Here is a 219,464-nt window from a genome sequence, read left to right as displayed (position 1 = left end):
ACTTAAAAGAAGCCATTTCACCTCACCCAGGTGAGACAGAAATGGGAAAGAAGAAGGATAATGCTCACCTAGGGAGGAGTAGAGGAGAAAAGAAAGAAAGAAAGAAAGATTTGTTTTTAAATTTTGGATTGAACTTTTTTAATTCATTCTCAACTAATCATTTACAGTAAAATATTGAAAGTAAAGCAAACAAAGAAAACCCCAACTCACTAAAAAAAGAAAACAATACTTAATTCATATCTCTCTATTATAAAAGGAAATCCTGGAATGCAAAATCAAGGCGACAATACATGATTTTCTCAGAAGACATTTAAAAGACCCGCGAGACAAAAGAGACTTGCCATGGAGACTTGGTGCCAAGAGACAGTGCCAGAGTCGTCTCATGGGCAAGTGGAACATGAGATTCTTGCAAGACACGCCCTACTCATAAATGATATCATACAAGAGCCCATGTATCAAAAAACAGTCAGTCGTGTAAAAACACGTAGTGCACACATATAACTGTGCTCTCAACACATATAAAGCGTATCAGGACAATACGGAGAATAGACACCCAAAGGCGTTGGAGAGAAAAACAGGCAGATAAGAGATTATGAAACCAGTAAAATTCGAAAGTATTGCAGTGTCCCAGTCAGGTTGCGGACTTTTTGGTTTTAAGTGACTGTTCGGTCCGATTTACGGAGTGCGGAGTACAGCACGGAAGACTGATAGCGGGGTATTGATTGATGCGGTGGTGGGGGCGTGACGCAGGGGATAAGGGGTTGGAGAGAGTGCCAGAAAGTTGTGTTTGGGGTTACGAAGTCAGCGATTGTTCAATTAAAACTTTTGTAACACTTTATCATGTCAGTCGCTACAGTATCAAAGAAAAGATAGAAAAGATCGAAGCGAGGCGAGCAAAGAAAAATCAACTCATTATCTTCAGGTTTACAAATTGCCTCATGAACACACCACATTTCTCCAAAAGAATTCACATTTCCAATCATTCTGTAGAATTTAGGTTCCACATACACCCTGGCTTTTACAAGTGATATATTCTTATCGCGTCACGTCGTTTATTTGTCTTCAATTGGTCTGGTCTGAATTTATAAATGGCCAGCTTGGCCTGTCCAAAGAGGAAATAACCAATCTGACATTCATCTCAGTTATTCATATTTCCATTAACACCATAAATAAATACACAATAATTAAAAGACAAATTAAGACCACTAAAAACAGTGTTAAGAACATTTAAAAGAGGCAGAAACCTAGAAAACAGTGGAAAACAGTTTCTGTCTCTACACAGCAAGGACATTAATACGTGACTGAAGGATCAAGTAGTGAGACATAGGAATTAACAGCAATGACGTGATGTACAGTAGCACACGCCATTGCAAATCGGCAGTTCTTTTGTTCAATGGTGGCGTACAGTATATGTTTTTTCAAGATGGCTCCAGTATCTCTGCTCTTACACACCAAGTTTGCTCTGCCAGGGTGTCTCTGGTGTTGTGCTCAGTGGTTCCCGATGACATGCCAGCACATATAGACTGTAGAGCTCTTTCCCCACAGCACTGTCTAAAGAAGCTGGTCAATTCTATAGATAGTGTGCATACATGACTTCAGTATCCTCAGGTTCCAAACCAACTGTTAGCACAGTCACAACAGGAAAGCCTTCACAGGTCTCAGGTGAACCACTGCTAACAAAGAAATTCCCAATAAGAAATTTAGCTTCAGCTGGAAGGGTGGCATGGATCTTTGCAGAAGCTAGTTAGCCTGTCTCAGTGAGTGCAGTCTCAACACCTCCACCGCCTTCTCAGTACTTCCCCAGCAGTGCCTTTCTATATCTGTTAGATGGTGGACCTGGATTATTTTAGAGTTCATTAGTAATGATTGGACTCTTACAGGCTGTGTGAGTTTGAGATCCTGAACTAGGTATTCTAGAGTTCAAAAGACAATGGCAGAGCTCCAGTCAACACGATGCTCAAGGAGATTCCATGCTCTGGGTAGACTGCTATAGAAAGGCAGAAGGTCTAATGTCTATTATCCATTAAAAAAGGGCCTTATCAATATTTAGCTTTCCTACTTTCGTACAAGTAATTGGCCTCTAACAACAGCAACAATATTTATTTATATAGCACATTTTCATACAAATGATGTAGCTGAAAGTGGTTTGCAGGATGGATAAAGAGAAAAAAGACAAAATATAAAAAATAAAATTGGGCAATACTAATTAACATAGAATAAAAGTAAGGTCCGATGGCTGGGATAACAGAAAATACAAAAAAAAAACTCCAGACGGCTAGAGAAAAAAAAAAATCTACAGGGATTCCAAGGCCAAGAGACCACCCAGCCCTCTCTAGGCATTCTACCTAACATAAATGACCTCAGTCAGTCCGCGTGGTTTTCAGGCTTCAAATGGAATGACTTGATGATGATGGTCATGTGGACCTCCGGCCTTAATCCATCAATGTAGAGACTGCACAGTGCTTTGATTAGGTGGTGGTGGCGCAGACCGCCACCACAGAAAAACAGAAAAAGAACAGAAGAGAAAGTAGGGGTTAGTCCAGATTTCGGAGCCACCATGAATGATAATGATAATTAAATGCATATACAGAATATCAGGATTAAACTAAAAAGCTATGAGAAAGCCATGTTAAAATAGTGAGTTTTTAGCAGTACTTTAAAATGCCCCACCATATTAGCCTGGCAAATTCCTATTGGCAAGCTATTCCAGATTTTAGGTGCATAACAGCAGAAGGCTGCCTCAGCACTTCTTTTAAGTTTGGCTCTTGAAATTCTAAGCAGACACTCATTTGAAGATCTAAGGTTATGATTTGGAGTGTAAGGTGAAAGACATTCTGAAATATAAGATGGAGCGAGATTATTTAAGGCTTTGTAAACCATAAGCAGTATTTTAAAGTCAATTCTAAATGACACAGGTAACTAATGTAGTGGCATCAGAACTTGAGAGATGTGCTCGGATTTTCTTTTCCTAGTTAAGATTCTAGCAGCTGCATTCTGCACTCGTTGCAATCGATTGATGTCTTTTTTGGGTAGTCATTACAGTAATCTAGTCAACTGAAAACAAAAGCGTGAACTAATTTCTCAGCATCTTGCAATGTTATAAGAGGTCTAACTTTTGCTATATTTCTTAAGTGAAAAAATGCTGTCCTAGTAATCTGATTAATATGTGATTTAAAATTCATACCAGAGTCAATGGTTACCCCTAAATTCTTTACCTCCGTCTTGACTTTTAATCCTAAAGGATCAAGTTTATTTCTAATACCCTCATTATATCCATTTCTGCCAATCGCTAAAATTTCTGTTTTCTCCTTGTTTAGTTTGAGAAAATTGCTACTTGTCCATTCAGAAACACAGATAAGACATTGTGTCAGTGAATCAGGAGTCGAGGTCATCAGGCGCTATTGATAAATACAGCTGGGTGTCATCAGCATAGCTATGGTACCTCATGTTATGCCCTGAGATAATCTGACCTAATGGAAGCATGTCAATTGAAATGAGCAGCGATCCCAGGACAGAGCCTTGTGGAACACCATATAGAATATCATGTGTCTTTCAGGTATAATTACCACAACTAAAAAAGAATTTTCTACCTACCAGGTAGAACTCAAACCAATTTAAGACACAGCCAGAGAGGCCCACCCACTGACTAAGGCAATTTCAAAGAATATTGTGGTCAATGGTATCAAATGCGGCACTCAGATCTAAGAGGATGAGAACAGATAAAAAGTCTCTGTCTGCATTTACCCACAAGTCATTTACTACTTTAACGAGTGCAGTTTCTGTACTGTGATTTGTTCTGAAACCCGACTGAAACTTATCAAGAATAGCATGTTTATTGAGGTGGTCAATTAGCTGCATAATGACTGCCTTTTCAAGGACTTTACTTAAGAAAGGCAGGTTAGAAATAGGTGTAAATTTTTTTTAAAAACAGATGAGTCAAGATTATTTTTCTTGAGCAGGGGTTTAACTATAGCAGTCTTAAGACAGTCTGGGAAGACCTCTGTATCTAATGACGAATGCATTTTCCAGGACAGGTTTGTCAGATGATACAGCAATTTTTGCAAAGCTTTCAACCAATTTTCTGTGTATTTGTGACTGGGGTTTAGGGCTCTGCAATGCCCCCTGCAGGTCATACAATATAAATCACCTACTTTTCTGTTCTAACATGAACCAGTTTTAGGCTAAGCTTCATTGATTGCTCGTGTTCTCACTTTTGTGCTGCATGTTGCAGTTATTTCCTGATGGTTAGGTTCCCACTGCATCAACAAATTAATTAAAAAGGCAGACTCAGTTATTGGATACACTCATAACCTGTTGGAGGTGGTAGCAGAGGAGAAAATCTACCTATCTATCTAAGAATGGGTGCACAATCTACTACGGCTTTGGTTTGGATGTCTGAATAGGACCTGCTGGGTAAGATATATTGGTGCTTACTTTGCACTTAAAGTAAAGAATAAAGATTATCTTGTCCTGGTAATTTGTTTGATTTCAGTCTACTACTTAGATTAAATAGGCAGAAATCTAACAGTTCACCAAGGCTAGATAATATTTATTCTTGAGTGGTTAAGGAGGCTAGCTGGTACATATATGAACCTTTGATGCATATTTTAGGATGTCACTGCACACTAGGGAAATTACAAAAAACTGGCAACTGATGAATATTATCCCATTATATAAAAGGGTGACTGGGCAGATCCAATAAACTATAAGTTAGTAAGATTAGCGTGCATTATAGGTAAATTAATAGAAGTAATTATTAAGGATAAGACTGAGTAACACATGGCAAGATCAGGAGTTTTACTGAACAATTAGCATGGTTTAATGAGTGCATATGATATTATTTATATTGACTTTCAGAAAGCATTTGGTAAGGTGACACATGAGAGGTTGGGCATGAAAGTAAAAGAAGTGGGAATTCTGGATGATGTTTGTAGATGGGTACAGAATTGGCTCGGACACAGGAAGCAGAGGGTTATGGTGTAAGGAACCTCATAAGAATTGAGTGAAATTACAAGTTGTGCCCCTCAGGGGTGAGTCCTAGGGCCACTGCTAATTTTAATATACTGTATATAAGTGATTTGGATAGCAATATAAGTAAAAAGCTGGTTAGGTTTGCAGATAATACCAAGCTAGTTAGGTTGGAAAACAATCTTGAATCCATTGAATCATCACAGAGGGACTTGGACATCATACACGCTTGGGCAAATTTGTGGCAGATGAAATTTATTGTCAGCAAATGTAAAGTTTTACACATAGGAAGTAAAAATGTTAGGTTTGAATACACAATGGGAGGTCTGAAAAGTCCACCTTATGAGAAGGATTTAGGAGTTGTAGTGGACTCGACACTATCAACTGCCAGACAGTGTTTAGAAGTAATTAAGAAGGCTCACAGAATGTCAGGTTATATAGCGCCCTGATGTGTGGAGTACAAGTCCAAGGAGGTTATGCTCAAGCTTTATAACACACTGGTGAGGCCTCATCTGGAGTACTGGGTGCAGTTTTGGTATCCAGGCTACCAAAAGGACATAGCAGTGCTACAAAATGTCCAGAGAAGAGCAACCAGGCTGATACCAGGGGTACAGGGGATTCATTATGAGGAAAGACTAAAAGAGTTGAGCCTTTACAATTTAAGCAAAAGAAGATTATGAGGTGACCTGATTGAAGTGTTTAAAATTATGAAGGGAATTAGTTCAGCGGATCGAGACTGTGGCTTTAAAATGAGTTAATCAAGAACACAGGGGCACAATTGGAAATGTGTTAAGGGTAAATTTTGACCAAACCTTAGGATGTAGGCACATGGAATAAGCTATCAGGTAGTGTGGGTGACAGTAGGACTTTAGGGAACTTTTAAAACTTGACTCGATGTTATTTTGGAGGAATTATTTGGATAGGACTGGTGAGGTTTTTGACCTAACTAGCCTGTCCTTGTCCAGATTGTTCTATTGTTCTAACTTCAAGCTTACTGACAAAGACTTGTAGTACTTCATTCTTCTCAGTGAAAAATAATGACACTTTGTGAATGAGGAAATTATACTATTGGGCAAGGCTGGGAAATATGATCTTGCTGTTTCCACAAATTATGGTCGCATCTTTTGTATTTATTTTTTTTTTCAACCAGCCTCAAAATAAAACAAAACAGGTTACAGGGAAAAAACAAACTCATCTGACTGTAATTAGAGCCCTACTGCTAGGCAGTTTTCTTTCACTTTGTCTCATAATATGGGTACAACACATATATCAACTGGAGTACCAGAGTACTTGTTTAATAGTTCATAGTATATTGGCCATAATATGTTGCAGCCACATCTACAAATTAAGAAACCATTGGACCAAAGCCTTTTCATTTCTTTATATTAACAAATGATGCTGCGATACCAAGTTATAATTTTCCATTATTCTCACTCCTTTTCAAACCAGCTACTGCTTCACATGTCTGTACAGTTTATCTAAGCAAAAAGATCAACACTCTGTCACCTACAGATATCACGTCTGGATATAATAAGGTCGTTACTTAATAACGTTTTTGTTTGCTTTACTCTTTAGAGACTCAAAGGTTGCAGTTTTTTGCTTGTTTTCTGCTGGATGTGGCACTTTATTTTTACGAAGGACCTCTTGTGAGATAACAGCCATGCCTAGATTTTTCTTAGCCTACATACAAGTAATGGAGCTCAGATTCTGCATCTGAATCATCTGAAATGCTCATTTCCTGTCATATAAACAGGACCACTCTACAAATGTTTAAAGTTTAGTTAAACTATATTGAAATTATTAAAATAAATGGAATAGTATTACATTTTTGAGATGTGTGGTGAGGTACTTAAGGAGTTGGACTTCAGACCCTGTGGTTGTGGGTTCAAATCCTATTACTGACACTGTGACCATGAAGCAAGTCACTTTGCCTACTTGTGCTCCAATTGGAAAAACAACAACAGAAACGTAACCAATTCTACCTGAAATGTTGTAAGTCACCTTGCATAAAGGTGTCAGTCAAATAAATAAATGTATTTCTGTCGCTAGAAGAGCAAGTGAAGAAATTTACCATTTTAAAAAGGAGCTTGTACATGAGAAAAAATATATTATGAGCTGGGGAAGTCTAGATGAAAAACAATAGGGATTTTAAAATAACAAAAAAGACCTTCAGACTTTGAATAAATCTCTAATTACACTGAATTCTGTAAAATTTGCTAAATACAAATGAACAGAAGGTAATAAAACTAAAGAACAGCATTATTCAAACTAGTTTGTTTCAAGGTCAGGGTTTTTGCTTTTGAGTTTTTATAAATTCTCATTGACCTGTGAAAAGTATGGTAATATTTAAGAAAATTAATGCTACAGTGAAATCTCTTTGGAAAATAGGAGTCTTTTATATTCCTCTCTGGTGACTACAGTCATAATGGGTGCAGCACCTCATAGCAATGATTCTACTCTGGGCTGTGTCCTCCTGGCTCTAAAATTGAAAATAACTAACCAATAAATGTCATGAGAGGGGTCTTGTTTCTGATTTTTATAACCCCCTGAAAATTATTTAGACCTTATTTTAGGAATTTTAGAGGTTAAGAAATCTCATGGTCAGCACATCTGTTTTGGTACACAATGTTGAAAATAAAGAGTGTTCTTCCACCACACCATTTTCTTTTTCTTATGGGCACCACCATTTTGAGTGGTATTTGTAGTCAATCACTAGACAAGATGAACAGGATGTTATGTTTCAGCCAGGATGAGATTCAAATGTTTCTTTTATGCGTATGTTTATTTTTTTAATGTTACTATTGTTGTTCTTTTAGTTTCTAGTTTCATGCATCTTCTTTTACATACCATATGTTTTGTGGGTGGTCCTCTAAGAGGCAGGGCCACTTGCCCATCAGTGCAAGGTACTGACTTCAGCCCTGTAATGGTTGAGAAAAAACCCACAGTCCCTTGTGGTTCATTGAATTGTGATGATTCTGGTGAGTTTTTGTATTTGTGATGATTTTCTTTTGCATTTTTCTGATTTTTAGATTATTTGTCCATTGTTTGAATTTGATTTATGTATTGGGACTTGTTTGATATTAGATTGTCCTTTGCAGGTAACTCCTTGTGCTTTTTATGCTGTTTGGAACTGTGATTACATAGAGCATTTTTGTAAAATAAGCCTTTCATTTATAAAGATTCTTCATTCTTCTCTTTGTGACTAACCAGGGTTTGACAGTTTCCCCCCCTCTAGTGGGTATTTTGAGTATTTATTTTGGAATTCTTATGCCTAGGAACTCTTTAGGTCCTAACAAAATAAACCACCTTAAAAAAATAAGTCACACCTCTGTCAGGCAGCAAATTATTGGCTGTCACAAAAAGGGATGAGCATGACTGTATTGGAAGGTTGGAATACTGTTGTTAATTTGACATTTATTTTCTTCTTATTATTATTTTTTCCCACTTCTTTGTGGGGTCGAAGTGCTTGATCAGCCTTCTCCGAACAGCTTGGTCCTGCACCTCCTCACCAGTTAAGCCCTTTTCCTTCATATCTTCTTTATCCATCCACCAACGCTTTGGACTCCCTCACTTTCTCTTCCCCCGTACTTCCATTCCCATTACTTTTTTGCTCATGTACTCATTGTTCTCTCCTCATCACGTCTATACACTTTAACCTACTTACCTGTTATTTCTTACGTATCTCTCCCACTTTTGTTGTACCTCTGCTCATCTCATTTCTTATTCTGCCCAATTTGTAAGACATCCATTGCAAACATTCTCCTTTCTGACACATCCAACTTCTTTTAATGTGCTCCCTTTCCTGCCCAGGTCTCAGTTCCATCCATCATTGCTGATCTTACCACTGCCTTAAAAACCTGACCTTTAACCTTTACCTTAATTCTTCAATCACACAATACTTTTGATACCTTCTTCCAATGGTTCCATCCACACTATACTGTGTGGGTTATCTGTGCATGTAGTTTTCCATCTTGCGCTACCACTGATCCTAGCTGTTTAAATTTATACACTCTTTTCAATAGCTCTCCCTGCAGGCTAACCTCTGAATCCTTTTCATCATTAAACCTCAAATATTCTGTCTTCTTCCTATTTATCTACAACCCTCTATCTTCCAAAGTCCTTCTCAATTTTTCAAACTTCCTCTCCAGTTTCTCTTTTCAGCAGCTACAGAACACAATATCACCAGGAAAAAGCTGGATTGGTCTTTTTTCCCCTGACTCAACACACCCATTAGCAGATCTGGGATTTTGCCTGTTGCCCCAGCACTGCTTTTAACCCTTAGACCTCACTCTCTTATATCCTGGACAACCCTCACATACTGCTCTGGAGCACCTTTATCTCTCATACACCTCCAGAACTCTTGACGTGGCACTGTATCATAAGCCTTCTCCAAATCAATAAACACCATATGCAAACCTTTCTGTTTTTCTCTATGCTTCTCTATTGGCTTTCTCATTGCATCGGTTGCTCTTCTCCCCGGCATGCAATCAGACTGATCCCTCCCTTATGGTGTTCTCTTCCCTTTGTGCTACAAGTCTTTCCCAAATTGTCATTGCATGTGACAATTTTTAATTTATCCCTTTATTATTTATGCTGAATATTCTCCTGATCCTTATAAATGGATACGATCACACTGTTGTTCTACTCCTCTGATATTCTCTCCTGTTCATAGACCATCTGCACAGCTACTCCCTCTTCTCCTAAACTCCTCCACACTTCTGCTGGTATTTCATTTAATCCTGTTGTCTTTCCATTTTTCATTCTTTTCAATGCATCCTTTACTTCCTCCTTCCTTATTCTTGGTACCAGCCGTTCGTTGGAGACTCCATCCTCAAATACTACCCTTGGATTTTCTGTATTCAACAGTTTTTCAATGTGCCCTTCCATATGTTCTTGATCCTGTCATGCTCATTTAAAACCACACCTTGCTCATGTTTCATCAGTTTTACCTAAAATGCTTTCCAAACTTGCTTCTAGTCTTTGCTATTCTAAAACTCCTTCTCTCTCCCTCTTATGTCTCTAATTTTTCATACACCTTCTCCAAAGTCGTCTCTGACTTGATTCTTGCCACTGCCCTCTTTGCCCCCTTGTTTGTCTGCCTGTACATTTCTCTATCTTCCTTCTTCCCTGATTAGTACCATTTCATCTTTGCATTCTTCTTAGCTATTATATTATATTATATTATATTATATTATATTATATTATATATTATATTATATTATATTATATTAGCTGTCACCTGTGGCTCCATTCACGTAGTAGTGAAACAGGCCAAACTTTAAAAACAAGTTAAAAAAAAAATGTAATTCTGGCCAAGTAGATGGTAGGTACACTCCAATGTCAAACGTTGTCACTGATCGTGTTCAGCTCTGATGGGAGAGAGTCCCCCACGTGGGGAGAAAAGCATGTGGCCATGATATCTCTGGCAATCAGCAGCTTCCCTCTAAAACACACATAGCTCTAATCTCTCTCTCATAAACGTCAAACATTACTCCTTCACAATCTGTAGATGATAACGTCTGTTGAACAAACAGGTATTGCTAGCTAAGTGGACACAAGGTATGCTCTAACATGTGACGAGAGATAGAGCGACTTGAACGGAGGCTGACCTGTAAGTGAGGAAGGCCCTGCCACCCTCTCCTCGGTCCACAGCCTCTGTCTTGGATTTGCGCAAATAAATCGGTATTACAAGCGAACTTTGATACTTAACGAGACAAGAGAGGTCACAAAATCAACCGTAATGTTCAAGCAAATTATAGGAACAAACCCGATCTAAATCCGCTAAGTAGTTCTCTCGTGAAAAGTGGACAGACATACAGATAGACAGACAGACAGACATTGGGTTTTATACATATATATTATACTAGCCATCCCCGCGGCTTTGCCTGCATTTTAGTAAAACAGGACAGTGAGGAGGGCCCGACTCAGCTCTCTACTCTTGACGTCACTCTTCCCCCTCTCCTCGGCCCGCAGCAGAAAAGCAGACAGACATACAAATAGGTCTAAAAACTAGAAGAAATTTCGCGCTTGGACCACAGAATTTTTAAAAGCACCTATGGGCCAAGGGTAACCTACATTCCAAATTTCAAGTCCCTAGTCCTCATGGTTCGGGTGATTTTGTGATGAGTGAGTAAGTGGTATTTGGCTTTTATATATATTATATTATATTATATTATATTATATTATATTATCCCACTATTTTCAGTTTTTTAAATTGACATGGTCTGGTTATGAGAACAGCAAGTGTAGTCGGAAAAAATGACATACCTCTCAACTAAAAGTCATGTAAAATGTCATCTGCTTTAGTTGTTGTTACCAAATTTATGTTGTATGTCGTTGCCTCCCCCACCTGTCACATCTCTTCTTCACACACAGACATGTGTGGTACTGTTCGATGTACATGAACTTCCCACAATGAGTAAAAGCGCTATATAAATGCAAAGAATTATTATTATTATTATTTTCATTAGCTGGATACTTACGGAAGTTAAGAAAGTTATATTTCTTTTAGCAAAGTCCCTAGCATCGCATGTAGTAAAAAATGTTTAGACAAAAGTTTAAGTTTGAAGCACTGCTGTTCATACAAAGCAAATATATTTTCAATATTTAAATCCCTAAAGATCCCAGTACTATTAGTATTCCATATGTTACTTGAGGGATGGTGGAAATATATGTTGGACTAGTTTGGCATCGACTAACTGCATCTCTTTATTCTTCAAGTGTTCCCATACTCTGAGTGAGTGTTGAACCACAGGATTTCTGCTTATTCAGCTGAAAATAACAGAAACTGGTGCACAGAGCAAAGCAAACAGGAAATGTTCAGTGCAGGATTTCCTTTCCATGGCTAACCGAGCTGATCAAGCCTCATTTATTTCTGATTTCTTCCATAGTTTAATAATATGTTCATTGCTAGCCCTCTGCTTCAGATCTCCGAAGAATTAATTTCTTCTGTACATCAACTGTCTCTTTGTAGTTTAAATGAACAAAGCTACAATTCCATCCTATTGACGGATTAAGAAGGATTTATTGGTATATATCAGAATGCACTGGAACAGATAATGTCATCATTTTCAGTTTTGCCATTATTCATTTTTTTCCCTGTTAGATAATGAAATAACTAGCTTCTCTACCCATCTAAGATGGGTTGAAATCTAAGCAATCAACACAGACCTTAACATTCATGTTTGCAGCACACCATGCAAAGCACATGTCTCTGTTATATACCATTTAGCATGGGATTTGTAAAAGCAGTGTTAATGTTTGTGATGTACCATTTGTTGAAATGAAAAATGCAATGCATTGTCTACCCATCTAAGATGGGTTGAAATCTAAGCAATTGATGTAGACTTCAGCTTTAACATTTGTAGCACACCATGCAATGCATCTGTCTTTGTTATATGCCATTTGGAATGGAATTTGTAAAAGCAGTGTTAATGTTTGTGAGATGCCATCTGCTGGAATGAAAAATGCAATGCATTTGATTACTAAAAATATTTGAGATGTACCATCTTTTTGGAATGAGAGAAACATAGCAACCAGACAGAAACACAGACACTTATCCTTTTATTAAGATTTATGTTCATTGATTATTTTTAACAACATTTTAGTCATGTCATTGTGTTACCATTTTATTGTTGACTAAGATGGGTTGAAATCTGCGTAATCAACATAGACCTCATATTTTTTTTATTTGATACATGGGTTGTCCATTTGGTCTGGTATAATAATACACAACCAATCCTTTTCTCAAGTGGCTGCCTTTTCTTTCTTGGACAGAGCTGCCTGTTTTTGCCACTTCCTCTTGCTGTTGCTCATTATAGTCGAATTGTTTTGCTGGAAAAATGCAGAAGTGGTCACTATTGCATTGATCTGGTGTAGTGACTCTAGCCTAGTCATGTCAGGGTTTTGGTTTCCAGATGTTCAAGGTGATTTATCATAGTGCCAAGTGTAAGAAATGTACTGTATAAATCTGCCACTAGGGCGAGGGCAAAGGGGGGGGGCAGCACAGAGTTCACAGTCCACACAGCTAAAGGAAAGAGGCTGTTGTAGTACCTGGCAGAACTGGTTTGGATGCTACAGTACCTTCTGCCAAATGAAACAAAGAGACCATGGGAGAGGTAGAAGTGGTCTTTCACAATGCTGTAAGATTTTCAAATAAACCGCTTTGCAAAGGTGTCTTCAATGGAGGGCAGACAGGACCCAGCGATCTGCATTGTGCATTATCCATTGTGGGGACCTACGGCCAGAGACACGGCAGATCCCAAACCAGACAGCGATGCAGCTATGGTGCCCCTGTAGAATTTGGCAGGAATGAGGGGAGGTAGCCTTGTCTTCGTCAGCCACCAAAGGAAGTGGAGATGCTGCTGCTGCACCTTCTTGGCTATGGAGGTGGTGTTCATTGACTAAGTAAGGTCAGCTGCCAGGTGCACACCAGGGAATTTGGTGCTCTTGACCAAATCTTTGGATTTGTTTTTTGTGATTTGGTTCTGTCTTAAGATTTATATCAATTGAATTACAGATTATCTGTGTTTGTCTTGGGTTTCCTTTTAAGCAAACCCTTTTTGAGTTATTTTTGCCTTTTTCTTGTTTCTCTTCCTTTTTATTTGATTACATAATATACAGTCATATGAAAAAGTATGGGAACCCCTCTTAATTCTTTGGATTTTTGTTCATCATTGGCTGAGCTTTCAGAGTAGCAACTTCCTTTTAATATATGACATGCCTTATGGAAACAGTAGTATTTCAGCAGTGACATTAAGTTTATTGGATTAACAGAAAATATGCATCATAACAAAATTAGACAGGTGCATAAATTTGGGCACCCCAACAGAGATATGACATCAATACTTAGTTGAGCCTCCTTTACAAATATAACAGCCTCTAGACACCTCCTATAGCCTTTGATTAGTATCTGGATTCTGGATGGAGGTATTTTTGACCATTCTTCCATACAAAATCTCTCCAGTTCAGTTAAATTTGATGGCTGCTGAGCATGGACAGCCTGCTTCAAATCAACCAATAGATTTTCAATGATATTCAAGTCAGGGGACTGTGACGGCCATTCCAGAACATTGTACTTCTCCCTCTGCATGAATGCCTTTGTAGATTTTGAACTGTGTTTTGGGTCATTGTCTTGTTGGAATATCCAACCCCTGCTAACTTCAACTTTGTGACTGATGCTTGAACATTATCCTGAAGAATTTGTTGATATTGGGTTGAATTCATCTGACCCTCGACTTTAACAAGGGCCCCAGTCCCTGAACTAGCCACACAGCCCCACAGCATGATGGAACCTCCACCAAATTTGACAGTAGGTAGCAGGTGTTTTTCTTGGAATGCGGTGTTCTTCTTCTGCCATGCAAAGCGCTTTTTGTTATGACCAAATAACTCAATTTTTGTCTCATCAGTCCAAAGCACTTTGTTCCAAAATGAATCTGGCTTGTCTAAATGAGCATTTGCATACAACAAGCGACTCTGTTTGTGGCGTGAGTGCAGAAAGGGCTTCTTTCTCATCACCCTGCCATACAGATGTTCTTTGTGCAAATTGCGCTGAATTGTAGAACGATGTACAGATACACCATCTGCAGCAAGATGTTCTTGCAGGTCTTTGGAGGTGATCTGTGGGTTGTCTGTAACCATTCTCACAATCCTGTGCATATGCCGCCCCTGTATTTTTCTTGGCCTGCCAGACCTGCTGGGTTTAACAGCAACTGTGCCTGTGGCCTTCCATTTCCTGATTACATTCCTTACAGTTGAAACTGACAGTTTAAACCTCTGAGATAGCTTTTGTAGCCTTCCCTAAACCATGAGACTGAACAATCTTTGTTTTCAGATCTTTTGAGAGTTGCTTTGAGGATCCCATGCTGTCTGTCACTCTTCAGAGGAGAGTCAAAGGGAAGCACAACTTGCAATTGACCACCTTAAATACCTTTTCTCATGATTGGACACACCTGTCTATGAAGTTCAAGGCTTAACGAGCTAATCCAACCAATTTGGTGTTGCAAGTAATCAGCATTGAGCAGTGACAGGCATTCAAATCAGCAAAATTACAAGGGGACCCACATTTTTGCACAGTCAGTTGTTCACATTTGATTTAATTTCATACAACTAAATACTGCTTCACTAAAAATCTTTGTTCAGAAAACACCCCAGTACTCAGATGTTCCTAGGAAATGAAAGACATACCACTGTTATCTTTTTTGTTGAAAGTAGAGTCAATTATTATGCAGGCTTAGAGGGGTTCCCAAACTTTTTCATATGACATATGAACCTGAAGAACAGTCTTTTTGCCTTTTTCTTTTAAGCCAGAGGTTTTCTGGTATCCTCTCTTCTGTGTGGTACTTTGTGCCATGGATAAAGTGAAAGGCACTCAACTGAACAAGATAAATGAGCTGACTAGTGCCTAACTCTATGTGCTGGTTGCACTGACAGCAGGGTGCTTTTTTCATATACAGAGAAACAGCAATAATTTTTCACACATAATCTATATATATAAAAGCCAAATACCATTGACTCACTCATCACGAAATTTCCTGAACCATGAGTACTTGGGACTTGAAACTTGAAATGTAGGGTAACCCTTGGGCTATAGGTGATCGCTAAGAAATGGTTTTAAAAATTTCATTGTCCAAGCACGAAATTTCATATAGTTTTTTAGAACCGTTTGTATGTCTGTCCACTTTTCATGAGAGAACTACTTGACGGATTTAGATCTGTTTTTTTTCTATAATTTGCTTGAACATTCCGTTGATTTTGCGATTGCTATTTCCAGCAGGATAACACACCATGCAACAAAGTTCAGATATTCTTAAACTTGCTTCATGAACATAACAATGAGTTCACTGTAGTCAAATGGCCTTCACAGTCACCAGATCTCAATCCAATAAAGCACTTTGGCTTGTGGTGGAACAAGAGATTCGCATCATGGAAGTGCAACCAACAAATCTACAGCATTTGCATGATGTCAATATGGACCAAAATCCCTGCAGAATGTTTCCAGCAACTTGTTGAATCTATGCCACCAAGAATTATGGCTGTTTTGAAGGCAAAAGGGGGTCCAACCTGGCACTAGCAAGGTGTACGTAATAAAGTGGCCAGTGAGTGTATATTTGCACAATGACAACAAATGTAATAAATACACACTTTGCACTTTAAAACTGTTGTTGTCTCCTTACTTGTTATGGTGCATCCTCGGTGTATGAACTACTAGGTGCCCCAATACGTGAAAATGCCATGGGCTGCTGGCATGGGACATCACATTTTGATGGGCATCTTTGACTATTTGGTTGGATTTAAAAACATTTATGAACTTTTGAAGCTTGTACCCCATCACAGACAGCCTGACCCCAAACTTGAGTAGGGGTCAGACTGTCTGTGATGAGGCCATTTTCTTAGATGTATCCAGCAGGGGGCTCTAGCTCCCTTGTTGAAATGAGTTCTTTTTTAATTGCGACATATTACATAACCCAAAACTATATTGATATAACAAAAAAAGATGATACCCCTCCCTTAGCGATACGGCGGCAAGAAATCACATAGGAGAAATAGCTTTCTTTAATGACGGTTTACGCTGCATTACAGACAAAGGAAACCATGACAAGAACCCAGTTCGGGAGTGGGGGCCCGATGTGTAGAGTCAGCCATTTTTATTGTTGCATTGGATAGATTTTCCGGATTGGATGACGTTATTTCCTTTCCGTCCATTGGCTTCAAAGGTGTGCCAGGCAATGTTCCACTGCTTTATACTCTTTCTCCACGTGCAGGCCCCCACTTAGGTGAATCATGCCATTTCAAACAAGGCAAAGAGGATACCGTTTCAGGCTGCATAGTATACAATGCCCATTTCGCAGTTGTCCCTGTCTTATCTTCTAATGCTTGCCTAGCAGTTCTTATACGGTGAACTCCTGTGTGCTAAATCTGGCTTTGTGTTAGCTGTACATGTGAGTAGAAAGAAAAGTAGATTCATAAAATATTTTTGTACAGAGCACAGTGACATATTAAATATATAGACTTATTACATAAGGTGAATTTGCTGGTGAGGTTTTTTCTATATTTAGATGCTTGCTCTCTACTTTGTGTGCTGCAGATCACAGCAACTATTTGCTCAGGTCCTTCTAGTGTAATTTTTCAGATCTTTGGTTGTTTACACACATAGACACCAATTGTTAATGAATTAAAAAAAAAAGGAAACAAACTGTGAATTTCAGTTTAACTAATGCACGTGACTTGTTTTCAGGCTCATGTTCTGAATGTGCACATCTGAATCTTCTTTTTGGAAGATGCATTAAGTCAGTTCAGCCATAAGCCTCAGCTTCCGCAATGCTGAAGACAAGTTGATGACAGTCAAAGTGAGCAAGTAGAGGGACAGCTACATTAATATTTGTAGATTAACCTGAGCATCTCTAGGTTATCGTCAAGGATTTCCTAAATAAACTCAGTATTGTCCTCTTCAAGTCTCCTTTGTTAAATACTCTCTCTGGACCTTCACTTTTTATGCAGTATAAAGTGTCAAACAACATTGTAGCACTGTAGCAAACAACAAAGGCTTCCTGCTAACAGTTAAGATTCGGTGAGATATAAAGCGCGCTACTTCTGCTCACCCATTTCATTTAACAGACCACAGCGAGGCTTACCACATTATTTAAGATCTGTCATTTCACAAGACCAGTGTTTTCTCAGAGATCAGTAAGCAGATTATCTTTGCTTTGAGCAAACACACTTCACTTCTTCTTTTTAGCTTGCATTTACACCAAAAATAATTAAACCACAAGATCATTTAATTCATGTAGTGCCTCTGTCAAGATGTTTTTCTGACAAAATTTTTCCATGGTGTGCTCCACAGACATTGTGTTTGTAATGTATTTAAGCCTAGTTTCGAAATACAGTATAATGACTTCTGTGGGGAAAAAGGTGTTGGTTCATGTAAACGTATACATGTAATGCATATGAAAATGATAAGAAGTATTGTTTTATAATAAGGCCCAAAAGGGTGACTTACCCTTTTAAATACACCCTGCTATGAGGATCTGGCTATAAACTGTGTAATTCAAAATGTCTACATTTATGATGATATTCACATAAAATTACATTTCACTTACTTATTTGGCTGATACCTTTATCCAAGGTGACTTAAAACATTTATGATACAATTGGTTACATTTCCTTTGCTTTTTCAGTTGAAGCACAGGCTGGTCAAGAGATTTGCTCATGGTCAAATGGTGTCAGTAGTGGGATTTGCACCCACAACCTCTGGGTTTGAAGTCCAAAGCCTTAGCCACTAAAGCACACTCCCTGCTAGAGTAGTGAGTTCAGCAGTAGAGTACTGAATTTCAATCTTCTGATTGTGACCTGTTGTAGGACAAAGTGGCCATTCCTCCATTTTAATAGGCATTCAGTGGCACACAGGGCATGTTAGAGCAGAATTAAAAGGATATAAAAAAAACCCAGCTGCTCTCACCACCTGCATTCCAGAGTGAACGCTAAAATGAATGGTTAACTGCAGCTCTACCAACATTTGGTCAGCTTACTTACCAAGTTTCATCTAGTAATGAAAGATGAGTTGACACATCTGCAAAGAATCCTTCAGACAAGAATGCCCTAAAAGGAGAATTCACTTTATGCTTGTAACAAGCTAAACCCTTGTCATTGTGACAGACAAAATAACACACCATTGGACCTGTAGATGGTACTGGACCTTAATCCAGTCATTAGAGCCTACAATCTATATACACTCACCTAAAGGATTATTAGGAACACCATACTAATGCGGTGTTTGACCCCCTTTCCCCTTCAGAACTGCATTAATTCTACGTGGCATTGATTCAACAAGGTGCTGAAAGCATTCTTTAGAAATGTTGGCCCATATTGATAGGATAGCATCTTGCAGTTGATGGAGATTTGTGGGATGTACATCCAGGGCACGAAGCTCCCGTTCCACCACATCCCAAAGATGCTCTATTGGGTTGAGATCTGGTGACTGTGGGGGCCATTTTAGTACAGTGAACTCATTGTCATGTTCAAGAAACCAATTTGAAATGATTCGAGCTTTGTGACATGGTGCATTATCCTGCTGGAAGTAGCCATCAGAGGATGGGTACATGGTGGTCATGAAGGGATGGACATGGTCAGAAACAATGCTCAGGTAGCCCGTGGCATTTAAACGATGCCCAATTGGCACTAAGGGGCCTAAAGTGTGCCAAGAAAACATCCCCCACACCATTACACCAACAGGCATGGCATGATGGATCCATGTTCTCATTCTGTTTACGCCAAATTCTGACTCTACCATTTGAATGTCTCAACAGAAACCGAGACTCATCAGACCAGGCAACATTTTTCCAGTCTTCAACTGTCCAATTTTGGTGAGCTTGTGCAAATTGTAGCCTCTTTTTCCTATTTGTAGTGGAGATGAGTGGTACCCGGTGGGGTCTTCTGCTGTTGTAGCCCATCCGCCTCAAGGTTGTGCGTGTTGTGGCTTCACAAATGCTTTGCTGCATACCTCGGTTGTAACGAGTGGTTATTTCAGTCAAAGTTGCTCTTCTATCAGCTTGAACCATTCGGCCCATTGTCCTCTGACCTCTAGCATCAACAAGGCATTTTCGCCCACAGGACTGCCGCATACTGGATGTTTTTCCCTTTTCACACCATTCTTTGTAAACCCTAGAAATGGTTGTGCGTGAAAATCCCAGTAACTGAGCAGATTGTGAAATACTCAGACCGGCCCGTCTGGCACCAACAACCATGCCACGCTCAAATTGCTTAAATCACCTTTCTTTCCCATTCTGACATTCAGTTTGGAGTTCAGGAGATTGTCTTGACCAGGACCACACCCCTAAATGCATTGAAGCAACTGCCATGTGATTGGTTGATTAGATAATTGCATTAATGAGAAATTGAACAGGTGTTCCTAATAATCCTTTAGGTGAGTGTATATTATAAAAAAAAAATCTTGGACTTGAAGTGAGACTTGATCATCTCAGAGAGACAATTTGAAGTCCCGCTGAACTACTTGCACGTCACGCCCTACTTACAAACAATTTCTTGGAGACGCTTTAATGTCCCGCGAGACAAGGAAGTGAGATAAAAAGACAGCTGTTGTAGAGGTTTTTAAATGATCAACGTGCAGCACGATATGCAGATCACGCAGCACGGCAGCAGCAGCTTCTGTGCAGGCTTTTAAATGATCTACGCGCAGCGTGACATGCACATCACGCAGCAAGGCACAAGCAGCAGCTAACTTAAAGAACATCTGCTGTACAGGCTTTTAAATGATCGACGTGCAGCATAACATACAGAACACACAGCTAGGTAGCAGCAGCTGCAAGCCAGCAGCCGATCCGTCCACATTTCCTTCGCGTGTGTTAAGCCCCCATATATATATATATATATATATATATATATATATATATATATATATATATATACATATACATATACATATAATCCAACGTCAGCCTGTATGTCTCGCTGCTTTTCACGAGAGAACTACTTAACAGATTTAGATCGGGTTTTTGTCTATAATTTGCTTGAACATTCCAGCAGATTTTGCTACTTCTCACTTCGCACTAAGTATCATAGTTCACTTGCGGTACCAATTTATTTGCACAAATCCGAGAGAGACGGAGTGGGTCGAGAGAAGAATAGTGGGGCCCTCCTCACTCATGTGCCACCCTCTATTTGAGTCGCTCTACTAATCACCACGTATTGGAGTGCACCTTGCCTCCATTTCGCTAGTGATAGCAGTTTGTTCAGCAGACATTATCATCTACAGATTATTAAGGAGTAACAGTTGACGTTTTTTAGAGAGAGATCAGAGCTATGTGTGTTTTAGAGGGTAGATGATAATTGCCAGAGATATCACGGCTATGTGCTTTTCTCCCCATGCGGGGGGATGCTCTCCCGTCAGAGCTGAACACGATCAGATATATTGCCAATGTTTGACGTACCTACCTGCCTTCCACCTCGCCAGAATTACATTTTTAAATTTTTTTTTTTATTCATTTTTAAAGTCTGTCCTGTTTCACTACTACGTAGGCAGGGCCGCAGGGGCCATCTACTTTCCAATAAAATTGGATGTGTGTATTTCTTCTGTCCCTTCAGAGTAGGAAACTGACCTGCTCATTTTCTTTTGACCTGGAAGAAGCTCTCTGGAGAGATTGACTGATTTGGTTTAACAGATGGATGAACAAATTTTTCATTCATAGTGTGGCTTTTGTTCTTGTTTATTCCTCAACTTTCTTATGCATTCTGCATTATCCAAGCCCTTCAGAGGGAGTTATATATACCCAGGTGCTCATATCTAACCATATAAATGATTCTATCTGTAGAGTCTTGTTGCTCAGGCTTGCTTTAAGGCTCAAATGCTGCCCTCTCTGAGGCTCCTTTCCACTGTTTCAATTCTATGTTACCCAACACCACATTATTAGCTCAATAGAGTGTTGATAAGGTGGAGTGGTGGCTCTGAGGCTAAAGATCTGCACTGCCAACTGAAAGGTTGCGGGTTGAAATCCTGTTAATGCCAGAAGGCATCTTGCCCCACTGGGCCATTGCCCTTAAACTGAAAATTGCTAAAGAAGCACTGTACAGTGGCTGACCCAGTGCTCTGAACTCCATAAAAAAGGTCACAAGAAAAGACAATTCCCTTAAGGGGATTAACAATTCATATTAAAATACTTTGGGCCATTTTGCTCAACACAGCTTGAGAATCTCTGTTCATCTAAAATGTCATTGACATTTGAAATTGTCCTTCTACACTGGTTGGTAACTTCCATTAAGTACATTAATCTGATGTTCCTTGTTTCTTATGTTAGCATTAAGTTTACCTTTAATCATTAACAACTGAGCAATAACCACACAACAGTGTTGTGAGATTGTGTTTCCAGGGATTACTGGGAGAAGACAAAAGACTGAGAGATGTAAAAATGAATCCGTAATTGTAGTCAGTTCCAGGCTAAAGTTAGAAAACCTGGAAATAAAAGACATAGCACTGACCTCCAAACCAAAGGGAAAAACAAGGAAACTAAGTCAAAGGAAAAAGAGGGATTCAATAACTGAGAGTAACACTTGGCTGACTCAGAAAAACTAACTACTGCTGACAAAGTTGAAAGCTTTTGTTACTCTTTATATAACCAAGTAATGTTTATAATTGGAATCCTGACTATATTTATAACGGAAGTCCGGTGAGGTTAGAAGTGGGACAATCTCAGTCACGTGACATGTGGCTCTCGATCCCTAGACAAACCGCGCAAATAAATAGAACAAAAACTTCCAAAACATCAAAAATAAAATTCCAAAATGGTTCAAAACCTTAAAAAACAAATGCAGAATACATCATGTCACAACATGTGTATAGTTATACAAAGTTAATACAAGACGTTAACCTTCCAAGATTTCTAAAACAGGTGAATTTAAAAATTCTACCAAATATGACAATATGCTTTCTCTAAACAGACCCTGTGAAGGCAAAAGAAATTAATGAATTATTGACTTTTAGCTCATTCAAATTATTTCCAGTTTTTATAAAGCTGCAAAAAACAAATTGTGTGTTTTGTAGAAAAGGTTTCACAGGTTAAGTGTAAATAAATACAGTAAGGTCTCTGTATCTGGGGGAAGCTATACAGTAGTATGTGTCAGTACCACCTGTGATAACTGAAATCCATGAACATTAAGGTTCTCAGTTATACAATTTTAAACGTTTTTCATATAAGCAAGTCTAAGTACTGTATTTACATCAGATAAATAAAATATTTAAAGTTATGCAAAAGAGATTCACATCTGTAATTAAGGGTTTATAAGTTTACATACATATACATTTTACAAAACAAAAAAGAACAAAAATAATGTACCACACAAGCTAAATTACTTGCTGCAGAGTTTCTGATCTTTTTTTGCAAACAAACCTTTATTGAAGAGAATAAGTAAAGCACAGAAAGAAACTGGATAAACGCAATTACAAGATAATGAGATAACCCCGACCCCCCGCCATCTGTGCCCACTCACACCAGGAGTTTCTGTTCCTGTAGATCAAGAAGGATCAGTCGAGGGTATATTTCCACATTGCAAAAACACTGCGATAAGAAGTTGAGTTGAACAGAGGATTTATTTAAAGAAAATTTAAATTAAGTATTTAAAGGAAAGAAAAACATCTGCCCAATAGTTAAAAAATTTGGAGGGCTCAATATGGGTAGTTTGAAGCAATGCATTTTTAATGTAATAACAGTCACAACTAACCTCCTAATGCCACCAACCATAGTGACTCTGCACACTAAGAAATTGTGCTTACTGTAAATTATTAAACTCTGACATGCACAGAAGCTGCTTCCATGACATCTGGATTTGATCAGAAGACAATGTAAGCAAAAATCAAGAAGTGTATGGCAGGGAGGACATTCTGCACAAAAGCAGGACTAGTCAGTCACTTGTTCTCAAAGTTCAGTAACAAAGGTGGTATTATTTCTGTAGAAAAAAAAAAACAGCCAAAAGATGGTGAAATTAAATGGACCAGGGAATGAAGAGTGTCTGAAAGTGAGAATCAAAGAACAGCCGTTGAACAGGAGGAGGAGAAGGAGGAGGAGGTTGGGAGCATGCATTGATACAGCAAACCACCAAATGACACAGTCAAATGTTTAAGTAAAAAAAAAAAAAAGCATCAAAACATCATCCAAAATTTCAAAGCCAAAAATACTCCGTCCATTGTCTAATGTTCTTTCCCTGATTTCTAAATACAAAAAAGGTAATACTTGAGAAAAAAAAAAAAAAGTTGTTTCTTCAATCCAATACTTGGATGTCAGGCGTAGCACGCTGCCATCTTACATAGGGAAAGGATTTGCAATACGACACAAGACTCTCAGGTCACGTGATTGGCAATGGCCACAGCAATCATAAGTAACATGATTGGTGTCAAAAAACAACAGTTAAAATGGTGACACCCTATTGATAAAAAAAATCCACAAAAGATTCACAACAATGAATGAAAACAGTCCAAAAATGAAAATGGATTGCATCCCAGGATCCATTACAGTTAGTACTGTTTAGATTTCAGTGCTAAGAAGGACCATAACAATTAATACATCATCTTTTACTGTGAACTGGGGATGTAACAAGAACTGACACTTCAGTACCAAGTCAATACCAGAATGCTGAATACATAAGAAAAACTTGCTTTTTTACAGTTTTGGTAGAATTAGCTACCCCAAAAGTGAGTTATTACAAGTGGATACGTTGCTTTGGAAGGCAAAATAATATGTGAATAAAATTTGTGAGTAAAAATTATATATGAAAATGGCTCACAGTGCTACTGTACCACATTAACACATCTTGAAAAGAAAACAAGTAGAAGTCCTATCTGGTACAGCTTTGTGTTTGAATCAGGAAAATTTCAGTGCATGATTGCCAGAATAATGCTTATCATTTAAAAAAAAGGCAAAACACACACATGTAAGCTATAATTATTACCTCTTTTATCCCATTATGGAGACGTGAATTGTGATTGTTTAAACTAGTAGATGGTGAGATTAATCGGTTTGTAATGCCCTGTGCTATACAGCCCTGATAAAGGAACATCTTTGTATTCATTCTCAGACTGGACATCTATAGATGTCTACAGAAGCATCCATCCATTTCCTAACCATCACACGCACCCAGAATCAAGCATATAGGACTGTGGAACATGGGAGGAAACTGCGTCACTAAATATGTCATTCTTTACAAAGAAATCCCCTCAAGACTGTAACATCCCAAATTGTTGTCACACTGTAGGAATCCCTAGGGGCAACTGCTTAATTGATTTACCACTATTTTAAATTTGTTGTTACTAATAGTATTTATATATTTTATATTCTGTATTGTCCACCTGAACAATGGAGATACTTTTAATTAAAAAATCAGTAAAAGGGATTTCTGTTTTTGCCGTGGTACTGAATAGCGCTCGGTTATCCTGAAATTTCACTAATATTGGTACTGAACACAAAAATTGTTGCATTGTGACATCCCCTACTGTGAACTCTGGAAAGGACAATAAATTTACATCACACTTTAAAGCAAGTTATGACCCAAGAGCAAGACATACAAGTCCAACAAGAATGAGACAGATGATTCCTTTTCAATACATACTTCACTGTTTGCACATTCAACTTGCTTTATTAATTATCAGGTTCTATTAATTTTATTATGCCATCATTCATTGAAGACACCTTTTTATTTTTCATGGTTTGTGGCATAAATTCCTTGATATATAAATGAAGTCTCTCCCTTGCAAAACAAAGGTTATAGTTTTATGTATTTCATGATGCCTCATTAGACAATACATTCTCAAGCCACTTTCTTAATACTTGAAGATTTCGTTCCAGCCACTTAATGTTCTTCTGAATCATTTCTACAGCAACATCTGCAACAGTTAATTCTTGTCCTTGTTCTTTTAAGAATTTGAAAAACATTTTGACCTGTGAAGAAACAATAAAATACTTACATTAGCTGCAAAGTACTGGCACCCTGTCAGGGACCAATTCCTGCATTGCTCCGAGTGCTTCCAGGATAGTCTCCAGCCCCAAATACCCTGACACTGGAACCCTGAATTTGTGTATATCATTATAGCATATGTAAATCACCAGATTAATCATAATGACTGAGTTCATATAAGTCTTACCTAGAGGCAAGAAAAGTTTGTATTCAACTGTTGGATAAGATCTTACATGCTCCATAAGTAAAGCTCACAAAATAAGTTAAAAACAAAATGCTGAAATGACACCAGTTTTCTGTATCTTCCATAGTTAGGGAGTCGTCAGCATAGAGGAAGAAGAATTACGTCAATGGGAATCTGCCTATATTTCTGTCTTTGTCTACACCCACCTGTCTAGGCCTATAAAAGGTCATTCACATCACTTGCCTGGTATCTAGTGTCTGGATGGCAGTATTTATCTGAGACGTTATTACAAAGTACAACAGTTATCACTATTATGGTAGCACCAGTATGCAAACAAGTTTAAAGGAATGACGAGAAGAGGAATTGCTAAACGAGCAAGAAATCAAGATCAGGAACCTAAAGTGAGCCTCAAAACCCATTCTGTACTCAAAATCGTAATTGAGAACAAAACCAACGAGTCAGAAGTCATGAAGGCAAAAAGGAAATAATTGAAAACAAGCAAGCAAGGTTTAGATTGGAATTTGTCAAACGTGAATAACATAGTTTCATCACATTTACATTTATACTATTGCATACAGTGCATCCAGAAAGTATTCACAGTGCATCACTTTTTCCACATTTTGTTATGTTACAGCCTCATTCCAAAATGGATTAAATTCATTTTTTTCCTCAGAATTCTACACACAACACCCCATAATGACAACATGAAAAACGTTTACTTGAGGTTTTGGCAAATTTATTAAAAATAAAAAAACTGAGAAATCTCAAATACATAAGTATTCACAGCCTTTGCTCAATACTTTGTCGATGCACCTTTGGCAGCAATTACAGCCTCAAGTCTTTTTGAATATGATGTCACAAGCTTGGCACACCTATCCTTGGCCAGTTTCCCCATTCCTCTTTGCAGCACCTCTCAAGCTCCATCAGGTTGGATGGGAAGCGTCGGTGCACAGCCACTTCAAGATCTCTCCAGAGATGTTCAATTGGACTCAAGTCTGGGCTCTGGCTGGGCCACTCAAGGACATTCACAGAGTTGTCCTGAAGCCACTGCTTTGATATCTTGGCTGTGTGCTTAGGGTCGTACTGCTGAAAGATGAACCGTCGCCCCAGTCTGAGGTCAAGAGCACTCTGGAGCAGGTTTTCATCCAGGATGTGTCTGTACATTGCTGCAGTCATCTTTCCCTTTATTCTGACTAGTCTCCCAGTTCCTGCCGCTGAAAAACATCCCCACAGCATGATGCTGCCACCACCATGCTTCACTGTAGGGATGGTGCCTGGTGATGAGCGGTGCCTGGTTTCCTCCAAACGTGACACCTGGCATTCACACCAAAGAGTTCAATCTTTGTCTCATCAGACCAGAGAATTTTGTTTCTCATGGTCTGAGAGTCCTTCAGGTGCCTTTTGGCAAACTCCAGGTGGGCTGCCATGTGCCTTTTACTAAGGAGTGGCTTCTGTCTGGCCACTCTATCATACAGGCCTGATTGGTGGATTGCTGCAGAGATGGTTGTCCTTCTGGAAGGTTCTCCTCTTCCACATAGGACATCTGGAGCTCTGACAGAGTGACCATTGGGTTCTTGGTCACCTCCCTGACTAAGGCCCTTCTCCCCCGATCGCTCAGTTTAGATGGCCAGCCAGCTCTAGGAAGAGTCCTGGTGGTTTCAAACTTCTTCCACTTACGGATGATGGAGGCCACTGTGCTCATTGGGACCTTCAAAGCAGCAGAATTTTTTCTGTAACCTTCCCCAGATTTGTCTAGGTCTACAGACAATTCCTTTGACTTCATGCTTGGTTTGTGCTCTGACATGAACTGTCAACTGTGGGACCTTCTATAGACAGGTGTGTGCCTTTCCAAATCATGTCCAATCAACTGAATTTACCACAGGTGGACTCCAATTAAGCTGCAGAAACATCTCAAGGATGATCAGGGGAAACAGGATGCACCTGAGCTCAATTTTGAGCTTCATGGCAAAGGCTGTGAATACTTATGTACATGTGATTTCTCAGTTTTTTTATTTTTAATAAATTTGCAAAACCTCAAGTAAACTTTTTCATGTTGTCATTATGGGGTGTTGTGTGTAGAATTCTGAGGAAAAAAATGAATTTAATCCATTTTGGAATAAGGCTGTAACATAACAAAATGTGGAAAAAGTGATGCACTGTGAATACTTTCCGGATGCACTGTAATAGATGAAAGGTAAGCAATTTCTGGAGCACATGCTGACGTGAAATGGCTACTGCAAAACCATCCATCCATCCATCATCCAACCTGCTATATCCTAACTATAGGGTCACGGGGGTCTGCTGGAGCCAATCTCAGCCAACACAGGACACAAGGCAGGAAACAACCCCTGGGCAGGGCGGCAGCCCACTGCAGGGTATACACACACACACTAAGGACAATTTAGAATCGCCAATGCACCTAACCCGCATGTTTTTGGATTGTGGGAGGAAACCGGAGTACCCGGAGGAAAGCCATGCAGACACGAGGAGAACATGTAAACTCCATGCAGGGATGACTCGGGGAGCGAACCCGGTTCTCCTAACTGAGAGGCAGCAGTGCTACCCACTGCACCACTGCCCACATAACTGAATGATTTAAACAAAATAAATGTATTGAAACAATAAATAAATCATACAAGGACAATCAAAACATGACAATCATCGGCAATGTGCTTGTGAAAAACATGAAATCTCTGGGATAAATGGTGATTTTCCCACATGAGATGCCAACCCTCTGAAACTCCAGTAATGTTTCTTTTACACAGCTTAGTGGTCAGAGCACACAAACCTTTTTTGTAACATCACGTTAAGACTGGTGGTATGTTCCACATGACCACATACAATGTTTGCATTCATTCAACTGTTACTACACTGGGTAGAAACAGTATTAAATGAAAAGGAAATCAGGAGAAGTTGCAAAGTCAAAAGAACAAGCCAAAGGTTGAAACCGTAAATATGTGAAATAAATCAATAATCTAAGGAGATGAATCAAAGATCAAAGTCAGAATACAGAAAGGGATTTTGTAGTCAAACAGGGAGACATAATTAGATCAAAACTGAGTAGATGTTACAGTAAATGAAGCCAAAGGACAGAAAAATTCATAACTGCAATATATTATAAAAAGTAAAGAAGAACCTGGCGTCATGAATAGGTCAATACAAGACTGTGTTTGATGATAAGATCCATTTCTACCTAGGCTAGGTAATATGTTTCTGAATACTATCCAGTGAAACAAAAGCAATCATGAGATATTGCCTGTGCAATAACATGAACAAGCTGTTAGGCACTGCATAAAAGTTTTATGCTGCCAACCCTGGGACACTCCAGAAAGTTCATTGTTATGTTGAAAATGTCACAGAAATAGTGGCCACCTAGTTTTTAGAAAATATTAAACGGTCCATCACTGGTTTCTGCATTGTGCCCAGTGCTGCCAAGATGGAAGTTGCAAAGTTGACACCCCTTCATCTCAGATATTAATTCAGACTGGATGAAGAGGGCTTGAGAATGTATGAACTGTATTTACCTTTGAACAGTGCAGTTGTACTAACAGAAGAGACTTTTACACACCAGTGTTTCAGTTGAACAGGCCTGGAAGGACTGCTACACTACACCACTTTGACCAAATATAGTAGTACTAAAACAAATTGTAAACCCTTCAGAGTTTTCTGTTTCTTTGACCTAAAATGTGATCATATTTTTATGTAAGTCCTAAAACTCAATAAAGAGAACCCAATTAAACAAATAATACAAAAACATTATACTTGTTCATTTATTTATTGACGAAAATGATCCAATGTTTCATATTTGTGTGTGAAAAAGTATGTGAATCTATGCTTTCAGTAATAGGTGTGACCCCCTTGTAGTAACGTCACCTAAATGTTTCTGGTAACTGTTGATCAGCCCTGCACTTCAAATTGGAAGAATTTAAGCCCATTCCTCCTTGATGAACTGTTTTAACACTAGAATTACCAGAGCCTACGAAAAAACTCGTAAATCCGCCCCACCTTAAATCGCTTCTTAAAATCGTTCACAGCTCTCCACCAGCGTCTTTTGTCATCTAAATGTGCTGATAAAATCAGGCTGCAAGATGTCGGCTATTCCATCCCCCCACCGACTTAGAACGTGCACAAACTTCTCCCAGCTCATGCCTTGATTGATTTTCTGGGAGTGAAGTGGAGTTTTAGAGTGGAAATAATAGATTGTTATTTGGAACACACACATTTCATGTCTGTTTCGTTTCTACAGTAATCTGTGTAAACACATTGTTAAAACAGAAACATTTTTTTATATTCTAGTAGTAGATGACAAAATGTAGGCATAAACTATATAATGCATGAAGCCTGAAGTATCAAATAAATACTTTCACAAAGATACAAATCTAACAGAACAATTGTGCTTTTATTCAAAAATACGTATAACTGCAGAAACAAAAAGCCGCCTTAACATGCGACATTGACACCCGTATATTATGACTGCCTCTGTGGCCAATAGAATCAGCTGTTGCCTGGGAATCAAAAGGTCGTGAGTTTGATCCTGCACCACTCCGTTTTGAGAAGTAAACTGCTCTCAGTCTTACTATTTTAGAATAAAAACATACATTTGATTTCAGTCTGTAACAGCCGGTGTAATTTATGATACTTGTAAAGGTTAGCTTTGGTTTTTTTTTAGTCAGTTTTATTATCTCAGCCGCGTTCACAAGCCCAAACACACCCCACCCCCACATCTGACACTGCTGTTTTCACATAGACGCGCTATAACAGAGGTAAACTCAGCTCCCTTCTACATCGGAGCAAGAATGCACATACCATTGCTTGCATACTAAAGTGTCAGCAGGCACTTTTCGTGGCATTACACACATTTTTGAGCATGCCCTCTGCACACTACTTGTGACTTTAGGCTTTAGGAAGTAAGTTTTGTGATTTGTCAAGACAGTGACATGGTCCTTCCAAAATTTCTTCAGCATTCACCATTCTTTGGTAGAATGACTTGTGTATTTAGAGTCATTGTCTTGCTGCACAACCCACTTTATCTTGAGCTTCAGTTCACAAACAGAGGCCCTGACAAATTCCTGTATAATATGCTGGTACAATTCAAAATTCATAGTTCCGTCAATGATGGCAAGCCGTCCAGGTTCAGAAGCAGCAAAGCAGGCACAAAATATGATACTGCCACCAGCACGTTTCTTAGAGGATGAGGTTCTTATGCTGTAAAGAGGTGTTTATTTTTCACGAAACACCCTGGTTCTCAAGAAAATCAACGAGTTCTATTTGGACTAATCTGCTCACAGAACAGTCTTCCAATAGTCTTCTGGGTAATCCACATGGTATTAGCAAACTGTAGACAGGCAGCAATGTCGTTCTTGGAGAATTGTGGCTTTTATTTTGCAACCCTAGTGATAGACTCATGAACAATGACATTAGCCAATGGAAGAATGGCCTTTCAGTGGGTGTTTGTGACCTTCTGGAAAATTACATGCCTTGCCCTTGGAGTGATCCTTGTTGGTTTACCTATCCTGGGGAGGGTAATAATATTGTTGAATTTCCTATATTTGTAGAAGAACTGCCTGGCAATGGAGAGGGGGAGTCCAAACTCTTTAGAAATTTAGAAATAGTATTGCAACCTTTTCCAGCCTGGTGAGCATCAACATTTTTTTCAGGGGTCCTTAGAAATCTCTTTTCATTGAGGCATGACACACTTCCACACACCTGGGTGGTGACGTGGTTCTCATCTCAATGATTGAAACACCTGATTCGAAATTCCCCTTCAAATTAACTTCAAATCCTAGAGGTTCATACACAAATATGTGACATTGGATGGTTCTCTTTATTTAGTTTAAAGACTTACTGTATGTAAAAATTTGGTCACATTTTTTATGCAGAATTACAGGAAATTCACAAACCTTCTAGCACCAGTGTAATGTGTCAAATATTATTCCAATAAGGTAAACATTTTAAATGACATTTGAAATAAAATATATTAGCATAATATTTTAATGACAATTATTGCATTATAATTATGCATATTATTTCAAATAAAATAATTTTTAGCATGATATTTTCATGTAAATTATAGGATTATAATTATACACATTATTACCATTATATTTCTACTTCATTTTATCACTAAGTCAAAATATTATAATTTAAAGTTGTAGTCTGCTTTTCGTTTTCATTACTGTGATTAAGATACCATTTTATAGATGTGGTTAAAGAAAATTTAATGTCTTTTATTACATAAGATACACTATCAGCTCAGCTAAGCTTCTTAATAGCTATTCACCAAATGTTTACAGAATATCATTAAAATAGGGTTTTAAGATCTGTAAAGCTGCTTTTGACCACAATACTTGATAACTTATTTCATGCATCTACATTTTGTTCCTTATATAGATTTCATTTGTGCCCCTGTGTTTGTGTTGGAGGACCAATTGTAACATTACAGGTGGCATTTATCATACCCTGCTTACCCCATCATAATTTTAAATGCTTTTGTCATTTTTTATACTGCGTACCAAATACCAAAAACATTTTTACAGTTTTTTCACCTAAAAAGATTGAACTCCTTCATTTTTTATCAAAAGTTCATTCAACAGATTTCAGGAAAAAAGTACAGAAGATCAAGTCACAAAAGAAAGAAAATACAATATATAAGATGTGGTTTTAGTCTTGCATTTAGAAAAACAGCAAGAGGACATCAGATCATGTATAAACAAACCCATAGACTCCAGTGTAATGTGGAAAGTTCTAAAAAGCATTGTTCTGAATATTAACACATTTTATGCTTACTTAACCCAATTCATAGTTATGGGAGGCTGGAGCCTATCCTGGTACCACATGAAGACAAAAGGTGGAAACCAGTGATGGGCAGTGTGCCAGGAGGTTCTTAATATTTTTTGTTAAAAATAAAAATGTAAACAGTTTTTGAAATAATATAATAAGATGCCAATTCAAAAAATACAACTTGAAATACTTTAATGAGCACAATATATATATATATATATATATATATATAAAGACTTACATCTTCCAAATCTTTATTTGAAGAAAAATGGGCTGTAGTTCCATACAAAATACCTCTTATTGAAAATGACCCCACATCAAACCTGGAGCAAAACAAAATGGGACATTTGAGTTAATTTTTGAATACTGTATTACTGATGTCAGAACTTAAAAGATTAAGGACAGGCAATTTAGTTCAAATACCAGGCAATTTAGTTTGAGCCATCTGAAACATTAATTAGAAATAAAGGATGTGTTTTTAAGTTTCAATTTATTTTCATGTGTATACTGTACAGAAAAAGATTCTTACGTGTTATAATGCATGCATATGAGGTTTGCCTTCCGGGCTTATCTTGGGTGAGCAGTACCACTCTGGGACATGAGGGGTCAATGTCGCAAACAGTAAAATCTCCTTTTTCTCCCACAGCCCTGAGAAACTGTCTACGGAGGGAAACCGATTCCGCCCCTTCCAGTCTCTTCGCTATAAAACCAAGACATTCCCAGCATGGCTTGTCACATTCTGGAAAGAGCATACCGAGCTTGAGTGGAGCTCATGTCTGAATACCGATGCCCCCAAGAGAAGATTCAATCCTCCTGACTACTTCTTTGGTTCCATTGCTTTTGTTTTTCCTTGTTGGATGTGCCATTGAGTGTCTGTTTCAGTTCCAGGGCTTTGTAAACATTAAAAGGGGCGACCAGGATTGTGGCCCATATGGTATGAGAGGTCTGCGGGATGTTGGCATCTTTTAAATAAATAACTGACACACTTGTGCTGGGGAGTAGAGCAGATGTAGGCGATCTGCAGAAAAGACGTCTCATCTCTGGGGTGGTGTGAGGAAGTCAGTAGACCATGAGTTGCCTTGTTCACATGTACAGCTGGTCTGATTTTCTCATTATCATCCCAGGGTGGTGTTGTGGTGTGAAATTTTGCATACAAGTTGATAAATATTATGTATGTCTTTATTTGTAAGGTAGGTGTGAAGGTATTCTGTCCCCCATTGGTCTGAAATATGGCTTTTTGGAATTGGCTTGTATCAGAAGCCTTTAAGTACCTTGACACCATATTGGCTGTAGGGGTTGGACAGAAAATCTATAAATGTACTTGTTTTACCCCTCTCTCTCTCTCTATTCTCTCTCTTACAAACATCTCGTGAAAGACCATTTCACACACCATGAACTGAAAAGGACAACACAATGAACAGCACAGCTCAGCAGCCATATTGAGACAGGCATGCGGCCTGTTCTGAAGAAAGCTGACAAAAAATGAGGACTTAACTAGATACATTTTAAGTAACAAGTCTGTGTGCTCCCTGAAACTACACATAACCATTTATCAGATTGTATAGTTGCCAATATTCAAATGTACTTTGCATATTGTTATTATTTATGAATATTATCAATAATACATTATTTAAAGTGTAACTTAACTCCTGCTTGTCTTTTACTACACCTAATTACCTGATGTTATAAATGTAGAAAGGAAGGTGAGGAGAAGTTATATGATACAATACCTTATAAGCAGTGGTAAGTCTGTGAGATTTGAGACATTCTGATAATGGCTACATATTAATACTTTGTAATAGAAATGACGAAAGCAGAGTAATATATTACTCTACCAAGACAAAACAAGTGGCAATCAGGCAATTGCACCTGCAACCCTCCTTAGTGTATAAAAGGGGAGCACAAGTGTGTAGCATGAGAAACAAATGGCTTACATGTCCTTAGTTGGCTTTTTCACTAAAAAAACACCAAATACCTGTGTCATCTACAACAGTGAAAAGGTTTGATTTAGTCTTAAATCGTAGGAGTGGAGCCTTTCCATGTCAGAATTGATAGCCAATGAGCACTCACCCAGAAGTAAAATGAATGCAATGCACCCACAAGAAAAAAGGGACAGTTTATTTTGAATCTTGAAAACAAGAGAATGGCATGTCTGTCTGATGTATTGTGTTTTACTTACCAAGAAAGAATGGAAAAAAGAAAAATAAAGGGCTCATGTTGCAGTTGAACTCCCCTACCTAAAAAGCATTCAGACAGCACTGGTTATTAGAAAAATGGGAGAGCTTGCAACATTTTGAAAATGTGAACCTATGTTGGAAAGTCATCATGGATTTGTTGTCACGGCCATCACCTCCAATTCCTAGTTGTGTAACCTGACATCCTTAAGAGTCAAGGTCAGCAAATGAAGTTGATAAGTTTGATGTCACCTCCGATTAGAAGTTGTGTACTACAGTAACAGCTTAAGACGGTAAATTATATCTTTTAGCAGCAAAGTATTTACCTAATGTCAACTTCTAATGTAATTTTAAATGTTAGATTCATGATCACTTTGAATGGTATTTACAATCTTACATTATAGGACTTACTTTTCATTAATGTTTTTTTTAATTGGTCTTGTTTAATTTTTTCAGAAAGACTGGCCTTGACCCAACAAGTGACTTGTGTGTACTCCACAAAATAGCTTAAAATAACACTAAGGAATTTTAAACTTTCAAGCATTATTTATTTGGTTATCCTAAAACTTCTCACCTTTTATATTTGCTATATTTTAAGAAATAATTCTCAAGACCAAACAATGAAAAGGCTAAATTATATCTCTAAGTGGATAAAGGAAATAAATATCATTTTTACTTTTCTAGCAGCTTGTTCCAATTATTCTTCACAAACTCCCAAGCCAGATATTGTCCATCAGGATTTATGCTTATGGTGGCAACAACAGATGCAAGATCTTGTGTTTTAATCACATCTCCTTTCATGCACAATTCTAAGAGCCTAAGGGAAAAAATTAATAAACAGTACAATTAAGGCAAAGTATTACTAAAAATTTTAACTGCAAAAAAATAATTTAGATGTAATTGTACATTTATTTTCTATTAAAATTTCTTTAAGGACAAGTTATTGTTACAGGTTGACAAATGTGCAAGGCAAAACCACAGAAACTTATAAATGCATGGATGAAACTTTAGTGTGCCCAACAATTCTGAGACAAAATGCTGAGCAGCATGGCATTTCACATATAGTATATCACTCATCCAACTATTTTTGGAACTGCTTTTTCCAGAATGAAGTTGCATTGAGTCAGAATGCAAAAAATATCAAGTACTTGTCTATCTGCAGTGGGACACTGGCTAAAGTTACAGTAAGTGATATCCAGGATTTTTGGCAATACAAAAAAATATCAGTACATACAATGGCATTAACTATATTATTTATTATAGATGGCAGGGTGGCACAGTGGTGTCTGCTGTGGCTTTATGGAGACTGTATCTTGGGTTTGAATCAGGGCTGGTGCTGTGGATCTCCACCTATCCCAAACAAGCATGTCTATGGATAAAAAAGTTTGTAGTGAATAGTGGCTGAAAAGGCTATGCCCACTGGGGTTTCTTCATTAAAATCTGCCCCCAATTTGATCCTGCCTGTGCACTTTAAACACTTTAAACATTCAGAGTTGCAGTGTTCTATTTCAACTCATATATTAGATAAATATGTTAAATAAATAGGGAGAGAGCAAAAGACTTGACACTGGCAGAAAATAAAAAAAACTACAATGGCTATTTTCCATTCAAGAGCTCAGTAAAACAAGGTAAATAAAGCTTCATTAATTTATATATCTTGCTGTCATTTTATCTATTGCATCACTACATGGCATAACAGCAGCAAACAACATTTAGAAAAGTATTGTGGTCTAAAATATAAGATACTATACCTGTTAAAATGGTGCAACTATATTCTGGTATGGAATGTTTCTTATTTTCTATTAGACAGTAAATCTAACTTTCTTTAGTTATTCATTTAGATGGGCAGCCTCATCTGTGGGTCTTCTTGAGTTGTGCGAGTGTCATAGGGTGCATTTACGAATTCAGGTATATTGAGTACCAAAATCTGCGTCTCTTTGTTATCATTGCGCTTAACAGAAGTTCAGGTAACCGTTTACTTTGAATGCATATTTTACAGTTCATCATTTTTTGTGAATGTAAGCTGAAAATTCTTTGAACATCACATTGACTCTGACTGTATAGTTACATTACTGAGCGACAGGGTCCACATATAGCCGGCGGCATTGCATTGATCACCTTTCCACTAGACCAGTTATGTCTTTGTATACGAAAGTATAATCTTGTTTAAAAGGAAGGTTTCTCTCTTGTAATAGGTTATGTTTATTTTCCAGGCACATGCCACACACTTACAGGTTTAACAGGGTTTTTTAGGAGACTTTTTTAGTCATGAAAGGTGTATTCTACGTAACCACAGGTCTGCTGACAGTCAGACAATGTTAAAAGATAGATTGCAATAATACTGTCTTTTTGCTGTAATTGTTGACAAGCTAATCAATAAAGTATTCTATCACTCACCTGACAACCACAGAGCGAAGCTTGTTTTTCCAGAATATCTAGGTGAAATATGGAACATACAAAAGGCTGATGTGACTGATAAATATATATATATAGTAAATGCCGCCCTAAAGGATGGGCAATGTAGAGCTATTCCTGGCCCAGATGGGAGGCCATAATGGATGGAAATTACATATGGAAACATTACCCGGTCTGGATGGCGCTGGCTTATTATCCTAGTCGAGGTGGAAGATCGGTGGGTGGACTGGGGAAGATTGTCTGTCAAGAGGAGTTACTTCCCCTGTAAAACAGATAGCAGTGCTCTTCTGCCATGACCTCCTGAGGGCTAACCCTTTTGGGGTCTTTGGGTGCTGCCACTCCTTGTTTGTGAGTCTTCCACAAGACCCAGAAGTGCTTCTGTCATTAGTGCTATGGCACTGGAAGTGCTCCCAGGTCCAACATAAAATAAGCCACTTGACCTTATCCAGGTAAGTTGGAGTTGGGTGGAAGTGGGACGAGGCTCGCCTGGAGGAGTTAGAGGATAGGGTAAAGAAGAAAGAAAAGGGATATTTGTGTTCATGGCACTTTTAAAGCCTTTCTGTAATGGTATGTGTGCAAATATACCATTTTATTTAAACTATGACTTGTGTGTACAGTATATAAAACCAACAGTATCAAATAAATGGTTCAAATGAATGAGGGCAAAATGGAAACAAAGGAAGCCAAGAAAATCAAATCATTATTATTTAAATATCTCATTTCATATCACACAATTAATAAACTAATACATTCCAAAAATGAAATGTGCTAACAATACCTGTGGTGACAGCAGTAAACTATATTATTTGTAGGTTGTTATCCTTTAAGCATTTACTGTATTAAATAACTGAACAGAGCTACATTTTACAATATTTATAGTTCATCTACAGAGAACATTATGACAACCAACATACCAAATGGATACAAACATTGATTAAACATGATATGGCATAAATTTAAAACAAGCATTTGGCAAGACCCAAGTTTTAAAAAATCATACAGGATATCCTCTCAGCAGTACCTAAATTTCCTTTTTTTTTAAATTCCAGCTTACGGTTTATTGGATCATTATCGAGTACAGTGAATTTCTTCTTTGCATGTGCTAATAAACATGCAATACATCACAATGATTAGTAAGTGTAACAAATTTACCTCAACAGGTCTGTCTTTCTTGTGATGCAGTAAGCCTCACCACGAAGTTAACGAGGAGTAATGAATATCTGGAGAGAGCAGCACTGCCATCAATCAGCATACAACACCAAGCGTCACATCGCTACTAGCACGAGTATAACCATTATAGAGGGAAAAAGCAGCGAATAGTACTCACATCCAAACCCCCCTCGAGGGTCTCTTCTCTTGCCCTGTTGGTTGTCTTTCACACGTGTGGAAGGTATGCTGATGTTTTAAAAGCAGTGCCAGGACTAAACACAGGGCCAGACTGAGTAGAGACTGAGCCATAAGTGGTGGTGATGTGTCTATCTTCAGGGTGGTTATTGTAGGTTTAGTTTAATGTCTTCATAGATTTCTGTTATATTTGTTGTGAAGTCAGATGGAGTGACCCTTTGATTATTTCATTTGTGTTTGCAGATCTGCGAGTATAGTGGTTTTATGATGAGTCATCCCAGTTCCCCTTGGTCTAAAGTTATGGTTGCAACTGATTAGAGGTGATTTTGGTATAGTGTCTTCCTGTATTTATTTTATCATGTCTTTCTGTATTGGTAAGGCACCGTCTACCATGGCCAGTGTTCTACTCAACCCGCGTCTTCTATGGCACAGGCTATAAATAATTAGTAGTATGATTGACAGAGTATTACTTCACTGTGATCAAGGGTTAACAATATCATGCACTTCAGCAAACACAAATGATCCTAATTCAGCTCAACTATGACTGTGAAAGTGAACAGGCCTATAAACCTATAAGGTTTTTTTTTTTTGTTTTTTTTTTTTTACAAATGTTTCTTTCTTCCTTTCCATATTGCTGGTGCTTCCCTTTTTGCTATATGGTTGTGAGACATGGGTGCAACAATCCAGTGACCTGAGAAGAAGATTGGATTCATCCAGTACTGTGTCCTTGGGCACCGCTGGTTTGACTTTGTGCATTGTGAGGGAGCGTCAGTTATGGCACTATGGCCCCCAAGGGTGACCTGGTTGGTTGGACTAGGCGGACGGGATGCCCACATAACACCTGGCTGTGGCAGACAGATGGTCATTTCCGGAGGGTGGGACTGGACCAACTATCTGCCTGGGGGGTTGCCAACCAGGATCCCGACCTGACTTGACCTTTTCATATTGTGCAGCCACATTCAAAATAGAGCAAAACATTGCAATGGCTGCACAGGGCAACAGCAGTTTTAAGTAGGATGGAATGTAGTGTGATAGTAAAATGTGATACAAATAAACAATGGCCAGGATGTGAGACAAAATCATAAGTCGAGAGTGGTAGTGACAGAGTGATATACCAGAATATTACACATACCCTAAGCCAAAATGCAAAATGTAAATCAAAGTTGAAGAACGGAAAACAACTTGTAGTTAGACAGACCTTTAAAATAATGACACTACAGTTTCAAGTTTTGAATAAATCACAAACTGGGACTGTAAAGGAGCGTATGATGTTGACTTGGACGCCTTGCCTAGTAACAGCTTGGCAAACCTGCATTAAAAACAGCAAGCAATTCTGATGCAACAAAATTGCACCTCGGAAAGATTTATTTATTTTTTTTTGCAAAAATGTTCTAAATCAAAAAAAAAAAAAAACACACATTACATTCCTTAACCTCTAAAACCCCCAAAATTATACCTCCATTATTTTTACAAACCAAGGAAAAGATTGTAAAAAATAATAAGCAACTAAAAATCAAAGCAAATTCTAAATCTTGACAAACATGATGTAAAATATTACTTTATAGATTTGCCTTTCTTCACACACTGCATAAGTATGCTTTATTTCTTTTTCATAAACCTTCAGCATTATTCATCTTTAAATTTTGGTATATAAAGGAAAACAAATGAAAAAACTTTTATTCTGCACTAAATATAACATTCTAATAGTGAATGTCAGTGAAAAACCAGATGTTTATTGCATTCTAATATGGCACAATATAAAATAAAACACTGTGTACAAGTGAATGCTATTCAAGTTTTATAGTGATTATTAGGATAACTTACTCTGTCAGCTTATCTGTATCTCTAGTGCGGGTCAATCCAGATAAGATCTTATTTTTTTCAGAGGATGACAATGAAAGTCTATATTTTTCTAGGAGGTAGTTCCAGCCATCAGGACTTTGTGCTCCAATAATGTATACTGTCCTTAGTACATCAGTAGGAATGCTGAGGGACCAAGAAAACATCATATTTGTAATTAAAACAATGCATATTTTATTAAAAGTGTCAGCAAGGTTACTTTCTTAAGGGATTTATGAGACTTATAAGAAGTAAAATTGTGGAGCATCTGAAGAACCAATGAAAATAAACTACTAAAAAGTAATCTGGCTAAGGTATTACATAGTACACCAAAATAATAGTCAAGTTCAAGTTTTAATGTATTCTTATGTGTACAAAGTAAAATGAAATTCTTACATTCTAATAACATTAGTCCAATACTATCAACATACAATGAAAACATATCATGGATTAAACACACTCATGCAGCAGTTGTCAATGTAAGTGGATGTTCAGCAGCTTTATGTTCTATCACTAAACACTGCCTGTGAATCTCATGGTGTGAGGGCCAATGTTCCTATAATATCTGTCAGAATGACAAACGGAAAAACATGACTGTGAACGATGGCTGAGGTCCTTAATGGTACTCTTTGCTTTATATGGATGGATGGATGGGCTATATATGTTCAAGACAGAAGGAAGCGGTTTTTAATGCTTGCTTGCTATGCTAGTGACATTCTGAGCTAACTGTGTCACCATTTGTAGTGCATTATAGTGGAACCTTGGTCTGCGAGCATAATTCGTTCCGGAAATGTGCTCGCAGTCCAAAGCACTCGTATATCAAAGTGAATTTCCCCATAAGAAATAATGGAAACTCAGATGATTTGTTCCACAACCCAAAACTATTCATATAAAAATGATTAATACAAAATATAAAGTAAAAATACATAAAACAAATTAACCTGCACTTTACCTTTAAAAAGAATCATGGCTGGTGTGAGTGAGTTTCTAAACTCTTGTGGGATTCCACCCAACGGGACGACATGCGGAAGAGTGTCCCAAAGCAATCGCAGTCTCCCAGTGCTGTAGCAGTTCACCGTATAAGTGTATCCAAAAAGATTGCGGACATGCTATAAGCCTGCCGTTGATGGGTGATACAAGGAACATTATAAAGATCCCGCTACAATAAATAACCGCGCTGTTGCTGTTTTAAGCTGAATAAAGCTGGTGTTGTTAAAGTACTGAGACTCAGCTTCGTGTTTTGGGGCGCAAGATGGGGACTCGCACTTCACAGCGCACACACACACACACACACACACACAGTCACAATGCTGTAGTAAACAGTATACGCTTGTACGGATGTTGACTATATGAGTGAGGCACGCAGACTCAGACGGAGAAAAGGAGACGATTGCCCACAAGAGAAGAGAGAGAGAGACGCGAGAGAGAGAGAGGCGAGCGTGCGAGCGAGCGAGATAAGGAGAGAGAGACGCACGTGAGAGAGAGAAGAACCATCAGCTCAGTTGTGATCACATTACGCTCAGCAGACAAAGTGTATCCATACTACTCGTATTGCAAGACATCGCTCGTTTATCAAGTCAAAATTCCAGCACAGTTGCAAAATTCCAAAGTACTTTTAGCTTGCTGCAGTCTGACAGCCAATTAACTTGTAGCATCACATCGCTGATGGCTATACAAATGTGAGTTCATCTGCAGTCTTGGACCATCATTTTCCCTCTGTACATCCTGTTGTGGTAAGACAAACACACATCATCATGCAGATGAGTCACTTTCTTCTGGTTGCATGCGTTCTACTGCTGTCTGAGTGGTTATTGGTTGTCAGCTCTCAAGATTAGTGTAAAGAAGGTGCCACAGCTAATGTGCACGTATTGGAGTACAAAATCCAAGTCACAGAGGGTGATATTAAGTCGTAAGTCTAAGAGCCTTGTGATCAGATACAATGGCTCAGATGTTAAATGCTTAACTGTAGTCTATAAAAAATACTCTTGGACAGTACTCCTTATTATCCAGGTGAGCCAGGATGGCATTAAGTGCAAAGGATATCTATCTTTTGTGGCCAGTTGTAACAATATGTATTAAAGGAGGTGGTCTAAACTACAAAGAATATTACATTTAATGTGTCCCTGCATCAGTGTCATAGCACATTTTAGGACATTTGAAATTAGTGCTACTGCTTCATAGTCATTCAGACGGTCCACTTTAGTTTTCTTTGGCACTAGAATAAATACTGTCTTTTCAAAGTGTGTGGGAATTATAGATTCTTTTGACAAGTTTTGAAAAATGGGGGAGAGAAAATGTGGATACAACTAGATAAGCCAAACTAGTCAAACATTCACGCATTTTTTTTTCAGAAATCACTTAATCCAAGAGTACTGTGGTGTATGAGTCCACAAGGGCTAAAGGTAGGAATAAACACTGGACAAGTGTTAACTTTAACTGCATAGTTAATTATGTTGAACTAATTAAGGCTGATAACTTTACATACTTGAAAACTGCGTTTTTGGTTGCTTCATGTGTCAAAAATTGAAGGATACAAATGAGTTTTGGTGTACTTTTTCAGACTTTCCTGTATTTTCCAATACTAGCCATAAAACGTGTTGACCATATTGACTACTAGCAAAATACCTGCGCTTCGCAGCGAAGTAGTGTGTTAAAGAAGTTATGAAAAAGAAAAGGAAACATTTTAAAAATAATGTAACATGACTGTCAATGTAATTGTTTTGTCACTGTTATGAGTGTTGCTGTCATATATATATATATATATATATATATATATATATATATATATATATATATATATATATATATATATATATATATATACACACACACACATACCTACATATATATATACATATCTACATATATATATACACATACATACATACCTACATATATATATATATATATACATATCTACATATATATTTACTGTATACTGTATAGCAAAATCCCCGCGCTTCGCAGTGACGAAGTACTGCTTTTAAATTTTTATTAAGAAGAAAAGAAAACCTTGTTAAACTGAGGGAAAATATACCAATAACTATTTGTTAAGGATCTCTTTGTATACCACGTTGTCAGTTCAGAACTCCGGTTGTAATATGACCAAGCTGTTCAAGATGCAACGTATAGTTGTCCAGGAGAAAAGCAATCTTGCCTCAAATCAATGGCAGCCTTTTGTAGGGTCTGTCCCTGAGACTTATTAATTGTCATCGCGAAGCAGAACCTTACTGGAAATTGGAGGCATTTGAATTGAAATGGGAGATCAGAGGGTATAACGGTGATGCGAGGAATACATTCAGAGTGTGGTGCTCTGCTGTTTTTTTGTGAAGCTGCCTTTACACAGCTTCTCCGCTGTTTTATAAATGAACGCCATATAAGGCCGCCCTTTCTCCTTGCTTTGCAGTTCTCTACAGTTTTATTGTTCATTTATTACGATTGTTATAGTTATTGTGTAGCTATTTGAGACTTACTTTACTGTTCAGGTACCCATTTCCTTTATTTAATCCACGGCTTCTCCACTATTTTTTGTTCGTTTATTATGATTATAGTTATTTATTGATTCCCTTCTTTAGCTGACTGCCTGCTCATATAAGGCGCTCCGCTGTTTTTTTGTGAAGCAGCCTTTACACAGCTTCTCCGCTGTTTGATTCATGGTAGTGATCACTCGTACTGCGTTCAGTCAGTTCACGTGAGCTGCTCTCTTGTGTGATGTCCATCCATCCATCCATCCTCTTCCGCTTATCCGAGGTCGGGTCGCGGGGGCAGCAGCTTAAGCAGAGGCCCAGACTTCCCTCTCCCGGCCACTTCTTCTAGCTCTTCCGGGAGAATCCCAAGGCGTTCCCAGGCCAGCCGGAGACATAGTCCCTCCAGCGTGTCCTGGGTCTTCCCCGGGGCCTCCTCCCGGTTGGACGTGCCCGGAACACCTCACCAGGGAGGCGTCCAGGAGGCATCCTGATCAGATGCCCGAGCCACCTCATCTGACTCCTCTCGATGCGGAGGAGCAGTGGCTCTACTCTGAGCCCCTCCCGGATGACTGAGCTTCTCACCCTATCTTTAAGGGAAAGCCCAGACACCCTGCGGAGGAAACTCATTTCAGCCGCTTGTATTTGCGATCTCATTCTTTCGGTCACTACCCATAGCTCATGACCATAGGTGAGGGTAGGAGCGTAGATCGACTGGTAAATTGAGAGCTTTGCCTTACGGCTCAGCTCCTTTTTCACCACGACAGACCGATGCAGAGCCCGCATCACTGCGGACGCTGCACCGATCCGCCTGTCGATCTCACGCTCCATTCTTCCCTCACTCGTGAACAAGACCCGAGATACTTGAACTCCTCCACTTGGGGCAGGATCTCTCCCCAACCCTGAGAGGGCACTCCACCCTTTTCCGGCTGAGGACCATGCTCTCGGATTTGGAGGTGCTGATTCTCATCCCAGCCGCTTCACACTCAGCTGCGAACCGATCCAGAGAGAGCTGAAGATCACGGCCTGATGAAGCAAACAGGACAACATCATCTGCAAAAAGCAGTGACCCAATCCTGAGTCCACCAAACCGGACCCCTTCAACACCCTGGCTGCGCCTAGAAATTCTGTCCATAAAAGTTATAAACAGAATCGGTGACAAAGGGCAGCCCTGGCGGAGTCCAACTCTCACTGGAAACGGGCTCGACTTACTGCCGGCAATGCGGACCAAGCTCTGACACCGGTTGTACAGAGACCGAACAGCTCTTATCAGGGGGTCCGGTACCCCATACTCCCGGAGCACCCCCCCACAGGATTCCCCGAGGGACACGGCACTTAAAAGTTTCTCGCTACAGCAATTTTAACTCCGTTACAAAGTGATCCAAAGTCTCGTTTATACCTTGTGTCTTCTCATTAAACTTGTATCTCGCGAATATGGTATTCGTCGTAGGCATGACAAACGGCTGCGGGAGCGTTTCTATAAACTTAATTTAAACTTACGGTTTACACCGTGCTTTGTTTCCGCAGTGGCTGCACTTATGAATATGCTTGTATGCATTTTTTCTTCAGCGCTCTTTGGAGCTCTTCCTTGTTTTCTTTGTACTACGTTCACAGTCAGTTCACGTGATTACATGGGAGGCGTGATGATGCGACACGCAACTCCGCCTCCCACGGCCATTGAGCTGCAGTCTATTACAGTATATGGATAAAAATAGGTTCCAGTTATGACCATTACGCGTAGAATTTCGAAATGAAACCTGCCCAACTTTTGTAAGTAAGCTGTAAGGAATGAGCCTGCCAAATTTCAGCCTTCTACCTACACGGGAAGTTGGAGAATTAGTGATGAGTCAGTGAGTGAGGGCTTTGCCTTTTATTAGTATAGATTGACAATATGCTGTTGAATTATTTTTTAACAGTAATGTACAAGTTTCCTTAATTTTAAGTTGGAAAATTGTAATCACTTGCAAATAGATTGACAGGTAGAAGCTAGTTTTATGATATATCTGTCTCTAATGTAACAAAAAAACATTCTCTTTAAGTATTTCAATTGATGGTTTAAATAAAATCTAGCTACTAACCTCGAAGAGCTGTTTGATGCCATCCAGTTATCAAAGAGTTGTTTGGCTTTTTCTATACACTGCTTATTGTGAAGCTGACATGCAAGTCGCAGGAGTTCAGTCCGAAGTTTTTTCTCTGATATTGAACCTTCATCACTCCATGTCTGCCTCTCAATGAAATCACCAAAATGCTGTAAAATAAATTTCTGAAAAAAGAATCAAAATGATTTATAAAGCTAAAATACTACATTGAAGGAAAAAATACTTATAATCTAATATTCTTAGAAGGTGTTTGTCATTTAAAAAATAGTAAACGTGTGTTTCTGAATTTTATAAAATGAATGTCCTGAAAGTTGCAACGGTGCATAAAGTACAAAGAAACGGGAGTAAACTTGTATATATAATTTCCCATAGGTGACGCAGTGGTGCAAAAGTTAGTGTTTCCAACTCACATACTTCAACTTTGCTGTCAATATATTTTGTTTATAATTTTTAACTTGTTTTTTGAAAACATTTTTATGTTGATTACACAGATATTAATGGTTTGTTTGGATCCTGAACCCATTCCTGACATTAGATTTTTGATTTGTCTTCATTTTAATATAGTTCATAATCTTTTGCATCTCAGCATTGTCTTGTTTATTTTGATTGGAGTTTTTTTGTGACAATTGTTGTCTAAATGTTGCTACGGAAACAACACCAAAAGTATGCACTCACGACATCACAGGGTTGATTGTAAAAAGGTAGTTCTTGGCACTTCTTTATTACTTGAGTTTGATGGATTGTCTCTGTAAGATTTTGTGTTTGCTTTAGTTATTGTTTTCCCGGCAATATAACTTTTTTCTAAATTTCCTTGACTAAAAATTATGACTTTATTTTTGCTTAACAAAAGAACAATCTGATTTTCTGATGAAAAGCCTTGTCCTCATTTCAAATCTTTCCTGCTGTTCTTTTTCAGAACAATCTTGGGTTTGAATCAGTGACTCCTGAAGTCAAAACATTTGTGTGTGGTTTTCCTATGTTCCAAAGATTGATGGCACCCCATCCAGATTTGGCTCCTGTCTGGTACCCAATTCTGTAACCCATTGATGGATTTTTTTTGTAATGAAATTTAAACAGTGATGAACGTGCATATCTTGCTATTTCGGATAGATGTCATCTTGAATGTTGATTTTATATGCACAGTAGCATATGATTTTTCCATTCTTTTCTTCAACTTTGTCCAACGAAGAAAAACTGTAAATTTATGAGTGTTTATAATTGTTGAGTATTTGATAATGAGATATCTTTAAATACTGTTATTTTGTGGCTGTATTGTATGACTTAATAATATGATGAGAGATCTTCGTTTTGTGTGATTTTTTTTTATAACGCTATTTGTCTGGCATGTAATCATCACTGATGCCATATCCTAATACATTGTGAAGCGCTGTCTCTCTCTCACTTCCTCATACAAGGTCTACTGATGGCTGTGTCCTTCATTGGCTGCCTTCCAACACCACCCTGATCTTACATGACTCTTTCCGTGCTGCACTACTGATCTTCTCTCTGCCACGTCCACTACTATCACGTTCTCGCTGTTGGCTCCACTGCACATTGCGAACTTGGATTAGAAGGCAACACCATCTTTCACATGTTTTCCTCTTCTCTGGGAGCTGAGCCAAGGTAGGACTCGCTGATGGGTCTTGTACCCATTCCAATGGATTTAGGCTAATAAGCTGGTTTCATAAGTGCTGCCCTTTAGTGGTTGATCCCTAGTTCTCTTTTTCTTGTCTCGCTCACATTCACTCAACCACACCTACCCTATGCACAGTTTCTCAGTATGACTCTGAACCCTTCTGATAGTGAATCTCTCTGTGTCTAAGATCCGTGTCACCCGATACCAAAATTTTCATTCTAAAAGGGCCACTGCTTAATTCTAATAAAGCATGACACCTAAACATAACCGCACACATGCACAATTTAATGCAAGGCATAAAGTAGAAGTAGAGTTTGTTCTTAATTCAAACTCTTTTACATTACAATTTGATTACAAACCTTTAGATTATTTGCAACATCTGAAATGCCCCTTCTCTCCATCATCTGGTATAAAACCTCTAGATAACCTATTCCCTGTAGAAGTGGGAGATTATCAGTCTCATTTTTCAAATATAGCAGCAAATCAAGACCATGGTGAAGAGAAACTTTACCAACACTGAAAAGAAATAAGAAATTAGTTTGATTAAATGGTTAGGGAAAAAATATGTACATTAAATTTTTTTGTAATTTTGTAAAATTCTAAACTTTCTGTGTGTCTTAATGATGTTTCTTTACTGTTTGTCCATGAAGATTATACTTTTAATTAGCCATTGTTCATTTTGTTTAGCTTTTATACCATTCAAACAAAATAAAAGGGTAACATTTCTAGGTGCAGTAGACAAGCAAATTTGATACATAAAATCATTACCTTTGAGGAACTAATACACCGACACCTAATCACATTTTCAATATCATTCCACACTCTAATTTTGTATTTTATGTTTAAATATGTTTTACATACCGGTATAGAAGTTTAATCAAATACCAGTGCCACCTCAGTTTACGAGTAACTTGGTTTACGAGTGTTTTGCAAGACGAGCAAAATTTTGTAATAAATTTTGACTTGATAAACGAGCGATGTCTTGCAATACGAGCAGTATGGATACACTTTGTCTGCTGAGCGTCATGTGATCTCAACTGAGCTGATGGTTCTTCTCTCTCACGTGCACGCGTCTCTCTCTCTCTCTCCTTATCTCTCTTGCTCGCTTTATATTTTGTATTAATCATTTTATATGAATAGTTTTGGGTTGTGGAAGCTGAGCCTCCCTCTCTCTCTCTCCTTATCTCTCTTGCTCGCACAGAGCCTCTCTCTCTCTCTCTCTCTCCTTATCTCTCTTGCTCGCGCGTCTCTCTCTTCTCTTGAGGGCAATTGTCTCCTATTCTCCGTCTGAGTCTGTGTGCCTCACTCATATAGTCAACATCCGTACGAGCGTATACTGTTTACTACAGCATTGTGCATTGCTAGTTTCTTCTTATATTCAAAACTAAATGAGATTAGGTTGAATAATGACTCTGTATTGGTTTTATATTTGTGGGAGCCCACCTTAGTAAAACGGCAAGTGTGTGTGTGTGTCTGTCGGTCTGGTTGCTATGCCTGTTATATTTGCCATTAGGAATTTGATTTGCAAAAGCTGCACTAATGTTAGTGACACATCATTTGTTGGAAATGAAAAAAACGCAATACATTTTATTATTACAATTTACATGCATGATAAAATACAACCTAATAGATGGTGGACTGCAAACTTAGATTTTATCTTAGAGGGGTAGCACAGCTAGTTGGTAAATAAAAGAAAATCCTTTTCACAAGTTTTAATGAAATTATCAGATGTGTCACAAGGCTTTCAGTGACCATTTTTTTATTTAACAAGTCAACATTCCAGGCTATAAAAATGAGGCTTGTGATGCAGTGGTTTAATTTCACAAATTAAATCCACAGCCGTTTCTCAGCCATTTCATTTAAGAAACTTACTTGAATTTTAAACCTCATGATTCAAGTTCATATCACCCTCAGCATAGGTTAGAAAATTTTATTTATTAATTTTATTTCTGCCAGGAGTTTTATTTATCTTCTGTATCATTATGGTTGCTCATTTCCCCCTTTCTCTCTCCAATAACTTCCCCATTTAAGTATAATTGGAAAGAATTCAAAAAATTCAGTGGTAGCACTATTAAAATATCCCTCGGTGCCTTACACATATTTAAATTTTCATTGTCTTTCTGTCCCCATTACAAATTAATAAACATCTGCTCAGATTTTAAACAAGAATAATAATCTTATCTGCCCCTAACAGATGATTTTTTAAACATAAGTATCAGCTTAGTTTGATCTGGAGAGTTTTCACCTTAGAAGTTATATTTCTATTAGCTGATTTGGGTTTTCTTAATGTTCACAATTTCATCCTTCACTATTTCAAACACTGAGTGTATTTTTATTAAATAAATAAACTTTATTATTATTATCATATACATGTATGTTATATACCGCACACACTGTACATACTGTATATAGGTGTTGTTGCATCTTAAGCAAATTTAAATTTTGCTGATTTCAACTTTGCAGAGGTCACTCCAATTTTTTTTGAAACAAAACTAAAATTTGTACAATACATTTCTGTACATAAGCAAATTTTCGGAAAGCACCATACAACAACTGAACTAGCTAGTGATCTGTTGTGACTTCACCTTCTCAAGTACTTGAGGCCTATGCTGACCAACTTTGTGGTATTCTCAGCTACCTTTTCAATCTGCCACTAAGGCTCCAGACTAATGATTACAGGCCAGTGGCCCTTACATCCCACATAATGAAGACCTGGGAGAAGCTTTCCTGGACTAGATGAGTCTTCTTGTAAAAGACCACTTGGACCTACTACAGTTTGCCAAATGGGCAAAGACTGGATTGGAAGACACATTTATATGACTTACTTCCATCTAGACAAAGCTGGTAGTACATGAGGATTATATTTTTTAATTTTTCAATTGCCTTCAATGCCATTTAGCCATGCCTGTTAAAGGTAATCTTAGAAATATGCAGGTGGATTTTCGTATGATGTCCTGAGTGAATGGACTATCTACCTGACAGACTGCAGTTTGTGAGGCTCAAACACTGTGTACCTGATGGGTGTGAACAACACTGGAGCACCACAAAGAATAGCTGTGTCTCCTTTTCTTTTCACTTTGTACACCTCGGACTATAAATATAACACCTGGCTGTGTCAATTGCTGAAAAAATCAGATAATTCTGCACTAATGGGATTTTTATTCATAAGTGTCCTGAGACAGTGCAAGAGTCAGGTAGAGAACTTTGGAGTCGACCCCAAACCTAATTAAGGATCCAGGATGTAAAAAATCTGAAAGTATTTTTTTTTTTTTTTAATACAACTGATAGTGGGTGGCATGGTGGCGCAGTGGTAGCGCTGCTGCCTCGCAGTAAGGAGACCTGGATTTGCTTCCCGGGACCTCCCTGTGTGGAGTTTGCATGTTCTCCCCATGTCTGCGTGGGATTCCTCCAGTTTCCTCCCACATTCCAAAGATATGCAGGTTAGGTGCACTAGTGATACTAAATTGTCCCTAGTGTGTGCTTGGTGTGTGGGTGTGTGCGCCCCACAGTGGGCTGGCGCCCTGCCCAGGGATTTGCTCCTGCCTTGCGCCCTGGATTGGCTCCAGCAGACCCCCGTGACCCTGTGTTAGGATATAGCGGGTTGAACAATGACTGACTGACTGACAATAGATAGTTCAACAAAAAGGATAAAATATTAAAGCTCTAATATCACACAGAGCCTACACATGAAATAATCTCTTTCTACCACATGGAGTTATGACTGGTCCACTTACCCACAGTACTCCTATAATGCTAATTGCTCAGGTTCCAAGAATTAATCTCCTTTTCTGTACTCTGTTTTTTCTTACTCCTGACAGCTAAGCCCTTGTTAAAGCTCAACTTCTGACTCTAAGCACAATGGTCTGTTGACTGGACAAGGATTTTAAGACTCTGCCCATTTTTACTTTTGGGTACACATTGAGAAATACTTCCAGGTCACAGACAATACATGGCAGCCTTTATTAAGGAACTCCCACCTAGCAAGCCCTGTGCTCTTTCACTTCCAGTTTACGGATATCAAGGAGAGAGAGCCAGGCAGGCTGTTCTGGAAAAGCACAACTATACTGTGACTGTTGTTAATGGGGTTATTCTGTAAATTTTTATGCACTTCCCTGAAGTATTTATGACCATCTATGTGTGAATTCAAGGGTTTTCCAGCTTAGTGAATTCATTTTTATGTTTATATATATAATATATATATATATATATATATATATATATATATATATATATATAAAGTTTACAATTTTTTTAACATTATGCATGTTTTTACATACTTTGTTATGTTTATGTTTTGCTTAGTATATACTGTATGTGAAATGCAATGTTCTTTTATGTCCCTTGTGTATTGAGGGTGGTTCTCCAAGAGGTGGCACCACACTGACATCGCTGCTACAGACACCTCCTCCTTGGCTATATATTCAGTCCGGGAAGAGGCCTCAGTGGTGGTTCATTGGAGTTTGTAGGCGTTTATTGTGAGCATTACTTTTCATTTGGATTTGCAGGACTACTGACTTTTTTTGTTTAGATTATTAGATTTGTCTTACAGATTGTGATTTAGGACTTTCTCACTTTGGGTTGCCTTTTAGGCAACTCTTTTTGATTTTTGGGCCTTTTTTGTTGTATGTTCCATTTTCACATATATATTTTTATTTGTATATTGATTCTTGATTTGGATTGTTCTAAAGCCAAAAACAATTTAAGGTTAATCTTTCCATTGAAGGGCATTTTGATATATTTTGGGACATTTGAACTTTAAAAGCTTGTTTCCCCAGTCTTCCAGGCTAAAAGCCTGCCTGCAGAGTTTGGAGGTCAAGTCACTTAAGCCACTCTATTCTAGGTATGCTAGGGAAGGCACTGGCCTGGATTTGTGGGTCTTTAGAGGCATTCAATCTTTATTTTATTTTGTGTGCTGTTCCCAGATAATAATAATATTGGTGGTTGCCATAGCAATGTTTCCCAGAATTGTCTGGGATGGCACAATGTATGATATCATTAAAACAACCAAATAAAGGTCAGCAGAAAAACATCCATAGTATCCATGATAGGGCAAAAACTGTACATTGTAATGATTTTTTACTGTATTTCTGGTTATAAAACTTTTCTGACTATTTAATTTAGATTTTTTAAAATAGTACTTCGGATTGACAAAAGATAGGTTTTGAATCCCTGTTAACCAACTTTTGCTGTGCTTTGATTACTTCTCCTCTCTTCATCCTTTTCACAAAAAAATCCTTACTGCCTCTTCAAGAATACAGTAACAAGGCTCCACACTGCCATCTACCAACTTGGGGAACTCCTAAGTTTTAAAATGAATTCCAGAATATCCTGTTATTATTTAACCTACGGCTGTTTGAAGTGCCAAATTCATCTGGTGATGCCCCCTGTTGGCCATAAAGAGGGTCACTAATTGTATTCCATCTCTTATATATATTTCTCTTCTGGTTCGTCCTGCTTCCACTAACTGGTCCTGCCCATACGCAGCCGACACGGTATTTCTCAATTCCTATTCATCTTCTTCCACAGATAATTCAACCTCCTGGCCACGGACCATGCAGTTTTAAAATACACGGGCAAATTTATCACCAAATCTTTCCACTATATGCTAACACTTTTACCTCTCCAGGATATGAACAGTTGTATGTTTTTGACACAGCGCAAGCTGAAGTACGCTTACAAAATAATGCAAACTCTGCAGGCAGCGAACATTTACTTCTCCAGCTAGATTCCATGCTCAGAAACATCAACCCCTTCGCTAAATCATACAAACACATGCATTAAATCGCTCAGTCCAATCCGACAGCATCTGCACGAATGGTTTTCAAGGGAAACCCTGAGCAGGATTTACGACGATAAAATGCCCCGACATGTCACACCGATGTTCCAGCGATTTTCGTTGGAGAAGATGGCGAACCCCCTGCCGAAATGGACATTTGCATCTATCCCAGAGGCAACTCCTGTAAACAGATTTCCACGATCAAAATGAATTGTGATCCTATGGTTTACCCACTTTTATTCCCTTACAGAGATATTAGCTGGCACAAAGATTTACAGCATGTTCCCGATAAAAGAACTGCCAATCGCATCAGGCTTACTCAATGACATTTACGCGTACAGATTATCAATGAGGAATACATTTAGTATTTTGCACTCCAGTGGCAAACTTTTCCAACAGTAAGTTGTAGATGCGTATGTTAAAACAGAGAGCACGTGTCTCAATTATCTCAGATTACATCAAACAGAACTGCGCGTGGAACAATACAAAGGACTATCAGATTCACTGCAAGCAAAGGCTGAAAATAACAATGTACGTGTAGGCAAAATGATTATATTATCTTACGCATTTCCAGGAAGTCCAAGATACATGCAACAAAACTATTGTTGTACGTGGCTTTTTCTACGGTTAGATCTTTCAACTCATTATCTGTCGTCACCAGCAAAACACCTATTCACAACTGCATCTTTCAAGAAGTATTTCTTTCTTCTTGATTTCTTAATTCCTTTCTTACCCTTTTTCATTCCTATTCTTACAATGCCGTATGCTACGGCGGGCGTCAGCTAGTTTACAATATTTGTGTTTGAATACAAGTTTGCTTCTTGCATAATTCATATAACTTCCATTATAATTTTCTTTCATTTTATAAAACCACATAAACTTCATTTTGGAAATTACAGTATCTTGTTTAAAAACTCATTGTCATTAGGTGCTTCCACTCTAACTTGCATCTGAAGAATTCACTGTAAAAGTTTTTGATTCTGAAATATGTGGAATGGAAGTTAAAATCTTTTGCTAGCTTCTGTATGAAAATCTACATGCTCTCTGTGTGGCTAGGTATTATTATTAACAGAAGCGTGCTTGCATGGAGTAGGGCTGCAGGTGTGGAGTGCAGTTCTTGGCTCTTCCCGGCTGCTTTAGCAGTGCCTAGATTACCGTCCAATTAAGATGCCAAACGTATGACAAGTTTTCTGATAAGCTTCATTAAAAATATAAGACAAGAATTTCTGCTTTCTGTTGTAATCAACAAATTGTGTAAAGACTGTGACCTTGGATGAAACTGAGCTTATTTTATCTAACTGCTTTCTATTAAGATTTCTGTTATAAAATACTTGATTGGGCTTTGCACATGGAGCTCTGTAAGGCAAAGCCGCTCTACTCACCAAGAAGTCAGAAATAAAAGAATTGTTTGTTTGAATTGGTGTCTGCCTGCTATTGTTTTGAACCTTCGTCCACAAATACTATAAATTAACAATATAATTTTAGTTCTCGGGATTATCAATATTTCATTTTTGCGGTATCTACGAGGAGGTATCTCTCTATTGGGCTAAACGGTGAGAGAGAGAGTTACGCCCTGCTTCACATTTGGTCTACCTACTCAGTAAGACTGGTTTCATCAAAGTTTCCAACTTAACATACACACTCACTTGGCCTTTTTTTTTTGATATACTATCCAAACTATTTACTTTCATGTTTGTATACAGCATTACACTGTATTTGCAGATTTCTCTTAGTAAAAGACAGCATTCTAACAGTATCAGTCACATTAAGACTGAACATTTCCCATAAAGTGTAGTTGGTAACAGAAAATTAAATATAATTACAGTACCTGACCAGCTGAAATATATTATGAATGAGGTTGGTTCGATCCTTGTTGCTGAGGACAGTGTGGTTCTGGTTTAGTAATTGAACCAATGTTTCCCATCCATTGCCTTCATAATGCACAAGATAGTATCCATTCATATTAGGATTAAACTTTATCCATTTCACTTCCTTTTCCAATTGAATAATATCTGCACATCAAAAAGGACATGCATTAAGTAGCAATGCTTAAATACTGTAATGTATATAAATTCTTTTGATATAAGGTATTTATAAATATAACTAACCTGACTTTGTTTTCAATAAATGCCTTCCAATATTGTCAGAGTCACTGGTGATGTATGCTAACGGAACATGCCACAGATATCTATTAGACAATAAAACAGTTTTATGTTAAACTGCTTAAATTATGCTGTAGTACTAGGGTGTTGTACCGTGTTAGCCATTATGAATGTAGAGAAGAGCCAAGCAAAATGACACCTTTTATTGGGTAACTAAAAAAATTACAATATGCAAGCTTTTGAGGCAACTCAGGCCCCTTCTTCAGGCAAGATGTCATTGCCTGAAGAAGGGACCTGAGTTGCCTCGAAAGCTTGCATATTGTAATCTTTTTAGTTGGCCAATAAAAGGTGTAATTTTGCTTGGCTCTTCTTTAAATTATGCTTAAATTATATACAGTACATATTAAATAAATAAAATGTAGGGTGGCATTGTGGTACTGTGCCAAGAATTCCAGCAGAATTCTATCAGTTTAAGGGTAAATCACGTACATGAGAACACCAGTGGAAATTAAGGCGAAGTGCATTTAAGACTTAAGCTGGGAAGCACTCCTTTATACAAATAGTTGTGGGACTCTGGAACAAACTACCGAGATATGGAGTTAAAGCAGAACCACAGACATCCTTAAAGAAAAATCTGGATAAGATTTTGTTAAGAGAAAAGTTTGGTTAATAAATTAAATATCCCTGTTTACCCTGATTGTATTTCTTCCCATTCAGGATCGTCCTGGAATATTCCCTTTAAAAAACGCTCTTGATGGACTATGATTTGATTACCATTGTTCTCCACAACAATAAGTGGAACGCCCATTTGTAAAATCCAGGAGTCCATAGTTTCCTTTAAATGTGGAGGTTCTTTAAAATACCGGTGCTGAAACAAAAGAGCAGACATACTTTAAACCAAAATACCAAACTTAGTAAGTTGCATTACTTTGTGCAAATACAATTATTTTGCTGAAGAGAGGTCATTAAGCTTAACAAAGCTAGTCAATGTTATTTTCCTAACTGCTCTAAAATGACACTGAGTTGAGCTCTGATCCTAAAGACTTAATATCTTTCACACAACCTTGTAACTGATTTCATGTGTCTAAGGTGAAGAAATTGAAGAAATATTTTTTGAAATTTACAATTAACAGGTTTCTATCTGTGTCTTCACTTCTGTTAAATAATAGCTTGGATCCACTGCATCAGTTTCTAGACACGACAGGGCATCACAGATCCAGACCACAACTGTACAGACACAAGTCCTTGTTTCAAACAAACTCTTATATTAAACACAAAAGTTCTTTTAAACTCAATAATAATTCTCTTCCCTGCCTAGGTGAGGTGGAGTGTCTCCTTTCCATGCGGTCCCAGGAGTATTTGTGGTGCCAGAATGTTGCCTCCAGGAAGCACTACTGAGTCAGGCAGCATCTTATTATGAGAGAGGATCCTTCTACTGGCAACTCCCAGGCAACACTTCAGGATCCCAGAAAGGCTGCCCATTGGGACTACAATTCATACATCACCTCCCCGGGTGTGCAAATAGGTGTCCCACCAGAGGGATGCTGATAATCAGCATATTAAGGCTCTTCGAAGGAGGCAACTCCCTCCGTCCTGTCACTATAATACACTGATTACCTTACAGAAAGAAAACAACAGCCATCCTGGCAGGGACAACCAACCATTCAAATGAACAACCCATTATGAGGGCCTTCTGGCTGGTTAAGGGCACATTTATCCTGGCCATGATGCAGACCAATCTATGTCCTCCTGTTTTACTCAATGCTCTTATCTTTTAGTCCTGGAATGAGCCCCGCTACTGTTCTCTGTATATTCTGGATATACTCTCAATTCTATACCTGTTTTGTAAAATGGAGGCTAAAATGGAGTACAATACTAAAGATGTGGACTCACTAGTGTGTTGTATACCTGAAGTATAACCTTCCTTAAGTTGCACTCCACACATCGTGATATATAACTTAAAAATCTCGCAGCACTATCTCCATGAAGAAAGTCATGAGTCCACTATGATTCTTAGATCTTCTCGTAAGATGTAGGTTGATGATGGAAAGGATGAGAACATGTAGAGCTGCATGAAAGAAGCTGTGGAAAATCTGGGTGATGTTGGACGGCAGCCAAGGAAGGAGAGACAGAAGATGGCACAAGCCCTGCGACGATATCACCTACGCAACTTCTGTACGTAACCATATTCCTCTTACGGCTACCTACTATCTACCTCAGGTAACAAAGTTTTTTTATAATGAACTAAGGTCCTGAACACATCTACTTTGTTAACCTAGGTATTAGTGAAGTATTTTTATTAAGCATGACAACCTTATTATATTGCTATCATGCAGTATAATGTTTAATTGATTACCATTGTCTTGAAAGGCTAACACATGTTGATATCTTGGCAACAAGCTGGAATGTTGAAGTTACATCTAATTACTCTTTTTAAATTACAGGAGAGCTCAAGCTAATTAAAAAAATCTGACCTCACATTTATTACTTACGGCATTCTTTCTTACTTGTGTAGATGTGTAACAACTGTGTCCTAATATAAAATCTTCTTCTGGGCAAGTCTGTAAATTTCAAATAAAAAATACAGCATACTAACTTATGATAGCACAGTCATATCATATAACACTGAACACATGCAGTAAAAATCAGATACATATATAAAGCAAAACATATAAAATCCAGTTAACCCTATTATGGATCGCCGGGGGATGCTCCTCCATCAGCACTGAATGCAAGCCATGAAAGAACGCAAGTTGGGACAGCAGTACATTACAGGGATAATTTCATGCACACAATGCCACAAAGCCAGTTCACAGTGCTCATGTCTTTGAAAAGTGAGAGGAAAACCCAACACAGTTGGAGAGCGGGCATGGGATTCAAACTCAGAATGTTATATCCATGAGGTGGCAGCACTTAAAAACAAATATTTTTAGGGGTTAACATATACACTGTTAATCAAATTTCTTTATATGGTGCCTTGTAAAATATTGATTTAAAAGTCTTCAACTTTTGGGAAGATTACAAATGGCACTTATACATCTTGTTACATGTTTTATTTTATTGCAAATGTATACAAAGGAAAATTACAAAAATGAGTTACCAGAAGAGATATTAAAGTCAAAATCTAAAATATATTACTTGGGAAAAAATATTCATACTCCACATTAGTATAAGAAAATATGATAGTATCAGAAAATATGAATGTTTTGACTAGAACAGGTCATTAAGCCCAACATAGCTCTTCAATTTCTACTCACCTAATTCAGGTAAGTGGTTTCAGTGTCTCTAGGCTACTATTTTCTATTGTCCTTCTTGGTAACTTGTTCTGTGTCTCTCTTGTTCAAGTGAGAAGAAATAGTTTCTAATACTAATGTGAAATTTGTGCTTACCTAGTTTCCATCTATGCTCCTGTGCTCTTGTTGATATACTTGTCTTAAAGTAAAAGTCTGTATCTACTATACCAATTTCCCTTCATGATTCAAGCACTTTTGTGATGTCATGTTTTGATCTTTGATTGCTTATAGTGAAGAGATGCAAATCATTTAAACTTTCTTCAATACACTTACTCCAAAGTCCTGGCATCAATATAGAAACTCATTTTTTTGTAATATGGATACTAAATGTGCCCTGAATATTCCAGATGAAGTCTCACAAGGGCATTGTACGAAGTAAACCTAAACTGCTTTGATTTGTACTAAACACTTCAATCTATATAACCGACCACCCTAATGACCATCCTAATGACCAGTGTCATAGAATTACTCCTAGAATTGCACTAAAAGTCACATCAGGATAAGAATTTGTGCTACCTCAGAGTAGGATATAAGAAGTATTTGTGAAGCGTCATAGTCCCAGTCTCAGCTACAAGTAGGAATTCACATCAGAGAATGAAAAATATCATGATTTTACTGTACTCCTTGACATAAATTGCCTCTCATAATGACGTCTTGTAGTTTTCTGATATAAACACTAAGGCTTTATCATAAAGATGATGTGTTTTTCTCTAGTGGCCAATCCACCCCACACCTTTTTTCTTCTGAGTGTCTGTAATTATCCAGTGCCCCAGAAGACTTTGCCTGCCTTCTTGATCCTTCACGGGCTTATAAAGTGTAATGTGAATAGTTCTTTGGATTTGTGGAATGCAAAGCTTAGCATACCTGTGTGAAATTTCACTGTCAGTCACTCATCCATCCCCACATATCTTCAGGATAATATACCAGCAACTATAGTACAGTTTGCATTCCTGACTGCCTGTATGTTGATAATATGCTATCACATATGTGTTCTTTTGCACATTTTGGGCAATGATCTTTATGTGTATGAATTTAGCTTGCTTTAATATCAACTAATGTCAGCATAGGATGGTGGTCTGTAGGACGACGTTGGAGATCAAGAAGAGGAGAGGGAGGGCACAGCAAAGGATCAAATGGTGGTAGTTGAAAAAGCAAGACTGCAAGGCTGAGTTTAGGGAGGAGGTAAGACAGGCACTGGGTAGCAGTGAAGAGATGCCAGACAGCTGGGCAACTACAGCAGAAGTAGTAAGAGTGACAGCAAGAAGGGTGCTTGGCGTGACATCTGGACAGATGAAGGAGGAAACGGAAACCTGGTGGTGGAATGGGGAAGTACAGGAGAGTATAAAGAGGAAAAGGATGGCGAAGATGTGTGATTATCAGAGAGATGCAGAAAGTAGACAAGAATAAAAGGAGATGAGGTGCAAGGTGAAGGGAGAGGTGGCGAAGGCTAAAGAAAAGGTGTATGATGAGTTGTATGAGAGGCTCGACAATAAGGAGGGAGAAAAGGACCTGTACCGATTGGCTAAACCGAGGGACTGAGCTGGGAAAGATGTGCAGCAGGTTAGTGTGATAAATGATAAAGATGGAAACGTACTCACAAGCGAGGAGATTGTGTTGAGCAGATGGAAAGAATACTTTGAGAGGCTGATGAATGAAGAGAACGAGAGAGAGAAGGTTGGATGATGTGCAGATAGTAAATCAGGAAGTGCTATGGATTAGCAAGAAGGAGGCAAGGACAGCTATGAAAAGGATGAAAAATGGAAAAGTAATTGGTCCAGATGGCCTACCTGTGGAAGCATGAAGATGTTTAGAAGAGATGGCAGTGGAGTTTTTAACCAGATTGCTTAATGTAACCTTGGAAAGTGAGAGGATGCCTGAGGAGTGAAGAAGAAGTGTACTAGTACCGATTTTTAAGAATAAGGGGGATGTGCAGAGCTGTAGTAACTACAGGGGTATAAAACTGATGAGCCACAGCATGAAATTATGGGAAAGAGTAGTGGAAGCTAGGTTAAGAAGGGAGGTGATGATTAGTGAGCAGCAGTATGGTTTCATGCCAGGAAAGAGTGCCACAGATGCAATATTTGCTCTGAGGGTGTTGATGAAGAAGTATAGAGAAGCCCAGAAGGAGTTGCATTGCGTCTTTGTGGACCTGGAAAAAGCATATGACAGGGTGCCTCGAGAGGAGTTGTGGTATTTTATGAGGAAGTCAGGAGTGGCAGAGAAGTATGTAAGAGTTGTACAGAATAAGTACGAGGGAAGTGTCACAGTGGTGAGAACTGCAGTAGGAGTGACGGATGCATTTAACGTGGAGGTGGGATTACATCAGGAATCTGCTCTGAGCCCTTTCTTATTTGCAATGGTGATGGACAGGTTGACAGACAACATTAGACAGGAGTTCCTGTGGATGATGATGTTTGCTGATGACACTGTGATCTGTAGTGAGAGTAGGGAGCAGATTGAGGAGACCCTGGAGAGGTGGAGATATTTTCTAGAGAGTAGAGGAATGAAGGTCAGTAACAACAAGACAGAATACATGTGTGTGAATGAGAGGAAGTGAGGATGCAAGGAGTAGAGTTGGAGAAGGTGGATGAGTTTAAATACTTGGGATCAACAATTCAGAGTAACAGAGATTGTGGGAGAGGGGTGAAAAAGAGAGTGCAGACAGGGTGGAATGGGTGGAGAAGAGTGTCAGGAGTGATTTGTGACAGACGGATATCTGCAAGAGTGAAAGGGAAGGTCTACAGGACAGTAGTGAGACCAGCTATGTTATATGGGTTGGAGACAGTGACACTAACCAGAAAGCAGGAGACAGAGCTGGAGGTGGCAGAGCTAAAGATATTAAGATTTCCATTGGGTGTGACAAGGATGGGCAGGATTAGAAATGAGTATTTAGAGGGTCAGCTCAAGTTGGACGGTTGAGAGACAAAGTCAGAGAGGTGAGATTGTGTTGCTTTGGACATGTGCCGAGGAGAGATGTTGGGTATATTGGGAAAAAGATGTTAACGATAGAGCTGCCGGGGAAGAGGAAAAGAGGAAGGCCTAAGAGAAGGTTTATGGATGTGGTGAGAGAGGACATGCAGGTGGTGGGTATAACAGAGCTTGATGTAGAAGACAGGACGATATTGAAGAAGATGATCCGTGGTGGCAACCCCTAACAGGAGCAGCCAAAAGAAGAAGAAGAGGGTGTCACGGGAAAATGTATAATCTGTGTACTGCCTCAAGAGTAAAAAGGGTGTTCAAAACTTGGTCCAAAATTCAAAAAATGGTTGGTTACACAAATCATCACTATTGCAAAGCTACATATTCACTGTGGTCAAAATGTTACCAATACTTTCATTTTGACTAACTGCAAAATTGAGGAACACATATGAAGAATAGACAGATGAAATTATGTTTCAAAAAGAAGCAACAAAGCATCTGATCCGAATAGTGCATCAGATAATATTTATCTTGACGGTTAAAATTTTTTAAAAATGTACCACTTGAGATGCTAGTGATCAGTCTAAAAACGGCAGGAATTCAACTTAGAATGTGCAAATGGGAGCAAAATTGGATCAAACTCTGTAGGCAGCAAATTATGGTGCCAAGATTTTCTTTAGGTAATGCTAAATGGTCTTTTTTAATCAATAGATCACCTGCATTTACTCTAATTACTAGGGCAAGCTGAATCACATTATTATGTAAAGGGACAACAATTGTGTAGATGTGTTAAGCATTTAAATATACATTGTAATCAGTAGCTTCCTTGAGCAAGCTTAAGTAAATGTTATGTTGTCCTGGGAATTTAACTGACATCATCTTTATTATACTGAAGCAGCACTTTTCTCTCTGAACTATTCACATCATTTAGTACATCATTAATATTCCCACCAGATACTGGGGGACTTCCAGCTACTTAAAATATGAAGACATCAGTAGAGTGACATTTTGGCAGCGTTTTCCACATCTTCTTCAGCACATTTTATTTCTTTACTAGGCTGATTCAATTTTAGATCACCGATTTTATACAAACTCATTAATTTGGTTATATTGCATTTGAGCGGTATTACTTTAATACTCGTAGTTTCTGTTATTTTTGTGATGAAATTGAAACTTTTTTCTATATTGAGGTCGCCCTTTTGAACCCCCTGATATTTACTACGCGGTGAGGCATTTGGACTCTATCAACATTAATTATTTCCAGAGACATAATTTTGTCTATTTTTCCTGAGCATCAAGCACAAAAGCAAGGGGACGATGGGAGCACCAGAACTCTGCTCACATCATGTCGCTTCGTACCACAAGCTGCAAGTAGTAAGTCTGTGATAAGCAGAATACCGCTACGCTTTCCACTCACGGGACAGAAGGACAATCCCGACCGCTTTTATATAGTAAGAAAGAAGAAGAAGAAGATATCGCATAGTCTGGAGTAGAAAATCATCTGTTACCTGGAAAAATGAAACTACAAATCCCATCGTGCATTGCAAAATGGACAGGGCGTGTGTGAAACTCCGCGCCTGCGTAGCACTCACGGGATGGAAGGACAATCCCGACCGCTTTTATATAGAAGGACTATTCCTAACAAACCTTTCTTTGACCATTCTCTTACTGCCAAAAACCTGAAAAAACCTTTCAGGACTGGATTTTTTAATTTCAGCTTCTGTATATTATTCTCTAACTGCTTTTCAGCATTTGAAATTTTCCTTTTAATTGTTATTATGTGCACATAAGCCCTATTGTTAGTGCTACAGTTGTTTGACATGCACAAATTATAAAATTTTTTTTTTCCTCTGTATTTTCTTTCTCTGTCTCATATCATATTTATCCCCTGAGGATTTCTTTGAAATATGCACCGGCTTCTAAATTTTGATGTAAACTTGCCATGTGTTACATGAGGTAGAGCTTCCTTAACCATCTCCACATTCAAAACTTGATCCCTGTCCATTTTGTCAAATTTTGTGAAATTAAACAGTATTGGCTTTTGAAAATACGCATTGAATTAACACTGTGAAATGTTTAGTTATGTTACTTTTCTTGCATTAACTGCCAGAGGTATTTTGGTTCTGACAGCTTTGCATATTGATTAGGAGTGTTTCTTGCCAGTTCCTCTTGATACATTTACTCCACATATTTCAAGGTTTAGGAAAGAGCTTGTGGCAAATTATTTTCAAATTATGTCACAGATGCTCAATAGAGTAGAGCTTGGTACTTTGACTAAGTCATTCAAGGGCATTAAAGTGTAATGAAAACCAGGAAGGCAAACAGTATGTTTATAACAGCTAAATAAAATTAGCTGGTTAGTTCCACAGAGAGAATCTCGAAAACAATCCACACAACAAGGAAAATCACGGCTCTCCTAACCTTGTCTACATCTTCTTTTCAAGTTAAGATTACTCTTGCACTGCTTTACTTAGCAGGCTGACACCTTGTAAGCTTTCCACCAGTGCTGATTGGTGAAATTTGGCAAAGCATTTTCACAAAGAGTTTGCTGGTTTTGCCAGTAACCCTGTGGCCAGCGTGACTTCAGAGAGCTGTAGCAACCATGTTGCATGAGGATGTTACTGTCTGATCTGAGCCATTTGCCAAATTTGCATTGTTCACATGCCTAGGGTTTAAGCATGCATACTGTAAGCATACTCCACCTCACACTTTAGTGTGCTACCCAATCTGCTTTGTGCGTGTGTGAATAATATATGGCATATATACAGTGCATCTGGAAAGTATTCACAGCACATCACTTTTTCCACATTTTGTTATGTTACAGCCTTATTCCAAAATGGATTAAATTAATTTTTTTCTTCAGAATTCTACACACAACATCCCATAATGACAATGTGAAAAAAGTTTACTTGACGTTTTTGCAAATATATTAAAAATAAAAAAACTGAGAAATCACATGTACATAAGTATTCACAGCCTTTGCACAATACTTTGTCGATGCAACTTTGGCAGCAATTCCAGCCTGAAGTCTTTTGAATATGATGCCACAAGCTTGGCACACCTATCCTTGGCCAACTCTGCCCATTCCTCTTTGCAGCACCTCTCAAGCTCTATCAGGCTGGATGGGAAGCGTCAGTGCACAGCCATTTTAAGATCTCTCCAGAGATGTTCAATCAGATTCAAGTCTGGGCTCTGGCTGGGCCACTCCGAGACATTCACAGAGTTGTCCTGAAGCCACTCCTTTGATATCTTGGCTGTGTGCTTCGGGTCATTGTCCTGCTGAAAGATGAACTGTCGGCCCATTCTGAGGTCAAGAGCACTCTGGAGCTGGTTTTCATCCAGGATGTCTCCCAGTTCCTGCTGCTGAAAAACATCCCCACAGCAACCACCATGCTTCACTGTAGGGATGGTATTGGCCTGGTGATGAGCGGTGCCTGGTTTCCTCCAATTGTGAGGCCTGCCATTCACAACAAAGAGTTCAATCTTTATCTTATCAAACAAGAGAATTTTGTTTCTCATGGTCTGAGAGTCCTTCAGGTGCCTATTGGTAAACTCCAGGCTGGCTGCCATGTGCCTTTTACTAAGGAGTGGCTTCCGTCTGGCTACTCTACCATTCAGCCCGATTGGTGGATTGCTGCAGAGATGGTTGTCCTTCTGGATGGTTCTCTTCTCTCCACAGAGGACCTCTGACAGAGCTCTGACTAAGGCCCTTCTCCCCGATTGCTCAGTTTAGATGGCGGCCAGCTCTAGGAAGAGTCCTGGTGGTTTCGAACTTCTTCCACTTACGGATGATGGAGGCCACTGTGCTCATTGGGACCTTCAAAGCAGCAGAAATTTTTCTGTAACCTTCCCCAGATTTGTGTCTCAAGACAATCCTGTCTCGGAGGTCTACAGACAACTCCTTTAACTCATGCTTGGTTTGTGCTCTGACATGAACTGTCAACTGTGGGACCTTCTATAGACAGGTGTGTGCCTTTCCAAATCATGCCCAATCAACTCAATTTACCACAGGTGGACTCCAATTATGCTGCAGAAACATCTCAAGGATGATCAGGGGAAACAGGATGCACCTGAGCTCAATTTTGAGCTTCATGGCAAAGGCTGTGAATACTTATGTACATGTGCTTTCTCAGTTTTTTTTATTTTTAATAAATTTGCAAAAATCAGGTGACTGAAGATGGGGTCCGAGTTGCTTTAAAAGCTTGCGTATTATAATCTTTCTAGTTAGCCAGTAAAAGGTGTCATTTTGTTTAACATCTCACCACAGTTAGATATGTATGAAATTCAAAAACAAAAACAAAAGAATATAACCTAACTTACCAGTGATAGGATATTCAATAAGTCATCACTCTTTGCATTTCTATAGCTGTACTTTTTTAAATATCGAGTAACTCCTTCCCAGAAAACTTCTTCTGTCAGGAAATCTTTCAGCATGTTTAGTAAACATGCCCCCTGTAGGTATAAAAACGTTTGAACATATTATTTTCTTAAAACTGTATTTAAGACAAACTGGCAAATCTGATTAAAAAGTAACTAAGATGACTAAACTATTTCATAACATAAACATTTGACACTTTATATGCTGACCTCAAAAATGTGTTGTTTCTGTGCATGGATAAATGTCTCAAACTTTGAACATAAACGATATATTATATTCATACATACAAAAAAATGTACAGATGGGCCAGGCAATATTATATGAATGGATGGCACAATCCTAGGTTCAGATCCTGTGCAAGGTCTGTGTGGAATGTGCATGTACTTCCTTATGTGTGTGTGAATTTTTCTCTGGGTCTCCTCTGAAGATGTGTGTGCTAGGTAAATATAAAATAATCCTGTGTGAGTGTTCATTTGTGAGCCTTGAAATGGACTATTTAGGTTTGGTTTCTGATTTGCATCTGATGTAGCTGGATACTGCATGCTCTGGTCCCCTTCACTTCAGAACTGACTGAAGTATGAAGAAAAAAATCCATGCAGACAACGGCTGAAATTCAAACCATGATGCTAGGCCTGTGAGGCAGCAATGCTAACTGCTATGGCAGCCGGCACAGCAGATGTGCTTTTAAACACACCCATTTATTTTCAATCAAAGGAGCTTACATATTTATTTGGACTGCGTGCTAATTTAAAAGTGTGAAATTAAAAAAAAAGCTTTAAAATGACAGCTGAAGAGCTGTTACTTGTAGAGCAAGAAACAAACACATCTTCTAGGTATAGTAAGGGGGGAGTATACAAATGAAGTAGAGTCTACTACTTTGATTTGCTTTAGTAACTAGAAATTGATAAAAGGATAAAGAAAAAAAATTGGCAATTTCGGCCCTCAGAGATATGCTGCTGTGCCACGAGTTACACATTAATTTTAGTCAGAATGTACCTGAACTAGAAATTATCATAGTGCCACTATCAACAATCTAGGCTACATGATTTTATTTCTTGTTCAACCTTTATTTGAATAGGGTGGGATTGGGTGGGGTGCTGGTGTGATGGGAACTTTATTCTCTTTATGATATGTCACTTTCTTATCCTGTTGTTCTCCTTTTTCTCTCTTTGCAAAATGTATACACAAAAAAGAGAACAAAGCATAACTGGCTGCTGAAAGTGTAACCAGAAAAAAGGGTTATGAAAACGGATGAATGGCTACTTAATAAATCATTTGGATGATGGTAATTTTACGTGTAATTGGTCTATGAATACATAAGAAACATACCTTATCATATGAGACTGAGTCAAACATTTCCATTATTTGAGTTGGTGTCTCTGCAGCATTGGATATCGGATGTGAAGATTTTAATGAATCTCTTGAAATTGCTCCAAAGCAGACACTTAAAAAGTACTCATCCTGATTAAAAAGCAGACAAACAAAGAAATGCTGAGCTGGGCTTTACTGCATCATAGAAGACCTTAGTCTGGATGGAAGCACCGTTGCTTGTTTATTCTTTTTTTATTTGGGTGCTGATTAACATTCACTTTCTGAATAAATCTATGAAAAACACTGTATACAAAAAAAGAAACTTTACAAAGAAAACCTGCTCAAGCAGACCAAGAATGAAACATATCAATATTTAACATAAAAAATACTGCTATTATAACCAAAATATTTTCAGCATGCCAGAAACTTAACAAGTGCCGCAACAGTGTCTGGAAAGGCTTATTTTAAGAACAGGCATGAGATACAGTCATATGAAAAAGTTTGGGAACACCGACTGAGAGGCGTTCAACAAAAAAGATCACACTGGTATGTCTTTCATTTCCTAGGAACATCTGAGTACTGGGGTGTTTTCCGAAGAAAGATTTTTAGTGAAGCAGTATTTAGTTGTTTGAAATTAAATGTGAAAAACCCCTTGTAAATTTTGCTGATCTGAATGCATGTAACTGCTCAATACTGATTACTTGCAACACCAAATTGGTTGGATTAGCTCATTAAGCCTTAAACTTCATAGACAGGTGTGTCCAATCATGAGAAAAGGTATTTAAGCTGGTTGATTGCAAATTGTGCTTCCCTTTGACTCTCCTCTGAAGAGTGACAGCATGGGATCCTCAAAGCAACTCTCAAAAAATCTGAAAAAAAAGATTGTTCATTCTCATGGTTTAGGGGAAGGCTACAAAAAGCTTTCTAAGGTTTAAACTGTCAGTTTCAACTGTAAGGAATGTAATCAGGAAATGGAAGGCCACAGGCACAGTTGCTGTTAAACACAGCAGGTCTGGCAGGCCAAGAAAAATACAGGAGCAGCATATGCGCTGGATTGTGAGAATGGTTACAGACAATCCACAGATCACTTCCAAAAGACCTGCAAGAACATCTTGCTGCAGATGGTGTATCTGTACATCGTTCTACAATTCAGTGAAATTTGCACAAAGAACATCTGTACCGCAGGGTAATGAGAAAGAAGCCCTTTCTACACTCACGCCACAAACAGAGTGGGTTGTTGTATGCAAATGCTCATTTAGACAAGCCAGATTAATTTTGGAACAAAGTGCTTTGGAATGATGAGACAAAAATTGAGTTATTTGGTCATAACAAAAAGCGCTTTGCATGGTGAAAGAAGAACACCGCATTCCAAGAAAAACACCTGATACCTACTGTCAAATTTGGTGGAGGTTTCATCATGCTGTGGGGCTGTGTGGCCAGTTCATGGACTGGGGCCCTTGTTAAAGTCGAGGGTCGGATGAATTCAACTCAATATCAACAAATTCTTCAGGATAATGTTCAAGCATCAGTCACAAAGTTGATGTTATGCAGGGGTTGGATATTCCAATAAGACAATGACCCAAAACACTGTTCAAAATTTACAAAGGCATTCATGCAGAGGGAGAAGTACAATGTTCTGGAATGGCCGTCACAGTCCCCTATGGGATGATTTGAAGCAGGCAGTCCATGCTCAGCAGACATCAAATTTAACTGAACTGGAGAGATTTTGTATTGAAGAATGGTCAAAAATACCTCCATCCAGAATCCAGACACTCATCAAAGGCTATAGGAGGCATCTAGAGGTTGTTATATTTGCAAAAGGAGGCTCAACTAAGCATTGATGTAATATCAATTTTCAATACAACTGATCTTATCCCATAGCATAGCCCATCACTCATACATAAATTACGCAATAACATTACAATACATCCTTCTTTCAACAGTAATTCGGCCAATGGAAAACCAGACATTGTTAACGGTTGTAGATATTTTATGGGATATTGTAAGTTGATGTTTACATCTTCTGCGCCATCACCACCAACTGCTTCAGTATAGTCTGTTGATACATATTTAACCAATTTGCCATTTGCATTTGCCATGCCATGATCAACAATTTTCACATTAATTTGTTTGATTTCATCGTTTCTTGGTGTTAGGATTGCCCGTGTATTAACTTCTTCTGTTTAACCCTTTGGGATAAAATTCTTCAATAAGATTTGGACATAATAAGTCTTCTTTTATTGGGAACTTAAATTGAGGAAAATGTAAAAATTTATAACAGCTGAGTGCGCAGCAACTGTGTCTGACAAAAGCATTCACACGAATGAGAGGTGTGAGGACTGTGGCATTGATTACATTGTTGAACTGTTTTGCCTTGAAATTTTACCAAAACTTTTAAAATGAAGATATTTGGTCTGTGGAATTATTTGAACATGTGTGTCACTCTATTGCTGGAATCATTCAATGAAGTAAACAAAAACTGCAGAACTTTGGTTACTTTGGATAAATGCAACTACAATTATTATACAGTAGATTAACTTCTCCACTTCTACAATTCATGTATGATAAAACTTGCTTTCAGTCAGCACAACACTGCTCCTTAAATAAATACACCATAACAAAGAGTACATTTTTAACTAATACAGCCAACAGTTTGAAGGAAAATAACTTTTCAAACCATAATAATACTTTTTAGCAGGTACATAAGCAAAGACGTCAGTGATGCAAAGGAGTGCATATTACAAAATTCTGTATTTAATTGAAAATAAGTATAGACAATTACTCTACCATAGAAAGCAGATTCTTCAACATAGTGGAATTCCTGAAATCCAAGCTACATATAAGCCTCAAATAGGAAATTCATGCTATTTGTTTGGCAAATACTTTCAACCCATGCCCGTCTGCCAACCATTGTAAGATTATTCAATAATGTTGCGTACACCTATGAGCATTTGGAATTCAATTTTTGCTTTGGGAAAGTTAAGGTGTGTGATTCTATATTAGAAAAGCACTTTAAGACTATTGCTATAATTGCAGAAACCATAATCGAGAAACACTTAAAGAGCATACGTACAATTTGAAGGTCTGGAAAAATACTGTTAATTGAAACAAGCTCCATGTATCTGGCAAATCCTTCATTCAGCCAAAGGTCATTCCACCAATCCATAGTTACAAGATTGCCAAACCACTAAAAATAAAAACAATAATTATTTATTTATGTTTCTGAAGAGTTGGTTTTTATACTTAAAATGCTGATAAACAATAAATATATAGTACAATTCATTCATCCACTTTCTAACCCAACTACCAAGATCAAAGTTATAGTAGGTAGGTACTGATCCCTGCAGCATAGTTAACAAGGTGGGAACCAAGCTTAGATGGGGTACCAGTCTATCACAAGCGACACTCATGTGAACATCAACACTCACTCACACAAAACTAAATTGGCAATACAGTAAACCCTTATTTATCACGGTTAATCCATTCCAGACTCTACCGTGCTAAATGAATTTCCGCACAGTAGGATTCTTTGTTTATAAATCGAATATTTTCGCAGTTAGAGCATAGAAAACCTGTTTATGACCTTCTAAATAAGTTTTTTTAACATTATTAGAACCCTCTAGGCATGAAATAACACCCTTTAGTCAAAAGTTTAAACTGTGCTCCATGACAAGACAGAGATAACAGTTCCGTCTCACAATTAAAAGAAAACCTATCTTCCTCTTCAAAGGAGTGAGTGTCAGGAGCAGAGAATGTCAGAGAGAGAGAGAGAGAGAGAGAGAGAGAGAGAGAGAAAAGCAAACAATCAAAAATCAATAAGGCTATTTGGGCTTTTAAGTATGTGAAGCACCGCCGGACAAAGCAGCTGCAAAGAAGGGAGCAATGTGAAGGTAGTCTTTCAGCATTTTTTAGAGAAGCGTCCATATCCTCTAGGCCAGTGTGCGAACAGCCCCTCTGCTCACACCCCCTCCGTCAGAAGTAGAAAATGTCAGAGAGAGTGAGAGAAAAGCAAACAATCAAAAATCAATACGTGCCATTCGGGCTTTCAAGTATGTGAAGCACAGCGTGGGAAGCATATCATATATCATTGAGGAGTTTTATTCAATACGTAATATGTGCTCTGATTGGGTAGCTTCTCAGTCATAAATTAAAAGACCCACAGTCTGCAGAAATCCGCAAACCAGCCAAAAAATCCATGATACAGTGGTGTGAAAAACTATTTGCCCCTTTCCTGATTTCTTGTTCTTTTGCATGTTTGTCACACAAAATGTTTCTGATCATCAAACACATTTAACCATTAGTCAAATATAACACAAGTAAACACAAAATGCAGTTTTTAAATGATGGTTTTATTATTTAGGAGAAAAAATCCAAACCTACATGGCCCTGTGTGAAAAAGTAATTGCCCCCTTGTTAAAAAAATAACCTAACTGTGGTGTATCACACCTGAGTTCAAATTCGTAGCCACCCCAGGCCTGATTACTGCCACACCTGTTTCAATCAAGAAATCACTTAAATAGGAGCTGCCTGACACAGAGAAGTAGACCAAAAGCACCTCAAAAGCTAGACATCATGCCAAGATCCAAAGAAATTCAGGAACAAATGAGAACAGAAGTAATTGAGATCTATCAGTCTGGTAAAGGTTATAAAGCCATTTCTAAAGCTTTGGGACTCCAGCGAACCACAGTGAGAGCCATTATCCACAAATGGCAAAAACATGGAACAGTGGTGAACCTTCCCAGGAGTGGCCGGCCGACCAAAATTACCCCAAAGCGCAGAGACGACTCATCCGAGAGGTCACAAAGACCCCAGGACAACGTCTAAAGAACTGCAGGCCCCACTTGCCTCAATTAAGGTCAGTGTTCACGACTCCACCATAAGAAAGAGACTGGGCAAAAATGGCCTGCATGGCAGATTTCCAAGACGCAAACCACTGTTAAGCAAAAAGAACATTAGGGCTCATCTCAATTTTGCTAAGAAACATCTCAATGATTGCCAAGACTTTTGGGAAAATACCTTGTGGACTGATGAGACAAAAGTTGAACTTTTGGAAGGCAAATGCCCGTTACATCTGGCGTAAAAGAACACAGCATTTCAGAAAAAGAACATCATACCAACAGTAAAATATGGTGGAGGTAGTGTGATGGTCTGGGGTTGTTTTGCTGCTTCAGGACCTGGAAGGCTTGCTGTGATAGATGGAACCATGAATTCTACTGTCTACCAAAAATCCTAAAGGAGAATGTCCGGCCATCTGTTTGTCAACTCAAGCTGAAGCGATCTTGGGTGCTGCAACAGGACAATGACCCAAAACACACCAGCAAATCCACCTCTGAAGACTTTGGAGTGGCCTAGTCAAAGTCCTGACCTGAATCCAATTGAGATGCTATGGCATGACCTTAAAAAGGCGGTTCATGCTAGAAAACCCTCAAATAAAGCTGAATTACAACAATTCTGCAAAGATGAGTGGGCCAAAATTCCTCCAGAGGCTGTAAAAGACTCATTGCAAGTTATCGCAAACGCTTGATTGCAGTTATTGCTGCTAAGGGTAACCAGTTATTAGGTTCAGGGGCAATTACTTTTCACACAGGGCCATGTAGGTTTGGATTAAAACCATCATTTAAAAACTGCATTTTGTGTTTACTTGTGTTATATTTGACTAATGGTTAAATGTGTTTGATGATCAGAAACATTTTGTGTGACAAACATGCAAAAGAATAAGAAATCAGGAAGGGGCAAATAGTTTTTCACACCACTGTATATATTTAGATATGTTTACATTTAAAATCCGATGGAGTGAACGCTATAGCAAGGGATCACTGTAAACCCAAAAATGCAGTTTGGCATGTGTTCCAGATTAAAACTCATTGAACAAACTATTTCCACATAGGTAGTGCCCAGACAGAGATTCAGATCTAGTGGAAAAGTAACAATAACAATTGTATCACCATAAAGCTCTATGAAAAAAAGTCGAGGGCTATTGACAAAAGGAAATTGGATTTCTCACTTGCTACTGCAGAAAATCATTCTCAAATGGAATTACAACTATACAACCAAAAGCCCTAAAAGTTCAGTTATTAGTTCTATGACCCTAGGCACACAAGCACAACTAGAAGGTAAATTGTGGAGCAATTCAAGTTGTTAATTATCTCCAACATTAGCTAGAGGGATGATCACCTCTAAGACTCTACTTTCTGGAATTATTTCCTCATAGCTGTCCTTTTATAGCCTATTTGCCTAATTATTGCTGCTGTGATTTCCATGAAACCCCATGATACCACTTCCATTCCAGCAACTATATGGAAAAAAACTTTTCCAATGAACTAACTTTAGTTCCATTATTTATTCATTTTACATCTTTCTGTCACATTCTTGGTCAACATGAGGTCTACTGAATTTTTCTTATTTTCACTGTAACAGGGTTATTGGGAAAAACACACTGAAAACTCCTGTCCAATCAAAAATTAGATTATTTTATTGTCAACCCTGTGTAGTTTGTAGTGATGACTGATTCAAATTTTCAATCTCACATTTTAAGCAGAAAATATGTCATGTCATTTTCAAACCAGCTCAGACCAGTGGTACCTATCTCATCTTGCATAGGGAGCAAGGCAGGTCCATCAAAGGGCAAACACACACACACACACCCTAGGGCCAAGCATATCAATCCACCTAACTTGCATGTTTTTGCATAGACATGGGAGAACATGCAAACTCCACGCATGGAGGACTTTACTGCGAGCACCACCATTATGCCCCTGGAGAAAATATGGAATATACAAAATTTTATGATGTAAACAATATAAAAAACATCCATGGAAAAATCTCATGTTACTCATGGTGGGAAAAAATGTACTTTTTCTACAATATTTTAATTAAATACAGAGGAAACTGAATTCACACAGAAGTGAGCTTCCAGGACTCTTGACCAATGAATATGGGTCTTAAATTCTGCTTATCCCTGTGTAAATGTGTTTTCTCTGTGTTTTCAGGGAAGTTTTCATATTGTATGCAGTGGTTCAGTATTGGGTCTCCATAGATGGTCGGTCTGTATCAAAATGTTAAAATTAAAAATTTTTTTCAGATCACTACAAGTATATAACATAAAAATATAGCGGAATATTTCTTTAAGTTTGGAGTAATAAATTCAGTACATTACAGATTCAACTGGCCTATTTGCAATACAAATCGATTTTGTACTAAGCATTGTTTTAACTTGTATAGGGGATATATTATAAATAGACATCCAGCAGTAGAATTAATTCAGTTTAGAAAGTCATTAGGCTGGAAGGAAAGACAATTTACATACCGTAATCCACAGTACCAAATTCCTCAATATTCAGACAGTAAAACTGTCCAAGGATTGACACTACTAAGGTAAGGACAGCACTTGTCAAACAGTCTGCATGTCAAAATCTGTAATTCAAGAAGCATTGATATAAAGCTCAAAAGATCCTACTATGACATTTCTCTGCCACAGCCAACCTTCACATGGAAAGAAGCAATGGACCTACTACACTTTTTACTCCATAACATTTTTAACAAGGTTAGTACAGTGGTGTATTGGTTAGAACTGCTGCCTCACAGATCTTACATACTTAGGAAATGTAGGAACCAAGATGGGATACCTACCTATTTCATGAAACACTCCTGCATATTCCTACATGTCCTTTCCGAGGAAATGTGGGTTAAAACCATTTAATACAGTGAGAAAATGCAGCCATCACAAAGAAGACAACCTACCCGTGATTCAAACAAGTGTCCAAGCACTATGAGACAATAATCCTATCTGGTGTGCCCCCTGTGGTGGCAACTGAAGACCATAAAAATAGCATTCATATTGTTATTAAGAACTCAGGCAAAAAACAAATTTCAAACTCTGTGCTGAAATGTCAAAACCTGCACCTCTCTAGTAAATTTATGTCTAAACCTATTTACTAGTTATTAGTCTTATTTATTTATCTATTTTGTACTGTATTTATTTACTTAATGAGCTTCTATAAAAATTTCTCTCTGGCGACAAATAAAATTAGTCAGTTAGTTATATCTATCTTTATTTGTTAATATTTTACCTTTTTGTTTCAGTCTTAACATATTCAAAAACACACAGAAAGATCCAAATAAAAACAGCTACTGTTGTCAAATAATATAGGTAAAGTACCTGATGAGCTAGTTCATGTGCTATGACTTTGGTTACCCACTGTTTATCTGATAAAGATGATGTCTGAGCATCGTACAGAAGAGATGTCTCTCTATAGGTTATCAATCCCCAGTTCTCCATTGCTCCTGACTGGAAATCGGGGATGGCAATTAGATCTGAAATACAAAGAAAAAAAAATCACAATTAAAAAAGAGAGAATAATTAAAGTGCTTTTAAAAATGATAATATCTATTTAAATATGAGATGGCCCCCTGTTGGATATTCTCTACATTTATAATAATGAGGGCATACAGTATGTGTAACAATAGGTGTGTTTATTTTTCTAAACACACAAGGGTAGACTAAACAAAGGAAAAAATAATAGATTAAGCAAACTTTGCCAAAATTCTGACCCTTTCTATGTAGGTTTTCAACCTCTGTGGGATGCATGACAACTTGCCCACACAACTAAAGTACCACAAAAATACTCTCTTCTTCACCTCTTCTTTCTCTCCTTTAAGTAAGTCGAGCTTCTGTCTTCTTAATAAGTAAGAGAATGCCCCGACTGACCTTGCTACTCTAAATTCTTGATAAAAGGGGGCTCTAAAACTCCTTCCTTTAAGGGTAAAGTTAAGGAATCACTTCAAAAGTGAGGGGCTGCCATTCATTAGCCAAAGGGACAAAGAATCCCTACACGAAGACCTTAGTAGCCAGTTAAAGGGCTGGTTATTTCAAACAGCTACTAGGTTGCTGTTCTTTCAAGTGAGAACTATAAACTATATTTTTATAGGTTGCAGCTCACGACTGGCCTCTTGCTAGTTTACAAGGTTAAAAAAGCAATTTTTTCTTACTTCTCCGAACTTGGGGAATTTTAAAAACAGTATATATTAATCTACACATATAAAGTCTCCGGCACGATGCTGCAGTGGTAGCGCTGTTGCCTCGCAGTTAGGAGACCTGGGTTCGCTTCCCCTGTCTGCGTGGGTTTCCTCTGGGTGCTCCGGTTTCCTCCCACAGTCCAAAGACATGCAGGTTAGGTGCATTGGCGATTCTAAATTGTCCCTAGTGTGTGCTTTGTGTGTGGGTTTGTGTGTCCTGCAGTGGGCTGGTGCTCTGCACAGGGTTTGTTCCTGCCTTGCACCCTGTGTTGGCTGGGATTGGCTCCAGCAGACCCCCGTGACCCTGCGCTAGGATATAGCGGGTTGGAAAATGACTGACTGACTGACTGACTGACATATAAAGTTTCTGAAGTTTAAATGCAGTAGTATATATTTAAGCAAATGTATAGTTTAAATGTGAAACATTCTAATCTCAATTACTGGTTGACTGCCCTATTACAGACATAAGGACTCACAAGGAATAACCCTGTAATAATGTTAGACAAGGCAGTGATGTTATTTATCGTAAAGTAACAAGAACATATCACTATTAAAAAAAATGTACTAAATACATGACAAAAAAGACAAAATAGTATAATTTCATAAACCAGGTATCATGATAATATTATATTATTAGTAAAACACTTGGACCTCTGGTCCTCAAATAAAAGAAAACTGAAAGTTGTTAAGTCCTCCAATATAATAACTTAATTATGAATGATGAACATGCAGGCATTGTGTTCTGGGGGATTATCAAGAGAGGCTTTCATGGACTAATGATACTGTACATGCTGCTCGCTGTATTTATGAATAAGGGGCAAGTCTTGTGTGATGGCCATCTATTGTTTTTAGATGAGGATTCTAATCTTGTTCACACAATTGAGTCAGTAAAGGACACACAATCAAACTGACATGAGGGCTTGTAATGGATGTTTGTCATTGTTTGTAGTTAATGACTAAATCTGGTGGTGTTTGCCTGTTTGTACGACAGTGAATACAACAGCAATACACATTATAATGTCGTCGGTGTTGTGTAAAACTGGTTAGGGAGCACATTTTTACTTGTTGAACTTTCCTGTCATCTGTCTGTGACTTTTGTTTTTTATGTTGTTCATCTTTGTAATATTTCATTGATGATTATATTTTTCAAAGAAAATGAGGAGAGATATCTTTTCAGGACTTGAAAATATTCTACAAAAGTTTCATAAGGATTTATAATGTAAAAATTGGCACACGCTACAGGATGACCATTGAAAGGGTGCAGTCCTCCATTATACGGTAATGATTAATCTGATTAGACAATACAATACAATTTATTTTTGTATACCCCAAAATCACACAAGTAGTGCCGCAATGAGCTTTAACAGACCCTGCATCTTGACAGCCCCCCAGCCTTGACTTTCTAAGAAGACAAGGAACAACTCCCAAAAAAAACCCCAGTAGGGAAAAAATGGAAGAAACCTCGGGAAAGGCAATTCAAAGAGAGACCCCTTTCCAGGCAGGTTGGGCGTGCAGTGGGTGTCAAAAGGAAGGGGGTCAATACAATACAATACACAGAACAGAACAGAACAAATCCTCAATACAGCATAAAAATAAAAATTTTAGAAGTACGTAGCAGAATTTAACAATGGATGACATCACATAATATGAGTTGGATTTGTTTATAGACCTGGAGACCTCATCCATCAAGCTGCCTCCCCCATTTGGCCATTCCACAGCTGAAACAGTGCTGGGCCAGCCAATCCAATGAAAGGACCACTCTTTCCCATGATTCCAGCGATCCTCCATTATGAATTCTTAACACGAAGGCACCCTTATACTGAGGGATTAATAAGTTCATGGAGGTGCATATTAGTTTGCATTTCTCGTGAGATGATGCCTGTTGCAATGCTTTTGCTAGCTATGAGAGGGAGTCTAAGTCCAATTTCTGGGCCACCATGGGCTGGGCGTCCAAATCATGGGGCACATAGCATGTGTCAGGGCCTAAGTTGTCAATTAAGACCAAGATCAACCTCAAAGGCCAGGGGTGTGAGTGTTTTTACATGACAGACAAACAGACAACCCTTACCATTTTAAATATATAGCTGGTATTCCAGGTAATTCCCACCCCTAATACGTTTTTTTGCCATGTTTCAACTTTCTCTCTGTATTGTACTGGTGGTGCTGCTGCCTCTTGCTTTATGGTGCAGCCAGTACAGTATAGGCTTACTATCCCCCTGTTCCTCTAACAGGCAACTTACCAAAGCAATTAATCGGGATGTGACATTTTATCCTCCTATGAAGACTTTCAAAGAACATTTTTTACATAAAATCCCAACCAGGCACTGTGCTCACTTGGCACAAAACTGAAAACTGGAAATGTCACACAATAATTTATTTTTTACTGAGGGATGAAAAGGTACTTCCTTTATAATAATTAATAAATGGACATAGTTAGACATATCTGACCTTCACTTTATTCTCATTAAATAATAGCCAACATAGCCTTGCATAACAAGTCAAAAATTCTACTTAGTCATTATTTATTTTAAAGGAATTACATAATATTTATGAATATTTAAACTTTGGTACTTACCAAGTTTAGGAAGGGGATAGCTAATGTTAAAATAATTTTCAAAAAATTCTAAAATTTTTACTGCAACTTCAAGAGCATACTGTGTTTGATTCCATTTTTCAGGAACAGCATAAACTGAAACCTGTCAACAAATGTAAAAATATAAAATAAGATGCAGACATACACTCAGTGGGAAATTATTGAAAACTCTGTAACTAATACCGAGAATGGCCTCCTTTAGCTCTCAAAACAGCCTCAATTCTTCATTGCATGAATTCCACAAGATGTTGGAAACATTCCTTTGAGATTCTGGTCCATGTTGACATGATTGCATCACACAATCTCTGCAGATTTGTCAGCTGCACTTTTATATTGTGAATCTCCCGTTCTATCACATCCCAAAGGTGACCTATTGGATTTAGATCCAGTGACTAATAAGGGCACAGAGGAACACTGAACTCATTGTCAGGCGCATGAAACCAGTTTGAGACAACTTTTGCTTTGTAAGATGGTGCATTGCCATGCTGGAAGTAGCTATTAGAACATGGGTAAATTATGGCTATGAAGGGATGCACATGGTCAGTAACAATACTCAAATAGATCGTAGCATTGAAGGCCAATTGATTGGTGTTAATGGGCCCATGGTCTGCCAAGACCAACTGATCTAGACAGTTTACTCAAGGCACGTTAAGTGCATGAATTCATGATGTTGATGCCAAATTCTGACCCTACCATCTCTGTTTCTCAGCAGAAATTGAGAGTCATCAGACCAGGCTATGTTATACTAGTCTTCAACTGTACAGTTTTGTTGAATCTGTGTCCAGTGCAGACTCAGCTGTTTGTACTTGGCCGACAGAACCAAAAGTGGTCTTCTACTGTTGTAGCAAATCCAGTTCAATGTGCAATTTACTGTGCATTCTGAGATGCTTTTCTGCTCACTACATTTGTACAAAGGGGTTATTTGACTTACTGTAGCCTGTCTGGCATCTCAAACAAATATGACCATTCAGGTCTGACCTCTCCCATCAATTAGGTGTTTCTATCTAGAAAACTGGTGCCCACAGGATATTTTTTGTTTGTCTCCCCATTCTGTGTAAACTCTAGAGACTGTTATGCATGAAATTCCCAAGAGATCAGCAGTTACAGAAATACTCAGTTACATGCCATGATTGAAACCACTGAGATCATATTTTTCCTCCATTCTGGTGTTTGAAATGAGCATTAACTGAAATTCCTGACCTGTATCATCATGATTTTATGCATTGTGCTGCTGACACATGATTGGCCAATAAAATAATTTCCTAGATAAGCAAGTGTACAGTTGCTCCTTATAATTTGCTGAGTGAGTATATATGGTATTTTCACTCAGATTACTTCTCATGAAGACTTACAATAACCAGGGCAACTTAAATCGTACTAATGAATATAAGTATTGATGTTTCATCAACTATGAACAGTAAGCAATGTAAATTAAATTGACAGTAATAAAGTACTTTTACCAGGGTCATTAATTAAACCATTTCTAGGCTATGCATAGTGCTGACAGCACTAGCCATTCTAATTTAATTAAGTATTGATTAAGAAAAAAAAGAGTACATAATAAACTGTTTAGATAGCAAGAATGTTTGTCATTCTTAAAATGGAGATTTTGGCAGTAAACACAAAACAAAGAATGCAAAATAGGAGAATAAATAAAGGACACTAGAAGTGATGTATATTTCTAAAATTGTACAGTAAGTGAGAGGCTGGCGTGAACCCTGGGGGCGATGACAATGAATATGGTCCACTTACATGCCAGAACGGACATAAAATATAAGGTGGCCAATGTCTTTTCTTACTAATACATTGCTTTAAAGTATCCTTACCTTGATATCTGAAGAAGTATTAGCACTAACAGATCTGAAGTCACATACTATGTAAGCTACAAGGTATGTACTCATTTTTTTGGTCACATTAAAATAATCTTCTACCAGCCCATCTGAAAGTTCAAGGGTCTGAATCTGCAAAAGCAAAAATATGACTTTAGGTTACCATACAAATAAAATAACATATAGTAAGACATCTTACTAAACTGTCATAATGTCAGATTTAAATATATATAGTAATAAACTTACTATTTACTGTGCTAAAATTATCCATTAAAAACAGTTCAGCAGTAAACTGTCCTTTTATGCAATCATATATTTTTAACATTTGTCAAAGGAAGTGCAGCTGACTCAATTACTAATCCCTTGACAAAAATATAATTTTTGTCAAATTATTTTTTTTAATCTCAGCTCATTTTCAATCAGATTTTAGATTAGACTAGCTGTGTTAAATTTTTAAATGGGCCTCAGTTATAGTTATTCAGATGTATCGGAAATACTATGTAAGTAAATACTTTTTTGAATGCAGTATTTGTTGTAGAGACTAATATTGTTAGTTCACTTGTGCTGCATATTGTTAAAAATTCTATATTACAGTCTTTGATAGTGCTGGTGTGAAAAAGATTGCAGCAGAACTCTGTATTAATTAAAGCAGTATTCTGTAATGTTACAAAGGTGATTTAAAGTTGATTCATTCAAAGCTAAAATGTGTTCGACTCTCCATTAGTACCAAAGTCTAAAATTAGTACTGGTTCTGAATACGGTGGATTGATTTGAATAAATGCACAAACCAACACGTTTATTTACAATATTTACTCTCAAGTCACACAGAAATAATGGTCACTCAGATAGTCTTTTACCCATTTAAAAGCTCCCACTTGTTCTCGTCTTATCACATTGTGAAAAACAGCATTTCCATCAGCTGTAGAATGAAACTGAGTGTCATTCTCTTCAATTGTGGCTTGGCTCTATTGATTAACTTGATTGACTTGCAGTTTTTTTTTTCTTCTAATTCCTCTTTGCTTTTATAACTTCAAAAAGCACTTAACTCTTACAATTGATTGGCATTGCAAACGTAATGAAAATCTGCAGGTGGACAACAGTGTTGGCTTTTTAAAAAATGCAAGGCTATGTGATGATAAAAAAATGCAATCAGTTTCTCTCAGATTTATTGCTACTCGTGACAAACCCCAGGTATGCAGAAGCAATCGACAACGCTAAACAAAATATTTTACCCCAATCTTAAATGTGTTTGTTTTACCAAGGAGACCAAATCCCCCCAGTCTTTGAATCGCAGTAAATTTGCATTGGGGAATCCCACTCATTCTCCCTTCCAATACTGTCTGTGGATTGTCAAGGAACTTAAAAAAGTAAAACTGGGCTTTGAGAAACTGTCCAGAGAGGGCAACTAACTCCACCATTTCTGGTTCCCTGACTCAAAGAATCCCAGCTACCCAAGCTTCCTGAGCAAAGTGAGCCTAATCCATAGCTAGAACTGAGCCTTATAATTGGTTATTGTTAGCCTGAGGACAAAGGAAACAATGCCTAATGAGCGTTTTCTTTTTGTATGGACTGTTTATTAAATGGGACAACCTGAGTGGGGCCCCAAATTTTCTTTGCCAAGCCTGTTATTCCTGCACTCAGCCACGATAAACAAAATAAAACCATGCTGCAAAAAAAAAAAAAAAAATTATGAATACTTCTCTGCATTCTTCTACGCTATGGCGACTTATTAGTTTTCATGAGAGGAGCAGAGTTTTCAACAAAAATACACAGTGGTGTATAAATGAAAAGCTGTAAAGCCAGTTTTAGAACAAACTGAAACTGAACCATTAGTTGAATCAAGCGATAGTGATGAGAATGTGAATTGATTATCAGACATCGACACGGATTGCGAAACTGATGATTATGGTGCTATATGCCGTAAAAAAAACCCAAAAGACTTACTTTTGGCATATTGGATAATGTAATGTGCTGTCTCTCCCTTCGTATTTTGATTGAGAATGTAGCTTTGAAAGATGGCTCGTCGAAACAGGGAAATGCCATTCTTGCTGCAGTCGGTTCAAAATCTGTTGTAGCCAATACCCTTTTTAGAGATAAAAACAAAAATAAACTGAAAACATAAAACAAAAATGACCAGGATGCTCATTTATAATTGTCTTAATAGCAGGAATGATTGAATGATCTTTTAAAACATCTTTACTTATTTTGTGTTAAAATACATAGCAATTGCTGACTGTACTGCTTCGTCTTAGTTAGACTTGTATGTTTTCATTTTAACATTGGTAAAAATAAACATTTTTTTTTACATTAGAACACTAGAACTATTGTGACAAGAACAGGCCATAGAGCCCAACAAGCTTGTTGTCCTTTTCAACAAGACTCTTCAAAATAGCATCAAGTTGAGATTTGAAGGTCCCTAATGTCCTACTGTCCATCACAGTATTTAACTATCCACTTGTCTTATTGTGCTATATATACTGTAAAAAAAACTTTCCAGTATTTGTATGAAGTCTGCCCTTAACAGGGTTCTTAACTGTGTCTTTGTGCTTCTCTTGAAGAATTTATTTTAAAGTAACACTTGGGATCCATTGTACTAATTCCCTTCAAAATGTTAAACACTTTGATTGTGTCATTTCTTAATCTCAGTTTGCTTTAATCTCTCTTCATAGCTTATAGCTCAAATATCTATATTATTATTAAAAAAAAATCTTGGTGGAAGGGAGACAATACGTGATCTTCTCAGAAGACACTTTAAAGACCCACAAGATGAAAGAGACTGGCCACGGAGCATCTCGCAGGGACCTTAAACAGGAGACTTGGTACCAAGAGACAATGCCAGGGTCGTCTCATGGGCAAGTGGAACATGAGATTCTTGCAAGACACGCCCTACTCACAAATGATATCATACAAGAGCACATGCATCAAAAAACAGTCAGTCGTGTAAAAGCACGTAGTGCAGACACATACTGCGCTCTCAACACATATAAAGCGTATCAGAACAATACGAAGAATAGACACCCAAAGAGACATTTTAACGTCACGCGACACAAGGCAGTGAGACATCATTTAAAACAAGTTCATGGGCATCTAACCTAGCAGTTGTTGAAATGCTTTTGGCAGACAGACATCATGTGCTCCCAGCTCTTAAAACAACGACAAGTGACAAGCAGAACACGCACCTTGCCAGCAGCAGCAGCAGGAAGCCAGCAGATGATCCAACCGCATAGCTTAACGTGCGTATATATCTAATTTTACAATGCGACAAGCAGAGACGCAAAGTGACAAAAGAACAGCTGCTGTATAGGCTTTGAAATGATCTACGCAAAGCACGAAAAACAGAATATGCAGCTCGCCAGCAGATGATCTAACTGCAACTCCTTAGCATGCGTTCAGCCACCCGAATTTCACAACATGAGCAGTGTTATACGTCCTGCAAGACAGAGATTTAACCACGCCCAGGGCCGGAAATAAAGGACAAGTATTGTTTTTACAAAAGTTTTAAAGTAAAAGTGAAAATAATGAATATGTAACAATTCCCATGAAAATAACAATCTCTTTAAATTGTATATGCAGTAAACCAAACCCGGGGGTGAGCGAGTGAAGCGAGCAGGGGGCGGAGCACACAGTACTCCAGATAAGGTCCCACTAGCGCAAACAGGCTCCAGCAGCCTGACTGACTGACATACCAAAAAGCATATAACAGAAACATAAGCATTGCATGGCACACTGCAAATGATAAGACTGAGGACTATGTTGATTATTTAGATTTCAACCTGTCTTAGATGGATAGCAGAGCTAATAATGACAATAAGAATACAGCCACGACCGTCACCAGGAAAAGCGAATAAGTTAATATAGTATAACGATAATATATTTACTTATAGAGCATTTTTGATGATTGAATCGTTTATAAAACATTTTATAAACAAAAGATATATTGGGTAAAGGCCTCAGACACATTATTTTTAGGCATGATATCATCTGTAGATGATGAAAAGTTGTTTAGCATTTCTGGGTTGTGTAAGGCCATGTGTTAACCTTGATGACACTCTGGGGCTTCCACACAAAGGTACAGGGCTCTGCGTTTTTGTCATCAAGCTCTTGTACAAATGTCAAAAGCCATGAGATGCATCTAGTTCAGTCAACCACTGTTCTCTCAGTGAGGATATCATAATACAGTGTATGATTTGTCAAGTTATTACATGTTACATTTCATTACTGCTTACAAATATCTGAAGAAATGAGCATTTTAATTTAAACTGAATATATTCGATTTGACATGCTTTTATACTGTAACATTTTATAAATTTTAAAATCAACAGAAAAACATGTATACCATATAATCTTAAGAAAACATACCTTTCTTCTCCCACTGATGTTAGATATGTGCTTTTGTAGAAGCCATCAAATCCATCTGCTAAACTGGCTTGAAATCTGATATGAAGGCGATATTTTTGGTTTGTAAGCAAAGTCTCGTTAGCCATAATGGCAATTTGCTCATGAGCTTTATGCTCTAATACATTAAGATTCATTTCTTCATTATCCGTTTTCCAGTCTGCTTCTAGGAGGATACTTGCAAATGTGATTTCCAAGCCCTTGCTATGCAATACTATGAAGTCAGTATCATGTTTAATCAGAACTTCAATTACGACCATGCCACTAAACTTAAGGCTAGTCAGATTTGGGTGGATAAGAATATCATAGTGTAGGGGTACAACTTTATCAGGAAGGCGCATACTAATCCAAGGAAATGAGTCATTATTACCAACTTTGAATTTTCCTTGTTTACTTTCACATGGCACTCCATAATGAAACTTTAATACCATTGACAGTATTATAAAAACGAACACCCAAATGTTGCTTGACATATTAAAAACCGAAAGGTAAAAAAGTGTTGTTGCAATTCACTTCTATAAACATAACACAAAGTTGTCCTTTGTCCAGTAAGCACAATATCAAATCTGCTGATCCTAAAAGCAAAAAAAAAAAGTAAATTAGACAAGAGATCACAAAATTAAAAAAGTGAAAATCTTCACATGTGGAATGTGATTATTCAGTCCTCAAGGTACTATTAATTCATTTGTAAAAGTGTGCTTTTCTATCAACTTCTTACATAAAATCAGAACATATCTTTACTGCCAAGGTTACCTAACAGCAAATACAACTATAAACGTTTATGCTGAAGAGCCATCCATTTTCTAACCCACCTGGCAACACTGTGATAAAGGGTATTGCCTTGCAACTCTGTATTCAAATCCTTATTTAACATGAAAGTCCAAGAACTACATAAGCAAGGGTTGGGCAGAATGTTATGTCTTAGGACACCTTGTTCCTTTAACTTTTTAATGGCTGATGTCGACTTTTGTCAAAAGGAGGAGTTGACGATGGTAATCAACTGTAAACTATGACAATACCAACCATTACGTTTTAGTTGGACTCTCGTTGCTAAAAAGAAAGTTCGATTCATTGGTTTGACCGATATTCCCTGCACTCTAGTGAGTAGCAAGGTGCACACAACGGCAAAAATGGCACTGACATCTGCCGAGAGATCAAAGCGAATGTGTAATGCAAAATACTCTGTGGACAATGTTTTGCCTATTATCTCCGAACTGGACTATGACTTGTCAGACTCAGTTTTTGATACAAGTGATTGAAAATGAAGGTGAGGTTCCAGCTTTAGCTGATCGTTTACAGCAAGTCATAGTACTGACAATGTTCGTCAGGGAGGACTGCCACTTAACAATGATAAGAGGTAGAAACCAGATTGTAATGCACTGCAACCTTGACCACTGCTGTTGTCACAGCCATGTGAAGAGAGCCTGGCAGCAAGCCTGCCACACATTCTTGGCAAACTGGCAGCCACAGCATGCAGCAACAGACATATTATGCTGATTTCTGAGTGAAGCCATTGTTTTTGGGAAAAATATTTAGCCCTCAAAGAGTTAATATGTGTAATGACATCACTGACATGTTCTACAACTGTATGATTGCCCGTGCGATTTTCTATGCTGTAGTGTACTGAGCCGGTAACATCACTTCAATGAGGCCCAATGAATCAACAAGCTAGTTATGAAAGCAGGCTCAGTTATGGGATGCAAACTGGATCTGCTGGAGAAGTACAGTAGTAGCAGAGGAGAGAATGAAGACAATCTGATGGTCTTTATGGACAATTATTTACTTCCTCCCTGTAATATACTAACTTGAACTACAGTACTTTTACTAGATAGATAGATAGATAGATAGATAGATAGATAGATAGATAGATAGATAGATAGATACATACATACATACATACATACATACATACATACATACATACATACATAAATTAAAAAGAAAGAACTCTTCTGACTTAGCAGCCCCAGTCACAGTGTGGTCTTATGCAGAAGTATTTCTGTTGGTATAAGAGGCCGCATAGCGTTTCTTGACACACATCTGATGAATTATTCGTTGCCTGAAAGCCTTCAGTGTTGCTGTATCACAGAGAGGATGTGTAACATTATTCATAATGGCCCTCAGTTTGTAAAAGTGTGCTTTTCTATCAACTTCTTACATAAAATCAGAACATATCTTTACTGCCAAGCTTACCTAACAGCAAATACAACTGAAGAGCCATCCATTTTCTAACCTACCTGGCAACACTGTGATAAAGGGTATTGCCTTGCAACTCTGTATTCAAATCCTTATTTAACATGAAAGTTACATAAGCAAGGGTTGGGCAGAATGTTATGCCTTAGGACACCTTGTTCCTTTAACTCTATCATGGCTGATGTCGACTTTTGTCAAAAGGAGGAGTTGACGATGGTAATCAACTGTAAACTATGACAATACCAACCATTACGTTTTAGTTGGACTCTCGTTGCTAAAAAGAAAGTTAGATTCATTGGTTTGACCGATATTCCCTGCACTCTAGTGAGTAGTAAGGTGCACAAAACGGCAAAAATGGCTCCTTTGCGACGATCTCCAGGGGGTCCAGAGTGTGTCCTATAACCTTGTTTTCCTTTTAAATTAGCTTGTTGATTCAGTGGACCTCTCTTACAGTAATGTTACCAGCCCAGCACACCACAGTGTTGAAAATTGCACTGGTCTACACAGAGTTATAGAAGATGTGAAGGATGTCACTTCCCATATTAAAGAAACAGTGTCCAAAGAAAAAAGAGCCTGCTTTATGCTTTCTTATGTAGCTTCTCAGTGTTTTTAGATCAGTCCAAACTGTCCTTAATGTGGACCCCAAGTAATGGTAGGAGTGGACTACCTCTACATCCACTCCCTGAATAGTGACTGGACATAAAGGCTCTTTGGTGTGGCAATAATCAATAACCAGTTCCTTGGTTTTGCTGATTTTACATGTAGACAATTCTCTTTGAATCAAGAAACCAAGTTTTCCACTTGACTCCTCTGTCTCACGCCCTTCACAAATACAATCCGAGAAACAATCTGGGAAATTCTGCAAGTGTCTGAGGTGCACAGAGCGAAGAGAAAAGTAGACAGGACTGTTCCATGTGGTGTTCCAGTGTTGCTTACACAGTCCTTGAGTCTCACAACCTGTGCTCTGCCTGACAAACAGTCCATTATCCAGGACTGATACTGAATACACTAGAAAATTTGTAAAACATAATCCACACAGTGCTGCCAGCTTTGTTCAGGTGAGAGTAAACCTTATGGAGCAGATTGATAATTGCATCCTCCACTCCAATATTTGTCCGACAGGCAAATTGCATTGGGTTCAGGTGGATGAATTACTTAAGAAAAGTGTGCCAAGTAACGCTATTCAACAAAACATTTATTTATATAGCACATTTTCATACAAACAGTAGCTCAAAGTGCGTATTCAGACTCCTTTATATCTGCGTTAACATGCATTGGTAACGGCTGACTCGGACTGCTCTCTTTTTTTTCCTTCTTTTTTTTGTAATTCTTGTGTGTTTGAGGGGGGCTGTTGTTTTGTATAACATTTCTTGAGCTTCTGTAAAAAACTACATTTCCCCCGGGACAAATAAAGGTCTGTCATTCTATTTACTATTAGGACAATATGCTAGAAGAGCAATATGGCAGTCTGTGGTAAGGTTTATGTATAGCAAAGACAGCTTCTCTTAGATTTTTAAAGGGGTAAACACATTTATACTGTATCAGAATGCATCCCCCCAAAATTAAAGTGTCATTCACTGCAGTACTTTACAAGCAAAAAAATGAGTGAAAGTGTCACTGAAAGATAGTGTTCCTTCATTTGTCTATATTTGCAAGTCAAATATCAAACTTGCCAGTTAAATACAGTACTAGACAAAAGAAACCCGGCTATTATAAATGTACTGTATATTTAGAAATAAATCTTGGTAAACTTTTAACTGTGTGTCTATTTTTTCATAATTTCGTCTTTGAATACTGTATATAAATATGTTTAATCAATAAATGTTACACTATAAAGCACAGTGAACATTATGGTGCAGTATTCAGAGTCAGTTTAACAAAAAGGATGAAATGAAAGAATAAATAAAATTCATTTAACTATGAAGTCAAATAGAATGTAGAATATAACTGAAATGACAAATTCTTAATGTAATACTTGAATTAAAATTACAACATTACAACACAACAACACTACAAGCAAAAACCTTGAAAACAAGCAAAAGGTTAACTGGCTCTAACTATACTAAGAATCAATATATGTCACATAATGTTACCAAATCCACTTAATCCAATTCAGAGTTGTGTGGAAAATCCATTTAACAAATCATCTGAGCAGTACAGAAAAACAAAAGCTGCAGTTAGCCACGTCCATGCAGATAAAAGGCTCACTGTCTTTTGGAATAAACAAAGTTACAACTCAGCTGACCTATGCCAACCAGCAGCCCACTGTCTATTGAGTATTTAACAACATGAGGCACAGCATGTTTAACTCTATACTGTAACTGTAGTATGGCATGATAATCCATCCATTTTCCAAACCCTCTTATGCAGAGCAGGGTCATAGGGAAGCTGAAGCCTATCCCAGTAGAACCAGGCACAAGACAGAAACAGTCAGTGGATGAGGAGTGCCAGTCCATTACAGATGTGCTTCATTACACTATATCTATAAGAGTTAACCATTAGGTTTCCTAACCACTCTGATGTTTAATTCTGTGGCCATGCTTGGCACACTACTTTGGTTACTCTAGAAGTGGCACCGAGTGTCAAAAAAGAAAAACAATTTTTGGAGAATCAACTGATAAATAACAACAGTTTATATATTTTATAGTCCAGAATACAAGGATGTGTGATGTTCAAATGCATCAAAAACAATACTAAATAATAAATAATGTCTACCACACAGCTCTATCTTTAACATCCTTCTCCCAATATACCCATCATCTCTCCTCTGCACATATCCAAACCAACACAATCTCGCCTCTCTGACTTTGTCTCTCAACCGTCCAACTTGAGCTGACCCTCTAATGTCCTCATTTCTAATCCTATTCATCCTTGTCACACCCAATGCAAATCTTACCATCTTTAACTTTGCCACCTCCAGCTCTGTCTCCTGCTTTCTGGTCAGTGCCACCGTCTCCAACCCATATAACATAGCTGGTCTCACTGCCGTCCTGTAGACCTTCCCTTTCACTCTTGCTGATACCCGTCTGTCATAAATTACTCCTGACACTCTTCTCCACCCATTCCACTCTGCCTGCACTCTCTTCTTCACTTCTCTTCCACAATCGCCATTACTCTGTACTGTTGATCCTAAGTATTTAACCTCATCCACCTTCGCCAACTCTACTCCTTTCATCCTCACCATTCCACTGACCTCCCTCTTATTCACACACATGTATTCTGTCTTAGTGGTCCTACTGACCTTCATTCCTCTCCTCTCTAGAGCATATCTCCACCTCTCCAGGGTCTCCTCAACCTGCTCCCTACTATCGCTGCAGATCACAATGTCATCAACAAACATCACAGTCCACAGTGACTCCTGTCTAATCGCGTCTGTCAACCTGTCCATCACCATTGCAAATAAGAAAGGGCTCAGAGCCGATCCCTGATGTAATCCCACCTCCACCTTGAATGCGTCTGTCACTCCTACTGCAGTTTTCACCACTGTCACACTTCCCTCGTACATATCCTGTACAACTCTTAAATACTTCTCTGCAACTCCCAACTTCTTCATATAATACCACAGCTCCTCTCGAGGCCCCCTTTTATAGGTTTTCAAATGTCTACCACACTGGTATTCAAGAAAAAATCATAAATAAACCTTTTTGCAACATAAATGGCACCACTGAAGTTAAGTGCAAGAATCCACTCTGCCAATTGCACAGATATACACTATGTGTTAAATGAACTACAGCGCCCTGTAATGTAATAAACCTGCATAGAATGACATAAATGTGCTGAATAAAACCATTAGACAGAAATGTTATTGAATATATTGAGTTTGTGAAGAACAGGGCATGTGAGAAAAGCAATTCCACGACAGTCCCTTATAGTTTTTTCACATACTTTAAGGCAGAAAAATAATTATTCAAGTCATTTAAGGAAAACTGAGAGAGAAGTAGTAGTTAAAATAAAGATATACCTAAAATAATAAGAACATTATCTGAAAGGTCATCTTGTTTGTTTTCTATAAAAACCAAAAGTAATACAATCTGTAGAATAACTATCAAAGTAAGAATTGTTTTAAATTAGATTAGAATGAACTTCATTTGTCCCCGGGGGAAATTTGGCTTTTTAAATAAATAAATAGACAAATAAATATACATTCACGCACACTATAGTCTGAACACAACAACTAGAAATGAAGAAAATAAAAAAGAAAGAAAACCGCCTGACTCGGCTGTCCCAGTGAAGCATTACGCAGACATATTGCTGTTGGTTTAAAGGACCCCTATCACGTTTCTTGACACACTTTTGCTGAAAGATTTGTTAGCAGAAAGTCCTTAGTGTTACTGTGCCAGAGACAGGACATGCAGCATTGTTCATAAGCTTTATTTTAATTCAATCCTTTGCTAAAAATCTCTAGGGGGTCTACAGTGTATTCCATAACTGAGGCTGCCCTTATAATTAGCTTGACGATTAGGTGGGCCTCATTTGAAGTGATGTTACCAGCCCAGCACACCACGGCAGAGGAACCTGTGCACTGGCCATCAAAGCTATAGAAGATGTGAAGGATGTCACCATCCTCATTAAAGGGATGCACTTGTTGAAACAAGTACAAAAGAAAAATAAACAATCAGTTCCTTCAATATCATTACAAAATTCAGTTATTGTAATCAAAACCAAATTGGTCTTAAAATTTCCATAAAGGTTTATATATCATTTTAAAAATAATTTTCGTTAGAATTTGCATAAATAAGAAACTTTACATGTTTAGTTTTTAAATGATGCATACAAAATGTTCTCTGGACAACAGTGGGACATTTCTTAATAGTATTTGTATAAGTTGAATATAATAGGTTGTTAAAAGAATGACATCTCAGTTTATTTGAAAGAACACTACTGTTCCAGTCAAGTGCTTGAATTAATGAGGAACAATGGAAAATTAGTACTGCAGAATTTGAAAAATACCACTACAGGTATGTACCATTCTTAAAACTGTAAATGGGATGGCCTTAAAAATCAAATTATGATTTTTTTTGACTAACATTAAATGTATATTTTTGAATGGAAATTTTGAAAAAGCAAAAAAGCTTAAGTAGTGGCTCTGTGGCTAACGATCAGTGCTGGTATCTGGAAAGCTGCCAGTTCAAATCCTGTTCCTGCCAGAAGGGATCCTACTGTGTTGGGTGCTTAACCTGAACATTCCCTCAGGGGTTGCTGTACAGTGGTCTGACTCCCAAAGGTCATGCGAAAAGACAATTTCCCCTCAAAAAAACTCCCTGTATTGTCCGGTGTTAAATTGTGAACATGTAAACTGTTTCCAGTATAGTAATGCTTGCTGGTGAAAACAAGACCATTTTAAAGGTAACTTGTGTATATTATAGTTTGTGTATATTAAAGTCACAAAGTAAAAGAAAACGAATACCTTTTCACTAGTACAGTAATATGATGCCAAAGGTATTGCTAGTTAAAAGGACTCCAATCACTTCATCTTACTACTTGTGTGATCTTACAGCTTGTAGACCACCACATTTAAAATCTTTGATTAATTTGGTGTTTACCAGTCCCGTATCGTGTCAAGGTTTTCATAAAACGTACCATAATTGCTGAAAACATCAGTTGATGATTAATTAATCGAGTTTGCATCACTTGTTTGCATTTCTTTGCTCGGTGCCTTGTAGCCTCAGTCGCGTTCCCAGGTTCGTCAAGTAGGCTACCTGATCTCTGCGTGGCTCCCACAGTTAAACGCACCCTTAATGGTTTTCCTTCCGAGATTTGCAACGCACTGTGTAATAGAGCTCCTTATCACCCGATGCCGTGTTGCAGGTTCAAGTCAAGTTTATCATCAGTTGCGTGCTATAAATAAGAGTTACGAAACGACACCCCGAATACAACTTTAGAGATCATGTTTGAACTGAGTTAAATGGCCAGGTTAATGGACATTCAACTCTCCATTTCACAAGTCCAAGCGAATATGACACGTGTACTGTACTTGGGATTTATATACGACTGCAAACGAAGCTGTAGCAATATTTCCGTCCATTTTCTGTACCCGCATTAAGTAGCAACAATCGCAGGGGTAGAAAGCAGCGCAGGACGGGCTGTCCGCTGCAGGCTACATTCACATCGGCCCAGTTCAAAGTCGCCAATGAACTTCACACACATCTAAAAGAACACCTGCGCCAACGGAAGGAGCAGCTAGCGGCACAAGGAAAGGAACTTGCTGTCTATAGGATGACTACAGCTTGGCTTGGCCATATTAGTAAACATTGTTTTACCTTAGGAGTTTACCTAATAACCGAATGATCTTCTCTTTATCCTATTCAAAAGGTAACGTGTCCGCTCCCGTACATACGGGTACAGAAGATTGGGAGATGAGTTTCTTTCGGTTTCGTTTTTAGGGTATTCACCCGGATTGAAAATTCTGCTGTTAGAAAAATATTTATTACTTAGTCTTGTACCACGAGTGTCTTGTCCGCTTGTGATCGTGAAACTTAAATTTGTGCAAATTAGATTAGTTTCTAATTTATTTTGTCGTATGTACTTGTATTTGAAAGTTTCTATAACTCGTTATAATAACCCTTTGTATGCATTATATGGTACCGCCACACAGGACATTTGCATTTGATAACTGAAACGGAACCCATGAAAATATAGAGCGCATAGGCTAATGACGATGTGGCTCGTTGGTACTCTTTTGGTAATCATAGGCTACCGTAGTTACCCTGCGAAGGGACCAAGTACAAAATGGTAATAACGAGAAAACGTCTGTTGCTTTTTGTCAAACCTTGTCCAACCACAATAATTCGTTTTTTAAACTCTGTTTCTCCAGGAGATCCAGTGACAATTTCAGCAATGCTGAAAGCAGTACCAAACTTCCGCTATAAAGTTTACTTTTTAAAAATGCGGTTATTGTACAGTTTTTAGAACAGCCCTAATTGCGAACCTGTTGTAGGTTAGCCTTTTTTCTTTACCATAAAATGTTTTCTTTTTGGTGTATCTATCTATTATATAGTGCATTACATATCTATCTATCTACAGTGGTGTGAAAAACTATTTGCCCCCTTCCTGATTTCTTATTCTTTTGCATGTTTGTCACACAAAATGTTTCTGATCATCAAACACATTTAACCATTAGTCAAATATAACACAAGTAAACACAAAATGCAGTTTTTAAATGATGGTTTTATTATTTAGGGAGAAAAAAAATCCAAACCTACATGGCCCTGTGTGAAAAAGTAATTGCCCCTTGTTAAAAATAACCTAACTGTGGTGTATCACACCTGAGTTCAATTTCGTAGCCACCCCCAGGCCTGATTACTGCCACACCTGTTTCAATCAAGAAATCACTTAAATAGGAGCTGCCTGACACAGAGAAGTAGACCAAAAGCACCTCAAAAGCTAGACATCATGCCAAGATCCAAAGAAATTCAGGAACAAATGAGAAGAGAAGTAACTGAGATCTGGTAAAGGTTATAAAGCCATTTCTAAAGCTTTGGGACTCCAGCGAACCACAGTGAGAGCCATTATCCACAAATGGCAAAAACATGGAACAGTGGTGAACCTTCCCAGGAGTGGCCGGCCGACCAAAATTACCCCAAGAGCGCAGAGACGACTCATCCGAGAGGTCACAAAAGACCCCAGGACAACGTCTAAAGAACTGCAGGCCTCACTTGCCTCAATTAAGGTCAGTGTTCATGACTCCACCATAAGAAAGAGACTGGGCAAAACGGCCTGCATGGCAGATTTCTAAGACGCAAACCACTGTTAAGCAAAAAAAACATTAGGGCTCGTCTGAATTTTGCTAAGAAACATCTCAATGATTGCCAAGACTTTTGGGAAAATACCTTGTGGACTGATGAGACAAAAGTTGAACTTTTTGGAAGGCAAATGTCCCGTTACATCTGGTGTAAAAGGAACACAGCATTTAAGAAAAAGAACATCATACCAACAGTAAAATATGGTGGTGGTAGTGTGATGGTCTGGGGTTGTTTTGCTGCTTCAGGACCTGGAAGGCTTGCTGTGATAGATGGAGCCATGAATTCTACTGTCTACCAAAAAATCCTGAAGGAGAATGTCCACCCATCTGTTCGTCAACTCAAGCTGAAGCGATCTTGGGTGCTGCAACAGGACAATGACCCAAAACACACCAGCAAATCCACCTCTGAATGGCTGAAGAAAAACAAAATTAAGACTTTGGAGTGGCCTAGTCAAAGTCCTGACCTGAATCCAATTGAGATGCTATGGCATGACCTTAAAAAGGCGGTTCATGCTAGAAAACCCTCAAATAAAGCTGAATTACAACAATTCTGCAAAAATGAGTGGGCCAAAATTCCTCCAGAGCGCTGTAAAAGACTCATTGCAAGTTATCGCAAACGCTTGATTGCAGTTATTGCTGCTAAGGGTGGCCCAACCAGTTATTAGGTTCAGGGGGCAATTACTTTTTCACACAGGGCCATGTAGGTTTGGATTTTTTTTTCTCCCTAAATAATAAAAACCATCATTTAAAAACTGCATTTTGTGTTTACTTGTGCTATATTTGACTAATGGTTAAATGTGTTTGATGATCAGAAATATTTTGTGTGACAAACATGCAAAAGAATAAGAAATCAGGAAGGGGGCAAATAGTTTTTCACACCACTGTATCTATCTCCATCTATCTATCATTTTATATAGTGCCTTTTCTATCTCTTATATAGTGCCATTCATATCTATGTATCTACTATCATATAGTGAATTTTCTATTTTATAGTGCCATTCATATCTCTCTCTCTATCTATCAATATGTCATATAGTGTATTTTCTATTTTATAGTGCCCTTCATATCTGTCTGAGATATGAGGCTGCCTTCTGCTGTTATACACCTAAAATCTGGAATAGCCTGCCAATAGGAATTCGCCAGGCTAATACAGTGGAATACTTTAAAAAAACTGCTGAAAACATTACTTTAACATGGCTTTCTCATAACTTCACTTTAATTTAATCCTGATACTCTGTATGTTCAATTCATTATAATAACTATTCATGGTGGCTCTAAAATCCGTACTAACCCCTACTCTCTCTTCTGTTTTTTTTCCGGTTTGTTTGTGGCGGCGGCCTGCGCCACCACCATCTACTCAAAGCATCACGATGCTCCAACTTTGATGGACTAAAAGCCAGAAGCCTGCATGACCATCATCATCAAGTCCTTCCATGAGAACCCTAAATCCAAAGAGGACTGTTTCATTTATGTTAGGTATAATGCCCAGAGGGGACTGAGCAGTCTAATGGTCTGGAATCCCTACAGATCTCTAAAACTGTGAGTGCTAATTATTGTATCACTATGTTCCTCACCCAGAAAATGTAAAATGTATGTGTTATATGGGTTGGAGACGGTGGCACTGACCAGAAAGCAGGAGACAGAGCTGGAGGTAGCAGAGTTAAAGATGCTAAGATTTGCACTGGGCATGACGAGGATGGATAGTATTAGAAATGAGGACATTAGAGGGTCAGCTCAAGTTGGACGGTTAGAAGACAAAGTCAGAGAGGCGAGATTGCGTTGGTTTGGTCATGTGCAGAGGAGAGATGCTTGGTATATTGGGAAAAGGATGTTAAGGATAAACCTGCCAGGCAAGAGGAAAAGAGAACGGCCTAAGAGAAAGTTTATGGATGTGGTGAGAGAGGACATACAGGTGATGACAGGGGTGCGACAGAGCAAGATGTAGAGGACAGGAAGATATGGAAGAAGATGATCAGCTGTGGCAACCCCTAACGGGAGTAGCCGAGAAAAAAAGAAGATGCTCCTCACCCAGAAAATGTATGCTTCCTATGTAAATAAATAATCAACAGTTTAGAAACTAATATTTCTTTGCATTTTCTTGATGGAGTTTCTGACATTTTATTTATTTGTTATAAAGGCTTGTTTACAGTGAATGCTAAATAAAACTGACAATCTTAAAAGACAGTTGCTACTGTAGGTCCAGCGTCCCTTGCATGTGCATATGCTCAATATGATGTGACTTCTTTAAAACAATATTAAAAAGATCCATGCTAACAAACTGTACCCAAAAAATGACATGGTTAGTTTCAACTATTTCTCAACCTTTCTGGTCTCGCAAATGCATTTCTTCCCATGCAAGCATTCCCTTTGGAGAAATGAGCAAATTCCCTGATGGTTTAAGTGTAATTGAGCACAATCATCAGAGCAGCAGTGGGAAAATGTGCGATCATTGGAACTGCCACCAAATTACGACCCACCATGAGCCACTTCTGTTATAAATAATAGCAACTTGCGACCCACCAGCAGCAGCCCATGGTGATTCAGAGACACCATTCTAAATTATTACTGTGCATATAACAGGTTGGAGTGACACAGTGGCGCTGTGAATATGCTGCTGCCTTGCAACAAGGAGACAGTGGTTCGTGTACCAGGTGATCCCTGCATGGAGTTTTCATGTTCTCCTCATGTGCATGTGTTGGTTTCCTCTAGATGCTCCAGTTTTCACTTGAAGTTCAAAGATGTGTCAGTTAGGTGAATTGGTCCTAGTGTGTGTGTGTGTGCGTGTGAGTGTGTGTATGTTCAGTCTGTGATGGACTGGCATCATGTACAGAGATTATTTCTGTCTTGTGCCAGATGCTTGCTGAGATAACCTCCAACTTCTCCACGACCCTGAATAGTTAGGTTAAAAAATGGATTGATGGCTCAGTGGATAAAACAGTTTGTATTTCATTGCTTTATCTAATGTTAGGATATCTTGTAGTTAAAATGTTACAGTAACAGATTTTACAATTAGAGATAATGAATCTCCGTAAAAAATTTAATGCCCAAGAAAACTAACGAGATAGATAGTTTGTTTTTAGAACCTTCGTATTTTTAAGTGACTTAACACTGAATACAATCCCTATTTATTCTTTTTAAATAAACAGTGAAAATCCCCATCCATTATTTAAACCTACTTTTTTCAGGAGCGAGTCACAGGGAGCTGAACTCTGTCTTGGCTCAGTAGTCACAAGGCCAGAGGTTACCCTACACACTACACTAGTACATCACTAAGAAGAGTTACAGACAAATTCACATTTCGACCAATTAGTGTGTTTCACAGATAAGAACATAAGAAATTTGACAAACAGGAGGAGACAATTCAGTCCATGAAGCTCATTTGTTTAACAAACAGCTAAGCTATCCCGATATCTCATCCAGATTCTTCTTAAAGGTTGCCAAGGTTTCTGCTTCAACTCCGTGTTTCAGTAGATTGTTCCTGAGTCGAACAACTCTTCGTGTAAAGAAGTTTTTCCTGGCTTCAGTCTTACATGTACTTCCCCTTAATTTCCACTTTGTCCTCAAGTATGTGATTCTCCCTTAAGATGAAAGAATGTTGATACATCTACAGTACTTCATCAGTGCCTTTGAGGATTTTAAATACCTGGATTAGGTCACCACACAGTCTTACCTGCTTGAGATGAAACTGGTGTAATTTGGCATAGTCAGCAGGATTGTGGTAACCACTGTGGATATTCACACAGAAGGCGCTCTAACTGATAATTTAGCCAGAGACCAAAGCTCCTGGAGTTGCTGCAGCGTTGCCTTGAACTGGACAGTTCATTCAGCCAGTCTTCCATTTGCTTAACCTGCTTTTTTCTTTTCAGTACCTACCCAAGCAGTATCTGGTACAAATCAGAAAACTGTTATAAACAACACCAGTCCAAAATAGACTTGCCAATTAAATGTATACTCCACCCAGAAATTATTCATTTGATATGTTACTTACCCTTTGTTGTGATTGGGAAACGTTTTGAATCTCATGTTTTCTTGGAGAACGGAAATAAAAACATTTATGGTATAATACAAGCCAGTGGTGACCCATGCTGCATAATAGAAAACCATGTGGAGAACATCCAATAGAAAAAAAGCTTGCGTTACTTGTGTGGTATAATCTATATGTCAGTTATCTAGTTGTGTGCTCACATCATACAAAACACATGCATTTGTTTTTTCTTAAATATTGTTGAACAGACTCTCAGAAAAATTAACACATATCATAAACAGGAAAGATAATTTACATGAGATTCAGCTTTTGAACTGAAGGTTTCACCTCTCCCCCTAATTTACTGGTCAAGAGTCCTATAATATTTGGATGTAGTATTCCTGTAATCAAATATGAAAATCTTCCCAGACTCTAGACTTTGTATATTTCATACAAATTGTCCGATTTATTGTTACAGTATATTTTCCGGTGAGACCAAACTGGACTACAAGAAAGAAAGCTATAATTACCTTTCCCAAAGCTTCTTATTATGATTTTGCACAAGCAAAATACTACAATCTACTCCTCCCAGGTGAGATTTGTCCCCTTCCACCTGAATCCAACTCGTCTGGATGAGGCAAAGCGCCTCCTTTTATCTGATACCCGGGAGTACTTCTAGTGACAGGGCATGGCCTATAGGAAGCACATCTGGGTCATGTGGAAGCCCTACAAAGTAAGGACCACGGATCCCTGCAGCACCCCTCTGGCGGAACCCATGGAAACCAACAAGGCTGCCCCATTGGACTACAGCTCCCAGTATACCTTGTGGATACTTGTACTGGTAGCGCTGCCCAGGGATGCTGCCACCTAACATGTTGTGGGACCATGTAGCCCTGACAGGTTGTTGCCCCCTGTACTTGCATCATATTGCCCACCCTGTTGGGTATTGTTCCTTGGTCCATCCCTCCAGGGAAACCAGAGTTCCGACTTTCACATTGATATCTTATGTCTGTCTCCTGGCTGAGGTAGGACGATCCTTGCCTTCCTTTTTATATTTCTAAAGGGGTGGCCTCCTGTCCAGAAAATAAATCTTGCCTCACCCGGGCTGGGACATCTGCCTATGTGAGCTATCCATCACAAGCTTTAATATTGGAAAATTTAGACATTAAGGAAACTAGAATCCAGCGAAAGGTGTTGAAAAATGAATTACACTTTCTTGAGCAATTGTGCTTCAATATATATTAAACATCTTTCAAAAAAAAATTAAATAACTAAAGCATGTTATTTAGCTTTATGTATTATGAGCAAAGCAAAACACATGTTTATTAAAATGGGCACAGTGGTGACAAATGTAAGACCAATTTTCAATCATGTTCATTGTATATGGCAGCGCTTATGTGTCTTTCATTGTGTGTTTTGGTGTCTTTGTTCAATAGTCGTCTTGTGGATGCAGGACATTTTCCTGATTTATATAGAAAGACTAGGGGGTTCGCCCCCTGCTCGTGTCGCTCGCCAACCCTCCCCCGGCCCGCGCTACGTGCCAGCCATTTCACATATCTGCCGCTTGCATTGTGAAAAGGGGGGCTTTATGTACCCCAAGGAGATGTGGTTGCTCCTCTGAAACCCCCTCTTAAAAGGTGATACAATGGGAAAAAAATAGGGTTTTTTTATCTCCTCTTTACTCAGTCAGCTGCTGCTGCCATGCTGCATGATCTCCATCTTGCACTGCACTTTGAACATTTAAAAGCCTGTACAGCAGCTGTCCTACTCTTTGTCTTTTATTTCCGGCCCCAGGCGTAGTTAAATCTCTTGGCACAAAGTCTCATCTTGCGGGACATGAGTTCTTGATATTTTTTAGTTTATAATTTAAAAACAGAATAAGAATCTGAAAAATCTGAAAAACAACATCACATTAAAGTTCGATAAATTCTGAAAAGAATAATACCAAACATATACTGTATATGTAGGTTTTAAAATAAGCCTGAAGCGTGACACAAAACATGACATAAAAAGTCACATAAAGTCATTGCACAAAATCGTTGCACTTTTAGGCTTAGGATTTTATATATATAGAGTAGATAAATTTCTGTCTCTGCATTCCAAAAAAAGATATGACCATGCTGGAGAGACTCCAGAGAAGAATATGGGTATGAACTATAAATTGTTAACAGATCATGGATTACATCAGCGTTTCTCAACCTTTAAGTATGTGTGTCCCAAGTTTTCATAACAGTTTTAATCGCGCCCCTCTAACATTTTTTTGAAAGGAGCCCACTAATACCAATTTGTTCTTTTTTAATTAATGATATATCATAGATGCATATTTTATTATACCTACTTAACTTTCATCGACATTTATCTAACTCTATATTTATTTTTCTAGTATCAAAATGTAGTTTAAGTTAATTTGTTTTGGTTTCAACAGACGCATTTTTCATATTTTCGATTCTTGTTTTCTTTTTTTCACATCTTTGCGTCCCCCTATTTTTTACTTCGTGGGGGCCCGCCCCACAGTTTGAGAACCACTGGACTACATTATATTACTTTGGGGATCTTCAAATCTTGACTCAATGGTATTTTACAAAGGTTATGTAAATAAGGATTGTCAAGATACAGTGCCAACAAAAAGTATTCACTCCTTGGAAGTTTTCACATTTTATTATCACAACATTGAATTACAGTGGATTTCATTTTAGTTGACTCCTTTAGAGGTCCTGTGGGTCTCTTGGTGGCCTCTTTCACTACTGTAAGTATCTGCAGTATCTGCTTATTAATATATAATGAAATGTATAGACAATTGTTTGTGGTAATAACACACTTTACAATTACAAAACAGCAGTTCTTGTGTCTGAATAACACTAATAGTTGCTCTAATTTATATTACTGTACTCCAATCATACTCATTCTTAAGAAAAGGCAGGCAGTGTAGCATAGTGGTTAAGCCTGCAAACTCTGAGATTGTGGGTTCAAATCCTACTATTGACACCATGTGACCCTACGCAAGTCACTTCACCTGCCTGTGCTCCGAATAGAAAAATAAATTAAATGTAGTTAATTGTATCTCAAATGTTGTATGTCACCTTGGATAATGGCATCAGTCCAACAAAAAGTGAAAAATATGAAGTCTTAAAGGAGATTAAAACAAGAGTAGCAAGAAATCTCACATCCTTTTCAAACCAAATTCTCATTTTTGACTCATTTTACCTCAGTTGTATCTTATGTTTACGTATTATCTAAAGCTAATTCTTCTAAGGAATTTTAGCAGAAATATCTGTGACAGAGTTGATTCTTAAATAAACTAAAAACGAGAATCTCCTTAAGTCTAATGAGCTGTCAAAGAGCAGTAAAATGTTCCTATAAGAATGAGATTTTGAGAATGTGCTGTTTAATTAGCTGGCATCCCATTCAGACTTCAGCTTCCCATAATTCATTAACAGGAAAAGCGGGCTAAAAAATATGGATGTATGGATGGGACATTAAATAAATTAGATACTGTATCATAATGGATATGGGGATAACATGGCATTGAGGTGAGCATCACTGGCTGTACTTTTAGATGCAAGGCAAATGTTTAGAAAGACCCTTAAAGTAAAATATGAATATTGAGGAGAATAAGTTACACATGAAAACTGGCTTTATGATTTCTTTAGGCAGCAAATAAAAACACTAAAGTTTAAGATGAGCAGTACAAGCAGACCAAAAATATAAGTACGGTTATAAGTTAGGAAATATTAGTTAATGGAAAGTCTGAAAAAATATTTTTGTAAATTGTCTAAGCACCATTACTAATTTACTTGAATACTGAGGTACTAGTTTGAGAGGCACATCACAACATACTTATTTAACCATTAAAAACACCCAATTATACCAAACCAGCCACAATTATGTACAAATTCAAAATGAAAAACACCAAGGTTGTCTTTCAGAAATCTATACTCACTGATTAAACATTACAAGTTGACAATTACCCAAACTCCACTTTAAAAATATTTTGCTTGAGCACAAAGAGTTCCACCATTTGACACCATGATGTACCGCATTAAATAGAGGTAAACTATACAAAGTCAGACACTCAAGTCTCACAAGAAAGCATGCCTTTTCACCTTTCAGGGTGTGTCTCTGTCAAGTTAATTGTACTTTTGTAAAGGAAAGCAAATTAAGGCAGGTAGAATCAACAGTTCAGTAGAGACAGAATTATGGGGTGTTACAATGCAACCTTTCCAAACACTTTTGAGTCCTGTAGATTGTATATTTTTACCAGAAATTCCTCCAGGTGACATCTTAAAAAGCACAAATTGATTTCATGTGTGTGTGTCAGCTGCCTATTTCTTCTTTTCCATTCTTTAGGCCATTAAAATCACATAATATTCTTTAACAACCAGGTCCTCAGAGTCTCAAGATTTCTTTCCAGCCATCTTATGTTTTTCTCAATATTCTCCAGGCAAATCTGTGTAGCTCTAAGTTGGGAAGAGTGTTCTTTTATAGATTCGAAAAACATTTTCACCTGAAAAAAATTCAAAAAAGATATAATTATATAAAAGTATTTCCTCTTTTGAGAAGTACATAATTAACATACATACATTAATTTTGAAACTCTTTTAATCTAATTTAGTGTCAACTGTCCTGGAGGCAGAGAGCACCAGACCTTTGCAAGTCACGTAAGTGCCATGCTGGGGCCAATTTAGAGTCACCACATTACCGAATCTCTGGGGAGGTGGGAAGAGTGGCAGAGGAAAAGTTATACAGACATGGAGAGAACATGCAAACTCCAAACAGATACTGTAACTGGGGCACAGGAGCGCAGACCTAAGGGACTAGAACAGTGCACCATGTTGCTACTCAGAATTATTTCAAAAATTAAAAAAAACGAACAATATTTGTTGAATTATTTAACATCTTTTTTAGAATTACTAATTACTAAACGTGTGTTCAATTACTCAGCATTATTATATGAAAATATGTAGAGTCTACTGTTAGATGAAGTCTATGTTGTCTAATGTAGTCTGGTGATCATTTTCATTCTACCTTTAATAAGTGTGGCATAGTAGCTGAGGCATAGAACCCCAAGCCATAAGGTTGTTGGTTCAGTTCCAGCCACAGAATTTCTATGTGGTTTGCACAAGTCACTCAACTACTGTAAAAGTACATGCAAAAAATTGTAAGTCACTTTGGAATAAAATGATGCTAAACTATTCAAGTCTGCTCCATAATATTTAGTCTTTGTTTTACAAGAATAATTCTTCACCATAGTGAGGATTCTCCTGTCATCAGCAGTGGAGGTCTTCCTTGGCCTATCAGTCCCTTTGTGATTACTGAGCTCACCAGTGCCTTCTTTATTCTTAATGATATTCCAGACAGTTGATTTTGGTCATCCTAAGGTTTTTCCAATCTCTCTAATGGTTGTATTCTTGTTTCTCAGCCTCATAATGGCTTCTTTGACTTTCATTGGCACAGTTCTTGTCCTTGTGTTGAACAATGGTAACTACAGACTCCAAAGGTAGTCTTATGCCTGCACTAATGAAGCAATGAAATAAACCTGAGAAATCACAAATACATGTGACACCAATTGTCCCAAACATTATGGTGCCCGGAAATAGGAGGACCATGTTTAAAAAGTGTTGTCATTTCTACATGTTGTGGTCAAAATGTATGCAAATACCCTTAACTGAAAGTCTGCAATGTACACTTTAATCACATCTGAATTGCTTGATTTGTATTTTTAAACTGTGAAGTAGAGGGATAAATCAGGGGACAATGTGTCTTTGTCATAAACATTATGCAGGGCACTGCAAGTACGGTTGAATCCATTAGAGGGCAGTAAAGGATCACTAAAGTATAAAGAAGTTAAGTGCAGCGACAGCTTCTGACTTTGCAATTATGTGTGTTGGTGGTTGGAGTGCTTCTTCCCTTTCATTTAGCATTTTTGTTAAGACAATACCTCATGTTTTTCAGTTACTAGATGGCTATGATTAATGAATAGTATGGTAGCCAGAAGTGACACAACTGATATAGTCTCTTTACACATTACTCTCTTTATCATAAAGTAACTGTTTGAATGCCATGCCTTAAAAGAAATATGATAACATAGGACAAAGACTGAATGGTACTAATTTACTCCACTCTACTATTATATAGATTTTTTTTTTCTTAAGTTAAATTTAAGCTGGTTGAGAGTTTTTTATACAGAAGCTTGAGAGGAGAAGCAGGCCTTCTAACTTATTTAAATTTTCATTATCTGGTTTATTATTAAGAAAAAAACACTTCAGCCCCAAAGGAATCAAATCTGAAACAACTGCTCTAACAGCTACTGTAGGATTGACCAACCACAGTACAGGAGGGTGCAGTTGCAGCTACTCACTGTAATCAAACTCACAATGAGAAGACGATTCCTATCAATTATTCCACTTCTGCTTCAATTGATGTTCTTGTTTGCAGGTAATTCCAGTTGGCCTAAAATCTGTCATGGAAATCTAGAAAAGTGTGTATGGCTGTGGTATACTTTTATACACCCCCGTGACCCTGTAGTTAGAATATAGTGGGTTGGATAATGGATGGATGGATGGAGTGTATTTTTAGACAACTCATTTAATGTCATATTTTGTTTGTTTTAATTATTTCGAAAAATATTAGGCACCTAATATGTTAGTAGCCATTACATTGTAGCAATCATTTGAGGAGTGTATGACCTATAAAAAGAAAAAGTGATAAAGTTTAAAATTAATGTTAGTAAACTTACTTCCAGTTCAGGGTTGTTGAATGCAGAGCCCACCGAAGCAGCATTGGCACCAGACCATTGTTTGGCACATTCACAATGGGATGTACCCAGAAATAAAACCACATAGACATTGGCAGAATGGAAACAGAACAGACACTGTGCAAGATGTTGGTTCTGTGAGACCTGTGACACCCCACCTGTTGATATTGTAGCCTGAGCTACTGTAATTAGGCCGATTGGTCATAGGTGGCCATGTAGCTGAATTCATTGTGCTGAGATGAGGCTCATACTGGTGTTTTCTTTTTTTGTTTTTAAAGATTAGCCTTTAGTGTGAGAGAAACTGTGCTGTCTTATTACATGAGTGACCAGAAGGTTTTCACTCACTACTAGCTTATGTTACTATATACAATAACACAATATTGATATATAGAAAGAGTTTTATTTTTAATTTTTAAGTGTTACCCACAACACTCTCCAACAGTTGATGAGTATAAATTACACCAAAAATTAAGATCTTCATGCTTTCAGTCAACAATTTAAATGCCTGATTTAATTTGTTAACAAGGCACATATATTTTTACTTCATAAAAAATAACATCTGTTTTTTACTAGTAAACATTGTCTTATTTAATTTGCTAACATGAATATTTTTACTTTCTGTTTCTCATTGCTGGTGATATGTTAATATTAAAAAATGACCACTTATTAACAGATGGCATATCTACAGATTTTGGAGTATATGGCAGTATATGCATACAATATAATATATACTGTGTATACAGTAATCCCTCCTCGATCGCGGGGGTTGCGTTCCAGACCCTCCCCGTGATAGGTGAAAATCCGCAAAGTAGAAACCATATGTTTGTATGGTTATTTTTATATATTTTAAGCCCTTATAAACTCTCCCACCCTGTTAACATTATTAGAGCCCTCTAGACATGAAATAACACCCTTTAGTCAAACATTTAAACTGTGCTCCGTTACAAGACAGAGATGACAGTTCTTTTTCACAATTAAAAGAATGCAAACATATCTTATCTTCAAAGGAGCGCCGTCATAAAGGAGCGTGTCAGGAGCAGAGAATGTCAGAGAGAGCGCTAGCTAAGAAGAGCCAACAATCAAAAAATTAATACGTGCTTTTAAGTATACAGAAGCACCGCGATAAAGCGGCATTTTGTAGAGGAGCGTCCGTGTCCTCTGTGCAAACAGCCCCTCTGCTCACACCCCCTCCGTCAGGCAGAGAGAGTGAGAAGCAAATAAGCACCGCGCGGGAAGCATATCTTATAGCATTGAGGAGTTTTAGTTAATATGTAATACATGCTCTGATTGGGTAGCTTCTAAGCCAACCGCCAATAGCATCCCTTGTATACTTACATTTAAAATCCGCGATAGAGTGAAGCCGCGAAAGTCGAAGCGTGATATAGCGAGGGATTACTGTATATATATGTATGTAAATATATATATATAAAATATACGTATGTATATTATATATATTGCTTCACTCGCAAACCCCCCCAGCTTGCGTTACGTACTGGCCACTTCGCATCTCTGCCGTTTGTGTTGTGAAGAGGAGGGCTGAACGCACCCCAAGGAGACACGGTCGCTCCTCTAAAACCCCCTCTTAAATGGTGAAACAATGGAAAAACAGGTTTTTTTTACCTCCTCTTTGCTCGATCAGCTGCTGGCGTGCTGCTGCTGCCGTACCGTGTGATTTGCATCTCACACAGTGCTACAAACATTTAAAAGCCTGTACAGTAGCTGTCCTACTCTTTGTCTTTTATTTTGGGCCCCAGGTGTGGTGAAATCTCTTGGCACAAAGTCTTGTCTTGTGGGACTGAGTTCTTGATATTTCTTAGTTTATAATTTAAAAACGGAATAAGAATCTGAAATCTAACAACATCATATTAAAGTTAGATAAATTCTGAAAAGAATGATACCAAACATATACTGTATATGTAGGTTTTAAAATAAGCCAGATTTAAAGCATGACAAAAAATTGTGACATACAAACGTGACATAAAATTGTTGCACAAAATTGTTGCACTTTTAGGCTTAGGATTTTATATATAGAGTATATATATATATATATATATATATATATATATATATATATATATATATATATATTTTCTAATTTTATAAAAAAATCCTGTGACAAGACAAGACTTTTTAGCCTGGGATGAGATGTGACTTTTTCAGAGAGATACTTTCACGTCCCACGAGACAAGACTTTATGCCAAGAGATTTAACCACGCCTGGGGCCGGAAATAAAAGACAAACAGTAGATGACAAAATAGAATGTCGTAAAGAATTCAAAAACGTTGCCGTGATACACATGCAGAGCAGTTAGAGATAATGAAAGTACTAAAATTCAAAAGTCTCAAAAATTGATAGTAAAGATCGCATTAGCGCTAACAAACTGAAATTATTACTCAGTGAAATAACGGAACAGCGAAAAGAGATTAAATATATTGTTCAGATTTGAACTTTAAGTCAGAGACTTGTAGATCATCTAATTCGTGTTGCCATCCGGGATAAGTACTGTTTCTTCCCAATGAAAAGGCATATCCGTGAGAATTAAAAGATTTCTTGTTTGGCGAAAGTGAAATCCACATATGCAAGTGGCAGAGATGCAAAGTGGCTAGCGCGCAGCGCAGGCCGGGGGGGTTGGCGAGCAAAGCAAGCAGTGGGTGAAGCCCCCTAGTATGTGTGTGTGTGTGTATATATATATATACAGTATATTACATATATACAGTATATATATAATGTACGTACAGTATAATATGCCATAATATTCTCAAATCCACTTAATCCAGTTTAGTTGTGCAGACCCAGAGCCTATCCTGGCAGCATTTGAGAGAGAGATGTGAACCAGACCTGGACCAGAGGGCAAGTCCATTGCATGCAACAAACCCTTATGAGGTCAATTTAGACTTATTTGTCACCTTTACATGCACATATACAATTTTTTTTTCAGTCTTAGAAGCAATCAAAACCATTTAAAAATTTTTCAGAACAGTGAAGCACAGCTAGCAAAGGATGTTTTCTTAAATTATGAGGGAAGCTTTACAAGACTATTAGAAGAATCGTGTACTGCAATGAACTTTACAGTAAAGGGTAGTTTATGAAAAAGTTGTGCATTATTAGGACAATAATTAAAGCCTTTGAAAAATCTTACTTAAAGTTATTTTACACTTTGTTTTAAATATCCATTGTTATTTATCTGTCAGCTTCAAGAAACATAATGTATCTGATATTCATTTTGTACCTCATTCAGGTCTTCTTTAGATGAAAAGTGAGATGTAGTTCCTACAATGATGGTTCTTATAGAAAAAGAGCCCAGCTCAAATCTGTAATGTATAAGAAAAAATTACATTTCATTCCCCATTATAATGAAACTGAACAAGCAGTGCATACACATTTACAAGGCACAGTTGATATGAAAATTAAAAATATAAACTTTATTTATCTGAATTGAAGTAAGATGGATCAGAAGATATATGCAGGAATAGAATAATTAAAAAATATATTTATTATTCAATATTATAAAACAGTAATTTATGATTAGGAAGTAAAAATTAAAAGAAAAAGCAACCTAAATAGTCCATGAAAGAAAATGAATCCATCAATTAATTTTTAAACCATGTGTCTAAAGTCATTAAAGAAGCGCTATCTCTGTTTTATTTTAATGATGAATCATTGTGAGCCTGGAATGCTGGTGACTTCAATCTTGGGGACCTTTTGAAGGAGCAGACCTCTACCAGCATGTGGCATATTCTGTTTGTGGAGACAACAAGCCGGACCTGCCCTATTCAAATGTGAATTCCTTTAAGTGTAAACCTATGGCACCACTGGGAAGATCTGATCACATCTTACTGCCGCCTATAAGACCGTTACCTATCTATCTATCTATCTATCTATCTATCTATCTATCTATCTATCTATCTATCTATCTATCTATCTATCTATCTATCTATCTATCTATCTATCTATCTATCTATCTATCTATATCTATCATTCTCATGGTCATCGAACACTTGGTTTAGCAACATTTAATTCAGAATATTGACCAATCCTGCACACACTCTTACCCATACCAGGAATAATTAGGGTCACCATTTAATCTAAGAGCCCAATTTTAAAAATCTGGGAGGAAAAACAAAACTCATACAGACACTTTTAGACCATACAAACGCCACAAAATGATTGGGTTGATATTTGAATCCAACCTCCTGGAGGTGTGAGACAGCAGTGCTAACCACTGTGCCACCCATCCATAAATCAATTAAATTTATGATCATAAAAAATGAGAACCTACCTTGGCACCCCATTGGATACATGCCAGAGACTAACCATGAATGGAATACCAGTTTAAACTCACTCAATCAATCATACTGGGTAAACTTAAACCCTTTAGTTAACCTAAAATAATGTTTATGACCCAGACATTTTTACTTCTTTCATTCAGTGAGATAATACAGTTTTTAAGTAAAAATTAAGGGTAGGTAAATAACACAAAAGATATACTAAACATCCTGCATCATTTTTATTTTATTATGTCAGTGAGACAATATATAGTAAAAAGAGAGAGGGAAAATGAATACCCAATATCAGGAAATACAAGGTAACTGCTTCTGGAGTCTAAAAGTGTAAGGTGCTTGAGATAAAAAGGTGAAATTTTCCTACAATGCCTTTATTCAGCATGAATAATAAGGGACATCATACTTAGGAATCTGTTTCTGGAACATTCAGTGATTTGAGGGCTGATTTTTATTAGACTTTAAAGAACTTGTCTGTTCTATTTTTCAGGAAAAAAATGAATTGGGTAGAAGGAAACGGATGATTTTAGTCAGACCCACAATTCAGTTGACTTTTTTGAGGTTTGTCCTAAACAATCTACCAATATTGAAAGCTATACTCCAGAATGTACACTGCAGTTTCAGGGTGCGAAGCTGCTTAAAATTCCAAGGGCAAGTAAAACAAGTGTTAGAGGCAGAGCTTTTAGTTATAAAGCTCCCAGACTCTGGCATTATCTGTCTCGAAATATTAACGAGGTTTGGCAGCCCTCGGCATTAATTATTTTAGCGTAGTGTTTGCTTATGAGAAGTCATTTCCTGGAGGGCCACAATGGCTTCAGGTTTTTTCTGCAACCAATTTTATAAATTACAAGCCAGTTCTTTGTGTTAAGGATATGTGATATTTAATTTAATTATATGACTTGGCAAGGTACTCATTCTGACATGCAAGACATTTTTTAATATTATGATTTATTCCTGATAACATCATCCAAATGTTTTTTGTTTTGAAGCAACTTTGTACTTTGGAATCTTAAGAAATGTGATATAAAGTTAAGTCAAAAATGTATGTTATAATGTATTAGCAGTAGTAATTGCAAATTAAAATAGTTCCTGGAATGAAAATCTGCATTTACTTCAACCCTGCTGGAGCTGATTTTGCGACCCCAGTACATGGTGGTCTTTTGGGGACCCTAAAATCAAGATTTGATATTTTTTTTAAAGAAATAAATACTTAGTAACAGTGTTGAGCTGAATGTTCTCAATAAACCTTTCGAGGTGTGGCAGAAAAGTAATGAGACTGATTTTTTATTTACCGAAGTTTTTATTTTTTTCAAACATCAATGTTATCCCCTTCAAAGTAGTTCCCTTGGGCAGCTACACACCGATGGAGACGTTGTTCCCACTGTTGGTAGCAGCGCTCGAAGTCTTAAACCGGTATGGTCTTCAGCATGTCCGTTACACTCTTTTGGATGTTTTCTAAAGTCCCGAAATGACGTCCTTTGAGGACATTTTTCAGTTTAGGAAAAAGGAAAAAGTCACATGGACTGAGGTCAGGTGAATAAGGGGGCTGGGGAACCACAGGAATGCCTTTTGAGGTCAAAAATTCTGTTATGGAGAGGGCAGTTTTTCGGCACCATTTTGGAACAGACCTTTCGCATGTGCAAATGTTCAGTCAAAATTTGATGAACAGTAAATCTGTTCAAATTTAATTGTTCACTCAACATTCTTAATGTTAAACGACGGTCTGATCTCACAAGAGTGTTCACACGTTCATTGTTTTCATTGGTTTTCGAAGTTGAAGTCCTCCCTGAACGGTGTTCATCTTCAACATGTTTTCTGCCTTCCAAAAATGATTTGTGCGAGCGAAAAACTTGGGATAAAGAATGTTCCCCATAGGCCTGTTTTAACTTTTCAAACGTAATGGCACAACGTTGCTCCAAATTCCGCTGTTCCATTTTGTGTGACGCACAACCAAAAACACAACTTTGCTAATAACAGTCACAAAAATCACGTAGTTAACGGAAGGAGTTGAAACTCGCACTGAGCTATGGGAGGGTACTGATACACGTGCTCTATCAAGGACAACAGAGCAGCGTTGCCAGATCGCTTGCAGTGTTGCCAGTCTCATTACTTTTCTGCCACACCTTGTATATTGATTTTTGTGAAAGATCACATGTACCACTATACTGGAATGATTAAGCAGATTTGCGTTCTTAAAAGACCCATAGAAAGGACATTCTTTAGGGAATGAAAAACCCACGCAACCTGACAGAGCTTAAGCAGCTGAAAGAGACCTATGCAAGTAGACTCAAGGCTGCCAAATCTGCATCTACTAAGTACTAACTTGAAGGGGACGAATATTTGTACAATCAGTTAATTTAGACCCATTTGCAGAGGTCTGTTTTTACTTTACCTTTAAATAATATTTTTCTGTTGAACAGTGTTGTATAGCAATAAAATGTGAAAACATCCAAGGTCTGAATACTTTTTATAGGCACAGTATAAATGTCTTACTGTATGCGTCTTTTACGTTCATGATCTGCATGCAATGAATTCACAACAATTCACAAGTCTTTCTTCTAACATTTTTCCATTAGTGGCTACAGAACTGTACAAATGAACACACAGATGCTATGGAATTTTTTTCTTAATGTATATAATCTTTATCGTTATTACAAATATATTCTTATATGAAGTTGTGTTAATGAATTAATTAAAACATAAGGAAAAGGACTGAAGGTAACTAAAGGGTTAACTAAACATAGCTTAAAGCTTAAGCATGTGAGGCTTTTGCCTCATCTTAGAGGAGCCACCAAAGTAGTTAATAAGGTTAAAATGAGGTAAATGAGTAAATAACACCCCTGTGGAAAGCGAGGGTAAACTAATGGGAAAGCCCAAAGACCCCTCCTAAGAAGCAGCACTAAGTCAATAGTAAAGTATGCAGGACTCCCCTTTCAACGAGGCAGCATCCATGTAAATTGGAGAGTCTACAGGAGTCTGAAAATTCTGGTGGCTGTAGTTGATTGGTTAAGATGACAGAATTCTGCTTATTAAGAGTCAGATGATGCGACATAATATATAGGATAATGGTCATAGAAAAGTATAAAAGGGAGTGGATTGTTTAATTAATCGATCACTCTATGAACTGAGACATTTGGGCATATCTATGTGCAAATAAAGAATTGTTCTGCATTCTCATCTGACACTGTGCCTGACTTCTTTGAAAATGGAGGAACAATGCTTGTTAACAAGTGTATTTTCCACTTGGTAAACAATAACTAAAATCAAAAAAATGTTATCTTGAGTAAACGTGTCTTCCAAATATAACAAAATCTCCTTCATTTTTTTCTGGTATTTTAAATATTGAATTTAGTTCAATATAATTTACATTATTCCATTACATTAACAAAAAGACAACCTACTTTTCCACCAGTTCATTCCAGTATTTCTTTACAAAATTCCATGCTAGGGAATGGCCAACTGGATTTATTGCCACACTGTAAATAGCTGAGGGTAGGTCTTGCATTCTGATTGTGTCTTCTTTCATTCCCAAATGTAGCAATCTGTAATGAAAAGACAGACAGATAGATAGATAGACAGATAGATAGATAGAAAGAACTGCAAAATATTTGTACTGATGTGTACAGATTGGAGTCCAGAATAGAACTGAGGGGATAGGGGAAAGGTGGAAGCTTTTAAACACCAATATAGGAAATGACATCAGAGGGGTTGGAACCGGAATGGTCTTCATCCATTGGCTCGGACCCGGAAGTGATGTCAAAGGGATCGGAAACAGACTTGACATCATCAGCACCGGAATTTCCCGTGAACTGTCTGTAGAAAAGCAACAAAAAGAGTCAGCACATTCTGTTGCATCCCGGTCTGGCTTGGAATTACCCTCATTCAAGCTCTTTAGCTGTCTCCCATGTGCATGTGTGTGAAAACAAACAGATAGAAAAAGCACTATACTGTATAAAATGATAAATAGATCAGACGAGAAATTTGGCAGTTTACAGAAGCCCAATAAAAAAAATATTATTATATGGTGATAAACAATAAAACCCTGCCAAGTTCACATCAGAATGGCTGAAAAAAAAGGACAAACTTAAAAAAAAGAAACTTTCTGATTTGGCACTCACGGTTGCAGTGAGGCATTATACAGGCATATTGCTGTTTGTGTGAAAGAGCCCCAGTGGCATTTCTTAACACACTTCTGCTGAATAATTTGTTGGATGGAAGACCCCAGTGCTTGTGTATCAGAGAGAGGATAAGCAGCGTTGTTCATAATTGCACTAGGACTTGCAGAGGTTCTCTGATGATACTGTATTTATGCGGTGTATTGACATAGGATAGGAGGCAGGTGGAGAACTTTGTCTCTTGGCGCAGAAAGAATTGTCTGCAACCTAACATCAGCAAAACCAAAGAACTGGTTATTAACCATCACTGCACCAAAGAGCCTCTATGTGTGATTACTATTAAGGGAGTGGTTGTGGATGTGAAACAGCGCTATAAGTACTTGGGCATCCACATCAGTGACAGGCTGGATTGGTCCAATAACACAGAGGAACTATATAAAAAAGGGCAGGATAGGCTTTTTTTTCTTAGAAGATTGGTCCCATTTAATGTGAAAAGTGACAACCTTTATACTGTAGATCTCTGATGGCCAGTGCAGTTTTCTATGCTATGGTGTGCTGGGCTGGTAAATACCCCTTAAGAGAAGCCCATTATATCAACAAGCTACTGAAAAGGGCAGGCTTGGTTATGGGACACACTATGTGGACTGAGTAAAATTGCTGAATTCAAGAATTCAGGGTTCTGGTGGTTGAAATGAATGTGTACCAGGCTAATACCTAAAACCAGTTATTTAATAGATTTTCCCTCCCACTGCCACTATGTTCCAAATAACAGTTCTCCCACACAATCCCTACTAGGTCGACAACTACTACCATTTCAGCTAGTATGGCCAGTTGTGAGTTTCACTGTGATCATCAGAATGGGCTGTCCATAACTGTTGACCAATTGAACTGACAACTAAAAGAGCAAAACAGAAGAAAGGAGTTTAGAAATCACCCACTGATGGCCTCTGACTCCAGCTCTTTCGATCCCTCCACGATTAAACGCTCCCAGAAAGGGTTGCCTCATTCTGGAGACAGCACACCAAGAACAGAGAACAGAACTCCCACCCAAGTACTCTACAGAGTACTCTACAGAGCCTTGCACATGGCTGATTACTTTAATTTATTATTTTTACATACTGTTATTTCTCTAAGCACAACCGAGTGCCTCGTTAAGTTGCTGGACTTTGCAAAGATTGAAAGGGGCGATTTGGTTGACATCCCAACATTTTTTCTGTGACCAGTGTGTTCCCTCGGTCGACGACACTACCTTTGTGGTATATTGTGCTACCTGTTCAGTCAGTCACTATGGCTGAAAAAACTGCTGAGTCCATGGAACACATCCTGCATTGTTCCACTTCCAAAGAAGACAGGCACCCCTACAATTAATGACTATAAACCAGCGACATGTACGTATCACATTGCAAAGACTTTTGATAGGCCAGCCCTGGACTATAAGTGTCCTTTTGTGATAGACCTCCTATACCCACCACAAAACTGGAGTGGAGGATGCAATTGTCTATCTGTTCCACAAGGCTTATTCTCACCTGGGCAAAGCTGGCATCACTGTGAGGATTATGTCTTTGGTTTTCACCAATGCCTTCAGTACCATCCAGCCATCCCTGTTAAGGGGTCAGCTCAAAGATGGGTGAGGATACAGATGGATGAGCCTATGGTGTCCTGGATAATGGACTGTTTGTCCAGCAGACCGCAGTACATGAGCTCAAGGAGTGTGTCTCTGATATGGATGTGAGCAACACTGGATGAGAATATCGTATATTGTTGCATAAGCCTGGAATATTAATTTCATTTTTAGTATTGAACTGATTACATTGTACTGTTTAAATTAGTAAGAACATAATGGTAATCAATATATAAATAAAGTATTAATAATTAGATATATAGGCTTTGCTAACCCAGTTGCAGATACAAAGAAGAAACAAGCCTGGTGCAGGGCAGCTGTCTATAGCAGGTCACCCTCATGTACAAATGTGTACACTAGGTCACATTTACAACAACCAATTAAAAGACATGGTTTTGGTATTTGTATATTTACAAGTGTCACACACGTGTGATTGGGAGTCAGCTGAAGGGCCTAAATCAGGGGTGCCCACACTTTTTTGCTTGCGAGCTACTTCTAAAATGACCAGGTCAAAATGATATACCTACATTAAAAATGCTATATATATATATATATATATATATATATATATATATATATATATATATATATATATATATATATATATATATATATATATATATATATATATATAGTATACTTTTATACATAAAATGTATGTTGTCATACCTTGCATAACTGAATACCCTTTATGGCACAATAACAATTCAATACATTTATGGTCACTGCTCTGTTTGCATTTAATAATCGTCATGTGGGAAAAGGCTGACTCGCATAAATAAGTAGAGCCAAAAAATGCAGTCAAGGAGCTTTTGAATTCAGCCGAGTGAAAAATGACAGCTGTCCGATTAACTGTTAACTGTTAGTTCCCTCTCTTTTCTCTTTCTCAGATCGCTTTTTGGAAGAACATCAGTTTCTTAGTTTTTATGAACAGTTCGAAAATGTCTTTCCACATTTTCCTTCTCTGGAACAGCAATGATAGATTGACAGATCAGACAAACGCACTTCAATTGTGATATTGTGAGAAAAAAATTCCTCTTCCGATTCTACGTCCAGCCCATACCCTCCCCAAACAAATTTTTTTTTAAACCCCTTCTTTAGTCGATATAAATTGGAAGGCCAACTACATCACAGCTGGAAATTTGCAGTAGCTCACGCGTTTGATCGTGCGTGCGGGATGACCAGTGTGTTAGAAGAGAAGAGATCTCAGACTGGCCGCCCTGTATGTCAATCAAGTGGCAAATGCCATAGGGAGGATATATGATAGACTAACGTTTAAAAAAAAATTTTTTTTAATGCAACGTGATCTACCTGCTCTATCTTTGCAATCTACCGGTCGATCACGATCAACGCATTGGGCACCCCTGGCCTAAATAATAGTAATTGCATGCCAGACCAGGGGGCAGCGGGCAGTGGCGTAGCGTGGGTGTCAGCCGCCCGGGGTGGAGGAAAATTTCGCCGCCCCCTTATTTAGGTATTTCAATTTAAAAGACTAAAATATACAGTAATTCTTTGCCGCCCCCTAAAAGTGACGCCCCCACTACGCTACACCACTGGCGGTGGGGTGCGCTGACTGTCTCTCTCAATCTCCTGCAGACCATTCACGGGAAATCCTGCTGGGTTCCGGCGCCACTGATGGCCTCACTTCTGGTCCTGATGATGTCACTTCTGTTGCTGGTGCCACTGATGACATCACTTCTGGTCCCAACGATGTCACTTCCGTTTCCGGTGCCAATGATGACATCACTTCCGGTCTTTAAAGCCGCCATCTTACCTCCATACTATCAGTGCTATTTTTGGACTCAAACATGTAAACATCCTGGAAATAATATACGGATGGCTTCCCCAAACCTTCATGATGTCTGTGACACATCCATTTGAAACAATATATATACAAACATGGGGAGAATGAGCAAATACCATGCCGACTGTGACTGAGCCAATGACCTGAAGCTGTCAAGAAACATCTGTACAATTATACTGTCCAATTACTAATTATTGTTGGGCAAATGCTAAGATAAAGCCCCCTGGTAGCTGTTTAATCATACTGGCAATCGCAAAGACTCAATCATTCTTTTCCAGGATGCATTTTACTGGTTCTGCTTGCTTGCTTCCGTCCTTTCCTTGTTCCAATTTCATTCCTGGCACCTTCTTTCCCACCCAGGAACCTATCACAATATAAACCTATAGCAGCTGATATATCATTATTTTAAAACTTACTCACTGCTCTCTTTTCCTGGCTGCAATTTAATATAAAAGTTAAACTCCACTATAAGTGAATGTATCCATCCATTTTCAAGCCTGCTTATTTCAGTTCAGGGTTATGGGAGGAGGAGCCTACTGCAGCAGCACTGGGCAGAATGCAGGAAACAACGCTGGGTTGGGTACCAGTCTACTCTCAGGGACAATCACATATGAGGCCACTTGGGAGTCTCCACACTCTGCTGCATTTCAAGTCCACTGCTAATTGGCCACCACATCCACATAACTATGCCAACATGATGTTGCATGCATGAAGCATGTCCCCCTAATGATAGCAATCAAATACTACAAGCAAAGAAACACTAACAAATGATGATATCACCAACATGATTAAATGAACGCTAAGATATGTAGAAAAAGTTTAAATTTACAACATAATTGTGGCAGCCACAAGTCAAGTAGATGATTGTATGGGAGATGAAAAGGTGTGATTAGAAGTGATAGATTAATACAGTAAATGTTCTACAAATACCTCAAGAGCTTGTCAACATCCTTTGTGTTTGTTAAAGCACTTAAGATTTTAGATTTTTCTGCTCCTGACAGGGAAATTTTGTACTTTTCCAGGAGGAAATCCCATCCTTCAGCACTCTTAGCTCCAATAGAATACACCGTCATGATAACATCTGTGGGCAAACTGTCAAAAAATAAGTCTGTTAGTGACCAAGTTAAGAACTTTAAATAATACATTCATTGATTTATTCATTATTTTAAAGCCACTTAGCCTACAAAAGCAAAGTTTACATTTATGTCTTTGCTGCTAAAAACTAAACCCGGTTTAACTTCATTGGGACACAATACATTTTTCACTATAACGGAATTCACTTTTTATTTTAAGATATTCTTTTGTCTCAGTAGCAACAAGAGATGCAGTTTGTCAAATTTTAGTTAGTGATCCTTACAGGTACAAAACTGAGACCCACAGGGAATCACACTGACTCTTCACCAAGTTCAAAGAATATCCATTTAGTGTTTTATACAGCACTATTGTTAATGATTTGAACTGAAAAGGTTCAATTCATGTTTTATAATTCAAAATAATAAAGAATCAGATATGCACTGTAAACCGAGGGCTTGAAACCCAGTTTCCTGCCCAAGCTAGAGTAACATACGTCCATCAAGTCATCTGTCTATCTAGACATCCATTTTCTGGGCTTGTTTAATTAATTAATTCATTCATTCGTTCATCCATTTATTCATTAATTACGGCCCAATTTGAATAAAGAAAATGAATTCTGATGCTCCACCCACATTCCAAAAATATGCAGATTAAGCTGACTGGTGACTCTAAGCTACATTACTTTAACATGGCTTTCTCATAGCTTCATTTTAGTTTAATCCTGATGTTCTTTATATTCAATTAATTATTATTATCATTCATGGTGGCTCCAAAATCCATACTAACCCCTACTTTCTCTGTTGCTCTTTTTCCGGTGTTCTGTGGTGGTGATCTGCACCACCACCACCTAATCAAAGCACCGTGATGTCCCTATATTGATGGATTGAAGGCCAGAAGTCCCCATGGCCGTCATCATCAAGTTCTTCCATGAGAACCCTGAATACAATGAGGACCGACTGAGGTCATTGATGTTAGGTAGAATGCCTAGAGGGTGCTGGGTGGACTAGTGGTTTCAGAACCCCTGCAGATTTTTTTCTCCAACTGTCTGGACTTTTTTTTTTGTTTGTTTTTTCTGTCCTCCCTGGCCATCGTTTCTTACTTTTATTCTATGCTAATTATCTTTCCATTATCCAATTCGCTATATCCACAGGGTCACGGGGGTCTCCTGGAGCCAATCCAAGCCAACACAGGGCACAAGGCAGGAAACAAACCCTGGGCAGGGCACCAGCCCACTGCAGTCTATGTTAATTAGTATTGCCTAATTTTATTTTCTTATATATTTTGTCTTTTTTCTATTTCTTCATCCTGTAAAGCACTTTGAGCTACATCATTTGTTTGAAAATATGCTATAGAAATAAATGTTGTTGTTGTTGTTGTCTGGTTGGAGTGAGTATGGGTGGGTGACTCAGTGCATCTGCAATGGACAGCTGCCCCATCTAGAATTGGCCTACTCACACTCACATTTACACTCACACATACAGACCAGTTCTGAGTCACAGTTTGTGAGGTGTGATAGGTGTACTCACACAGAACCAATAAAAAGGAAATTTGGGCTTGGAAACTTTAACATTTATTTATAAAACAAGAGTACTGTTGAAAGCATATAGCAGCATTGATTTTAATACACAGCTTTATTATGAGGATTTTTTTTTTTCATTTACTTATTTGGCTGATGCCTTTATCGAAGGTGACGCAGCATTTATGATACAACTGGTTATGTTTCTTTTGGTCTTCCAATTGGAGCACAGGCAGGTCAGGTGACTTGCTCAGGGTCACACAGTATCAGTATCGGAATTTAAACCGACAACCTCAGAGTCTAAAGTCCAAAGCCTTAACCACTACACTACACTGCCTGCCAAGTTTTTAAATTAATATGAAGTAGAAAGTATGAAAAAGTGTCAAAGAAATATTCTTATGAGTAGAAGAGAAAATGCAGACAAACAGCCCACAAATCTACATAAACTATTATTAAATTTATATTAACAACTGCAAAGAAACATGAGCTGTTAGACAGATTAGATTGAAAGGTACAGAGGCATATAGTGTTCAGTGTATGTGATAACATATTGAAACTTAAAGAAATGTAATTATTTATTTTTTAGTTGCATTTGTATGTAATGCATGAAGCACCTATTGCGATAGCCTTGTCTGTCTGTCTGTCTGCATTAAACAACTCAGCCCCCAGTAGACCAATATTGTTGAAATGTTGCAGACTTATTCTTCAAGAAAATCTGCTGAGACAATTACATTTTTTGAGATATCTCAAACAGATTGCACTTTACAAAGTTTTGAAACCTCAAAATCTTAAAACAGAGAAACAGTTTGTGCGATTTCAACTACAGATTAGTTTACTGTTTCAATTTTACCTTGATAGTGGTTACACCAACTTTGTATATTTTCCAATTTTTCACTTCTAATAGCCATTACTGATGGCAAACAGACTCAACATTACCTAACATTTGTCATAAATGAGTAGCTTTGCAAGTCCCACTTTATGAAAATAACTATGGCCAGGCTTGCTCAAGGAATCAATTACACATTTTTTTCTTTAGATTACATTAATTGGCAATCACAAATTGTCACTGTATATTAATATGGGCAGTGTGTGTGTGTGTGTCCGTGTGTGTTTATGTGCTTGTGTGAGTGAGAATGGTCCATGCGATGGACTACAGTCCTGCCCAGGCCTGTTTTGTCTATTTTGCTAAATTCTGCTGGGATAGCCTCTGGCCAACACAACCCAAAAATGGATCAAGAAGGTCCTGTAACCCGTCTACTAAACTCAGTCCATTGAGGGCTACAGTGTGCGCACAACCCTCGAATGCACCTGAATGTCACACCATGACTACATTTTCTAACTTGTTTTTGTCTGCATTATCAATTTTTTCTTTATTTTTTGTGCAAACTGTTTTTGCTTTGAATTTCACCAAAACTTTTAAAATGAAGACATATGGACCGTAGAATTTTTTTTATATATACATGACATATTGCAATCTGTTTTGTTTCCCCTCAGGATTAGTACAGTGTGCCAAATATCAAAATACTAATGCTGAAACTTTTCAAGTAGCTGTATTTGGAACTATTTTGGAATATTATTGACTAATGCAGCTATAGATGTTAGACAAAAACACTCCAGTTCAAAAAATGATTATAAGTATCCACCTTAATAAAAGGACAAGTGTCTGTGTGTCCGTCCCATTTTTATGTCTCTGTCATTAAACAGATGTGCATCACAAACATTTCTAGTAATAAATTGTATTGCATTTCTCATTCCAACAGATGGCACATCACAAACATTTGTAGATATGCACTTTATTGCTACTAATCTTTGTAATGCGCCATCTGTTGCAATGGTAAATGTAGTACTTTTTCTTATTACTGTATATATTCACGTATAAGTCGGGTCTTGAAACATGAAAAACCAGTCACAAAATCAGACCTTAATTTACATGCCCGTTCAAAAATGCGGCACTTAATTTTGTTTTTTTTTTACATCATCTTGCCTCCTCCCATCTCACATCAGTTTGTCAGACACAGTAAATTTTGCTGCAGCAGCACAGTTACCAATTTCTTTTGCTACTTCAATGACATTTAATTTAAAACCAGCTTCATATTTTCTTCTGATTTAACGCTCTATCGTAGATAATGGATGCTCTTATGATAAAGGTGTATGAAGGTGTGAGATACAAAAAACGCAAAGCAGTGCAAACGTTGCTTCAGATAGTTTGGGTATTACCGTGTGATCATGTAGGCACAATACATAGAATAAAAAAGGCCATGTGCTCCGTGGTTACTCTCTCAGGTGGGCGTTAGCATATCATAATCTCTTGGACCAATAGCGTGAGTTTTCCGCATTTGACTTATACGACCAACATTATAAAATACCAGAAATTATACGGTAAAAAAGTCCCGACTTATCGGCAGGAGAACTTATGGTATATATGGTATATACATTACAAAATGCATTCCAAGAGATGGTGCGTTGCAAACATAACACTGAAGTCTATGTTGATTATGTATAACAAAAAGACATAGAAAAGAATAATACTAAAACCTGAGAGTGCCATTGGATCTGACCCATTCCTTGAAGAGTTCATTTGCTTTCTTCACGCACATAGGGTGGTCAAAGTCACAGGCTAAGTTGAGGACCTCAGATCGAAGTCTCCTGTCTGAAATGGACCCTTCATCACTCCATGTCTGCTTGTCAATAACATCTTGGAAGTATTTCAGTATGTAATTCTAGAAAGCATTCAGACTAGATTAGTTGGCATAGACAAAACAAGGCATACAGCAGGTTCATTATATGAGATGCATGAACATTAATATAACATTCAGTGATTAAATTATTTCATTTTCTGAATTCTCTTTCCTTGATAATATAAATTATATTTATAAATGAGTAACCATTAAGGACATATATAAAAGACATCAAATTATATCCTCAGTGTGTTTTATTTTTAAACTTAATTTATATTTTAACTTGTATATTTCACCAGTGTATAAATTCACTCAAACGATGTTTAAAATATAATACTAAACAGCAAAATTGTCAGTGTTTAACATCTGAAATGCACTTTTAAGTATTAATTTGCTGTGTGGTGTGACACAGAGTGGCAAAGTTTGGTCAATTTGTACCAAAGACTTTTTGCGCATTTACATGGCCTGTAACATACTGGCATCTGGCTAAGGTTGTAGTACGGTGTGCCTCAGGGCTTTGCTTGTTGTTTTTGGGTGTTGTGGTAACAGTTTTGGAAAATGGGCAAATAGCATATAGTATTTACTCAGTCGGAAAGAAGCTGGATAAGGTAGCATTGGTAGTCTAGGATCCCAGTTTGATTCCTCTTTGCACTGGTGGCTCCTAACACAGTCGAATGAAATGCTTGTAATATGACTGCCTACTGTACATGAGTAAGTGAGTGAGTTTTAGGTTATAGGCTGTCACTGCATACAATGAGGCTTCACATTATTTGCCAGTTTGGCTGGGATGGGTTCCATCTTTGCAAACTCATGACCAGGTCAAAACAGTTTTAGAAAGTGGACAGGATAGATGGAAGAAACTATAGGATGTCACCTTCAGCTAGCTGCATACCCAGTAGTATTTGTGCTTGATTTGGCAGGTGTTTTTGCTTGAATGTTAGAAGTGACATGGGAATGAAGTCCACCATGAAAGGTAAGTTATAAATTCAAGGCTTATTTATAAAGTAGCAAATAACAGTCATTTTCTAAAAATGTGTTATTTAACATTTACATTTCTTTTGTCTATCCCATTTTTGGACCCTGATGTTTCCATGACAGAGTTGCAGAGAGACAGAGCCAATCCTTCAAACATAGGAAACTACACATAAGCTCCCTTATATGTGGACACATTTACTCAAAACTGGATGCTTTAGGGGCAACAACTGGGCAAACATACAGATTTTTTTAATGTGTGTGGTAGCAAGAAGACAAAGGAGAAATTGGAAACTCCACACACTTTGTCAAGACCAGGAATTTAATATATCAATGATCAGTAAATATACTGTAAATAAGAAATATAAGTAAAGAACAGGTAATTAGAATACAAATGAATATCTCTCATCTTATTATCTCAAACCGCTTTTCTTGGTCAGGGTCTCAGCGGCAAAATGAATATTGTCACGCATGCATGCCGGAGGATCACCTTCCAGGTTTATCGGAGTTAAACAATACCATCTTGGGTGAGAGGGAGTGCAGTCGTTAACATTCTTGACTCTTTTGTCACCCACGGGAGCGAGAAGATGCCCACAGAGGGCAATTGACTCTGCCCTTATTGGATGGAGAACTATAAAAGAGCGAACACCCCAGTGGATGGCGTCTCATATTGGACCTGAACTGCAAGCAACAAGGAGCTCCCAAAGACTGTACCAAGTTATCTTTAAAAGAAGTCATGAAGACTCCTCTTTCTTTTTGTTTGAATTATTTTTAAATGCCATCCAGCATTCTTTCTGTTTAGAATTATTTTGTTGGGATTTAAAAGGGGTGACTTCCTTGATGTTTTTTTGAGTGTCCTTTCAATCGTCCACAATATACATACTAGAAAAATATATTCAATTAATATTCAGTTTGTCTGCCTCTGTGGTCTGTGTATTTAATAAGTTTTTCACTCATATATAGCCTGCTTATGAAACATTATTCTTTCATGTACAATTTCTACTTATGTTACAACGTTTGCTTTTCCTTTTTATGATACATTCTGGGTTTTGTTTTCATTATTATACTGTATCAGTCAGTAAGAAAATGTTTCTTGGGCTCTGCCAGGAGAGATGCCAATATGGTCTTTTGTTTCCAGTGATATTCTAGCATTGAGGAAATCGGTGATGCTCCCAGTTAAACGCTGGTTGGTTTATTGTACCAAAATAATATTATGTTGAATTTATATAAAAAAAAGTGTTGTTTTACAGTGGCTTTTGAGACACACTGGAGCACCACAGCTGCTGTCCTGCTAAAAACTGGGACTTTTGAAATGAAGCCTTCCTTATGTGTCCACCCTTCAAATCTGTGCAGGCTCCAGCAGCAATCTGAGGATGACAGCAGCTTGGAGACATCAGAGCATCTCAGCAAATTCTGTGAATTTCTGGGCTAAAATATTATTTATTACAATCTAAGTATTAAAAAGTCTATTTTGAACTGTGAATGATTTATGGAGTTTTGGATGTTCTTATTTTGTCTCTAATGTGGTTTTGAGGTGGCCCTGTAAGAAGAATATTTTCTTCATAGTTCATGGAGCTAATGCTGAACACAGAAACAATTTTCCAGCATCCTAAGTATCACTAAGTCAACCTAGGAAATTAAAATTTATAGTTTCAATGTTTTCAAATATTGCAAGATTAAATATGACTCTCGAAATCACAGCCTCATTATAGACAAAACAGATAAATGACTTAAGCAGATGAGCTATAGAAGATATTTTGTAGCCTACATATCATTGTTCCTTGTAGGAAGGGTGCCATTTCTCCACTATAATAGGTAACATGTAAAACAATGTCACAGTATGATACATTTAGTAAAAACAACATACATTTGAATGATGGCTCAATTATTAGTATGTCTACCTCAAAGTACCAAGGGCTTGGGCTTTCTTTGTGGACCGGCTCTAACATATTCTCTACATTCCCACCAGAGTTTTCTTGAACAAACATGTACAGTAGATTAAGATCGCCTGAGATATTGTGCCCTGTAATGGACCAGCACCAAGTCCACAGGTGGCTTCTACCCTTAACACCAGGTCCCCATCATTCTCTAACACCTAGAAAATTACTATTTTTTATGCCGTAGCTTATAAAGTTTTATAAAAATGAAGCAATACAAAAAAGGTACCTACCGTAGATTTAGAAAGCATTCAGTCCCCTTCACTTTCTGCACACTTTATTGTATTATACATAGATTTAATTTTAAACAGACACATTTGACATTTTTGTCCATCAATCTACAGTCAATAACCCATGATGACAAAATGAAACATGTTTTCAGAAAGGTTTATAAATTTGTTAAAAATGAAAAACTGAAATCTCATTCACTTAAGAGCAGCATTCTGACTCTCTGTCTTGGCACTGAAAATTGTAGTCAAGTGCATCCTGTTTGCTTTTTATTATCCTTGAGATGTTTCTAGAATTTGATTGGAGCCCACCTGTGACAAATTGGATTAATTGGACATCATTCGGAAAGGCACACACCTGTGCATATAAGGTCCTACAATTCATATTGCATGTAAGGACTAAAACCAAACCATGAAGTCCAAGGAAATCTCAGAGGATCTCCACAGGCAAACTGTGGTGAGTCATAGACAAGGGCAAAGGAATAAAAGTATTTTAACAGCTTTGAGTATTCCCAGGAGCACAATGGCCTCAATGTTTGTGAAATGGAAGAAGTTTGGAACCACCAGGCTCTTCTTAGAGTTCTTAGAGTTTGTTGTCTATCCAAACTAAGTAACTGGTGTGAAATAAGTTGCTATATCAGCACAGACCCGACACAGACTGACACTGGAGGTATGTGAAAATTAAACAAAAATTAATTTTCTTCAGCCGTGGGGCATGTTTTCCCCGTGTCTCACAGGCCCTACACAGTCCCCAAAACACACCCAAAGAAAAACACCAAAATACATTCTTCTTCCTCCCAGGCAGCTTTGTCCTCCTCCTCCCAACTCTGATGCCTAGAGTAGGTGGCTGCCGGCTCCTCTTATAGCCCACGTGGAAGTGTTCCAGGTGATGATTGACCTAATTCAGGGGAGCACTTCCGGGTCTGGCTGCATCACAGCCCACACAGGCACAGGGAGCCGTGCAGCTCCGGTGTTCCACAATTGTGGCCCCGAAGCAACCCAGGGGAGCTGCCACCAAGCGTTCCCAGGGACGCCACACTGGATAAAAAGGACCTTGGCCAGGAATGTGGCCAAGAACCCACTGGTCAGTCTAACTGCACTTCAGAAGTTATCTTCTGAAATGGGAGAACTTGTTGGAAGGACAACCATCTTAGCAGCTCTTCATCAATCAGACATTTATGCCAGAGCTCCAGAGAAGTGTTGAATAGGTTGATTCCAGGACTGCAGGAGATGAGTTATGAGGAAAGATTAAAAGTGCTGAGCCTTTTCAGTTTAAGCAAAGGGAGACTGAGGGGCAACATGATTGAAGTGTTTAAAATTATGATGGGAATTAGTTCCATGGATTGAGACTGTAACTTGAGAATGAGTTGAGCAAGAACATGGGAACACAGCTAGAAACTTGTCAATGGTAAATTGCACACAAACACTAGAAAATGTTTCTTCACGGAGAAAACTATACACAAATGAAATAAATTGCTAAGTAGTGTGTCAGAAAGTAGGACTTTAGGGACCTTCAAAGCTGACTTAACACATTTTTTCAAGAATTAAGTGGATAGGACTGGAGAGCTTTGTTGGGCTCAATGACCTGTTATCATCCAGATTGTTCTAATGTTCAAGTTGCTTACTCCCACGTTGAATTTGCTAAATGGCAATTAAAGGACAATTAGAACATAAGGAAAAAGATTCTCTGGGCCGGTGAAAAAAAATTGAACTCTTTGGGCAGAACTCCATGCACTACAGTAGCCTATGTCTAGCAAAGACCAGACACTGTTCCTCATCTGCTTCATGCCATTTCTACAATGAAGCATGGTGGTGCCAGTATTGTGTTATGGGGTGGCTTCTCAAAGGTAGGGACAGGAAAACATATCAGAATTGAGAGAAGGATGAATGCAATCAAATAAAAAGCCCTTGACGAAAACCTGCTCCCAAGTGCACATAACCTTAGACTGGGGTGATTGTTCACCTTTCAACATGACAATGACCTGAAGCAGACAGCCAGGACAAAACTAGACTGGATTCAGGACAAATCTCTGACTGTTCTTGAGTGACCCAGCCACAGCTCCTCATTAAATTCCATAGAACATCTGTGGAGAGACCGGAAGATGTCAGTTTACAAAACTTCCCATCCAATCTAATGCAGTTTGAGAGGATCTGCTAGGAAGAATGGGATTAACTGTCCAAAATTAGGTTTTGAAAACCTTATAGAGACTTACCTAAGAAGACTCAAAACTGTAATTGCTGCCAATGGTTTTTCTACAAAGTACTGAATTCTTATGTATGTTATTATTCAGAGTCTGAATTCTTATGTAAACAAGAGATTTCAGTTTTTGATTTTTAATATAATTTGCCAACCTTAATGAAAACATGTTTTCACTTTGTCATTATGGGTTATTAAATGTAGATTGATGGGCAAAAATGGCAAATTTATTCCTTTAAAATTAAATCTACGACACAATAAAATGTGCAGAATGAGGAGTCTGAATATTTTCTGAATCCACCGTATATAAAATATGAACAGATGTACTTACCTTTAGGTTTTGTGCAACATCAGGATTGCCTGCCTTTTCTATCATTCTAAAAATGGCTTCAAGGTATCCCAGGCCCTGAAGCAGGGGAACATTGTGCGTTTCAAAACGAAGGTACAGGAACAGGTCTAGTGCTCGGTCCAATGAGAGTTTTCCAGCACTGAAAGCAGAGAAATGCATATAGGAACAATAATCTGTATTGCACAACATAGTAGGCACATTGTATTACTTTGTTTGACAGTTCCTATTTCATAATAATACAAGTCACTGTAAGGCACAGGTTTCTAACAATCCTAAACTGTACAGTAGGCAAGTACAGTAATCCCTCGCTATATCGCGCTTCGACTTTCGCGGCTTCACTCTATCGCAGATTTTAAATGTAAGCATATCTAAATATATATCACGGATTTTTCGCTGGTTCGCGGATTTCTGCGGACAATGGGTCTTTTAATTTATGGTACATGCTTCCTCAGTTTGTTTGCCCAGTTGATTTCATACAAAGGACGCTATTGGCGGATGGCTTAGAAGCTACCCAATCAGAGCATGTATTACATATTAACTAAAACTCCTCAGTGCTATAAGATATGCTTCCTGCGCGGTGCTCGATTGTTTGCTTGTCTCTGCCTCTATCTCACCCTCTCTGACATTCTCTGCGCCTTATGGAGGGGGTGTGAGTAGAGGGGCTGTTTGCACAGAGGCTGTTTGCTTAGAAGATACAGACGCTCCTCTAAGAAATGCCGCTTTATTGCAGTGCTTCCGCATACTTTAAAGCACAAAAGCACACTTATTGATTTTTTGATTGTTTGCTTTAATCTCGCGCTCTCTCTCTCTGACGTTCTCTGCGCCTGATGGAGGAGATGTGAGCAGAGGGGCTGTTTGCACAGAGGCTGTTTGCTTAGAAGATATTGACGCTCCTCTAAAGAATGCTGCTTTATTGCGGTGCTTCGGCAAACTTAAAAGCACACGCATTGATATTTTGATTGTTTGCTTTTCTTTGCGAGCGCTCTCTGTCTCTCTCTGAAATTCTCTGCTCCAGATGCAGACACTCCTTTGAAGAGAAGATATATTTGCATTCTTTTAATTGTGAGAAAGAACTGTCATCTCTGTCTTGTCATGGAGCACAGTTTAAACTTTTGACTAAAGGGTGTTATTTCATGTCTAGAAGGCTCTAATAACGTTAACAGTGTGGGAGAGTTTATAAGGGCTTAAAATATATAAAAATAACCATACAAACATATGTTAAGAAGGCAACACTCAACTGGAGGAGGGCAGTGCGGTGGTGAGAGGAGAATCTGTGTTTTGTCAATTTTGAAATTGTGTATAATAAACACACCTTTATTTGAACCCAGGACTGTGATTGTGTGATTATGTTTGGGGTTTGGGGCTTGCTGATGGCCCAGTTCTATCACAGATACTTCACTAACGACGAGTGCCCCAGCTCTCCACAAGACCCAATTCACTGAATCCTTTGGAATGAAGCCTGGAAACAATGCAGAACAATTTAAGAATATTTATGTTAGGTAGAATGACCATTGTAGGCTGAATTGTTTTTTGGCCTTGGAACCCCGGCAGATTTTTTTCCTGTTTTCCTGACCTCTTGACCCAATCAGCTGACTCATGTTTAGAGACTTACAATACGATATTATACATAAGGACTTTACTTTTCTACTAATTATATATCTATGTTATGTACATTCATATTGATTTATTTTATGTTACTTATTTATTACTATTCTTACCTAATTTCATTTCTTTTTTTTTCTTGTAACTGTTTCTTTGACATCTTGTAAAGCACTTTGAGCTACATCCAATATATGAAAATATTCTATAGAAATACAGTAAATGTTGTTGTTACATGTTAATTAGGATTAGGCTCTGGATTATGTCTTGTTGACAATGATGACCCTATAAACATTCAACACTCTCATTGGCTTAATCCTGCGGCATGGGGACTATACTGGCAACACTGAGTACAAGGCACAGACTAATCCTAAACATACACATCCTTGGTATGTGGAGGGAAAAACCAGAATATCCAGACAAGCCCATGCAGACTCCAAATAACTGACAAACTTGGTGTAGAATTTGAGCCTCAAACAGTGTACACCATAGTTTCTTAAACTATGAGTTGCAACCCAAAATGAGTTTTGGGTTGTACTCATTTGGAAAGGGTTGAGTGTAGTTTGTGAAGGGTCTCGTAATGGGTTACTACTGGCAGTTTAAGCTATTGACATTGCTCTGCTATGATGGTTGACAGCGATTCTGCAAGGTGGCCTGGCCCTCAGATCTGATGGTCATCAAGGACTGGGTCTCGAAGACACTAAGTAGGGCAAGATTGGACCACAAGAAAAAAGGTCAAGAAACACTGCTTTATGCTCAAGAATCTGTGAGGCAGCAAGACTAAACACAGTGTGCCCCTCTTAATCAAATTATCAACAAAAAGATGAATTAAATGTGGAAATAGTTCATATTGCATGTGTTTACCACTGTTTCAATAAATTTAGAATAACTGTGGGGTTACAAAAAAGGACAGAATAAGAACTGAGACAATCAGAGGTACAACAAAAGTGGGAGACATACTTAAGAAAGCACAGGAAGAGTAGGTTGAAGTAGTATGGATATATGATAAAGAGACAATGAATATGTGGGCAAAAGAGGGAAGGGAATGAAAGTACATGGGAAGAGAAAGTGAGGAAGGCCAAAGTGGAGTTGGATGCATAAAGTAAAAGAAGATAGGAAGTAAAAACGTAGGACTGGCAACACGGTGCAGGACTAAGCTATTTGGAGAATGTTAAACAAGCACATCAACTCCATGCAGAAGTGGGAAAAGATAAAGGGGAAGAAGAAAGTACTTTTTCATTTTAATTTACAAAATACAATCAACTTCAAGCCACATTGCTACATGCAACAAATTACAAAAATACGAGATTCAGTTATCCATGTTTGCTGCTGAGCACATTTAGCCAACTGCCTGTGACAAAGCTGTGTTAGGCATTCATTTAATATGTTGCATGCATTCTCACTTTATTTTTACAGAGCACAGAGAATGTGCTTACACATTGTATGCAATCATGTGAAAAAGTAAGTGCACCCCATTAAATGTTTTTAACATATGTAGACTTATCATGGTTTGATCAGCTCTTACACTGTTTCTTTAGATAAAAGTGATGTAATTGGGGAATATTTATTCATAGAGAAATTAACAGATATACATTTATTCCGATCCTCCATGAAGAATTCTTTCAGCTGTGAGATGTTTGAGGAGTGTCTTCAATGTACAGCCCATTTCAAACCCAACACAGCATTTGGATGGGATTCAAATCAGGGCTTTGAAAACCATTCAAGAACCCTTCATTTCTTTCTTTTCAGCCATTCCTTGTTTGATCTACTGGTAGTTTTAGGATCATTGTCAATTTTTTAGATCCAATTTGGATGTATGGTCTCACATTATCCCCAAGTCCCCTCTATTACTGATGCAACAAAGCAGCACCAAACCTTTACATTTCTACCACCATACCAAACAGTTGGTATAAGGTTCTTCTGGCCAAATACTGTCTTTACTTGTCATTGAACATGTCTTCTGCTAGTGTGGCTAACTGTGTCTTTGTCTTGTCTGTCAAGGACACAATGTTCCAGAAGTCCTGGGGCCTCATGCATAATGCCATGCGTAGAATTCACAGTAAAACATGGCGTATGGACAAAAGCAGAAATGTTCGTATGCACAAAAAAATCCAGATGAATACGCCAACTTAAACGTTCTTCTGCTACATAAATCCCAGTCAGCGTGAAAAGTAACGCATGTGTACGCTCCTGCTGTAACTCCCCAACTGGTTTAAACAGTGGTGTAAACAACGAAAGGACTTGATCGAGTGACAAAGAGTGTCAGAGAAACTCGAAAGCTCAAGCTCCTTGCTAGCACTGCGACACCGTGTCCTCACATGTTTAGTTATTAAAAATATAGATTATTTAAATGATGTTAACATTTTATCTGTATAATGTAATAAACATATTTTGCTGCATTTCATCGTAAAATGATATCAGCATCATATATAAATATGCGCTAAAGTGGCTCAGGTTGTGCAATATAATAACTATCGCAAGTTTACAGTGAGGTAATTGTACTTATAAGTACAAAGAGCTCTACAAAGAGCACTTGACGGACTGATTCATCATGTTTATGTTCTTTTTCTAGGTGTTGATGGGTAAACTTCAGTTTTGCCCTGATGTTCTTCCTGGACAGCAAAGCTTTCCTTCTAACACACCTCCCATGTAAATCTAATGTGTGCAGCCCCTTTCTAACGGTAGACTCATGCACTTTGACATCAACAGTGGCAGTAGCAACCTGTAGGTCTTGAAATTCTTGGATTCTTAGAGACTACTTTCAGCATCTTGCATTCAGCTCTTGAACTTGCTGGGGGAGGTCTGGGCTAAATAAGTCATCGGTTGAAATCTTTTGCATCTGCAGATGATCTCCCAGACACTAAAATAGTTGAATCCAATTGTTTGATGATCTATTCATATATATTCCCACACTCAAAGGCCTCTGTTATCTTCTTCCTACAGGCATCTATAATATTCTTTCTGAAGGACTCAGAGAGCTCTTTCCATCTACAGTAGGCATGGTAATAACACACACTTCAACAACTAAGAGCAAACCAAGCTAAACATCTGAGGATTAAATAAGACAAGTTCCTTCAAGATGGTGTTCTAAATATTTGCCCCTGATCTGCTGCACCTGATTCTAATTTTAGGTATTTGAGGTAGTGATAAATGAAGGGGTAACCTTATTTTTCCAATTGCAGAATTTGTATTTATATTTATTTAAAGTATACAATGGACTACAAAATGTAAATGTGACCTGATGTTTGTTATATTACATCCCCTTTATCTATAGATACTGTTTAAATGAAGATCAAATTGTAATATTTCCACTTATGTTAAAAACAGCATTTTATGGACGTACCTTTTCACATGCGTTAAAACCAACTTAAAGCAATTTGATGGTGTGGAAGACCAGAGTCTATCCATGGAACACTGGGTGCAAAGTAGGGAAAAATATAGACAAGGTGCCAGTAAATAAACACACCAAATCCGGGGCTAATTTAGAGTAAATAGTTATACTAAGCAGTACATCATTGTGTATGTGAGAGGAAAAATTAGGCATCAATGTCAGGTAGTCATGTTGAGAACATGCAATCCTCCTACAGCCAACTATTGTGCATGAGATCTAAATCCAGGATGCTGAATCCATGAGGCTGCACCAGTGTCTCATTATACTGATCATTCTCATTTAAGTTGGATCCATGAGGTTGCAGCACTTCTCACTGTACCACCCTGCCGCTGTGTCACGTTGTTCTGTTTATATTATATGCAAATAAAAAGTGAAGAGGTGAGAACAAAAATCACAATCAAGCAGAAAGCTATAATTCTCCAAGCTTTTAAATTAGAGTGTTTTTATAAAACACAGAATTTGATGTCCCCTTACCTGACCAGTTGAAAAACATTATGAATGAGGTTGGCTCTGTCCTTATGACTCAGCACAGTGTGGTTCTCCTTCAGTAATTTAATAATTTTGCCCCATCCATCTCCCTCATAATGGACAATATAATATCCATTCATATCTGTATTAAACTTAATCCAGCTGACATTTCCCCTTAGATCAATAACTCCTACGGCAGAAAAACAAAACAGTAAAGCACAAAATCACTTTCTGCTAAGCTGTAACACATCACATTCCCAAATCATGGTTTGACCCTAAGACTTTGCACCTTCTACTCATCCCCACAGAGAGTGAAAATGAGTGACAAATCTACTCGGTAGAAAATATTATTAGATTTGAGGCCTCTTCTTTCATTCTGCAGGATTCATTAATTGAGTCCTTGTAAAAGATTCACACCGAGTCTTGTTAACCTTAGGATTATTTTTCTGTGATTGCTTTGTTTCATTATATTTTTCTGTGAAAAAAAAACTTTATTGTTGCAATAATATCATCTTCTTGGCATAGATCTGGATTCAGGAAAGGTCAGAGTATGCCTTAACTTAAACAGACTATAGCTTGCCAGGGAGAGAAATAACTGATGCAGTCTTTGCATTGAGACAACTCACAGAAAAGGATCAGAGAAAAACAGACAGGTCTGCATGTGGTGTTTATTGATTTGGAGAAGGCTAATGATAAAGTGTCACATCAGGAGGTCTGGAGGTGCAATAGAGACAAAGGAGTACCGGGGTAGTACAGTATGTTAAGATTGACCACAATATGTATCAGCAGTGAGAGCTCAGGTTAAAAGCTATGTTGGCGTAATAGCCCAGTTAGAGTAGGTCTGCACCAGGGACCTTCTTTAAGTCCTTACCTCTTTGATCTGCTTATGGATATGTTGAGTCATGGGATAAAAGACCAATCCCTATGGTGCATGCTTTTTGCAGAGGATAGCGTGTTGTGTAGCAACAGAAGAATGGAAATGGAGAGCAAGGTGGGAGAATTGAGAATGGCTTTGGAAGACAGAGGATTGAAGATAAATAGGAAGCAGACAGAATACACAACACTTAATGATGATCAGGATACAGAAATTAACTTGCAGGGAAAGCTATTGAAAAGAGTGGGTATATTTAAATATCTAGGATCAGTGGTAGCTCGACATGGATAATTAGAGATAACCCATAGAATACAGTGTGGATAAAACAATTGGAAGAATACTGCTAGTATTGTGTGATCGATGAAATAAGGTGAAGGTTAAAGGTAAGGTTTTTAAGACAGTGGTAAACACCAAAAATGAGACACGGACAGTGAAGGAGCGCAGGAGAAGAAGTTAGATTTGGCAGAAATTAAAATGTTGAGATGGATGTGTGGAGTTACAATAAAAGGAAATAATAAGAAAGAAGACAATCAGGGGTACAGCAAATGTGGGACAGATATAAGTACAGGAAAGTAGATTTAAGTGGTATGGACATGTGATGTGCGGAGACAAGAAATATGTGGACAAAAGAGTGATAGGAATGGAAGTACAGAGGAAGAGAAAGCGAGGGAAGCCAAAATAGAGGTGGATGGAAAAAGCAGAAGAAGATCTGAAAGAAAAGGGCTTGACTGGCAAGGAGGTGCAGGACAGAGGTATATGGAGAAGGATCAAGCATATTAACCTCACGTAGAAGAGAGAAAAGAAAAAGATTATCTATTTTTAAGAATTGGATTAGGTGTCATCAATAATGTACAAATGAACAAATGTTTAACATAAAAAATACTGTAATAATACCTGATTTTGTTTCAAGCAAATGTTTTTCAACGTTTCTTGAGTTGCTTGTAATGTATGTAAGAGGTATATGCCAGAGGTACCTAGGAAACAAAAAACAAGTATTCGTTATATTGTTAAAAACAGCTGAGAAGTGTTAATGAAATTCATTTATAGTGTTATTGAAAAAAATATTGTTGAAAAGAGTTGAGAAATGTATTGATAAATTGATACATTATAGTGTATCCAGTGTAAGTATTAAAATATATTTCACTTTTTAAGAAGTAGTCAAAGGAGTAGTATTATGAGTAGTAGTATTGGTACTAGTAGTATTTGTATTAGAAGTTGCAGTAGTAGTATTAGTTATTAGGAGCTAATGTAAAAACAGCAGATGTTTTAAATGCTTGGACCAAAGCTGTGTTTTGAGTATCTACACATTTTTTACTATAACTTTGTCCAAGGTTGGATTAAGACCCCCACAGACCCCTGTCTCACTTAGCTCCTTAACAGAGAATTGACCAAACAGACACAAGATCATTTAATGACGCATATTATTTCCCACTTGTTGTTTCTATTCTAGACTTGATCGCCCCTTGGTCATTTCAGTGCCTGGATACTCGGTCATTTCATCAAGCTTGGGAGGGGTCATTAAAATTCCACTCCACTCATGAATATTGACAATTTACTTTATGAGTGGCAAAGCACATAGACATATATTCATGCTTTTATACAGCATAATGTTATTTTCAATAATTACATTGACCAGGTTATCCCTTGATCATTTTGACACATCGATACAACATCATTTCAGATGTTTGATCCTTTTGGTAAAAAGACCACTTGCCGTCATGCACACCCATAATACTCTTGATGGTAGATCTACCCCTGAAGTCATCTGAAATAATCTAGTCTCTTACTCATGTATGGTAAATATAAGATCTACATTCTGCATAAGCAAGTTACAAATATTAATTTCTTCATTAGTTTTCTAATTTGCTTATGTAGATCAGGGTTGCAGGCACCCATACATGCAGCAAGGTGGGACGCAACCCTGACTAGTCTATCGAAGGGACCACTCAACATTCACTCTTCCCGTGGCTATGCAGAGTTTCCAGTTAGCAACATATGCTTATATTAGGTATGAGACAGGAAAACTGGAGTGACAAAGGCAAAACTCATGTACTGTAGGCCAAATTAACAAAGGAAGCATCTGGATCCAAACCCAGGACCCTGTAGCTAGGAAGTGGCAGTGGTGAACACCACGCCTTCCTATATGTACCTTATTGCCCTGTACAAATAATATTTAGCAAGTTAAGTGACCCTTTCACAGTCCTAAGAATGAATTAAAGGTAGGGGCTGATGTAGCATTTTACTGTGCCACACCTTAGCCATTAAATTACATTCCTGCTCATTTCTTCCTCTTAACTTTAGCATCAGAGTTTAAATTTCTGTAGAAATCTCATGTTTGTATTTTGGAATTTGTTTTGCAAAATAAGATATTTTTCTATTGAAAAAGGAGATTTAATTTCAATTTATGTTTAGTTAACAAAGAAAGGGCGGCACGGTGGCGCAGTGGTAGCGCTGCTGCCTCGCAGTAAAGAGACCTGAGTTCGCTTCCCGGGTCCTCCCTGCGTGGAGTTTGCATGTTCTCCCTGTGTCTGCGTGGGTTTCCTCCCACAGTCCAAAGACATGCAGGTTAGGTGCACTGGTGATTCTAAATTGTCCCTAGTGTGTGTGTGTGCCCTGCGGTGGGATGGCGCCCTGCCCGGGATTTGTCCCTGTCTTGCTGGCTGGGATTGGCTCCAGCAGACCCCCGTGACCCTGTGTTAGAATATAGCGGGTTGGATAATGACTGACTAAACAAATCAAATGCTACAAACAAAATGATAGTCTGTGAGATGTGACTCAAAGTTAATGTCACACATGTTAACTGACCTCTTAATTCAATTGTTTTGAATTAACACAATTAAATGCTTACATATAATGTGTTGTCCTCAATAAACAGATGATGACAATACAGGAGATACAGTACATTTTTCATTAATCAGCAGACATAGCCTTTGTGTCAGTATCTAATGGCATCCATGCAGTGTCATCAGACCCTTATTAAATAGGAATGGATAGGAGCAGAGAACCCATAGTGTAATCAATACATGTAGGATATTCTAAGATATTTAAGGGTATGAGTAAGTCAAATCTGTGTTCTTATCCTTAGAAGAAATAATATTCATGTGATGTTCTTGGTTACTATATAAACATAAAAAATAAAATTTCTATCTTAAGTTAGCAAAATGTCATGACATCCTTATGGAAGACAGGCCAATGTTTATGCAAGTGAACCAATCATAATAGTTATTTTCACAAGTCTATGGTTAGCTCAAATATTTTCACATTCACAAGGTCAGAACTAAAGAAAAGCATTAAGGTGATTATTCACAAGCTGTGAGATTCCTGAACTACTTGACCTTAAGAGTTGTCTCCAGTAGTAAGTTTGTGTGATCAATCAGAATGATTGTCCATTGAAATCAAGATATCATTGGCTTAGTATTTCTGAATGAGAAAGGTTGAAAACGTAACCAGAACAGAAATCTAAAAACAAGCACAGGTTGATAATTTGATTCAGGTTTCCAAATAACTTAAAACAAGAATTATAGCTGTGAGTGATTATTTTGGGAAACTTAAATTCTTAATAAAAAACATTCAATTCTTTTAGTGTGTGTGTGTGTGTGAAGGAGAGTGAGAGAGAAAGAGTGAGAGTGAGAGAGCATTTCCTTTTATTTCTATGTCAAGTTCAGACAATAGCACCTCACACTTACATAACGTGGCATCTGACACCTCACCAATGCCACAGGCACAGTGGCAGTAAAGCAGTGGGAATGCTTCCTTAGAAATTAATGCTACTGATGATGTCATCAAAGACAGGATGAAAAAATAAAAATACATTTAAATGAAAAACACCATAAACACTCTAAAATAACAGATTTTCTGTGCTTGTGCGAGATGAATGCTCTTGTCCTAAGGTGGCGTGTTTGTATTAATGTTTTAATTGATGTGAAAGTCCATTAAACTCCTGGATTAGTTAAATTGTGAATTTCCGAGGATTAGTGTGTTTAAACAATTGAAATTACTACTAGATATCAGCATGAAAAAATGTGAATAGCTCCATCAAGATGATGTAAAAGAAAAAGACCAAACTGAGTGGATGCATTTCGTAACGGTGTTCATGTATATTCTTAAGAATCCTGGTACTCGTGTCTCCTTCTAGAACCCAAACATAAGTTAATGAGATCAATTTGTGAGTTGTTGTCGGCCATATGCCTTGTGATGTGCTGGACTCCATCCCAGGAATGGCTTGTCCATTGTCACGCATGTGCATCTGAGGACCTCCTTGAAGGCTCATTTGAGGTAAATGGTAACCCACGAGGGCAAGAGGGGGTGCTGTCACTAAACTTGCTCCTTTTTTCCCCACAGCTCGCAGAAATCTCCCAGTGAAGGAAACTAGCTCCACCCCTTCCAGTCATCCCATTATAAAAAGACCAGGTGCCTCCACTAAGTTGTCTTATCTTGATGAGACCAGTTCTGAAGAGTGAAAGCTCTGAGAATACTTTCTGTTGTTGTGTTTGCTTTCCAAGCGCTATAGTAGTTTTGACTTTGTTCTTGTTTGCCATATGTTAAGTATTACAAGACGGCACCTGTTTAAGTTTGTGAAATTTGAAGGAATTAAAAGGGACTACCCTGCTGGAGTCCCAAACCTTTTTGAGTTGTTCTGACTTGGCTTGAACCCGTGTTCGGCCACCTCACACCATTAACGAATTCTGTTGGGATAGACTTAAGAATCAGAACATTTAGAAAATGAGTGAATGAATTTGATATTTAAAGCAATTCATTTACCATATTTAAATGTAAATGTGGCTTCAACTGGACCTAAATTGCCCATCTTTGACTTGTGATATGTATGATCAAAATAATGGTTCACTTATACATACCCTTCTTGAAGAGATGGCCATACTGGATCAGTAGGGAAAATTCCTTTCAGGAATCTCTCTTGTCTGATCCTGACAATGTTATTTTGTTGATCAACAATGACCAAAGGAATTCCTTTCTGCAAGGTCCAAGTATTCATCATTGTTTTTAGATCGAGATGTTCACCACCATATTTATACTAGAGAAAGCAACAAACAGCATTAGAAAACAGCTTATTCAACTTTTATGGTTATTAATTCTATATTTATATTACTTTAAAGAAATGTAGTATTCTTATTCCTTTATATTACTTCATACTGTACTTGTATTACCATATACTGTAAAGGTGTTGTAAGAAATAAGAAAAAATGAAAAAGATACAATGTTTGGACATTAAAAGTCATACTTGATCTCATTTAGTCAATAAGCAGTTCAGTATTACACTTAAGTGACTAATTCTCTGTGTTGGATGATAGGAACTATACAAGATCCCGGAAGGTAATTTCATTGTCATAAAATTAACCCTAATACTGTTTTATTAAACTTCCAACAGTTGTCAAACTATAAATGATATGAACTGGCATTTTCTTTAATGTTTATGTTGCATTTTGTGATCCTTAGTCCACAATCTATGTGTCTATCTGGATTTTCTCCCCAAAATAATTCATATTTGTTTTTATTTTTTCTTGGAACCTTCCTAAATAAATGTATATATTTTTTTATCATTATTACATGGCACCATTTTGTTCTGTTATGGACACCATCATTTTTTGTGTTTTAGCGATGCAGTTTCCTTGGCAACGGCTCCCAGAAAGCATTGCAGGGCTTGCAGTGTGTGACCTCACCACAGAGCCCATATAAAGGTTGAAGCACCCATCTATTAAACATCTGAGATAGTATAAACAAAGTTCAAGTTAGCAATTCTTTATGATTACTTTTCTTTTTGGTCTACAAATGTTTTATTCTGTTTTTTTTGGTTTGTGATCTAGACAAAAAGTAGTATTGATTCTATTGAAGTCCTGATTTTCTGACTATATTCATCTCCGGGTCCTCTCTCATAAAATATTTTCTGTTTCCCTGGGAGAACAGAGTAATATGATGTGGGATGTAAAAACAAGGCATTGATAAGTTGGCAACATCATTAGCAATGAAACTAGGAATATCCCTCAAATGGAAGTATGCTGCAGACGAGTTACATGTTGACGTAGTAGCAGTATAAACATGGCAGTCCTACTAGAAACATGCACCCAAGAGGAGCAGAGCTCTGTCATCTGCTTTTTGATCAATGAAGTGGTAAAATCTATCAAATTCATCTGTGAATGACCGTTCAATATAGTGATGTGTGTCTGTCACTCCAGCGAGTGCATAACTGGAGTAGTAAGTTCCAAAATGTTGTGTGTTTTGTGACAGACTCACTGAGCCACACTGAATACTGACACCAGAATCGACTGCAGAATTTTAATGTATTGTGATGGAAAATTATTGTAATAAAGGCAAATTAAATAGTGATAGATGGGCTCTAAGACTGGATTAGGTGCCAAGATTGCTCTGATTGACTTGTGTGAGCTGTTTTATGCGAATTGTGTTACATTTGTATGTATGTGTGTATTTCTACATCCTTGATTGTGACTGAAAACTCTGTTCTAGCACCTATCATGCCAGCAGTACTCTAAAGTATTGTTTCTTAATCTATCGGTTGTGATTGTTGGCAGAAAATTTCCCCAGATATGACTGTAGGCAGCCCCAACCTGGCTCTGGACTGTGTCTTGAAGACACTAAGGGCTCGTTTATACTTCACGTTCAGAACGCGTACATGCACACATCATGGCTGCCACGCGTTCCCAGCATTCATTTGACACGTCCTCTGAGCAGGTCTTCAGAAATTACCGTGACGCATGTGCGAGTTGCAGTACCAGCAAAAAGTCAGGGGGTGCAGTGTGATAAAAGTTGGAATGTGACGTCAGAGTCACTGTTTACTATCCACATGTGACAGAAAGCCTCTATGCAGATCCTACGGGATCGATGTGCGCGTTTCAATGTTTGATGAATGGTTCGAAGTGGTGAAACAAAATGCCGACATACAGATGCATCCGTGGTGCTTTTATATTCAAGCGTCACATATTCCTGATCGTAATGACACGATACATTTTACAAATGTCACATGCCATTTTTTGTGCCGTTTTTTATTGCAGCTTCACAACAGCAACATAATGCACAGCTCTGTATTTGAGCCACAGAGAAAAAAAAATTAAGGACACGGTGAAAACGTGTATTTTGTAATTAAAGTGGAAATTTCGGCTTTAATCTCGAAATGTCCACTTTAACCTCGTAGTTTACTTTATCATTAAAGCAGACCATCGTAAACGTCATCCCAGTTTTTAATTGATACAAGCTTCTTGTACCTGACAGCAGCGGCAAGCAGCAATAGATCACCACACAGAACACATTAAATGTATGATATTCCAACTCTCTGCACATTTAGAATCCTTAGATTTATACTTGATATCACTTTCATGATGAAATGCATTAAAGTATGTATGTTACATTTTACAGATAAATTGTTAATTTTGCTTAAATAATGAATACTGTTAATAATTACACACATGGGGGTGACACGGTGGCGGAGTGGTAGCACTGCTGTCTCACAGGGAGTCACGTCGCTGGTATTCCTTGCTTGGAGTTTACATGTTTTCCTGGTGGGTTTCCACACTGTGCTCTGGTTTCCTTCCAAAGATATGCAGATTTTGGGATTTTGTGTCACTAAAATGACTCCAGGGTATGTGTGTGCTTCACCTTGCGATGAGCTGAGGCCCCATCCAGGGATTGTTTCAGCCTCGTGCCCAGTACTTGCTGGAATTGACACATCCCTGGACTAATGGATTTAATCATTAAATATCCTTTTCAGAGATATTGCAGCAAGGTGTCATCGGAATTTAATGGGTGTTTCAGGCAATTCACAACACAGAGAAGCCGAACCTGTTCTCACTGTGATAATATCTTGCACTGCCACCTGCTGGAATCCTCCAGATTTACATAACATATGCACGCAAGTATAAACAGTAAAACGCTTACATAGCAGGAGCGTATAAACCTGGCCTAAGAAAGGCAAAATAGGGTCACAATAAAAAAGTTTAATAACCACTGTTTTAAATCAAGACAGAAAAAAATTATTTTTTTACCTGTAAAATAGGCTTCACATTAGGAGAAAAGTCTAGTCTTATTATGTGAGCAATACCATAAATATAAATGTAATTTATAATGAACTAGCCAACCTGCGGCGTACCATACGCCGCATAATCAGGCCGGTTTTTTAATAATTTTTAAGCACAGGGAGAAAATTTAACATTTGCAAAATCGGTAATGTAATAAATCAGCAAGAAAAGCAACATTGTAACAATGCACGGAACGAACCAACACACAATCGTCCGTGCGGCGTAGCGAGGTGGGAGGGGGGTGTGTACAAAGTGCAGGAGCATCTAAGAAGACGCATGTTTGTCGCGGATGCGAATTGCTGTATGTAGCGTGTACAACACTTTGCTATGCTGCACGCGGTCGTGCGTCGTAACCGAAAACTCGTTTTTTAAAGACTGCTCACTTCATTGTGTTTTAACCTCAGTTGTAAAGGAATGTTTTAATGAACCCATGGGATACCCCTCGCAAACAGTTTTACATGCTGCATATGGTGATTCACCTCCGCGAGAAACATGCCTCTATTAACAGTCAACGTGTGGGAGGGGGGTGTGTACAAAGGGTAGGGACGAAAACAGTGGGAGCGTATGAGTCGCACTTAGTGGCAATTCCACGGTTTGCAGCCCGAATGGGGTTCAACGGCTTACCCACGCCTAGACACACGCTCAATCTCATGCATAATTATTTATTGAATGGTAAACACTTCTGGAAAGACACGGTTGTCTAAAACAGGTTAGTGTGAGAATACAACAGTAAGTGAATGAAAAGATGGAACTCTGGAGAGAGCAAAATACAACACAATAGTGAACCCGCGGCATAACAAATGCCGCATAATTATTTATTGATGGTTGAACACTTCTGGAAAGACACAGGGACACCCCTCGCAAACTGTTCTACACACCGCATACATCGATTCACATCTGCGACAAACAAACTGTTTTACACACTGCATACAGCGAATGACATCCGCGACATGATTTTTCCTAGATGGTCCTGTCGCGTCCACCCTCGCACTCAAAGCATACACACTGCCTGCTCATGTGCCCGGTCGCAAGCCGCGTCCAGCCTCGTTCTCGAAGCATACACACCGCCTGGTCATGTGTCCGCTCGCAAGAGAAACTCACGGAGAGCCGCCCACCAGCTGCCTATGTGTGTGCCTCTGTCTGTCTCTGGCATGGCTTTCTCTTGCGCTGCCTCTGTGTGAACCGGTCAGGCACAGAGAATGTCAGCTGCTGACAGAGCGTCTCGACTGTTGCAGGGCCTGCATTGGTGAAGCAGGTAAGACGGTAATGAAACAGAGGCACAGGGCTTATTGGTTTTTAAAGACTGATTCCTTCATTGTGCTTTAACCTCAGTTTTAAAGGATTGTTTTAAGGATCCCATGGGATACCCCTCGCAAACCGTTTCACACGCTGCATATGGCGATTCACCTCCGCGAGAAACATGCCTCAATGAACAGTCAACGTAGCTCGGAGGTACATGACATTAACCTGACCTGCACTGCATGTGGCCTCTACGACAGACGAACATAAATGACGCCATTTTTTCTGTGTCGTCACGTCCGAGTTGGTGGCCGTGGCCCTGCGAGTTGTCGTCGTATCCAATGGTCTTAGAGTTGGTGGACGTGGCTCCTTCCTGTGCGCCATAGGTGTCTCACTTGTCAGCGGCTTCGTGAATCCACGCCCCTTCCGGCGTGCTTTACATGGTTGTCTTGCCTTAGTGAATTATATATATATAGATTATTATTCTTAAGTGACTGTGTCATTCAAACACTTAAGTATTCCCCAACCTCTAATGTCCACTCTATGTACTCTAACTCAGACTTCAAGACTGACCCAAGCTGCAGCATTCAAATACAGTATACAGTGCAATGTATTTCAGTTCTCTTTGCAGCATAAATACTTTCTGGTTCCATTTTAGCTTTCTTTCCAATATCAGGAATTAAGTAATTTGTTATCATTTTTTTTAATTATTTTTACCATTTTGACAAATTATGTTGATGATGAGCCCACCAGTGCCATTTTGTCTATCTGTTCTGCTGTGCATTGTTGGCATGACATAACAGTGGTCATCTTCAGAAAAGCAGAATCCATATTCTTCTGTGTCAGCAGTTCTCTTAAAAGAAAAACTCATCGACACACAAAGGCTATCTTGTTGAGCAGCTTTAATCATCTGGAGGTTTTCTTTTGCTTTTTGATCTGTTGCCTTTTTAATAATTTATGATGTCTTGGCCTATCTCCAGTTTTAAATAACCATTTTGATAACTACAACATGCTGCTGTTTGCACAAGCACAACTTCCACAGTTACATTCAAATGGATCATCTCATAAATTTTTACGTACTCTGTTTTTGAATGCTTGATTGCTGCTGTAGCAGAATTCTCCTGAGGTGAAATCTTCATCAGTGCAGGTCTGTAAAAAAAATTCCATACTAAGTTTAGGGTACCCAACTGTTTCATTCAACTGTGTTTTACTGTTTGTATGTTCAGCATTTACAATCATATGAAAAAGTAAGTACATCCCATGGAATGAAATGTTTTTTAATTTTTAACATATGTGGCCATTTCAAAGGTTGATACTCATTTCAACAGTAGCTTTAAATAAGAGTGATGTAATTGAAAAAAAAAAAAAAAATTTGACTTTGCAATAATTTATCCAGTGAAAAATGAACATATATTTCACTTCCATTTGTGAAAAAGTGATTCACCCCTTAGCTCCAAACCTGGTATTGTACCCTCAAGTCAGGATTTCCTAATGGTCTCTGATGCCGAGTGTCACGACTTTATATGATTTTGGGTCCTCAAAGACCTCCAGTGTTTTTTGCATTGTTAGGTCCACTTCCAGTACTGCTAGGGATGTGGCCTCTGATGATGAGACCCATGCATAATCGATGCAACAGGATAAAAAGAAGACCTGCGGAAACCAAATCTCTGAAATATTTAATGTTTATTTTGTACTCTTTTCTTGTGTGCACTTTTGGGTAGGACAATCTTGTTCTTTGGATCATGATTATGGTCTATTGTGTTGGACTTTGGTTTCATTTCACTTTATATTTTCTTTTGTTTTGGTTTTTATGTGCATCTCCTGGTTTTTGTTCAAACGTTTATTTGCCAGTCCACTGACCGAACAGAAAGTTCTTCCAACTGCTCCATACAGAATTCTTTCAGCAGTGCAAAGTTTGAGGGGTGTTGTGTGCTCACAGTCCTATTCAGATCACCCTTACAACATCTCGATGGGTTTCAAATCCAGGCTTTGATATGGCCGTTCCAGAACCCTTCATTTCATTCTTTTCAGCCATTTATTGGTGGGTTTACTGGTTTGCTTCAGGTCATATTCATGTTGCAAGATCCTCTTTCAGTTGAGCTTCAAACTATTGACAGATGGTCTCACATTCTATTCAAGCACCCTCTGGTAAAATAAAGACTTCATGGTGCATTCTGTGATGGTGAACTTCCCTGGCCATGATGCAACAAACACCCCCAATTCAGAACATTTCCATCACCATACTTTACCGCTGCTATCAGGTTCTTCTGGTCAGATGCTGACTTTGGTTTTTCACCAAACATGCATCCTTGTACTGTGACCAAATAACTCTATCTTTGCCTTGTCTGTTCAGAGTACATTGTTCCAAAGTCCTGTTCTTTGTGTAGGTGATTGTGGACAAAGTTTAGTCTTGTCCTGATCTTTGACCTGTTCGTTATGGACAGCAAAGGTTTTCTTCAATGTGCAAATAATTGGTGTAGCCTGTATCTAATGCTAGACTCATGCACTATAACATCAACAGTGGCAACAGCTACTTGGACATCCTGTGATAAAATTCTGGGGTCCTTAGAGACTTCTTTCAGTATCTTGAGTTCCGCTCTCAGGCTGAACTTTCCGGGACAGCCTAGCATGGACAAGTTGACAGTTGTTTGAAATCTTCAGCACTTCAGCAGCAGATGATGTTCTAGACAGTGGAGTGGCTAATTTCTAATTGTTTGGAGATTTTTTTATATCCCTTCTAAGACTCAGACTTCTCAGACTCCTAGGCATCTATAAACTTTTTCTGAAGGCCTCAGGGAGCTTTTCGATCTCGAGATGATGTTAACACACACTTCAATAACAAAGAGCAAACAAAACTAAATGTCTGAAATTTAAATGAAATTGATTTAGACAAGATCCTCTCTAATGATGTTCTAATCTGACCTGGCAAATTTTAGGGGTGTGGTTATTTTTCCACTTTTGAGATTTTATGTTTATTTAAATTAAACAATGGATTTAAAAAATATAAATGTGGCATGATGTCTGTTATATCACCTTTTATCTATAGCTATTGTTTAAATGAAGATCAGATCTCGATATGTCTACATATGCTAAAAAAGCAAAAACATTTCATGTGGTGCACTTACTTTTTTACATTCATATGTGTTAGTAAAATTACTAACTTGTTATCCATCCACCCATCTAACCATTAATGAGTCACAAGTCCCCCAACATTAATATATATTGTCACACATGCACAAAGGGGAGACAGTTTATGGGCTCAACTAATGGTAACTGCTCGCCAGACTGGGGGTTGCTGCTGTACTTTAACTCTCTCTCCTCTTTTCCCCACAGAACAACTGAAGAATCACCACAATAATAACCACTTCCGGCCTATGATGTCACTTCTTGTTCCAACTCTGCAAGTCCCACCTCCAGATGATGTCACTTCTGGTTCCCAGAATGCCACTTGCTTAATACATCACTTCCTGCTACTTCATAGCAGTTCAACTTCAATGTCCACCATTCTTAGTTTGATCAGTTCTGTTTTGGACTGAAGTCTATAAAGACCAAGCTATAATTTTTTCGACAAACCTTCACTCAACGGGGACGGTCCCCAAAACTTTGACTTTGTTGTGTGTCTTTTCTAACAATATTCTAGCATTCTAGTTACATTTGCATCAAAAGTCATTTCAACAGTCACTTGATAGCAACAAATCTTTTTTTATTATTTTAAAAGTTGGAGTAAAATTCTCTAAAAGCATCAAGACTAAATGGTCCAATATAGTAAATAAGAAAATTACGTTAGCCATGCTGTTCCAGAGGTCTTCATTTTTCGCATTTCTGTAGCTGTATTTCCGAAGGTAGCGGACAATCCCACTCTGAAAGACGTCCTTGGACAAATAGTTCCTTAGCATGTGAAGTATGCATGCCCCCTGTTTTTTGATCAAAGTAAAAAGCCTATTGGTTTTAGTATCTTTTGCAATAAAAATAGACATTTACATGTTAATCTGAATGCATCAGTTAAGTATTGCATATAACACTTTTCATTAGACAAGTACCATACAACTTAAATAGTTTTATATAATATGTGTGCAGATATCTGAACTAGCTTGCTTTGGCAGATCACATTCCCTATATATTACAAACTGGTTAAAAGAGAATTAAAGAATTTGATTGTATATATTTTCTTAGAAGTTGAAAAGTTTGCCCACCTACCAAGGGGTTGACACTAGTGTAGCACAGGACAGTCTGGGCTAAGACAGAGAAAAGACACAAATCCTCACTACCAGTGGGAATGCAAAACAATGACAGTGTGAAAAAAGGATGCCACCAGTAAGCAACAATCTGTATAAGCTACTCTATATCTCCCCAGCAAATGCCGGAGATGTCAGAGATTCTTATGAAGAAAGAACAAATGGACAAGAGGTTAGAAAACCTCTAGGCGGTTGGAGACAGTACATGACCTTATACAGTAATGGGGTCATATGGAACCATGTCAATGTTGTAAAGGTAAAGTCAGGAGGCAGAAGGATGGGAAAAAACTCCAGTCCACTTGATGATAGCAAGCAGTCACTGGCAGAATTGTGACCATGTTGCATTTTAAAGGGAGTCAACCAGCTTGGGAGAACTGACTATCAGGATCTGTATCATTTTACACTATTATATTTTCTATTATATAGTTGAACTGCAAGATGATAGAATAGTGGCAGGCACAAGGTGAAAGGATAAAAAGATGAGGTAGAAATCAGGAAGTCAAAGAAAGTGAATCAGAAACGTAAAGACCATGTTACATTACACAACTTTTTCACCGATTTTCGGTCACAGACTTCATTTACGTAAGGCTAGTTGCGGGCAGTTTAGGTGTGCTTCTATGACTGCTAGTCACATAGTGTGACATACTCAGTTGTCAGGTATTAACATGTGTTTGTATTATTTTGTTACTTTTGTTGGTTTTGAATAATTATAGTTCATATTTTTATGTATCTTCTGTGGTGTAAATTTGTACCGCTCATTTAAATACCTGATATTCTTTGTGCTTTGTGGGTTCAGCCACAGGAGGCAGGGCCTCCCTGCCATCACAAGTACTGAGCTCTCCCTCTGACTATTTAACCAAAGCAGAAAAGTCTCTGGAATAAGAGAACATTGTTTACAAAGTTTTTGTGAGCATTGCTATTTTTCTTGAATTTTCTGATTTTCTGGATTTATTTTGCTCCTTCCCCTGGTTTTCTTTTCTGGACTGGGGATGTGGACTTGGTATCTTGAACACGGTTTTTATTTGCCTTTTATTTTAAGATCGTAGGTCCATATGTTTCACTAGTAATAGACTATAATTGTTTGGGTTTTATACACTCACAAACAATTAACATATAACCTTGGGCCAGAATACTAATTTAGACTAGAGTTGGGAGGAGAGGAGGACCAAAGGCTCACTGGCAGGAGGAAGACAGAGGCCATAGTTGCGTGACAGAGGCAGAGATAAAGAAAAGAGAGAAAATGAAGGGTGAGAAGGAAGTGTTTTGATGGTACTGGCAAGGAGAGTAAATGACTAAAGGGGATTAAATACAGTACCTGTGATGACAGACCCATATGGTTGGCTGAATTTAATTTCTATGTGGTTCTATTAGTATACAGGTACTCATCGACGTACGACCTAGACAATTTATGACTGGTAGACTTTACGACGTGTTCGACAGTTTCCCCCGCCAGCTGTTGGCAGCGCCTGTTTCCCGCAGTCCCAAGTCTCGCTACGCAGCAGTAATAATATACGCAGCAGTGTTGCCGCGTACAACGAATGTTTACCACAAAGGGATTGTCAGAAGGTTTATCTCTACTGAATAAACTCCTCGCCCATTTTGAAAAAATGGACCCAAATATTGAACGATTTGCGAGGATTGAACGGATGGCATGTGACACATTTCGTCCTTATTACGAAATTTTTGAAGAGAAAAAAAACAAATAATTCAGACAAAGCTCACTACACTATGTTTATGAAAAGAGCAACTCTTCCCATCACCCCGTCCGCAGCCTCGCCTGATGAAGGCGATATCGACAACCCGCAGCCAAGCACCAATGGTGCCAGGAATTAAATGTACAGTATTTCTTATTTTTGTACGTTTTCCACATATTAAACCAATTGTACTGTAGTATGCTGTGTTTGACTTAGAAAGTAAGAAAATGTTAATAAAATATTACTTTAAGATGATTACAATATCATTACCCAGTCTAATATTCTTACCTTTATTTAACATAGGCCGACTTACGTCCAGATCAACTTACAACCGGTCAGTCGGAACCATTCGCGGTTGTAAGTTGACGAGTACCTGTATTTGTTTTATATTTTCTTGAATGCGTTGTTCTTAATAATTACTTTGGCTCTCCTGGCATTATTCCACTTTCCACTTGCAGAGAAACGCCATAAGGCATATCTTAATGATACACAAGCTCTTTTTCATATCAAAATATAATGGCAACATAAGAGTTAATATCAAATTTTAATAGATTTTGGAAAACAAAGGCAAAACCTTTCAAGAAGCATTACACACTGATATCTAGTAGAGCATACCGTCATTTTACCTTTTCATAAGACACAGTATCGAACATCTCATTGATCTCTGTGGGACTTTCTGCTGTAGTTGTAATAGGACGTGATGAGTTCATGGAATCCCTACCAATGGCAGCAAAGCAAGTGTCCAACAAATAGTCATCCTGAAAATAAATATTCAGTATCACAATTAAACAACATCATCAGGAAGAAATCTGTTTTCAAGTCAGTGGCAGCCTAAGTGAAGCACGCTCTTTTAGGTAGTGTTGATGTGACAGATGTTACTGAGACAATCCATGATGAAGAGCACAGAGTGCTGAGCTACAGAGTGTTTATAACTGTTGATGTCATGAGCCAGCATGTTTCGAGCAGCTCACTTTCTCTTATGTTATTAGTTCTCTTAAAACATTGGAAGATGTGAGACAGTCAAAGCACAGTATGATAATGGCTGTCACCCAATTTATGGCAGTATTATAACTCTCTCTCATTTATGAGACACCTTTAGTCATCATATATAATATACACACGAAGGAACCTTTTACTGCTTTGTCATCATACCAGCTTTGTGGTCCAAACTAAAAACAAATTCCCATTTTAAATCTCTTTTGTTACTGTCATAAAGAGTGATAAGACTCATTGATGGTCTCTTATTGATCTGAAGTATGACGCAACAACTTTCCAATCGGTCAGTCTTCATTTATACAACAAATTCTGAACCCTTCACTTTTTGCATCCTTTATTGCATTGTAGATTTAATTTTAAATGGATGAATTTGCTCATCAAACTCATTCAGATAAACTACAACCCATAATGACAATGTCAAAACATGTTTTCAGAAATGTTCGCAAACTTATTAAAAATCAAAAGCTGAAATCTCTCATTCCTGTAAGTATTCAGACCCTTTTGTGGTCAGACTCCAGATTGCGGTCAGATGTGTGCTGTTTGATTTATTTCTCCCTGAAATGTGTCTAGAACTTGATTGGTGTCCAGAATTGTTTAGAGATCATTTAGAAATGCACACACCTGTTAATATTCAGGGTGCACACAAAGTCTGCATACCCCTATCTTTTGGAGGATTTTGAAAGCTAAAGGTTACCTCTTAGGAATCCAAAACATCTGTATGGGTCCCTCCATGATCTCTGTATAGCCGAATGCGCCGCCAGGTTCTCCTGCTCATGTTCTGCCACATTTGCGGGGTCACTTTCTGGAACGTTGCATGAACCGCATGTTTCAGTTCATTGTTCGATGAATAACGGCACTTCCGCACGTCTTCTTTGATAAACCCCCAGAGTGCATTATCTGGAATTGTGAGATCAGGGTTTCTCGAAGGCCACGGAAGAGGAGTGGGATTGTTGTTTGATCCTCGTCCGATCCAATGATTCCCAAAAATTTTGTTGAGGTGATCACGCACAGTGATTTCAAAATGGGCAGGTGACCCATCTTGTTGAAACCAAACACTGTCAAGGACGCCCTGGTTTCTCAGTTGCGGGATGAGCCAGCCATTCAGCATTTCCAGATAACTGATTTGGTTAACAGAACCATCAAAAAAATAAGGGCCAAAATGCTGTGCTGTCATTCCAGCCCAGATCTTCACGTGTGGTGGGTTATGCTCAATTTCTTCAAAGAAATGTGGATTTTCTTTTCCCCAGAAAAACACGTTTTGATTGTGGGAGCTGCGATAAATCGCGCACTCGTCAGAGAACATAACCTTTTCCTTCTCAGCATTTGTTGGAAAGTGGTGCAACATCAGATCACAAGCTTCCTGACGTCTGTCCAAGTCGGCATCTGATAACTCGTTAACGTGCAATGGACGCCAACATTTCACTTGCAAGTCCTGCTTGATGTGTTTTCGCATTGTCGATTCCGCTATTCCCAACTCAGCAGCACATTTACGAGTGGATTTCATTGGGGATCGTTGGACATACTCTGCCATATCTGCACACATTTCATGCCTTGTGGATGGTCTTCCACTTCGCGGCGCATCTCGGATACTGCCCATTGCAAAAGCCTTCTTCTCCCACTGCAACAACATCCTCTTTGTCGGCAATACCTTCCCAAAATGCACAACAAAGTCATCCATGACATTTTTGATCGATTTCCCAGTAACAGGCCGCTCATGAACCCACACAGTGACCACCAAACGCTCCTCAATCGTGAAAACACTTGTGTCACCCATCGCTTCGTCTTGGAACGAACGCCATGTTGTTGCGATTTCTTGATCAGCAGCAGGTGGCAGCACCAGACAGGATGTCAGAAACACACCTCGAAATACCAGGAAGACATGGGCTGATCCACAGGAACCAAATTGTCATGGTTATTCCTGTAAATGCTAATAAAGATAGGGGTAAACGGACTTTGTGCACACCCTGTACAGTTAGTTCCCATAAAGCACACCACATGTCAGGACAAACACCAAGCCATGAAGTCCCAGGAACTCGCTTTAGACCTTCTTGATCAAATTGTAATGAGGCATGAAGATTGATGATGTAGCAATTGACTCTGCATTTACTGTATATTCCTGCACAGTTGTGAGTGTTGAACTAACCAAGGCATGCACTGTATGGTGTAGAAAATTCTTACCGCCTGCAGTTCAGGATATGTGGCTTCAACTGAAACAATTTCCATGTATCTGGCAAATCCTTCATTCAACCAAATATCATTCCACCACTCCATTGTGACCAGGTTGCCAAACCACTGAAAAAAAGCAAAATGTTTAGCTATGCTATGAAATAAAGTAACAAAAAATGGTTTGTCTAATGGTTCCTAAGTCTTTTTGGGAGTTAAGGGTTTACTTTGAAAGCCTGATGACTGTTTGACAGTGGAGATCACTATGGGATAATCATTGCATTTATATACTTAGAGTCTTAATTAGTGAATATTATGGGTGTCAGGCAAGTGTGCTGAAAATATAACCCTCTATGAAGACGCCAGGATTGTTTATTTTACCTTCTCCATTATAGTACTTGTTAAAGGGGCATTACTATCAAGGGTTTTTACTATATAGATGGGTATTTTATTAAGCAGATTTGTTGAAGCAAAGTAAGAAGTTGTTCACCCAATCCTGCCACTTTAGGTGATCTAAACAATTAGCATAGCCAATCACAATAAAGCTTCTCTGACAGCAAACACCACTACAGAGTCACACACAACTAACAGTAAGCGATCAAATAATAGCCAACAGCATGCATTTAACGGCATTTAAGAATTTTAGAAAGCAGAGAAATAGACATTGCTTTCATCAGAACTGAAATAAGGAAAAAGGAATATGTAAGAAAGATATAAATTCTTCTACAGTCACTGAGTGTTCAAAATTTTACCAAATTATGTCAGACTACTTTTGCATAGGAAAATGTCAGACTCTAGATAGATAGATAGATAGATAGATAGATAGATAGATAGATAGATAGATAGATAGATAGATAGATAGATAGATAGATAGATAAAAGTTTACATGTTTCATGTAGTGATTATAGAGAAAGAAAGAAAGAAAGCAATGGATGTCGTTTTTATCTTTTTTGTTGTAGTTTTGCTACAAATAGATAAGAACACATGATTAGCAAAATGCGAACCAGGCATTGCTTCACTTCCAATATCTTCAGAACTGTAAACAGGCGTCTTACCTGATGAGCCAGTTCATGACCTATCACCAAGGTGACCCACAGTTTATCCGAGACAGAGGAAGTCTGAGGATCAAAAAGTAGGGAAGTCTCCCGATAAGTGGTTAGGCCCCAGTTTTCCATTGCTCCTGACTGGAAGTCTGGAATGGCAACAAGATCTGAGGGAAAAAAGGTCATTTGTAGGTGGATTGTAGTGAATTACGAAAGAGTTTGTGAATTTCGAATGAATGCAATTAACTCTACTACAGTATGTCTTAGCTTACCTTGCTTTGGCAGTGGATAGTAGATATTGAAATACTTCTCGTAGAATTCCAGAAGTTTCACTGCTGCTTCAAGAGCATAATGGGTCTGGTTCCATTTGTCAGGTACAGCATAAACTGAAATCTTTTAAAACATTTACACACAATTGTATTATTTAACATTTTTCCAATAACATAATTATAAGCATGATATTTTAACAATTTTACTTTACAGTTAAGGATATTTAAAAGCACATAAACAAAAAACATATTGCACATCAGAGAATGATCAATTTTACACAAATAAAGGCTTGTGTAGGCGGAACGGTGGTAGCGCAGAGTTTGCATGTTCTCCCCGTGTCTGCGTGGATTTCCTCCGGGTGCTCCGGTTTCCTACCACAGTCCAAAGACATGCAGGTTAGGTGCATTGGCGATTCTAAATTGTCCCTAGTGTGTGCTTGGTGTGTGTGTGTGTCCTGCGGTGGGCTGGCGCCCTGCCTGGGATTTGTTCCTGCCTTGCGCCCTGTGTTGGCTGGGATTGGCTCCAGCAGACCCCCGTGACCCTGTGTTAGGACATAGCTGGCTGGAAAATGACTGACTGACTAAAGGCTTGTGTGAGTGTGAACTGGATTAAGCAGACATGATAATGAATAATGAATGGATGGAAAGCGAAGTAGAAACATCAGTTTTTACAATAAAACTGAATTGACTCAAATCATGTTTGTGTGTAGTGTTGATAGTGAAAAAAAACCAACCACCTTATAGACAGATGCAGTGAAAGAGTAGAAAGTCTCAATCATCTTGATATGAAGACCATGCGTCTTTCCCCATACAAAAATCAAGTCGGTGGAAAAGACAAAAGCATCATGTCTGAAAAGTCAAGGGAGGACTGGTGGCCAGCCATGACACTTGTGCAGCTTTAAAAGATGAGCACAGTGGTGGCTCCCTTGTGAGACTGTCACGTCTTTGGCATCAGGCAAAAACACTTAACTTCTTTATGGAAACATGGCATATGACCTTCTTTTCTTTTCTTCTTATTGAATCATTACGTGCAGCCCGTTCCCATTCTAACTACAGTCCTGAAGCTCCTGTGCGTCGTGCTGCACAGATTACAGTGAATGAACACTGGCGACTTCTTTTTATGGCAGGTATAAAAGTATTCTTGCTCAGTTATTTGTATAAGGCTACAATCTATGAAATGAACATTAAAGGGGTTCTTTGAGAAAACTGATAGTTATTGTGCACTGTATGTTTCATATTCTGGATACTGATGAAACAAGATGCTGCAGATGTTCTACCAGACGGTTGTGGCGAGTGTCCTCTTCTATGCGGTGGTGTGCTGGGGAGGAAGCATAAAGAAGAAGGACGTCTCACGCCTGAACAAACTTGTTAAGAAGGCAGGCTCTATTGTAGGAATAAAGCTGGACAGTTTAACATCTGTAGCAGGGCGACGGGCACTAAGCAAACTCCTGTCGATCATGGAGAATCCACTGCATCCACTGAACAGTGTCATCTCCAGACAGAGGAGCAGCTTCAGTGACAGACTTTTGTCACTGTCCTGCTCCACCGACAGACTGAGGAGATCGTTCCTCCCCGACACTATGTGACTCTTCAATTCCATCCAGGGGAGTAAATGCTAACATTATTCAAAGTTATTGTCGGTTTTTACATATATTTTTATTACTCTTTAATTTAATATTGTTTTTTGTTTCAATATACTGCTACTGGATTATGTGAATTTCCCCTTGGGATTAATAAAGTATCTATCTATCTATCTATCTATCTATCTATCTATCTATCTATCTATCTATCTATCTATCTATCTATCTATCTATTATATACTGCCTTACATATCTATCTATCTATCTATCTATCTATCTATCTATAATATAGTGCCTGTCTATCTATCTATCTATTATATAGTGCCTATCTATCTATCTATCTATCTATCTATCTATCTATCTATCTATCTATCTATCTATCTATCTATCTATCTATCTATCTATCTATCTGAAACGAATCACTTTAAAAAGATAAATTTGATACCTCTGTTCTTGCTTAATTTTTTTTGATTCGAGTGTTTTGCCATTTTATAATTATTTTCAGTCATCTTGAAGCCTCCCCAGATGTTCAGTGAGAACCCCTAGTGGAACCACAGCCCCCTGGTTGACAACCACTGTTATAAAATACTAGAAGACTACTAATTTTAGGCAGAACCTTATGTGACAGGACCAAAATTCAATATCAGCTCCTCACAACCCAGAACTGCATTAGCAAGTTATAAAATGGATTACCTTTTAACAACATACATTAACACTGCCAAGACAGACAATCAGATTTGAATATGTTATTTGGGAAAGAGATGGAAGAAAAAGAACCTGTCACCAACTACAGCACATATCAAAGTTCTGTCACTGCATGTACATTTAAAGAAATACCATAAATGACAGCTTACCTTAACTCCTGTTGAAGTCATCTGAGATACAGATTTAAAATCACAAACAATAAATGCAACAAGGTAGGTGCTCATCCTGACACTGATATCAAAGTGGTCCTCATAAAGACCATCACCCAAGTGTACTGTTTTTACCTAAACAAATAAAAGACAAATGAAAATGCAACACTCATCAACATCATCATCATTTTTCCTTCTACAATTCCAAGATTACATTTCAGCAATTTAAAAGGTATGAGTTATGAGGAGAGATTGAAGGAGCTGAACATTTTTAGTTTAAGGAAACAGAGATTAAGAGGTGACATTATTGATGCGTTTAAAATTATAAAGGGAGTTAGTACAGTAGATCCCAATTGTCACTTTTGTTGTTGTCAGTTTTAAACTTTTTGAGGGCAACTTTTGCATAAATGTTAGGAAGTTTTCCCCATGTGCAGAACCACAGAATCATGGAATAAATGGCCAAGTAGTGTGGTTGAGAATAGGCCTTTAGGGGTCTTCAAATCTCGACTTGATGTTATTTTGGACAATCTAGGTAAAAAAAATGGACAAACATGTTGAGCTGAATGGCCTGCCCTAGTTACAATTGTTTTGATCTTCTAATGGTCATCAAAAATATTTGGGCTTTAAATGTCTTAGTGAGGGCGGCACGGTGGCGCAGTGGGTAGTGCTGCTGCCTCGCAGTTAGGAGACCCGGGTTCGCTGTGTGGTTTGCATGTTCTCACCGTGTCTGTGTGGGTTTCCTCCGGGTGCTCCAGTTTCCCCCCACAGTTAGGTGCATTGGTGATTCTAAATTGTCCCTAGTGTGTGTGTGTGCGCCCTGCGGTGGGCTGGCACCCTGCCCAGGGTTTGTTTCCTGCTTTGTGCCCTGTGTTGGCTGGTATTGGCTCCAGCAGACCCCCATGACCCTGTAGTTAGGATGTAGCGGGTTGGATAATGGATGGATGGATGTCTTAGTAACACTAATAATTAAATAAATGGTTTGAATTTATAACTTAGTGTTTTGAAAACAAATCACACATCAATAGACAAGAGATTTTAAAAGCAATGGATGTATCTTTACCATTTTGTGTTTCTGTGTTTGTCTCTCAATGTTACGTGTTTAGTTTCCTTCACTACAGGGCTCTCTGAACCATAATTGACACTTTTTCTGTACAAGGAGGCTTATAATTAGATCTTCTGTGCTTGTTAGCATTAAAGTCTTGACTAAAGAGTAAAACCTACTAAAATATTTTTTTATCAGAAAGTTAATCCATGCAAGGAACTGTCTGAGTTCTGTAATCCTTCCTTTTGCCTTCTTCTCACCCTGAACCCTCCCTTTTGTGTCTTTTGCTATGCACTTCTAATTATCAACCATCATGTGATAGGAGGAGGAGGGGAAATAAAAGCATTGGGCCTCACTGGACTTTGTTTTGTATTTTTTTCAGCCTTAATTAGCACTCAGCAACCTATGGCAACATACAGTGCATCCAGAAAGTATTCACAGCGCATTACACTACTTTGTCCACATTTTGTTCTGTTACAGCCTTATTCCAAAATGGATTAAATTCATTTTTTTCCTCAGAATTCTACACACAACACCCCATAATGACAACGTGAAAAAAGTTTACTTGAGGTTTTTGCAAATTTATTAAAAATAAAAAAATTGAGAAAGCACACGTACATAAGTATTCACAGCCTTTGTCATGAAGCTCCAAATTGAGCTTAGGTGCATCCTGTTTCCCCTGATCGTCCTTGAGATGTTTCTGCAGCTTAATTGGAGCCCACCTGTGGTAAATTCAGTTGATTGGACATGATTTGTAAAGGCACACACCTGTCTATAGAAGGTCCCACAGTTGACAGTTCATGTCAGAGCACAAACCAAGCATGAAGTCAAAGTAACTGTCTGTAGACCTCCGAGACAGGATTGTCTCGAGGCACAAATATGGGGAAGGTTACAGAAAAATTTCTGCTTCTTTGAAGGTCCCAATGAGCACAGTGGCCTCCATCATCCGTAAGTGGAAGAAGTTCGAAACCACCAGGACTCTTCCTAGAGCTGGCCAGCCATCTAAACTGAGTGATCGGGGGAGAAGAGCCTTAGTCAGGGAGGTGACCAAGAACCCGATGGTCACTCTTTCAGAGCTCCAGAGCTCCTCTGTGGAGAGAGGAGAACCTTCCAGAAGGACAACCATCTCTGCAGCAATCCACCAATCAGACTGTATGGTAGAGTGGCCAGATGGAAGCCACTCCTTAGTAAAAGGCACATGGCAGCCCACCTGGAGTTTGACAAAGGCACCTAAAGGACTCTCAGATCATGAGAAACTAAATTCTCTGGTCTGATGAGACAAGAATTGAACTCTTTGGTGTGAATGTCATGTGTCACATTTGGAGGAAACCAGGCACCATCCCTACAGTGAAGCATGGTGGTGGCAGCATCATGCTGTGGGGATGTTTTTCAGCGGTAGGAACTGGGAGACTAGTCAGGATAAAGGGAAAGATGACTGCAGCAATGTACAGAGACATCCTGGATGAAAACCTGCTCCAGAGTGCTCTTGACCTCAGACTGGGGTGATCTTTCAGCAGGACAACGACCCTAAGCACACAGCCAAGATCTGTGAATGTCCTTGAGTGGCCCAGACAGAGCCCAGACTTGAATCCGATTGAACATCTCTGGAGAGATCTTAAAATGGCTGTGCACTGACGCTTCCCATCCAACCTGATGGAGCTTGAGAGGTGCTGCAAAGAGGAATGGGCGAAACTGGCCAAGGATAGGTGTGCCAAGCTTGTGGCATCATATTCAAAAAGACTTGAGGCTGTAATTGCTGCCAAAGGTGCATCGACAAAGTATTGTGCAAAGGCTGTGAATACTTATGTACATGTGATTTCTCAGTTTTTTTATTTTTAATAAATTTGTAAAAACCTCAAGTAAACTTTTTTCACGTTGTCATTATGGGGTGTTGTGTGTAGAATTCTGAGGAAAAAAATGAATTTAATCCATTTTGGAATAAGGCTGTAACACGACAAAATGTGGAAAAAGTGATGCGCTGTGAATACTTTCCGGATGCACTGTACTTCACAAACCATATGCTACGCATTTTGAAATCTCATTTTGGTCTGCAACCCATAGTTTAAAAAATGTAAATAATGTAAAAAATGTAAATGATGCAAAAAATGTACTCTATATATATATAAAATCCTACAGTAAGTCTAAAAGTGCAAAGATTTTGTGCAATGATTTTATGTGACATTTTTATGTCACTTTATTGTCACGCTTTAAATCGGCTTATTTTAAAACCTACATATATATGTTAGGCATCATTTCTTTTAAGAATTTATCAAACTTTATTTGTGATGTTAGATTTTCAGATTCTTATTCCATTTTTAAATTATAAACTAAAAAATATCAAGAACTCACGTCCCGCGACTTTTTGCCAACAGATTTAACCACGCCTGGGGCCGGAAATAAAAGACAAAGAGTAGGACAGCTGCTGTGCAGGCTTTTAAATGTTTGAAGTGCCTTGCGAGATGAAGATCACGTGGCACGGCAGCAGCAGCAAAGAGGAGATAAAAAAAAAACTGTATTTGTTTCCCATCATATCACCGTTTAAGAGGGGGTTTCGGAGGAGCAACCGCGTCTCCTTGGGATGCATTCAGCCACTCTCTTCATAACCCGAGTGGCAGAGACGCAAAGTGGCTGGCACCTAGTGCAGGTCAGGGGGGTTGGTGAGCGAAGCAAGCAGGGAGAACCCCCTAGTAAAAATATATAATTCTGTTTTTATTAATGCTATCATCAAACAATAGTATCATGTACTGTATCAACATACTCAATGTTATACTACCTTTCCTTTTTGACAGCATCTTGTGTACACCCCTATTATGGTAGCCTCTCCCTCAAAATATATAACCCTGCAATATTCACATTTGCTACTCATCTCTACATAGTGATACTGTTCCACACCATCATTATAGTTGGATAATGCTAAGAGATAGGATTGTATTGTACAATTTAACCTCGATTTGTTGTCATTGAAATTCTCCATGGAATTATCAGATTCAGGATTTGAAATTCACACCCACAAACTATCCTGTCTTCATCCATACCACTAAGCAACCAACACTAAACTAACTAATGAAGCTGGAACCAAAGCAAAAGTGATGAATCAGAGACCTTAGCGCAAAATTGACCAATCAAATTGACTGAGGAACCAAAGCAAAAGTGACAAATTAGATCAGAGACAAACTGACTAATCAGAGACCTACGAGCCACATTGACCAATAAAATTAATTGAGGAACCAAAGCAAAAATCACAAATCAGACTAAAGCTAAACTGACTAATCATAGAACTCAGCTCCAAATTGACCAATCATATTAACTGAGGAATCAAAGCAAAAGTGACAAATCAAACCAAAGCCAAACTGACCAGTCACATTGCTTATAGAGACAGGACATACAGACCTTATCATTTTATTATATAATAGATAGCTTACAGACAATTTTAACAAACTGCTTTAGATTTGTTAATTCAACATGACCCTTTTCAAGTCAGCTTGTCCTGATCTGCACACCAGGAAAGATTTTGGCTACCAGACACTTTGTTGATTCACAAAAGTTTTTATTTTATTGTGAGAATTATTATGCTTATAGATTCAGAATATTTTGCCTTTTGGAAAAAATATATATATAAATTGAAAATCAAAAAGATGTAAATACCTTGGGCATGTTGGACAATGCAATGTGTTCAGCCCCTCGTCTTATCGTTATTGAATAGTTGGCCTTAAAAGCTGGCTCATCAAAACAAGGAAATGCCATTCGTGCTGAGGTGGGCTCAAAGTGGGTAGATGCTAATATTCTGAAAACAAAGCATAAAATTATTAGGTTTTGATATTTACTGATTTTTTCAAACAAAAACAAAAAACTAATTTATTTAATATAAATCTCTAAGGGTTCGCTTTTCAGTTCCTCCCTGCGTGGAGTTTGCATGCTCTCCCCGCGTCTGCGTTGGTTTCCTCCGGGTGCTCCGGTTTCCTCCCACAGTCCAAAGACATGCAGGTTAGGTGCATTGGCGATCCTAAATTGTCCCTAGTGTGTGCTTGGTGTGTGGGTGTGTGTGCTTGGTGTGTGCCCTGTGATGGGCTGGCGCCCTGCCTGGTGTTTGTTCCTGCCTTGCACGCTGTGCTGGCTGAGATTGGCTCCAGCACACCCCTGTGACCCTATGTTAGGATATAGTGGGTTGGACAATGACTGACTGACTGACTGACAAATCTCTAATTCTTGGTTGAAGTGATTTTTAAAGGTTATACTTTGATAAATACATATGCATTACAAAATATTTTGATGTTCGTTAGAGCAATAGAACAATTGTGACAAGAAAAGGCCATTCAGCTCAATAAGCTCATCAGTCTTATTCACCTGATAGTCCAACATAATATTAAGTCAAGAAGTGAAGGTCCCTAAAGTCCTAATCTCCACCACACTACTTGGGTCATTTATTCCATGTGTCTATGCTTCTTTGTGTGAAGAAAAGCATTCTAACATTTATATGACATTTGCCCTTAACAAGTGCCCAATTGTGTCCCCGTGTTCTTGTTGCGGAATTTATTTTAGGTAACAGCTGGGTTTACTGTACCAGTGGTTTTCAAACTCAGACATGGGGACGCCTTGTGGCTGCAGGTATTTGCTTCAACCAGATTCACAATGCAGGGAGTTGTTGACTTACAGCCACATTCTGTTCTGATGGACCAGAACAAGCAGATCTAGACATAGGATGGATATTTATTTTGTACAAATTGTTTGCCATTTATTTGTATTCGGAAAAAATAATGTAAAATCGAATAGGCACTGTCTGTGTCTGCCTACTTGTGCTTAAACTGCACCCACGCTGACACGAACACGCGGTGAAGCTCCGCTTTCGTTTTTAGGAAAATGTACTTCACGAGGCCACTTTATAGTTTTCCTCCGTTGGACATGCAATATGTGACGCGAATTTTGACTGGTAGTGTAATGGGTTAGTTCACCTACACGCTGGTTCCACAGTCACCATTTGTGTCACATGGTTGGAAATAAGGCGGTAATTTATATGTATATTTTCATCTATTTAATTTCTTTTTTGACCAGGTGGATATCAGCATATATGATTATATGTGTTTGTTGCTGGGTATAACTCAAGGTGTATTTAAATAAAAAGTCTTCATAATTATTGTATTTTATTCAAGAACATTGTAATAGCCTAATATAAGGCATGAAAAATTGACAAAGGTAAACTCATGGGTCATTTATTCTCACTCCTTAAAAAATACAAATTGAACTGAACATGAACTAGTTCATAATAATAATAATATTTCTTTGCATTTATATAGCGCTTTTCTCACTACTCAAAGCACTCAGCAATTGCAGGTTAAGGGCCTTCCTCAAGGGCCCAACAGAGCAGAGTCCCTTTTGGCATTTACGGGAATCGAACTGGCAACCTTCCAATTGCCAGTGCAGATCCGTAGCCTCAGAGCCACCACTCCGCAAAAATTGAAACTCTGAGCTAGTTCTTGTGAGGTGTGAACTTGCACAACACTGATGGACTGGTACAGTGGTGCTTGAAAGTTAGTGAACCCTTTAGAATTTTCTATATTTCTGCATAAATGTGACCTAAAACATCATCAGATTTTCACTCAAGTCCTAAAAGTAGATAAAGATAAACCAGTTAAACAAATGAGACAAAAATATTATACTTGGTCATTTATTTATTAAGGAAAATGATCGAATATTACATATTTGTGAGTGGCAAAAGTATGTGAACCTTTGTTTTCAGTATCTGGTGTGACCCCCCTTTGCAGCAGTAATTGCAACTAAATGTTTATGGTAACTTTTAATCATTCCTGCACACTGGCCTGGAGGAATTTTAGCCCATTCCTCCGTACAGAACAGCTTCAACTCTGGGATGTTGGTGGGTTTCCTCACATTAACTGCTCACTTCAGGTCCTTCCACAACATTTCGATCGGATTAAGGTCAGGACTTTGACTTGGCCATTCCAAAACATTAACTTTATTCTTCTTTAACCATTCTTTGGTAGAACGACTTGTGTACTTAGTGTCATTGTCTTGTTGCATGACCCACCTTCTCTTGAGACTCCTGACATTTTCCTTTAGAATTCTCTGATATAATTCAGAATTCATTGTTCCATCAATGAAGGCAAGCCATCCTGGCCCAGATGCAGCAAAACAGGCCTAAACCATGATACTACTACCACCATGTTTCACAGATGGGATAAAGTTGTTATGCTGGACTGCAGTGTTTTCCTTTCTCCAAACATAACGCTTTTCATTTAAACCAAAAAGTTCTATTTTGGTCTCATCTATCCACAAAACATTCTTCCAATAGCCTTCTGGTTTGTCCACGTGATCTTTAGCAAACTGCAGACGAGCAGCAATTTTTTTTTGGAGAGCAGTGGCTTTCTCCTTGCAACCCTGCCATGCACACCATTGTTGTTCAGTGTTCTCCTGATGGTGGACTCATGAACATTAGCCAATGTGAGAGAGGCCTTCAGTTGCTTAAAAGTTACCCTGGGGTCCTTTTTGACCTCGCCAACTATTACACGCCTTGCTCTTGGAGTGATCTTTGTTGGTCGACCACTCCTGGGGAGGGTAACAATGGTCTTGAATTTCCTCCATTTGTACACAATCTGTCTGACTGTGGATTGGTGGAGTCCAAACTCTTTAGAGATGGTTTTGTAACCTTTTCCAGCCTGATGAGCATCAACAACTCTTTTTGTGAGGTCCTCAGAAATCTCTTTGTTCGTGTCATGATACACTTCCTCAAACATGAGTTGTGAAGAGCAGACTTTGATAGATCCCTGTTCTTTAAATAACACAGGGTGCCCACTTACACCTGATTGTCATCCCATTGATTGAAAACACCTGACTCGAATTTCACCTTCAAACTAACTGCTAATCCTAGAGGTTCACATACTTTTGCCACTCACAAATATATAATATATAATATCATATTAATGCAGAAATATAGAAAATTCTAAAGGGTTCACAAACTTTCAAGCACCACTGTATATGTCTTCAAACCTGACCATATGTGTAGTACTAAATAAGTCCCTTAGGTCGTATTGTTTGTTTTGTATCCCTTTTTTATCATCATTATTAGCACATTGTGTAGATTTTCTGTCTTATTTTTTTGTAATTTTTCTTTTTGTTTTATTATTTAGTTTTGTTATTACTGTTGCTTACATGGGTGACGAACCTTTACAGCTTCACAAATCCTTTCTTTGTCTGTGTTACATTACGTCATCAGTGTCAGCCTCTCCCAGTGTTTATTGTGTTAACTGTAAGAGGAGGAATTGTACTGGCAGAGTTTGAGCACTCATATATTTTCTGTTTTAACATTTCAGCCTATTAATAATAAAATATTAACAGATAAAGGAGTTCAGTGTGGTTTCATTACCCCTTTTTTGGCCGTTCACACGAAGCGGCACATTATGAGTTACAACGCAGAAGTTTCAGAGGTTAAGCGGATTCAAAGTCAGAGCGCAGCAGTACAGCGTGTGCAGTGAACAACAGTAACAATGGAAGAACTTAAAGTCACATGCAATTGCATTCACTTTCTTTCCTCCCTTATACTGCTTGATCACCTTAATTTTTGTGTCAAGATCAATTGCCTTTTTTCCTGTAATTGTAAGACAAATGTAACTGAACGTAGGTAGTCGAAACCATTGCAGGTAATAAACTGAGACAGAGATGAATGAGTCATGGCATAGAGAGCTAGCGTGGTGAAAACTGTCATTTGCCCATGAGACGCAGCAAATGTGTGTACCTGTAAGTGATAATAAATTGATAATAATTGATCTCATTTAGTTAACTGGTCTTTTTTATTAAAATGTATTAACACAGACACTTTTTTTAATTTCTTCAATGACCCCAAAACACAGAAACTGCAAAATAACAGCTCACTTAAATTAGGCTAGGAGTCCAATTAAAAACAGAAGTGGTTTGGAATAAAAACCTGCAGCCCCCAGGGGTCCCCAAGACTGAGTTTGAGAACCACTCTACTGTACTAATCCCTTTCATGATTTAAAACAGGTATATAGCTATAACATTGTGTTTTTAGCTTTCCTTCCTTTTCAACATGGAAATATTATTTAGGTATTTTCCCTAAGCTTTTCCTGAAATATTTTTCTCCATAAGCTAAAAGAAGCCATGTACTGATGTAATCTGTCTCTGACATCATAGAGCATTACTAGAGAGTCCTTTATCGAGTCTGGTATCTCTGTAGCTCAAAGCTTCTACCCTGGAGCTCCAAGTATCCTGCGTTGACTTAATGGACAGTCATCATTATTTGAATCAGATAACTCTCCCACAACCCAAATCTTAGCCATAGTGTAACCAGGCAAAGCTTTGGAGGTCTGCAGCTAGACTCTAGAAAATGGCTCACCCCAGCCTTCCTCAGGCTTTTTTTGATATGCTTTATTAATCCTTAAGGGGAAATTGTCTTTTCACATGAAGTCTGGAGGTTAGAGTGCACGGTCAGGCATTGTACAACGCCCCAGGATAGGAAAATCACAGCAAACAAGTCCCAGTTTATTATTCAGAAGACTAATCCAAGAAAAAGGCTAAAGGCAAAAAAAGCAAAACAGTGAATCCAAATAGAAAACTATACTTACTCAATAAACAAATGATTTCCTACTCCTGAGCCTTCACAGCCCACTTTTTATAGCCAGAGGGAGGTCTAAGGAGTTGTAATGTCAGAGATGCCCTACGTCTTGGGCAACCACCCACAAACCACACAGAACTTTAGAACTTTTAAAAGGAACAGTATATAATTGTAGAAGTACAAATGAAACCAATAGAAATAACATAAAGACATGAAAAATAGTAACTCAGAATTGACAAAAAACATAAAATGAAACATAAAATATACATAAATTAACAGTGATACATAGCAAGGCCAAGCTTACAACCTGTAATGGTGGCACATAGAAAAACTAAAGAACAAAAAAAAGAGTTATTAAAGATTATAAAGATTATATAAGAAGAAATGAAATAAAGTAAAAATACAAAAGGTTGCCTCAAAAAAGGAAACAAAAAATAACCAAAACCAAGTTGTAAGATTAAAACCTTTTATTAAGTAGAAAGTTCCTAAATAAGAAAAGGTCCCTCAATGGTTGAAAAATGCCCAGAGGAGAGGGAAACTGTCATCCAAAGCTAGTCAAAAAACAGAAAACCTAGAAACTTCATGAATAAAAAGACTATTCATCTAAAAAAAGCTGTGTAATGAAATAACCTCCAAGGAGCAAAAAAAAATCACGGTGACTCAGTCCCGATATGAAATCCAAGAGGCGAAGTCAAAAACAGCATAACGTCACAGAAATACAGAATATCACAAATGCTTAGAATAATCACAGATTCAACTAAGCTCATTACACCAAAGGTGCTTTAACAATGAACCGCAAGGGACTGTGGATTTTCCTCAGGCTTTGTAGGATAGATATCAGTCTATTGTGGTAATGAGCAGTCCCAGCCTCTTGAGGGACCACCAACAAGACATAATCAACATAACTGAAGATACTTTCACAAACAGGGGCAAAGTAATCTGCAATTTTAACATACAAAAACAGACAACAGAGACATTAAAACCGCATTTGAACGGCGTTTTAGGGGAGCCCTGACAGAAACATGACAAAAATATCAACAACAGCAGTACGTTAATAAAAACTGAAATAATCAAAAAAGAAAACTTACAAAAATCACATAGAAACTTCAAAGAAGAGATTGAAACAAACATAAGCAGGAGCTGTAGTCAGCCAAACTGAGGCCAACTGGCAGTGTATATAGGTCTACTTAGGCCACACCTGAATGCCCTTTTACATTAATAGCAAAGAAAAGGGTCAGGGTAGAATTACAAAGAGAAAGAGGAAATTTACATGATTTACAAAAAAATGAAAAACATAGCAAAGCTGTTGTATTACAGCCAGGTTATTTGTATTCCTCTGATTTGTTTATTTTTTTAAATAATTTTATTGTTTTTTATGTTATGTTTGAATTATTATTTTTAATGTAATTGTGTTATTTCTGGTAGTTTCCTTTAAATTTGTTAATTATGTAGCTTCTTTAAGGTAGCATCCATTCCTTGTACGTTTTGGGTAGGGCCCCCCGGAAGTCACTGTTGCTGGGCTCTCCCTCTTGCTATAATTGGTAGTCAGAAGGAGAGATCCAGTAGAAGATCATTGAATTTATGTAGGAGTTTACAATATTGTTATTCTTGATTCTGCAGTTTATTGACATTATTTTTCTCCTCTCTTTAGTTTTTGTATGCCCCCTTATAATGATTCTTCCATTATACATGTTAAAAGTTTAAACTTTTTGGCTATTTTAGGCTTGGTTGGCTGGCCAAAGTGGCAAACAGAGGTGCCCAGTATTACTTAAGACAGTCAACACCATTAAAATTGAAAATTGATTTTATATTCATATTGGACAGTGATATTTCACAAAATATTTCGCAATAACAATTACTTACCTTGTTTCACCATCTTTTGAATGATATGTACTCTTATAGAACCCATGAAAGCCCTCTGATAAGTTGGCAGCATAACTGAGATACACAAAGTATTTTTTCCCTGCCAGTAATGTATTTGTTGAGAGTAGGGCTATCTGTTCATGTGGTGGGTACTCCAGCACTTGCAAGGCTACCCCCAGTGAACTGTCATCCATTTCATCTTCTATGCTTGCCTTGATGATCTGGAGGTGCTTGCTGTGCAGGATCACCGTGTTGGTATTATGGGTCACATCAACTTCAATCTTGACGGATCCAGTAAATTTCAGAGTTGTAAGGTTTGGGTGTATTAACAAATTATAATGGACTGGAAAAATGTTATCAGGGAGTCTACGTTCAGCCCATGGGAATGGTTGACCATTAGTAGCCACTGTAGCATAGTTGTGACTGCCATACACAGCATCAGTGGCAAAAATCAGAAGTAGGTGCAAAAATGTAGTTGTAAATTTCATCTTAATTACTGAGTAACTTCACAGAATGCTTTTATGGATCAATATGTAGGATGTAGCAGCACATTAGGGGCATAACAATATTGGGGTGACAGGAATACTTCTCAGCCAATTACAACCAGGTCCTGGAACAAAGAGACACAATAAAAAACAACTGGTTACACACATATAAACATTTGGAAAAGAAAGAGTCAGTCTTTATAAAGAGAAACACACAATTGATTAGTCCGTTGTCTATTGCTTGACTCTGTATGTGTAAACTGAAATAAGGATGCACTAGTATGTGCGAGGAGAGTGAGGCGAAGTACAGGCAATCCCACAGCAACTTTTCTAAGTGAGCAGAATGTTCTCTTCTGCCAAAAAGCTTTTTGTCAAAAGTAAAAACTAAACTTGAAAATTAAGCTGCAAAGGAAAAAACAGCTATATAAGGCATAAAAGACTATTAACTCCAAAGTGAATTATACAGCGTATGAGAGCATGAAAGCAACAATTAAGAAGGATATTAGGAAGTCTAAAAGGTAGTTAGAGAGGACTATAGCAGAAAAAGCAAAAGATGACCCACAGAGATTCTTTCAGTATTATAGTAGTAAAATAACAGTAAAGGAGCCGGCAAAGTGCATCAGGAATAATAAATGGGAATTAAAACAAACAAAGAAAAACAGTCTAAACAGTCTAAACTTGCATTTTTCTGAGGTCTTTACACATTAGGAAGTAGATAAAAGTGGTAAAAAGCACTACTAAGGAGGTACTGGGTGATTTGTATATTGTAGAGGGAGAAGTGCTGCTCAGATTAAATAGGCTGCAATGAAATAAATCACCAGGATCAGATAATATTTATCCTTGAGTTCTTAAGGCTGTTATTAAGAACATATATAAACCCTTGACACATATTTTTAGGAAGTCACTGAACACAGGGAAAATTAAGAAGGACTGGAAAATGGCAAATATCATCCCATTATTTAAAAAGGGTGACAGGGCAGATTCAAGCAACTATAGGCCAGTAAGCTTAACATCACAGGAAAATTAATGGAAGGAATTATTAAGGATTAGACTGAGCAACACATGGCAAGGACAGGAGTTATTCTGAACAGTCAGCATGGGTTTAGACGGGTGGGGGGACGGGACAGGGGGGGCTTTAGTCGTGTTTTACAAACATGCTGGAATTCTATGAGGAAGCAACAAAAGTATATGACCATAATGGTGTAGATGATATTATGTATCTTGACATTTTTAGATAGCATTTGATAGGCTCCCACATGAGAGGTTGGATATCAAACTTAAAGAAGTGGAAGTTCAGGATGTGGTGTGTAGATGGGGTGCAGAATTGGCTCAGACACAGAAAGCAGAGTGTTATGGTGCAAGAAATCTCATCAGAATTGGCTGAGTGGTGTCCCAAGGGATCAGTGCTAAGGCCGGAGCTCTTTTTAATCAGCACAAATGATTTGGACAAAAATACAAATAACAAGCTGGTTATGTTTGCAGATGATACCAAGACAGGTGGACTGGCAGATGAGATGAAAAATGCTAATTAAAAGAAAAGTGGGTGATCTGTAAATTCTGTTCATCCTGTACTTTATGGAAAACACTACTAAAATATTTTATGCTTTATCTTGTAAATTTAATAGTTGACTATTAGATTACTATTAGATAACTGTCACACACTCCGTAAATGAGTGTTTTCCGCTGTGTAACATCACTATTTCTTTTTAAGCATTTGAACACTGAAGACACAAGTTGGTTAAGTTATTCCCCACTAATCCATTATTCTGCTGTGCAACTGTACGGAGTCTTTAATCTCATGCCTGTGCTGTCTGCTTACCTAGCTATGCACTTGTAATCCAGGGAGAATGTGGTTTGCTGTAGCCCTCCTGGAAAAGATTGCTTCTGGATGGTATCATATGTTACTCCAAACTTTGTACATATCTTTCTGTATTACTGGTGCCCTAGCAGATGTGCAAGATACCCATACCATGGATACTGACATACCCTACCATGTCATGATGGACATTTGCTTTTGGACCTGATGCTGATAACAGCTTGCCTGGTGCTTTTCCTCTTTTGCCTGGAGAACACAATGGCTGTGTTTTCCTAAAGCTATTAAAATGTTGACACATCAGACCACATGAGAGATCATGATGAGACCAAATCCAGAGAAGTTGGTGTTGCATCTGTATAGTATTAAAGTATGGCTCCTACTTTGCATAGAAAAGCTTTAACTTGCATCTGTGGATGTAGCAATGAATGGTGTTGAGTGACAAAGATTTACATTTATAATGTACTAGGGCAGGGGTCCTCAATCTCAGTCCTGGAGAGCCGCAGTGGCTGCAGGTTTTTGTTCTGACCTGGTTGCTTAATTAGAAAGCAATTCTTGCCAATAAAGCACTAACAAGCTATGACATTAAATTAACTCTGCTATGTCAGGTCATTCTCATATCCTAGATTTTCTTTCCCTTTCTATCATGCAAATGATTTGAAGGCTAAAATGGACGAGTAATTCTCAGTCCTTCACTTTTTTCTCTTCATTTTTCTTCCAAGTATTTAATTAAACCCAATAGTGCAGATAAATACACACAGGTGTAAATGTAAATAAGCTAAATGGAGAAATGCTGCTCTCTCTTGTCGTTTGCATGTTATTGATAATAAGGAGCAATTAAAATAGCTGTTTAAGACAAAATTAAGCAATAAGGGCTCAAAATCACTAAAGTGAAGCAGAAGTGTTACTTTAGCAATAAGTGCTTTTTATTAAGCAACTGGGTTGGAGAAAAAACCTGCAGCCACTGCGGCTCTCCAGGACCGTGATTGAGGACCCCTGTACTAGGGGATTCGTCCCCTGCTCGCTATGCTTGCCAACTGGGCCTATGCTATGCGCCAGCCATTTCATGTTTCTGCTACTGCTTGCTGCTCCTGCCGTGCCGCGTGATCTGCATCTCGCACAGCGCTTCGAACATTTAAAAGCCTGAACAGCAGCTGTCCTTTTGTCTCACTGCCTTGTCTCTACGACATTCTACTTTGTCATCTACTCTTTGTCTTTTATTTCTGCCCCAGCCGTGGTTAAATCTCTTGGCACAAAGTCTCGTCTTGCGGGACATGAGTTCTTGATATTTTTTAGTTTATAATTTAAAAACAGAATAAGAATCTGAAAATATAACAACATCACATTAAAGTTCGATAAAATCTGAAAAGCATCTTTTTGTGTTAAAATTGATTAAGTCAGTGTTGTTGATAGATAGATAGATAGATAGATAGATAGATAGATAGATAGATAGATAGATAGATAGATAGATAGATAGATAGATAGAGACTTTATTAATCCCAATGGGAAATTCACATACTGCAGCAGCAGCATACTGATAAAAAACAATATTAAATTAAAGAGTGATAAAAATGCAGTAACTTTGTATAATGTTAACGTGTACCGCCCGGGTGGAATTGAAGAGTCGCATAGTGTGGGGAAGGAACGATCTCCTCAGTCTGTCAGTGGAGCAGGACGGTAACAGCAGTCTGTCGCTAAAGCTGCTTATCTGTCTGGAGATGATCTTGTTCAGTGGATACAGTGGATTCTCCATGATTGACAGGAGCCTGCTCAGCACCCATTGCTCTGCCACAGATGTCAAACTGTCAAGCTCCATGCCTACAATAGAGCCTGCCTTCCTCACCAGTTTGTCCAGGCGTGAGGCGTCCCTCTTCTTTATGCTGCCTCCCCAGCACACCACGGTGTAGAAGAGGGCGCCACAACTTCTACCTCCCAGGTATTTATAGGTCTGCACCCTCTGCACACAGTCTCCTCTGATATTCATGGGGTCCAGGAGGGGCTTGGTCCTCCAAAAAATCCACCACCAGCTCCTTAGTTTTGCTGGTGTTCAGTTGTAGGTGGTTTGAGTCGCACCACAGCTGGAAGACAGCTTATCCATTGCCAGGGCAACCGCAGGTTCCCAGCACTGCAGTGGCTCACCGCAAAAGCAAATCCCAGCCAACCGCGGTCGCGCTATGAGTGCTGTCGTCTATAAGAGATGCAGGGCACAGTATTACTTGGCCACTAACCTGGCCACGACCCTGCCTGACTGCTGTCTCTGTGTATAGCAGTGTGGCAGATCCCGCTACAATAAAAAACCGTGCTGTTCCTGTTTCAAGCTGAATAAAGCTGGTTTTGCTAAAGTACTGAGACTCAGCTGTTTTGGGGTGCAAGACAGAAACCTCACACGTCACTATATATATATATATATATATATATATATATATATATATATATATATATATATATATATATATTAAGCTTTTGAATTGATAGCACTGATTTTACCTTTCTATTTTCTCTTAGTGTCAAGTTATTTATTCATTTTTTTGTTCTTTGTCTTTTTCTTTTCATTATTATTTTATGTATTTGTCTAATTAATCAATAGAAATTGGACTCTGCGACCCCAAACATTTAAAGTGCACAGACTAGAGGAAATAGGGGGTGAGTTCGTTTGAAGAAACCCTATTGACAGAGCCTTTGCTGTATCAGATTTTTCCTCATTTTAAGTTTTAGTGACTTGCCTCCAAATGTGTGCTGTCCTTTGAAAATCATGTCTGACCCTACAAGACACACAGCTTCACACAGTCTACCTTACCACTGTAATTATTTTGAATTTCAGGTTTAAAGAAAAGACTGCCACCTACAGGCCACATGAAACCTCATCCAGTTGTAATCTGATTACTCTGTGAAATCTATCCATTCATTGAATTACTGAATCCACTTCTTTCACTTCACAAACATGGAAAGAAAGAAACTAACTTAGGGGTATCATGTGCAAGGTAGGACCCAAGCTCTTTTGGTATGGGGGTTGTGGTGGTGCCAGTCACACAAGAAACCACAAATTCAAAAGGATCAATTTGGAGTCATCAGTTAACCTAACCAATATATACTGCTCAAAAGAATTAAAGGAACACTTTTTAATCAGAGTATAGCATAAAGTCAATGAAACTTATGGGATATTAATCTGGTCAGTTAAGTAGCAGAGGGGGTTGTTAATCAGTTTCAGCTGCTGTGGTGTTAATGAAATTAACAACAGATGCACTAGAGGGGCAACAATGAGATGACCCCAAAACAGGAATGGTTTAACAGGTGGAGGCCACTGACATTTTTCCCTCCTCATCTTTTCTGACTGTTTCTTCACTAGTTTTGCATTTGGCTACAGTCAGTGTCACTACTGGTAGCACGAGGCGATACCTGGACCCTACAGAGGTTGCACAGGTAGTCCAACTTCTCCAGGATGGCACATCAATACGTGTCATTGCCAGAAGGTTTGCTGTGTCTCCCTGCACAATCTCAAGGGCATGGAGGAGATTCTAGGAGACAAGCAGTTACTCTAGGAGAGCTGGAGAGGGCCATAGAAGGTCCATAACCCATCAGCAGGACCAGTATCTGCTCCTTTGGGCAAGGAGGAACAGGATGAGCACTGCCAGAGCCCTACAAAATGACCTCCAGCAGGCCACTGGTGTGAATGTCTCTGACCAAACAACCAGAAAGACTTCATGAGGGTGACCCAAGGGCCCCATGCCCTGTGCTTTTTACAGATGAGAGCAGGTTCACCCTGAGCACGTGACAGAAGTGAAAGGGTCTGGAGAAGCCAAGGAGAACATTATGCTGCCTGTAACATCATTCAGCATGAGTGGTTTGGTGGTGGGTTAATGATTGTCTGGGGAGGCATTTCCATGGAGGGTCACACAGGCCGCTACAGGCTTGACAAAGGCACCTTGGCTGCCATTAGGTATCAGGATGAAATCCTTGGACCCATTGTCAGACCCTATGCTGGTACAGTGGCTCCTGGTGCACGACAATTCCTGGCCTCATGTGGTGAGAGTATGCAGGCAGTTCCTGGAGGATGAAGGAATTGATACCATTGACTGGCCACCACACTTTCCTGACCTAAATCCAATAGAACACCTCTGGGACATTATGTTTTGGTCCATCCAATGCCACCAGGTTGCACCTCAGACTGTCCAGGAGCTCAGTGATGCCCTGGTCCAGATCTGGGAGGAGATCCCCCACAACACCATCTGTCATCTCATTAGAAGCATGCACCGATGTTGTCAGGCATGTATACAAGAACACAGGGGCCATACAAAGTGCTGCGTACAATTTGGAGTTGCTGCAATTAAATTTTGGCAAAATGGACTAGCCTGCCACATAAATTTTTCACTCTGATTTTTGGGGCGTCTTTGAATTCAGGGCTCTGTAGGTTGATCATTTTCATTTCCATCAAACGATGTGGCATCCTTTCGTTCCTAACACATTACCCAGTCTATATCAGTATAGATATCCAGGAGGATTTCTTTTTCCCATTGAGATCTGATGTGTTTTCAAAGTATTCCTTTAATTTTTTTGAGCAGTTTATTTTTGAAATATGGAAATAAAGCCAAACAGCTCCAGTGGAGTGACTAGGATAGATTCCCAGCAAGGCTACTGTGTTGGTGGGATGTGCATGTCCTCCACATGTCTATGAAAATTTCATTTAAAAATTGAACAAATCTGCTGGGATACTTTTTAAAAATGTACGGGGTAGCTAAGCAATCTGTTTTGATGTTTTAATACATTTGTTATTATGTTTTTTCTCATTTGTTTAGATGACACATTTTCCTTTCAAAACAACTACAGCAGTTTACTTTTATTTATATCCTTTCTGCAGCTGCTGCAGCAGCATACTAAATGTCTTCTTCAAGGTCAAACAGTGAGGCAGTGATGGGAATGAAATCAGCGACCCTGTGTTTTATAGTTCAGTGCTTTAGTCACCATGCAATACTGCCTGCTGCCTGGCAAGGTAATACAGACAAATCTATGGCACCTACTCAAATGTATTTTTAAAAATAAATAACTGCCAAAATTATATATCCTCTGTTAGTCTCTAAGACCTGAATAAATCTAAATTAGCCAAGCACAAAGATAAAGTGAAACATTAGTCTTGCATGGACAGGAAGTACTGTTTAAATATCCTTATTTTATTATATGAGCTTTCAGCTAGTAAAATAAATCTAATTAGTTAAGGTCTATTTGATTTTTTCTCATGCAAACAAATGGCAGATTGCAAACTTTTTGTTTCAAATCTGTTTATATATTTATGAAAACTAGGATACAAGTTATTTCTGTGCTGGAAAAGAAGATTTATCTGGTGAATATATATTATAGAGGGCGGCACGGTGGTGCAGTGGGTAGCACTGCTGCCTTGCAGTTAGGAGACCTGGGTTCACTTCCTGGGTTCTCCCAGCATGGAGTTTGCATCTTCTCCTCGTATTTGCGTGGGTTTACTCCAGGTGCTCCGGTTTCCTCCCACAGTCCAAAGACATGCAGGTTAGGTGCATTGGTAATCCTAAATTGTCCCTAGGGGGTGTGTGTGTGCCCTGTGGTGGGCTGGCAACCTGCCCAGAGTTTATTTCCTGCCTTGCACCCTGGGATTGGCTCCAGCAGACCCCCGTGACCCTGTATTTAGGATATAGCGGGTTGGATAATGGATGGATATATATTATAGAAGTATACTTGCAATGTGCACCAGATATAATAAATGATTTGTACATCCCTATAATTAATGCTTTAAATTGTAATACAGAAATTCAGTGTACGTGTTTTCTTCATATATTTACTTACTAGCCCAGTGAAATGACAATTTAGTAAAACACTCACAATGGATTGTCCATTTGTTAGAATAAGTCGTGCTTTTACGAACCTCTGCCCACTGGATATATCAGCCATTATACCCTCTTTCATTGTGTGTCTTGTTGCCTTTGTTCATCGGACATTCTAGCCTCTGCTTCTCCCTTTCTTTTTTTGTGTCTTGTTGTTACTGTTCATCGGACTTCTAGCCCTTATGCCCCTCTTTCTTTGTATGTCTCGCTGACTTTGTTCATTGGACATTGCAGCCCTCTTGTGGATGGCAGACAAAATTATTTTGTGAGAAACTGGGAGATGGACAGTAAAACAGCAAAAGGTCAAAGCTGGAAGATCCATTAGGCTGCATTGAAATCAGAGTCTCAGAAAAAAAATCATGGTCAAAAAGATGAAGCAAAATGGTCAGAACCGAAGGATGATAACAAGAAAAAATATTAACAAAAAGATTTTAAAGTGTTTGGAATCTGCAGATTGGATAAGGGATTGCACCTGTGGCTGTCCTTTTAACCCATTGTGCCATTGACCAATTGGTTACAACCTCTGAGGTGACACACCTGACAACATTGACCTAATAATGGAAAGAAACCATGGGAAATTAAAATGACGTGCAAATTATTGTAAAAAATTACACAACTCCTAAACTATTTGGAGAAATGAAATGTAATTGCCAGAAATGGATTCTCTGACTTAAAAAAATCCCAGAAATGAGTATAATATCATGCCAAACTAAGAATAATATTGAGTAATAACACAACCCACGTGCTACTGTTCTAGCTTGTTACCTGTGACACAGCTTATTTTGTGGCTGCTCATACTGCGGGTTACATTTGGGGACATGTGCACACAAAAGTAAAACAAAATGATTGAAACTGGTGACAATTATTACTCACTGTGAGTGACAGCTGCTAAATATTCAGTTTGCTCACCTGGGGCAGCAATTAAGAAAATGAGATGAGAATTATATGTAACATGTGTCTTATGTTTATTTTTTTAAATGTATTTATGTTTAGTTACAGTATGTGCCCTGTACCCTTAAAATAAAATATCATGGGATGAGACCACAATGCCAATCAGCTGGAGGGCCCCCTTCTGCATTTTTATTTGAGACAGAGTCCAGTCCAGCATCAACATTTGTGAAGATTCGTTCTGTGTATTATTGTATTTCCTGTTTTTATTAAATTTTTGCTATTATAGTAAACACTTTAAAAAACTGCTAAAAACACATTACTTTAACATGGCTTTCTCAAAGCTTCATTTAAGTTTAATCCTGATACTCTGTTTATGCATTTAATTATCAATATCATTCATGGTGGCTCCAAAATCCATACTAACCCCTACTTTCTCTGCTGTTCTTTTTCTGGTTTTCTGGGGTGGCGATCTGCATCACCACCACCTGATCAAAACACCGTGATGTCTTTACATTGATGGATTGAAGCAGGGGTCTCCAAACTACGGCCCGCGGGACAAGAAGTATAGAAGTATACTTGCAATGTGCACCAGATATAATAAATAAATACTACCGGCCCGCCAGTGTCATCAATCCGGCCTGCGACAGCTAATGGCTTATTGTTGTTATTGTTGCTGGATAAAAAAACACAGAATGATAATAGTTCGGTTTTATTTACTTGCTAGGTAAAGCTTAATGACAAGTACCCTGTATAATACGCAGAAAATTTAACTTAAGCATAATAACTAACAAATAATTGAAATGAATCCCACTAACATTATAAACTAGTGAACATCCCGCGGTTTCACCCTCAGTAGTTATGTTGGGGTAAAGAGTATCGTATATGTATGTATATCGATGTTTGGAATGTATATAACCTGAATCACACATATGATTTTTATCCTGAAAATCCCTTAGGAATAGAAAAGCTAAATTAATGCGAATGAAACCGCGGGGTGTCCACTTGTAAAAAATACTAATGAGATTTATGTAATTGTGATTTTCCACTGACAATAGTTTGTAAGATGTGGACCAATTTTACTTGTACCAATTATTAAAAGAGATTTAAGAGGCTCATCGGTTAACTTAGATCTGTAAACATTCTTTGTGTACTTCATTTTGGAGAATGTTTTCTCACACAAGTAAGTAGTACCAAAAACAGAAAACAGCCCACGAGCAAATTTATGCAAATTATCAAATTGTACCAGTGGAAGACTCTTATAAAATTCCAACAAAGATGAGCTTTGATATTTGTTTTTAATTATATCCCTGCACTGTAAATCAATAATTTCCATTTGAAGTTCCGGGGATAGGGTTTCAATGTCAGTATCAAAAGGATTTTGAAAAATCTTAATTTCATTCGCAATGACATCAAAGTCTGAGAAACGAGTATCAAAATTTATCTTCAAAGCACTCAAAGCTTCGATTGCAAAATCGACGGGAAACTCAGTCTCAGTAGTGTACCTGAATATTTCACATGTTTTAAAATGTATGAAACATTTTTTACGTAATTGTGATTGAAACAGTAATATTTTCTGCCGGAACGATTTGATATTAGTGTATAAATCAGGGAGAAGCTGTTTTTCTCCTTGCAATCTCAAATTCAGTTCGTTCATATGTTTTGTCAAATCAACATAGAATGCTAACTTCCACAGCCATTCGCTATTTTGTAATTCGGTAAGAGGGCGATGCTTTTCATTCAAAAAAATTTCGATCTCTGCTCGAAGTTCAAAAAAGCGCTGAAGGACTTTTTCCGCAACTATGCCACAGTACGGCAGTATGATATGGTAAGTCATTTTCTCCAATCTCTTCAATAAACTCGTGGAATTGTCGGTGATTCAGCCCAGTGGATCTGATGAAATTAACAACTGATATGACTGGTTTTAAAACTTCAGACATATCCAAACATTTTCCGCACAAGGACTGTTGATGAATGATACAATGTAAGACTAATGGTTTTGAACTCCCATCATTTTCTACAGCTTTTGACACAAGTGCAACCACTCCTTTATTTTTACCGCACATGTTTTTGCCTCCATCAGTTGTAATAGATTTCAAGTTTTTCCATCGAAGGTTCTTTTTATTAATGGCATTTTCAACTCCCTTAAAAATATCTTCCCCAGTAGTCGTGCCATGAATACTATCACTATCAAGAAGTTCTTCATACACTTCATAGCTTTTATCTACTCCTCGAATAAAAATCAACACCTGAGCAGGATCTGACACATCCGTTGACTCATCCAAGGCCAGAGAAAACCACTCAAGATGTCCGTTTTTGTCAGATAGTTGAGATGATATATTTTCTGCAATGTCTTGTACCCTCCGAGCCACGGTGTTTGCTGACAAACTGACAGTTTGAAATAAATTTACCTTTTCGGGGCACATTTCTTCGGCTACTGCAATTACGCATTCTTTGATCATTTCTCTATCGGTGAATGGTTTTCCACGTTTTGCGATTTCAAGAGCCACTTGAAAGCTGGCACGAGTTGCAGTCTCTTGTTCATTATTGACTTTTGTAAACAAAAATTGCTGCGATTTCAATCCACGCTTCAAAGCTTCAAATTTTTATGTCCGCAAACTTCCTGTATATTTTGAGGAATTTTTTTATTATGTTTCGTTTCATAATGACGTTTAATGTTATATTCTTTGAGAACGGCTATGGTTTCATTGCAAATCAAACATAGCGCCTTATTACTGGACTCAATCACGAAATATTGAAAGCTCCATTGATCTTTGAATGTTCTGCATTCACTGTCTATTTTTCGCTTCTTTTCCATACTAGTAAATCACACCCGAGCGTTGGTCGGTTCGAAGATGTCTTTTAAACGGGGTTACGCCCTACTTTATTTCACAACAGACAGTTTCGCTTCCTTCGCCTTCCCTAGGCAGACTGACTCATGGTCGCGCTGCTAGCCTTTTTATACTCCAATTACTGCCATCTCGAAGTGAGTGGAATACACCAGACCTTTCTTGAACCAACAAGGTTATTCACAAATGTTTAATTGTTACTGAGCTTTCGAAAGTACTACTAGCGCCATCTGTTAGCGATAGAGGGTACTACCACTACCTATTTCTGCTTTTGACCACCAGATTTTGTCAAGTGTCACAGTCGTAACAATACACAATAGTAATTGAGCTAGCGAATTTAGCAAGCGTATGCTCGCTCAGGGCACGTACTCAGCAACTAGTCTAGAAATTATAGATAATGGCAGGAAAATTTAAACGGTTTTGGCCCTTGGAACTTATTGGAGTAATTAGTATGGCCCTAAGGCTGGAAAGTTTGGAGACCCCTGGATTAAAGGCCAGAAATCCAGATGACCATCATCATCAAATTCTTCCATGTGAACGCTGAATACCATGAGGACTCATTGATGTCATTTATGTTAGGTAGAATGCCTGGAGGGGTCTGGGTGGTCTCGTGGCCTCGGGACCCCTACAAATTTTATTTTTTCTCCAGCCATCTGGAGTTTTTTTTTGTTTTATCTGTCCTCCCTGGCCATTGGACCTTACTTTTATTCTATGTTAATTAGTGTTCCCTAGTTTTAATTATTTGTTCTGTCTTTTTTCTCTTTCTTCGTCCTGTAAAGCACTTTGAGTTACATATTTGTATGAAAATGTGCTATATAAATAAATGTTGTTGTTGCTGTATTAACTGGATTTTTCTATTGGAGTACAGACTGGACTTGTTTACCTTGGGTTGTCTTTTTGGACTTACTGATTTTTCCTTATTGCTTGTTCTGTTCTCCATAATTTTCTCATGCTTTTCAATTTTTGTTTTTATGTTGTTTAATGTAAATACATTCTTGATTTATATAAAATTATTCATTGGCTTTGTCTTTTAAGCCAGAGATTTTTATAGTTTACTCTCTCTTGAAGGGCATTTTGGATACATTTTAGACGTTTTTGATCTTTAAAAATCTGTTCCCCATTTTTGAGACCTGGACAGATTGAAGCCTGCCAGTAGAGTTTGGGATCTACCTGCCTGTGGTTAAGGCCTATTTTGGGAAGAAGACTCAGTGAGTCCCTGGTTTGGCTCACGTTTTTTGATACCTTAATATCCTCTTCTCCATTTTCTGCTGATGTGCTCACCTCATTTGGATTTTGAGTCATTGTCATTTATGTATATAGAGTGTAAGATGGCTTAAAGATGAACCTGTCAAAGTGACTGATGCAGCGTGTTGTCTTTCCTTTCTGTGGTGACTGCTCTGTAATGAATAGATATCTACTCACTCATGCAAAGAGACAGTTGCAAAAAAGAAAATACCCTTGTAATATAAAGCCGGAGTGGTCACTAGAGCAAGGGGAGCACTCATTGAGTTCTCCGTGTTCGTGCCGACAGCTCCAAGTGAAGATGTACAACTGAGAGGGGTTCAGCAGATTTCTTAGTGTGACTCTAACATAATATTCTTATTTCAGTATTAGCATTAAGAATAGATAAAGCTGATCCTGGTACCACTAAATGTAAGGCTGGAACCATCCCTATGCTACATGTAAGATCATTACAGGGTACATATGAGGAGGGAACCCAAAAATAACTGGAAATATTTTAAAAATGTGTTTAATTTTCTGTACAAACTACAATTAGTCTCCTTCAAAGTACTCTCCATTGGCGCAAATACACTTATCTAACCATTTGTTCCATTGTTCGAAACATTTTTTAAATTCGCCTGAAGTAATGCCCATTAATGCTCTGGTCGTTTCTTGTTTTACCTCTTCGACATCAGCAAAACAACTTCCTTTCAAGTCTTTTTTCATCCAAGGGAACAAAAAGAACAGAGCTAAATCTGGTGAGTAGGGTGGGTGGTTCAATAACAATAGTTTCTGCAACACTTTTTTCAAGAAGAAAACAAAATTTCACTGCCGCGCGTTGCTCACAATAATCGTCCATCGTAAAAAAAACGACGCTTGCACAAAACTACTTTTACAAAATTCACTGAACACAAGCACAACCTTCCAGACTGATGGCACTTGGCAGACTGACTTGTGAGCAGTGTAACTAGATCGCCCTAGCCCTAGTTACATCGCCCAACCACGTACTACAAGTACCAACCTAACAACAACAAAATTCCAGTTATTTTTGGGTCCCCCCTCGTACATGCACACATACACTCACTCAAAACTCAATTTTGAGGAATGAAGCAATAATGAATTAACTACATCTATAAAACACTTTTCTGACCACTGAAAGCACTTTATATAAGCAAGAGGGAGAAACTTCCTCTACTACCAATGTGTAGTATTCATCTGGATGATGCAATGGCAGCCATTTTTTGTGCCAGTGCGCTCACCATACATTAGCTATTAAGCAGTGAAGGGATGAGAGAGATAGTTAGCCAGGTAAGGACATCTTAGATGATCAAGGGGCAAGAATGATCAGGCCATGCTGGACAATTTAGCCAGGACATCAGGTCTACCCTACTCCTTTTGAAAGATCTTTTCTAACCACAGAGAGTATAGACTTCAATTGTATGTCTTATCCAAAGAAGAACATTAATTTTTACAGCTATAGCCAATGCATTGGGCCATTGGGATCCGCACACAGACCACAGGGTAAGCACCCTCAGATGGCCTCACTAACACCTCTCCCAGCAGCAACCCAAGCTTTCCTGGTTGGTCTGCCATTCAAGTACTGGCCAGGCCCAAACATGCTTAGCTTCAGGTGGATGACCTGTTCTGATGTATGGCTGCTAAAATAAGAAGCACCTCGGTGGGATGAGCGAGAAAACCTAATGCAGATATGGATTGAACTTGCCAACCCTGCATAGACAGTGACAAAGTCAGGAAATGAGCCCACCATAAGGTATCAACTGCACCATTGGGCCACCCATAAATAAATATAACAATGTAACAGACTCAGCCCTGCTTGATCCAATTTAGTGTTGTGGGGGCCCACAGCTGTCCCTACAGCATTAGCACACTGAAGGAACCAACGCTGAAGAAGACAGCAGAATACTCCATAGGTGCAATTTAGAGTCTCCAGCTATTTTAAAATGAAAGGATTTTTGGATGTGGAAGAAAAAACAAAACATGGGAAGAACTTGCAAAACTCAACAAAAACGGAACCCATCGCTGAGCCCGTTTTCCTGAAGTTGTTAAGCAGTTGGCCTGATCGCCAGAACACGGTGGCGAGCAAAAAATACATGAATACTGTGTTTTGTGACGCATGTGTGCCATGGGAGCAAGTGAAAGACTGAGGGAAACGAGGGACGAGACACAGCTACTGCCCTCTCTTCCTCTTCCAGGCGAGAATCAAGAAGATGCCATACAACGATGAGTGACATCATTTTCGATTTGCATTTGGAATCTTCGCAGTTGTCTAGATACCAAAGAAATCACATAAACGCCATGAAGTTGGCATTCATTTCAACGACCGTGGCTATCTGAGCCAGTATTGCCTGCAGGCTGACGATCATGAAACATTTTGGCATTCAGCTCTTTAGTCTTAATTAGTTGCTGTTAAACAAGGATTTCCTTGGGGACCCAGTGTGCTTTACCGTCTTTTTTCTGTTCACAATATTTATATTTAATGCTCTTGAATATATACAAAGTCTTATTTGATATCTGCCTCATATGCATACGCACATTTTATTCTGAAGCAACCAAGAAAAAAGTGAAAAATACAAATATGATGGCCACTGCAACTCTGCTGCAAATGTGCAAAATGAATCAAAAGCATTAAACTCCGGTTGGCAGCTATGAAATATAATTTAGGATTACAGCTTTGTTTTAAGTTTCCTTTCATTTTAAAGCTGTAACACTCATCTGGCATACACTTTTGCCCAAAGCAGCTTTTAAACCACAAATGCAAATTACACCTGCTTCCACATTTGTACATTTGGAGAGAAGGCAAGTTTAGTGAAGCGCGCAGGGGAGGATATTCAACAGCCCTCTGTTATTTACTAGGCCACACATTTCAGTTTCTTCACCTTGTGGCATCCAATCTCATATTACAGTATACTTTAACAAATTCTAACTCTTAATAGATGCTGAATATTCCCTATAAAGCTGACTCTTGTTGGCAGGCACATAAGGAGCATTTGCTGGAAGATTTATAAATTACCTTACAGACACAGCACTGCACCAAAGCACTGACCCAGCAGGGCACAGCTTATCATCGGATTTCATGCACTGATTATACATAAAGTAACACAAATCACACCTCCACAGCGACCTGAACTGTCACCTTGGTATGATACAAAGAGTCACCTTAGAAATTAATTCAAATTTATATCCAAACAATACAAAAACATCTCTCCTATTGAGCTCTCTCACCTCATGCTGACATATCGTTCTCTCTGCACAAGTTTTACTTTCGCTTTCATTCATGATGGCCCATAATGCCTTTCTCAAGTGACTTACTGCTTTACACCCTTTAGTCACCGTGCTGCAAATAGTTTACCACTGTTTAAACTCTAAGGAACCTTTACAACTGTTTGTTTAGAATATTCAAGAAAATTCTTGTTTGAAATGTTTTTAATAGCCAAAAAAACTTACTCTAGCTAGCTAAAGATAGATAGATAGATAGATAGATAGATAGATAGATAGATAGATAGATAGATAGATAGATAGATAGATAGATAGATGATGAGAAGGAGGAGGCTGAGAGCATGTGCTGATTACAGTGCACGGCCGTACCCACCACACAACGAACCACCCGGTTTGGGACCCAAGTGCAGCTGTGCAACAAGGCCCTATCCATATCCACACATCCATAGCCACCATATTTTCTAGCTTGTATGTTATTAGGATGTTGGAGGAATTCTCATGTAAGCTTGGGTAGAATATGCAAATTCCACACATACAAAAACGAGTGTCTGCATTTATCAAGCGTTTCAGAATAGGAAAACAGCCCTAACTGGCTCAGAAACCTCATAATGACACAAATTTTTTCTACTCCTGTGAGTAGGAATAATAGCATTTTAGCAGTATTCCTAATTTAGGAATCTACTCGTAACGTCACCAGAATTTAGGAAAGCTCATGAGCTATCCGAACTCACCAGGTGCAGCCAAAATACATTCCTGGGTACACAAAATGTTTTGGAAACACTGGACAACATTGAACTTGTAAAAAAGATATCAATTTGACAGACACAAGCCATGGCTAGTTTCTGTTATTGTATGAGACATTTCTCGTGGCCATAACAGTGGGAAGATGATTCTTCTGAAAGTAAAGCTGCGAATCATTCATTGTTAAATAAACGTACCCTTTAATCTCACTCTGTGTTTGTGACTTGGTTTTACAGTTGCAGTGCTTATTACAGTATTACTTGTGATTTTTGTTGAGAAGTGGAAACAATTATATGCAGTTTAGTGCAATATCCTACCTTATTATGTTATCCTTCTTCTTCTTCTCCTACTGCTTTGATGATGATGATGATGATGATGATGATTATTATTTCTATTATTATTGTGGTGAAACCTTAGCATTAGTATTAAGAAACTACAAAATGTCATCATGATTTTCAAGGAAATGCTTCCATGAATGCACATGGTGCTGTAAAATCACATAATTCATTCTCAAAAATGAACTCCTACTCCTAGCTGGGAGTAAGAGTAGGGTACTTCATAAACACCTTTAATGTCCTTCTCTGAAGTAGGACATATTTTTACTAGTTAGACTTTTAGTGCAATTCCTAGGAGTAATTCTGAGATGCTTCACAAATATGGGCTCAAATGTAGACTTTGATCCCAGGACATTGCATTTATGAGGCAGCAGCAGTAGAGACTGCCCCACTGTGCTCTAATTTTAGATAGATAGATAGATAGATAGATAGATAGATAGATAGATAGAGCATTATATGATAGATAGATAGATAGATAGATAGATAGATAGATAGATAGATAGATAGATAGATAGATAGATAGATAGATAGATACTTTATTAATCCCAAGGGGAAATTATGCATTTTAAAATATATCGGCATCAGTACTTTGCTCTCTAAAAGCACCATGGTGGTACAGTGAGCAGCTGCTGTGCTGTGTGTAAGTGGATTCGTTTATTGTGGTAAAGGAAAGGTTGCATTTGTTACAGACGACTTAACCTTGAAAGATCTGGGCCCAGCTTCACACATTTGCCACAGCAAGCAAGTGTTCAACCAGCTTGATGTCAAATGTGTGCCAATATATCAAACCTACTGGTTTAGTACAACAGTTTGTTCTTACATATTTTTCTTCCTAGCTAACATTTGTTAATCTTATCTTATTTATACATCTAGTCTATTCCTTCTCACATATAGGGTGAAGAGGACTTCCAGGAGCCTGGGACCAAATCCAGGTCTGTTTGGAGTTTGCAGGTTTTCCCTTATCTACATGGCCTTTTCTCTGATTTCTCTACTCAAACAGTTTAGGCAGATTACTGAATGTAATTTTTGAGTGTGTTTATGTATATGTCTGTAATAGACAGCCACCCCCTCCAGGATTGGAAAGTTGACTTACACAGGTTATGTAAATGAATCAATGGATTTTTCTTCAATTTTCTGGGATCCTGAGGTGGTTTGTCATGTTGGTGGGTACGTCAACGTGTTGTATCAGCACATGCTCCCAACCATTCTCTCTCTCTTTGTCATCATTTAATTTGTGCTTAAACACACATCAACGATAGGTAATTACCACAAACTTTAAAGATTCCAGTCACTTTACTATTATTATGTGATTTATATATACGAGGGACGTTCAAAAAGTTTCTGCACTATTATATTTTCATTGAAAATGGTGAAGGTGGAAGGTATAGTAATTGGGCATTAAAAAGCTTGTATGATGCTGGGAAAATTGCATCGCAAACGAAGGTGACTATGTAGAAAACTGATGTAATTTATTTTTTTTTAAATTCTTAATAAATAGAGGGTGGCATGGTGGTGCAGTGAGTAGTGCTGCTGCCTCGTAGTTAGGAGACCCGGGTTCGCTTCCTGGGTTCTCCCCGTGTCTGTGTGAGTTTCCTTCAGGTACTCCGGTTTCCTCCCATAGTACAAAGACATGCAGGTTAGGTACATTGGCGATTCTAAATTGTCCCTAGTGTGTGCTTGGTGTTTGGGTGTGTGTGTGCGCCCTGTGGTGGGCTGGTGCCCTGCCCGGGGTTTGTTTCCTGCCTTGTGCCTTGTGTTGTCTGTGACTGGCTCCAGCAGACCCCAGTGACCCTGTAGTTAGGATATAGCGGGTTGGATAATGGATGGATGGATAATAAATAGAGTTAAAAAAAAGTGTGGAAACTTTACTGTGGAAAATATATATTCGCTCTGGATGATCTCTTTTTTACTGTTTTGAGTTGTGTTTTACTCTTTGACTGCAACTCATCTCTCGATCATTTGGACCTTTTGCTGCTATTTCCATCATAGCACTACACCTACTTCTTTCTGTTCAAATGTTTTTAGAGAAACTTTAGGTTGTTGATTTGCTGCTCAATCCACACAAAACATATTAAAAAATACCTCCAGCAATGCTTTAATCAGACACTCCAAACACTATATGAAAGTCAAATACCATTTTGCTAACTAATTAAATATGTATTTTTTAACTTACATAACCTCAACACTGACAGATAGGGTTAGGGTTATGATTTTAGAAGATAAAATGTGAAAATAAATGAGTTAGGGTCAAAATCAGAGAATCAAACCTGTTTATCATCAAAACCAGAACGCAAATTAAAATTCATTGTCATAAATCGTCGCCATTCAATCATAAGGCTTGAATCAGAAAAATCTGAAAAACTTAGAAAACAGGTTCGAGAAGCAGATCTTGCAAATGGATTGCTGCATACCAGCTGCTACTTAAACTGTCTCATTATTCATGTCTCTCCACAAGACCCCCGGCAACTGCACAATGAGTCATAGCAATCAGAAAACACAATGGTGGTGCCCACACTAAAAACAAGATAACAACTTGATGATTTCCAAAATAAGTAATTCTTAAATTAATAATTATCCTAGAAAGTTAGTTAGATATCTATAACAAAATGTATAACATAAAATAGCATTTTGTAGCTCACTTAATCCAGTTCAGGGTCACAGAGAGCAGGATTTTATCCTAGGCATCTAGAAGATCAATGAAATAAAATAATTTTATACAATGAAACAAGGTGAGTGGTCTAGATTACCTCACAACTTAACAAAGTTGGTAATTAAAGTGCCCTAAAGACAGCTACCATTTTAAAGGATATCTACATGAAATTTCCTACTGGGAAGCTTGTACTCCTCATAATAACCACAGTATGCGAACACAACCTGAATCCCTTTATAAGATAAGGAGCCCATGAAACCATATCTCATACCTGCAATACTGCATGGCCAACAGAAAGTCAAACCATTCCATTAGGGAATCCCTGATCTGTCCATTAACACTATAACCCTGAAGCCTACAAAAAACTTATAATCCCAGCCCACCTAAATTCCTTCACATCTCTCCATCAGCATCATTTGTTTTGTAAAATATTTCGATCAGGACAAGCAGCAAGCAGCCTGCTATCCCCTCACCACTGCCGCAGCTGAACTCGGGCAAAAATTCTCCCAGATCAAGTCTGTTTATCTGGGTGTGAGGTGCCTGGAGTTGTAGAGGGTAAATAATATATCGTTATTTGGAACACATGCATTTCATGTGTGTTCCGTGTCTACAACAATCCGTGTAAATGTAGGATGACAGGAAACGCAAGGCACATACGTAAAAGAGAAACATTTCTCATGTTTTAGTACTAATGACAAAGTTTTGACATGAAGTGTGTAATGTTTCAAGACTGAAGTCCAAATATCGAATAAACACTTTCACAAAAGTTACACATAAAACAAAACAAGTATGCTTTTATTTAAGAACTAAGGAGGCAAGCCCCCCGGCACCTTTGGTGCCCAACCACCAGTTGTGGCGAGTCTGCCACTCGCATTGTGAAGAGGGAGGCTGAACGCACCCCAAGGAGATACAGTCACTTCTCTGAAACCCCCTCTTATACGGTGATACAATGGGAAACAAATAGTTTTTTTTTTACCTCCTCTTTGTTTGATCAGTTGCTGGTTTGCTGCTGTTGTGCCACATGATCTGCATCTTGTGTGGCACTTTGACCATTTAAAAGCCTGCGCAGCAGCTCTCCTATTCTTTGTCTTTTGTTTCCAGCCCTGGGTGTGGTTAAATCTCTTGGGCACTGTTGGTTAAGTCTCATCTCGGGGAACGCGAGTTCTTGATATTTTTTAGTTTATAATTTAAAAATGGAATAAGAATCTGAAAATCTAACAACATCACATTAAAGTTCAATTAATTCTGAAAAGAATGATACCAAACATATATATATATATATGTAGGTTTTAAAATAAGCCAGATTTAAAGCGTGACAAAAAACATGACACAAAATCATTGCACAAAATCGTTGCACTTTTAGGCTTAGGATTTTATATATAGAGAGTAGATATAGCTGAAGAAAAAGAGATTGGGTTAGGGAACAATACTGGCACAACCGCTTGGGTGGTGACATGGTAAGAAATGTTGACTCATAATCAAGAGGTTTGCTGGTTTGATTCTGGGTGCTTCCCAAATTTACCATTTTGATTAGTGAGCTGCTCTTATTGTTGCTCTTATAGAATATAAGCATACATTTGATTTGTGTCTGTTACAGCTGGTGTAAATGTACGGTACTTGTAAAGGTTATCTATGTTTTATTTTTTTTTATTCAGTTTTTTCTCTCAGTCACGTTCACACTCTCTCCGATCTGACACTGCTGTTTTCAAATGAAGATGTGCTATAACAGAGGTGAACTCAGATGAGGATGAGGGTTCCACATTGGATAAAGATAAGAGAAGCCCTCCCTGCAAGAAACGTCCACTCACACATAAGAACAACACAGCTGCACCAGGCATTAAGGCGAAAGATGGACACTTTTTGGATACAGCAAGAGGTTGGGCGTCATCCTGCCAGTGAACCTGCCACACGTATGTCCTTCAACAAAACAGCAGGGCTTACAGAGCTTGCCAAGGTATCATGAAATGTCCTGTTTGTGATGGTCTTTATATAAAAAACATTTATATGTTACTTATATAAAAGCCAAAAAAGCTTTGGGTCTAAACCTATTTAAAACAAAACTCACGTCCTTTACCTAAGACTCCTTCCGATGCTAATCCTATTGATCCAGTTCCAAATAGCCTAATTTCCACAAGCTGCTCCATGTTGTACTGCTCTAGACCTCTGAACGGCCCGCTGACTGCCAGGTTACAATGCTGATGACTTTCCACAATTCAGGAAGGTTCAGCATTTCTGTTGTGTTATTATTACTTTTGAATATTGTACTTGGCAGGAACCGGCAGTCTGAATTAGCATTCAACATTCAAACTTAGTGCTTTTATCATGTAATAAGATTCATATGAGGACCTTTTTAATATAAAGGATACTGCTTAAATAGGAAGAGTTTAGGTTTTAAAACTAAAAGAAACCTAATGTATAAACTGTAAAACCGTGCTGTCATGGGAAGAGATAATAAATCTCCATGAAACAATAGAAGCAAAGCAGCATTATTCTGTTTGTGCTACAGCATATTGGCAGCACTTCATGTACAAGATAAGGTATGGTGTATAGTTTTATTGTTTTCATAGTGAGCTGATTTAAAAATTTAATATAAAGCAGAAGAACATAAGTAACAAATCATAGAAGCTTGTGAGAACTGTGGCCTGTAGGCATTAACCCCACAGTCATCTTTTCTGTGAGAGGGAGCTCCATAAAATAAGAAATGTAAAATATTAAAAGATTTGCAACTTTACATTGCAGTTCACATCCACCTTTGGGTAATGTCATTCTGGTATTTTGGGCTTTGTTTGTCAGTCTTCTATAGGAAACAACATAGCAGACTCTTTTATTAGAATATGTAATAGAATATATAAAACCAGCTGCACGGTGCGTGTTTGGCACCTTCTCTCACAAATTCAGCCCTTACACTTTCTTTATTGACAGTAACAGTGGAGGTTGTGGTCCACCACGTTAAAAAAAAAGAAAAAATAAAACGTTTGTTTTAAACACGATTGCTTCTCTGCTAAAGTGAGAAAATAGTCAAACTTTTTTTTCAAAGATCCTATTATGCCTGCCTATTCTTAATTTCTTGCATTTTGGGGGAAAACTACAGTGGTGTTCTGCAGTGGGCTGGCAGCCTGCCCAGGGTTTGTTTCCTGCCTTGCGCCCTGTGTTGGCTGGGATTGGCTCTAGCAGACCCCCGTCACCCTGTAGTTAGGATATAACGGGTTGGGTAATGGATGGATGGACTACAGTGGCGTTAACATGATAATAACAAAATGTTTTGAGACTCCCTTTTTCACTTACTTATTTTTGTTCATTACTACAAATGATTATTTCTACCTCAGGAGATCTACCTTGGGTTTGCTTCCCAGGTCCTCCCTGTGTGGAGTTTGCATGTTCTCCCCTTGTCTGTGTGGGTTTCCTCCGGGTGCTCCCACTGTCCAAAGACATGCAGGTTAGGTGCATTTGTGATTCTAAATTGTCCCAGATGTGTGTGTGTCCTGCAGTTGGCTGCTACCCTGCCCGGGATTTGTTCCTGCCTTGTGCCCTGTGTTGGCAGAGATTGGCTCCAGCAGACCCCCGTGACCCTGTGTTAGGATATAGTGGCTTGGAAAATGACTGACTGACTGACAGATCTACCTTAGTTGTCTTGTGGCCATATGAAAAATATAACAGGTCACTGGGGGAATCCTGTTGTCTGAACAGTGAAATCTTGCACTGGTGCTATGGAATACACAATAAATTAGTTAAATGAAGAATGTCATCAGTTAAAATATGCATATCTTAGGCATAAAAATTTTATGAAACATGGATGGACAGTTGGCAAGATAAAGCACGTAAAGATCATATGAAAATGCCACTTTTCGAGACTTATATAACTCTCAGAAAGACCACCATAGCTTCGCCTGGACTGCTTAATTTCCCATCAATTCCTACATACTCCTACTCAATGCTAAGAAAAGTTCTCAATAATAATATCAGGTTTGTTTATTGAAAAATAGTTTGTGGAGTGAAAAAGTAACCATGAAAGCTGATAAACTGAGGTGACCGTGCCTATGTTTTGAACTGGAGCAAACAAATCCATTGCTTCACTTAATTATAACCTTCTGGTTTGGAATCCAGAAATGTGATTAATGTTTTTTTTTTCCTGTTGTGTGATGAAAGTATTGCATGTCGATTTCTTAATTTTAACAGCCGTTCATCGATGTGTTGCCTAACACAGAACAGTTTGGTGGCGAACAGTGGCTTTTCCAGCATGATGGAGCACCGTGGCATAAGGCAAATGTGACAACTAAGCAGCTCAGGGAACAAAACTGAAATTTTGGGTCCATGGCCAGGAAACTCCCCAGACCTTAATCCCATTAAGAACTTGTAGTCAATCCTGAAGAGGTGGGTCAACAAACAAAAACCCACCAATTCTGACAAACTCCAAGCATTGATTATGCAAGAATGGGCTGACATCAGTCAGGATTTGGCCCAGAAATTGACTGATGGCATGCCAGGGTGAATTGCAGAGGTGTTGAAAAAGAGGGGCCAACACTGCAAATATTGACTCTTTGTATAAACTTTATGTAATTGTCAATAAAAGCCTTTGAAACTTCTGAAATGCTTGTCATTATACTTCAGTATACCATAGAAAAATCTGACAAAAAGATCTAAAAACATTGAAGCAGCAAACTTTGTTAAAAATAATATTTGTGTCGTTCTCAAAACTTTTGGCTGCAGCTGTACATTGGCATCATGGTGGGACAAAACTGTGCATAATCTTTCAGGATGTTCACAAGGGGGGATTTCGTTTCATAACTACACCATCATCATCTGCATCTGGAAAACTATACTGTGTCGTGCGTGCTTACCATTTATCATTTTGACCTTAGTATTTTGTTGAGTTTCTTTTGTATCTGTAGTAGTAATCATTTTGGTGTGTATTACATAAATATACACACAACTTTATTATAATAAATTAAACTAGCCAACCCGCAGCGTACCATACGCCGCATAATCAGGCGTTTTTTTTAATGATTTTTAAGCACAGGGAGAAAATTATGTAATGTAATAAATAAGCAAGAAAAGCAACATTGTAACAATGCACGGAACGAACCAACACACAATCGTCCGTGACTGAAAACTGCCGGACTGTCATCGCGTCCTGCCTGCTCATGTGCCCACCTCCAACTCGTCACTCGAGTCGTTGTCGTCTTTGCACAGTCCACATGCACCTGTGACTCACGTAGACTTTTCATTGCTCTGTGCGGTTTTGGCTGCTTTTCTATATATAATCCACCAAGACACCCGACCTATAGCGTGTTAAACAGTTTGCTATGGTGCACGCGGTCGTGTGTCGTAACCGAAAATTCAGTTTTTAAAGACTGCTTACTTCATTGTGTTTTAACCTCAGTTGTAAAGGATTGTTTTAAGGATCCCATGGGATACCCCTTGCAAACCGTTTTATACGCTGCATATGGCGATTCACCTCCGCGAGAAACATGCCTCTATGAACAGTCAACGTTGCTCGGAGGTGCATGTGGCCTCTACGAGAAACGAATATAAATGACGCCGTTTTTTCTGTGTCGTCACATCCGAATTGGTGGGCGTGGCTCTGCGAGTTGTCGTCGTATCCAATGGTCTTGGAGTTGGTGGGCGTGGCTCCTTCCTGCGTGCGCCATAGGTGTCTTACTTGTCGGCGGCTTAGTGAATCCACGCCCCTTCCGGCGTGCTTTCCATGGGTGTCTTGCCTTAGTGAATTATATATATAGATTGTGTAAAAAGTTACAAGTTCACTAAAGAACTGCTGAATAACACACTTTGTCTGTGGGACGTAAGGCATCTTTGTTTTGGCAGCCAGCCTCACACATGTCATTTGCTTACATAGTGATCATTCTATCTCGTGTTGCTCACAACGTTTTGCATCTTATTTAGTGCAATAAGTTTAGTGTATAAAGTAATCATGGGCTCAAAATGTATTTGCAGATTTTCACATTTGCAGATGTCCTGCACCCTTAATCACAGTGAATCGCAAGGGAGAACTGTATAACTAATGAAATCTAATGTAATTGAATCTAATTTAATCTAATCTAAACTATCTAACCACCATGGCTTCCATTCTTCTTTTATAATAAATAAAAAAACACACAGAGTAAAGTGATCTACAGCAGAAAAACAAAGTCCAGACCCAATGAAATGTGCTAAATAAGAAATTCAATTGAAAGCTTTAGTTGGCCTGTCATTCTAAAGCTGGTTGCGCTGAGAAGCACTAGCCACCAGGGTGCGCTCTAGGACCAAGACAGAGACCCAGAGGCTCAGGAAATGAATCCCCAATTCTCAATTTGTCATTCTTCTCTCTGATAATACTTTGCCAACACCAGCCTTGTGGCTGCTGCCCTGAGACAGTGATCATGTCTGTCAGCGCCATTCTGTACTACTGGTCTGTGGAGACACCAGTGAAAGAGTATCATTTCTCCTCTGCCATCATTTTCTGCCAAAAGCCATTGTGAGCAGCTGCTGCAGACCTGACTGTACTCGTCTGTGCTCTTGCAGCACAGCAATGAAATACGTTACTACACATCTATTAAATCTACTCTCCACATGTTAATCTACATCCCCTGGGAATGCTGCATTTGAGAGCCTGCTAACACCAGAGAGAATCCAGCCACTTTGTCCTGAATCACATCAAGATAAAACAATGACTTGCAGGCATCAGTGCCACATTAGTTATTAGTACACATGCCGAGTGCCCCTGCCAGTGGACACACTAACCACAGTGAAGAGTCATCCATTTTTCAACTGGTTTGCTAAAACCTGCTTAATCTAATCATGGCCATGGAGTCACATAAAACTACTCCAGAAAAGTATAATACATTGCAATATTAATAAAACAAGCCATTTGTCAGAAAAATTATGTCCGGAGCACACATAGACATGCTGGACACAAAGCATCTCTTTACATCTCATGAAGTGCTGCCCACAGTTGCCAATTTGAGTCTGTCTTCTTTTACACTGGCCAGCCATTAGCAAGATTTATGTGTCTGGCATGTTAGACTTTATTGATTGCAACATTCATACTAGACAGCCTGGAACAAAATGTCTCCCCAAAACACTTGAGCTCCAGATGAATTTCATGGTAATTAACCAATTAAAAATACTGTAGCTGATTAATGGCTGCTGTCACCATTCCTGCTCCTCACCATCTGGGTTGCAGGTTTGAATGGTGGCATGGACATCTTCTGTGGAGTTTGTAAACTCGTAAGTTACATTTTGTGACCAGTGAAAGCATCTTTACATATAAAGAGTGAATGGACAGTAAAATATTTTCTGGGTGACAGATAAGAGCAGGCTGTCACCTTGGGCCAAGTAAAGATAAATCAATCGAAAAAATACACAAACCAGAAATCACAGTCAAGAGTATTTAGCTGGTAATGTGAAATTCTTAGCAAAAACTAAGTTTACATTTTTATTGATGAGTATTTATTTTTTAAGTGTAGAGCAGCCTCTAAAATGGGTTTATGACACGTCATCAATTAACAGATGTTTAGTAATTTGCTGCAATAGGAAAGTGTCCTTGGATGTATAATGTGACATGATTCACAAAACGATGCCATCAACACAGCATGCAAAAACAATGGAAAAGATAAATAAAGCTAATTTTCAAGAACAAAAAAAAAGAACAAATACCCCAAAAACATGATATGCTATATTTAACCTGCCAAAGATTGAGACATATTTCACTCCATTTTTTACTTCTGTTTACATAAATCCTGCCTATTACACTGGTAAAAATGATGTGTGAGTGTGGAAGTGTGGATTTGTATTTAATCCAAGATTAATCGCTGCTTTGTGTACTAACTCTGAGTGAAACAATAAGGGCTATAAATGTTAACAATTAGGAGACGGAACGTAGCCAGGGAACGAGCCAAAAGTCAAGTTGATCTGTTGTCAAATTTAAACCACTAATCACTCACTTAAATCACTAATTGAGGTACCTAATAACAGGACTAAAGTTTCTAAAACCTGAAAATAACTCACTCAAACATTTTGCGTGATAACAGAGGAATATATCTGCAAACTGTACCTTTTAACCTTTTGCGCGGTTGAAGTCAAACTTTGTGCCCTCCGTGACCATGGATGGCTGTTATACTTTTAATTATTTCATTCGCTTTTGTGCCTTATCTTGAATGGATCCTGGCAATTTATGTGCCTTTTCTGTGATTTTCATACTCGAGGATTCTGATTTTGAAACTAAAATGGAAGTTCAATGCAATCTTGAGGAGCTTATTATTTAGTAGCATTTTTCCATGAAGACGTTTTGTTTTTGTTTGGGTACTACTATTTTCTTAATCACATCGTCATGATGCAGCTCCTAGTTGCTTTAGGGATCACAACATCGAGGGGTCAGTTGTTGAAACGTTAAAAGGTTGTTTCGACAGTCAATTTGTATCCAAATTTGTGGAAAAATGACCAAATAATTGTGTATTTTACATTTATTTAACGCTCTTGGTAAAAACTTCTGTAATTCGAAGTTTTGACTGTGATTTTGGATTTTTGATTTTGGCATGATGATAGTATTTCATTTACTTCCTGATTATGATTCTTTGTTTGGTTTTCTGACTCTTGTCTCTGTTTCTAGCTCATTATTTAAAAATTCTCTGTCACTTTCTTGATATCAGAATACTGGCAATCAAGAGCTGGGTATTGACAGATGAAATCCATGACCATGCTGGGCTGTTATAATTTGCTTTTGTGCCTTATCTTTAGATTTATTTCATTCATTTTTGTGGCTTATTTTGTCTCTGTTTCTAGCTCATTATTTAAAAATTCTCTGTCACTTTCTTGATATCAGAATACTGGCAATCAAGAGCTGGGTATTGACAGATGAAATCCATGACCATGCTGGGCTGTTATAATTTTAGTATTTCATTCATTTTTTGTGGCTTATCTTGAATGGATCCTGATGATTTATGTGCCTTTTCTGTGATTTTCATACTCGAGGATTTCTTTCTGAATATATAGAAATAAACTTTATTTTCATAATCCTTGTGATCCAAAACTCCTAAAAAGGTGTATACTTTAATAAAATCAGTCCAGGTGAACCCACAAAAAATTTGCAGAAATGGCTAATTACAACACTTTGTGATCATTGTTTGTACTCCTGTTACCCTCAATCCCGTGGAGATTAGGAGGCAAAAAGGATGGATACATGTAATAATAATAATATTAATAATAATGTTTTACATTTATAGAGTGATGGGCGGCACGGTGGCGCAGTGGTAGCGCTGCTGCCTCGCAGTTAGGAGACCCGGGTTCGCTTCCCGGTCCTCCCTGCGTGGAGTTGCATGTTCTCCCCGTGTCTGTGTGGGTTTCCTCCGGGCGCTCCGGTTTCCTCCCACAATCCAAAGACATGCAGGTTAGGTGGATTGGTGACTCTAAATTTGCCCTAGTGTGTGCTGGGTGTGTTTGTGTGTGTCCTGCGGTGGGTTGGCACCCTGCCCAGGATTGGTTCCTGCCTTGTGCCCTGTGTTGGCTGGGATTGGCTCCAGCAGACCCCCGTGACCCTGTATTCGGATTCAGCGGGTTAGAAAATGGATGGATGGATGGATTTATAGAGTGCTTTTCTCACTGCTCAAAACTCTCTCCACACAGAGAGGACGCAGGTATGGAAGGCTGGCTTCCAATGATTATATTCTTTACATCACATTTGCATGTTTTTTTCTCTTAAAATGCGCTAAATATGATGCACTCTATGTTATATTGTGTTTGTAGTCTTTCTAACAGTGCAGTGTTAACATTGTCTCATGACTCCAGTGTCAAGTCATACATCTTCAGTTCACTGGAACATACAGTTTGGGACAATTTGAGTGAGTGTGGGTTGGTGTTTGTGTGTGTAATTGTGCCTTCACATCCTATCCTGGGGATGATTTCTGCCTTGAGCCCAAAGCTGCCAGGATATGCTTCTACCCCTTTCACCCTAAAATGGACACAGAAATTTGATAATTGATAGAAGAGTATTGCTGTGATAACTGATATACTATTTAGTTCTGATTTTTTAACTTATGGAATGTTCTCAAGCAACCTACTACAAAGGGCAAAAATTTAATAATGGGCAGTATGATGGCACAGTTGGTAGCATTTCCAAATCACAGTTGTTGGTCTTGGTTTGTGTACCAATTAGAGTGCCTTCTGTGTTTGCCCATGTTAACATGGGTGTCCTTTTTCAAAAGTAAACCACTAATCACTCACTTAAATCACTAATTGAGGTAAAATAACTCACTCAAACATTTTGCGTGATAACAGAGGAATATATCTGCAAACTGTACCTTTTAACCTTTTGCGCGGTTGAAGTCAAACTTTGTGCCCTCCGTGACCATGGATGGCTGTTATACTTTTAATTATTTCATTCGCTTTTGTGCCTTATCTTGAATGGATCCTGGCAATTTATGTGCCTTTTCTGTGATTTTCATACTGAGGATTCTGATTTTGAAACTAAAATGGAACTTCAATAACCCAGAGATAAACCTTTTAGGCAGTTTGTAGAGGAAGGTGATTTTATTAGGTTACTATTTTCATAATCACTTTAGATGCAGCTCCTAGTTGCTTTAGGGATCACAACATCGAGGGGTCAGTTGGTGAAATGTTTCGACAATAATTTTGTATCCAGATTTGTGGAAAAATTACCAAAAATAGTGTATGTTCATTTATTTAATGCTCTTGGTAACGATTTTGACTGTGATTTTGAGTTTTTGATTTTGGCTTGATGATTGTTTTAAAAATTCTCGGTCACCTTCTTGATGTCAGAATACTGGCAATCAGGAGTTGGGTCTTGACAAATGTTAACAGCATTATAGATTATTTTTATGTTATTACAGCTGTATGCTTTAGTTAATAACACACATTTCTTTGACTTTAAAGGATTCGAAACTTGTCTAAACAATAGAAGGAGGAAGTATTTAGTGCAGAAGAAAGGCTGGTTTCACAGACAGGTCCTGGTTGCTTTAGGGGTTACAACATGAAGTCAGAAGAGCAGGCCCATTTGTTCCAAATTTGTGGAAAAATGCAGATAAGTATTTTACATTTATTTAAAGGTCTTGGTAAAACTTTAAACAATAAAATTATATTTTAAGAAAGGTCAGGTTCTAATGGTTATTTTCTGGACTTTCCTCATACATAAAAGCAAAGTTCTCAAACCATTGGTTATCTTTGTGCATGCACATCTCATAGACATGTACTAATATGGTCTGTCAAGCTTTGGCCTTGAATAGTTTCATAAAGCCTTCAGGTTAAAGACAATCATTCAATCAATCTATTAGATAGATAGATAGATAGATAGATAGATAGATAGATAGATAGATAGATAGATAGATAGATAGATAGATAGATAGATAATATAGATAGATAGATAGATAGATAGATAGATAGATAGATACTTGTGGAAGAATAATTTTAGTGAAACATAGCAATTATCTTAAAGCACCCAGCCACAGCGTATGCACAAACCAGTGTGTTTTTTAGTGCCGGTCCCAAACCCGGGTAAATGGGGATGGTTACGTCAGGAAGGGCATCCGGTGTAAAATTTTACCAAATCAATATGCGGACAACAATTTTGGAATATCCGCTGTGGCAAGTCCTAACGGGAGCAGCTGAAAGAAGAAGAAGATAGCAATTATCTTAAAGAAATAGCATAAAGGTTTAATAAATGCCAGAAGTATGTTCAGGCACACCAGGAAACCAGATAAATGTCAAGTGAACAACATAATGTACAGTGAAATAAAAGAATTGGTTTAGGAAAAATGCTGAGATGGTCAAGTAAATAAAGAATGTACCAGAAGAAAAGCTGATGTAATATACAAAATGCACTGAAGGATGAATAAGAGATGACTAAGAAATCAGCAGATGGCCTATAAGGTGGAGTGATGGCTCTGAGGCTGGGGATCTGCACTGGCAATCGGAAGGTTGCCAGTTCAAATCCCATAAATGTCAATAGGGACTCTGCTCTGTTGGGCCCTTGAGCAAGGCCCTTAACCTGCAATTGCTGAGTGCTTTAAGTAGTGAGAAAAGCACTATATAAATACAAAGAATTATTATAAACAACGAGAATGGACAGTTGTTATATGCACAGATATTTCAAGGGTGGTAGCTCATCTCAAAAAGTATAAAAAGAACCAGAATATGATAGACTTTAATTTTATATACATCATTTGGGTGTAAACCAATGAGCCAACCAAAGTAAAATGTATGTATTGATTGACCCTGTGTGTAAATTCAATAGCTTATAAAATGAACCTCTATTCTTTGTTTTTCTAATCATTCTGATCCTGATGTAATGGACTGCTTCTGACGAATGCTCCCTCCAAGACATTTTGCTAAGGAGTAATTAAAAGATACAATGAACAGCTTTTCTCCTGCCTGATTACTTGAATTGTCCTGTTAGAGGATGTTTCTTTCTTTAATAAGATGTTAAATTTTCAACCACACACTATAGTCTAAACACACACCAGAATGACTAAAAAGGAAGAACATTAAAAAGAACAAAAACTTCTAACTTGACAGTCACAATCACAGTGAAATGTCACACAAGTGTATTGCCATTGCTATAAAGGAACCCCAGCCACGTTTCTTGACACACCTTTTGCTGAATGATTCATTCGCTGAAAGTCCTCAGTGTCGGTGTGTCAGAGACATGATTTGCGGCATTGTTCGTAATGGCACTCGTTTTTTTTTTTCATTCTCTCCTTTGCTTTGACTATCAGAGCATCCAGAGTGTGTCCTATAATTGAGCCAGCCCTTTAATTAGCTTGTTCATTCGGTGGGTCACTCTTGAAGTGATGTTACCCACCCAGCACACCGCAGCACAGTAAATCCCACTGGCCATTACAGAATTGTAGACGATGTGCAGGATGTCACTTCCCACATTAAAGGAACACAGTCTCCTAACCAAAAAGAGACTGTTCTCCCCTTTCATATATAGTTCCTCTGTGTTACAAGACCAATCCAACCTGTCATTGATGTGGACCAGCAAGAACTTGTTGGACTTCACCACCTCTACATCCACTCCCTATATAGTGACCAGACATAGAGGCCCTTTGGTGTGGTGAAAGTCAGTAACCAGTCCCTTGGTTTTGTTAATGTTTAGTTTAATTCTTTCTGCACCAAGAAACAAAGTTCTCCACCTGACTCCTATACTCTGTCTATACTCTGTCTCATCCCCTTTATCATACACCCCACATGTGCAGAATCATCTGAAAATTTCTGAAACTGACATGACCGGGTGTTATACTTGTAGACTTAGGTGAACAGAGCGAAGACAAAAGGAGACAAGACCGTTCCTTGAGGTGCTCCAGTGCTGCTCACATCTGTATAAGAGACACAGTCTCTGCCCAACAGAGTTCCATTATCCAGAACAACATAGACTTACCCACCTGTGTATCCCTGAGCTTACCCTTTAACAGAAATGGCTGGATGGTACTGAAAGCACTGAAGAAGACAAAAAAACAACATCATCCTCACAGTACTGCCAGCTTTGTCCAGTTAAGAATAAGCCTTGTGGAGCAGACAGATAATTGCATCATCTACTCCAGTCTTTGTCCAGTAGGTAAACTGCAGTGGGACTTGGTGGAGTCATATAGATCCACGACCAGCTTCTCAAAGGTCTATTATGTAGTGAAGTGAAGACAAAAACCAGTATGAAGGAGAAGCAGAACATTGACACATGCCATGATAACTAAACCAGCATACATTAGAATGTGTGGACCAGCATCGTTTATGACAGTATTTCATGTTGTATCCATTGATTTGCCACACCTCTTTGTTGTGCTTCTGCCTTTTGGCATATTACAGATGTTATTGACTATAATGAATGAATAAAAGTTTATTGCCTGCTCTTTTAGCTTACATTTAGTATTTGTTCTTTCCAGCCATCTTGGGTATAAATGAATAAAGAAGAGACATTCTCTAATGGGAGAAGTGAAGTACAGTGGCAGTCAATTCTGAGTGTAGATCAGATCCGTAGTTCCTGCGGTGAGTGCATTGAGAATTCTGGGCTGTCTCTCCTTCCATGCCAAGTGAGTGTAAGGATAAGAAAACAAGAGTTGTAGTGAAGAACATAGAGTATGTGTGGATTGACATAACAAAGAATCTGGGTGTGGAAATATAAGTATCTAATGTTTTTGGACAGGGTCACTCCAAAACATTTTCATGGTAAAACACTTGAATATTCTTTAGGTTCAATGTACATTTTTGTGTGTTCAAGCTGTAGGTGTTGGTAAGTAAGGAAGGATTAAGAACGGGTCAAACGCATAAAATCTCTCAGTTCAAAACTTAGTTTTAAAAGATTTTGTGAAAATTCAAAGAAAATAGCCCACATCAGAATAAAAAAAAGGTCAAACTTACTGTTTCTACACTTAAAGACGTTTTTCTTCACCTTCACTACACTCTAAACCAGGGGTCCTCAATCACGGTCCTAAAGGGCCGCAGTGGCTGCAGGTTTTTGCTCCAACCCAATTGCCTAATAAGAAGCACTTATTGCTCAAGTAACACTTCTGCTTCACTTTAGCTGTGTCAATCCTTAAGATTTTAAACCCTTATTGGTTATTTTAGTCTTAAACAGCTGTATTCTTGGTTTTTAATTGCACATAATTAGCAATAACATGCAAATGACAAAAGAGACCATCATTTCTCCATATAGCCTGTTACCATTTACACCTGTGTGTATTTAGTATGCACTATTGGGTTTAATGAAATACTTGGAAGGAAAGTGAAGAGAAAAAAGTGAAGGACTGAGAATTACTCATCCATTTTAGCCTTCAAATCATTTGGCTGATATCCTTAGAAAGGGGAAGAAAATCTAGGATATGAGAATGACCTGACGTAGCAGAGTTAAATCACTAACAAGCCATGAAATTAAATTATTGGCAAGAATTGCTTTCTAATTAAGCAACCAGGTTAGAACAAAAACCTGCAGCCACTGCGGCCCTCCAGGACTGTGATTGAGGACCCCTGCTCTAAACATACGGCACAGCACATTCAACAGAGCACGTTGCGTTACATCCTATGGGACACGTTAAAGCACGGTTTAAAACCGTGTGGCTTCCATACCTTACTCTCGGCAGGGCAGGTCACTAACTGAGACTAATCTATAGTCAGAGAGACAAGAAATAGTTAGAATATACCAATTTAATTCAGCTTGTGAAGGTTATAAGTACCTTCATAGACTATGCACTAATACACAGGCAAACATTTAATATAACTTAAATAATTAGCAAATGGCTCTTACACAAGCTTTTCTTTTGGCAAACTTTCTTTAAGCTTTGCAAGACCATTAATCAGGGTGGTGAAGTGTGGCTAAATGTTGCTTGTTGATAGCATTTGCAAGTATGAATTTCACTGTATTATACATGAAACAATTATTACTCTGTAAACTCTATAAACCTGTAAATGAACATATCTAAACCGCATGTTAAAGCAGATCAAATCAGCGGTAACGTAACAGTGAAACTTTATTTGTATGCTAACCAATTACCATTATCTCTGTTATAATGTCGATATGCCAAAGCCACGTCTGTGATAAGCTGAACACATTATGCAGTAAGGCTTGTGGTAATAAGACAGATATTTAAACTGGACAATAAACAAGTACTTACAGACAGAGAGACTCAAAAGTCTCTGAAAGGGAATGGCGGATAAGTCAAACACAGGGCCTCAGTTTGTTAAGAAGGAATTAAGTGACAAGAAAGAAAGTTCAAATTGTCAGCAAAATACTGCACAGTGAATGCAAATATATCAAAATATCTGCCTGCATTATAAACAAAAGACATCACAGTGGCATTTCCTGCATCAGAGGAAATTAAAACTAGTACAAGAGTTAAAGCTTTATCTATGTTATTGTAGTGTTTTTCTTGATATTTCTTGATATATCTGTAGCAATAACTGAAATTATTATGATGCAGCTTAGCAATAAGACAGCTAAATTCCAAATAAAAATAAATTGCCATTAAATTTAACCAACAAGCAAATGAAGAAAAAGGGAATGAATGGAGAGAACAAAAAATTAAGGAATTCAGGGAGAAAGTCCAACACTCCTCAGCCTCCCTGGTTATGCCTATGAAAGGTTGCTGGAATGAAGACTCCATCCAACAGTTGAGGCAAAGACACAGAAGAAACAACATGGATTCCTTCCTTCTCCCTTACACAGTTTCTGGATTGTGCACGGGTGTATCATAACCCAGTCTTCGTGTGTTTTGTAGATTTTGAAAAAGCATATGACCATGTCCCTCGGCATTTGTTGTGGGAGGTGTTGCAGGAATAAGGGGTAACATGACCGCTCTTGCATGCTGTTCATCTTGGCATTAAGTCATATTTCATTTGCTGTGGATCTCAGGCTCTGTCAAGGCTGTCTTGTCACCACTTGTTTGTGGCTTTCATGGACAGGATATCAAGGCATAGCTGAGGATGTCCAGTTGGGTAGGCTAAGAGTGACATTATGCTTTATGTAGATTATGTTGTCCTATTTGCCTTATCGGACTGTGACCTTCAGTATGCAAACTAGCAATTTGCTGCTAAGTGTGAAGCAGCTGCGATGAAGATCAGCACCTTCAAGCTTGAATTCATGGCTCTCTCTTGGAATAGAGTAGATTGCTATCTAACATGAAGGGGAACAAATGCCTTTAGTGGAGGAGTTCAAGTATCTTGGGATTTGTTCATGAGTGATAGAAAAAGGGAACGTGAAATTGACAAATGCATTGGAGCAGCGGCAGATACTTTGTGGGCACTGTTCTAGTTCGTGTTGGTGAAGCAGAGGCTGAGTCTACAGAGAAAGCTTTCGGTTAACCAGTCGATCGATACCCCTGTCCTCACCTATGGTCATGAGCTAGGAGTAATAATCGAAAGAATGAGGATACAAGTACAAGCAGCAGAAATAAGGTTTCTTTGCAGGGTGGCTGAGACAACACTCCGTGATACACTGAGAGTTTCAATGATTCAGGAGAGCCTCAGAGTAAAGTCAGGGCTCCTCCAGATTGAGAGGAGTCAGAAGAGTTGTTTTGGGCCTGCTATAAGGATACTCCCTTCTGGGCAGCTCCCTGCAGAGCTACTCTGTGAATGCCCCACTGGGTGGAGACCCTACGGCAAACCCAGGACATGCTGGATGGATGATATCTCTTGGCTGGCTTGAAAATGCCTGGGAATTCCCAGGAAATCCTGGGCTGACTTGCTTGGGCTGTTATCACTGTGATCAACACTAGGAAAAGCACTTTCAGAAAATGAAATGATTTGAAATGGTAAGAGTGATATGAATTTTAATCATGTCATAGAGAGGTTGGGTGCCTACGATGATAGGTAAGCTATATGTGCCACAACCACTAAACCATTATCCTGTGTCACACGCTTGCAGATAAAGGGCCTGAAGTACACTGACTCTTTGTATCACTTCTCTGCAGACCAGATAGGGAAAATTCTGCCTGGCCCTGATGATGCCATTTCTGATCCCAGTCTTGATGACACCAATTCCTGTACCGGCCCCATTGATGACATCATTTCCTCTGTTTGCCTTTAAAGCTGCCATCTTTGTGCTATCAAATCAATTCTGTTCTGGACTCTGATCTGTCCACATCATTACAATAATTATTCCTATTTTGCAGCCAGAAAGTAATATACGGATGGCTGCCCCAAACCTTTCTGTGGTCTATTTATCAATTGTGTGACACCTGCCAGCCTGAACTAATGCTAGGGTTTTAAGTGATGAAATCCTGATGACAAAAACGCAGCTAAGCAAATGACTGTTGCTAGTGTGTTTCCCAGAGAATTTACACAAAGTTCATCTATTGTATCAAAACTAAGCACGTGGGCATTCAGAACATGGTATCATAATTGTAGACTTTTAGTCACAGCAGCGTCAATTACACGGCAGGAACCAACTCTGGGCAGGAAGCAAGTCCATACATAACAGATCCATATTGAATTAATTCAGAATTGACAATCAATATAAAACACGCATTTTTTGTTATATATAATGACGCTGGAATTCCCCCACAATGCAACATATGGATGGAGGGAGAACATGTAAACTTTGCAAAGGAAGTGACCAGGACAAGAATCAAACCTTAGCAACATCTCATCACCAGATTCTGTATAGATATTAAGAAAATCATATTTCCTTACTTCATTTAAGCTAACTAAATGCTGTCAAAATTCCAAAATAATGACATTGACGAGTCGAAACAGAAGGAGGTCATTTGTCCCAATCAGGCACACTGAGAACTTCATCTTGTCCATTAGTTGAAGTGCTTTTGTCCATAGGCTATGAAAATCAAGAACACTTACACCAGGTTAATGCACTTCATCTTCCAAAACCACCATCCATCAGCACATGTTCAGCCTTTGTGGTCGAGATGACTAATAAAAATGGCGCCTCCCAGCCCAGAATGATCAAAAGGTGGCCAAAAAATTAAAAATACATAATGATAATCAAAGAATGAAAAGAAATTCCAGAAAAAAAAACCCTGTTGCATCTCTGGGCTTTCCTATCCAGAGTGTTTTTTTATTAGGTGGAAAAGCATTCCCTCTTGCCCAGACATCCAATGCCCAAATAAATAGTCCCTTGCTCACCTCCCTTTCTCCTATGCCTCACTTTTTCTCTTTTCCTCCCACTACTTAGACCTTTCCAAACTGTAACCCAAACTGGTTTCTTATTTTAAAGTAGCGTTACATCCCATGCACCTCTCATCACTGGCCAGGTTCAGAATTACCTCTGAGATTTGGTCAGTGAGACTACAGCACCCATGATCCTTCCATAGGCCTCCACAGCCCATAAGCTATGAGGACTCACTGGTATTCTCTGGCTGCCTTACGTGAAAGGACCACACAATTCTACTCCTTCATGCCAGGGACTCTGCTCCTCAATTTAATAAGCTGATGGGCCATTGGCCAGTGGTCCTGGTCCTCAGCTATAAAAGAACCGCAGTTAATCCCACGCTTGAATTTGGACTGCATGCTACTCTCTGTCAGGCAGACAGTATTCTACCTTCTTGCCTACATTCCATGGTCTCTCCCTGTCTCTTTCCAACATCCTTGTCCATTGTTCATCTTCTCTATAGTTTCACATGGTGGAAAGTTGTACGTTTTAAAGGTCAGACATGTCAAGTACAGCACAACTCCAATGGGAACACATTTAAAGGCAGAATGGGAAAGCATATTGATGTGACAATTCACCATTTATCTCTTCTATCTCCAGCCCAGAAAACTGGGACCTAGAAGGAGAATCGCGAACTGACAACAGCCCAACTTCATTCCCATGTTGTCCAGTTCCTATGCCTTACAATCAGCCACTAATCTAACAAGAAATTAGCCTAGAAAAGACTGCTAAAAAAAGTACAATGGTGCTGTCCAACTTGTACTTCAACTTCTTTCCTTTGCCAAATAACGTTCTTTATTTTCACATCATTCAGGTCATGACCTCCTTTCTCCTGTAGTGGTTTCTCTGCCAATTGCCTTTATAGGACATCTAGCACTCTTAGAAAGCTTATCACCTACCACTGGTGCCCTTCCTCCATCAATGGCACAACAATATGTGTCATGACTGCCTTATTTCTCTCTTACAGTCTTGCTAGGATGTGATTCTGTTTTGTACCAACCTTATCTGTTGTAAAAGATGACTGGGGACCTTGTCGCATCGGGATGCCTGGACAAGGGAAGGACCGGGAGAGGGGCAGTATCTTTCCCGGGACGCAAGAGAGAAACCGCCCTGGATTGCATGGGGGTCACGGAGCTTGAAAGCTCAACCCTGAGGAGGGACCGTGGCTACCACCAGGGGGCGCCTGGATGGTTCCAGAGCCATGGACTTCAGCACTTCCGCCACACAAAAAGTGCTTGCTGGAACAGGAACCAGGTACACCCGGAGTGCTTTCAGGTGCCCATGCCCAGGAAGTGCTGCAGGAAGGCCACCAGGGAGAACCTGGAGCACATCCGGGTGCAGTATAAAAGGAGCCGCCTCACTCCATTCAAGGGCTGGAATTGGGTGGAAAAGGACAGAACTTGTGAGGAGAGGAGAGAGACTTGAGAGTAAAAGAAAGTAAAAATTCTGTTGTGGTGGTTGGTACACTGTGTGTTGTGCAAAAGGACAAATAAATATAGTGTGCATTTGGACTTTTCCTCTCAGTGTCTGTCAGAGTCCGGCTGGGCTGTTCATTTCACACTGTCTAGCAACCCCTTGCCCACTGAGCAACTCTTTACACCTTTCTAGGCAGGAACATTATAAGCTAATGTTGCTTTTTGTGAAGAAGGTGAGCCATGAGTTTCTGCTTCTTCAATGGAAGAAAAAACAGAGAAAAATCATCTTGCACATACTGTTTAACATTTGAAACATCTTTACAGCAAAATAAATAAATGTAACTGAGTGGTATAACGTTTCTTTTGAAATGTCTTTGGCATGTTGCCCTGTCACAGAATCCTCCTCGTTTGTGGTTTTTAAAGCTGTGGTGGCATCACCTGGTCTGATATCAACAATTTCCTTTACATGAGTGTGACATTCAGTAATGGTACATCATCATGGTTTACAGACTGCTCGTCTTTCACCTTGCGATGGGTAAGCAACGCTCTTTATATTTATTCATCACAATTAATGAATTTGTGAACAATCTGTTAATTTTCTATATCCTTCTGTTATTTCTTAATGTTTAGAAATTAACTATTTTCAATACATTTTCATTCATTCAGCCTATTACATTTTAGATTTTTGCAGAAAAACTGTAAGTATTGTATGTTGCATACTGAGTTAGCATTTATTTATGGGATGTGACACCTACAATATGAGTCAAACAGATAAGAACGGAGTGTACAGCCAGGCCAGGCCCTTATAAGGGAGTCAATAACGATGTTGAAGGTTTGCAGTAAGTTTGAACAGTTTGAAGAAACACAGAGTTACAAGTGAAATGATTCAAATAGAAAAGGGAAATAATGAACTGAAAAAACTTGATATTCTTTGCCCTCTTTCTAATGATTCTAGGTATGGGGGTCACTATGAAAACCCACTATCTATTATATGGGTTAGAATTTCTTCATCCATCCATCTATTGTTTATTAATCCTGTGCCCCATGGAAATCCAATGGTACACTATAGGATTCAACTCAAAGCTAAGGGTTTCACTATGAGAAACACCCTGCTACTACGAGGGTTAGAATTTCATCATCTTTCCATATATTCATCATTCATCTTTGTACAAGTCTATATTCTTGTGGAAATCTCACAGACATTTTATGTTTTATGGATGCAAAAAGGTAGATATTATTCATGTGTTCAGAGTCGGTAGCTCTAAGAAGATTGGTTATTGAAAGTTAAATATGTAAACTATACTGCTCAAAAGAATTAAAGGCACACTTTTTAATCAGAGTATAGCATAAAGTCAATGAAACTTATGGGATATTAATCTGGTCAGTTAAGTAGCAGAGGGGGTTGTTAATCAGTTTCAGCTGCTGTGGTGTTAATGAAATTAACAACAGATGCACTAGAGGGGCAACAATGAGATGACCCCCAAAACAGGAATGGTTTAACAGGTGGAGGCCACTGACATTTTTCCCTACTCATCTTTTCTGACTGTTTCTTCACTAGTTTTGCATTTGGCTACAGTCAGTGTCACTACTGGTAGCATGAGGCGATACCTGGACCCTACAGAGGTTGCACAGGTAGTCCAACTTCTCCAGGATGGCACATCAATACGTGTCATTGCCAGAAGGTTTGCTGTGTCTCCCTGCACAGTCTCAAGGGCATGGAGGAGATTCTAGGAGACAAGCAGTTACTCTAGGAGAGCTGGAGAGGGCCATAGAAGGTCCATAACCCATCAGCAGGACCAGTATCTGCTCCTTTGGGCAAGGAGGAACAGGATGAGCACTGCCAGAGCCCTACAAAATGACCTCCAGCAGGCCACTGGTGTGAATGTCTCTGACCAAACAACCAGAAAGACTTCATGAGGGTGACCCAAGGGCCCCATGTCCTCTAATGGGCCCTGAGCTCACTGCCCAGCAGCATGCAGCTCGATTGGCATTCGCCATAGAATACCAGAATTGGCAGATGCACCACTGGTGCCCTGTGCTTTTTACAGATGAGAGCAGGTTCACCCTGAGCACATGACAGAAGTGAAAGGGTCTGGAGAAGCCATAGAGAACATTATGCTGCCTGTAACATCATTCAGCATGAGCAGTTTGGTGGTGGGTTAATGATTGTCTGGGGAGGCATATCCATGGAGGGTCACACAGACCGCTACAGGCTTGACAAAGGCACCTTGGCTGCCATTAGGTATCAGGATGAAATCCTTGGACCCATTGTCAGACCCTATGCTGGTACAGTGGCTCCTGGTGCACGACAATTCCTGGCCTCATGTGGTGAGAGTATGCAGGCAGTTCCTGGAGGATGAAGGAATTGATACCATTGACTGGCCACCACACTTTCCTGACCTAAATCCAATAGAACACCTCTGGGACATTATGTTTTGGTCCATCCAATGCCACCAGGTTGCACCTCAGACTGTCCAGGAGCTCAGTGATGCCCTGGTCGAGATCTGGGAGGAGATCCCCCACAACACCATCTGTCATCTCATTAGGAGCATGCACCGATGTTGTCAGGCATGTATACAAGAACACAGGGGCCATACAAAGTGCTGCGTACAATTTTGAGTTGCTGCAATTAAATTTTGGCAAAATGGACTAGCCTGCCACATAATTTTTTCACTCTGATTTTTGGGGCATCTTTGAATTCAGGGCTCTGTAGGTTGATCATTTTCATTTCCATCAAACGATGTGGCATCCTTTCGTTCCTAACACATTACCCAGTCTATATCAGTATAGATATCCAGGAGGATTTCTTTTTCCCATTGAGATCTGATGTGTTTTCAAAGTGTTCCTTTAATTTTTTTGAGCAGTTTATCATCTGTATTCTAATCATTGCTTTGCTAAAATTCATAAATTAATCATTAAGCTTCAGGTACTGAGTTACTGAATTGATAACAGCAAGTGTCAAATGTTCTGCTTAGCTACTTTTCTCTCTCCCTGCCTTTCCATACTTATTTTACGTATTTATATAATACATGAGGAAAAACAGGACACTGCAACGCCAAATGTTTAAAGTGCATGGACTGGACGATATTTAAGGAGTGGGTTCTTAGGTAGAAATTCTGTGGGCAGAGCATTTCTAGAAGCATATTTCACCACTCTTAAGCAAGTTGTCCTCTGACGTGTGTTCTTGTTCCAGAATCATGTCTAGTCTAGTGAGACTGTCCTAACCATATTCTTAAACTTGAGTTGCCTCAGGGATGCCCTTAATCATAACAAACTCTTGCAAGCTGGCCACCTATGTACACTCTTTATTATATTCATAAGTCTGAATTGCAGTCTGATTATTTGGATGGTTACCTATCAGGTATAATGCGTGTGGTTGGTGGACAGTCGGCAAACATCCGCCTCTCAGTTGTGAGAAGCAGGTCATAGATATGAGATACAGTGCACGCCAAATAATACAAAGAGTACACGACAAGTGTTTCGCCCGAATTGGGACTCATCAGATGTATGCATCTTTGCTTCCCCTTACGGGATTGAACCTCAGTGGTCAATGCCAGAGGCAAAGCCTCTGACGTTACCCCATGGCAGCTGGTTTGCATACTTGATAGGGTGAAGATCAGAGTATTACATTTATTGGTCTGAATCACAATCTGATTATTGGAATGGCTACCTACTAGGTAATGCATGTGGTTGGTCAGCCAGTCAGCAGACATCTGCCATGTCCTCTCAATTGCAAGAAGCAGATCATAGATACGTGATACAGTACCTGCCAAATAATACAAAGAATTAGGGTGAAACACGTGTCATGTACTCTTTGTATTATTTGGCAGCTACTGTATCACACTCTTTATTATATAATATCTAGCTGAATTACAGTATATGCGCCCTGCCCGGGGGTTTGTTCCTGCCTTGCGCCGTGTGTTGACTGGGATTGGCTCCAGTAGACCCCCGTGACCCTGTAGTTAGGATATAGCGGGTTGGATAATGGATGGCTGGATTACAGTATATGGGATATTATGCTATTTTTGTTTAATTTATTGTATGTGCTCTTCACTATTTGTGTTTTTTTTTCCATTATTCTGACTGGCTGAAGCAGTGAAGCTGGGAGCTGAACCCTTTGCAACCCTAGCACCTTCAGTCCATACTCATGAATCTGGTAATGTTAAAACTCTTCTAGTGTGTGTGATTGGTGACTTCCTTCATGATGACTTTGAGGTCACTTGGACAACAAATGGAAGAGATGATTCTTTGGATTATATAACATACAGTATCACTAAGGAAGAAGATGGAACACACAGCACGCTTTCATTACTTTCTGTCTCCTCATATGAACTGGATTTGTACTCTTGCATTGTAAGACACAGAAGCACAGACGTGGTCATCAGAAAGAATTATGCCGAGATGGCTGGTAAGTCTTAAAGAATACTTTGTAGTTAATTTGTTATGATAGGATGAAACCCTTGTTAGAATTACATCAAGGAGATGAAAGGGTAACAAAATGATGACTTTATTAATAAAGGGATCTCAAGGGAGGGCTGATTCCTTGAAGAAGTCAAATTTCAAATTAATAAATGCAAAGCAGCAAACCTTACTATACCTGTGTAAATCTGTGTTCATCTGTGAAATGGCACGTCCACCTGCCTGCCTCAAAAGCATTTTTCACCTCTGAAGCATGTCTCAGGTGAGTTACAGTTAACACTAACATTAGAAACAGGAAAAAAAAAGATTACTTGCTATTCAGACCAACAAAGCTCGCCAAGCCTATCCACTTAATTTCTACAAAATAACATTGCTGCGTTTTGAAGGTCTGTAAAGTCCTATTGTCTACCACACTACTTAGTAAGTTATTCCATGGGTCTGTAGTTCTCTGTATGAATACATTTTTTTCTATTTGTACAAAATATACCCTTATCAAGTTTCCATGTTCTTGATGAACTCATTTTAAAGTAGCAGCCTGGATCCCTTGTAATAATTCCTTTCATAATTTTAAACACTTCAATCAAGTCACCTCTTAATCTCCATTTACTTAAACTGAAAAGGTTCATTCAGTCTCTCCTCATAGCTCATACACCCCTCTCTATATATTTTTTTACAGATGAAGATGGGAAGAACTCATGCTGCAACAAAAAATGGGCTATAACAGAAGGTAATTACAGAGGTTAATAAAGATGACACTACGTATAAAATAAATATTGCTGGCTTAAAAGCCTATTGCTTTTGTATGATGCAATCAACAATGACATTTTCTCTGAGTATTTACAGACATATTGTGCATCTTGTTAACTTTAGAACTGTAGGATCATTTTAAGATGTTTACTCACTTTGTGACCTTCTTTATACCATTTAACACAGCAAAATTAAATTAAATGGTCAAAAAGCATTTAAGGATTTCATTCAAACAGTCATCATCTCCTAAATTACATTAAAATTGTGTTAAAACTTGGGAAATGTTGCTCTCTGATGTTCTCCACAAGTTATGACATTTGCTTTTGGCATGCCAAAAAATGCTCTGCATAATTCATCTCTCAATGGAAAAACTCTCTGAGGTAGTGCATTGATTAGATAGTTTGACTGCAGTACAGTATTTCCAAACATAAGAAGAATACAGTAAATAGGAATGATGGGTAGATGTTTAAGGATAATCATTATGCTTGTCATGACTGGATTTTATGATTGGGTTGTATGCTATTATTTAGAATACTTTTGTTCTTGTATTTGGCGTTACTGTATTGAAATCGAGTTTCCTGTTGAGGTTGGACTCCACCAGGGCTGCCCTTTGTCACGACTCTGTTCATACGTTTTATGGGCAGAATTTCTAGGCGCAGCCAAGGAGCGGAGGGGGTCTGATTTGTTGACCTCAGAATCTCATCTCTGTTGTTTGCGGATGACGTGGTTCTGTTAGTTTCATTGGACAGTGACCTCCAGCTCTCACTGGAGCAGTTTGCAGCCAAGTGTGAAGCGGCAGGGTTGAGAGTCAGCACCTCTAAATCCGAGGCCATGGTTCTCAGCTGGAAAAGGGTGGAATGCTCTCTCTGGGTTGGGAACACATTACTGCCTCTTGTTCACGAGTGAGGGAAGAATGGAGCAGGAGGTTGACAGATGGATCGGTGCGGCATCCGCAGTAATGCAGCTCTGCAACAGTCCATCGTGGTGAAGAGAGAGCTGAGCCCAAAGGCAAGGTTATTGATTTACCAGTTGATCTACGTTCCTATCCTCAACTATCGCTAAGAGCTTTGGGTAGTGATTGAAAGAGCAAGTTCGCCGATATAAGCGGCTGAAATTAGTTTTCTCCACAGGGTGGCCGGACTTTCCCTTAGAGATAGGGTGAGGAGTTCAGTTATCTGGGAGAGATTCGGAGTAGAGTTGCTGTTCCTCCACATTGAGAGTGTGGAGTCACTTGAGGTGGTTCAGGCATCCAGTCAGGATGCCCCCTGGACGCCTTCCTGGGGGGGTGCTCCGGGCATGCCCCACTGGAAGAAGGCCACGGGGCAGACCCAGAACACACTGGAGGGATTATATCTCCCGGCTGGCCTAGGAGCGCCTCAAGGTCCTCCCAGAGGAGCTGGAGGAGGTGGCCAGGGAGAGGGAGGTCTGGGCTTCCCTGCTTAGGCTGCTACCCCCGCGACCTGACCTCAGATAAGTGGTGGATAATGGATGGATGGATGAAATCGAGGATTCTGTTTCTACTATTTTTTGCTTGAATTTTGTAACAACTCAGATGTAGTGTTTGGTTTTGAAATTCTTTTGGGTCTTCAATTGCTGCCATTTTGTAATCCTGTCATTACATCCACTTCCCCATGTTTCTAGGAGCGAGGGCTCTAAGATCGTGGCCTGTGCCTAATTGACATAATGGAATAAACGGACAGATGGGAAGCCATTTCCTTATCTGGTCTGCGGATACCAAAAACTCTCATCTAAAGCCTTGTTTAAAACTTCTTGTGTGTTACTTTCGGTTTTATCCTCGTGCTTGTTCTTTCGATCTTAAATCTCGTCTCTTTTTTGGCCTCAGTTTCCTTTTCCCCTTGGACGCTTTTTGTTTTCCTACTTGCATTTTCCAGTCATGCTCAAAAAGTTTATCTACCAGTGTGCTGACAGAACAATACTTAAATTTCACTGAATCTTGTCATTATATTAAGCTTGTCAATTGATCGCAGTAACCTAAATTAAATCATCATTGTAAGCTACCTGGTAGGCTTGTGGTTTAAATAAAGAGCTTTAGTATATGGTTACAATTTTTTTATTATTTGATTATTACTGATTTGCAGTCTGACATCTTTTCCAGTGTCTGATTAAATCTTTGCCATTTCCACTTTGAGTAGCTATAGCCATGATACTGTATTCATGTATCATCAGTGTACAAGGAACATGATGTCAATGTGACATGCTACAGATATAGAAATCATCTGAATTGTGTTTTTAAGTGTGGAGTCGCAGAAGTTGAACATCACTTGGAAAGTAAAACATTTGTTCTTTCCTTTTTTAATAGGAGTACATGGCTTTTTATGATAAAGTGTACATCTGGCTAGTTAGGGTTTTTTTCCCCCAGGATATCCAAATATGACTCTAGAATGTGTCAATTAAAAGTGACGCCAATAGTACTGGCACATTTCAATGAAGCTCTAACAGAGAGATGTTCGAGTGTGAGATGCTTATTACAGCATCAGAAGAGATATAAAGGTCAGCCCGACAATATAACTCTACTTGGAATGTGTTATTCCTGGTGTATCTGACTTCTCACTTTGTCTAAAAACTTTGAATTCTTTTAGTGTTTTGGGTTTGACCGAAGATTTATGATGAACTTTAAGTTATGAATCCAGCATGTGATTTGACTGTCTCATTGTCCACTTACAAAACCTCACTGCCTCACCTTGAGTCATTGCAGCATCTTTCAAAAATGACACATGTGACATTGCAAACAAAACAATCATAACATTTATTGCATACTATATATTATTTTAAGTGTGTGCTTTTCAATTTCTCTTTAAAGGCACCTTAGAATCATCCTGAAGAAACTAGAATTATGTATGCATAATTAAAACATTTTCATATTGATTTATCTTTTGTAGATATAAAGGCTCAGACACAGGCTGCTAATCTGTTGGTGGTCAGACTAATGCTGTTGAAGACAATTGTTTTCAATGTTCTAATGACAGTCATATTGCTTCTGGAGTGGTAAGTATTTCTTATTTAACTGACTTCTAGATCCAGATCATATCCTAGATTCATATCCTTAGGTTATTTCAGCCCAACATTCTGTGTTTGAAACCTATGCCTGGACATTGTCTGTGTGGACTGTGTACATTCTCCTCGTGTCTGTATGGGTTTTATTTGGGGTACTCCAATTTCTCTCCCACATTCCCAATGACTTTATCTCAACAGTTTTCACTCTCTTTGCCCAAAGAAATCTCACTATGGTGCATTGTTCAACAACGGTGCAGTCCTAAATTGAAGAGTCCATGTTCATTTGACCCTGGTTTCAATCCTGTAGTGGGGCATCCATATTCATTTGATCTTGGCTTCAACAAGGCTAATGGCAGAGTGCTGCGCTGTGCGTGTATAAACTACTGTGAACTTGGGTTGCGTCAGCGCCTATCCGTTGTGGTTATCACATCATTTTCAACTTGGCCTTTGGCCTTTATTTGCATAGACTGTAAATGTTCAAGTCTGCTTGACTCACATTATTCAGCCCTAAAATCAAATAACCAAAAAAACTAGTAATTCTTTTCAATCTAATGTTGTTACGTTCATCTCGTAGCATAAAGAATTCCCAGCGTGTCTTCATAAATGTATATTAATCTCTTGTCTGTACAGTTTGAAGACAGTGATGAGTTGACTAGGAATTTCAAGTCTTCTTCATGTGGTTTATTTTCTAGCCCCAAATGCTTTCATTGTGTTTGCATATCTAAATTTGAGCACCCAGAGAAAATCCATACATACATGAAAAACTTACAAATAGGATTTGAGCTTGAGTCAGAGCTGTGAATTGGCAGAAATAACCATAGCGCCACAAGCAGGCCAACTGAAGCTCATGTAAAGACATATTTTCATGCAGAAATGAAAAGGTTATACATTTCGTAGGCTATGTAGGTTTAGAAGTTAGAACATTAACCAAATGAATAGGAGATGTGATGCCTAGGGAACTCATCACTGTCCACAGACTTCACAATGGAGCGATTAAAATTAACACTTAGAGATACTTTGGGAACTCTTAGTATCGCCTCATGGATGTACCAGTATTGCAGGAAAAAGACTGTAGTTTGAGTCAGGGGGGCTTCAATATACAGGGTGACACAGAAAAACAGGAACTTTTGAAAAACCCAATAAAAATAGAAGAAATCCAACAAAAAAATTTTATTGACAGCAATTGAACCACTACAACTTGCCTTTTAAGAGACAGTAATCCAAATTATCAATGTCTGAAAATTACGTCATGTAGATGGCATCCTCCTGTACGTATGCATTCTTCCAATCTGCTGTTGAGGTTCCCCATTGATCGCTGCAACATCTCAGCTGGGATGCCATGAATTTCGGCTTGAATTCTTTGTTACAATTCATTCAGTGTCCTTAGCTGAGTCGTGTAGACCCGACTCTTAAGGTAGCCCCACAATAAAAAATCACAAACGGTCAAATCCGGTGATCTTGAGGGCCAGGGAATGTCACCGAATCTTGAGATGACACGGTTACCGAACAATTCTCGCACAGCTGCCATTGATTGCCTTGCAATTGATTACTAAATTACTAAATGGTGAGATTGTTTACAGCTCAAGGTCCCTGTTCTGCAGTGCTGCCAACTGTACATGGCTGCCACTACGCATTTCAAAAGTTCCCGTTTTTCTGTGTCAACTTGTATTTATTCAGAGAGAGGGCAAGAGGACACATGTTTGTGGTGTTTCGCATTACATTTATGTAAGCTTTAACATTAAAATTAGTTTTTGAATAAAAAAATAGGGGTGCAAATAGCTATTGACTAAAAACATTTGTATAGAACAAAGTTTGGAGTGGAAGATTCAATAATCTATCAGCTCTACAAGGCTTATTCTCACCTCTACAAAGCTGGCAGTGCTGTGAGGATTACATGTCTTGATTTCTCCATTGCCTTCAGTACCATCCAGCCATCCCTTTTAAGGTGTAAACTCAGAGATACAGGTATGCATGTGGATGAGTCTATGGACTATCTGTTGGGCAGACCATAGTTTGTGACCTTCAAGGGCTGTGCATCTGATGTGGATGTGAGCAACACTGGAGCGCCACAAGGAAGAGTCCTGTCCACGGGTCTTGTTCAGAAAGCGGACGCCATCTCCTTCATGTTGTTTGTTTTTGACTGGCCTACCCCTATTATGAACCCTGAACTTAAGGTTCGTGGGGGTAAGGCCAGGTACACCAGGGTCCCTAACCTTAAAATTTTAGAGTAGGTGCCTAATCTTAAAATTGTGTAAGGGTGCCCAATCTTAAAAACAAGTGGCATCCACTTTCTGAACAAGACCCCTGTCTACTTCAAACGGAGTGAGAAAGAGGAAAGGATAAATAAATTATACAAATTACAGCACCAGTGGTTGCAAGATTCAAATACATCTTTACAAAACAAACAAGAAAAAAACCTCTGAAATATAGAAAGTGGAAAACATAGAAAGTGGAACGTGGTGTCGTCTGAATGTTGAAACACCCCTCTCGTTTTTTAGACAGCAATCCGTCTGTCAGATTGTACACAATTGAATCAGGATGTTCAAGAAAGCCATTGAGGACAGGTATTGCTGTGACAGAGCAAGTGGGTTATCTTTGAAGGAAGAAAAGAAAACATTTGCAATGTGGTATTGTGGTATGCAATATGGTATTTTAATGGCAAAACACAGTACAGTACTTTATCAATAGCAATGAGCAAATCAATGATTCTAAGAAGTTTAATTTAAAATTTTGCATTATTGTTCGGTACTGCCAGTGGGTCTGAATTTAAAGGGTTAAATCGACTGCTTTCTCTTTTTACTTGCATTGTATGCACCCCCCCCACCGCCAGCTTTTCTCAAATGAGGTTTCAACAAAAATGCACCCCTTACAATTAGCAC

The 219,464-nt window shown here is 38.5% G+C and overlaps 2 protein-coding genes and 1 long non-coding RNA gene across 7 annotated transcripts; 1 reads left to right on the top strand and 2 right to left on the bottom strand.

Annotated features, from left to right (window-relative positions):
* Positions 1-22,846: 22,846 nt before the first annotated feature.
* LOC120532401 (endoplasmic reticulum aminopeptidase 2-like) lies at positions 22,847-93,751 on the bottom strand. 5 transcript variants are annotated; one of them, XM_039758353.1, is made up of 19 exons: positions 93,422-93,751; positions 84,933-85,543; positions 82,518-82,656; positions 80,571-80,705; positions 78,727-78,847; positions 75,295-75,449; positions 70,210-70,323; positions 67,155-67,286; positions 65,768-65,899; positions 57,728-57,796; positions 55,928-56,103; positions 55,242-55,321; positions 54,962-55,145; positions 47,717-47,873; positions 45,701-45,885; positions 40,144-40,305; positions 35,237-35,377; positions 32,628-32,709; positions 22,847-25,406 (listed from the first exon to the last, which is right to left on the bottom strand). In XM_039758353.1, exons 2-19 carry the CDS (start codon positions 85,439-85,441, stop codon positions 25,248-25,250), a joined length of 2,832 nt encoding a protein of 943 aa, XP_039614287.1. In that variant the 5' UTR covers positions 85,442-85,543; positions 93,422-93,751; the 3' UTR covers positions 22,847-25,247. The 5 variants fall into 5 exon arrangements, with proteins under 5 accessions (XP_039614287.1, XP_039614291.1, XP_039614289.1 ...); XM_039758357.1 differs by having other exon boundaries at positions 57,743-57,796; XM_039758355.1 differs by having other exon boundaries at positions 93,435-93,751.
* A 2,657-nt stretch (positions 93,752-96,408) lies between these two features.
* LOC120532400 lies at positions 96,409-125,134 on the top strand. Its single transcript, XR_005634287.1, has 3 exons — positions 96,409-96,441; positions 123,629-123,681; positions 123,807-125,134. It is a non-coding gene; the product is annotated as an uncharacterized LOC120532400 (long non-coding RNA).
* erap2 (endoplasmic reticulum aminopeptidase 2) lies at positions 101,509-184,731 on the bottom strand. Its single transcript, XM_039758352.1, has 19 exons — positions 184,672-184,731; positions 168,327-168,936; positions 161,528-161,666; positions 156,841-156,975; positions 154,410-154,530; positions 154,150-154,304; positions 153,110-153,223; positions 150,562-150,693; positions 147,789-147,920; positions 145,087-145,155; positions 139,579-139,754; positions 135,617-135,696; positions 133,855-134,038; positions 128,373-128,529; positions 122,566-122,750; positions 118,371-118,532; positions 113,302-113,442; positions 108,850-108,931; positions 101,509-103,370 (listed from the first exon to the last, which is right to left on the bottom strand). Exons 2-19 carry the CDS (start codon positions 168,812-168,814, stop codon positions 103,224-103,226), a joined length of 2,799 nt encoding a protein of 932 aa, XP_039614286.1. The 5' UTR covers positions 168,815-168,936; positions 184,672-184,731; the 3' UTR covers positions 101,509-103,223.
* Positions 184,732-219,464: the final 34,733 nt, after the last annotated feature.

The sequence above is a fragment of the Polypterus senegalus genome, chromosome 7, assembly GCF_016835505.1.
Source record: "Polypterus senegalus isolate Bchr_013 chromosome 7, ASM1683550v1, whole genome shotgun sequence".
In the NCBI taxonomy this organism is placed as follows: domain Eukaryota; kingdom Metazoa; phylum Chordata; class Cladistia; order Polypteriformes; family Polypteridae; genus Polypterus; species Polypterus senegalus.
Note: the sequence above shows the minus strand (reverse complement) of the source record. Positions and strands in the feature narration are given on the sequence as shown.

Excerpts from the sequence above, each read along its gene's own strand:
- LOC120532401 (XM_039758353.1), bottom strand. The coding sequence starts at position 85,441 with ATGTCAAGCAACATTTGGGTGTTCGTTTTTATAATACTGTCAATGGTA. Across the intron at positions 82,657-84,932 it reads ACATCAGTGGGAGAAGAAAG|GGTATTGGCTACAACAGATT; the intron begins GTATGTTTTCTT and ends ATCTCTAAAAAG. Across the intron at positions 80,706-82,517 it reads CATTATCCAATATGCCAAAA|ATTCAGACCCTTGAACTTTC; the intron begins GTAAGTCTTTTG and ends TTGCTTTTGCAG.
- erap2 (XM_039758352.1), bottom strand. The coding sequence starts at position 168,814 with ATGAAATTTACAACTACATTTTTGCACCTACTTCTGATTTTTGCCACT. Across the intron at positions 161,667-168,326 it reads TCAAAAGATGGTGAAACAAG|AATATTAGCATCTACCCACT; the intron begins GTAAGTAATTGT and ends CTTTGTTTTCAG. Across the intron at positions 135,697-139,578 it reads TGGCCATCTCTTCAAGAAGG|GTACCTCTGGCATATACCTC; the intron begins GTATGTATAAGT and ends TTTGTTTCCTAG.